Source organism: Corvus hawaiiensis, chromosome 3, assembly GCF_020740725.1.
Source record: "Corvus hawaiiensis isolate bCorHaw1 chromosome 3, bCorHaw1.pri.cur, whole genome shotgun sequence".
NCBI lineage: Eukaryota > Metazoa > Chordata > Aves > Passeriformes > Corvidae > Corvus > Corvus hawaiiensis.
In genome coordinates this window covers 76459773-76727823 of record NC_063215.1, presented here as the reverse complement: position 1 = coordinate 76727823, position 268051 = coordinate 76459773, and the positions used below count along the sequence as shown (strand labels likewise).

General features: G+C 38.7%; 1 protein-coding gene across 4 annotated transcripts; it reads left to right on the top strand.

The window, feature by feature from the left end:
- The first annotated feature begins 30112 nt into the window (after positions 1-30112).
- On the top strand, positions 30113-170831 carry SMOC2 (SPARC related modular calcium binding 2). 4 transcript variants are annotated; one of them, XM_048298604.1, is made up of 13 exons: positions 30113-30742; positions 75467-75638; positions 87815-87921; positions 89031-89130; positions 96743-96790; positions 100814-100897; positions 101661-101735; positions 126762-126948; positions 134067-134149; positions 162829-162931; positions 163839-164086; positions 166439-166482; positions 169232-170831. In XM_048298604.1, the coding sequence occupies exons 1-13, from the start codon at positions 30668-30670 to the stop codon at positions 169253-169255; spliced, it is 1350 nt and encodes a 449-aa protein (XP_048154561.1). In that variant the 5' UTR covers positions 30113-30667; the 3' UTR covers positions 169256-170831. The 4 variants fall into 4 exon arrangements, with proteins under 4 accessions (XP_048154561.1, XP_048154560.1, XP_048154564.1 ...); XM_048298603.1 differs by having other exon boundaries at positions 163839-164113; XM_048298607.1 differs by having other exon boundaries at positions 30114-30742; positions 100847-100897.
- The last annotated feature ends 97220 nt before the right edge of the window (positions 170832-268051 follow it).

Sequence of the window (268051 nt, the reverse complement as noted above, 5' to 3'; positions counted from 1 at the left end):
TCTACCAGAGTTTCCTGAAAGTTGGTGGTAGTACAGTGTTTCCCACTGGTATAATTTTGTACTTACAAAACAGCCTTGCATGAGGAGAAAGCTCTTCCCACTGCTCCCCTTCCTATTTTGCCTCTTAGATTTTCTCAGTGGAGCTGGGTCCCAAGGCCTGTTCACAGCAAGCCCACTCAAGGAAAATTGTGAAGGCTACAGCTACACTGCTGGAACTCTGCCAAAGGTACAGCCAAAATATAAATAAATAAATAAGTATAAATTTTTGTATAAATTCTGAATCACTATCAGATGCTGAGAATGAGAGGGCTAGCTGAATTCCCTGTCTCCTTGACTAGTGAAAATTGAAGCATCTGCCAAGAAGACCAGTTTCCAAGCTATGAAAGAGATACCCTCAGAACACCAAAAACATTTGGGAATATTTTTTCAGAAAGGGTGAGCTGATAATTTTTTGTAGGCAGCTGTAAAAAAATCTGTTCTAGTTCTTAGTACTAATAATATCTCTACAATTATACTTACATAGCTCCTGTTATATAGAAAAATATGTGTATTCATTTACAGAATGATACCAAGTATCATTGAGCTTACCTAGGCTCAGTTACCTAAAAGTTATCTAAGCTACTTATCCTGGTATTTTCCTAGTGGAGAGTGCTTGCAGCAGAAAGTTCTTTTATTGTTAGGTGTCAGTCTTGGTATATTACTTTGTGGGGGTACCCTTCCCTGAGACTGCTTTGTCCTCTGAGGAAATCTCATCCAAAATTACAACAATTTATTTATGATATTTTCAGGTGTAATCTATTAAAGAGTTATGTTATGGGAAAATGGGCCATATTTAAAAAAAATGTTGCGAATCATAGCTTATCAGCTGAGCAATACAAATTAGTTACTGCACACTCCTCATGATATTAATTCTAGGTTTTCCTCACTAAGGCTATGCAAAAGTGACCTGCTCTATATGACCTTGGTGGACTGAGCTGGAGTCTTAGAATTTTGTCTACTGGTTAATACCACACAAAGTTTCTGTGAAGAAAAAAAATCAGTTGGATTTTTATATTCTGTTGAGAAATTCCATTAACTCCATGAATGTTATGATTGCTTTTAGATGAAGCTGTATGTGACTTATTGAATGAGAAGAAATATTTAATATCTTGAATTGTGTTTAAGCAAGAATTAAAGTACACAAGTGTAATATTTTTCCTCCTGTAAACCACAACACAGGTGCTGCCTAATCCCAGAGGCGAAACAACTCCATTTTTGTCTTAAAGGTCTCTATACACCCAAACTTTTCTTCAAGACATAACCCAAGAGTTCTTCTGTTTTAACAGGCTCTGAACCCTGGGGCTTCTTGAAACCATGTACAGCCCATTTGAACTTCATAGTTAGATCTCATCTTTCCTTCATACTCAGCACTTTTGGAATGTGAGGGATCTTTATGAGCCTCCATCTGGATCTCTCCAGATGGAAACAGCTGAAAATGCTAATCATTTTTACAAACCTTCTGCAAAGCATGTAGTGTTGATTCACCAGAGCAGCATTCACTACAATAAAATGCTTGCTAATTCTGGTCTGCCTACACAAGCCCAGAAGAACAATCTTGGTTTTACTGAAATTGTTTATTTAGCCTGTCACTTTTAAAATGCTTTCTTCACCTCAGAATTACTTGGAGACTGAAAGGCTCGAAACAGCTCTTCTGGTAATTGCAACCTGGCTCTAAACTCTTGGCACTGGGCTGAGAAGAAATGTGCCAACCTGGGAAGCAGGATCTTCTGGTGGCCTGAAGGGAAACATTGGCAGGAGGCTAGGGCACTGTGGGGAAGACATTTGAAAACTAAAGGCACATGAAATAGCACATATGTGTTGGTTAATATAGCACAGAATAATTATTGGGTTTCTCTGCATATTGAAAAATATTCAAGGATAAAAAAAAAGGAATTCCCATTTCTAGCAGTTTTTTTTCCCTGAACTGAAGTTTACAGACTTCCCACAGAAACTTAATTTAAAGGCCACTTATGAAAGCCAGACTATGTTTTGCACAGCATTGTGTCTGAGCACAGTTTTTCAGATATGCCTTATGCTGAGAAGAGCTGGGCAGTTCCACACACGAGTTCCGGTTTTGTCCCATTTAAAGATTATCTGAGTAACATGCACTTGGGGCAGCATTATAAGCCCTCTCTATAGTTACTGGAAATGAATAAATCCCCCTGAGTATAAAAAGGGTGAGTCTGATTTTAGATGGGTTGAATCAACTTCTGGTCCCCACTGGCACTGCAGCAGCTATGCTTTTGCTGGTGCTGTAACTAAGCCTACCAGATGAAAGTTTTCATGGTATTAATAAATCCACTTATTAGCAAGGGTGAATAGAATATGTAGGCAATGCAGTTTTCATTTTATCCCAGTTTTAAAAGATGGTAGTTCTCACAGAATATAGAAGGTGTTCCTTGAATTAGATGGAGATGAAACAAAGGATTCCATAAAATGAACAGGAGAATCATAGGAGTTATTGTAAAAACAGAGGGAAATACATCCTCTCTGGAGTCTTTGACTGCTTTTTAAAAAGTCAGCTCTGTCGAATTCTGTAACAAGAACAGAATTTCCTATTAAATTCCCTTTTAAATGCTTGCAGAAAAAAAATATTTAGGACATTCTTAAATTAGAGAAAACACAAAAAAGGAAGAGATTTCAGCTGTGCTGTGCACATAGAACTTCATCAGCAATCATGGTAAGGAGGGCACAAGCCCACTGGGGAAACAAGCCTGCTGAAATAGCCAAGCTTCCAGTAAGATGATAGTGGTTCTAGTAGGTGTGACTCTTGTTGCACCCTACCAACAGACAGCACTCATTTGTGTCTTAGGGACTGGCATTACTTTCAAAAGAGGAGGACAGAGGCCTTTAGTGTCGCTTCCAGATTCTTTGTTAACCTGGTGGCATTTTCATTTCAGTAAGGGCTTGCCTTCTCTGAGCTCTGGCAGAAGCAATATAACCTGCACATCTGCCGATGCGTTTGCGGCAATGTTTGCAAAAGCACACGAGAGGGCAGAAGAGATTGACTGCTTTCCGGAGCCAGGCTGGTGGGAGCGGGAATGCGGAGCCCTCCGTGCTCCTTTGCCGTGTGTGAGCTGTGTTTGAGTGATGTGATGGGGCCGGTGAGGTGGTTTTGCATGGACAGACCTCTTCTAGCCTGGCACTCTGAGTTGCTTCTCTACTGGAGACCCGTTCTCCCCCTCCTCGTGGCTAAACTCAAACCAGATGGTACCTCCCAAAGTGAACAAACATTTCTTTCCTCATTTAGTGCAAGAGTAACGCAAACAAAATGTTAAAAATGCAAAATACAAAAAGTGGCATGATAAATGTGGTTCTGCGGCAAAGGAGTCACACAGCTATGAAAAGACTTGTTAGATACATCTTGATAAACAATCAGGCAGCTTTAAATAGCCATACCAGGAAAAATGAAATAAGGAGTACATTTTCCCTTTGAAGTTTTGACAAGGGTAGCAATCACAGACTGTACTATTTTTACTAATCTCACCGAGTATTTACATGCCTTTTTTTACAAACTTTTCTTTTTTTTTCCCAAGACAGCTGTGAGGAGACAGCATAGCTACTCACACTTTTGGGTACTCTGCAAAAAGAAATGTTAGAGAGGATTTTTGGATATATTCTCTCATTGTCTTCTGCATCATAGTGCAACATGTGGGCAGGATTTTCTGTGCTGAAAGGACCGAGAATATTCTTCTGTGCTATTATTGTCACCAAGAAAAACTGATTGTGCTGGCAATGGAAAATGTTAAATTTTAATCATGATGGATCTTATTTTTCAATCCCATACTGGAGGGCATGTTGTGGCCATATCTGATTATCATATATAGCATTAGATAACAGAAAATGAGGTGCTTTATAAATCTAAAATACCCAAGCAAGGGTTTTTCTAGGGGTGAAACCAGATCTCTCCAAGGCACACTTATATCGTTGGCAGCTAGTAACTCTCACCCCATGGATGGAGCCTGCCATTTGTACAGCTTGTTCAGCCAAGAGCTGAAAAAATACATCATGGATGTTATTTAATCTCCAGATGTTCTGTGTGACAAGTGCTTGCCACAGCTCAGTTGAAGCCCTTTGAGGCCAAAGCAGGACAATCTAAAACAATGCTTCCAATTGAATGAAAAATGTCCAGTGTATTTTACACAGATTTGAACATCTGTGGTGCTCAAGGAAGAGTTCATGGAGTTATGTAAATCACAGAACATAAAATCATTAAGGCTGGAACATGTAATTAGCTTCACGATACTGATTAATTTTTATCTGTGATTTATGTCCAGGGAGATTGGCACAGAAAAGATAAGCAGTTAGCACTTGGGAAACAAAAATATTTTATGCCCTAGAGTGAAGCAGAACTCAAGCAAGTCAAGCAGTAAACCTGCCCATATCTTATTTTCCATAACATCATTTTGTGGAACTACTGTTTCTAATTTGGAGGAGATGGCAAACAACACTTCAAGGTTACAAAGAGGTGTTTTGCTTTATATCAATAAAAAGAGAAGGGAAAGGCATTTCTTCTCAGATGTCCTTCTTACAGGTATCTAATACAATTGACAATTCCAATAACACAAAGCATAAATTCATGAAATTAATTATTCAGTCTTCAAAAAGAAGAGATTGTTTTAGACTGCGTCCTTATTTTTAAAAAGGTATTTGTATCTTTCGCCTTCCAGTTTTTGATGCTGTATGATACACTTAAAATATGTTCTTCACTTTCCTCCACAACCACTGGAATTAGAAGCATCACTATTTTTGAGAATGAGAGCTGAAATCCCTTTCAGAAAGGAAATAGGATTTTCTGGAAAGGCGATTGCTATGAGGCTCATCATAGCCACCTGGCTCATTGTCACTTTTGCTTCCCTTGGTTAGCAGAATAAAGTCTTAAAACATCCCTATCTCTTTCTTCATGGGCAACATGAAAAGTAAACAGGATCTTTCTGCTACTTTTGGATCACAGAGCTGTTAATATGTTCCAGCTGAGATGTTCGATGCAGGTGTCTGGGTTCTAGTTTGCTGACTGGCCAGGCTGGAAACCTCTTCCATGTACATGGCAGACACTGCAATGCTCAGGGGGCAGTAATGGCTAGAAGAAAGGATTCCCTCTGACATGTCCTGGGGACCCCATTCGGAACATCCTAGGTTTGGCAGTACCACCATTTAGATGTAGTTGACGTGAAGTAGGTGAAGCAGTTGGTGCTGCTCCTTGTTAGAAGTTGTGCCTTATCACACCTGTGCAACCCTTGCTGTTGTCTGGAGATGCAGGGAGGCAATCAGGCACTGAGCAGCAGTGGTTAACACAAAAGGAGCAAGTGCCCTGCCAAACATTTAAGAAGGGGAGTCCCAAGCCCAGGGGAATGCAGCTTGGCTTCCAGATGCTAGGCTGAGTTTTGAGGCTGTCAAAAAAGAAACAGATTTTGTAGAAGCATCATAGTAGTAAAAGGGGCTTTCAAATTGGTTTTGAAACTTTTGACACCTGAAACAGTGTAAGAACAGATGTGTTGGTCTTCCTCCATGGGAAGGAGTGCTCCCACAGATGTATTGAGGTGGTTTATCAGTTGAAGGTGAATGGTGAGGAGTATCTGTGTGGTTCACACAGCCATGATGAATTTTATGCTTGCTGCAAGGGGTGGGGCAGAGCAGTGGGTATTTTTGTCTGAATTGAGATACATCTCCGCACTTGTGTGATGGGGAAATGGGTAGTGGGGATTAGAGGTCCTACAGTCAGGACCAGGAGGATCATGGATGTGGTGGCTGAGCTCCAGGGCCCTTCTGAGATTCCAGAATTGCCATGATCGGCCAAGAGCTGCCCAGATCCTTCTCAGATCCACCAGTGGCAAAAGGCATCATCTCAAACCAGCTAAGAGGAAAAGGTGGTTACAAACCCAGAACAGCTTTCTGGAGCCAGTAGTCAAGGAGTGTGGGGAAAAAGAAGCCCTCCTGAGAGGCTGAGCCCTGTTTTGGATGTGGGCCAGTACGTCCCTTTCTCAGAATTTTAGGGTGTGAGCAAATGGTCTGAGCACAGTTGAAGTTTACAAAAAATGTCAACAGGCAAGAATGGTTGTTTCTCTGATGTTTGGGTAGGTAATGCAAGAGCAGATAGTAGGTTCACAGTCTACTTGAAGGCATACTACCCAGTTTCCAGATACTACTATATAATCAAAAATTACTAATGAAGTAACAAAACTTTGAGGGAATTTCATGGGAAGGAAGTGATTTTAATTCCAAACAACAGAATCAGAAGAAATGGCACCTGACCGTGGGAGATAAACATATTGCACTGAGATTTTGTTTCTATAGAAGAGAAGCAGAGCTTGGTTAGGCAAATTCCTGCGGTAACACTGAGAGAGTGCCCTGCAGTGTGACTTGCCTGCTCTGTCAGATGGAAGATGCTTTCTATGGTATATCTGTGATTATATGATTTTTTTATACAGGCTACAGTGCTCCTGCCTTCCTCCTCTTTAGGATACCAGCCACCTGTTAATAGCAGGAAACAAAGGTGGCAAGGTAGAGGTCCTGAATTTGGTTGTAATGTTTTTTGGAAGAGTAGAGACCCTGTTGGTTTTTGCCTGCTCTGGGCAAATTCCTGGTGACTTGCACAGCATTGCTTGGTGGAGACAGGCAGAAGGGAAACTATGGAAATGTATGCCCTGGGCTGGAGAGGGGAAACCATTGGTTTTACTGCACTGAGTGCTCTGGTTGCAAACCCAGCAGCTCTTGTGGATTATATAGATGTTAGATGGAAAAGACCAGCTGGTTAGTGGTGTCCTGCTTTTTCTGAGGATCCTTCTCACTAGCCAGCATCGGACATATACAGTGGCAGAAAAATCATGACCAAGAACTTAAGTGAATCCCGCTGGGGCTACTACTTTGTAAACATAATGATAAACTGAACTAGAGATTCTCTAAATTCTTCCTTTTTTATTATTGAAGGCCTCCCTAAGCCAGGAACCCAAATGTCACTTTCATGTTGAGCTGAGATGCGGAAACATCCCAGCTGTGAGACAAAGCTGCTGTTGCCCCGACCCCCTTCGGCCAGCACTCACTCAACAGAGAACGGCATACAAAAGTTCCCATTGCAGGGACTCTCGCTGCCCGCCTCCCCCCCCGGCAGACCCAATCCACTGTAAATACAGCGGTGCGACTGCTGACACTGCTGTTCGGCATTCCCTAAGAACAAGAAAATACTCGAAACCCGCGAGTCAAAAAGCACGGGCTTCTCTGGCCTTAAGGGCGTGAGCACTAGATGTCACTGCAGCCCAAGGAAAAGGCAGCCCAGCAAGGCTCCCAGAAATTGACAGGGAAAAAGAAATTTTTTGCATTTCAGGAAAAGTCTACTGGTCGCAAAGAAATAAAAGAAAAAGACAACCATGTTATAAATACAGACTAAAGTACAAATATATGAATTTTATGTGAATGGCATCTTTTATTCAGAAGGAAAACAGTAAATTGCTGTCTATTCTAGGATCACCTTTGTAGGCACAAAGTGATAGAACTCTCATCTTGTTTCAGCTAAAGACTCCCACATTGAAAAAGGTCTGCTGTACTGAAACTGATCAATGTTGTTTCTTTAATTAGCTGCAAACTTTATGTAACTGATATAACACCACTGATACAACTTAAGACACAAGAGAATAAGAAAGACAGTATATTAGTACAGAGCATACCAAGCCAGCAACAAGCCTATGGAAAAACAGCCATGCCTCTCCAACACCTAACATTGTTCACTCATTTTTCTCTAAATTTTTAACCTTTCCCCCTTATTACTTTCCCCTTGCATCCTAGATATCCTTATTTCCTCTATTCTTCCAGTCTAAATGTGTTCTGAAATAATTGCAGACATTTTGAATTGGAAAAATTAGAGTGACAAGAAAGAAACACGAATTTATATTCAGAGCAAATGAATCCTTGTATTTCTTTATGTCTGGATTTCATCATTTGCTGATTTGTAATGTAGAAGAACAGCGTGAATAAGAAACAAAGTTCTGGCAATGGGTTTGGGGTTTTTTTCTGTCTTTTGACAAATGTTGGCTTCTGTCAAAATAACCCCCCATAAAACCTTACATAGCTCCCTTGTGAGTTCTTCCTATGCCAATTAAGTTCACATGAAATGGAGTGGATTTTATTTACTTTTTTTTTATTATTATTTATTAAATGTGTCCAGACAGCCTCTGGCTACCCTTAGAAATTTGCAAATAAAACAAATGGCTTATTGATCTCTGTCAGCTTAGCTCAGAGTCCCCTCCAGGATAAACTAGACATGTTCACCACCACATCCTCAAGCAAGGGCCTGAGCAAACAAATGAACCATGTATCCTGCCCAAAAAATCAACAGGCTGGGATATAGGCAGACCAATGGAGGAAATGATACTCACAGGCAGACAGATCTCCTACTGGTGAGTAGGTAGGAGGCATTTCCATGATGAAATGTCCCTGCTAAGAATGACAGGTGAAAGACTATCCCTGCTGATCTTCTGCAAAGAAAGAGAGGAGGACTGGGAGGTAGTTTGGTATCTGTCTTGCCTTCTCCCAGCAATGGGCTCAAAGCTGAGCTCTGCGTTCACCCACTGGTAGGAGTATTTTCAACTGAAATGGGTGGGTAATTACGGATCCAAAAAGGTTTCTGGAGGAGGTGAGTCACAGGATTGGCTGTTTATTTTGCAGATGCAAGGAAAAGATACAGATTCATGGTGCTAAGTGAGCTGCTCTTGACCCTGCTCTGAGAAGGGGGGCTGAACCAGAGCTATCTAAAACTCCCCTTCCCACCTCAGCTGTTCTGCGATTTAGAAAGTTTTTTCTGTTTCTCGTTCCTAGGTTTATAGATTTTATTACAGAGAAGTGATAGAGAAATTGAGATTCTGGTTTATACCTTTGCAGAGAAGGAAAAAACAGAGTTCAAAGTTGTTGTAGTAGGATCAAAGCACTCTAAGAAAACAACGTGACCTCGTGGTCTAGTTTAGTTTAGGAACTTTTTTTGCTCTAGTTTAGTTTAGGAACTGTCTTTTTTCACCCAGTTACTTCAAGTGTAAAATTATCCTGTTAAGAATGGGTGTTAGCAGGTTAAAGAGCTGCAGACTGATAAATGCAGATCTCCTCAATCATGCTTGATGAGAGGCACTTACGTGCCACATGGGCTGCCAACAGGACCATCTATCAACTCTGTAGGTGTCCAGACCATAACTGAGGTAAGCCAGCAGATGACATGCAATTTTTCATAACATGGGAATATCAAGATCTGTGATACACAGCTAAGACCAGATGTTGTATTAAAAAAAAAAAAAAAAGATTTAAAGGTGAGCTGAGGTAAACTGGAAAGTTTTTGATAGTTGGAATTTTTTAGGGTTTAATTAATAGTTAATTTATAATTAGTGAGAGATAAATTCATATAATTAACATGAATTTAGCTTAAAACAATGTTTTCCATAATAAATTGTGTTGTTTCATGTCAAAACCTACAATCAGGGTCTGGGTCTGTAAACAAGATGAATGTCTCATAGACCACTTGAAAAAGAGAATTTTGCTTCATTCTCCTTCTGGCTTTTTTACTATAGAGTAGGAGTATGCTGCTTTCTTCTGAGTATCTCAGTGACAGCAAGATCTAATGCTTCTGTGTCAGTCCTTGTGCTCTTGGTGGTTTTGGTGCCATCCCATCATTCTTCTTTCTTCTTCTGTTCTGTACTTCCTTTCTTCTCAGCTTATTTTCTTTCATCTGGTCATGTTTGCATCTTTTCCATAAACTACATGTTCTTTCCTCATTTCTCTTCTCTCCTTAAACATAATCTCTCCTTCACCATGGCCAACTCTTAAATGTCTGAGTCTTGCTGAATCACTCATTAATATCATCCCCACAGACTTCTCTTGAACAATCATTTCCAACAGCACATCAGCACATCATGACTGCCAAAGAAGCCACTTGAATGGAAATAAACTGCAACTCAACATGCCCAGTGTGACACCAAACACATGTGATGTCATTCCACGACCACAAGACTTAGTGTTATTTTGTTTTGATTTTCCCCAGCCACTGGTACTGGACTAACAGCTTCACAAAGAATGGTTATTTAATGGCAGCTGTGTAAGCCAGAGAGTCTGAGCGAGTAGCTTGAGAAAGCTGTGATTTGATTTCATCCTGGCCAGCCTGAAAGTCTGAAGCATCTGACATTACACAGGCCCAGACAAACAGAAGACATAAGACAGTGATTTCATAAGAGGAATTGAGCTCTTATAATAAGCTGAGGGACCAAAAGGTGAACAGCAAAGGTTAAAGAGAGCATGTGGAAAGACAGTCTACTTTTCTTCCAGGATAAGAAGGAAAATATTTGTCTTCTTTCCTCTAGCTTGGAGCACAACAGAGCTCTCTCATTTCTTATTAAGTAGGAGGATCATATGATGAATCAAAATATGGAGCTTGCTTTTGGCTATAAAGTAGCAATCCAGACATAAAGTCTCTTTCTAGCCCTTGGCCAGCATTCACTCGAGCACTATCATGTACTGTATATGGCAGAGTATTTAACCTATCCCTTTTCAATGACATACAGCACAGCAGTTAAGAAGAGAGGATCTAGATCAAGTGGAGGAAGACAGGCATGGTTTTGTCTTCTAACAACTGCTTCTGTGAAAGGAGGATTGAACAGACCCTGCCTTGTTAACTAAGAAAAATAGACAGTGTCATCAGTATTAAATGCTTGAGCTAAAACTAAGAGAAAATAAAATTGCAGTATCAGCAGATTCTTCTCTGTGGCTTTCCATAATGGAGAGGTGCTAAAGAACCCAAGGAGAGCAGGCACAAGCACATATATGTACCATCATTCCACTGACTTCCTGTCAGGAAATGCCTCCTTCCAGGGACATCCCTGTTTCTTTTTTCTTTACTCATCAGGTCACCAGACCTAAATATCTGTCTTGCTTATTTAGATCAATTTTAAGTAATACATGGAAGGTTTCTTCCCAGGTGTTTGGTCAAAATCTAATGAAAATATGAGAGGAAGTGTTTAGCTTCCCCTGTTCATCAAATCCTAGCCCCCCTTACGAAACACAAAAGCTTTATTTGTTGTAAATGCTGTGCCATAAGGCTTCCACTGCTTTTAGTCACAGAAATTCTATCTGCTGACTTGTCTTGCTGCGCCAGCTCCATGCCTCTGCCATGGCCAAACATGACATTCCCTGTGTTTGATAGATGGAAACTACAGCAACAGTAAGTTCAGACTGTGCTCCAGGCATGCCTGTACAAGCATCATGGAAAGGCTCTGAAAAACTTCCAGCTAAGTTTTTCCTCTGTCACTCTGTGTTTTTAGATGCTTGCTAACTATTCAAGATACAAAATACTAATTTTCTGGACCTCTTTTCTGATTCTCAGACAACCCACAAAAATACTGAAGTTTTCACACTGATACTTTCCCCTGAATGTACTTGCTTCAAAACTTGTTTTCCATAAATTTTCTATCTGCAAAAATTTGAGCCTGGTTGTGACAGGGTTCTGGCATCATATGATGTAATTGCTGTTATCTAAGTTTGATAAACAGGAAAGCATTTCCTGCAAGAACTGTTGCACATGCATTTTTTTAAATAGTCTGATGGGAGAATGTTCAATCAACTTTATTAATTCCTTTTCTCTGGGCATTCATGCTGGTGAAATACAGTCACTTCAATGTTTAAGGAAAGGCTGAAAGGTCAACGGGAAATAGCAAATGGCATGAGCATATATATTTCATTGCAGTTAGAGAAGATTCTTGGATTATATTTTCAGTTCTGATTTTCTGGAATTTGAAATAGATTCATGAATTGGTCCATTCCCACAAAGAATTAAATCTCAGTTTAGTTGCTCACAGAACTGTAATATATCCTCACAGATTCCACTGGAGCTTCGTATTTCTGCTCAGGTTATCAACACTAGGATCTGTAGGACAGAAATAGGAATGCCATGGGGTTTTTTACAGGCTGGTTTTCTGCTGAGTTCACTAAATGCACAAAGAAATATGCCAAACATCTCTCTATTTCAACCACAAATTTGCATTTTATCATTGCCTTGTTCCAAGTTGCTTATTTCTCTTTCTTTCTAGGGCCAAATGACAGTTTTCTCTTCTAAGGAAAACATATTTCTCGTTACAATGTTTTAAAGTCTATCAAAATAAACCATTATAATGACAATTTAAAAATACCTGCTTTGGTTAGAGAATGGACTATACTCTGTCAACGGAACGTGCTGAATTATGAACAAAAATAAATAATTAATAAAAATATGTTTTAAAGGTTCATTTGAATTTGACAGCAATTTTCTATCCAGGTCAATGCATAGGACACTTTTAGTGTTGCCAGTTCACATAATTTAAGCTTCAAAGTTTCAAAAGTTGGTATTCTGCTGTGAGGCTTTAAATTGGCCCATTTGCAAGCCTTAAGCTGAATTACCACCAAGGTATTGAGAAGTGTCCACTGTGTGTGTAAGTGCAAATTATACAATTTATTCTGGGACAGAAATCATGCAATTGAGAATAAAAATAGTATCAGATGATTCAGTTTCAAACAAAAGTAACTCAACAGTGAGTATTTCCAACTCCTAAAGGGAGAATATGTAGTATGTTAACATTGAAAGCAGAAGTGTTAAAAGGACTGGGTACAGTACTTGCCCCAAACAATATGAAAGTCTGGCGCATAAAAGAGTTTAAAAACCTCTCAGGAATGATTGCTTCAGAAAAGTGAGTGTGAACTGCCTCTTTTCCCTCTGCAAGTCAGAGTGAAGGGAACAGAGAAGTTGTACTGGTGTATTACTATCCTTTAGTATAAAGACACCGATCACTCTGTCCAATGGAAGGTCCATTACTAGAGCATGACAACAGCTAATGCACCTATGCACTGGAACCTGTATTATTAATGGCCCTGCTAATAGCTGGTGACAGTGAGAGAGTGAATTTCTACAGTTCACAGCCCTTTGTAAGTCTTCTTCTGGAACATTTCTCTCCACTATCATCACCCAGACTCCCCCTCTGACCTCTTTATCACTCAGTGAGTGGTACCAGAGGCTTAAGACACATAATCACTGCAGTGTGCCATGTGTGCTCTGCAGGGCAACACAACACAGGGAGAAACTAGAAAAAAACCCCAGTGCTTTAAAAAATATAAGTTCCTATTAATACTTTATGAGGTAATGATAATGTCATTTAGTTTCACTCTCTTCTTTTGTGCTTACTTACCTCACATGAATTTTCATGTTTCGTCTTCAAATGAATCTTCTTATTTACAGCTATGCATCCTGATCTAAAATTCACCATGGGCAGTGGAAATGATGCTATTGACTTCAGTGGACTTTGAATCAAGCCCATATCTACCTTAGAACTCTGTCTCCCCTGACTCCTAGACATGAAATCAAAGGCTGAACCTGGCTTATCTATATATTTGAGGAACACAGAAGTAACATTAAAAGGAAACACTATTATGTTTGCTTCCACTTCTGCCTCCCTTTCAAGAGGAAGAGAAGTAGCTGCTCATTGCAGCAACTCTGCAATTAAAGGTAATATCACCAGCTACATGTTACAGTTTATTTCAAGCATGCTTTATGTTCAACAAACCTTAGAAAACTGATGATTTTTGCTCCCACCTTTTTGCTCCACAGACCAAGTGGCTGAATGAATCCCCATTTTTTGGTCCAGCTAATATCACACAGATGATGCTGAAGCACAGCACTGGCCCTTGGACTGTGCTTGGCATCTGCAGGAGCACCTGGAGTCTCCCAGGGCCTTTGAAGCCTTGCACTTGGCCTTTCACAGAAACGTACCAAACCACAGTGATACTCCTGGTGCTTTTAACAGGAAGGGTTGGTGTAATGTCCCGCTCCATGTGAGACACCAAAGGTGTCACCTCTCACTGCTCCAACTCTTGAAATTGCCAAAGCTTCTTTTGACCATTCATAAAGGTTACTGTACTTCCACGGAAACCTAAGTTATGAGGTTGGCAAAACCATCCTGAGTATCTTCTCTCTAAAAAGAGACAACATGAAAACAATATAAGTACTTGACTATCAATTTCTAGTAATGTAGACTTTGAGTTTGCATTTGATCTGTTCAGAGAGGTTTAAAACACTTTTTTATTTTTCAGCAGCATCAAGGAATTTGTATTGCATTGCATTTTCCATAAGTAAAAGATCAGTGAAGCTATTTTCAAGTTTGCTTCAGTAAGAGTAACTTCAATCTTTCTGTTTCTCTTCTTGGTGTTCTTCAGCCTCCTAGAAGAGCACTTGAATGAATCACTTAGTGTATGTTAAAATGTTAAAGTAGGTTCTTAAAGCAATCTTTTAGTTGGTTTGTTTCCTTAACACAAAATTTGCATATAATCCTTACTCAAATTCAGAAAAGCTGTTTGATTAGCATGATGCACAGAACTACCCTGGTTTGCACAATATTGTTGAGTACTGGTCAAACAGGGAGAATTTATACACTTTTCCCCCTTTTGTTTGGCTTTATTAGTGACCCTGGGGAATTAAGAACGTACCTTATTCTCATTTTTTTTTTCCAGGAGTTCCAGCTCTATGAGTCAGGTCAACATATAAAATTAATTATTTTCCCTCTGATTTAGGGCAAACAGGACCCAGAAGTTGTTCTGGAAGCACTGAGACTGTATGGCTTCCCAATGACATGTCATATAATTGAAGATGATTCTGATATTTCAGCAGCTGGACAATACCTTGACCCTTTCTCTGCCTTAGCATCTATTTCTAGCTGGCTACTTTAACGAAATTTGGAAGACCTTAACTTTCTCAGAGATCATTATTCCTCTATCAAATCAATCAATGGATTCATTGTGAGATGGGGCAGGAGGAGTGGTCAGACACAACCAGACATACACAGATCAGGATAAATGTCTCATTTCTCTAAGACATCAGAGACAAAATCATCTATCATTCTATATTTTAAAAGAATTTGTATTTCTGCAGATTTTGCATGGGTAGCATACAGCTCCTTGCACTGGGCAAGCAGCAAGACACCCAAGGTAAAAGGTGGTTCGCAAGTCTGCCTTCTCAGCAGCTTCATGGGGAGAGAGGGGCAGCTGCTCTGAGCCAGCCCCTCCTTTGCCTGGGACTAGACCTTTCCAGGTGCAGCACATGCTGGCCCCACTCCAGCAAAGCACTTAAGCACATGCTTAACTTTCAACACATCAATTACTCATGGAGAAGTCAAGCCCAGAGAAGCTGCTGCTGCAGAGATAGCGGTGAAAAGGAAATGGGGAGGTGGTGACCTTATTGCCTCTCTTTCCCAATGGACCTGTCTGCAGACATCATTCAGGGCCTGGGGTAAAATGATTGTGGAGGCTAACGGGTCAATGACCTGCTACTCTGTCCTTAGCCCAGCCCCAACCTTTGCAAAAGAGAGGAGAAGGGAGCGGGGAAGATCTGTACAGTTTGTCAGATGTTATCACACTTGATAAGACAAAGCTTTGCTTCAGGAATTTCTTCTTCCCTAATTTGCTATGAAGTAAAGATGGCAACACAGAGATCTGTAGTGGGAAAGAGGAAATTCACAGTCTTTTGTTCTTGCTCTGCCACTCACATCTGTGACAGGTTTCCTTTCTCCCTTAAGCTATTCCAATTTCTGGCTCTGCATGTGTCAAAATAAGTTTCCAAAGAAAATCACAAATGTGTGGGGTAATTAGAGCTGTCATTTTATTGTCAGGGGAAGGGAAGGCACTCCCCTTCCTGAAGAAGAGTACACCTCCTTGTCAGCAGCATATTGTAGTGATGTGAAGAATTTACCATTTGTGTATTTGGTTGATGAACATTTTTTTCTTTTCACTTGAGGGATGGGATAAGGAAAAAGAGGAGGATTGCCTGATGTTCCTGCTATATGGGCCCTTGTCTGTTTAAAAAACTCTTGGAAAATGCTGTTAAGAGGTAGACAACTATGCATAACCACTAAAACACAAAAGTGGCCCTAGAGTCACCTGTTCAGACATGTGGAGACTCACCTGAATTTAAAAAAAAAAAAATAAATTCACAAATAACATTGAGAAAAATTGAAATGCAGCAAATTGAAAGACAAGATCTGTTCCTTCGGACCTCCAGCAACATGAAAAAGATTTTCGGAACGTTTGGAGGAATATCTTTAGAAATACATGCAGCCCAGATCCTCAGTCTTCCAGAGAAGAACTTGGGGACACATCTGAAGCTCCCTTCACAAGACAAGCTCACTGTGAACCTACTCTCACAGGTTCTCATAGTTTTTTAATGTGAGTATTCTGTAATAATGGCAACATATATGGAGATAATTATTTCATAGACTCCTTTTCTTTGTGGGAGTTTAAGTGCACACAAGAAGAAATTCTTTTCCAATTAAACTCGCCTGCTTTAGTTTCATACTCCTGTACCATACATGACTCCCCAGTCCTTGTAAAACAGTTTTTGCCAGGGCACCCACAGCACTTCACTCAAGGGAAATTTCAATTAAAATGGAGTCAGAGCTGTGTTTTAGATGCAGAAGGAGTGGAAATGTATCTAAAATGCATACTGCAGCGTGAAAGAAGAATGGGCTTTCTAATCAATGTGCAGGACACTTGCACTCAGATTTGCTCTCTTACTGCTGTCCAATCCACTCTGGTGAGCCACTTACTTCCAGTGCCCAGTTCCCAGCTCCACAGAGGGAATCACTGTGACTCCTTTCTTCCACCTTTCTTGCATATTTTGCAACATGGCATTTTATTAGTGTGCTGGGAATAACTACTGTGGAGCACCAAGCCCGGTGAAGGCACCAAGCACGGGAAGGCCTCTTTGAGGTACAGTTCAGTGGTGGGGTTTAAGTCAATCTAAGGACTCCTGCCCATTTCATCTGCTTGTCCCTGCCTGTGTACTACAATTCACTGCCCTTTCAGTTGTTGCACTCTGATTTTTTCTGGAAGATGCTGAAAGCAGATCAGGGAACGTACCTAGTTAAAAATAAGTCTCCTCTTGCCAACAGAGTTTCTCATTCAGGTCAATGTATAGGTAAGGACAGTGTGGTCCCATCAACAGGTCCTAGCACAAGTTAGTGGGCTGTGAGACATGGCACAAGACAGGAAACAAAGACTTTGGGTGATCTTAAATTAGTTTAGCCATCATTTCATTTCACTGTAGCCTGAGCAAAACTTTTTAGCCTGGAGAAGCATTAAGCGTTGTTATATGAGTCTGTGCTCCAACTCCATTGTGAAATTTTGCCCTTCTGCAGGATTTCTGATCAAGCATCAGTAGCTCTTTGCAAACCTTAAGTACTGTGTCCCTACAACACACCTGGCAGGCAGATACAATATCCTCTTATCAGATGGGCAAAAGGAGCTGCACAGTGATCATGACTGGCTCAACCATGCAGCACAAGCTGATAGGAGAGGCAGCAAAAAGCAGAAAGTCACAACTGCTGGACTGACGTTTTAACTATGAGGCTTCTGCTGGAAACCAGTGGCCACTCACAGTAACTGCCAATACAGAGATCCTTCAAGCAGAAATAGGAATGGGGTGAGGAGTAACAATGATACAACTTGCAGATGGCTTTCATTTAACAGAGTTTATATTGGATTAAAGACACAATTTGGAGTCTACAGTAAAACTGCTTGAAATAGCTTAATCTAATCTTGAAGAGGCTTTTTTGACCAAATCAAACATTTTGCTGTGAATTTTGCAACTCCACTGAAATTTCCTGGGGGATTCTGTGCTTGAAAAAACCCAAAAAAACCCCAAACTCCTCCTCCCCCCCCCCAAAAAAAAAGGAATTTCAAAACAGTCATGTTTGTAAGTTTTGTCACTGAAAATGGGATATATTTTATAGAAAACGTGTTTATACTTCTAAAAATAACTTATATTTTTGCTAGCTCTTATCACCAGAAGCTTTGTCATTATTAACATGAGTGACTGACTGAGCTACAAATAATGTAAAAAGCAAAATGGTTTTCTATGTTACAGTAGTAACAAGAAAATACTTATTCCAGTGACAAAACTAGTGGTAATCAACTTTTCTCAAAACAAAGCTTGTTTCATGCCATATTTGGTATCTACCTTCAACCTTTAAAATATTATTGTTTTCATAGCAAAATTATTTTCACGTGGCATTGTTTTTGTTCAGTGGTTTTGGGAGACTAAAAGTCAGAAAATAATTGTATTATGCCAAAAGTTACCATTTTCACATACAGTCATAAAAAACTTAATCAAAGTACAAATTAGCTTGATTCACAATGCACAATCCAAATAAGGTTATATACATGCTTAAAAATCCATTTCCTGCTGTATTCTTGGATGTTAATATAAGTTTTCTGTAGCTTCTCTTTTTGGGGACAAATCCACATGGGTAATCTCATATAGACACTGAAGCTATGAGCGAACAAGGTGATTAAAAGTTTGCCTTCTTTGAACAGTCAAAAGAAGTAAAGGAACAGCCTTACTAGGTTTTTGAGCCTATATGTGATTGGTTAAATACCCAAACCAACTGAAACTTTAGCTGGACTTTCCTTCTAAGTTTCAACTGCTCAGAATTAGCTGGGGACCTCAAGCTCCAGTAGAGGGACTCCAAACCCACCTGGGCTGGCTCCTTGAAGGATGGAGAAATCCCTTCTGATTTTGGTTCATAAAAAGAAAAATTGTTTATAAGCATGGAAAATAATATTTATATTTGCATAAATGATGATATCAAGTTGTGAGGGAGGTTAATGGAAGGGATGGAGCTTGCAATTCTAAAGCAAAGAACAAAAAGCAAAACCAGCAACCCCACAAAAGATTCAGAAGTCCCATCGGACCAAAACCAAATGTTTTCAAAATCTTCAAAAACTGGTATAAAATAATTTCAAGTTTTGATGACAGTGCAGTTGGCAATAAACTATAAATCACTGCACACAGAGGTTTCTAACTGGCAAGTGGCAAACACATGAAGGCTGTTTCTCCATGCTTTTGGCTTATTTGAATACAATTTTTTTAAGTTATTAATAAGGAAATAAGATTTATATAATACTGTGTTTCTCAGCCCTTTTAATCTCTCTGATCCCCACTGGATAACTCCAGTTGAAGTTAACAGAGCACTAGAGGCTTGCAGTGATTGTGGTCCTAAATGCCCTTTGAATGTCACTACCCACTTACTGGAAAGAAGCTCAGACGCACAGAAGAGCTGGGATAGGAGATCAACTGCATCACCTGCCACCAGGAGCACTGAAGAGGTGAGACGTGTGGTGCATGTACTGGCAGCAGGGAAAGCTGTAGCCACAGCCCACAATTTGCCAGATATGGGGTGTTTCAGCAGAATTGAGGCCAGGGGCAGAGTCTGCTACTCACTGAACAGATTTGGTCTCTCATTTGGGGAAGGAATCTTTGCTCACTCTTCACTCTCCTTCTACGTTGTTGTTTTTTTGTTGGGGTTTTTTTTGTTGTTGTTGGGGGTTTTTTGGGTCTTTTTTTTTTGTGGGTTTTTTTGTGTTTTTTTTTTTCCACTTTTCTCTCCTTTAGCTTCTTCTTAGAAGTTAAAGAACAGAAGCTTAGCAAATGTCCCTGTGTGCACAAGGATGTGGGTAGGTGGTTTTGTAACAGCTGCTGTATTGCTGTCTCCTTCACTTTCCAGGAATTCTTTATTCCACAGTATTCCCACCAACAAAATAAAAAATTAAAACATATTCCTTGTGTCTGCAACAGTCACTGCTCCATAGCATAGTGTAAGACCCTAGCAAGGCAGAACCCTCTCCAAAATTCCTCCTGGGAACAAGAAGGATCCTGGCAAAATGTTCTTCAACATCTACCTCTCCCCTAGCCTGCTGTGATAACATTTTAGTCACAAGCAGGAAAAGACTTGTCTTCCAGCAGTGAATCAATATGTGACAGTGGCAGGAATGGAGAAAGGTGAATACATGAGAGGCAGGAATTACCTGCATTATACAAGCATCTCAGGACCCTTCCATAAGGGCCCACGAAAGTCAAAGTTACTCCATCATACCTAGTGAATCAATTTTCAGACACAATCTGTACATTTATGTCACCAACACTCCAATATAAAGCTGCTTTTGTTGCCACCTGCTGTATGCTGCAGAAGCAGGTGCAGACAGGACCACATTCAGCACTGGCAAGTCATCTGAGTATTTCATAGCTTCTCAGCAAGTTTTGAAAAATTGGTACAGATTCTGGTTCAGCCTGCAGCCTGTGATACTCCTCCTACCTTCTGACTCCAGCTGGTCAGCAGTCAGGACCCCCCTACAGTCTCACTGCTACATGCAGTGGGTGTGATTATATGGTGGGGTGTGGCTTTGAGGTGCTCCTAGTCATGGGCAGGCATGACAAATCCGAGCAGCCTGAACCTTGCTCCAACCCATAGTGACCTTAGCAGGCTGTTCAGAAAGCGTATTCATTGTACTGGAGTGGGAATTATTACTGCGTACACTGACGCAGAATTAAACACAGGCAGAGACAAAAAAGAGAGAAGGGATACTCCCCAGGAACATTCAAAATAAAGCTCTGTATTGGGGGACGAAAAGAAATTAGCCAGCTGAGATTGATGTTGGAGAACAAATGTGGTTCGTATTTTATTAATAAAAGAGGTCTCCCCACAAAGGAAATTCCCATCTTGGCCTGGTGATGTACAACTAAGTGGTAATGGATACATGAAAGGCCAAAACCCATAGATCTCTAGTTACACCAGAGCAGACACTCTTTGGGGCTTGTAATTAAGGGAGCTGGCAGACATTCAGATTTCATCTTTGAGAGAGAAAAGGACTTTCTGCTCTCCTGCCAACTGGGATGACTTAGCAGAGTGCCAAGTTGGACATACCTTCCAGAGTATTTGCAAAGTAGCATTCATCTCTACCTCAGATTCTTTCACTTTTCAGGTTTCTGAAAATGAGCAAATAAAATATTTGTAATGGCACCTGTAGCAGCAAGGCATCTCGGAGAGAAAACCTAAGTCCTGCCTCCCAACCAGAGGAAAGCACAGTCGAGAAAAAGCAGTAGCTCAGAGCTCTGTGGGATTGAAACAGAAGAAAATTTGTAATGGCTGGGGAACAAACGATGTGTCAAGGACAGCAGATATTCCCGGACACAGGTTTGCTCTCTGGACCCATCCCAATGGTGTGGATTAGGCACCGATGTACGGAATCATGGGGCAAACATGATTTGTCAGGCTGAAGACAAACTGGCCATGCAGCCAGGCGTCATCTATATAGTCAAGACCAGAAAAGCCAGACCTGCCCTCTGTTGTTCTCTTCAGATTATCCCTGTAAATTGTCCTTGTTGTACTGAGATCAACACTACAAAATCTGCCCTAGGAGATCTATGCTGACTGCCAAGGTGGCAGATGATGAGCTAGCTGATATTAAGTTAGACTTTTTCATATGAAATATGTAAAACCTGTGGGCAAAAGAGCAGTCCCAATACTTAGCCAAATTCTGCTCTCAGTTACACCAGAGGAATGCAACTGAAGTCAATATGATTTACAGGAATAAACGACAGTACATGGCTTGGGTTTTTTTTGAAATGACATATAGATTCCAGTTGTAGCTAATAGGACTGGCCACAGAAAAAACTCAAAGAAAAGTAACTCTGTTGTTTGTTTTCCTTCCCTAACTAATGTCGGCCCCGGTCTAACAAAGCACCCTTTTGCTTAGGCACTGAATTTGTCAGCCTTATTTTCACTGTTTATCCCACATTTCTGTAAAAATTTGTTAAAAAGAAATAATCTGTTAATGCCAAAAGTTCTCAAATACTCTACTTCACAGGCATAGTGTACACTAGAAGGAGCTTGCAAGTATAGCTGTGCTGGAATTTTTATATCAATAAACCCCAGAGGGGTGGTGCAACTCCTGACATTGCACTGGTTCCAAGGATGAAATAACACATCCTGGCAACCCAAGCATTTTTTGCCAGCAGAGCTGCAATGCTTTTTTTTTTTTTTTTTTTTTTTTTTTTTCCGAGACAGCATACCAGCAAAATCTCCTGAGAAACCAAGCAGGGACTCTCCATGTTAGCTGGCTGCTTGGGATGCTCATCTAGCACACAGGGAACAAAGGTGCACATCCCCGCTCTGCTCAAATCAGCTGCAACAAATCTTAACCCCTCTCCTAGGGAAAAGTCTCCCTGGCCCTGCTGACTGCCAAAAGATCCTTCTGTCCTTCCGAGCTCGTCTGTCAGAGCTGCTCCATAATAGTTTGATCAACAGGTGGTTAGGATGGGATGTGGGAGAGCTGGGTGTCATTCAGGCTCGAAGAGGGGTGTCCTGTATCTCCGGACATCTCAAGCAGCAGCCTTTTGGCTGAGGGGAAAAGTTCTGTCTGCCTGTCAGCACAAGCACTTGCTGGGGGTCCAAGGAATCTTTTCTGACAAGGACATTATTGCAATTGATGTGCCCTCACTGTGAAAAGCATAACTTTTTAAAAGCTGGTGTGTACTGGTGCAAAGATATGCACATTTTCTTTCCCTGAAGAACTTCTGATTGACTCTTGTGAGCTCAGGAAAGGCCAAATGACCTAAGGATTATAAGGTGCCAGTTACAGATACTGTTTCACATTCTTTCTTAGAAAAATAGTTATGAAACTACTGGATTTTCTTTCCCTATTTTTTTTTCTGTATCTCTTCCAATGCAAAATACTTTGTTCTCCCAGTGGAAACCAATCATTTACTAAATATGTAGTGTAATTCCTATCACTGTCTCTCAAGTGGGTCACTGTTTACGTTTCATAAGCAAGAATCTTTTTTCTTATGCCATACTCACTCCATAGAAATAAATACAAGCCACAGAACTGCACAAGAGACACAAATTGCTGAGACACAAAATTTTAAACACCTTATGGATTCATGTTTATGAAGCCTGTCAGGTTTAAAACCACAATGAGAAAGAAAGATTTTTTTCAGGTCTGAGAAATGAACTTTTAGTCTAATGTCAGCCCTACACCGAAAAAGCCTTGGTAGGTTGTTTGCCTAAGACAACAGGTTCAATTGTTCATGATGTCTCTCCACTTAATTCTAGCTATAAATTTGTCTCTTTGCCACACTCTTTACACCGTACCTCAGTGTGCCCCAGAGACATGGTAAGGCAGCAGCTCACCACTAACTCAGCTTAAGGAGAAATGCTAGCAACAAAGACCAGCCTGCCAAAACCCATAAAACTTGCTGCTTTTAGCCTCACTTTAAAACAAAAAAATAATATTGTCTTTTCTCTAAAGTGGTAATGCAACTCATGCCCAAATGAGTTCTTGACATTACTCTACAGGATTTTTAAGGGTTTTGAAGAAACCTTGGCACTTATCAACACGTTCTTCAAAATGTATGGTTGTTAATTAGTTTAGTAGTCAGCATAATTAAAAAACAAACAAACTGGTGGCAGGAGGTGCAACCAGTGGCTTTTGGTAGGCAATGGGAAGTACACAAAAATCACAGCTTCTGAAACACTGAATAAATTGTAAAGGAAAAAACTGATTAAAAGTTGAGAGGTAGCCATGTCCATTGCCATGTTAACCTGATGTTTTACTGTTACCACTGTGTCTATGAGAATGTACCTGTACTTACCAGCTGGGCAAAACCAGCTAAGGATAATCAAAAAGATGAAGACAAATGGGCATTTTCCCCCAAGTGTTTTTTTTTCTTTTTTTTTTTCTTGAAGATTTAAATGAGCTTTTTGCATTATTTGTCAGTTTTTCACTCTTTCTGAAGAGAATTTGGTAAGAAAAGATGACTCTCAGCAGACTAAAAGCCACTGCTACCTGTTGAAAAGCAGAATTTGGCTAGGTCACATGTAACAATTTTTGCACAGACCACTGCATGCTGATAATACCACTTTCCCAGCAGAAGTGCCTGCTCCTCTTCATATGTCCTCAGGAGCACTCAAAAACTGGCTGCGGGAATCTACTGCACGTCTGCACCCTCTGTAAGGCCTGCTGGGTAGATATTCCTGCTCTCCCCCAATTTCAGGGTCCTCTTGCCCCTCTTGTTTATATTTCCAGTATTTCACCCCTTCAGATGAGGCTGTTGTTTGTAGCCATGAGTTATGTTTTCTCATCTAGCACAGAAGATTTGTTCTGGCTTTCCTTGGACAGTCAAGGAGGGCAGAAAGGAGCAAATACACATTTCCTTGCTGTGTGCCTATTATAAGGAGGGTGTTGGAGTGAAGGGCAGAAGGGCTAAGGAACAACTAGCTTATGCCTGCTTGTTTTCTACCTCCTAATGTCTTAAAAGGCATGGTGCCCCGCAGAGGGAAGCCCTCGGTTTATGCAGGAGGCAGGAATGATGTGGAAAGAGACAAGGATGGCTGCCCTGCATGCTCAGGCAGCTTTGCCTCCATCCTGTCCTGGGTTGATCTCTGCCAGTGGTGACGGTGAGGCTCTGGCACTGGGCCCATTTTGGCCTTGGCATCTGGGCTGAGATGGCGAGGTGTGGTGAAGGCTTTGCAAACACCTACCTCATGCCCACAGATGCTGGGCTTGGGGCCATGGAGCTCCCTTTACACAGAGCTGAGGAAGAGCAGTGAGAATGTAATGGGTTTTGGGTTACAACAGGTTGACAAATCTGAAATTGCAGGCTGGTACACAATACAAATGTCAGTGCTAGGGATTGGAAATAAAAAATATTCCCACACTACACCTAGCTTTTTATTCCACATTTAGGACTGCGTGAAATTTGCACTGGTAAAGTACCACACTTTTCCTGTGAAAGCATTTCCATTTAACCTCTTAGGATTAGAAGAACGGGACCTCTTCCTATTCTTCTGAGAAGCAGTGCATATGGATGGTGAAGTAGTACATCTCTAAGATCTGCTCAGGACCTTTCCAGTAAGAAGGTTTCCTCTATTTACACACTTAAACCAATTGTTCCTTCTTTTATTTGAAAATAAAAAGAATTTCCTCCATAAGATGATGAGCCATACAGTAAACAGGTAATGATAGCAAAATAAGTCTGGCCAAGGAAAGGAAATAATAATTTAATAACAACAATAATAATAATAATAATAATAATAGGTAAACACATACTACTTCTGTGCCCAATAATTTTGATGTCTTAGATCTTCTGGTGTTATTTTGTGTTCTTATTTTCTGCTGCATCCTATGTCACCTAAGCCAGCTTCTATGCTGGCTCTCAGAAAAGCATTTTACAGTCAGTATTTCACTTCACGCAATAGCTCTTTTCCTATATGATTTTAATGGTTGGTGCTTCTAGATGCAAGCATTAGGGATGAATTTATTCCCCCCAAACAGATCATCTCCTGCTCTCCAAAGCACGGTTTGTGTCCAAGGCTCCAAGAATCATGTGGAATCCCATGGTTGTTTCCAGACAGTCAAGCAGCAGACCAGGTTTGTCAGCAACACTTCCAAAAGGCTAGTTTTGTTCTCTTTTTACTTCTTGCCTCTGTTGGTGCTCACATCTTTCTTGCCAACACAGGTGCTCCTTTAGCTCAGCCACCAGATGGTTTTTCAGGGTTTGGTTCTCATCCCAGTCATGCCATCCCAGGCTCTACACTTGAGTGAAAGAGGAGCACTCTGGCTCCTCATTAAACCACTCATTTAATGCAAGGTGAGTGAGTGAGTGAGTGAGTGAGTGAGTGAGTCAACAGCAATGCTTCTCTCTGCATTGGAATAAGCAATTTTCTGAGAAGCCTAAAGCTTGCTGGCATTGGATGATGGAAGAGCATAGAAGAACTGTGTCTCTGGCAGATGAGAATGCTACTAGCACCTCATCTCAAGATGAGAGCGGGGGTTTTTTTGCTGTTTTTGTTGCCCTGAAGAGGTTTAAGTCCTCTTCCCCATACTGACTACTCACTAAGACATGATGAATCTCCATATAACAAGCTCTAATAATGAAAAATGCAACATGCTGAAACTCAAAAGTCTAACTGGAGGATGATGCTTTTTAAAGGTGTCTGTTTTCCCAAGGACAACCAGCCACACACACTGGTCTGTTCCTCCACAGTTTTGACTTGACTTCTACATTCTGTCCTCTCCCTAAAAGGTTGGTTTGATGACTTTATTTTTAATGATCAATTAATGTGTAGGCCTTGGCATTTTGGAATGAGGGCTTGGCTTACCTGTGTAACTCTCAAAAAAGAGGATTTCAGCCTCTGGTTCCCATAAACACCTAAAAACTCCACTCCAGGTTTCACGTGGCACAGAACACAGCTCAGTCATCTACTGCTTGCTCACAGCTGTGTGAAAACTTAAAGAAGTTTAAAAAGACCATTTTCTACTTAAAAAATGAATTAAAAGAATGAGCAATTTTTTAGCTTTTTTAAGAAGTCCCACAAACTCCTAGTTATTTTTTTGAATTCATCTTCCCTACTACTCACAGCAAACACAAAGTAAGACAGCAGATGATTTTATTGTTCCTTTAAACTAAACATATGGTATATGGGATATCACCCCTATCAAGTACGAAAACCCATCAATACAGTTCAATGACAGCACAAGCGCACTAAAGCTGGAGTTTCCCAGGTTTCTATTTGTGAACTTCTAATTCATGTTCATTTTAAAAACATCAGAGACTTGTCATTGATGTCAGTTGGGTGTGATTTAGTATCTTTGTTTAAAAGAAGCTAAGAGATAATGCTGTACAAGTAAAAAAAATTAATTTTGTTAAATCTATTTTGTTATTATTTATTACAGGTGCATTCAGTATCTGTCCCTGACTGGGACTCCATGTTGCTCAGTAATGTGCAAAGCTAGAAGAGGAAGGTATGTCCTAGTCACACAACATGGAAATAACTGTTCTGCACTTGCTTGCATGTCCGGAAGTGCCTGTGTATTCTCTAGGTATTACAAGAACTGCTTGCTTGAGTTTTAATATTATTTCTCTTTTTTTTTTTTTTCAAACTTTAAAAATATATCAAGTGTTTGGTATAGCTCAAGTGAGGCTGCAGAATGTATTTGCTTCTTGTGAGGCAGCAAACTTGAAAAGTGGGTGTGAGCAGAGAATCTGCTTGGTAATTCTTTGAATAGGGGTGCCAGAAATTCATAGGAGAAAAAGAATCTCTTTCTCAGAATTGCATTATCCTCTGCCAAACAACACCTTATCTTGATAAGCAGACTCCTGAATGCTTACATACCCCCACCAAGTAACTCAGCTTGGATCTAGCAGTCCATCCCTGTCACTATATTGTAAACTAAGAGGATTTATTTTCTGTAGTCTTGATAGTCAAGAGACAGATAAATCTTCCTTTCTCACAATTAAAATGTCCAAGATCTTTATTACAACAATCCTGTTGAATTTAATATTGGATGGTCAACCATCCACAGGATTCTCGAGCAGCCTGCACAATTCTATAGCAGAGAGATAATTCCCTTTTGCTTTCTCTGACCCAATTAGAAACATGAAATGAAAGCACTCATTACATTCTGCTGAGTATTTCCTGTATGTTTGGATCCACTGCTGTTGAACTATATAGTATGCTCCATGAGATTCCTTTTATCTGCACAACACAAGTTGCTTTCCTCAACAGCTCTAGAGAGACTCAGGGGAAGAGAAGCATACGTGGGTCTCATTACACAAATGGAAGTGTAGGACCTCAGGAGACTTGTGTACAAGCAGAGATCAAGCATGGACACAGTCCTGGTGTTAGGTGGCAACTGATTCCAACACCTGACTGAGAATATGTCTAGTTGTGGGGGCTGAGGGCTTAGCTTAGGATAAACCCACCACTGACAAATTACAAAAACTAATGCAAACCAAAATTTTCCTTCGCTGGCATCTATGCAGAAGGGATGGCTCACAGTGTATTGTTGTGAACGGACCTATGAGTCCTTCTGGAAAGCTGTCTCCTGTTTAAATGGGAGGTCAACATCTGTGAGGAACATTGATGTGACTCTCTCAAAATCCTTCCCTGGCTATAGCAAGGAAAAACTTTTCTTTCCCTTTTTATAGCCCCTATCTAATCAGACTGGAAGTTCTTGGAGGCAGGTAGGCTTATTGCCACATGGTGCTGGAAGCTCTGCCTGTTAAAATCACTCTTTTACATTATATGGTGCTACATTCAGTTGCTTAAACCTTGCTAGGTTTTTGTCACTTGCTTTCATATTTTCATCTAAAAATACCTACTTTAGGCTGAATTATCTTCTCAGATGGGGGGACAAAGAAAGCAAAGAAGAAATTTTAAATGGCATTGTCAATTTCTTTTGAGAAAAAAAAGCTGGGGAAATGACAGTAGAGAAAATAATAGTGTATATTTTGGCAAATCATCTTTATTTTAAAACCATAACATCAACATTTTCTGGACTCTAAACTTGCCTTTTTGAAGAATTTTGGCCTTTTTGCAGAATTTTGGCCTTTTGGCTATTGTCAAATTTGTGTAAATCCACTCACCTTCGACTAAGTTACAAACCCCCAGAAACCTGAAGTTTGTTTTTATTAGGTCTATTTCTCATCCATTCTGAGCATGTATTTTTTTCTGCAAATCCAAACTGCTATGTCATTTAGCATGTCCGGACAGACAAACCAAGTGCAAAGGGACTGTCAGCCGTGAACTGCCTTTGGCCTGCTGAATGCCAGCAGTGCAGGGGACACTGAACTTAAGGCGGAGGAGCTGTGGGATTTGCAAGATACAAAGAGCATTTTGAAAGAGAAGGGAAAGCAAGCATGGGCTTGTCATGAAGGGGACATGGACCTAAACTAGGAAACAGACTGGGGTGGACTGGATGACATGGAAGAGGACTGGAAAGATGAGGGAAATGGGACTTTGTACATGTGGTGAGTAACTTTGAGGTATGAAAGAGGCTAGTCATGGTCACAAGAAAAAAGTTCCTTCTGTCTCTGACAGAGATGTTAATACTGCGAAGTTTCACTCAGCTGAGACGAAAGGGCTATGAAGCCCGGGCTGTCAAAATGTACTGCAGTGCCTACTGCAGCAACTGACAACTTGCTATCACTATGAGAGATGCTGCTAGTTTGAGAGCGATAGAGGTCTGGTGCAGTGAAGGGCCTCAAACATGCTCCAACCTGGGCAATAACATGCAATAGCTTTATTTTCTTTTCCCCATTTAAAAAGCTCAGGAGATATTACAGGCCATTCACACAGAGATGTGTGCAAATACTTTGTTGATAATTGCATTTTATAAAAAAAAACCTTTTGGAAACGGTACTTTTCAAATTCTTGTGACTGGGTGCTCATTGAGACCTGGTGATGCTGTGACTACTTTGTTGGCTGCATCCATTGAACACAGTAGGATCTGGAAAAGTCAGCACCAGGTGTCTCAAGTAGGGCACCCAAATCTATCCGTAATTAATACCTACTTCTCTCCACCTTGGTTCACCACGCATGGATAGTAGCTCAGGATAGAGCTACTGCTCTAGAGAGCATGCTCTATCCTGAACCCCTAACTGAGCCATGTGTGACAAGCCTGCAAGGATGTCAGATCTGAATGCTTGAAGAAATTATCACTTGTGTGCTGGGAGTGTGCCACTTTGCAGCCTTCCTAAAGTCCTTTTGTGTCCTCTCCCACAAACGTGCACACACGGAGAAGGCAAGCCCTGATAGCTTCAGCGTCCCTGGTAGTACCACTTAACTCTGGGGATCTCTGCAGGCTGGCAGTGAGCTGTGGGTCCCCGGCAGCAGGGACGACGAGATCCTTCACAGTAAGGAAGTATTAGCATACCTCTATTTGGCTCCAAAGAGATGGGCGAGAAAAGCGCAAAACTCTGGGGTGGAAGGTTTCACCTGGCATTAACTACACGCGTAGTGGGGCCCCGCAGCCTCCGCATCTCACCGGGATACCCCACCCCGGGCCAGCAGGGCCCGCTCCCCGCCGTGCCGGAGCGTCTGGCAGCGCCCAGCGACGCCCGGCTGGCCCACGGGGAGCTGCCACCTGGCTTTTGTCCCAGCCCAGAAACTTGGATGCCATGGGCGGTGCCCGGCGGGAGGCGCGGCGGGGCCAGGGCAGGGGCGCTCCGGTAGGAGGTCGGGGCTCACCGGGGCGGGGGTCGAGACCACTTCCCCCGCCTGCCAGGGGCTGCCAGTATTTGTACATGTTGATTCAGCATGAGGCGGGGGGTGGGGGAGGAATAAACCCTGCGGGGGAAGCAAGCGGCGTCCCCCCGGGAGCACCGGGGAGGGTTAATAGGCGAGGATCTGTGGGTCTGGGAGGAGAAAGCGGAGGCCGGGCTGGGGAGGGGGCAGGATAAGAGGAAAAGGGGCAGAGCGGCTCGGAGAGGTCGCACACGGCCAGCCTCCGTAGCCGCGGCAGTGCCTTCCCGCGTGCTGCCGGTGGTGGTGGTGGTGGGTCCTCCCTTCCCGTCCCAGTCGTTTCCTCCCGCTTCCCCTGCCACAGAGGACTCAGGGCTAGAAGGGAGAGAAAGGGACGCCCAGGGCTAGACAGCAGCCCGCCCGAGGCGGAGGCAGGCGCGGCGCCCCGAGGGAGGCGGCGGCGTCCGGCAGATTCCCCCGGCAGTGGGAGGGCTGCGAGAGAGGAGAGGCTGGGGAGCATCTCCTCGCCGGAGTTGACTCCCGAGGAGCGAGGGAGGGACACAGAGAGAGGGAGAAAGTGCCGCCTCTCAGCTTTACGGGCGTCCCCAAATTTTAAGGACTGGGGTGGGGAAAAAAAAAAAAAACAGAGGACCTGAGCTGGGACCTCCCAGCCGGAGCGATTGAAAAGGAGCCAAAGCAGGCGTCGGGGGGGTAGCGACATCCCAAGGAGAGTCCCCGTCCTCCGCTACCCGCAGCCGCTGCGTGCCCACCGCCGCCGCCTCAGCATGTGGGTGCCGCTGCTGCTGCTGCTGCCGGAGCTGCTGCCCGCCGTGCCGGCACAGAAGCTCTCCGCCCTCACGGTAAGGCCACCGCGCCGCTGGCGCCGGGCGCCCTCCGGGCCGGTCCCGGGCGCACCTGAGCGGGCGGCGCGGCCCCCGGGCGGCGAGGGGCGCCCGCGGCTGCCGGGCCGAGCGCCGCGCCCCGCTCCGCTCCGCTCCGCTCCCAGCCCCGGCCAGGCGGGAGCTCCGCCGCGGCTCGCCCGGGGAGCAGCCGGCACCGCCGCCCCGCCGAACCCCTCCCGGGAGAGCGCGGCCCGCGGCTGCGAAGTGCAAGTTTACTGCGGGTCCCCGCAGAGCTTATGTCCAGCGTTAATGTCCGTGTTAATGCTTTTATTTGCCCGAAGAGGAATAATGCTGCAGTGAGGTCTGCTCTCGGACCGACTCGGGCTGACCGATTTTACTTATTTTAATTATAAAGCGACATGAAACAAGCCTTTCTGGCTATTCCAGGCTCCATGATGCTATACATGGAACTCTGCGTAGAGATGGGTGAGCCAATTCATTAGGCTTACTAAATAAGCCATAACCACTTTTCTAGCCAAGACCTGAGGTTTGCAGCTAATAGCTCAGTTCAGTCTTCTTGTAGAGCTTGCAGTGTTTGCAAAGCTATAATTAATGCAATCTGTAGAAATAAAAACATTTTCCTTAAATGTGTTTTTAAACAAGTGCTTAAGTAAACATAACGGGCAGCGAGTACCTCTTTCAAGCCGTTTTTAAGTGTTTTGGTGAAGGCTGTGTGCTTAGAGTTTATTATGGTAAAGTTACAGGCAGCTGCAAAGTGAAATAGACCCTATTTTGTTTAAGTCTTTCAGAAAATTTTTTAAAATACTGAAAGTTGGGTTTTTTCCTTTTTTAATTTTTTTCCCCTTTTTTTCCCGCTTATTGAGTAAGGTTCTATAGGGACAGCTCGAGCTGAAATGGCAGTGGGGGATGACTGAGCTGCGCATACCTGAAAGTCTTTAGAAAAAGTTTTGCCTTCTTGTCTAAGTTTATTTTTTTTTTCCTCTTAAATGATTTGTAGATTGGAAGCTGCTAAATGAAAACCTTAAAGGAATGAGTTTGCTCCATGAGTTTTATTGTGTGTGGTATTTTAAAGTGCAGGACAGATAAAGTCAAGTGATTCTCATATTTTACTTTTTAAGACCCTCATTTGAAGCATCCTTAGACTGTTAGGTGATATATACTATTCTAGTTAACAGATTAACATTGCAATTTACTTTCAAGTTCACTTTCACAAATGTATATACATAATTTACAAGATAGTGCATGTAATATTATTTTTTTCTGTACATAAAAAGAGTTCTAAATATTAGTGTGGAAGTAAACTAGAAATGCTACCAAACCTTAGTTTGTCCAAATGTAAAGTAAGAGTGATTGTGACTGTTATAATGTCTTTAAATGATACATAACCCAAATGATGTCAAAGCCTTTTAAAATACGTATATAAATCACTGCAGAATATACTTTTCATTCAGTGAGGGGCTGTCTGCCTCACAAAAGGGAAGAAAAATCTGGCCAAGAGCACTTCGGCAAGCTCTTTAAAAATGAAATGTCATAGACTCATGCAAATGTATTTGACTTCACTGTTATCTGAGTGATGTCTGAAGTCCCTCTGTTCCTTCTTTCACCAATTCGGAGTGTGCATTACTCACTTCTGTACCTTATAGTAGTCTGCATCTTTATGAAGCATGAGCAGAAAAGTGAATCCTGGTGGAATTCCCACCCTCTGCCTCTGCTATGAAAAAGGTAATGGTTTTGAAGACATCAAGCTTTCAGACTGAAATAAACTTGAACATTTTGGTAGGCGTAGCTAGCCTTGTTAGTAGAGGACTGTAGGTAGTGAGCTCATGCTAGTTTTTCTGCTGCCTATGCTCTTCCTACAAGGGCTCACCCATACAAATACTAGACTACATTGGAAATCCATCCCTAAAACAAGTAATGGACAGGCAGGCACCCGTAGGAATAGAAGAACACACACAGACACACACGGATGCACGTATACTTTCTACATCTTCCCACATAACTGAACTTTGAATGAGGCAGGTTTATTTCTACTATTTCTGTACTTACCAATTTAAACAATAAAAAAGCAGTGCTATTACAGCAACAAATACCACAGTGCTTAATCATTCTTAGCTCCTGTAGTCATTTTGCTTGTAGCTCACAGACTATACAACCCCTTTCCCCATGTATCTTTCTCAAATATTCGTGGATAATATCTGCATAATTATAAGGAACAATAACCCCAAGCTGTGTAGAAAACCAAGAAAATCTATGGCTTTTTTTTCATCTGCTGTGCCCCTGTGTGACAACTGAGAATGGCCATTCCTTTCTACACATCAGATGCAGGTTTTATTTTTATTTGTGGTTTGAAGAATAACAGATAAAGGCTGAAAATTTCATAAATAACTAGAGGTCATGGGAACAGGGCATGTTTCACTGTGGATCTGAGTTTCATGAGAACTACAGGATGATTGTGGAGAGGGAATGCACATCCCTGATGGCAATACCCGTGACAGTGCACACTATTGCAGGTATACTCATCTTGCCAGGTGGTGGCAATATCAGGGGCACAGTCTCCTTTACTGCAGTGGTTAATCTGACATAAGATGAACCTTAGCAGAAACATGATAATAAAATTATAGTTCCCTCTAGCAAAAGCAACTCTGCCGTTTTCCAAAAGGTAACTACATGGATCAGAGTTTTTTTCCCTTGCCTGGGCTCTAAGCAACAAACTGGGTGATGGCTTGCCAGGAAGGGAGGATATCAGCATCTGTCTTTAAGTTTTTCATCTATATAAACAGATGTGTGGGCTGTTTTAACTTTATGTCCTCACTAGCTCTAGGAACAGATCAAGTATTACTTTCAGAAAAGACTTTTAGTAGTTTACAGAGCTGTTTCCCCATTTAATTAGGAATAATATTTTTGCCTTTCACTTGGGCAGAAATACCCACAACAACCACCCATGTCTATAATCCAGGTGAATATGTGATTTTCAGATGTTGGAAGCTTTTCAATAGTCCGATTGCAATAAATTAAAGAGTTTTCACATGAATAATACTTCCAAGAGATTTCTGATTGTCTTATGTGAATGCAGGTTTGCAAGGAATGATGAGCATATGGCTTCCTACAATATAGCAGCTGTTAGGAGGATTTCTGGCAGGCAGATGCATCAGAGTAGTCTGCAGGTACTCGAAACGCACCAGTGTGTCTAGAGTCTGGTCCCCTGAACCTCATGTCTATATGTAAAGTGAGTGTGAGTGTTGTAATCTGTCCCTCTCTGCCCAAACCGTGGATCCAGACAGAACTTACTTGACTCCCTGACTATGTGCCAGGATAGAGACGGAACATGACAGGTGGGCTGGTTGCACACCTGAGTCTTTTTTGGGAAGCCATGGTGTGCATCAGGGTCTAAGAGTTTCACGACTTCTGTGCATTCACTGGGTTAGAGATAGCACAAAGTTACTTTGAGTTTGTACCAGTCTTGGCTTCTTGTCATCAAAAATTACTCTTTGCTAAGGTTGCTCCTGGACTCTGGTCTCCTGAGTAGGGCCATATTGCAATAATAGATAAAGTGAGGGGAAATGTAATATTCCAGTTATTAATTGCTAACTGAGCCTCAGGGATGCATGCAGGAGGAGAATATTCTTTAGTATGGTATTTATTGTTATTTCAAATGAACAAATATTGGCAACAGAACAATGGCTTTCATTATGGGAAGGTAGGCTGAGAGCTGTCTTGTAAGAACCCATGAGATGTGAGGGACTGCAGCCAGTTTGGCTGCTCCTGTTTTTTTCTCCCCTAGTGTCAGATACTAATGTAAAACATTCTTACATTCCACAAAATATCTTAAGTAGCCTTGTCCTTTTACCTTGTTTGTAGAAAACCAGGTAACACTCTGCAATTCTTGTAACATGCTGTTGGAACATTTTTGCAATGCTGTATTTTTATTCTGCTCTGTGAGATGCTCCAGTTCTTTCTGGATATGTGGAACTGAGGAGATCGGAGCCTTGTTGACTTCTTGTAATAGGGAAATAGGCATCTCTTGATGATATAGGTACTTTTGTTTTGAAACACAGTGCTTTGAAGAAAGCTTATTTTGTTCCTTGAATAAGTAAGTTTATGATCATTGCGCTTACCAACACACTTTGTCATTGTTTATACTGCATTTATGAAACCATCATCTTAGCTTTTATCTCAGTTGCAGTGTTGTGTGTGTGGATGTACTTCTACAAACAATACAATACAAGTGTTTCTTATTTTAAAATCTTGATGACTTGCAACGTACCACAAACTATTCTTTCACAGCCTTGCTGAACCATGTGCTTTTCTCAATACAATCAATAGATCTTACAAAGGAAGAAAGTTTGCTTGAAATCACTTCTTGAAATGAACACCTCTGCCTGTTAATAGTTCCTTTCATCAGCAGCTGAATATTTTGGGGAACAATTGTTTTCTTTTTCTCCCTTGGCACATGCTTTGTGAGTATTCAATAGCATTTAGTGCTCTGGATAGCTTCCACAACACTGACCAATATAAGATGGACCACTAAGGTAGTTCAGTAAAGGGAAGCTAAACACAATCAAAGCTTTCCAAGTTAAGGACCCATTTGGATGGCGCCTGCAAACCAAAACATTTGGAAAAGTTACCCTAATTGTGACTGAAAAACCAAGACCATAAATAAAACTGTAAGTGGCTCCAGATCCTAACAACATTGTTACTGCAAATGGGCATTGGTACAACCAAGGGTACATCAGCTCTGAAAATAAAACACATTCAACAATGCTTCCTTGCAATAAACTCTCGAGACACTTCTTATTAAAGAAACAACACCAAAACCTGTGGGAGTTGATACTGAAAGCATCAGCAAACTTTTCATCAGGGGTCGGAAGTAATTTTTGTGCATGCGGCCAACGTAAACTGCACCTTATAATGTGGAGGACATTAATGAAGATGATGGTTGACTGCATGCCCATAAGATTTTTAAAACTAGAAGAGTAGAAATGAATGTGAGTGGGGAAGGAAGAGCAGGACAGAGGAAACAGAAGTAGATCTTGCATATTGTGGCCAGTCTTGATGCTGTCATCAGTCCCCTGTTGCCTACTAAATGCCTCGAGGAACGGCTGTATTTCTTGACAGTGGGCAAACCTCAAGGTTTAGTTCGTTTTGAAAAGCCTCCAAAGGTTTAGCTGCTATCCAAAACCTATCTGAACCCTGTTGGTCTGGAAACCAGGCTACAGATCTTTTCAAGATCTGGCTTGCTCAGGACTTTGCTCATGTTTCCATTTCTTCAGCCAGACCAGCCTCACCACAGGCGCAGCCATTTTCATGGTATTTTGGTACTTCATTTCCTGTCAGGCCTGGGACCAGGAAGTGCAGAGGCGCCTGAAAATTAAAAACTGAGTAAGAAAGAGTTGGAATCAAAGACCTATTTTTGAACAGTGATGAAGGCCTGAGTTTAGTTCAGGAGTGACATTTTTTATCTGAACAAATTCAAACACTCTTGGGCAATCTGCAGAGTGAATGGAGGTCACTTCCTGCAAAGGACTCAGGGATTTACAAAAATTTTGCGTTTTCTTTAGAATCAAACCCCAAATGCATCTCAATTTTCTGGTTGATTCAATATTGTGTTGTGAGATAGGTTTTTTAGAGAGTTGACATGATAGATTCATGATGAAGGCCATTTCACGATGAAAATTTGGAATGCTTTCTTCCAAATTAGTATACTCAAAGTAGTTTTTCACTGTGTGAATACTGCCTCCTCTGCCCCTCTACTGTCTTCTACAACAAAATTCTGGTGATGCTTGTAATTTGGTCTCAATGGCCTGTGTATTTTCAGGGGATATGCTTCTGTTGACATTACTTTATCCATTTCTTATCATTAATTGCTAATCAATGCCTTAATATTACCTACAGTGGCAGATAAAACACTTTCCAGTGCAACACTGGAGGCGAACCTGAAAATAGAAAATACTTCAGAAAAAATTTACAATATGCTAATCTCACACAGAATATTTTATGCCAAAAGAAAAGGAGGGATAACAAGATGTAAAAAGATATTGCCCATAAGCAAATAAACTAAGCAGAAGAGAGAAGGTATAGAATAAACATCTGCGGTTTTTTCCTGCAGAGTTTCAGTCTTTGCTCAGCTGCCCCATGTACATCGGGAACTGGTCTGAATTACAGCCATTGCTATAGTGCAGTGGTATGCACAGGATACAAGGATACAAACTTCGGTTATGGGGAAGTGAAAGCTACCTACAAGTATATGGACTAGTTTTAGATTGGTGTGATAACAGTGTCAGAGGGTTTCTTGATATGACCTTACCAAATTATCAGTGTTTGTCAAGCAGCAAAGCTAATGGAGTGTCACATCTTACCACAGAATCTGTGAAATAAGTTTGTGTGTCAGTCTTCCAAATGGAAGTTTTAGCTGGTCCTTGCAGAAGAAATCGCTTTGATGAGTTGGTAACTGCCCTTCAGTGAATATTTTCCCCGCTCTAATTTATTACCTTTTAAAAATGACCACTAAGTGTTTCATCAGCTGTTGAAAATCCAGGCTAATAGAGAATACAACCTAGAATTCTTGTCGGGACAGAAAGAGAAAACATTTCCTGAAGGAGATCCTTTCTAGCTCTCTCCCTGGCTTGCTCAGTGGGTTGCTAGAAAACTTGCTCAAGAATGTTTACATCATACCTATCCAAAAGCTGGCTTTTTTTCCTTCATTTACTTTAGGCTGCTTGTTCTGTCATCTTCTGAGTCACTGAGTAAAGATAATTTTTTTTCTTTTGTGTTGTGTTAAATTTGTTTTGAGGATGTAATAATATACTTTCTTGTCTTTTAGGTGTTCATTTTTAAACAGTATACAAATTAGCTGTCATACATATGCTGTAAATCTTTGAATCTGTCCTAGAGCACCTAAAGGGTACTTACATGCAAACAAAGAAAAATTCCTTTGCTTTGGAATGCTTTTTAAGTCATGGCTGCATGCAGTATTTTGCAGATTTTTAGAATAAAATTGCTGCCATGAAGTACTCACAGTCTTTTTACTTGGGCTGGATTTATCATGCGATTACCCATATTCTGACCTTTTTTTAGAATTAAAGCAAGATACTGTCAGTGAGTAAACGGTGTAAAAGCTCAGGAGAGATCTGTACATTTTTTGAAGTGCAACTAGTGACAGATAAAGAATATTTTTATTGATAATCAGGATGGACTCGCTATGGTCCATGTAGCAAGCTGCGGTACAGAGAAAACCTGCAGGCATTGTGGATGTCAGGGTGGGAAGGCAATGCCTCAGTTCCATTATCTTTCTCTTGCTTTTATCTGGAGTAAAGTGGAAGAATGGTTGAGTTTAGTCTGAGTAAAATCTGCCATTGAGTCTTCTTACTACTTTGAAGGAGGGGGAGAAGACAGAGTGACATTTTGGTGGACGTGCAAACCATCTTAACCATATTTTAACTGTAACATGTCTACTTTTACAGAAATGCTGTTAAATCAGACCATGTGTCTTGAAGGAAGTATCACAGAATATGATCTGCTGGGGACCTAGATCATGCTATCTAGAGAACTGCTTCCCAAACCTTTTTCTTTGCTAGATGCTGCTCTTCACAGTGGCATCTTTCTGTAAATGGCAGAATCTAGGGTTTGGGACCTCTGTTCTGAGAATACACAGTAGAAATATGGCATTGAGAGCACATCAGAAAGATGGTGATATGAAAATGTGAGAATCTCTTCTCAGTGAGGCTGATACATGCGTGCCATGCTGGTTTCAGGGCACTTGTCTTCATCCTGATTTTCTACGGTCATGCAAACACATTGGGTTCCTCTCTGGGACTGTGAGGTGAACCTAATGGTATTAAAAGGAGAGTTACTATTAGATGTGGGAGGACACATTGAACACAGCTAACAAACAGCCCCTGGTTCAGTTGTCTCAGTTGATTTATTTGTCCTCATCTGTGCCGGTGAAGAATTGTTTGTTGCGTTTAATCACAGTGTTTTAATCAGTTCTCATTCAGTGTGTCATCCACATTGATGCCTCTTAGTGCAGACAAAGGGGTATCAGTGAAACTGACCCAGGCTCTGTAAAGTTATATTTGTTAATGCTGTGGTCACTGTGCATCACCTTTTTTTACCAATAGTGCTGTATTACACTTCTGCACTCCAGAGAGCAGTTGTCATGTGGGCTCATGGGCCTTCTAGAGTGAAAACTCACTGTGGCATATGTCACTTTTTAAAGTAAAAATTTCTACCAAAGAAATGAAATCAAGTAAGTGAAACCTGGTCCTGAAATAAGTATACCATGATGTATTCGAGGGTAACAGATATTGTAAAGATACCTTTGTCCCCACAAGAGGGTGCAGAAATGAAAAAGATTGTCAACGTAGAAACTAAATAAGGCTTTGAGTTAACCATAGGTTTATTTGTTTAGTAAATTATCTCTGGTGTGTTGGATGGCTTATTTTTGGAAGAGAGCCATCAAATATTTAAGTGACTCAAAATAAAAAGCAGAGGTGGGAGTTTCTATACAGATATTTCTCCATTTCTCTCCCGTCCATTCCTTTGCAAATACAGACCGGTGGCGTCACTTGCGCAGCGTCCTCGGGGCGGGAAGGTCACCTCTCTTCTTCCATGGCACTTCAGGGATCCGCCACGGGAGGGAGAGCAAGAGCAGCGCGGTCTGCCCCGTCTCCTCTGGAAAGGGCTGGAAGGAGGGGGAGCCCTTGTTTCTCTCCCCGCCGGCTTTAGGCCGGAGGGGAGGAGTGGAACAGCTGGGGACCTTGATTTTTCAGCACTTGCCACTCAGTTGAACATCAGATCGGAACTCAAAAGGGAAAAATCTCAAACGGAAAAAAAGTCTTGACACAAGCTATTGAAGGTAGAAAAGAGTTCTGTAAAAAGAAAGTGTCTTTAATGACATGGCGTGGCTTGACATTAATTAACCATTAGCGTTCCTGAGAGCTCAGAGCAGGCTGATGTGGACAAGAGGGAATATATGGCCTAACATATGAGATGCTCTTGGCCCTGAGACATGAGGAGGAGCTCAGTCTACAGAAAGCATAGGGCATATTAATTTCATTACATGTATCCATTCTGTTTCTTTTTGCAGCATTTATTACATAAATTCTAGTGAGAAAGACAAAACAAAGTGGACAGCTTATTTTTCACACTGTATTTAATGGGATTGTATTTCAGACCATGTCCTCCTGGGAAGGCATTTTCCAAGCATGCCAAATTTTTGATAGATTTCAACCTAAGTGGATTTAGTTGCAAATCTGAACTTTGAACAGGAGGTTTTATCTTTCCATCATGTTTTCTCCTTGAAAGGTTCCATAAATTACATTTCTGAGGGAAAGGAAAAGATTTTTTTTGAAAGAAGTGTTCATTTGGTAAATTGCTCTTCTGTTTAAGTTTCCCTTTTCCAGGTGCTCAATGACTCCCAGAGCAAAAGTTCTGTCAGTGCTTGATGATGGACTTCCATTAATTTGCAATAAAATTTCAAGGCAATATTCATGCATGGGTAATTGATTTCACTCTGAAGGGAGAATCGCAAAAAACAGAGCTCATATATCTGCTTGTCTGTAACTACTGCAGCAATTTTCTCCACTGCAAACTGGATATCAAGCACCTCTCTTATGAAGTGTCAGTGTCTATGTTCGTTAGATGCAAGACCTGGAGAGATGTATGGCAATGAGAGAGTCTGAGTATTTCCTACTAGATGGCAAAGCCAGATCTGACACTGAGACCAAATGGCTGATAGAGATTAATTTTTGCATCTTTGTGGCTGGTGAGGGACTCACTAAAGCTCAGTAGACACAGCACTGCTGGTTTGATAGAGTGAATGGTGAGCTAATCACAGGTTCACAATACGTGTAGTATTGAGGTGAAAGCAAAGAGCAGAGCTAGCTGAAACACTGCTGCTAGGAGTGAGCCCAGAGGACCTGGAAAGGGCCATCCTTTGGTCGTCACAGTTGTGACTGGGCTCTCTCCAGCCGCTGTAGATTTTTCTCCAGTATTCTCCTTCCCTGTCCAGTTGATTTTTCCTTAGTACATCTTCAGTGTTTAAATGCCTTTTCAATGTATAGACTGTAAGCTCTTTGTGTTTGTACAATGTTTGGGCAAAAGAGGCTCATGCCTTGTTGGCCTTCTTGGTGTACCATCATTTTCAAGTTCAGTAATAAATGAGAGTAAATCTTGAATGACACCTTCTTGCGGGCAAGACTGAACACAAATAATGGAGAATATACAAATAGAGTTCATCAGGCAGTTGTGGCCACAGTCTGGTTCTTTACATCCTGTGTAAATTATCCAATCTGATTATTTTGTATAGATTTTCGTATGTGTATATATACATACACACACACACACAAATATGTATATTTGATCCTACTCTACCTTTTGTAAAGAATTGGAGCAATCAATTTGACACGACAGGAAGTGATCAGCAAAATTGTCTATTTTCTGGTCTTGTCATGCCGTTGGCCAAAGTGTTCTGCGCGGTGCAGAGAGCCAGGTGTCATCTGCTTGGTATTTCCTGACTTGTGAGAGCTTAGTGTTTCAACCTTATCACTGCCCTAAAGCTGGGGTTCTCAGGCTGTGGTATGTGTTTCCTTTCATGGTGCAAAACTCTTTCTCCCCTAAAGAAAAAGAGCTCTGAATCAATGCAGCCTGGTCTTTCCTACAAAGAACAATGTGAATGTTTGGATGCCTCTTCCTATTTTTGCACATAGGTCAGATGGACCTGGAAGCTTCTCTACCCACTGCCCTTCCCTGCCTTTCAAAGGAGAAAAGAAGCTGGGTCTGGATGAAAGATGCTTCCATCATGTGAGCGCAGACCAAAGAGCTGAGACCTGATCTTGCTGCTACATTCACCCCCTCTGAAGTATACGGTCTTTTTCCGTAGCAGCAGTACCAACAACACTCTGGGAAACCTGGTCCGAAGGCTCTCTTGAAAAACTCAGAGAGGTGTCAGGCATTATTAAGGATCGCAGAACTTCTTCCTATAGGCTTCCTGGGGCTTCAAAATGTTGGATCCATCAGCTGTAATAAATTCCCTAGATTGCCATTTCCTATCTTAAGATGACCCATGCCAGTCATATATGTGTATGCAGGGGTACACTATATGCATTCCCATGCAAAGCTTTTCTTCCTTTTGTTTTCCAGAAATGATTGGAAAACCCCCATAAAAGCTTAAAGTTCCCTTGGGGTTAATAACCAGAATGTCAGATATTTTCCCCCTGAAGTTTATGTAATTTGATCTGACTGCTTTGATCTGCTATTTTTTGTTTGTGTGTTTCGGTCTAAGGGAATGATGCATAGGAGTCTAACGTTAGTTATCTTTTGACAAGATTTCTAAGTTGTTAGGTTTTGACTGTGTTGGAAGCGCTACAGGGCAGCTGTGTTTGTTAGTTGATGAATTTGTGTTATCTAAAGACTGAAAAGAACAAAAAGAATACCATCTCCCTTCAAATCTCAGATCAGGTCACTTCAGGAACTGCCTCTGGCAGTATTTGGTTTTATTTTAGTAGCTCTCTTGATTGTCATCCTAAATAATGAGAGAATAGAGCTTTTACTGCTGGCATTGCTTATTACGACAGGAGAAATCAGAAGGTCACACAGTATCTTTCCTTGTTACAAAAGTAAATTTCTTTAAAACTGCTATCCCGAGTCTTCTCAGCACATCTGGGGTGAGGAAGCTCCCGAGATTCATTTTACAAACATATCAGGAAATCACATTCATTTAATTCGAATAAGAAGCAACCAGCAGTGTCCAATGAAATTAGGAGGTTAAAAATAGGACTAATCACATGTATAAACTCACTGTTTCCACTGACAGCAATTAAAGCAGTGTCAGACATGCAATGAAATTCCCTCCAGGGATCTCCATAAAATTGACTTAAACATTAGAAAGAGTGTGCATGATGGATGGAAAAGTTTGAAAGAAATGACAAGTCTATCAAAGCTGAAGGGGGTCACAGTTCATACTCTCGAGCTCTTTTGAGGTATGCAGGATGTCTCTCAGGAAGAGCCCTGCAGCAATCTGCTGTCAACAACAGCAAAGCAGGTGTGCGTGTGTGCCTGAGAGGTACGACTACATGCTTTCTCTTTCTCATACGTGATGTTTCTTGCTTGAATAAAAGTCAACATCTTTTAAAACTTTGTGATTATCTTTTTACTGCTTCTGTTTTTGCTAGAAAACCGTTCAGTGGAGTGAGATTTAGAAGCTGTTGTCAAAGTATAATTGGAGCTAATTACCTAATTTCCTTTCATTCGTCGTGACTATGAAATGGCCTGAGGGCTGCATTATGTCATATACACACACACATTCTGTGTCCTGTACTGATTAAAAAGTCGTGTGATGTGTGCCAGGTGTCTGCAAGGCAGTTCAAACGGTGAAGTAGCATGGATGAGGGGAGGTGAGATGGTTTGCTCTGCCAGCAAACTCTTCTAAAAGATCAGAAATGATTCTGCCCTGCCATGCTTCAGTCCTTCCTATTAAAGAGGGGTGTCACAGCTGCAGCTTCTGTCCTGGCCCTCTGGAATACCAGTTTTCTTCTGCACGCCCCTGTGTGACTTGGAGAGCAGAAATGCCTAAGACAGGCACTCAGCTGAAATGAAGATCTCTGATCATGTCATGTGTGTTGTGGATACAGGAGCTGCAGGTTCAGCTGCGCATGGGTCCCAGAGGAGGTTTTTCATAATGGCAATTCTAATATTCCACAGTCTTTATAATGGATGTGTCCAGCCTTCTCCATAACATCCTGCTGAGTCCAGTAGGAGTTTAAGCAAGACAAAACTGGACATGTGTCTGTCCTCTTCAGTCTGGAACAAGGGAAATTATGGGTCTCTATCCCATAAAAGCAGGAGTGTGCAGAGGATCTTGGAGATAATTGAAGTATCTGAAACTGATACTGTCAATGAGCATGTTTGGATATGAAGCCTTGGAGGTGTGATAAAATCTGTTTGCATGTGCCTGGGTGTTGGTGCTGTTCATAACAGAAGTATGTCTCAGTTTTTTGTATATACAGGTAGAAGTTGACCAAAAGGATACCACTGGGCATATGCCAGGCATATCGAGTATAAAATCACCTCTCCCTGCTCTTTATTGCTACTCGATGGTGTTTACTTTCTTGAATCAGCCCTGTTGTCATATTTGTCCTTCTTACATGTTGTTGACAAATGCATGTGACTACAGAACCTAAAGGTCCACTGAAATAGCCACTAATTCATGAAATTAAACTTGTTAAAATCCTGTTCACTTTTTAGGGCAAATATAGCTCTCTTTCTTAATAGGAGGTTGATAAATTCCATATCCACCAAAGCTGTTATTAAAATACTATCAGTCCAAATTAAATTTTTTTTTTTCTGTGAAAATATTAGTTTTGATCATTGTGGCAAAGGCACAATCTCTTCCAAGACACAGCCATTCTTAAACAACATGCTCAATGAAGGCTATAAAGACTGTTCTGTGAGCCAGAGATTGGCTCATAGATACCTGAGCATGGTGGAAGCACTGGCTCAATTGAAATAGAAGTGAGTAGAACCTGGAAGAGACAGCAATTAAAGTCAACAGAATGGGGAGCTGTGCTCATGCCAAAAATATGTGAAGAAAAAAGCTCGAGTCTCAGGATTTTTATGTTTCTTTTTTCCCCTCAAAACTAGTGTGTTTGTTTCAAAATAAAATGGGTTATAAATAAAATGGGCTATAAATAACATGCACACATTTTTGTAAAATTCTTTTCTTACAAGCCACCTGTAAGGCTTAATGAGTCATACTACATCAGTGACATTGACAGTCTGCACATACAGTTCTGGTAAATTAGAGCTAAGGCTGTGTATGTGTACAGTTCATCAACACAACCATTAAGAAAAGCTCATGAAACTGGGAGTGCTAAAATACCTGTTATACATTCTGACTGCATTATCTGGGCAAGCCCATTCAGTGTGTGTTGGTCTCACAATACACTCTTTTTCCAAGCTCATGCCTCTCAATCAGTCCTGCTGTCCCCCACGGCCTGGAATCCTGCCTGAGCTTGATTGCAGTATATCAGGTGAGGTTCCTGCTGCTTACCTGCTGCTGCATTAGTTGACAACCTTCAGTGTTGTCCTGAAGTGCTTGCACATTGTGTTAAAATTCCTGCAGATTGCATATGAAAACATGGAACGTGGGAGTTTGTTTTCAACAGGCAGCCTCTGTCTTAGCAACTGTGTGAAAAAAAGTCAGTGCTGTTATTTCAGTTAAGGAGGCCAGGACTCCCTCATGGCCATTAACCTGAAGCTGTGAATGATGCTATGAAAAGAAGGGCTGGTCTTTCAGTGTTCAGGTCACTTGCATTGTTGTGGTAGCACACTGATCAAGATTTTAAGCTTTTTCTAGACCAGAGATCTCTGCTGCTCACAGTTTTTCTATCTTAAATAGCTGTTGACTATCTGCTGTCTCTCAGATAGACCTTTTTTTTCATTGCATTTTTCATGTCAAAGGTGAACACCATTGCACTATTGCTATTTCATTTTCCGTATTGCATTGGGATGTGTGCCATGGGAACCCATTTAACTGTTACGGTGTTGTTCAAATAAACTGAACTTGAATTGAACACTTGGCAGATTTAGCCTGATGGACTGTGAATCCAGATGTTACCCTTCTTCTGCTCATCACCTAATAAAAGAGATACCCAGTACTCTGTTACCCTAGGGATAATTTATCAGCCACACTCAGCTTCATTATGGACGCTTCCCTTATAACTGTGGAGAGTGGCTGATCTGTCTGGTGAAGTGTAGTCCCACTGTATGTAGTAGATTGTTTTGGAATTTGTCTGGGGACCCCTTCCTCTTAGAAAATATGTATTAGGGATTGGTAGGTAATCCTGATGTTCTGGTAAAGGCCAGATTGGTGACAGTGTGCCTGTAATGCCTCTCAGAGCCACAGGAGATAACGAGGTTCAAAAATTTTTTGGAAATATTTATGCTTTATTCATAGGTGACTGGCAAATCACTGCTGTGTTTCGGATTGATGGCTGAGTCTAAGAACAGCCTGTGAGGCACAGTTGCAGTTGCCCAGTTGTTTCTGTTTGTTTACCATCACCTCTGTAGTTCTTCAGGAGCCAGTGGAAACTGGGTTGGTGAAAAGGATGGCTTCCTCATCTACTCAAAGAGCATTTGGGAAAGGCCAAAAATTATATCAGTGCAGCATGGGCTGAAAAATAGAGAGAGAAGAGTCACACATATCCAAAGATAGGTATATATATTTTTGAAGGATCAAAAAAGAAAAGCACAAAAGAGGAAGAATGTGTTAATTGATATATACGAGATAGCCATCTAGCTCCAGGCAGCCTAGAGAAAGTTCTCTTGCCCCAATCATGTACATGCATGTACTGACTCCCTTTTTTGGTAATTTTGTTTGCTTTTAACTAATCTCCTTCATTTATGGATAGATGGCTTTTCATTATCTGAGATTTAAAAGAGAATTGTTACCAATAACAAAGCATGTGAAATCTCTGCTAGCTAATCTGATTAGGTGAATGGCTGAATGTTTTCTCTCCTGATGAGAATTATGTAATCAAAACTACAAGTGATTAAAAACTATATTAACATAAAGAGAGAAAGAACAAGAAATTTGGGCTTTTTAAAATAAGTTTTAAAAGGCAATTTGCCTATGAAATGTTGCATTTTTAGAGAAAATGCTTCTTAACAACTAGCTCTTCTGTTTGAAAGTTTTCTGTAAACTTGGTGGATTTTATTGAAATTCTGTGTTTAAAATCCTTAATGTTCTTAAGGAGATGGAGAAGCACTCTTACTGTATTCCAGAGATGTGTAGTAATGCAAAAGAGCTTGGTTTCCAAAAAGAACTGCAGGAAATCCAGCAATTTTTAAGTAGAAGGGTTTTAACTGGGAGGAACTTCAAGCAGTTGCAGTATTTCATGCACACTGTAACGTGGATGCAACTACAGGCTACTATAATTATAGTTTTGTATCAGTAACAGGATATCTGCTAAACAGGAGTTAATACGGTTTTCAAAGTTTCATGAACTGATTCTACTTCTGTGAATCTTTTCTAACCTGAAAGGTATTCTACAAAATTAGCAAATTCTGCAACTTCTCTGACTTAGCTTCTTGTTAGCAATCACACCATCTTATTTTAATGTTGAAGACAATATAGAAATATTCACTGTTGCCCTTTTTTTTGCAAATTTCTTCTTTTGAGAAGTTGCTCTACAATTTTTAATATGAGACTATCTATTTCTGATGAAAGATTTGTTGTATACCATAAACATGACTCATTTGAAAACCAGTGTATCAAGCCCTCATGTCAGGAAAACCATAGCTTTAATACAGAGTAGCTAAAATGTCCAAGGATGTTGCAGATCTTATTTTTCAGCCTTGAAATATCTTATAAAATCAGGCTCTATTCATGAAATACTTGCAGGCATAACAAATATTGGTTAATTGCCATGCCACGCAGGGCAGTCTTGTAGGTACATCTGAAGTATGGGACAAATTGACAATTGAGTTTTGAATTATTATCAACAGGAGACTGAAATAAGACAGGTGAAGTTTTTGGTTGTTACTTTTGCTAAATTTGTTTCTGACCAGGCATATTAAAATGTTCAGACAGCTGTAGATTTATTCCTGCAGAAACAGGGAAAAAAAGTCCTTATGTAACTGCTACCAGAGCCAAATGCTTATTAAATAAAACTGATTATTTTGTTATCACAGTTTGTTTTTCTGTTTCATACTCACACTCTTCTTTGCATGGCAGATATGATTGTGTGTAGAAGTATAAACATGTGATTTGGGAGATGTCTCCAAAGATCCATTTTTGAAAAACCCAAAGCTAATTAATTTCTGTATTTTTAAAGGTATCTTTGGTGTTATATAGAAAATTGCTTTTTTTCATTGTGCAAGTTCCTTTACATTTATATCACTTGCATGATCTTAGTGTCACAGTGACCTTACCCATATCAAAATCTTTAGTGTCAAAATAGTCCAGCTGTTTTCTCCAATTACCCTAATTACCCAATGTCAAAACATCTGTATAATCCAGTCTAAACACACTTGAGTCCAACATATTAGCACATGTAAGGCTTTTTTCTTGTATTATTCAATTAAAAATGAATTTCTTTTCCTCAGTCCAAAGAAAATCGTTACACATTCGTCTCAGGGGACCAATTCCTTTTTACTTGAACCACTACAACTGCCTCTTAATATGGTAAAAAATGTAGTGTAAAAGGCAAGAAATCTACATTAGAGTGTCAGGTGCTGTGAAGACCAGGGAGTGGGAACAGTGGGAGCTCCCTGTGGGCAGGTGGAGCGTGTCCCACCACTCAGCCAGGAGCAGGGAGCCATGGGGGCCTGAGGCAGCCCCAGCCCTTGGCATCGGATTTCTCCCTGGGTATGGGCTGCTGCTTAAGTGGGAAGTCACCCATAGTTTGGAATATGGGCATGGATGAGCAGAGCCCATGGTGAAGATGGAATGTGGCAGGAGCAGTGGATGAGGCAGAGGCCAAGCAGTAAAGTTTTAGCTGGAAAGTAGGTCCTGTGGCCGGGGACAAGCCCCAGCTGGGTTGTCGCCTCTCCAGCATGGCATGGGAGCCCCTCTGCAGGGACACCAGGGAAGAGGGGCTGCCAGTGGACTGTGCTGTCTCTCCATCAATACTGAGCTCACACAGCCAAACCTTTATGAAGGGCATTGTCTCAGGACCTGTACATGGAGATCCAACATCATGTTTAAGTGCTAATGATCAGAATGTACCCTAAAAAATCTGTAAAAACTGTAAAATAATTCTTCTGATGAAAAATCCTAGCAGCCAGGTTTTTGATCTGGACAAGGTGACACAAACCAGCTTAAGGCAAGCATGGGCCAAGTTGTCGTTTCTAGTTTTACAGGACAGAAACTGGTTGGTTGGTGGCTGCATAAGCACCCCAGTAAACCACCTCTGCATTCCAGTTGATGTCGAGTTGCATTGTACTTTATGTAATACAGATTTTATAGCTTTAATTGCTATGAAAAACACAGGCAATAGAGACAATTAACCTCAGATTTGAGCACATATGCTGTGCTGAATTTGCTTTGCTCTTTGTGAGTGAAGGCTTTTACCTTGAAGAAGGAGAATTAAAAGAAGCTAGCCCAGTGCCAAACCTAAGGGTCTCATCATCCCCTAAGTCATGAAAAGACTGAATGGAGAATCTGCAGAAAACTATGGAAAAATGCAACCCTCTGTGTAGAGGGCTGATTCAGACAGACTGCGGAAGCGATGTGTGTGCTGCAGTCTTACAGCTAATCACCCAGTGTGCCTAGGGAATATTAGGTTTTGTAGTTTCCCACGTAATATTGACTGTTTTGCAAGACAGCGGTAACCAGACTGTTGACAGCTCATGTTCACATATCTGACAGGACAGCAGCATGTAGGTAAAGGTTCCCCATCCACAATCTCCTCAGGTGTGAGTAGCAAGCTATTACGGGAAATGAACAACACTTTCCACATGGCTTTCCCTGCTTTCCGCACCCTGTAAACCAAGAAGTGCAAGTAAACCTTGTGGAAGCATGGGTAGGCTGCCAGAGACAGAAGCTGCAGAGGGACATGTCCGTGTCTGTGTGCACACCAAGTGAAGGAAGCAGGAAGCTTCATAACTATTTCCCCACTGCACAGCTAAGTATTGATCAGGCACTCCTGGTTGTAGGAGACTGCATAGCTCAGTGTAACTGTCTTACCATGGCGCAGTGCCCAAGCTGCTGTGGCTTTCAGAGTCGTGCAGCAGGGAGTGGACATATCCACCTACATCAACACTAATGTGGCAGTACAGTTCCCCACCAGGCAGCACAGGGATGCCAGAGATTACCATGCTTGTAATTGTCACATACATCTTTCACTGTTTCAAATTTCAGAAGACTAAACTGCATTAGCAAGTTGCAGGTAACTAACAGACATGGGGCTTGCCTTCAAATGTTCAGACCAGAAATGCCATGGTGAAATCAGTTTCTATTATATTGCAAGGTCTGGTCAGAAATAGTTCTGGACCACAAGAACTGATCTCATGTTGACAAAAGATCAAATTTCATGCCTTGTATTTGCCGTTGAGAAATGAAAGGTGCTTGCCAGCATCAGCTTTCCTGAAACAACAAGAAAACTCTGATATTTTCTTCTCCCTGAAGAAAGAAAAAAGAGAAAAAAGTATCTATTTGTCTTTTCTTGCTGTAAGAGAAATGGTATTTTTACTTTCACATTCTTGCTTTACCATATCAGAAATTTTTCCCAGACTTTAGGAGAAACCGATACACTGAAAGCACTTGCAAAGTAATTTATGTTACTGTTATATCTGGTCATAAGGTTGGACACGAAACCAAACTCATTTACAGGATTTGGAGCTGACTTTCCATTCATAGTTAATATAATTTATCAACTTGAATAAATAAAATAATAGGAAGAATTTTTGAATCTTACAGTTGTCCTGGAAATTTTCACTGCTAACTGATTATTTTTGCTACAGAAGGCTTGTCTGACCCATTTTGATGTCTTTTTTCAGGATAGGCAGTAGCTCATTAAATGATTAAAGTTTTATACAAGAACTACTTACTAAGAGTTTATGTGGGGTAAAAATTTTATTGGTAAGTCTTATCTGCCTTCACAATAAATGTATTAACCTTGAATGTTCCATCACTGAGATTTCTTTAAGTACTGGAGATTTTGTCACCTCATTGCAATAGCCTTGTTTTTTTTTTTAACATAACATAGTTAGAAATAGACTTCACCAATATAAACTTATGGGTAGTGCGTCAGATGGAGTGATAATATGGATTTAATGGGGAAAGGAGAAATAATACCTGCTTTCCATTTGCACCAGTTCAATGTGAAGGAGATCTGCTGCAGTTGTCCGTTTAGCTAGCTCCCTCCCTGGCCTTTTTGTAGCTGGTGGTGTCAGGGAGTCTGATACATTAGTATGGGAAGGGTGTGAGTGAGCTGTTGGTGGAGCTGAGGTGTAGGGAAGGGGCAGTGCTTCAGTGCGTGTTTGCCCCAGTGCTGTGTGGGGTATTGGCTCTCGGTGTTTTACACAGTGCTGCTGCTGACAGAGCAGACTGGAATTTCTCAGGAGGGCTTTCCATGGATTGCTTCTCTGTGACTGGCAGCTCAGATCTGCTATGGGGACAGCTTCTTGTGGTGCCAACAACAGTGCATAATGCTTGCTACCTAGGTAATCAAGGCAATATTTGATATGTTCTGGTTTGAACGAAGTGTTTGGGTTAGAAACAAAATCTAGTGGAGAGACCATCCCTAATGAAAGTTCTACTCGAGATGACTTTAAAATACTTATTTTCCTAGTAGGAAAGGAGCCTGTTCCCTCCCTCTGCTCACCAGAGCTGAATGCAATCCATGTGCTGCAGATCTGAATAGCAGTAGTTGTTCCTGTTCCTTCTGTACTTTTTATGCCTTCTGCAGGTGCCATCTATAATCTGTTGCACAACACTAACAAACTGTAATATATGAAACAGTTTAATTCATCAGCTCAAGGTACCAACAGGGAGGGGATTCCGAGGGTCAAAAAAGCATTATGTTTTTATACTGCAGAAGCCTTGAAAATATAGATTAATAATTTGGGAATTAAATTCTTCTCATGATGTCAGCCAGTGTCTCTCAGTCCCTTTATTGTGCAGCCGTCTCCCTGAGGAGAATGTCCATTTTCATGGGTCCCATATTTTGTGGCTATTCCTGTAAAAAACATTGAGTAGTTCTTTGAGCAGTGACATCTCAGAGGGGGCAGACCCTTTGCAGAATGCATGCACCAATCTCCTTGCTCTGTTCTGTTCACATCTAATGTATTCAGGGCAGAGATCTCTGGAACTATGGGTGAGGTAAGGCTCTCAAGTGTGAGGTTGTGAACTGTGAAACTCCTAGAAGCACTTTTGTGGGTGGTTTATGTGCCCCTCTATGGCAGCAGCAGTGTCAAGGATCCTGCTAAACTGTGTTGGTCTTTTTTAATCTGGTGGAGGGAGCTATTGGAATCCTGCTTGTGGCACACGGAGAAGACATAAATTCATTGGAAAGAAGAATTGAGAAACATCCCATCTTACCTGGCACTTCCAAACTAAGTGCTTCTGTCAGGCTGTTTTGGCCTAGAGGCAGCAGAAACCTGTAGCTGTTTGGCAGAAACAAATGAGAATTTCTCCAGAGGAAATTAAAATTCTTCAACCTTGCCTTTTTGGTTTGAATAATTTAAGGATAAAGCTCTGCTGCCCATGTAGTCCTCCCTCAGGGAGGACAGTGTGCTGGAGGAGAGGATTTGTTAAGCAGGTTGTTGTGTCACTCAATTGGAGCAACCACTGGTAAAATCTTATATGGTGGTGAACTCTTACATGAACTGAACTTTAGGGTGGATTTAATGCCAACTTGCATGTCATAACATAACCTTGCTGCTCAGAGCTCTGTGGTTGTTCTCAGGAAACAGGATTTTCCTGCACTAGCTCTTTGTGTGATTCATTCCATGAGTTCATGGTTGGGAGACCTAAATGTCGCCCCCATTTCTGGGATGGTGGGAAGGGGAGGATGTGAAGAATGTTGAAAAGATGTTCTCTAAACCACATAAGAGAAACAATGGAAAAAAGAAGAGTTACATCTCAAGACATTAATATCCCATGTGTATGTTTGTGTGAGTTCACTCAAAATTGCTGTGGACACAGTGCCAATATTTTTAACTTAAGCTACTACTGTGTATATTTGTTGAGTACTGGGGCATCCTGTGTCAGTGAATTTGCAGCACATATCCCAAAAAGGAGCTCTGGGCAATTCTGCTGAGTACCAGCCCCTATACACCTGTCAAGTCTTCCTTTTATTTCACTGTTGTGATAAAAGCTATTGGATATGTACATAAGATAACAAGAGGAAAATTTTTCCTTGTTATAGCAGTAAATCCTTATTCAAATGGAAGTCATTGCACAGCTGCAGCTTGGAAGATTTGGACTTGTATTATTTGCGGATGGGAACACAGTGATGGATTATTGACATCTGCTATTTATTTTGTCTTCTGTGAGATGCTGCTGTGTTTAGTGATGATAAACAGCATTTCTCAGTGATTCTTATGTGCCCATATTATTCAGCTAGTAGTCAAACTGTTCAGCTACAAGGATGAAACTAAAATAGTTAAACATACTAGGAGATCCTGTGTGGAATAGGGACTTTCACAATACAAAAAAATTTACGATATTCTAAGGTGTCTGCAGATGAAACTTGCACCTTTCCTGAAGGGAGAAGATGGATAACACTTCCCAGTCTGTGCTCACTTTAAGACTGGGAGAATAAACCCTACCAAGGGTTTTATTACAAATGGGTCCTTGCAAGAGTTCATCAGCCTCTTTGGTTTTCTTCTCTCTTAATAACAGAGGATGTTCACATCCAACTGGCTCCTGAAATGATGAAGATCTTACCTATTTGAGAAGAAAAGCACTATAGTTAGGAACACTTTAGTGACTCCTGTAAACTGGATTGAGTTCACTAGTTCAGAGAAACTAAGATTGTAACCATGGAGCTTTTCTATTAATAGAATCTAAAAGGGATAAAACACAGGAGAGAGTAGTAAATTGTTTCTTAGTCTGCTAGGAAAATTCCTGAAACTGAGCATTTTCACCACAAAGTCTATTACCTGCACTAAAATACACCAACTGAAATGCTGCAATATAGTTTAAGTAATTTTGATTTTCCCTGTGTAGGCCTACAGTAATAAAAATCCCAGATGCTGCCTGGGTCTTAGAAGTAACAAATTAAAAAATAAAGGAACAGAGGATTTTATTATTAGTTTTTAGAAGTTCAGCTAAACGTAGATGGGAATGCCTTTCTCTGCTGAATCTACAGTTCAGGGAAGGTTTAAATCTCATAGGGAAATGATGCGTAATTCATTGTGTTCAGGTCTGGTTTTCTGCAGGTACACTGTGTGTTGCTAGTGCTTGTCTCTATTAAATATAACAAGTGATTGTTACATTGATTGGGCCAAAACCCCTTGAACACTGATCTCACCTGGAAGCTTCCAAGTCCTGGTCTTGTAAGGAAATGTCCTTGAGTTACCAGTGCTGAAAAAGAGACATTTGTTTAACTTTTGTTTGTCTCGGTTATATGGCCCATCAATGTACTGATCAATCTAGTTAATGATTTACTCTTAAGGGAGTCAAATGAGTTTAAAACATAAGCTGCAAATCTCTCTAGCTGTAACCCGTAGGGAGGTAAATTTTCCACTGAGACAATAGCACAGTGTGGGGAAGGTTATCAACTTCTTAGAGGAAAATGACCCTCTGCACCCGAGCATTTTAGGTACTACTAATCTAAATTGTGTAACTTGCAAGAAAAAGACATAGCTGGGTACACCAGTGTAGTTTACAATGGCTTCTTACAGAGTCCAAAAACCAGAATTAAAAGACAAACTGAAATTAATCAGTTACTTGGGAAAATATTTTTCAGGTGTATTAAAATATTTCACTTGTACAAGTTGTCTTTTCTAGTGACAAATAGCCAAAATGATGTTTACATGGAGATGGATATTCCAAGTATAACAGGCAGCTGCAGCATTTAAAACTCTCCTCCATGCAGGCTAACACAATTCTGCTTCACAGTTGTGTTTTTGCAGATGATACACTGACAGTTTTGGAAAATTTGCTTTGCACCCATCAGAAACAGACATAGCTGGGACTCCATTTGCCTGGTTCTTGGAGGCACAACCAAAGACCACAGAAATTTCATTCAGCCAGTAACTGTTAGTGTGTGAATTCATCACTGTAGCTTTATTCACACAAAAGAAGTTGAGTCTCCTGTCTGTGCCAGAGTGAAGAATCATTGCAGACTTGCTTGGGTTTTCCTAATGAATGCTTATCACCCTTAAATGTAGAAAGAAAATTCCAAGCAGCCAGAGATCAGAGAAATCAGAATCAGCTACTTCCAGAAGCCTCTGTTTTATCTGTGTGTATTCTCTTGAGGTACAGCTGGGCTGACAAAGTGTCACCTGGCCTTCTTGGAAACAATTGAGATTTTCCCTCATCTCAGTATTGACTTGAAATTTTTAATTAAGCTATAGATGTTACTTGCAGCTGTGAATCAAATGTAGGTGAATTTTCCCACTCCTGTTTAATGGAGAAGAAGTCGCTTCCTACTTTCTAGCTACCTGATTGAAGAAAGATACCAAAAATTCAGTTTACTGAATGCACTCTTTGGGTAAAAGAGTAGCTCCCCTCCTTTCTCTCATAGTAAGCAGTATGTTCTTTACTTGGAACTGAACCACAGCATACTAAGTCAGTAAAATAATATAATTTGTTTCTATAAATCTGACTTCATATGTTTATCTTGTATTTAATATAAGAATCACAGTATGAGCAGTAGTAAGGCAAATTTCTCATGCTCTTCCTTGGCAACATGACCTTGACTCAGATACGCTTTAACTGAAATAGTTCTATCCCCAAATCTTTCCAGGCTCAGAATTTTTTTTGTGTACTCAAAAAAGTGGCTCTAGCAGGTCGCATTGCCTGTATAAAGAAAAGAAACTATGCCCAAACTCACAAAACTACCAACAAACTTATGATTTCACATGTAAGCTAGTAATGAATAGATAGATAAGAACGCAGATATACACATAAGCAGACTGATGCATCAAAATTCCCCATTTAACCAAAAAACACCAGGACAGTTTTCCCCTCTTGTTGAAAGCATTGAGTTTGCTCCTACAGAACAAACAAAAACATCTGGCCGTGACAGGTGTTGCAGTGTGGGTCTCTGTGAGGCATTGGAGTTAATTTATGGATGTTTGGAAACAATTACAGCTTTGGTAGTTTTCTTTTGATGAATGGTGTCACTGTTGATGTGGAGACTCAAGAAACTGTATTTCTGTTCACCCTCTTTGTGGTTTGTGCTCAGATGACAGCAAGAGGTATAGTACTACTTGTTTTTAACTAACATACATAGTTTTGTTATATAAAATCTTTCAGGTGGGCCTGACAAAATCAGCTCATATCCTTGTAAGTGTTACTGCTTTTCTGGCTAGGATGAGGCTAGAGATCTGCTTTGAAGGTTGCTGTTGGCCCCCAGAGACTTGTTCCTTTTGCTACCTGAGCAAAATCAATGGAAATGGTGAAAGCAACTGAATTGGAGAAAATAGGCAGAATATTCTTTCATTGGGAAAAGCTAAAATACTGATTGGTTGTGAAAATGTTGCATTGAGAAAAAGGCTGGCATCTAGTAACAGTAAGTACTAACATCCAGCATAGAGCTTCAATTTTGCATTTTTGTTCTTCAGTACTGCCTGCTGAAGAAGAGGATTTGAAGCTGTCTGATTACACTACTTCGAAAACTTAAATTACTGGGTAGTCATAGCTCAGAGGGTAAGGGGAAATGAAGGCTTATTCTGCATATTCTCAATGCTTCTAAATTGTCAACTTGGTTGGTAGCATATACCACCCGTGAGAGAAAACATCTGTGGCTGGAGTCAGAAGACCTTTAACTTAATTTGAAAGCACTTTCTCAACGTGGAGTTACTGGCCTAGATTCTAGGAAAGAAATCTTTTTCCCACAACTAACTGCATAGTTGACATAATTTGGTTTGGACGCTGATTCTCAAGAGTGGGAAAATGATTTAATTTTATTACTGGGGTAATTACTTCTTATACAACTGGTTTCAGTATATACATTTATAAAGATGAACACTTCCAAATTCAGAAAAAATTATGCTACTTGAGAAGTAAGTATTAAGCATGTACATATTCCTAGCTGGGCCACTCCTGTTCTCATTCATACTAAGGGTACGTAAATCCATCTGATTAATAAGATTCAGCTTTTAAAAATAAAATTAGTTTGTGTTTTGATTTTTCTAACTTCAGTTTAAAGTTATTGGATCTTTGCTTTTGCTGAAAGTTAAGGCAGATCACTTGAATGAGAAAGGTATTTTGCTTGTTTATTACTTTCTGTCAAGCTTACTTGCATTTCAAATATTTTCATAATAGGTAAGTTCTGCTTTCTAATTTGTAAGCATTCCATGAATTGTCCTATGGAAGGAAATGGGATTGCTGCTGTCAATGACATTAGCAAGAGTTCAATGTCTTCCATAAATATTTGAGCAAGGAAACAGCTGAGGTTGATAGATAATCCTCATAGAAGCAGAGTTCTAACTGTAAGCAAAAACTGGTTTTGGAACCATGACAATTTTTTTCATGCTGGAAATTGTTGAGTTCTGTCACAGGTATCTCTACAGCTTGACTCTGGAATGAGTTCTTCTAATGATCGTGTATTTGTTATAGCAAATTAATGTTCACATCTGAGTTATGGAAAATGGAATTTATAATTTCAGTGGAACATCAAGTTGGCACTTGCCTGTTAACACGTTTATTTTCCATGTTTCTTTTTTGTTCTAGACCAAAAAGTACTTACTGCTTATGTTCCACAACTTAATTTACCAGTTACCACAAAGCCTTTAAGATCCAAAGTAGGTGCCAATGTATTTGGTGTGATATATTAGTTAAAATTACAGCAAATTTTGAGTTGCTACAATTTATATAGACAAGGGTCTGAATCAAAATCTTGGATCTAAACCACACCAAGCTTGAGGAGGATTTGGATTCAGATCTAAACTCTGTGGTTTGGGTTTTTCTTTAATCACATGGTGTTACAAACATCTATTTCATGTTTCTAAACTGTCCCAGCTGTGCACAGTATTTCCTTGAGCACATTGGACTTGTTTTTACACAGATGTAAATCAGGAGTAACTTTGTTAAAGTCAGTGCAACTGGTGCCAGTAGATGATGTGTAAGGAAAGGTCTGTGCTGTCCCTATTATGTGTCTCTATGCTAATAATATAGAAATTACATGCATTCGTTACATCAGCTTTGGGAAGAAACTGTCTGCAAGTCTTTGCATGCACAAGAACACGATGCAGGTGTGTTAGCAAACGCAGAATATAAATGGATTGGGATGGCTGCTCTGTACAAGGGCCATTTGAGACCTTTTTTAAGGTAGTGCTCAGGGCCATTGCTGCATCCTTCTTCCTGTCTTTCTCCCACCTCACTGGTTTCCTCCAGGCTTTGCTACAACCAGTGAATTCTCTTCACATGTTTTGTAGCCATGTCCTGTTGCACCGTCAGCTCACTGGATTTGCCATTGTGCTCTTTGCCTCTCACCTTTAAGGCTATCACTCATCAGTTCTTAGGAACCAACATTATACAAGTATTTGAGGTAAAGAGAATATAAGACCAGGATCAAGTGTTGATTTCCACTCCAGCTTTCCCTATTGAATTACATAAAGGTTTCAACCGAACTCGAGCTATAAAGAAACCCAAGCCTTTCTTTAGGTTGGACAGAGATTGTAAAAGTCCTGTGTTTTTGTGTCTGTCATTCCCCATCCCTCCATCTTCATTATTCTTGCATGCCTATCCAGTTTCAGATTAAACTGTGGCTGTTCTTGTGGTATTTCTTGTCCTGGCCAGAAACAGGAACTCTGAGAAGCATTGCTGCAAACCCCTCTTGTTGAGTGTTCCTGTGTAGTTTTTCAGGCTTGCTGAATCTAATCTTTGTTTTTAGATTCTCACTGGATGAAAATAAATTACCATTCCTTTACCTGTAGCTTTATTTGGATGCAATTGCTATTTTTCTGTTTCATCAAAGGAGGGGACTTGACTTATCTGTACTAGTGAAAGTGGTCTGACTTGCAGCATATTATGCCAGCAAAGAGAAACTGCCTTACAGATTTGTATTTCCCAAAGATGATATGTGGTCTCTCCACAGCTGCAATTCCCCTGGAGGAAGATGGTCAGACTTCTCATTGGGGGTTGTTCGTTCTTGCCTCTTTGAGCCAAGAGCAATATAAACCAGGGTCAGTCAAGGGTAAGATCCATGCAGTTACCAGTTCAGTAATGCTTAGCAAGAAAATATAATCCACTAAGGGAGCAAGAGAGAAAACAGTGAGTCCAACAAAATGTCACGTTGCATATTCTATCAGATTGAAGAAATTGGTACTTCAGATGGCTCTGGGCAAGTAATAAAATAGAGTGCAAGGAGATGATTAGGTCTACAAGCTCTTCTTAAATGAAGTACTAGGTCTTGGCTAAGGAACATACAAATCCTGATTCTTTCTTTTAAGTTGCCATTCAAATTTGTAACTTTGAGGCAGGCAAAGATGAGCAATCATAGGCTGCTTCCCCTTGAGAAAAGCAGTATTTCAAAGATTGCAAACAGTGTGAATCCTGGAAGGAACAGTGGGGATTTTCTTTTTGTGTACAAAAACACATGGCTAGGTAAAGTGTTTTGAGAACACAGGTGAATTTTGTAAGATATCAGTTGTTCTTTCAAAATATTAAGAGCAGCTTAAGCATGTAACATAGAAAAAGGAAGTCTGTTTTAGCCCTAGTTTTTCATTATTTAGGATATATCCCATATTCATCAGAGGTGGATTGGCGCCGCAATATAAGAAAGATATAAAGGTGTCAGAAAGCATCCAAAGATGGTGAAGGGTCTAGAGGGAAGCCATGTGAGGAGCAGCTGAGGTCCCTTGGTCTGTTCAGCCTGGAGAAGAGGAGGCTGAGGGGAGACCTCATCACAGTTACAACTTCCTTGTGAGGGGAAGAGGAGGGGCAGGCACTGATCTCTTCACTCTCGTGACCAGTGACAGAACCCAAGGGAATGGCCTCAAGTTGTGTCAGGGAAAGTTTAGATTGGATGTTAGAAAGGTTTTCACCCAGGGGGTTGTTGGGCACAGAAACAGGCTCCCCAGGGAAGTGGTCACAGCATTGACTCTGGCAGAGTTCAAAAAGCATTTGAACGGCACTCTTAGGCACATGGTGTGACTCTTGTAGTGGTCCTGTGCAGGGCCAGGAGTTGGACTCAATGATCCACCTGGGTCCCTTCCAACTCAGAAAATTCTAGGATTCTGTGATATTCAAGCTGATAACCTGCTGTGCAGGAACACAACTTTATATGAAAAGTGTTCAGCTTGCACATTACATGTAAACAAAAGAATAGAACTGGGAAAAACTCAAACATCAACCTACGTGGTGATTGGGGGAACTTGTATAACCCCAAAAATTTAAAGATAGACACCTTTATAATTAGGTAATGGTGTATATTCTCGCACACTGACAACTAAAGCAGTCCAAGTTAAGGCTTAAAGGTTTCAATTAGACTCTTCATTGCTCAGAATCAAGCTTCCTACAGACTTACCATTCGCTCTCTCTCTAATGGAATTTTATATATGCTTAATAGTAGATAACTTTTGGACTCTATCTCCTATCTGTTGTCTGCACCAGGTCATCTGCTCCTTTATCTGGAGTTCAGGATTCAGCTTAAAACCTGACATTTTTCTGTACTACTTCTGCAGGAATTGTTAAATATAGTCTTAAAATTCACTGGTTGAATTTATTAATACAATTTTTCTCTATTTTTAAATAGTTTTCTGTCACTTCTGGTTCTTGTTTTTGTATTCTATGGATGTGATATTCCTGTAGCCAGAGAACAAGGTCTTAGTGGATTCTTGTGCAGGGTTATGTCAGCTGTGGTGAAAGATAATGGAGTATCTTTTAATTGACATGGTTTTTACACTTAGAAATGGGAAAAAGAAAGAAGAATGTTTAGTAATGGGCAGCAACAATTTATGAAGCTGTGTATGCCACACATCTACCATATGAAAAAAGACTGTATTTGTCTCTTGTTTCTTTAGGTGTTCTTGCACATGAAAACATGATACTATGTTTCACCTTTATCTGAACAAGAATGTTATGCTTTTGAGTTGGGGAGAAAAGAGTTGTATGATAATTGGAGTGTGCTGTGTCCCTTTCTAAAGGTTACAACTGGAACATTGTTGCAAGAAGCAAAGCTTTGACTGGACTGACTTAAGCAACAAGAGTGCGCTGTTCTTTATCATATTAATTACAGTTGACTCATGTCACTTCACCTCCCAAAACCAATGATGGTTGGTTGAGATTATATCCAAACCGGTCATAAGTTACTAGTGAATCAGTAAGAGAATATTTTGGGCTGGTATACAAAAACATGTCTTGCTCCATATTTAGTTAACTTGGATCTTATTGTGGTTCAACAATATTTTACAGAAACAAAACATTTTCAGCTTCAAGCAGAGTCCAGTTTCCTTAGTAAAACTGTTAGTGCAAGGAGGGAAAGAGTTTAGCGAATTTGCAGCTTCATTCCTCTAAGAGCAGATACAGGCATACATCTTACCTACTCTGTGTTCAAGATTTCCTACTATCATTTATTTTGATTATCTGAAAGCTGTTGTGATATTAAAAGCATGGTGTGAAGCTGATAAATTATCATATCAGCTTCTTGTCATGCTAATCCTCTCTGCTTTTCCAACTGTGAGAGGAAAAGATTGTGGTGTTTGGGTATGGAAACCATGTTAATGAACATGTTCTTCTTGGTTGAAGTGTTTCCTATTTTTCTCAGATCAATTTGCAATTTGGTTGAAATCCTGCTGTGGAGAAGCACTGAGGTATAGCTTTTAAGCACACTAGTGGTAAGAAAAAATGTTTAGGAAAACCTTGAAAAATATACCTCTGCCTTAATAGTGTCAGTTTGCTAGAGAAACAATAATGTATCGTATCTATTCTGTTTTGATGGATATATTAACAATGCTGTCATTGTTTCTCTATGTCTGACAGCTACATAAAGAAGTATCTGGAAACTGAGGTGCTCCTAAAGCTAAAAACCACATAACTAAATAAAACATTATGCTAAGCTGACATAGAAAATATAAGTAATTAATGCTTAGCCATAAATAAGCCCTACAGAACTAAAGCAAAAGTCAAGTCTGTGGCCTTGTTTAGAGCCTGATCTTGTGGCTTTGGCACTTGTTTAATGTTTGGTCTTACTGTATTTTTCATTCATGGTTTATGAAATGCTTTACAAAGACAAGTAATGATAGTCTGATTTTTGTTGGGTGAGGTCTAAAGAAGCGCTAAGAGATAAAATGTCTTGTTTGTGATTTAGTCAGTTCATTGTGGGGAGAAAGAGTACAAATACTGCCTTGATTTTGAGGGAGTCATGGTTACTTTAAGAAGCAAAATTGCAGTTATATACCCTTTACAAACTAAATGATTATTGTTCTCCTCTACTCTTTTAGGCTCAGAAGTGGAGAACTCTGTGAGACCTTGAATTCAGGACTTGCCCTGAAAGAACTAAAAAAACCAATCCGTACCATCCTGTTCAAAACCTGAGAGAACTAATAGTGTGCAGATTCCAAACAGATGAGCCTGTGCTTTTTCCAGGGAGCATCATCCTAGATTGCATTAAAAATGACATTCAGTGAAGGGTTGTTTTTTTTAAATTGAAACAAAAGTCATAAAATAGTTTACAAAATATCCTCAAATGTTTTTAACAAGAAAATCCATGTGCCAGTTTGGAAGGATTCATACTGTTTGTCTTGCCACGTCCTTGGTTTGTTAATGAACTGGGTTTATTTCAGCCATGACTAAATCTTATGTAGGAAAGACCATTTGGAAGGATGACACATGTGGTTAAAAAACAGGAAGGAGTTTCTGGAGTCCTGTATTTAATTCCCAGCATTGCCACAGACTTCCTCTTTGACTTTGAACAAGCCACCACATCTCTGTGACTAAATTAACTGTCTGTAAACTGATGCTAGCAGAATTTTTCTCCTTTAATGGCAAGTTGTGGGGAGAATGTATATTTGGGTATCAACTGCAGCTGCAGAGGACTTAGATTTTTAACTTTCTAAAACATGAATACAAGAGAATAATTTAAAGGTGCAGCCATTTTCTATGGATTGTTTGATAATGGGAAAATACCACAAAGTATTTGGAGTTATTTGCATCAGCAATCTGTGGTACTTTGGCACCTCTTCATATCTGACAGATTCATAGGAGAACATCCTTTCCTACCTGTGTACCTGGGTCCAAGACAGTGATAATGACAGATGTGTCAGTCTGTTCTATGCCAGGTGTGTCAGTCAGCTAATGATGCTGCTCTGAATAAGTTGTGGGTGGAGCTGTGGTATAGATTGCAGAGGTGGCAGACCTCAGGGAACTAAAATTAACAGAGAGGCCTGGCCCTCAGGTGCTGTAGGAGGTGGCTAGGGATACAAGCTTAGTGGATGGCATCCAGCAGGTCAAGTGACAGACTGTGCAGTTGACAGAAGGATAACTTAGGCATCAAATGCAATCTGTTCTAGGTGATATGGGACAAATTTTTTATGGCCCCAAGCCTACATCTTAAAGAGAAGAAGGCCTCTCAGGTAGTAAATATGGGCATGCTGAATTCACATAAAACATTTGCTCTCCTGTTTTCTGAACAGTTAAACGGTTATTTACATTTGCCAAGGTGCCTGAAAAATACCCTTGCTCATCTAGTCAAAGCCATATTCATGGCTGAATATATTTACACTGACATTTATCATTTTCATTCAGATTACTTTAAAGGTGGTTAAGCACTGTCCACAGAGAGCATCAATAGCCTGTGGTGGGCAGCTCGTAGTTCTCCTTATGTGGCTGGCCAAGCTCTCCCTACAGAGAATGGTGGCAAATGAGCAATTTGCCTTAGTCCAGTGGCCTAATGTTCCTTTTCCTCAGGTAACAACATAAAGGGAGGTAAGAATGCCTCAGCCTCTTCTGTGGAATATGCTCTTTTTTTCACTGTGAGGTAAACGATAGGGAACAAAAATTAAGTTTTTTAAAATGGCGTCACTATTTCTTTTCTTCCTCCCATGTGCGTGAGATTTGGTCAAAATTAGGCATCTGACTGCTGGCTTTCCAGGCCACTACAGGCAGCAGAGAAGCAAAGCTGTGGCTGAGGCTGCTCTGCTTGACCTCAAAAGCACTAAAAGACAAAATAAGATTTGTGAAAGCCAGATTCCACACTCTAAGAAAGGAAACGACTTGTAACATGGGAGGAAGAGGATGTGGAATTGGTGTGATGGGTCTGCTTGTTAGAAGGGGATGGGCTCTGTTAAATATTCTTCCAAATGCTATAATCCGCGCAAAACCATATCAGGGAGCTGTTTTCCACAGTGAAATAGGAAAATATTTTGTAGGTGCCACCCCTGTCTGTATTTTGTTGGTCAATTCCACTGCATATAAAAAATATCTGTAACATGGGCTAATTATAGGCTTCCAATGAAAATAATCTGAGAGGAAAAGATTCTCTGATTTTTCAAGTATGACTAGAAGCCACAAATATAAAAACTTGCATCAGAGACTTTGGACTGCAGAAATCCTCACTCTTGAACTGTAAAAATATGCTGTTTGTGTAAGCTCTTGGTAGGAGCTGGAACTTGCTGGGCCTTAATTCTTCCACTTTGTGGGATGAGAGAAAATATAATTAAAATGAAATACCTGTTCTTTAGAGGTCTGGGGTTTTTTATCTGTTATATTTTCAAGTACTTACAAGCATTTTCTTATCTCAAATACAGAGTGTCTAGGCTTCCTCAAGTGTGCAAAACTCAATTCTGACTGCATACCATTAAAAAATCCACAAACTCTCCAAAATCTGTAATATGGGTGATTTTTATTACAAAAGGCTCTCAATTCATTGCTACAGTCTTATTCTGTGTGTTGTCAGGTTCATTATGTTTAAAACCACTATCTTTATTTTTGCATCTGAAGTGCAGTAGTCTCTTCTATTGTTGATTCTTCACCTACAACACAGTATGTGTGACTGTCATTACAGCCTTTTTGGGGATTTTTTTGGCACTGCACCAACAGTTGTGAGGTCTTTGCTCACTGCACTCAAATGGAAGCCCTTCAAATTCTCCTCCATTTGGTTTGTCATCCCTAAAAATTCCTTTTGCTATGAAGAAGTCTCACACATGTGGGTCTGTGGTGGAAAGGGAATAATGGGTTGTACTACTAGTAGGACAATTTAACATCCCTAGGATTACTGGGTGATCTTTTAGGACAGATTTTAAAGCTACTGGCCAACTGGTGTGTAGAAGGCAAAGAACTGCAAGGAACATGAGTTCTGACAAAGAAAGCAGAGGCCACTTAAAATGTGAAACAGAACTTGGAAAAATTCTTCTATGTCTGGTTTGGATCATGGTTTGTTGACCCCTTTTATCCACTGCTAGATGCACACAAAGTTTTGTTTTTCATATTTAGGGGTTTTTCTTTTGAAAAAGTCCTCATAATAATTAAAAATAAATGCTTCCTAATGACTTTTTTCCTTGGAAAACAATGGTTTAAATTAAAGGAAAAATGTTTTTGCCCAACATACAAACAAACATACAAGAGTTCCATAAAACCCCAAAGTTGAGAGGAAATAGAACTGCGAGTGGTTTGAGAAAACCGCTTACAGGTTCTTGTGTCCCTGTGGAAAGTGTTTTTTTCTCATTAGACTGGCTTGTTAAACCCTTGTCTATTCCAAATGTATACTATTAAACCCTTTGCTTTTAGCATGATTCCTCCTTTTAAAGTTGACAGTATTTAAACCTAGGAACATGTTATTTTAAGAGCAACAGTTTAGCAATAGCAAAATCTGCCTCCCGGACTCAGCTTCCTGCCTTCTTTCCCAAATACTTTGTTCTGAAGGAGCTGATGGCAGTGATAAATGTAAGAGAGTAAGAGCTCTGGAGTTATTGTCAGCAAGTTAGCTTTATGGCTTGGGGATTAGACCTTTGATGTCTTATCGAGTTTCTGCCCTGCGTGAATCAGTTGCTTACTTGATTTAAATTATAAAAAGAAATGCTCTGTTGTGATATTGTCTCATACTGTGTCTTCGTCATTTGAGATGCCTCTGTGTTCTTTAGTTCCCTAGGAAGAGAAGGCAACCAGCCATATGGAGAGTGGCCAGTTGCCTGCCGATCGTGATAGGCACTAAATAGAGTTGCATAGAAATTCAGATATAGAAAAGCCCTGTTTAGCTCAGCCTTTCTCTCCCCCACAAAGGGAGATTGTTCCCTACAACTCTGCAACCCAACATCCAGCACTGTTTCACTTTAGCTTTTGAGGGGGTCCCTCTATTTCTTTAATAAACTATTTCCTTTTCACAGAGGTAAGTGCTTCTTATGAAGTTTTCTTTTTGATATCCCTCAGTGTAATTGCAGCTGGACTGCTGCTTCAGCATGTGGTGGGGGAGAGCAAAGGTGAGCTGAAAGGAAGTCCCCCTTTAGTGACTCCAGGAACAGCGATACCTTACACTGGAGACGACCATCTAGAAGCTCATTTTCAGGGTTTTGCATGTCCTGTGTGCTGGAGATTTCTGGCATTTGTGACAGAGGCTTAACCTAATGCTTCTTATTTTGAGTTATAGGTCATTGCCTTTAGTTTTATTGTTTTAAGATACCTCAGACACTTTAAAGGGTGTGTACTGATACTCCTTAATCCTAAAATAAACCCCTCAGATATAGAAATGTTGATATGACTTAGATTTTATTTGCATTTTAAAATAGCCTTCCAATATTTTGGAAGCCAAAGTGTTTTTCAAACAAGTGGCCTTTAAACAACGCTAAGAAGTAAAGCTTGTCTATTTTCCCAAGTTGTTGCTGAGGTTATGAAAGACACCAGCCAAACACATTAGCTGTCTCTCAGGAAACTGGCTAACAGGACAGTTGTGCTAGCCCACTTGTATTCTGAAAGCTGGGTCAGTACTTATGAAAAGCTTAAGTAAACTAGAGGATAATTCAATACATAGACAATGCATCCCACTGTTTCTCTGTTTATTTTCTCCCTGTGTGACTTCTGGCAACTGAGAAGAAACACTATAAATGACAGCAACCGGCCAAAGAAAAGATTATGAATAACAATACCGCAAGAATGAAGGGCATGAAGTTACCAGTGACTTGGGACAAATGCAGAGCACTGGACATGACACAACCAGCAACTAGGGGTTGTAGTACATGCAGAACAGAATATCTTCATATTAGGAACCCTTTCAATCTGAGTTTCAACTTAAATTTATACAGTTTGTTCTGTCTCTGGTAACCAAAGGTCTTTATACCTGTAGGTTTTTGACTGTACTTTGCTGGTAATACTCTGAAACCAGGAGAAGTGATGCCACTGGACACTGACAAAAAAAGAAGGCTGAGCTCTCTCTAACTAACAGTTGTGCATACGTACAGATGGTACCACCTTCTTGTTTTCAGCACTGTAGAAGTCTGTCATGCTTTCTGTCCTAATCTACAGTTCAATTTTCTGGCAGTGCATACAGGTTTCAATACTGTGTTAACTTTTTGGATGTTGCAAAATAAAAAAAAAACAGCTGTTTCTGTTAAACTGAAGTTAAAAATAACTATAATAAAAAGCACAGGAAGATTTTTCTTACCCCTGAAAAGTCAGGTAACCTGTGTTCTGGAAGAAAAGGCTGCAGATCATTTGCCCTTGCTGAGGTGCACTTTTATTACTTCTAAATATCTACAGTATTAAATGTGTTGGCTGTTTTCTTCTAAAGTGGATCTGTTTGCAAAAGTAAGTGATTTCATGAAATATGAGGGAGTCCTCATCTTGGAAATGAATGAACATAGTCAGATAAAGGGTGTTTTAGGGTCACTGATAATATTTATCATATCTTGAAAATTAAGAGAATTATTTTATTTTTAGTTGTATATCAATGCCAAAACATTGTTCATACATTGTTTCTGATGCTCAGATTTTGCAGTTTCTGGTGTGACTCATTTGAATTGAGTGCTTTGTGCTTGAAACAACTATACTGTAGAAGCATTCAAATGAAAGGTTGTTCTGAAAGGGTGATTCATCAGGGCTGAGTGCTACTCAATAGGAGCCCAAGCCTGCTCCTGTTGGTGTCTGTGTATTTACCTTAGTAGGGATGGAACCAGATCCTAGAATTAAGCTATTGAAGAGAATAGCCCTTCAAGAGGTATGATTGCACTACCTTTAAGTTTCTTTTTAAGAAAAGGAGAGGAAAAAAGAGGAGATTTGGACTACTTGTTCTTGTGGCATTTTCTGGTATTCATGTGTCCATCCTTTCTTCAAAGCAAGAAAGACTGTATGTCACAGTTCGCTTCAGTTTCAGCCTAGTCCTTCCTAGTTTACACGGTTGCACAGCTGAGATGTTTTGCCTTTTTTAGTAATTTGTGCAGCAACAGTAAAAAGAAATGATGGATGTGCTGACATTCACCCCCCCATCCCTCCATCAGTACAGCAAAGTAGAGGTCACTTTAAAAAAACACCTGTTAAAGCAATAAACATTTTAAAAATAACATGCAAAACATATCAATCAAAGCACAACCCTGTTTAATAATTTTCTGTGCTGGTCGTAGCACAGAAGGACTGAGGAGACTGTAGTTTTGGCAGTGAGGCTCTGCTGCACTCCAGGCACTGAAGGAGTAAAGCACAACACTGTTCTAATTGATAGGTAGGTAACTTGGAGCTGACTTTGAGTACTAATCCTGGGTGATTAAAAAAATATAAAACAACAAACACCACCACAACACAAAAAACAAAACCCAACAAACCCAAACCCCACTCAGTGAAATTGCATACTCTAGCTGTTTATTTCAACCATCCTGGCTAAATTTTATAGGGAAAGAGGCTACACATAAGTTACATATCAAAAGTTTCATGAAACATAATGAAGCAAAGGTAGTGGTGGTGGGGGATGTCTGTGTGCAAAGGTTTATTAACATGGTCCTTTTCAATAAAACAGTGCTTCAGCAGGTATTAGAGACACTTCTGTCTCCTGTGTGCCCCTGCAGATGCACAGCCTACGGGACACTTTTGATAAAGTTATTTTGGAAATCTAGACCCCACCCCTGTTTCAGTTGTCTGAAACCTGGGACTTTGAGAGTTTGCTCCCCTTTTTTTTCTTTGGCACTATGGGATAGGTTATTCTCACAGGACTTGAAACAGTAACAGGAGAGCTAGTTGATCAGATTCTCCAGCTTATGAGGTAGAAGGGATGTTTCGAGGACATGATCTAACTTTTCCAAGGCAGGTGAACCTTATCCTAAAGCTGCCAATTTCCCGTTTTTCTAGTCTACACAATTAGTTCCACACTATGACACCATGATCATGGCTTGCTGCCCTGGAGAGTGCTGCACTCTTGTGGCTGGGCCGCTAATTTTTTGTGTAAACAGGAATAATGAGCTCCAAAGACCAAATGTTCATTTTCAGATGTTTGAGATAACTTAATTGAAGTCAGTAATCTGCTCACTTGTCTGGTAGGGGACTATAATGGGAAGATTCTGATACACACCAAGAACCCTAACCACTGAGAAGAGACAGAAATGTTTTGATGAGATTCTTTGTTTTAAGTGCAAATGGCCTTGCCCACTGTCATAGAAAGCACGGGCATGTCCTGGCTCATCAGAATCATATCTGATTAGTCACAGAATCACAGAATGGGTCAGGCTGGAAGGGACCACAGGGGGTCATCTGGTCCAACCTTGCTGTTCAAGCAGGGTCATCCTAGAGCACCTGGCACAGGATTGAGTCCAGATGCTTCTCAAATATCCCCAGCGAGGGAGACTCCACAACCTCTCTGAACAATCTGTTCCAGTGCTCAGTCACCTGCACAGTGAAGAACTTCTTCCTCATATCGAGGCAGAGCTTTCTGTGCATCAGTTTCTGCCCATTTCCTCCTGTCCTGTTGCTTGGCACCACCGAGAAGAGCCTGGCTCCATCCTCTTGACACCCACCTTTAGGTATTCATACACATTAATGAGGTCTCCTCTCAGTCTTTTTTTTCTTAAGGCTGCACAGGCCCAGTGTGTGATGGCTTCTGTGTAAATTCCTCCATGCAAGCTTAACCTTAATAGTGATGTCCTGTATGTTTGCGAATAAAAGGGGGTTACAATTTCAAGTACTCAGGTCTGGGTTTGTCGTGGAACAGTCATTAATGATCATTTTGCTTCAGTGGGACAGCTCAAGATGAGCAAATCTGTTAAAGAGAGGTTGAGTACAGCAGTTATACAGAGCAGGTATTTTGAAGGTATCTTCTGGTACTGTCCTAAATAACAAGGATAAAAAGAACTTAAATTTTCCATCCATTTAAGTGCTAAGGCTGAATGCTTTGCCATGGCATTGGGATGAGAGTAGAGTTTGTCCTGTAAATATACTTTAGAATCATAGAGTATGAGTTAGAAGGGACCCATGAGGATCATCTTCTGCTTCATTCCTTGGGAGAAGAGTGAAGAAATAAACATTGAAAAAATTAGTGGTTTCAATGAAGCAGATTAATTGAGACAGAGTAGCTGATTGGAATGCTCTCTAAGGCAGAATGTAACGTGGATATTTAAACATCATTGCCTTTGTCTGAAATACACATGGGAATATGACTTTACAGATTTTAACTTGCACGTGTGGATATATACACACACATACATAAATGCAGACACACACACACACACACGTATTACTGTTTTCTAACTCATTTTTCCATTGTAGACAAGCCCAGAGGGAACAAAATATTCCTAGCTTGGAGATTTCTACATCTGCTTGTCAGGCAGCTATCAGACAGAAACAGCATGACTACATAAATCACTGTAAATCAGCACATTTTTCACCAGCACAAAGCCCTCAGCACAGAACCACTTTAGAGTGCACTGCTCCATAGTTTGTTTGCAGACCTCCCATGCCAGCATCAGGGAAGTCAGATCATACTATTCAGCGTCTCACAGTAACCAGATGCAGAATAAAGAAATTGCTTTTCAAAGCTGTAGTCTGCACTAGGCTTTTCCAAGCAAAGCAGTGATGTCTAACATGCATCTTCTCTCTTCTGCTTGTTTTTCAGGCCCTTTTGGCCTTCAGCTTTCCAAGATGAGGTGTTAGTCTCCTGTTTTGCAAGCAGTCTAGACCTGTCTTTAGATTCTGGTGCATTTTAGATTCTGAAATTGGTCAAAGGGAAATTGGTCAAAGGGAAAGTCTATATATCAGTTATAAGGGGTCCACAAAGAGTAATAAAATAAAAACCTGTTGTCACTGTGCTTAAATACCTAATGTCAGTGAAGGGTATATAGGTCCAGTCAAAATTGAAGGAATCTGTAAATTAAAGGAAGGTTGGTTAAAAAAAACCTCTGATGAACTATCCAAATCCATGAAATTAAGTATCTGTCTTTTTTGTAGTCCAGACTCTAACTTGGGGTCACAGAAAAGGATGGAGGTTCTATCCACAGACAGAAAAAGTGGTTTCCTGGTCTTCAGCTTTAGTCAGAAAACTTATATTAGGGCAAGTTAAAAATAGGTTTAGCATAGTTATGAGTTATGCTTTATGTACAGTGTGTTTGTGTTAAAGATGTCTCTATAGGATTGCAATTATTAGAGACAAGCTGGCCCAAATTAAAAAAAAAGAAAAAAAAAAAATTAGGCCAAAACTGCCTTGCATTGCTCAGATTAATCAAACAGTGGCATCTGACTGAAGACAAAGTCCACAACTGTGCACTGTATTGTGAAATGTATAGTAGAGCACTTCCCATTAGTGTTTAACAGGCTTTGAGCCAGATTCAATAACTAATCTTTGTGCCTCAGCCTATGTGCATCTGTTGTCAGCTTTTTTTCCAATGCAGAGAGATGTGGTGCTCCCCATGACCAGACTGCCACATGGATCTTGACTCTTTTGCTTCCTTGGAGTGGCACTCTGGCTTGCAGATGCATCCAGTTGTTGCCTCTCTAGCCAAGCACCATTTTTCTCACCTTATGCTCTGTCATCTGCTTAGGTGAGAGTTTCTGTGCACTACAGAGGGTGGGTTCACAGATCTGTGCGCTGGAAATGTGAAGGTGTGCATGTGACGCAGTTTTATCTGAAGACCTTTCCTGCCCTAGCAATGATGTAGCTGCAGGATGTAGACCAGAGGGAATGACACTGAATCCCTGCATAAGAGTGAGCAGTGTAAGGTAAAGAGAAGATATGTGTTACGCCACAGCAGTGAGCAAGGTTATATGTACATGCTGTCTTGATAATTAGTTTAATAGCCCAGTAAGGAAAACATCAAATTCCTACTCTTAAGGTACTAGAAAAACTTTCTCACTGACTGCAACACATGGCTGGTGGTTGAAGAAATAAGCATCCTGACTGTCCATAGCCCAGATGTGGCACCAGTGACCAAAAAAAAAAAAAGCAAAAAGATAAATCAGAGCAGAAAACAGAGGAAAAAACAGAGCAGAAATATTTTTCCCCAGTTGAAGCAAGGTTTCAGATATCCACTACTTCATAGTCTGAACTTCAGTAACAGAGAGATGAAAGATCACTGGGACCATCAGTGATAGATTTCATCCACTATTAAGATTCTTTGGTGTGGGACAGTGAAAGAAAATACTGGAATTCCATGATGTCTGAAATATATGACAGTAAGTAATATTTCAGCAATGCTTATACCTGTCAAGTGGGTACACGTCTGGTGACTTTAGTGATTACGTTTTATTAATGAGGTAAACCTAAAATCAAACATTTTTCTGCTATAGCCCCAATATTATTCTGCCTTCTCAGAAATACTACATGAGCATTTAAAGCAGTGCCTACTACAGAATAGTAGGCCCCTTGGAAGCTGTGTGTTTTCAAGTATAATGCTTTGGAATGGCTGAAATAAGTGATACCGAAATGTAAAGGAGAAGGTAAGTTACAGCAATTCCAGTTGAGTCGTGCCTTTTTAATCTGGGGCATAATTTTTAATTGAAACAAACTTTTTGAAACATGACTAGGCTGGTTTCTGTGTCATTAGGGCAAGAACACCTCTCTGCTAAAAGTGTTTTGCTTTTTAATAGGGTTTAGCCATAATTTTCCAGTTTGTGCTGGTTGTTCAAAATAATTCCATCTCAGGTTGGTCAACTATTATTGGCTTAATTTCAGTCATTACCAGCATTCAACAGAAATGCTGCTTTAAGCTTGTCTTTCAGTGAATCACGTTTGTACAATAACACATTTGTTTGTTAAATTAATTCAAAGACAGAAATGGATGAGCCAATATTGAGAGTGAATCACTTTCTGGTCCGTATTGAACCATTTTTCTCTCTCTCTAAACTGCCTTATTTTAATCAAAAGGGCTATTTTCTCTGAAACATAAAGCTCTAAGATGTGCACCAGTGTGATCCCAGCTTTTCTGTCAGTGGACTGTGCTTGTTCCTGTTTGAACAAATAGCAAACCTCATGAAAAATTCCATAGCGCTTTCTTGTTTCAGCATTAGTTTTTGATGTGTTTATCAATTCCTTTGGCTTTGTGAGCAAGCAATACTGATTTTGACTTGAATCATCTTATACTGCTGTAGTAAAGATGATAATGAAATATTTCCAAATGTCAATCACATACTTTCTGTATGTTTTTTTCTAAGTACATTTGCTAGTCTCTTTTGCATGCCGTCTTTCCTTACACTTGCTTGCCTTTTTGTCCTTCCTGCTCTTAAATCCCTCAGTTACATGAGGCTGGTGGAAATTGTTTAAATGTACAACCCAAATTCTCCAGTGAGGTTTGGCTAACTAATAAGCTATTCAAGTGGTTTTGTCTCCCGGGTATGTCTTCATCCTCTGCTTTTCCAGGTTGCTTGAATATCCTTGAACCCTTAATTTGCCCTAATCTCCTCTAAGGCTTTGAAATAATAAAATACTTAAATAAAACTCTTTGGATAAATGCCCTTTAAAATACAGCTTTATCTGTGAACTATCATGCTCTCAAGGGAGTGGATTTTGTTCCTCAGACAATTAAGGGGATTTTCTGTCCACATTGTTACTGTCAGGCATACCCATCTTAACTCCTGCAACAGCTCGAAACAGAACAAATGAGGAAAATCTGGGAGAAAAATGGTACAGAGGCTAGACTGCTGCTATGTGTGGTTTTGTTCTGGTGCCTGGGTTCAGTGCCCTGACCTGCTGCATGATTTTCTGTAGGTCACGAAGACTTCCTGTGCTTTTAAAAACTAATTCTTTGCTCAACAGGGATTTTGCTGAGGATAAATTAAGGGGGGCAAAGTGCCTAGCCACTACAGAGGGGTAGGCTTCTATGTACAGAAAGGCTGTACTCAGATCCCTACTTCACAAAATAGAAAGAGGGAGATCACTTGATTTGCCATCACCAAATCCACAGGGAAAGTCAGAGGTAAAGCAGAGGACAGGATCCCATTTTTTTGCCAGGGGCCCCATGTGGTCCATTTGTCCTTGAGAAGTCCTTTTCACAGTCCTAGGTAGGCCTAATCTCAGAGTCCTGCAGATGCCTCCCAGGCAAGAAAGGGAAGTTTGGAAGACTTCACAGGGCTCCCACAGTGCATCTCATCAGGGCACCCAGGCAAGTCCTGGAGACCAACATGATTTGGAGGTTGTTCAGAGCCGTGGATGCCTGTCTTCACTGTGGCTCATTGCAGGTAAAGGGAGATGACTTCAGTTTTTCTCCCTTCCCACTCAGCTAATTATTAATTTCTGTTGGCAAGAAGGATCTGCAAAATAACACTGAAATGGGGAGAAAGGAGCATCTGTCCTCCACTTCTGGAACTCTGTAGCTAGATTTCATGGAGAAAAATTTGGGGTTTGTGTGTATTATGTGAGTAATTTGCTTCTGAAGTTAATTATTCCTAAAAGTAAAAAATTGCTCAAAAAAAAAAAAAATGGTAAAAGGAAGCTTTCATTTTTATCTTAGTGTGCCACTAAAATATAAAAATTCTGGTAAAAGTCCAACCATTTGACCACTATTTTAAAGTGATACCTTTGAGATAATCTCTCTATTTTCATACAGACTCTCCAGAAAAACATCTGTATTTCCTCATGTTAAGTGATAGGAAATGCAAACAGACCACAGTTTAAGTTTGAAGATTATGGAGATTTATAACTCTTTATATAATTCTTATGTGTAATAAAATGCAGGGGAACTATATGTAGCATTTTTTTTTTTAATTCTTAATCCCAAATACTACTCTTTGACCTCTTTTTTTTTTTTTCTTGAAATTTTCCTCCCTCTAATTTCAGTTTCTCATCTGAAGTTCAAAATTTTCTCTACTTTAGGTTTGTAATGATGAAGTAGCACCAGTGAAAACAGGGCTTTAGCTGGATGAAGACCTTTTCTTGGGCACCTCCTGATGCTTAGGAGAATGATTACCTCCTGGTAGCTGTATGCCTTGCTTAATTTTGTGCTTGTTCAGAAGCAGAAGGATAGAGAAATTCATCTGAGCACTGAGTTCACCTACTCCGAGTCTCAGCTTTTCAAGAGCCCAGAAGATAATGTAATATCTTTTCATTTGTCTTTGTTTTTAGCTGGCATGTAGCAGCATCAGATCCAATTAGGTTTTCTTGGCAGCGTGTTTCAGGGTAAGAAGGTCCTTCTTTTCACCGTGCCAAGGATGATGCCAAACTCATGAGCCTTGCAGTCTTGGCAGTGGAGAGATGAACAGTTATGTTGGGTTCAGTGTGGCTTTGTGACAAAACTAGAAAGAGGCACACTGAAATCCACAATGAGAATATTTATGTAAAAAATCCTACTTGGATCTTAGAATAGACTTTTCAGCTTGTCATTGTGGAATAATTAGTACATATGTAATAAAATAGACAAACATCCATTGCTGTCTCAGTTTTTTTGTGAAGAATGTTTCTGCCGTCACTATTTTCGCTTCAAAAACTCCAAGTTGTTGTCTTGAGATTCATAATGGTTGAAAGCAGTTCAGAGACTTCAAAATTGTGATACTGATTTCATGTACATTACGGAGATGTTACAGTTACTGCCATTTCCCAGCAGGAGCAGAAAAATCCCAGATATAAAGAATTGACTAGGATTTGAATAGACTAAAAAGGCAGAACTTTCTTTTCAGTTTTCGGTAATATTTGTATGTGTTTGCTGGGGAAGGGGACCACAGTGCAGTTTTCACATGGGAATACCATTCCTACAGCATTAATATCTTTTTTCTAGTTTTTGAGAGTGGACCAAGACAAAGACAGAGAATGCAGCCTGGACTGTGCAGGATCCCCCCAGAAATCACTCTGTGCATCTGATGGAAGAACTTTTCTGTCCCGGTGTGAATTTCAACGAGCAAAATGCAAAGACCCTCAGCTGGAAATAGCCTACCGAGGCAATTGCAAAGGTGAGAAAATAAAAGTTTCCCTTGACTATAATGAAAAATAATAGACGCTAAAATAGTGCTTGAAATGTCTGTGAATGGAAAACCAGGAGTGCTGAACTTGAAGAGTTTTCTAAAAGCAAGTGGGTTGAAATCAATCCTGTTACTTCTATAACAATATGCTATCTAAAGATAAATTAATCTTGAGCCTTCATCAAAAGTATGACTCCCACACCCACTTATTTTATAGTAAGTCACTATTAAGGAAATTGCATGGCTAGGTTCTTGTTCTGAAGGACCATATCACTGGCAATTTCAGAGAAACTCTTATGATTTTTATCTTGCAAGGCTTCTTGTCTACTACAATTTGGTATTTTGAGTTTGAGATGGTGAAATTAAGTCTTGTATTTCCTAACTGCAATCATGTAGTGTGGCAGGGGTGGTGGTGGTGGTAGGGTGGGTTGAGTGTAAAAAAGTGAAAAACAAAAAAAGCTTTGCAATGCATAGAGCCCTCACAGGCCATTCCCACCTATATCACCCACTCTTTTACTTCTGATCTCTGTTTAGAGAAATTGGGTGACATGCAACCCTACAAAATAGCCGCAGTTAAATCTTTTAACTTTCAGACTAGCGTGGTACTAGACAGTGCAGTTCCTTACTGAAGTGTAGGGTGATTCCCAGCACAGTGATCTCTCAAAAATGTAAGAATAGCAGTGGTCATAAAGATTTACTTTCCCTTTCTCTCTGTCCTAAAGAGAGTGGCAGGGAGTGGAGGCAGGGGGTGGGGGAAAGAAAACCCCAGGGACCACACCAATTCAACCTCTAGGAGGCAATTTTCCACATCATCTCTCTCCATTAGCTCCTGCAAACCTCTGAAGCATCAAGACTGCTTCAAAGAGACATTCTGTCTCATCTTCTGCCTGGATGAAACAGTATCCTCATTCTTCAGCCCTTTCATAGTAAACCATTGTATTACATGATGGAGCTATTTACTATGGTGAACAAGGATAACATAATGAAGCTATGTGAGCCAAAGCTTTTGTTACACTCATGAACGACAGAGACAATTATTGTGCACTTGGTATTTGTTCATTTTATACATTAGAGCTTTATGGAAATTAGTTTTGAATGTTTTTCTTTATTGTTTTTTATACCATATTGAAAAGGTCATCTGCAAGAAATTTTCTTCATTAAAATGAGAATTGCTCTACTGAAGGTTTCCTCATTGATGCTGTCAAATTTTTCTTCAGTCAACAGCTGCAATTTGGAGAAGTGCTCATTTGCTGTGTACTTATTAATGGATAAAGTGTCAGTACAATTGCAGAAATGGAACTAGACACCTTAGGCACCTTAAGTCTTGCTGATAGCAGGTGCACATCACGTTCTCATCAATCAAATGTTTTTTTCCTTTGATTGGTAATAGGCAGATATTTGCTAATAATTTACTTGGTCAATATCAGCAAGAGACCAGTGCTCTTGTAATTTTACATTTTCATAGTATTTCTTATTCAGTAAAGCAGTCTTAAATTTTGAAGTGACCAATGTCTTTATTCCTACTTATGGCTGCGATCATCAGAAATATTTCAAGCAGTAAAAGCAAGTTTTAAAGAAGAAAAAGACAATTCCTTGGTTTAGCTGCAGTTTCAGTTTTACCATTGCTAGGGCTAATTTATATCAAACATTCTGAAAAAGCTAAGGAAGTCCTCTGATTAAGACCTTTTGAGCCAGTTGCTTTTGAGTGGTTAAATTTGTTGTTGCAGGTGATGCTTGATCAAAAAGCAGAGGGTTGTTTTACTAGGGCTAACCAAAAAGTGATGGTTTAATTAGAGAACAACTTTCAAGGTTTCAGAATTTACTTTCATTCCATGTAGGAATGAAAACAGATCCTATTGGAAGTGTTTGTCTGTACCCCCTGAAAAAACAGACACCCACCCTAACGCCCCATTAAAGCACTGGTTTTGAAACAAGGTTTGAGCTTGCAGGTAAAAGGGAAAGAAAGAAAGAAACATTTTCATGCGGATGTTCTGAAGGGAGAAAAGAGATGGTTCCTGGTATAAACTTCACAACTTTAAATCCGTGCTGTGATGATCATCCACCATTGATCAAAAAAGGCTATCTTAAGTCTGTCTCCTCCTGTCTTCTGAAAAAAATCCTTATTCACCTCACAAAAATCTTCTCTGAAAACTAAATATTTCCAGGTACTATTTTAATTAATTTAATGGTGACTAGCTCTTTGTTTGGTTCAGTCTATCAGTAAAAATCTAAAGACCTTGACAATTTATGTTGACAGCCTTTTGGAATAATTTTGAGTCCATCATTTCTTGTTTGTATATTCAGAACTGTGATTTCTTTTTTCTTGAGAAAGCCAAATTTAGATTGACTCTTTTTTCTCTTTCTCACCTGTTCTCAACATTTTTCTCATCTATTTGGTTTTGAACACTTAAATACTAAAATTACAAAGGGATAGTTTGCTCTGTGTGTGCTTGCTTTCCTTTCTAATTCAAGTTCCATTCACAGCAAGAGTGCTCAGCCCAGGCAATTCTTTAGCATTGCAAAGGAAACCATTTTTAGATCCTGAAGCTTAAAAGATCACAGTAACATGGCAGCATTTAAACAACTTTTTCCCTTGTACTTCTAGTTCCTGATGACAGCAGCAGAGAACAAAACAGTTTAAACAAACCTGAAAATGAATGAACCCACCTGTAACAAAATCACCATCAAAACAGACTGTTCTAATCGCTTTTTTTTTTCCTGAAGACATTAATTTTGTAACTTTTTTTATTTTAAGTCCACTTCCAGCCATTGCTGGAATCCATTACTAAGCTTGGAAATGCTGTAACAAGTTAAAATATTGTAAATTTTCCAGCCTATCTTTGGAGATTCTAAGGTCTCATATAATCTGTGTACACTGTAGATGAGCATCCACATTTTTGGATACTTTTACAAACAGAATCTTAACTCTGAAATTCTGGAGATTTGCCACTTGCTTGACACAGACATTTACTGTGCAACCACATTACGGATCTAATAAATAAATGTGTGTTGACAGCTGAGAAATACTACTTGTGTTAGGAGGACTGTTAAAATATCACCTGTGATGGGGATCAGCCACATGCACACACAAGTGCTTCACAGTAAATTTGGCCCAGCATAGCCAAAGGAATAAAACGTACAAGAAGTGGAAAAGCAATATAATTGCTTTTAAACTGCTCAGAAAACACAGACGTTATGTCTGCACAAATTAATTAAGCAATGCAAGGAGACAGTATGAGAACCATGCAGGGAAGTGCTCCCTGTTGCACTTTGGGCACTGGCCAGCTGTGCTTTCCTGAGGACTGTATCTATGTGGCTCAGGGAAAAGATGGACTGTTCCCAGCAGGCAGCATGCACAGAGGTGCCTTCTTTTACAGGTTTAAGGCTGTTCAGCTTTTTTTTTCTTTCTTTCTTCTATTTCTCTTCTTGTTTCTTTAACAGTGTTAAGAATATTCATTTCATTCCTCAGTTTGTTTTTTAGTGAATGTACCTCGCCGGTAATTGGGGACCTGGAGACTAATATTCTGAATGTATCAAACAAGAGGCTCAGTAGTAATATTTGGTGTTTGTGATCAATGTGATCATTGTGATCAATGAAAAAACAAATTCATATGTACCGTCTTGCCAGCATACCTCTGCCCTAACACAGAATTCTTAAAATATCCCAGCTGAGGTACTTGGATTTTGTGGTTTCTCTACCAGTACTTCACTAAAGTAAGACTTCTCTAATGGCTGGAGTCAGTCGCTATAAAATCTCCACTGCCAGCTTGCATCACATTTCCTTACTTCACTATCATCATGTAACAGCAACCTGGGTTTACAAGAAACTGCTAAACTGGATTTTCACAAATCTCTAAGTGGTCTTTACTGAAAATGGCAATGTTAGAGCTTTACACAGTGATATTTAATTTCTGAAGGGTTTGGAATTTAATCTGGCTAACACTGAGTATGTATTCAGTATTTGCCGAGCTGGCCCCGGCAGTGACTTACTGCTTTGTGAGTACACCAAGGGGAGCCATCACACAGAGCAGAGTCATTTTTATTCTGTGGCTGTGTAGATCCCCTTTCTCCATTGGAAACCCTAGGTAGATCATGTTTAGCTTAATTCATTTATGGTATCTTAAAGAGCCTCACTGTTTAAAAATGCTGTTCTTTTATGAGCTATCATAGATATGACAAAAGGTAATATCTTCATTCTCACAAGCCACATAAAGAATCAAAGCACATCAAAATAGGAGTGAAATTTCTCATAAAATAGGTATTTTACTATTTGCTTTCCTCAAAGAAAAAAATGCTCAGCATTTGTTTCTTTAAATTAAGGCTTTCAGAAATAGAGAAAAGTTTCACTCATTTAAACTATTAGCACAATGTGTTAATGAATGGATTAAAAGCATTCTTAGATAAACTGAAATTTCTGCCTTTGAATAAACATGCCAATAGAATTTTCCCTTTGTGAATAGAATGAAGGCATTGCTGGGCAGTAGTTGTTTTGAGACCACAAGTTAATCTTGGTCCCATAATTAATGAATCCAAGCGTAATTTGGAGAAACATTACAGTTGCCCGCTAGCTACAGAACTGGTTTGTAAATGCTGGATGTGGTTTCTGAGTGCACACCTTTTCCAGAATTCCCATGGAGGCTGCCATCCAGCCCAGGTTTGCCTGTGAGCCAGGCGGGTGTGAGCTTGACGTGTGCTTGCGGTGCCTGAGCATGTCCCTTAGCTCCGAGTGTGGGCAGGGACCTTGCCTTGGCCAGTGCACCTGCTGCCTGGAAGGCAGCCCTGTGGGATGTGTTTGGGAGGTGGAACATGCTCCCAAGGTGTTTCATTTGGAGAGAGAATAAAGTAGTGAGTAGGTATGGTTCTTTTTCTAACTGAAATGAGTGAAAGTGGGACTGGACCGAGGTGTCAGTCTTAACAATAAACCTGAACAGAGTGAGACCTTGCACAGTCTGTACATTGAAAACAGGACAGTTTTCACATGTCCTCATCTCTACCTTTTCTCCTCTCCCTTTTCTTTTTTCTTCTCATCTTTTATGAAAAAAAAAAAAGAGTGATACAGGTTTTTTCATTATTTTGAAAAATATATTTAAAAAAATAATATATTGAGAAGTGGTACTAGCTTTGGAATTTTTGAAAATAAACCTTACAGGGGAAAATTGATTATAGGGCAGGTTTTTGTCTCTTAAAATACTTTTAGCTAGAAGCTGTCTCCTTCTTTTTCAGACATATTTTCTCACTGTAGACACTGTGTTTAATCTGTAGGATGACTGCAAGTTTCCAGACTGTGATGCTGGCAGTCCTGATACAAACACTTGTCAGCCCCAACCTCATTTGAGTTTTGAGTGTTCATTTATATTATGTTTCAAGACGTTACACATCAGGACACTGTAGTGGAAGTGTTGAAAAACAAAACATTCAACATCTTGGTGAAAAAGGTATCTGCGTAGAGAAGTTACAATTTGTGTTGTCTCTGAAATCACGTGGAGTTGGCTTCTGATTATACTTTCTAGTAAGTATTTAATGGCAATGAATAAAGTTTTAAGTACGTTTGGAATACTTTTTTGTGGAATATCCTTTTCTCTTTTAAATGTATCTAGTGATACTTAGAACACAGGACAAGTAACACTGGAATAGTATCCACAGTTTTCTGTAGATGGAATTGGTCTCTTTTTAAAATTATAAATTTTTATTGATAGTATTTCTCCAAGGAGAATTTGCTGAAGCCAGACTGCACAGAAATAAGGCATTTAAAAGCATTCTCATGTACAAAAAATGGGTCTTCATAAAATCAAATATGCACTACAGCAATTTGATTTGAAATTAATCTTTTTGGGGTCTTTTTTGTGGAGTTTTCATTTCTGCTCATGTATTTTCAGTTTAAGTTTCAGACCTCATATAAAAATGAACATCCTAAAAGAAGGGAAGTAGAGAATGCTGAAACAATAATACTGCACTGAAGACTAGGAACCACAAACAGTTGCAGACCTTCTCAGAATTTCAGAATTAGTAAACTAGACTTCTCCAAACTATCAAATCTCTGCTCTGCTCAGAAAACTAGTGTAGCCTTTGGCATCTAAGAAATCAGAAAGCTGTTGCTTTAGTTTTTCTTGAAGTATTTGATTCAGTCTTAATCAGACTGTATCTCTCCAAATGTGACTTAGCAAACTGAAATAGTGTGCCAAGAGGGAATCCAGCACAGCATTCCTTATTTTATCTTAGAGCTTAGATATCTAAATTGCTGTGTGGTTGCAAAATGTGGGGGGGAAAAAAGAAAAAGAAAAAGCAAAAAGAAAACAACCAAGAAACCCCACACTGCCTGGCTCTGTCTGTTAGATGCCAATAGAGGAGAGTTCAGGCTAAGATCGCTCTGCTGTTTTGTTTGAATCCAGAAAGCAGCTATAAAAATAAATAGTGAAAGAGTTGGCCAGCTCTTGTCACGAAGCAGCAAGTCATTATTTTATGGCTCTGTCAGGCTAAATGTCTGTGCCGACATCCTTTCCAACCCAAGAGGCTAACATCTCTGCATCTTTAAAACTGATACTTTCAGCATGTATAGCTTGCTACGTGTTTCCTATCACTAGAGGCTACAGCTTTTTATCTGCTTTGCTGTTAGACATGATCAGTCCTTTAGAATATACATTGACCTAGGTCAAATATAATGGGAAATTTTCATGAGTGGTTCATTCCATTTAAACCAAGTGGTGTCTTGTGCTCTGAATAAAAGTTTTGTGTTAAATTAACTACAAATTAAGACCATTTGACTTTTATCATATCACTACCACTTACCAAAAGGGTATAGCAGTGGGAAAGAAGCACAGAAGCAGAAACAAATTATGGTTTGTTGCTAGGAAAATTCAGTAAAGTGCTCAAGTAAATAGTTAACTTTAAACAGCTTGTTGCACTGCATGTTTCTAAGTTTAAGGACAAGTGCATACAGGTATTCTGGCAAAATCAAGCTGCAAAGGGAAGCAGTGAAAGGTCTTTGTATTATGTGTGTCTATACTAGGTCTGCTTGTTCACATCTGTGTGACTCTAGAAAAGCTTTCTCTTTAGTGTAAAAACAGCTGACTATCTGTGGGAAGCTCTCAAGGAAACTTCTTCAAATGATTAAGTTAAACACTTTATATATAGTTTTTACAAAGTAGTAAATGTTACTAATATGTTCAACAGAATATTCCATATATAATAAAATAACTAAGTAAAGGATGAAGTGTACTTTTAGCATAAATATGTAACAAAATTGTGTCAAACACAGTAATCTCTTGGGTAGCAAGCAAAGTTTGCTCCATGTATTGAGACTGAGAAAGGTATTTTTATTCTTACTGAGACAAGTAGCAAACCGAGAAATACCAGATGAACTAAAGCGAAACCTTTGCAAGAGATTTATCTATACTTTTGCAAGCTGTTTACTTTCCATGAGAGAATCTGGGTTACAACTCCCTGTAGAGCCCCAAAATTCCTGTAAATCAATTGTACTGAATGTCACCTTAGAGATGGTGTTTACACCCTTGATGAGTTTGTGTCATTGTTATAATGATAAGCTTCTACTTTGCAGTAACAAACTTCTCTCTGTTTGATATATTATTCAAGGATTAGCCAGCAGACTTGAAGTTGGTGCATGTGTTTTTTTCCTGAAGCTCAGTGTTTTCGGAGTTGTACTGTTGGAAATAAAGCATAAAATGAGATTAGTTCCCAGTCAGGCTGGTGCTGTTTGTGAGGTTAACTCCATTTCCAGAATTTCCTGTTGACTTCAGTGCTATCTCAGGAAGATCCTGCAGCAATGTAGTGGCACCACTTCACTTCTTAGGTGAAGATTTTCTATTGCACATAGTAACTTAGATCAGAATTAAGCTGATTTTACATTTTGCTTGTGCTTTCTGGTTACTGTTCTCCCCTGGGAGCCAGAATTGTCACCAGGGGAATTCAGAAAGAAAACCTGCCCAAACAGCTACAACTCTGTACTCTCTTCAGTTCTGTGTATTTCTGTCCACTCCCATACACCTATTTTTGTATTCAGCTTTATGCCCCAAGATGTGTTTGTCTTATTAATCCTCTGGTTGCTTTTACAGTCCTGGTGCTGAGTCACAGAGGTACAACCAACTCATTGGCCAACATACTGTGCTAAAATGCAATAAGCCTTGTACCAATCCAGCTAACAGAGTCCCAATGAGCTGATTTAAGGTAAACTCATGCCTCTTCCTGGTCAATTTCAGGAGATTTTTTTTTCCAATTCCCCACAAGGTTGTGGGATGTAAAAGCCCATTTACCTGGAGTTGAGAGGATAAAGTCTCACTGAGTTAGTCATTGACATAATTCCAAATTACAGCTGGACATGCATATCTGCAAATTTAGTTCCTCTCATTGTATGACTATAGGCAAATTAGGCTGCATTTCAGCCAGATTTTAACGGGTCTTAGAACCTAGAAGTCTTTTTAACACATCATATACCAGATTCCAGCTTGAGCCTGCTGGCTTCCTTGTTAATACTTCAGTTAGGAAGAGAAATGAAGTATAGTGGGAATTCTAGTAAGAAACCAATTACAGTTTCAAGCCCCTTATTTTTCCACTAGAAAGTTCCAAAAGTTTAAACAAAAACAGATTTAAAAAAAAAAAAGTAAAGCTTTGCAGCATTACACAGTGCTTGTCATGCTTCCAAAACCTTGCAGCCTCAGAGTCCCCTCTGCTCTAAGGTTTGTCACCAGAGGGACACTGCTCACTTCATAAGAGTGCTTTAGCCTGCTTTTGTCAGGGACAGTGCTGACAATTCAAAAGCTGTGGGCTGATTAATCAGCACAAAGGCACCAGGTAAGTCCTATCACCTTTCATTCTCAGTCTTCATATCAAAATAATCAGGGTCCATCCTGATCTGAATGACTCCTCTCCTAGATAAATAGCAAAGTTGAATCTGTGTGTAAGAGACTTTAATGGTATCCCTTTAGATGTATTTATTTATTGATTGATTGATTTATGTAAACAAAATTCTGGCAAACCACATACGTCTAGACTCATCCTACTAATTTGAGATTCATGTGAGTCATCTTCATTACTTACACTACTACAAGGTGCACAGAGGGGCCTGTAGACAAGAATTTTCTGGGTGCAGTCAAAGGAGACTTTGTCCAGTGAATCCCAGATTTGCCTTTGCCAAATGGTCATGAGCAATGGTCACGTGGAAGGTTTTTTTCCCTATGGATTAGAATGTCACCCATCACTTATTTATGCATGTTAGGAGCTGCAAGGTTTCCCTACAACTATCTCTCCTCTGGTATTTTTGATGTGAGCTCATGTTTCAGCCTTTCTCCCAGTCATGTCAGGAATTAATTATTTTCATCCTTTCTCAGCTGTTATTTTGCATAACTGTATAGCTCTTAAATATATTGAATTCTTTTTCTTTGGAAAAATTATTGAAAGTTATGCAACAGATTTTGAAGGCAGGGCACAGAGGCAGATGATCAGATGGTATAATCTTACAAATTTATTGAAAATATTATAATTTCTTTTCTTTTCATTGAGTTCTTTTTTATTTGGAAGGAATTTAGCTCCTCTGAATTAATAATTTAATGGCCATTAATATTCTGAGTATGAATGTTTTTATATGTCTTCTTTTTATCTTGATCACCTGATTGCATTTCTTCTATCAGGTTTGGACCTCATCTCTGTGTCATAATTATTCTTCTTCAGTAATACCTTGGTAAATAAAAAAAAACAGAACTGGAAATAATATTTTAACTATACACAGTTTCAGAGCTTAACTTGATAAGAGATCTTCCTCATGGTTTTATTTTGCATATACTGAAGCACAGTAATGCCCAACAGATTTAAAATGTTTCCATGGTTATATAATACAAAATAAGACTTCAAATGTGAATTTTATATTCCAATAAATTTGGTGACTGTTGATTTTAAAGCATATTAGATCATCCATGAATAGGAGGCCTTTAGAGCATCAGGCTGTTTAGGAACAAGTGGTGGACAGTTTTGGAGAACTTCTCTTTCTTCTTGGCATATTTTCACGATAATTCAACTATTGAAGATAATTTACAACCCTGCTGGTACTATACCAGAGACCTTATGTGATGGAATTTATATCACTTTTCCTTTTAGACATTTAAACCACATGTCATTCTAGAAAAACGAGGACAAAGGTCCAACAAAGGAGTGATTTATTTTCAGTTAAAATACTAGCTACATTAAAACCACATGTTATTAAGTACTGTATAACCAAACCATGCTCAGAAGAATGCTTACGACACCAAAGCTTGCTTAAAATGTTTCTTTTTATTTTTTTCCCCAAAAACTTTGGCAGTGCACACATTAACAGATTTTACCTGAGCTGCACAGTATGTTGGCTAAAATTCTCCCTTGGAGAAACAAACTATTAAAGTGCCATAGTACAAATTAATTCAGTTCCTTATTATTTCTCACCTTTCTGGATGCTTGAACTTTTCTGTCTCTTTCAGGTGTCATTGCATGTCTGTGAGTATCGCTCCTGAAACATAATACAATTAATGATGCTAAGACTGAAACATAGTTTTTCAAAGTGAAACTATTTGTGTTTGGGGCATATTAGCAACATGAACTCTCATAGTGCTCCTGTGAGAAGAGTAAAATAACGCACAGAGCTAGTGCACACAAACCCAAGACCAGGAGGGACTTAGGAAGATTAGAGTTAAGGGGTTCCAATTTTGATTTCAGAATGCAGATGCTGAGGACCAGTTTCTGTCCTCAGTACACTCCTACACTTCCTCATCAGATTGCCTAGGACTTGAAGGGATTTGTTAATGCTACTGTTGCCAGGTGAGTTGTCCAAAGCTCAGTGGAGGTGACAAGTGAAGGGTTTACCGTGTCAAAAGGAACTTCTGCCATTCCACCAAGTTTCCAGGATGGTTCTGTATGTGTCTAGATCATACTGGCACAGAGAGGGTACTTGGGGGACTGGGAATTTAGATGTCTCACCTGTGTACTCCTAGGAATGCAAAACTCTCCCAAGTGCTGTTGCATCACTGTTCAGATTCTGTTCAATGTGCAGCTTGCATGGACTAGAGAGGCTGTCCCCATGCTTTCGCAGAATTGCGCAAGCATTACCGAATCACCGCAATACCCCTGTCTCACAGGTAATCACTGGACAGTTTTAGCCTTAAAATGGGATTAGCCAGTTTCTGTCAAACAGTCTTTAAACCAAACAGAGGTCAGAAGCAGCAAATTTCTCTGCTTGTATGTTTGAAGTCATCCTAATTTCGATGTTACAGTCACATCTTGAAGTCATTAATACTAACTTAAGCTTTGTGGTATTCTCATTTTCACTGAAATTCCTCAGCTCAAGCAGATTCTGAAGTTCTGATTCTGCATCAGCAACATGCTAAAATTTGTAGTGTAAAAGGTAAAACAGCTGACGTTATGTGTCTTTTTTCAGCCCTTGGCTGCCTAGCTGAAATGAAGCATGTGTAGTAGACAATATAGTTTATTAGACAATAGAAACTCCACTGAATTAAAGCTGGCTGGTTTGCTAACTTGTCTTGGATGGAGACCAGTGCCAAGTAACAAAGGAGATGGTGCAAAAAACCTCACAGTGGAGAAAAAAGGAGGAGACTTGATGTGCCATGCTTAAATCATAAACTGTCATATTAAATTTTAGCACAATATGAATCCCAATAAGTCCCTGCACTGTACAGTATATTTAATCTTTTTTTTATCAGCATGGTGGGGACATCTGTAGTCACAGCTGAAGTTGCTGCCTAACTGCAGTAAGTAGGAAGTACAAGGCAGCTGTGCTCCTGCTGCCTCCTTTGGCTTTCCTGAAGCACTAGAAAGCTGTTGCTGCTACCAGCTCTGAAAGAGTATTGTGGGGTGCAGTGTGGCAGCTATTGCAGCGTTAAATTGAGAGGAAAAGCCCTGTTTGGGCTTCTGCTCTTTGGTGGCATTTGGAACAGAAAGGTTATTTCTCCAGGCATCTCTCCATTTCATTTCCCAGTTATGGATTATTGTCCAGAAATTATCGTCCTGCGTTGGTTTTCTTCCCTGAATTAATGCAAGCTGATCATACATTTTCACTTATTAAAATTCTGATTCTCTTTACATGAGTCTCAGAGCTGTCTTTTTTATAATATAGATGTTCACTTTTCTTTGATTAGCATCATCCAACTGACTTATCTTTTCCCTTTCTCTAGATGTTTCCAGATGCGTGGCTGAGAGGAAGTACACCCAAGAACAAGCTCGCAAAGAATTTCAACAAGTGTTTATCCCAGAATGCAATGATGATGGCACATATAGTCAGGTTGAAAATTTTTCATTCAGTGTCTTGCATGACTGGAAAGTCAGAGTATGCGTGTTTGAAAAGTGTGAAGAAGAGACAAATGCAATGAAGGGAAATGTAACTTCAAAATTAAATGTAATTTGTGCCAACACATCAGAAAAAATGGAAGGAAAATCTGCGTTATGTATGGAGTCCTTGTTCTCTTTTTCACAGTTGGCCAGCAAAGGAGCCAAACATTACTCCTGTTGGTGAATTACACTCCCTGTTCTTCTAGGATGAGGCAGCTGAGTCATTCTTGTAGCCCCCTGAATACTCATCAGATGGTAAAATGCTTGGAATTTGTGATCTGTTTGTGATTTGAACCAGAAATCTTATGACTGGAATCCATATCTTAAGTGCTAAAGCATGAATCATACAGAATCCTTCTGTATTCTCCGGTGAATTTCTTCACAAGCATTTGGTCTGAGACTAATTTACTTAGATCATGGAATTCAGAAGGAGCACAGTTAGAAGCTTATCCTGAGGTACATATTCCAGTCATGATCACCTTCTGCCACCTCTGTACTGCATTTCAGTTGTGAAGTTGTGCAGAAGACAATCTTTCTCTTTTTAAGCATGATGAAGGAAGTGATATTGGCCCTTAGAAAATATAATGAATTTGATTTCTGAGTGGAATTCCAAGAGCTTCCTTTCTGACAGCTTGGGATATGAATAATGCTGGCAGAAGCAGTCTGTCCTGCTCCTTCAGTGGGTGGAACAATATGTTCTCTATGTGGAAAAAAACTCAGGATTGCTTGTTTCTGGAACAGTTTATGTGTCCCAGAAGGAACTTCCTTGTGAGGTTTTTATGACACCTGCACCTCACTCATCTAAGACAGGGTGTAAACAACCACATATTTCAATAGTTTTCTTTTCCATTTGATTCTGAAGGACCTACCACGCTTCGCTTGAAATATGCTTTATGCTAAAAGATCATATATAGGACTGAGATGGGTCCATTGCAGTTTATTGTTCTAGGTTTTGTCAATATAGCTGGCTGGGTAAGTCTTTTGTGCTCATGTGTCATGAATGCTGTGGGATAACAGGCATATGTCTGACAAGCTGCATGTGGTTCTTGTTGTTTCTGACAGGTTCAGTGCCACAGTTACACTGGATACTGCTGGTGTGTCACTCCCAATGGTCGTCCTATCAGTGGTACTGCTGTGGCACACAAAACTCCCCGCTGCCCAGGTAAATCTTGTTTGGCTGGCCAGGTTGTATGACAGTATGTCATGAACAGTGGAGTTTATCTGTGACGTCTGATTAGACATAAGCAAAAGAAGTTTTCATTGGAGGAGTGGTTCAGCCCAGAAACAGGTGGTGGTGGGAGCTGTGGATTCCCTATCCTTGGAGTTTGGTAAAATTCAACTGGATGAGGCTCTGAGAAAGTTGGTCTAGCTTTTCATGTAGCTGTGCATAAAGTCTGAGGTCTCTGCCACCTTAAGGCTTCCTGTGATTCTAGGATTCATCTACTTTATTTGTACATTAATCTAGCTATTGAAGGTTTTCTGCAATGGTTCTTTATACCATATTTATGTGTCCATATATGAAACCAGGTGATTGAATTGCTGATATAGCAATTTATGTTGTAAACTCTCTTGCACATAAAGTCATTGCAAAAACATTTCAGAGGGATTTGCCTTTTTAGATAATTCAAATATTTAGAGTACTGGAAAAAACATAGAGGGAATGCCCATTTTTAACACAGCCCAGTGAAAAAATTCCCACAGCACATTCCATGAATGACCAAATCCAGAGTAGAAATAAGAATTAAAAAAAAGCATTAAGACAAAATGAAAAAATTGCCTGCAGAAATTAACTGGCAAATGAAACTCCCTTCCTTGCATGGTGCCTTTTGTCTTTCATTAGGACAATTAACAGGTCTTGGTTTTTAGGGATTTGCTTCTGACACTATTTCATTAACACTGATGATAAGTGTAAATCCCAAGTGTATGAACAGTTGTCAGAATTGCTGTTTATGCTCCTTGAGGTTGAGAGAATTGCACAGAACTATCTCTACAAATATTTGCACGCTCTATCTATTGCGTAACTATTTGTGCTGCAGCACCATTCTCCATCAGAAAGTGGAAGAAATAGCTTTAAAAAGCCAATCCTGTAATGTGAATGAAGCTGAAAAAGAAAGTGGATCAGGGAATTTACCTGTCCTGATCTACTTCAATCATTCAAGCACAACATTGATATTTTTAATAAATAGATGGAGGAAGAAAGAGACTACTGAGAAAGTTTCAGCAAAGTTTATAGAAAGTTATGTTTATTTTTAAGGTCTTTCTAGTTAAAATGACTTCCAGAATCTTTCAATCATCTTGCCTGTAGGTGAACTTTATCCAGAAATAATACTCTTCAGAATATTCATTTTAATCCAGTCGGAAAAGTCACTGTGAAGCAAGACTCAATTGTGAAAAATAATATAAAATATTAAGAAACCTTAAAATAGAGGAAAATGTGCATTCATTTTCATTTCAGTGTAATTATCATTTATGACTGGTTTGCATCTTCAGAAGACACATGGATGTGTCTTCTTTAATTGTGGATGCGCCATCCCTGGAAATGTTCAAGGCTAGGCTGGATGGGGCTCTGAGCAACCTGATCTAGTGGAAGGCAGGGGGTTTGGAATGAGATGAACTTTAAATTCCCTTGCAAACCATTCTGTGATTCTATGATGCTATGGCTAGGACAGCACTTTCATACTTCAGTGTAATTTTGAGTAGAGATGTTTTCACATCCATAGCCAGGGCTTCTCTGAGAGTTCACCTTTGTTTCTTTCTCTGAAAAATCCATTTTTAGCTTGATCCCAGACTTTCACTGACATCGGTAATAAAAGGGTTATGCTGGGGCTGAAAGTTCAATAAATAATTGAACAGGTTGTCAGACGTCTCATAACAGATGGCACTATTTTGGCTCAAAATGTTGTTGAATTACTTGCTATATTTTCACTTTTTGTATTTGTACTGGTATTATTGAGGAGCAGCTGCAATGTAGTTCCCAGATAATTAATCGATTAATATGAGAATTATTCAATATCTCTACAGGAACCTAACCCTAGTTCCTCTCAAAGGTATGTTCATGTGCCTAGCAGATAAACTGCCAGACTGCTTCAGCTCTATTTTGGAGGGGTGGGAAGGGAAGTTATTTTCGCAGAAATGTTAAGGTGAAGGTCATAGTAGCACTCAAATTGAATTTAGTAGCTCAGAGATAAATAAACTGCTCCAGAGCACAGGTGAGTATGCACAGTCTTATTTTGATCCATGGAAAGATTGTGGGTAATTTTTCAGTTTTTATGAGACCCTGTGGGATTATCTCTGCGCATTTCATCCCCTGCTTGTATCAGTGTTCTCATGTTTTACTGTTCACCACTTATCCTTTGTCCCTCAGGAAAGAAGTCCAGCTACAGCAGACTTTGGAAGTAAGACTTGAAATGCTAGGGGATTTTGCAGTGGTATTGGCTAAGGACTCAGTTTTGAGAGATCTGGAGAAACATTCTCATTCAACAGAGAAGACAGCTACAGATTTTCTCAGAAAGTTATGGGGTATAATAAGGCAAAATCTTAGTTCGTATATTGCAAAATGAAAGTCTGGTGCACAACTGCACTCTTCTCCCATTTCTCAATATATATTCAAAATTGCCATCTGTTTAGGATAATGGAGTTGGTTTTTTTTTCCTCACAAGACTGTTGATGTTTTCCAGATCACTATTGATTCCCTTCTGTACCTTTTTTATTTGGTATGACTATGCACAGGAATTGTAATCAAAACTTTAATGGGTCAACTGAAGTTGCATGGACGTACTCCTGTTTTAACTAGTATTACAGAGATGCCATTTCTGCCAATACTGTTGTCCCTTGTCAGTGCAATACACTGTGTCTTCCTAGCCTTGATGCAGGAACTGCCTTGCTATTTTTGATATGCAGGCAGATCTCCTGCAGTGGTGGCATCCTGACATGTTTCATTATTTTCGCTTGCTTCTATGTATTCTGCAGGCTGGATGCTATATATATTTCAAAGATATTTATGCTAATTTCTCAGTTTGCCTGTACCATACCTTTTTCTCCCAAGGTCACTTTTGCCATGTTTTTCCTTTAGAGGAAAATGTGTACAGACAATCAAGATGCTTTTGTAATGATTTTCTCATAGGTAATGTGCTACCATGGAATGTATGAAAATTTCTTGTTTTAATGAAAATGTTCGGTTAATTTTCAGTTCTAGGTTAGTTTTTCAGTAACTTCAGATAAGGTTCAAACACATGTTTAATCAACTGTGCTATTTTGAAATTATGGGATAATTTATTGCTTTTCATTTTCTCCCAGTGGAACTACCTTTGGTGAGTGCCCAGAAATAAGAAAGAAGAACATGGCAGTCTGGAAGAACTTGAATTTTAATAGAGGAAATATGGAGCAGAATTTAGGATGGGCAGTTACGAGTTTGGTTTACTGATTCCAGCCCTTATCCATGCTTCTCATTTACTGTGTGATACTGGATATGTGAGGCAACCTCTACAGTTCCCTAACTGTTAATGTTGGTTAGCTGAATAACATGGTGTTTCCTAAAGTTATCACAGGTCCCGTGTATAAGTGGAAAAGTGTTCCATGTATATTTTTAACCCATGAACAATAGCTGCCTGAGCCATTCTTTGCTCATTGAGTTGTTCTTGTTGCTCTTATTTAAGCTGCCTTTTGTGCAAATGTGGAAGGATGAAGGTCATTAAAAAGCAGCATTAGAAAATGTGGAGCTTTCCAACTGTTTTATGTGAACCTTTGCTTTAATTACTGTATCTTTACCTGAAAGAGGCTTTTCTTCCATCCTTTTCAGTTTTTCCCACGTCAACATTTGGTACTGCTAAGACACACATGATAAATCTCAAAATGCTGTTCCACTCCATGAAAATAGTCTTCACTATTTCAGGAGCAATGGTGAGAGGGGCAGTAAATTAAACACGTTCCCATGATGGCATTAAAAAGAAAGCTCCTTAAAAATGATGAATGTCTCCCAGTACTTTCACTAAAGAACACCAGACATAAAAAAAGACATTTTTACAACACTCCCTCTCTGTTATCAGCGCTTCAGGGGACTACAGAAATTCCATAGGCAGGGAGTCCTGAGAAATGGGGCAGAAGTTGAGAAGCAGGTGTTAAATTATCATTGGAAAATACGGTGTTTGCCTATTGTAGGGGTTTGTTTATGCCCTATTAAATATGCTGGGCTCCTGCCAGTGAGATTGCAGAGGTATGGAGACATGTTTTATTCTCCTGTGAAGTAGTTTTTCTACCTTTTGATTAAGATGCCATGATCATCTTTTATGACCAAAATACAAGTACCTTTAGAAATTCAGAACTCTTCCAGTATAGTATTATATAATATATATTTGGGAAGGCAATGAAATTTTTAAATTTACATTAAATTGTTTTTGTTAGCTGGAGAAAAATATCCATATCATTGAGATATTTTGTCCTCTTACATAGTACTTTTCCTATATATACATAGTCAGACACAACCATAGGTGAGACAGGAATAGCAGGGGGAGTTTAACTTTCTTGATGTCTGCATTCAGTGATTACATACCAAGTATTTTTTAGCAGGAGTTCAGAAATCACTATCTAAACTAGATAATAATATATTTTTACCTTCTCTTTTAAAGCCCAGTCCCATATGATCCTAACTATAGAAAATGGATACGCTAAAATCACAAACCACAAAACTCACATCACATTCCCTTGGAAGTTTTATTGTGCCTCAGATGCTGTTAGAGTGAAATTGAATGGAACTGTGGGGTTTGCAGTAAACTAAGGCATGAATATGTCTGCCTTTAAAAAAAAAGTTCATCAGAATCATAAATAGATAGATGGCTAAGCAAGTGTACAAGCTTGAATGGTACTAAATTCTTCCTGTTAAAGTAATGCTGCTGAATCTAGTACCCCTCCTTGTCCTCCATCATTCCATAAGGATGTATTTTATGTGGTGATTTGGTTGCTTACAAAGTACTGAAAACTTGGAAGCCAATTGCACTGCCTAACTTTTAGACAAGTTATAATTGCTGGCTTTGTTTCTTGCCTAGCTGAAAATGTGGGGATTCATCTTGATATTGAAGACACAATTTCCTAAAAACTTGCAAATGCAACTTCCTATCACCATTTAAGCTAGAAGTGCTTCTACCTTAAATATACTCAGAAAATGATAGAAAAAAAGATACAAACTCAATAACTCCTTACCTCTAATTTAGAGACAACAGGAAAAGTTTCTGCTGCATAAATTGAAAATTTCAGGTGGAACTATATGAAGGGCACAGGTTTTCCTTTATATAAAATTCTGTGAATATTTTTGTTGACTTCCTGAGACTATTTAAAAAATTGTTAGCCTAGTAAACCTAATTTTCATAGAATTCATCTAATTTCTTACTGAAATTAGATTCAGTATGATAAAGTTAGTTTTTAGTACTAGTAAATGTCACTCTCTTCCTCCCTCCATTAATTTTCCATGAAAATTTAGGGTAAAAAAAAAAAAGTCAAATTCAATTCTCCCTGTATAATTCTGTAATTCTCACCATTTCTCATATAGATTAAGTGATGTGAATGCATCTGGAAAGATATTTCTGCTTTCAGTTTAAGATGTGGAATATTATATAAATTTCAATGTGTTAAATTACTTATGTATAAACTGAGTTCAATTTATAATAATACTTCAAATGTACATAGAGAGACAACTCTGGTGCCAAACAGGAGCAGAGTGGGTATCAGTGGCAGTTCATCACACACATTCCCCATGCTGAGACATCATTTCTACTTACAAATGAAAAATCTGTTTAAAATGCTTGTGTGACTGAGAGTCAGGCCTAAAATATCTGGATTTGCAAGAAAATTATAATTACAAGCCTGTGCATCAAAATGAAATTCAGAAACTACAGAGTTAATAGTAACTGGATGAAATTTGAGGAAAGATTGAATCACTGGTATTTAGTACAATTAGAAAAACCTGTAATTTTGGATGTAGTACTTCTGAACACTGGAACATCTTATTTGAGTTCAAGCTGAGCCTTTTATCAAATGAAAGCCAAGCACCAAAAACTCAGATCTTCTGGCTTCAGCATAAATACAAAATCTGCCTCCTCTTCAGACTGAACAACATGGATTAGTATTGGAGTCTATTTAGAGCAAGCTATCCCAAACATCCTTGGATATAATTTCTACAGTGATAGCAACTTTATTTTTCCTGCCTGAATTAATACTGACGCATCACTAAGTTTATTGAATTTCTGGTGACTCAAAGATAACATAATAAAAGTACACTACAATACACTATAGCCATAAAAGGAAACTAGTCTAAACAAGGGTATTTCTAATATGGATATATAAAGCTGTAATATGGATATATAAAGCTGTATTAAGAACTGCATCCATCAGTAGGTTACCAGCTTGGCTGCACTGCCATGTATTCTTTTATGGAGGCTTTAAAATCAGCAGGATTGATTTGTAATGTTAGGCATCTTCCCACTGGCAGACTCTTTGTCTAAACTTCCTGCTGAAGTAACCATCAGTTCAGTGTGGTAAGCAAGCCCTGTGATTTAGTGGGTTCTCTCATTTAAATTGTCCTTTTAGAACCCAATTATTGTGCTCCAAGGTTTGGGTTTTCTTTAGTGTGTTTTAAACACAGTGAAAGTAGTTGTTCCAGGGGAATAAATTAAGAAAATTAAGGCAGCTAAATTATTTCACACACATACAAGCATCAGTCAGATGCGTGGTTTTGGTTGTTTTTTTCATTATAGCAGGTGTATATAAGAAGAGACTATGTGGTACGAATTGAGACTTCATGCTTTTAAATTTTGGTCACTCCATGTGGCTCTTCAGAGAGAAAAATACCACTTTTAAAGGTGATTTTTAATGCAGCAGAGACAGATAAATTGTTAAAAAGTGGCTAATAATTAGAATCAGAAAAAATAAAAATGGATGTAATGACACATAAGCAAGAAATAAGGAAGGATTTCTATTTTAAACCCTAAGGACAATTGCCTCCTTGAAAAACTATTGAGAAAACTAGTGAATTCTCCATTTCTTGATGGCTTGAAAGCAAGGCTGGATTCTGGGTTGGGTTGGAATCCAGGCTGGAAGAATAAGCTGTAAAAACCCATCTCTTGTAATCTTCCTGACTCCCTTCTCACCTCTGCTGTCTCTTCTCCCAAGGGCCGCAGCTCTGGGGATGTGTCCTGAGCCCAGCTCAGGCTCAGAATAAGGCTCTATGTTCCTGCCACCCCCCAGCACACAATCCCTTTCCCACACCAGTGTAGGGTTTCCACAAGGCTTTGTGTGAAGCCTTTAGACCAGAAAAGGGACAGTTTTTATTCTGGGCCAGGTCTGGGGTAGAGGCTGAAAAAGCCCCACAGAGCAGCTGAGGTGTGAGGGCAAGACTGAGCAGAGGGAGGGAGCTGCCCTGTACAAGGGGCCACGAGAGAGTGATGCGCCTTCCTGCTGAACCTGTCCTTGCTGGGACAGTGGGAAAGGGAAAGGGTGATCCTGCAGCACGTGAGCATGTTCTTGCACTTGTGCCTGTGTAGTGTTTAAAGCCACCTCTTCCTCAGGTCCTGGATCCACTGTCAGTGGAGTCTGACCGTGTATGGGTTGCACACAAATGCAGAAGTCAGGCAAATCTAAAACCTGTGGTTTGCCAAGGAAGAATTTGCTGGTATTTATTGCTATAATATACACAAACGAATTGTTAAAGCTGAACTGTATTTCTTAAATAGCATATTAGAAGTGAAAATAGTATTTTTCTGGTTAATTCCTTTTTCCAATTGCAGGTTCAGTGAGTGAGAAGCTGCCACAACGAGAAGGTGCAGGCAAAACAGGTAAATATCTTAGCTGGCCTTTAAATAGAAGCTAAAATAGCTGTGGGAGACACTACTGTGGTTTTCCATATATTTAAATTATCAATATAAATTTGTGTTGTATTATAGCTGCATATGTAATATATATGCATGCATACATGTTGCTAATTTTATGCTTGCATTGTAGGCATTTAGTAAACTTATAAGTATAAACATCTATATATGTATGCATGTATTTATATATATGCATGTATGCATAGACACTGTATTTTTCTAGTCTCAGTCCTACAGAATTTGCAATTCAATGCTGTTTGGAAGAGAACTTTCATTCCCAAATCCATACTCTGAAATATATTCCCATATTTTTTGCTTCTTCTGGAGGAGAGATTATTCTGTCTATTTGATAAAGACATCATTCTACAGTCCCAAAATCTTAGGAACTGGAGTTCTCACTTTATTTCCATAACAATCATAACAATCAGTGCTTGAGTCATCTTGGACCCAGAACTTTGCTTTATATTGTGATTAATTTATCTGATGGCTTATATTTATGGCCAGAAGATTGTTGTTGTTTGATATAGATCATGATGTATATCTTTTTGGCAGGACAAAATCTGATGTGAATACAACATAGCTGGTTGATTTAAATGAGTGAGATGTCTGTGCTCTAAACAACACTAAAGCTTACACTCACCAAACACTTAAAAGAACTTTAGATTCAGCTGAAGAAAACATACTGAATATTTCTGTCAGTTATACTGATAATTTTAAAGAAGTTGCTCATTTTTGTTCTAGTGTTAATACCTATCTGTTTGGAGCACTGTAAATATAATTGAAATTTTTTTACAGGAGCTTTTGCAGTATTGTAATAAATTAACATTTAAACAAACTATAGTTCTGTTAGGCTAAAAGAATCAGTATTTCTTTAAGGCTAATAATTACAAAGTACTGAAAAATTGTTCCTTCATGTATTTCCAGACAAATTGTGGGTTCCACTAACCTTAGATTGCTCATTTGCTTCAGGTCTGGACTTTCATTTTCAGCTTTGAACGGAACAAAGTATCCCGTATATAAAACTTGTCTGGAATCCTTTATTTTTGTTTGTGCCTGTGGCAGCTGAGCTACTGAACCCTGAATGAACAGTCATAGAACAAGGAAATGAGCACAGTTTATCAAATCTCCCTTTTTACCACGTATATTTGTGTCTCAAGTGACATGATTGCATTTTACTCATTCCCTGTTTTTATTCTCCGGCACAAGCCTGCAGCCTGAAAGGCTTCTGACCTGGTTCCCAGGTGGTCCCTGCTTCTTCTCAAATGCTGCTGTCTTTCTCTCCTCACCCTTCTTCCAGATGGTCACTGCCTTATGCTTTAAATAAAGTAATGTTATCAGAGACATCCCAAATTCTTTAGAGACTGTCACACAGTAGAGACCAGGATCATATGTCTATCTGAGTTAAGGAGCTGTGCTTCAGCTTCACAGCCAGTGTAGTAAAACATATTTTGTAGCTCAGCTTGCAAGGGCACAGCAGTATTTTTTGAAACAACCATAACACTCTCTGCTCCTCTCTCTTCTGCATGTTCCTGTGGACTAACCAGGACTGTCTGCCCATATTGTAGCCCAGCAAGCTTAGGCTGGTTCACAGTGTTCTCAGTGCTCCAGAGACTGTGCTTCAGACCTTCAAGGTGTGGTCTTGAGGACTCTACTCAAGAGACAGCATAAACTTGAGACAGTCTCCCCTTCCAAGGTGCCTCATAGATATGGATCTGGTGAGCCATATCTGTTGTAGTTGTGCAGCTTTCTTTCTCTGGGTATTCCAATACTGAAAGAAAATTTCCAGCTGCAGATATTGGAGATCAGGGGCTTTGTTTGCATGTTTTTAAATTTAAACATTAAACTGAGTAGAAATGAAGCTTAAAAGATATTCCCTTAAGTATATTCTCTGGCCCCACAGTTCTCTCCTCTATCCAAGGAAAATACTTAGACTCTGAAAAGCACAGGTGTCAGAGTTGGGATCACATCCCTTTTTTCTGATTCTTAGCTGACTGCAGGACTGTGTTCTTGGTAACTGAACTCTGACAGCAAACAGAATTTAAACAGGTTTGTGTTTAAATATATACATATATGGACTGGTATGTATGTGCCAGACAGGAAGAATTGTGCCATTAGTCTGTGAGATATCTAATTCATATAAATCATTAAACATATGTTGTATTACAGCAACAACACCACCACCAAAATTGTTTTAAATGCTGCATGAACAAAGTTCAGGAGGCTAATTTTGATTGAGATGATTATTGCTGAAGTTGCAGCATTATGCTGAATTTCAGGTAATTACATAAGATTAACTGTGTCACAAACCAAAACTGTGTACCAAAAGATGATTAGAAAAGTGTCATTTAAATACACACCCAAGTTTCTGGCTTGGATCTTGGTAATACCCGCCTCCCGTAAGTTGCCTTCTAAAATTCTGGGTTTTCTGAATCACATATTGATCGATGATTTAAATATATGTCTTGATTTTCAGTGCACTAGGATACTTGATGGCCTCTCTGAAATTAATCAATGGTCTTATTCCACCACCCAGAGGACACCACAGAAATGCCAGCAAAACTAATGAGGAGTGACAGTCTTTCATAGCATTGGAGCAAAGAATCCTGCCATTGTGTGGAAATGAAGAATGAGCACTCTTAAATCTCCTTATGCCTTGGTTAGATAATTTTGCATTGAAAATATGCTCCCGTTGCTGCTGCTTTGGTTTTGTGAAAAGCATAGAGGTCACTATGCTGTGGCTGGAAATTTGGGTTTACCTGCTGTCAATATCTACTTGGTATCTGTATTTGCTGTGACCTAGACTGTGACCTTTAGAGGCAAAGGTCAGAGTGACCCCAAAACCTCTGCATGATTTAAAGACAACTCAGACTTAAAAAAGCCCCCAAACAGTGATGGTGACAGCAAAGAGAACAGGAGGCTCTTCTGAATTGCAGTAGCAAGAAGAAAAGGAAAGAGATAGTGTGTTAGCCTAAAAGCTGCTGCTCACTGTTACCCAGGTAAGGCTACATGCCAGAAGCAGCTTCTCAGTTACCTTTGATTCTGTCTTCCATGAAAATGCCAGGAAAACGATCTGGAAACTATTTTGGTCTGAGATACAATTGTGAAACTGCAAGAAATAGTAATAAAACCTTTGCATGGAAGATGCTGTTTACTGCGGTACACCTTGGTCTTGGAGTTAGCTCCATGCTGCAGGAAACAGCAATGACTGGAAAATATGTACTGGTATGGTCTCCTGAGTCATATTTACCCCACATCTGCAATAGTTTTAAATAAAAACTGTAATAAAGTAAAGAAAGATCTTTGGTACCACTCTTTTTAGCAAAAGCTGATTTAAAAAATTTTTTATGTTCAGTTTTTCTTTTCCAGCGCTACGTCCACTGTGTTTTACTGAACCTAAAATGACTCACATCTTCTTGTCATTTCTGTAATTTTCCCTCCCTCTTTTCTTGCAGTAATCGTTGGTAGTGGATGGGTGGAGAATGCTGACCAGAGGATAACAGTTATGCAAACAATATTCTGGCTATATAATCTGTGAATCTTACTTAAAAAAATTAACTTGATTCTTAAATAGATCCTGCTGTGCTGAAAAATACCTTTGATTATAAGGTGTCTGCAGCCACACTTTCTCTCCAGACTGTTTTTGCTTTCACAGGTCTCACTTCTTCCATACATTTATCTAAATATTTCGTTAGAAATTCTGATTTTTCAGTTATAATATCTAGGTATCAATGTGTAACATTAGAAAAGAAGAATTACACTCCAGAGAGCAACTTGATCACTTCATGCATCACCAAAGACCATGCAATAAATTCATCATCCATAACCTCAAACCCCATCCATTTATAAAACATTGTCTGTATAAGTAATATATCTGTGCTGTGTAGTGTCTTTAAAGAATGTTTAAATTGTTGTTTGCTGGCCGGGGCTATGTGCAAATCATTATTTTCAATCATGTATGTACACTTATTTAGCTTACTCTCATAATTGTAGTCTCCTTGCAAATCTTTTCCATTCTGAATTCAGATGATGCCTCAGCTCCCGCGCTGGAGACTCAGCCTCAAGGTGATGAAGAAGGTGAGCAAATTTAACAGTGTGGCATTAAACTGTGGAGTTACGGACTGTATTCCACAACATCAAATGCTATCTTAAGAGTATCTACAACTGCTGGTGTAGTTGCAAGAAATTTCAAGCATCTGTATTTTTTCAGGAACAACAAAGACAATGAACACAATAGGCAGTGAATTTTGTGTGATAATCTTGAGATGAGACTCTACCTGTGGAGACCAGCATGAACAATTTTAATTGTCGCTACTGAGGGCAGGCACAGGATTTAAACTTGAGTCAAACTGCAGATTAAAATTCTATGTTCAAATAAACAAGTCAAAGGGTAAATTCTATCCTCAGCAGAATGACTAGCAATATCACCCTTAAGGCTGATGTTTTGTGAGGATTATTTGCCTTTGGAGAAATTAATTGCTCATTAAATAAGCAACAATAGTCCTATGTTGTGGCTACCTTATCACTCGCCTCTCATCTTGCAGAATCTGATCTGCAGCCATTACATATTTTGAGTCCAGACTAGGAGATTTTTATTCTAACTAAACCTAATTTTAGTCTAAAATTATTTCTTTCAACCTTCTGTGCAAATAGGACAAGGAAAGGACTATTCATACCTTTGCTTGAGTAATGGTCTTGACTGCCCTGATATAAACCAGTGTGCCCTTTTTTTTTTTAGATCCGTTTCTTTAAAACTAGCCACTTGCTATTTTGTTGCTAATAACTTGTAGAAATGTTAACATTTATAAAGTATTTTCTGTTGCCTTTTCTTTTTTTCCAGATATAGCTTCTCGTTATCCTACCTTATGGACTGAGCAAGTAAAGAGTAGACAGAACAAAACCAATAAAAGCACAGGTAAGAAACTTAGGTTATCCTTACTTTGCAAAACTCCTGTGAAGATACGCATGAACCATTTTAATAACCATCATGCTTCCACTCTCGTTTTATGATAGTACCTTAATGATCTGCGTGGTGATGATTTACTAAGCTCATGCATCATATGTTCCTTTTATAGAGAAGTATTTTTGGCCAGGCTTTACCTGGCTAAAATGATATCCACTAAAGTCTCTGGCTCACATTAATTTGCAGTTGCTAGTGGGTCAGACATTTATTTTTTACATGCTTTTTAATTCTTTTTCTCTTTGTTATCTGAATTTTTTTGGGTGATATGTAGCAAGAAGGCACTTGTAAAATAGCAGTGTCAGTTACATTCGTTCGGTGGTAAATCTTAGGAGGCAAACCTGAAAAGAAGCAAACTCCCACCAGAAGCCAGTTGTCAGCAGGAATTGCAAAGACAGTGTTACCTGCTTTTTGCTACATCAGTCACCTGTTATTTACAAACTGATCATCAGTTTGGTGTGAATTAATTATGTTTCTTTTTTAAAATAATTGTGGAATTCTGGCTTTACTTATTTTCATCACTGTTTAGAATTGAGCTTTTCAAACCTGGACTAGAAATGTCAGGTGAATGTCCTAAGACTGAAGTCTCTATAGTATTCAGATATATTCAGTGCTTTGGTGGATTATAAATTTTGATGGCTTTCTCATTGTTCCATTCTTTCAGTGGGATAAACTTTAGAGAGTCTTCCTGGCTTCTATTTCTCTGGAAAAATGTTGAGTTTGAAAGAAAACATTAATGATGCAGGCTGTGATTCAATAAATCACCCCAAACCACAGTTCAAATCCAGTAGAAATCGAGGTTATGCTTTACATTAAGTACTGGGCTTAAGTATTTTACTGAATTGAGGCCCAAAAGGATTTAGAAAAGGCAAACGATCATCATAAGAAAGAAAACAAGACACTAAAAGGTTTAAAGATTCCTTTATACAAGCTATTTTTAACATCAATGCTATAATTCGTAATACTTTATTTCTCTCCTTGATTCTCCAGTAAGCACTTAAGGGAAGGAACTTAAACAATGAAGACAAGAGTTTGAAGCAAATACTTTTCGTGCTGGAGATTTAATTTGTCATTCTTTTAGTCAGTGTAGGCAAGAGCAGAATTCCTTTGGGATTTCTGTTGCATAAAATATGTGTACAGAAATTTGTCACTTTTAGGAGTGTTTGTTTAGTTTTTACAGTGCTAGAGACTAAAGCAAGGCTTGTTGAGCTTGCAGTGTAGTTGCTGGAAGCCAAAGCTCCAACACACACACACACACAGAGACACACACACACACAGACAGAACAAAAATGTGGGTTTCTTTCCGGGAACTGGTAACCTTCAGTCTCTTTTCAGACATATTTACAAGAAAAGAGGAACCAGAAGCATAGTTTACCTGTCTTGTGACTGCTAGCTCATCATCAAAAGCATGATTGTGTTAGATTTGCTAACAACAGGACTTGCTCACGACTGTGGTGCCATACCCAGGCTAGCAGAAGTACATCAGGAGGCACTGTGTAGCCAACCTTGCTTTAAACTGAAGCTATATCTGACGTGCCAGAATGGCATATTCAATCAAGGTGATTCCAGGTGCTAAAAACAGTGTCCTCACCAATTGTGGTAGGCAGGTTTTTAAGGTCTTGAAAAAAATAGGTAAGATTTTTCCCTTATTACCTCTCAGAGTGATGCCAAGGCTTTGAGGAACATCCACAGAGAATTAACTCTGTTATGTGTACAGAACAGGAAAGATCTTGCCAACAAATCTAGTGGATTGTAAACTAACCACCTTCCCACTTCCAGGCTTCAATATAGAGGATAAATATATATGTCTTCTTTACTCAGGTTAATAAAATCTGATTCAGACTTGGTCATGCAAATGCCAGAAAGCTTATTGTAAAGTATTTGTCTGAGTAAAATGAGGAAAATTTATCTCGGCATAGGAACTGTGTTTATAAAGCAAAACATGAAGCCAAATTTATTCATGATGGGCTAAATTTTCCTTTGTTTTTCCACAGTAATCCTAGTGCTCTCAAAGAAATTATTGCAGTGCAAATAACGCTATCATCTAGCCCTGCCTATAGAACAAAACTAAGAAGAAAAACACCCTAAAAATTTCAGGCAAAATACAAATATCCTATTTAAAAGCTTACTATTTTAGTCTGTAGTGCTTTCTTTCGCCCTAGTTTTTACCTGAATATATGTTCTAATACATCATGATCAACATGTCATCTAGAAACTTGTCTTGACGTGAGAAATCAATCTCCTTAGGAGAAAGTTTTGTGAGTTAAGGCCGCAAATGAATACATTAAATTTTTTGTACCCATCATGAAGTGGTTTGATTTTACTATTCTGCAAATGACCTGCCAGTTAGAATTAGCCAGTAAAATTAGCATAAACTTTTAGGTTTTGGAAGATAGAAAATAATGGCTCAAGGAAATTCTAGTTTATATTAGTTCTCCAGTGCCTTCATTTGACTGAGTGAGCCTAAATTAATTTAGCATGGAGTAATGTCATTTGCAAGGCTCACAGATGCAAGGCATGAAATTAGTGGATTATATATCCATGTTCTATAATGCCTTCTATTGTAGATTCTTTTTATTGGCTCAGAGAAATAGGCCTTTGCTGTTCACTTAAGGCATTTGTGGAGTGGTATTTCACCTATAAGTTTTTGAGGACAAAATTTTACTCCCAGCAAAAATGCCATCAACATTGGATCGTGTTACAATAGCTCTATTTAGAGTGGTTGATTAGAGTAGAAACATCTCCAATTTAGCTTTTTTTGTGCATTGAAGGTGATTTTCAAGATACTTTTTCTTTCCATACTTAGAATAGAGCATTCATTTAATTGCTAAAATTGTTTCTGCTGAGGTGCTTTATGTATATGTCATAGTGTGTTTGCAAATATTTTGTGAATACCCCCACACTCCTCATTTTTTTCTCCATTTCACAGAAAATGTTGTGGATTTGCCATATCAGGTTGACACAAATAAGAATTTTACCAACAGCTGTAGAAAATAAACAGAAAACACTGAAAAAGGGACTGCGTGGGTTCAGATAAAGACATCAAAATGTAGCAGCCTACACTGCTGTGTGTCTGTGAACGCAGTGTCTGAATTCCTGCTGTAGTTTGTGGTGCTATAATCAGTGCAGTCAGTGGAGCCTGGAGAGCCACCCAGCTCGTTGTACAGCCCCCAGCACTGTGAAGCTGACTGGGTAACTGGAGCTCACTGGGCTAGTTTAGATCTGTAGCTGATATTAAGCTATCTGTGCTTTATATGAACTTAATCCCACACCAGTATCAGTAGGAAATCCAGGTACTACTCTTTTAGAGCTTTAGTATTTTGTAAAGACCAGAGGACAGAAGGTTTTATACCTTGAAGAAACTGGATATTTTGGACTATGTTCTTAGCAATTGCCTGTTACTGTCACTTTGGGGCTCAGTGCAACTTTAATGTGAGTGGAGAAGACAGTGCAGATACTTTCCCATCACCTAACAGGGAAAATGCAGTCCCCTGAGGAGAGCTCAGGCTGGACTGTAAATCTCTTAGGTTCTCCTTGCTATAGCTGCTCTATCAGCAGTTTATATCCCTGTGGGATTCTCGGGAACAAAGTGTGATATTTTTCAGAGGTTGTATGCCGTTTTTTGAGTTTGAGTATAGATAAAGTGTAGTTTGATCCTTTTCACAATGACCAGTGAAGCTTCTAAATTCATTTAGTTAGCATGAATTTGAGAGTCATTATTTTCTTATAGTCTATTTTGTGAGCACTTTCATGAAAAACAAATACGGTGAGTTTAACTGATCATATTTTTAATGTTCAAAAAGATTCTTAAACTACTCAGTAATTTCTCAGTAGAATCTGTACACCACAGAATAAACCATACTTAGTGTAAAATTTCATTAATTTTGCAAATACAGGAAAGAAAAAGTCATACATAACCTGTCATATACTTACATAGGTACTTAAGGACCTTGGAGATTCTGGTGATAACATAATTCAAGATAAAAAAAATGATCGAGTATTGTTCTAGTGGCCAAAATACAGCACAGTTTCACCTATTTACTGTTCAGTTCTATTTTCTTACTATACTACTGTATTCTTTCTCCTAAAATATGTAAGAGTATGACATTCTTAGTTCTAATGATCTGTATGTTCATTGATCATATATTTACTGATTTTGTATTTAATAAGCGTTGTAAAGGGGTTGTAAAATTAGTGTTTGTTATGTTGATAATCCACTATGACCAGAAAAATAGAAGAGGAAGAAATTGTTGCCTTTCTTTGTTGACCCAATAGTTTGCATTTCATCTGAATCACCCAGATGTGTGATGCAGTTTGTGCCAGCTTCACGATTTCTGCCATCTTTTTGCTTATATGCTTTAAGCAGGTGCTAGAGGACAAGCCATACATAATCCATCATAAAATAGGGTTGACTCAGAGAAAACCCTGATCTGCCATTAAGGCTTCTGAGGCAGGGTCAGGTTGTCAAGATTCTGAACACATCTATGCAAAAAGCGGTGGATCAAGTCATTATGAAGTTTTTCCTCCAGAATGAAGAATCTTAAATCAGAATGAGTTGTCTCCTCAAACTACGATTTTAGTGATTTCAAAGTGCCCAAATTTGAACCACTGTATCTGGATATAATCATCATTATCATCATCATTTTTTACTTCACCTGTGCACCAATGAAAGGGACGCATAATTTTTATTTCATTTTCTGACACAATGGAGTAGTGTTTTATTACTGCCTTTTTGCTACAGACTGTCATTTTCAGGACTTTAAAAATCTGTTGCAAGATTTTATCAATTAGTCCCAGAGAGGTCAATCCAACAGGAGTTTCATTCTCAAAACGCCATCTGGGAAAACACTGACGTGTACGTACAGCAATGCATTATAGACTGGCTGCAAATGCAAATGAAAACAGTTGGTATAACATCTCCTGAGAATACCTTCTTAATAGACTAAAATAATTAAATCTAACGTGATAATTATGTGTCTGTATCTGTACAAAATAGCTGCTTGCATTTATCTGTCTGTTAGTCCGAATCTGTTGGCAAATTCTGCCAGTGAGACCGATAATACAACAGAGTGACATTCTAAGAGCTGAATAGTTTTTATTGCCTTGTCATCAGACAGCTTCAAAGCATTTGTACAGAGGAGTTTTTCTCACATGGAAACTATGTTGGTTGTCAGTGAGGTTTCTGTCTTGTTAGCTTGCTAGATTTTGTTTCTCAGAGGCAATTGCTTCAGTGGGATCCCTGTGCACTGATCATTCCTGAAAGTCACCTTCCTATAAAGGACCAAGGCAAACCTTGTTCCATACTCCTGTGCTCGTGTTCATTCCAAACTGAACTTAACTTATTCCTGTTATGCCTATCCTGACAAAAGTCAGTCCTAAAGTTAAAAAAACCTGCATAAGAAAAAAATAGCATTTTCTTTCAAAGGAAACAAATGTAAGAGTTTGTGTGTCTGCCCAATTACATCAATTCTAAGAGCCATTCCTTTCTAAGCATAGGAAAATTAATGACATAGAGACAGAAAACTGAGTAACAGCTCAGTGACTTTTTATTTATTTTCATTAATTGTTGCATTTTCCAGATGTTACTTTTAGTGTTCAATGAAGATAAATTGCTTGCAGTTGAAGTTGTGTGAGCTAGCAAGAAAAAAATAAGATTCAGTTGCATGCTCCCACTTACATATTTATTACAACCTAGTTAGAAATTTTCTACAAGTATTTTGAATTAGGCTTCTTTCACAATGTGAAGATTTGAGATATGAAACCAGTTAAAACAGAAGGAAATCAAAATGTATGTCATAACGAAGTGAGGAAAGAACATAGGCAAGAGGGGGAAGAAAGTATTTTAAAAGTTTGTTGCCTGTCTTTTTCAGCAGGGGTTCCTAGGAAGTTGTATGTTGGCCTGCAAAACCCTGGCTAATCTTCCATTCTCAAATGTGCTTGTATTTAGCATTAACGGAGGGGTAGATGAGGGTGACTCCTACTTGTTCTTAATACATTATGCCTATATTGGACACTCAGAAATGGACTTCAAATTAATACATAAAGTAGATTTGCGTAGGGAAAGAGCCTGAGTAGAAGTGGTCCATTAATTGCCAACCACTGAATTACACAGAAAACTTGGAGCTTTTTGCCTGTTACTAGCTCATTTCAGCGCTAAAGAGTGTTTCTTTCTAACAGTTAGTGAGGTATGAGCCACACACAACCATAGGAATTGCACTCCCAAGCTTGTGTTGTAAATGCAGTCATTAGCTGTAGCTGGAGAAGTCAAAAGCATGGTAATAAGTTGTTGAAATATATCCATGTCTTGCCTAGAGTATCTGATATTGTCATGGGCCAAAATTTACAACAACCTACTGGAAATCTGTGATGTTCTGGCACAGGGGTTTGATAATCCAGAGTATCTGAAATGGAATTGACTTGAACCCTAAAATCTCAATTCAAACCATGAAAGGAAAGAAGAAGGCACAAGTATTGATTTTCAGTATCTTCAAACATCCCAACGGGCTATTAAGTCAACACATGGATTCTGTCAATGGGAACTCAATCCATAAGAGATGGGCAATCTCTCTCTGACAAATTTTGGACAAGTTCAAGTCCAAACATTTTTACTGTGAACTTTCTACTTTGGGCTCATCTGCAGGTCAATTCTCTACACAAGAAAAGGCACTAGCATTATTTCATGACATCTACAGCAAGTCCAAATATTTTATGTTAGCCATAGATCTGGCTTTTGGGCCTTGTAAAATCTGTGGGTGCTGAAAGAGATGATCTGGTAGAACATTTTTTGTTTGGCCTGTTCACTCAACAAAGTGGTGCATGGAAGTTAAAGAGAAAAGCACGGAAGTTTAGTAAGTGCATGGAAGTTTAGTAAGAAAAACTGATGAAGACTGGAAGCTTCCAAAACATCAGTCTTACGGCCTTCACAGACTGGGTTGTCTCTTGTAGCTGATTCACAAAATATTCCCTTTAGCGTTCATGAAGGAACTTAATTATTTGGAGTGAACCGAATTTCTGATTTGTATTTTACTATAAACCTAGCTGCTGGGTAGGGAGATGCATGAGGCATTGTCACGACTTGTTATATCCACTACTGTTATGTTTTTAAATATTTTAAAGAGCAGGAAGTAGTCCTCTTTACTTCTCGTTCATTTGTTATTGTTTTTCTGTCAAGAACCACAATAGTTTTAGAGTAGAATTCTTTCCAAATATTGTTTGCAAGATACCCTCTGGCAGCTGAAAAACTCACGGCTTACAAACTATTGAATATTCACACCACTAGGGCCAATCAGTAAATGGTTGACTTAGTTCCTAATAGAGAATTTTATCTTACCTTTAAGCAGCAATTTTTAATGATATTTTAGTCTTGATTTACCTGTTACAAAAGAGGGAACAGTACTCTTCAATCTCTATATGTTCTTCACCAGTGAACAAAATTACTCTACATATTCTGGTCCTCTTTCTTTTCCTTGCCTTTCTTTGCCTTGCCTGACCTAAATTGGTAAAGGAAAATTACTGTTTTCTTTCAGTTCTTTCAGACTCGTCCAAGAAGATTAAACTTTCCAGACCTCCCCAAACTGCTTGTATATTATGATTCATTCTTAATTCATAGGCTGCTGGATCATGCTTATTATAGAACTGTCCTATCTTTAATAATCCTTTTCACAAGGATTTTCATTTATCTTCATTTTAATTTTACATATTAGTTCAAAACCTTAAAAAAGATCAAGCACTGACATTTCCAGCTTTTTCCTCCCACTACAGGAGAAGATCCTCCCATCCTAAACCATTAAAAAAAGAGCTCTGTTTTACATCCAGTTGATGTTCTTTATGCTCAGGATGTTCCAGGGCTTTACTGGACCCCCACTGTGAGGAGGAAAAAAAAAGAAATCTGTTTTATGCAAGGCTGATAATTTCTATTTTACTGCATGTGTTAAAATTTGATGCCAAAAGATAGTAATCTTTCCTGACCATTTTTAATTATATCACATTACTTTCTACAGCAAGTAAATGACACAACAGTCCTGCTTGAAGTTCTCCTTTAGTTTTCAGACATGCACTCCCCCACCTACCCAGAGCTTTCTAGGGTTTACCAGACATCAGATTGCATAATCATAAAAACATCAATTAGGTCCATAAATCTTAAGGAGAATGTCAGGTTAATGGTCTATATTTTAATGACAGATGCAGAGAATCATGTAAATCATGTTAATGCACAGAAACGTATTAGACTGGATCATATCTAATGACATAATCTTTCTGGGAAATAGATAAAACTTTCAGTCAAGACAGTATGGATCTGCTATGGCTGTACTCTGATTGTTGGGTGGTATATAGATGATAGGTCTTCCAAAAGGATAAACAGTGAGAGCTGCCAGACCTTCCATCATCATCATCCAATGACCTGATAGTTAGGAGAAATTGTCCATGTTCCATGCAGAGATGCAGTTTTTTCTTCTATCAGGATAAGTCAAATAACCAACTATCTACCTTTCCAATAATTGGATAAGTTTTGTTTGAAAAAGAAGCCAAAACCAGTTATGTGAACTGTGGAATTCTACTGCTTGCTCCACAAAAAAAATCTGACTGTTGTTAATGGAAGTACAGACCATGAGAGGACCATGTAACATTCCCTGGCAGGTCAGGTTATGGCTAGTCATGGTTGCTTAAATTTGGAGGGATTTTTAATTGGATGATTTATCACCTATGAATTCCAACTTTCTTATTTGCCAAGCCATGTATCTCTGAACAAAATTCTTGAAGAGACTGACAGCTTATGCTGTAGTTCATGCATCGCTTAATTATTTTCTGAAAAATTCTTGGCTTTTTCCTTAGTTCTATGAAAAATTGCCACATGATGCAGGAACTCCTTAAGGCTTCATCAGTAATTTTAGTGTTTTCCATTTGGTACAAAAGCAAGAGAAAGTCAATGCCTACAGTGACTTCTGTGCGATGGGTGGGATTCAGCCCCAAGTCTGCGCATTGGCCACAAGTCCGCGATGAAGCTATTGCATTAGCCCGACTCTTTACAGCAGTGTTAAGGTCCCAGGTTAATACTGTCATCCATGGATCCTTCACCCTACCCTGTCCTTAATACAATGTTCTGGATTCTTTTGTTAGTTTCCAGCGTTGAGTCTCCTTTCCATGCACGCAAGGGAACTTGTAGTCAAACTATGTTGCTAAGGTACATAAATCCACTCTGAGGTCTTCTCATCTATACCCCAGCTATTGTATTATTACTGGCTTGCTTTACATTTCACTGCACTCTGTACATCATGCTCTGTCATCTCTCAAACCAGACTGCTCCAGACAAATGTTAGACACTGTGTTTTCCCTGCTCTCTGCAGTGCCTACAAATAACTGCCTAGGAATAACATTAAGTATTGTTTCCACAATGCACTAGATTTCCGTGTTACTGGAGAAGAAGCAGTGGTTGCAGAGACAGACCACTGTTTTTCATTAAGCTATTTTTAATACCTGTTTTCGTTTAAAAACAGCAGGCAAAATATCTTCATTCATCCACAAATGAAACTATGTTTAAATACAATTAAGGCTGTAAATTAAATTTCAGATCTTAAATTCTCTTGGTCAAAACACAAGAGAAAAGAGAGGGTGAAGCTTAATATGCCAAACTGGTTGAGAATGCAGCCTTCTGTGGAAAACACATGACTTACTAGGAACTTTTTTTTAAATATATGCATTTTCATCTAAAAAAAATGCATCTTCAAAACAAAAATTCAAAGGAAAAACAAGATCTTCAATTAAATAATGTTTTTGGGTCAAAACTCAAAATCTTGATGGTTCATTGTAATGTCTTGTTGGAGCTGTAATTTTAAAACTTCATTAGTTCTTCCTTTTTTGAGGGCTGAGTCCTTAGGCTGACAGTACATGTAGGACATAATGGTCCCCCTATTTTATAAACTCAGACACCTCAGGAAACCTGTAGGCACCTTGGATTTTGTGGTTCTCTGTGAAGTTCTACACAAAGAAACAGCTTGTTGAGGGGTTTTGTTTTGTTCTCATCTCTTTTTTTGTCAAAAAGAAACACTTTGAATGAAAAACATCTTTTCATTCAAATAATTGGTTTTCCAGCAGACAGTCAAAATAAAATTTTTCAACCAACTGTATTACAGTCATAACAAGCAATGAAAAAAATGATGTTTTTGCCATTTAAACAGTGAATTACCTTGTACTATTGTTTTCCGGTGAGACCTCAGTGATATTTTAACTTACCAGTTTTGTTCTTCAGTGAGCAGAAACAACTTATCAAAATGAAAAAACTTTTATTGGCCTCTATTTGAAGGAATGATTAGATGCAGTTTTTGTGGGATTAGAATGCATTATAAATACATAAATTCCTCAAACATGGGTGACTTTTAATGCCCTTGAATTATTTTCCAGTGCACCCAGTTAGATCAGGGCAACAAACTCATTGATATTTGGTCTGGAAGCAGAGGAATATGAAGTCAAATTAACTCTTCTAGTGCCCCCAAAATCTGAGATACAGTTGGGGCAAGAATGCAAATAGTTCAGAATTGCAAGATCTGTTCAGGTTCAAATCACAGGAAAGGTTGAGTGTCTCCCTCAGTCATCAGGCCAAAATTTCATATCTGTATTAAAGCAAATTCCAAAAGATGAAAGGACTGACAAAGGTTGATCCTGATGGTTATATTTGCCTGTTGTTTGGTGAATTCATGCACATACTCAGATAAAATGGAGACTCCTAACAGAGTCAGAGGTGTGATTAGTTGCAGAGGCTCACAACCACACTGTTGTGGTTCAGTTTACTCTTTCAGAACATCCCTGTGCCCAGTTATTCTGGCTGGTGAGGAGGTAGGGATGCTTTCTGTTTGTCTGCTTGCCTAACTGGTTTGGGGAGCAGAGATCTGAGTAACTTCTGACCTTGTTTCCTCTCTGGCTTTCCTAAAGCTCCTATTATGTAGCTAAATTCATAATCTCAAACTGCCAGAAGGTAATGAGAAAATTGTTAATCTCATTGCTCTCCTGTTTGGCTGTATAAGTCTCTTAGCTTAAGGGATTTACAGTTTTATTATTCTTGCAGTTTCTAATCAGATTTTAAAAGAAATCTGAGATCATTTTTAGGATTTGATTTTAAGTTGGTATGAATTGACGCAACGGAGAAGCAGCAAAGCCAAAAACATCAGTATAAATGTCAGTGGTTTGAAAGGTCACTTCTCCCCATTTCCATACCAACATCTTTAGTATAAAACAGTGACTTGTAATGTAGTCACATATCCTGTAGTTCATCCCTTTAGCTAAACAGTCCAATATAATAATAGCAAATGACTGTAGGAGGAGATGGTTTAGTTTTAGCAAGCATGAAGCCTCATTTTACTCAGAGCAGCGTAAATAGGAGTGACTCTGCTAGAGTTACAAGGATAATACCACTGGAAGATTTATGAGGAGAGGTGTGAATCAGGCCTGGAAGGTTTCTTTTAATTTTGTTTTAATTTTTCTCTTTGTGGGAACATTAATAGTACAGGATAGATGATTGTGTTATCACTTCTCTTGGAAACACAGTGCGCACTTTATGAAATCATAAAGTAGCTAGTATGTAGTATATCAGTCTGCTGACTCTCTGATGATAGGACAGGCCACCGCAATCCTGCTGCTGTTGCATAGCTGGAATTCCTCTTGACTTTAATGAATGTGTTGTCAGCGCAAGGGCTCCTCTAGTCCACTGATATTGTCAGCTGAAAGACTGAACAAAGTATTTTCTCTTTATTACCTTTATGTACAACTTGATTGTCTCCAGATGATGTGTTTTGCACACTGAAGCATATTTATATTCAGAAACACTGAATATTCATTAACACCTTTGCACGTCAGATACTATGTCACATAAGTAACCATGGTCCTAAGGATGTCATCATGCACTTACCTTTTCAATATTCTTGTCAAAATGAGCCTGTGTGGCTTCTATATAGAGCACACCTGTCCATAGCAAGGCTAGATGAGAAATGCCTTGCTTCAGGTCTTTTTATCCCCAATATGCTTTAGAAAGTTTGTGAATCTGAGTATTATACTTAAGCTTAATTTATCTTTTATTTCATACCTGCTTTTATTGGAGCCTTCTGCAATATTATTATAGTCTCTGTTATTCATCCTCAATGTTGCTTGTACACAGGGAATTCCCTGTTCTGTTCTGTTTCCAATCCTTTCTTTGCAGTCTTCTTTCTCTTCTGTCAATAGCTGATCTTCACTGCCTGTTCTCAGTTTTTGCCTGGATATCATTGCTCAATCCCAAATGCTGCTGAACATTTCTTGTAACACTGATTTCTCGTCTCTCTTTTCTTCCGTCTTCTCTTTAACCAATACAGCCAGAAGCTTAAATTGGAGGCTTTATGAGAAGAATAACCAAGGGATAAAGGCTGTAGATCCTGCGATGAGTTTGCAGGCTGTGTTCTGAAAATATAGTGACTCCAAAACCAAGTAGAGAGTTCTTAGGAGCACCCAGCTGAGCAGTGACTGCAAAGAAAAGGAGGGAGAGCTTGATTCCTAGATTAAGTAAACTTGGAAAGGTGTCTTTACCTATCTTTGTAGGATGTCAGAGACTGTTTCAGAGATACCTTGTACAGCTGTGGTATCCATACCGCAGGATACTGAAGGATACCAAAATGCAGGAGCACCTAGATGTTTGATCCTAAAGCTGGTGAATTTCAGCTTAATTCAGTGCTTTTCTAAGTAAAAATGCTTCCTTAGTAAGAATTCATCCTAGGTAAGAACACTTCCTCAGTAAGAATGCTTCCTTAGTCAAGACTGTAAGTTGTTTTGTGGAAGTTCATTTAAGTTTGTCAAATAAAACTCAATACAAGTGTCATCATGTCAATGCTGTTGGTCTGACTGAATAGTGCTCAGAGTCTTGGACTATATTTTGTGCCAATATGACTTCCTCAGGATGTCATTGTGGAGACTTAAGCAGCCTACAAAGTATTGTATGTGAAAACATCTGACGTCAGCTAGTGGAGGGAGACAGCGTGGTTTCATTGCTTACATTCAGGGCAGCTAGCCAGGAACTCCAGGGCTCTAACCCTGGCTCTGCTTTGGGGAGGGCTGTCACAGTCTGGACAGATCAATGCAAGCAGAAAAAAGTTTCATCAGAGAGGTGGTTGAGATAGTGTCTAGTACAGAACTATGGAATACAAAACGGAGCTTTACAGACATGCAGTATAGCAGGTGGAAGTGAAGAAAAAGATGTTGAACTGACCAGTTGGAATAGTGGTATTTCTCTAAATGAAAAGGCACCCTTTTTTCAGTTTTGAATGTAGACTTCATGCCTTTTGTTTTGTTTGTTGGTCTCAGTGTCTCAGTCATGTAAATCATGACATTGGATTTTTTTCCTTGCAAGTGCTTCGGAGATTCCACCACTTCATTATGCAAACTATACCTGCCATTGTGTCACTGTAAAATATGTATGTAGAACACAAGCAAAAGAGGATGCCCATGACTGGTGCAAGGGAGAGCCTCTGTCTTCTCCTGCATGTTATGTTTATGAAAATGTGCATACATGTATGAGGCAAAATTACTAGTGTTCAAGGGTACCTGCCATGGGACTGTACTGTGGTTATTCCCAAATGAGACCCAAGGCAAGCAGGTTTGTAAATACACAGGATTTTCCACTCTTCTTTAGCCTATGTTTGTTCCTCATGATTGATGAAAACAAGTACCACTAAAGGCCCTTGTGGACTACATTAACTATGCCAGTGGTTGATTGGTTTGGCCCCAAATGCTTTGTAACAATAGGCAGATTTAATTAGCAACAGCTCTGATTGCAATAGCGTTGCAACCTCCTGGGAGCATCATGCACTGAGCTTCCTTTTGCATTATTGTCAAGCCGTTAAACAACATTTAATTTTCTCAATTTAAAAAAACACAAAGCACACAATGCATTATATGTAGAAACAATAACAGAACTGTCTTCACATAAGCGGTAATAAAAACGTTTCCTTATTAGGTGACTGAATGCCAACATTGCTCTTTCCTGTGATGCTCATTGTCTGTAAAAGTTAAATATTTAGAATCTGTTTTACTTGAGCAGTACTGCCAAAACCAGTCTTTTGGGTTTTCTTTCTTCATTGTAGAGAGCTTCAAAATAAATACAGCTTGAGGTAGTTGTGCACATCTGTGTGGGGAGACAAGATCGGAACAGGTCTGAAAGGACTGGAAATACCAAGCAAACACCTTGAAAAAGAACACTTTGGGAAACCTGCTCTTTACTCTCACGCACAATAGATTGTTGGGAAGTACTTATGCAAGGCTTGTACCATTTATACAGGTTGTTTGTGTGGCATGCTAAAATAGTGATCTTCTGAGCATATAAAGTAATCACAGGTTGTAAAGGATTAAGGATCCTTAGACACATTCAAACTATCATTTTACTGGTTCAAAAGTCTTTGCTACTATGCATTATCCAAGAAGCCTTTAAAATTTTTCTGAATATTCTTGGGACTGACTTTGCTGCTGCTAATCCCTACTGTGTGCAATGGAATGGTTCCAGTTTACCAGAGCAGAAATTTTGGCCTGGAATTTTCAATATGATTGTAGATCTTCCATTCTTCAAGAACCTAGGGATGTTTCGCTCTCACACCATATTTAGCATTATCTACTCTTCAGAGAACTATTTCTTTTTGAAAACAGAGATGAAAGTGGGGTGGAATTGGAATTTTTATTTTTAATTCAGACTGCCCTTGTTTTTTTCCAAAGTTTGAAGGTAAAGCCAAGACAAAGATTTGTCTTTGCTCTTGAAACCAAAGCACAGGCTGAGCTGTTTAACCATGGCCATATGACAAAAGAAAAAAAGAAAAGAAAGAGCAACAATAAACTATATTAAAAGTCGTTGGAGCCGAAAGAATTAGTATAAGAATATTCTTATTGGCTTTTACTCTTCTTTGGCTCATCCTCTTTATTGCACACAAAACTTTGCCAAAATCAGTAAACAGTCTTCTATCTGAATCCTGGAGCTCTCCTGTTATGAATACTGATATCCTACGTGCTATATAAATAGTGTGCCTTGGATATAATGTGCTGTGGGCAAGGACCTGTGCAGCCTTTAATCTAAGATGAGCCTTCAGCTTTATACAGGGTTAAAGCAGTGCAGTTACCTTTTGACCAGGCTTCGTGTTCATGTTTTCAAATCTCATACTGAGGACAAGAGTTCTGGGAGCAGTATCATCAATAGATGATGCCACCTTACTGAATTTGTTTGTTTCTCTGTTAAAAGATTTTTCATTGCACAACACAGTTCTTGTAAGTAGAGACAGAAGCAATAAAATGCACGCTTATTTTCCACCTGCTTCTTGCATTCTCTTTGACAAGATGAAGAGGAAAAAACCAGTAGAAAAGTGCCCAATTTTTGATTCATCTGTCATAAGTTAGCTTTTAAGGGTGTAATTATGTTCTCAGCATTACTACAATTTTTTAATTTAGGGATTTTTTTAAACCAAGTAGGTTTTAAGGGTACTTATCTGAGAGGCAAGACAATGATGGTAGCATAAACTTTTGCATTATGGCTGTCAAAGTTACTGCCTGAAACACTGAGGAAAAAATGGAGAATTTCTGTTTCAGCAGCCTGTTTAATCTCTGTATTCCTGCTCAGTGCCAGAGGGCCAAATTCTTACCATTCTGTAATGCCCATCCAATCTGCTGTGAATTAGATACAGGTGCAGACAGTATTGACCATTTTGTAAGATACTCTGAGACATGTAAAGGAGTTCTACCAAAATGCAAAATAACACTCTCATTTTTTTGAACATATCTGCACATTTTTAAACTACACATCTCAGACTGCATTCCCATAAAACAGACCAAAACCCTCCTGGCTCCTGCTGGCTTCTGCAACAGTAGTCAGGGTTCTGTCTGTAAGGTGGCTGGAAATGAGTTGATACTTAGAAAATTAAGTGTAGGTGGGGTGCAGTCACCTCAGGCAGGAGTTAAGCAATAAGGCTGGATAACACTGCATGGTGCCAACAGCAATAGCAGTGTGAACCAGTGACAGGAGAATGACACAGGCTGCAGCCAGGGATGCCCCTGTACACCTCTGAAAGGAAAATTACTTGAGTGCCTAAGGTCAAGTATCCAGTCATATCCATGCGCTGATGTAAGTATCTCAGTTTCCCAAGTGGAGAAGAGAAACAACTTCTGTTTCATGGAGGGGAAGGGCTAGATGGATAAACATTCGTGTAAGCTGGATGGTTTATTTAAGTGTCAAAATATGAATTTAGCACCCCTGTTTGCCTGTTTTGTTTTTTAATTTTTAGCAGAGCTACTCAAACAAATATGTACTCTCAGCTTACCTGGCAAAGAGTTTCATTTTCACAGCTCTATGGAAAAAGTGAACCAGCTTTATTTTCACTTGAAATCTCTCTTGAAAAATGAGAGATTTTTCCACTGGCAGGAGACTAACATTTGCTGGTGAATATAGTCATAAAGCAAGCATGATAGCTTTGCGCAATTTTGTTTAATGAATGAGCCTTCAGATTGCTACAGCAAGCTGGCCAGCCAGCCACTGTGTTTGGGAAAGTCAGTGATTTTCATTTGCTGTAATTTTGGGCGGTGGCTTTTTTGTTTGGTTGGTTTTGCAGTTTGAACGCAGTGGGGCTGCTCTGCTCTGACGGGATGAGGCAGCCATATGTAGCAATATAGGTACCAGTATTTCCTCTCATGTAGGAAAACCAGATTTCATCCTGTTTGGCAAATAACTGCTTTCAGATGTATCCTTGCAGGATGGGGCAGTCATTTGCACATTATCTTCTCTTATATTAGGGAAGTCAAGTTAACAAAGGCTAGCAAGAACACCTGGAGCTGATAATCCATGCTCTTTCCATTAATTGAGCAAAAGAAGGATGAGGGATCTCATCTCCTCAGAAGACCAGATTTTTCACTCTCCTTGTGAAGCCTGATACCGTGTCATTCACCAGTTGACTTTAAATGATTTTTGATTTGTGTAAAGGTTCTTTTTAAAGATCCATTGAAGAAGGTAGTGTGTGAACAGTCCTTGGATCACACCTGGCACTTTGCAAAGGCTTGCTATCACTTTCACACACTGCTGTTAAAGATTTAACAAAAATACGCCTCTTTTGATTCACTGCTGTCTCACATTTCATAGATGTTACAGTAAATATTTGACCTGAGAAGTTCAATACAAAAATTTTGGCTCTAATGCAAAATGCATCTTTGAAGTAACTCAGATCTATAATCTAATGTATACTCATTTCATGTTTCTCTCTTATTTATCTACTGTAGGAGTAAATGCTAATATTTAAACATTTAGAATCAGATTGTGTCATGTTTGTAAATGGAGACTAATTTCTGTGTGAGTTTTCAAGTCGGGACAAATCTCATGCTACCATTTTATTCCATCTGAGTAAGAATGGCAAAATAGAGAATTACATTAGGTTTAAAAGAGGCAGCTAGTTTGATCCCTTAATCTATTCAATGGCAGTGAAGAGAAAAAGGATCACAAATGAATAGCTGATTAATTTAAATTAGTTATATTTCTGTGAGAAGAGAAATTTGAATACTTGCATAATATTTCTCATCTCTTTTACCAAGAAGTTGGGCTAAAATAAACAAACAAGCAAGCAAAGGAACAACCAAATAGAATGCTAAAATAGCAGGCTTTTTGAGGCAAAACAGTTCTTTTTCTTTTACAGTGACTGTGGTTACAGTCTTTCTCAGTAACTGTGGTTACAGGATTTCAAATCTTAAGAAAATAAAGAATTGCAAAGATATGTGCAAAATCTTCCCTAAACCAGAAACTTTTTTAAAAATTCCAGCAGACATGTGGATTTGGGTTTTGATTAGAGAGCAAGTCATCCCATTATATTTCAGACCTCTGTCTTATGTCCCCCCAAACTTCTGCCAGTTGGTAGAACCAGAATTTATGTATTACAGAAATCTTGGTTTGATATAAGGCTACTTGGCTGCTTAAACACAGGGTAAAAGTTGAGAAAATCTTATTGTATACCAGTAGATTATGTTGATTGTGATTATGTTCTTCTCAGGTAAAGCTAAATGGGGGCTGGTGGTCTCTGTATTTTGAATCTTTTTTTCAGTGGGCTCAGTGCATTTTCAGATGGTTTTCCTTTTGTATTAGAGTGTCTTTGCATATGAAACCACATAGATAAATGAGAGCATCTGTCTGTGATTTATCCTTCTTTGTTCAGTGGAATAAAATACATAAATTAATCATTATGGCTGTGTTAAAGCCATGAGGTTTTTGCTTTTTGAGCCACAATCATCGGCCCAAGCTCCAAAAGTGCAAAATAGTGATCAGCTGTACATTGAGAGCTCTCTGAAAATGCACACAAGGGGCCTGCAATATTTGGTTCCCACAAGTTTTTTCACAAATGAGAAAAGATATGGATAGGAAAGTTGCCAGCTTCCTCCAGGCTTTGAGAACCCTCATGCTGATGTGTATCTGAACCTAACGTAAATCAAAACACGTGGCGGCAGATGAGTATTAATGCTGTAATTTAGTCCTAGGTGTTGGTTGCCATCTAGATGTTGGATCTAAGGTTGCATATTTATTAATGTTACCTATTCCTTACAATCAGTACTTGGTCCATGAACAAATATTAGGCTTAACTGGAAACATACGTGCATATGAATATGTTCAGCTGAAACCTGATGTATTGTCCATTGAATTTGATTGGTATTTTTCCATGGACTTTTATTTGGGGAAGCCTGGCCCACACAATACTCTTTGTTTGATCCAGGTTAATGAACAGCCTTTATAAGAAACTAGTAGCATGAGCAGATTAATTCTTGCATTTTTGTTGTAGCATTCAGCTGCACTTGATTCCAGTTAGACTCGAGGTTACTTGAAAGTGTCAAGAGGTGGCAGGCAGACAAATTCTTGTAAGAACAGGTCTTCTTAAAAAAGGCTGGTGAGAGATGCCCATGCTCTGGCCATGAGGGACAAGGAAACAACTTAGTGTACACAAAGGGTAGGAAGTTGGCAATCAAAGTGCATTATACCACTTCATGTACCTCTTCAGAGAAGGAATCCGTCATGCTAGAGAATGTCCAGACAAAAGCTGGAAACCCTGAAAAAATAGAAAGCCATGGAGTTACATCTTTCCTTTACTAGAATGACATAATTTAGGGAATTTTTGTCATTTGTATTAGCTGTGCTTATAGCAGGAACAGACTTAATGGGTTCTGGGTGATGAAATTGGTCAGCAACAGATAAAGAACTCGTTAGTTTACCTTGAAGGGGCGTGTTTGCTGGGGTTGGAATAACGGGGCCACTGCTCTAGTGGACCATTTCGCCATTCAGTCAGCTTGAACTCCTCTGCAGGAAATGCATAGCTTGAATAGAAATTATCCCACTTCCCACTTGACTTTCTAAAGTGAACATTTTAGTCATATGTGGAAATACAATTTGGTGTAATGTAAGTGGAATTCCATTCAATGAGACTTGAAGACTATGAAAAACTAGTTAAAAATGTAAAAACGTATTGTGATCAGTTTCCTTGGGGTGTATTAACTTCACTGGTTCAAAGAGGGTTCATCCTAAGCAAATGGATCAAATTCTTATTCTCATGAGATGCGAAATTTCTTGGAGGCTTGCATGGGTATAAATAGGATGACTATTTATCCACCCTAATGATGATGTATTGAAATAAACTAGCTCAAATCTTCTGTAAATCAGTATTTGAAGTATGCTTAAATTAGGCTTAATTAACTAGGACAGACAGATGATTTGAATAACACTCCAATTAGCAGAAATTGTCATACAATTGAAATATACTAAAGTTTGGACATGATTATATTCTGTCTGTATATCCTCCCATAAAAAGGGTAGAACTGCAATATTAAATACCTGTAATGTTACACTGCAGTCCTCTAGAGCATGCTTCTCACTTTTTGAAGTAGTTTTGTTCACAGGTTTCTTGTTACCTGCTTTCTAGAGAGAACACTGAGCTTCAAGCCCTAATAAAAGATCCATTTACTCTGAAAACCAGGCTGTCTAAATTGTCCTTTCATGGCCCATTATGGTAATGAGAAAAGAAGGGAGCAGGAACCAACTGAAAACAGAATTTCTTGGAGTGGGATCTGTTTGTTATATACACATTGTGGGGTTAAGGAAATTGGAAGGAAATGTTTGTATAGTGGCAGGAAATGTTAACGTAACATTTGTAATTTTCTGCAGGTTTGACAACTTGTTTCTACGGAGCACATTGAAATTTACACATAAATACAGTTATTTACATTTATGCAAAAAAACCACAACTCAAATTATTTGTAATCACGAAATTCCACACGTTGGGAGAAGTTGTGATAAGACACAGCAGAAAAACTGCTTGAATTTCTGAAATAAGGGGCCCGTTACAAGACTAACAAGATTATTATCATAACATACATAATACAGCACTCAGAGTTTTAGATGTGCACCAGAAAAATGCACAGTTAAATAGATTATTCAGGATGACTTTCCCAGAAAAGTCACTGCTATTCTCCTCTAGGACATTCCCTAGTAAACATTATTTAAAAATTTAGGTAGCCCATCACAGATGAATAAATGGAGTCTTTAATAAATAATGATTTACAGTGTAACATCCTATTACTACTGAGGTATTTTTCTTAAAAATTAATTAATTTAAATTTTCTTACTTAAATTTTCTCTAAAATTTTTCTTGTAAATTAACTTGATTCATTGAAATCCAGACTGTTTTCTTAGGGATGACTGGCAAAAAAAATTGACCAAAGATTTTATACAAATCATGAAACTTACCCTCCGAGACATTAGCGGAAGTGTGTTTCTTATTGACAGAAGATGCAGCATTTCAGCTGGTTGTTTGTAATGGATTGTAATAGCATCTTAAACCAGAACATGAAAAATGTGTTTAGCAACTAATCTTTAAAATGAAAAGGGAAGAAATGGAATAACACCTTGACATAGGAAGTGTAACATACGTTACATCTAAAGCATTTTTTAAACTCACTCTTAGGGGTGAGTAAGAATTTTACTTTGTCATTCAGTCATTGGGCAGATGGTACAATGGTTCTTGGTGTAAAACTGGACAAAAAGGTATATTTCCTTATATGATTGAAATGTCTGTATTGAATCACCAATGCTTATAAGTGATATAAAATAAAATGTAGTTTGGGTAAAAAATGCAGAAAAGTTTATTAACCTGAAATAAATTATCACAGCTAAGCTATAGTGCTGGCTAGCATGATACACTATGCAGAAAGGATTTTTTTAGCCATGTTTAACTAATTTTTTTACTAAGATGCTTGGAAAGTATCTCTTTTTTTCTGGCAAGACAAAACTGAAGGAATTAAGTGAAATAACAACAGTGTAAGCACATTCCTTGAAAAGAAGAAACTGGAGTATCAGTGCTTTTCTGTTCCCAGAAAGAATGTTATTGTAGTAACACATTCCATAGAAAGTTTGATGCATTTTAATGAGTAAGGTATTTTATCCTACTTTTATTGTGGCATAGATCCTTTTCCATATGAACTTTATGAACTTCTGGCATCCATCTGTTATGGTTCCAGTTCATAGTTGTTGTCAGATTGTTTGGACAAACTCTCAGAGATTTTCTAAGCTAATGACATTTATCACTGGTTCTCCTGGGAAATGAACGTTTGTTGACCATGACTCTTCTGACATTACAAAGGCAATTATTTTCAGTGGTATGGTAGCTCTTGTGATGAGAGCTCTTCACATCACAGGGCTACAGTTGCATCTTTCCACTACTCCTGTTGTAAATAATTGAAAGAAAAGTTTGAAAGGGGATGAATGGCTCCCTCGGAGAGGAAATCACACAGAGGATTAATGTTCTGGTTCTGGCAGGCAGGATTATAGATAAGCACTTTAGGTAGGAACAATGTTCGAGTGGGGAAAACAAACAGGGAAGTAGTAATGGTGACACAAATGGTTTTGTCCGAAGTGTACAAAAACCATTAGACTTCAGAAATTACTCTCTTGAGCAGATTGCCTGATAGCTGACCTGAAGCTCATTATCCATTGTCTAAGGGAGAAAAATGATAAGCTATTCTGCACTTTTGTTGCATAAAATTAATGAACTCTGTTCAGCAGATTTATAATAAGACAGTCATTTGGCTCATAGATAACTGATAGACGTAGTGTGTATCACATTCTTTTTTTTTCCTAATTTGTTAGAAATAATCTAGATTTTATCTGTCAACTAATTCAAGCCCAATGATAAGTTCCTCTGCTTGTTAAAATTTCCCATCTGTAAGGGAAAGATAAGAAATTAAAAGTTTCAAGAAGGGGAAAGTCCTTTCTCTTTAAACCTTCCTTTGATTACTGTCTGCTCTGTTTCCAGTCTCACTTGTGATGTTATGTTCAAGCAGTCTTCTGACTGTCCATCCTAAAGCTATAAGCCACATTTTCAGCCCTCCTGTGACATCTTCCCCATAATTCTGCTTTTCTGTACCTCTAATGTTTAAAACCAGACCTAAGGGAGAAAAAGGACCAGAAGAAACATGACCTAGTGCAAAAAATACAAATTTGTAGCTTGAAACAGCTTGTAGCAAATCTTGCTTCAGCAAGTCAACCAATAAAGGCCAGTTATCTAAGTCTAACACTGTCTCCTAAACCACCTCAAAACAGGTGATTGCACTGGCCCATGAGTCAGCAATGCAGTCCTTCATGGGTTGTTTCAATCAGTAGAAATTAGAGGTTCACAGAAATTAGGGAGTGTGCCTTATGCCCACAGCTGAAACAGTCCATATCTGCTTCTGTGCTGGGAATTTTCCATCACACCCTCTCGGTTCAGACACATTTTGTCTATCTGGATGACCTGACTATGTGGTCTTTATACCCCAGAGTATTTTCTAAACAAAGTTGGGAGCATAAAAATGTATTGCTCCTCTAGGTTTCAGAGAGATAAGAATACCTACCCCATGTTATGTTGCTAGTTATAAGGATGTAAACCACGAGAAGGTCGCAGTAGCTAATGGCGTGGTCCCAAGGTTTATCCGTACAAAAGAGATATTAATCTAATGGAGTTTAAAGAGGAGTAATGATTTCCTCCCTCTCATCTGCTTCACCCCATTTGCTCTTTTTTGTTTGATTATATACAAAACATAAAAAGTGAACAACTAAGGTAAGTGATGTGTTTCTAGGGTTGTCACGCCTTGTTTCTTGATAATCATTATAATCCATATTCACTGACAGGAAGATTTATTTTGGCAGCTGTAGGAGGATGTTGGTGACAGATTTCTACTTTGTCAAACTATAGTTATTTTTGTGAAGGTTTCAACATGCAAATAATTAATATTTCCCTTTTTTAAAGAGTGTTTCTGTCGCTACTACACTGATTCTCTAAGTACACTTTATTATATAAACACTGGCAATTTGAGAGGTATTCCATCTCTGTTTATGTCAGTGGGTAGACCAAGACAAAAACATGCAAAATCATTGACTTACCTAGATACCCTGTTCAAATACTATATGAAACAAAAGAGGAAAAAAGTCAGCTAAAGACCTCCATCTGTGCCTTGTGTAATCAAGCTAGCGAGTGATATCCTCTTTTTTTAAACCTTTTACGTGGATTGGAAAAAACCACTCAGTTTTGTAAACCAGGCCATTGTGTAAGTGGAATTGTGTGCCATTTAAAGTGTGAAAGTATTTAGCTTCCTACCACCTTTTCTCCTCCACAGAAGTCTTACTGATTTTCGACATTTACATTTGCAAAAGTCTGTCAAGGAGCAGTAGTATTCTGGTCATGATTAGTGAATTTCTGTCAGTTTGTGCCTATAATTTGCAAAGCATTTTCTGAACTCTGTGGATAAAAGAAAACAAGATTACCCTAAAGCTGAAATTTGTTAAAATGGACTAGAAAATTCAGTCAGGATTCAACTTGTTCTTTGTGGACTGACTTATTAAAAGTCAAAAAGTAAATTCTTTAACTGATTTGAAAAAAGAGCATATATTACCCACAATTTTTTTTAATTGTAACATTAAAATGACTGTTCTTTAACTGAAGAGAATCTCTTATTGATTGAAATTCTACTAGCTTGAAATTTTCCTGTCAGTAGTTTGAATGTCTGTAGAGTGCTTAATATTCTTGTTTTTCAAATATTTAATTTTTTTTTCCTACCGGATAGTTTGGAAATTATACAGAAACTGTATTATTTAACAATCTAAATTTCACATAACAGAAGAGTGATTTTAAAGTCCCTGGAAAAATAAGGGCTTGAGTAAAGAGTCTCTCTCATTTACTGTCTCTGAAGTGCCACATGTACCAGTTTAGTAGTGACCAAAAATCCTCACCAGAGGTGTTATTTTACTGATTGGTGTAAACTGATAGGCCTTCTCAGGCCCTGTGTTTTCTGCTCTTTCCACCTTGCCTCATAGTTTCATGTAAAGGCTGAGAATGTATATATGTAAGTTTTTCACACACTCAGAAAGTTTTTGGACATACTGATTACATTACATAAAAATGTATTACTTTTTTTCATGGGTCTTTGCTCTCCAGAGCAAATGATGCATTGCCAATGCTAGAATCACCACAAAAGGATGTGGGAGAATTATCACTGTGTTAAGAGATTGCTTCAAAACTGGAAAAAATGAGCAGAATATAAACATCCAAATGAATATCTAGATGAATAATTCATTTAAGGAATCCTAAGCAGATGGATTTTTACTGTTCTCTCTGAAAAGAATCAGTACTTTAGGGACTGTGGAGTGGATGAAGATTTTTTTAAGGTCACAAAGTATTTACTTACCCAATTGTATCAAGTAGAGGAAAGGGGGAATTCAAGGTGTTATTAGGACTATAAAATGAAGCGGCTTCATAAAAGGAAATTAAACTTTCTAACAGTATATAGCCTAAACCAGTGTAGTTGGTATTTGGGCTGTAGCAAGCCTTCTCAAAGAAAATACTTATATGCAATCAAAGAAAGATATAAAATCTGTTTGATAAATCTAGTAGGCTCTTCCCATCTATCTTCTTCAATACTTTTTTCTTTTCCATCTGAAAGCATCGTCATGTGATCAAGAACTTCAGTCAGCCCTGGAGGAAGCAAAACAGCCCCAGAAAGACAATGTGTTCATTCCAGAGTGTGCTCAGGGCGGCCTCTACAAACCAGTGCAGTGCCATCCTTCCACAGGCTACTGCTGGTGTGTTCTGGTGGATACGGGACGTCCCATCCCCGGTACATCAACAAGGTAAGGGAGTACACGTTCAGTTCTCAAAAGCTGTAGTGAGAACATGCCCTAGTGTCCATGGACTATCATGTAGGTTTCTGTTGCTGGTGGAATTATGTCTTATAGTTTTTTTCCACTGTAAAGTGAAATGTTTTGAGAGACATCAAGAATTAGGGCCAGATGGCCATGGGCTCTTTCTGCAAGGACACAGGCAGTTTGCTGTCCTATTCCTCTTCTTTACTCCTATTTTGTGCTGGGAATCCAAGGGTTGGAGCATATAATGAATAATCCCAGAGGAAATTTCACAGTCCTTACCCTGAATATAAAATAACCAAGTAAGATGGTCTATGACAGAAACCATGTCCAACCTCAGAAATGCTTAGTTATTTTTCCAGCAACCTCCTCAACTATTTCATATGACAGGCTTTGATGGAACAACTCCTCGGGAAGTCATTGAGAGGAAATATCATTTTAGTGTGTTATTAATAGAAGGTTGGAGTTCAGTCATCTCAGCTGAGCCGGATATATGGTAAAGTGTTGTGAGCCACACAGTGCAGATGTAGGCAAAGCAGATATCAGGTTCCAAAGGATGCTATTTAGGTTGGTTATTGAGGTTTGGCACTTGTAGGAATGCTGTAGAAGCTCATATAGAGCTGGCAAGCAGCATGGGTATCTTGATGCAATCATAACTCTTTTCTAACTCAGGCAAAATCATTTTTTAATGATTTGCATAGGGTTTGTGAAAGAAACACACATTATAAGCCACTTGCTGTAAAATAGTATATTCTTGGAGAGGCTTTTTTCATGTATTCTTCAAGTGCTGATTTATTGCTAGCTGTTTATACCATGGCCTAGACTATGCCAATTACAGTACCATCTGAAGTGGACTTGATGATCTTAGAGGTCTTTTCCAGCCTTAGTGATTCCATGATTTTATGACTTAAAGTTGCTGTTGATCTACTGATTCTGGCAAGTTGAGGTCCATAAATGGTGAAAACAGAATAGTCTAAATTTGATCCTGAAACTATAGGATCAGTATACATATTGTGTGAGGATGTAAAGATGACTTTTAGAGATTCCTGATACTCCCTTCTATGCTCTTTCTCTGTTCTCCACCCTTAGGTTTGTTCACTGTTTCTTCTTTTTAGTAATAATCTTTCTTTGAATGAATAACTTAAATAATTTTATTTCCTGTTCCCTAATTTGAGTCCAAATAATCTTCTTGTGCTCATCAAGCAATGGGGCTTCTGCTGTGGTTTTGTTTTTGTTGGGTTTTGGTTTTTGGTGGGGTCTTTTTTGGTTTTTCGTTTCTGTTTGAATTTGTGTTTTTTCCTGTGTGTTTTTGGTTTGGGTTTTTTTTGGGGGGGAGGGGTTTGTGGTGGGGGTTTTTTTGTTTTTGGTTGTTTTTTTTTTTAGTTCTTACTGATATCATTTTATTATAGTCACAGAATACCTGAGATTGGTAGCGACCTCTGGAGATTCTCTGGTCCAACCCCTCTACTCAAAGCAAGATCATCTAGAGTGGATTGCTAGGGCCTATGTCCTGTTCATTCTGAGTATTTCTAAGGATCAGGAATCCATAGCCTCTCTAAGCAGCCTGTTTGATCACCATCATAGTTAAAAATAAGGGATTTTTGTACATTTGCATGAAATTTTCTGTATTTTATTTTGTGTCCATTGCCTTTTTTCCTGCCTCTGGACATCACCAAGAAGATTCTGAACCCCTTTCATTATTTTCCTCTCTTTGGATACTTAGAGACAACATTAAGATCCTCCCTGAGCCTTCTCTTCTCCAGGTGAATGTTGTCAGCACACTTTCCTTACTATATCAAATGCTTCAGTCAATTATATTCATGGCCCTTTGCTCCACTCACTCCAGTATGTCCATGTCTCTCTTGTTTGGGGAGCTCAGAGCTGGACACAACATTGCAGATATGTCTCATTGTCCCATTGTGAATCAGAGGGAAAGGACCTCTTCCCTTGACCTGATGGGAGTACTTTTTCTAATGCAACCCTGGAGGCTGCTGGCCTTCTTTGCTGCCTCATACTCAGCATCCATCAGAAATCCCGTGTTCTTGCTTCAAAGTTGCTTTCCAGCTGGTTGGCCCCATCCTGTACTGGTGCAGGGTGTTAATCTTTGCCAGGTGCAAGAATTTTGCATTTTCTTTTTTTTGAACTTCATGAGATTCCTGCATTTCTGCAGCCTGTTGAAGCTCCTCTGAATGGCAGCACAGCTGTCTTGTGTATCAGACACTTCCTCCCAATTTTGTATCATCTGCAAACTTAATAAAGTTGTTCCATGTCCCATCTTCCTGGTCACTAAGGAAGAGGTTAAACAATATTGTCTCTACGAGCTTTGGGGCTTTCCAGTGGTGACTGGCTTCCAGCTGAAATTTTGCTGCTGATCCCAAATATTTGATGCTGGCTGTTCAGCCAGTTTTCAGCACACCTCTCTGTTCATTTATCTAGTACATACTTCATCAGCTTGTCTATGAGAATGTGATTAGAGACAGTGTCAAAAGCCTAGTTAGAATTAAGATAAGTAATATCTGCCTGTCTCACCGTATCCACTGAGTAAGTTACAGAATCATAGAAAGCTGCAGCATTGGCCAAGCATGATTCCCTCTTCATAATTCTATCCTGACTACTGTCAATCACCTTCTTCTTCATATGTTTTGAAATAGCTTCTAGGAGGATTTACTTCATCACCTTCTCAGAAACTGAGGTAAGTCTTTCTGGCTTATTTGACTCTTCCTTGCCCTGCTTGAACACAGAAGTGACATTGGCTTTCTTCCAGTCCCCAGGAGCCTTCCCCAGTCAGTACAACCTTTCAGATATAATTAAGAGTGGCCCACAAATCAGCCAGCTCCCTCAGGACTTGTGGGTGCGTCCCATCAGGTTCCATGGAGTTGTGTATATCCAATTTGTTCAAACAATCCCTGACTTGATCCTTCACCACCCAGGATAAGTCTTCCTTGCTCTAGACTTTACTACTGATGTCAAGGACCTGGGATTCCTGAAGACTGTTTTTACAAGTAAAGACCAAGGAGAAGGTGCCATCAAGTACTTCTGCCTTCTCTCTGTCCTTTGCCACAAGGTCTCTTGTCTCACCCAGCAGCAGGCTCACACTTCCCTTGTCTTCTTTTTGCTGCTGACATGCACGTTAGAAGTTCTTCTTGTTGCCTTCATGCTCCTTAGCAGATTCCTAACCCCATCCCTGCACACTTGAACAGTGTCTATTCCTCCTGTATCAGCTGACCCTTTCTATGCTTCCTTTTTAAGTGTGAATTTTGTTAGGTGATCTTTGCTCATCTGTTCAGGCTTCCTGCCACCTCCTGCATGTCAGGATGAACCGTTTATGAAACTGGAGGTGATGATCCTTAAAAATAAACCAGCTTGCTTTCCTATTCATATGTATAGTGCAGTATGTGCCCTTTTGGCTCCTACTGTCATACAGACGGGAATTCTAGGTCTTCCCAAGCCCTTGATGAATCACCTATGGACCTAGAATCAGTCTCTGTCTCTTTTTTTTCCTGTTTGGTCTGCTGGGCTCTTGTTTTTGGCAACTACACAGTCACTCAGCTGTGGGAGAAGAGGCGGCAGGAAGAGCTTTCACTGCTGCATGTCTCTAAGGTTGGAAGACTGGAAAATTGGATTCAATCTTTCCATGCATATGGTTTTGACACAGAAGTGCTCTGCCTGATGACTGATATTAAAAAGATCAGCTGCTGTGTTCTTGACTATTTCTAATTTTTCAGCTTTGTTAGACTTAAGGTCAGTCCTCAGTGAAGCTCTGCGGAAGTAAAATTTAGTAATATCCCCAAAGAGGACATTTCTGAGCACAGATGGGTAAGGAGAGTACTCAGTTTTAGGAATTTCATACTAAATAAAGAATGACTGGTGTATTTAGGAATCTACAATCTTGGTAAACAAGCAGGTGGGATTACTGCCTGGAGTTTAAGAGGAATGTCTAAACGTCATTTCTGAGAAATATTTAGGTGGGCTGGAATCCCATTAATTATTTCTTGATTTTAATTTTTTTTTCTATATTGATAAAATTAAATGGTTTTTTTCTCAGGCAGAGGGAATTAAAGGGGGATCAGAATACTATGAGGAATATACAGTTCTCTTTTTGTAATTCTTGTAGAATGGAAAGAATGAATATGTGAGTCTTTCCTACTTTAAACAACCAGGAGCTTTTGAAAAATTTTGTGTACTATCTTTCAGTTTTCCACTGCAAAATACAAATTAAAAGATGTTTAAACTCTGCTGTAGGAACAGATAACATTAGTACTCCTGGTAGCAAGATGGATGCATAGCATACTGCAATCTCTGTTCTGCAAATAAGAACTGAATCACTGAGGGACCACAATGAAAGGATAGACAGATCTGGGAAGCTATTGCCAGAACAGCTCAATATTCTGCGTGTTCTTTGTTTTGAATGTATTAATGAGGATGACATTTGTCATACTATAAGGTTTTGAACACCTCAATAAATGGCAGTCACATTAAATAAGATCCTCAAAATGAAGGGAAATTATTAATATTCATTTACCTTCTAATACACTGTCATCTGAAAAAAAGACAAACCATTTGTCAGTGAAGGTATTTCAGAAAAAAATAATCTTACTCTAGAGTTAAAATAAAGTTATGTCAATGAAGAATCTCTCTAGGACATTTAAGACAGTAAGACTTAGAAGAAATAGATGAAGTTGTGGAAAAAATCTGGATTAAAAGGAGGCAGTGCATTTAAAGGGTAAAAACAACCATTCCCACAAAAGTCTATCAGTGTGGTCCTCACCAGCTGGCTCCCAATGCCTCTTGGAAATCACAGCATGAACCTCACCCTTTTTGCTCAGTGGGGGCCGTGGGGCTGTGTGACTTTTGTGACTTTTTAGCAACTAGGATCTTGTGCAGAGTACCCCATACTTGCACAAGATTCTCTAAACTTAAGAAAATCCATAAATAATCTGTTTCATGAAGCTGCCCACACTGTAGAATCCTTCCTGTGGACGCCTCCGTCTTCTACTGCTTTGTACACCTCAGTAAATCTCATCACTTCCCAGCAGACTGATCAGAGGTATAAAGCAGTTTTCATAAGCCCTTGGTAATTCTAGATATACATTTACTGCTAGGGATTCTTTCCCTTTTTAAATTCAAAAGAGTAACTTGGGATGTCTTTTAACTACACTATTTTTAACCTGACAGTGCTCCATTCTGACATACTATCTCGTTCCCACTCTTTCTCCATGAAAGCTGAGGCAAGTCTGTTTTTCTTATCAGTTTTAAGCATGGCTGTTCCTGTATGGTAAATTTTAAATGACTTGTTTTCTTTCTTCAGTTGCTTTAAAGACTTAAACATAGACTTTTCACATTGCAGCATTTTAACAACTACTGGGCTTTTATAGATTTAGTTTGTGTATGATGAACTACATGTGTATTTAACAAAAATATCAGCCAGAAGGGTAGAAGAGTAGAGGCCAAAATATAAAATGAAGGCACAGAGCAGCCACAGTAACGAAAAAGAAGGAGGGGAATGCAGAGTCAGGTATCAGATTAATCAGGGGCCAGGCTCTTTGCCAGATACTGCATTAGTGAGTATTGCTCAGAGACTTCCCTTTCACTGTTTTCTTGGCTGATTGAAGTGGTCATACATCAGGTGTCTGAATCCAACCCATGTTATCAAAGCACCTTCTATTTCTGCCATTCTATAGGGTAAAAAAGAGTCTTTAGCTCTCCCACGTCCAAGAAAACAACACTGTACCTTCTTGCAGCAGCCAAAATTTGGTGGGCCAGTAGTCAGTTTCATCAGATGATGTGTAAATAAATTAAGCCCTCAAAGGAAAAATAATATTGTGGTTTTCTATGCTGCCTGATAATTAAGATCAAAATATTTAGGCATTGCTTTTAGAAGCAGTCTGGCCTGAATCCAGAACATTGCCACCATTCAATGTTTCTAGAAATATTTTGTTCCAAAAGAATTTGGATTAGTATATTTTAATATGACATTTTATTATGCCACTCAGTAAATGTGATTTTGGTGAAGTTAGAGTAGGAGAACTTCAGTTATATAAACTATGAAAGAATCTAGATAAAAGAATCAGTGAACAAGTACATGCACACACATGTAAGTAGACACAATTCATGTTCGTTTAACTGAGAATTTAAACTTTCTCTGAAATGCTACATGCTAAGTTCTGCAACTTCAACCTATGTTAGGATAATAAAGTAAAAATCTCTCAGAAAGAGATTCTGTCGAGGTGAGTGAAAAACCACCATGCATTGATAGTGGGACATGGAAGAAGAGATGAAATTCAGCAGCAGATGCTCCCATGCCTCCTGGTCTTGCATAAAGGATATTGCTGGTGGTGTTGCGTAAGTCAGTGTTTGTTGGAAGTACAAATAGCACAGTTTCTTGTTACCAGTTGGACTAACAAAGTGACTTTAAGTAAACTCAGTAAGCATAGAAGAGCCAGAATATTCCAGCAACAGGTGGAGATTCAATTTTTTTCACAATTCACTTCAAGCAGCTCCAGCCCAATTACCTTCCTTCTGTAAATCCTATCAGTTCTTAACTCTTGTTCAAAACATTTGTGGTTAACCCTTCTTACTTAAACTATTTTTTTTTTTTTTGAGAAGATACAGTAACACATGAATTTAGAGCTGCAGTAGTACCTAACTGCAGTACCTGCCTTGCTGTGATTTTGAAATTGCTTCTCTGGCGTTTCCCAACGTGAATACTGTTTGCGATATTGTTTGTGACTTTTTGGTTTTGTAGGTGGAGGACAGCCTTATTTTTTTTCTTGATTCTGTGGGGTTTTTTTGGTATAGTTTTCAAAATAATTTCTATTTTGTACTAATTTATAGCAATTCTTTAGTTTTCCTCCCAGTAGAAAGGGCTTTAGAAGAGAGAATCCTTTTTTAGTTTGGTATCAACTCCTGGAGCATAGAGATGGGTTTCTTTGGGGGAAGTGAAAAATAGGCAGATGAGGTTGCATTGCCCTCTGAATGAAAATACAGGCTTATTCTGTGACTACAAGAAGGTAAGAGGTTTTTTTTGGACTACAAAATTGGAAATAAATTAAGTCTTAATCAAATTAACCTTGACTGGTTTTATTCTCTCCCTGTGTGTTCTTTAGGTATGAACAACCTAAATGTGATAATGGTGCCAGAGCTCACCCAACAAAAACAAAGGATTTGTACAAAGGACGCCAACTTCAAGGTCAGTGAAACTGATAAATTTAAGTTTATGCATTTCAACGCTTTATTTATTCACTGCAGTAAATTAGAAAGCAGTTCCTTACACTATATCAAAACGATGTATCTTTTAGAAATCACTACATTGATTTGCCACTAACTGAAGTCTTTGACTTTGGAGCAGTGTATGTTAATTTGGGTCTTGGGATATTGTCAGAGAAAGAAAGGCTCATTTTAGTCAGTAGTTTAATGGCAGTCACATTTACTTACTGGAATTATTCTTTGCTCCTGTCATATCAGGGAAATTGGCAAATATATCCAGGATAACTTAACCTATACTTCATAATCCTTGTTCTAGCAAAATCCATGGGACATTTACCTCCATCTTCAAATCAGTCTAAAACATCTATCCATCTTACTTTCCTCCAAGAGTATCTTTGTCAATTTGCCTCAGAGTGATACTTTTTTTTCATTATTCCCTGTTGCAGTAAAAAAATGTTGGTATTTATTAAAGTTTTCATTTTTTTCACACTTTTTATAATCATGTGAGAGATCTTATCTATGGATAGTTGAGCTACACAGAATTCAGTAGACTTCCTTAATTTTTGAAATGGCTTTTTAGTATGCCTGAATAACTTGAGGTGTAGCAGGTTTAGTGATATTGCACATTATGAGAGAATTACAAGTCACTGTCAGCCATCGTAAAAAACCAGAAAGAAGTAAATAATATGTGCAGACCTTTCATGTCACGAAAAATATTCTAGTTTAGCCACCCAAAGAAACATTTAGACAATAATTCTCAACTAATGTGCCTATCAGTGTTGAAGTGCATATTGAATGAACACACATTAATATTCTCTGTCATGAAATAAATTTAATTACAAGGTGTAATAAAAAAAATACTAGCTATAACTCTATGTTGTGTTCTACATACAAGCTAATCAAACGATCTGGTTGAAGATGCCCTGCTCATTGTTGGGGGGCTGGACAAGATGACCTTCAAGGGTCCCTTCCAACCCAAATTATTCTGTGCTATTTTACAACTCCACGGAAACCAGTGGAAAGTTAGCCATCTGCAAAAATTTATTTCACACAGCACTTCCATAGTTACAGACTTGGATGATTACTTGATTTTATGTGGCGTTTTTTTCTGAGTGAGAAGAACTTGACTCAGAAGATACTATAGCAGAGCAGAAGTTGAACAAGTTTTGCTGTTGAAAATATCACTTCCTGGTCAATCTTACCTTTTGCTAAATATTTTGCAAAGCATTTGCTAGATGGAATCTTAGAGGGAGAATGGGCAGGTGAAGGTTTTTAAGATTTCATATATCTAGTTTTTGTCTAAACTGCTAGTGCTTTTACAAAGTACAATAATAAAGATTTATCCAAAATCAAGTTACTTTTCCAGTGAACTACTTCACAACAATTTTCGATGCTGCAAGCTCCTACCTGATAAATTAATTTTCATTAAGTTAGGCCATGGCATTTTTATTTTCCTTTTTTTCCATTATGTTATTTGCATTATGTGTGCTTTAGTCCAAAAATCCACTACAGCAATGCAAGCATATAATTACCATAATTGATATGTATGACATGGATTTGCTCTCTCTCAGGTTACTTAATCTTTGACTTCCAAATGCCTTGTGTTATTTTAAAATGAGGCAAACACCAAAATTTCTTAAATGCTTACAGGTTTGCTAGAAGAATCACCTTCTTTTACTCTGCAGCAGCATGGAATAAGTACATGCCTGTAGAAGTAATGGGGAAGAGGCTACTTCCCTGTTGCAGTTGTGTTAAGATGGCTTTTTTTTCTTCTTTCTCTCTCTGTAAAGCTAAATGCACAGGTCTTCAAGTGGCAAATTTCCCTCTTATCCTGCAAACTCTATAACAAGTAAAAGGAACTGAATTTTACTTGTTCTTGATCTTGTACAGGTGTTTCTAGTTGTTAACAAGTAACACAAAGTTGTGCAAATAGCTAATATGGATCAACTTTTTAATAGCAATGAATCACTGTTCAAAGTTTCTCTATTGTAAGCAGCCTTGCAAAGGCAAGTTTGCATCTGTGTTGTCTAAATTTAAATGTAGCATTTAATTTCTGAGTCGTGCCAGGACTGAATAAAGAAAAAGTATGTTAATTGGATACTTATTTTTAAGGAATAATACATTTTTGTAAGGATGGGTTTGCTTGATTTGCTGATTATAGCCACAAAAATGCAATAGCCCTGGGTGAAACCACTGTGACTGCCTACCGTGTAAAACCAGGAAGATTTTAAAATTAATTACTTTACTGCTATGAATGATCTTAAATGGGATAAACCTCACTGGTAGATCCTCAAGTGGATTAAATTGGCATAGTTCTGCAACTGCACTGATTTATACCACCTGAAAATTTGAACCCATTATATGCTAAGTCAAATATTTTTAGCAATAATTTGAAAATAAATCAAGATGCAGTTTTTGGCAAGCACTGATACCTCATTAAGGCAAAATTGTGGAAGGTGTCCCTTAGAGTCTACAGCAAAATTCCCACTGATTTAAACCTAGCTAAGAATAGTCTTTACATCCTAAGGTAACCTTATATAAAGCATCTGAAACTGAAGGCTAGTCTGGTATTTGTAAGGACGATCCAAGCCACCTGTATCTCTTAGTTTGTGCTGGAAGTTATATAATAATAATAATAATTCTTCCCGTTAGATTTCTAGTCCTTTTTTTAAAGCCAGAGCATTTTTCTGAGGTTACTTGCGGTTATGATCCTTCTCAGAAGCCGAGAAAAGGAGTCCAGAGAATGTCACATACTGGGGAAACAAAAGGGTTTTTTACTTTTCTCACAGTCAGAGTTTTCAAACATTTGTATTTTGACCTTTTTTTCTCCTCTGTGTTATACAGTACAATGGAAGCTTGTGGTGAACTGACATATTCTGTAAAGTCTTGAATAGTTTTTCCATACTTTGGATTTCTGGTGTGTTAAATAGGAATTCGGTTTTCTACATCAGCTGATCAAGAGCATTTAAAAGGGTATAGCATGAAGGCTAGTTAAACAAAACGTATAGTATGATGAAATGAGGTGCAGGTGCTCCTGTTCCCAAAATCATGAGTCAAATTCAGCCAAGCTTAAGAATTATCAGTTCCTGACAGTGTAATTTTTCAGGCTGAGTCTATGGGTGAAGGCATTTTCAAGCATTATATGTATACTCTACTTTTTAATAATCAGTAAAACATTTTTAAGCACATATCTGCAATAGGTGTATATTTATTCATAAGTTGTGTAGATGTACTATGGTAATAATAAATTAAGTATACTGTAAAACATATCCAAATATAGAAATAGAGAAAGGATGAAATAAAGCTGAAATAAACACAATTTATTTTTTTAAATATCATCTATTAATAGCACAAAAAATATTTTCTTCCTGCACTCCAGTTGACTGTCATGTGTCTCCCCTGGGGTACATGCACCCTACCTTGGATACAATGAATAAGCTTCCTGTTCATAACTAGTCTTGCCTCTGCTCTAAGCAACCTGGAAGAAAAGGACTTTGGTACGTAGGAGAGCAAGACGTGATAGCATACTGAGACAGTGCCAGACTACTCAGATAATTTGTCTCCAGGGCAAATCTTTTTCTTATTTGAAAAGTATGCATTGAAATCAAGAAGTCTGTGTTTTAGGCTCTGCTGTGTGTGAGGGCTGGATAAACTTGGGTAGTCCTTTATATGGTTTAAGATTTTTGTATTCTTACCTAACCTGGGAATTTATCTGTTTTGCCTGTAATATGATTTTCATTACCCAGACCTGAAATTTGAAAAGTTAGTGGAAAAATTTTTAAAGTATTCTGGGAAATGTAATTTTGTGCATATAATATTTTTTAATTAAAAGTATCCTTACCTTTTGTGCAGGACAAAACCGACAAAACCAAACAAATGAGTTAATGGCATACAAGTTTCAGTGAGGGACACAATGTCAAGCTGGATTTTCAGGTTTTACTGGGTTGCTATGATTTTGTTGATTTAAGTCAGACCACTAATTTTGTTCACATTTTATTTTGGTTTGTTTAAGTTTCTCCTTTTCTTTAACACAATATGGGGTTTTTTGAAGTTCCTGCAGTTGTGATACTTCCTTTCATACAAAAGGATAATTTGAGAGGGGAAAGTATAGTTTGGAAACGACAGTGCCTCTAGCAGTAATACCATCTAGTGATTTGGTCAGTGTGCAAATGTAGTAAATCAATCTACTTAAAGTCTTGAAAGTCTCTCTTTTCTATTTTCTCTAAATAGCGTAACTCTTCGCTACTGAATATCTTGTTTTCCTGAGATGCTGATCTCAGTTTACCTAGCTGTAATTCAGTAGAATGTGTCCATTGCAGTCAAGTTACTGTAGGGTTCTTCTGGTGATGTAAGATCAGCATTTCACTCCTATTTTTGTCCTTCATGGCAATCCCTCACTTCAGATGCTTGTTATTACAATTTTGATTCTAGACCATTTCTCATAAAAAGGTGAGTATTTCAGGGTTTTAATAACACTGAGTTAAGAAGCATTTGAAAGGTTTCAATTTTTATTGTCTAGAGTTTATTCGGTGCCACAAGAAGGATCCAAATTATTTTTGCACAGCCTCTCTGAGATAGATGTTGAATTCTCTGTGCCCGCTCCTCCCCACAACCCAAATCTGAAACCCAATGCTTTCCCTCCAGGGCCTAAGCTCTGCTAATCACTGCGGTGGTACTTTGATGGTCTACAGTTTAAGTCAAACTTAGAACTTTAAAACTATTATTCAACTGAAATGTCTTGATGCAGGGAACTTGTATAGGCAATCACTGTACTTAATAACAAAACAAAAAAATCACTTAATACTCTTCCTTAAATATGAACTGCAGGTTGTTTTCTAATTTCGTAGCGTACTACTGACTCAGCTCTTGTGTTGACATATGGGTGTTCTTAAGCTTAGTTTAACCTTGGCATTCAAGCAGTTAATGTTTTCTCCTGCAAATCATGCATGAGAGCAGTTTAACTCATTTGTTTATTTTATTCTTGTGTTACTTAAGGGAAACAAAAATATCCTAACTGCTCAATTTTCTTCCTATTGTATTGGCTTCATTTACTGTGTTTCTGATGGGATAATCCTGCACTGACCCTGAACAGTTTATGTTTTGTGGAGCAAAACTCATGATTTAAGGTATGGGTGAATTATGTGTGGATAAGTACAGTTTACTTTTGGTTGTTGGCAGTATATATTTTTTCCAAAGTTAAAGGGAAATAGTCAGAAGCACTCAAACCATGATGATGCAACACCCACAGCCAAACAGCCATCATATGAAGTGTCTCACTTCAAGGCATCTTAAAAGAAAAGGAAGGTGATAGAGGCTTAACTGCTTTTCCTTTTGAGGTTCATTCCATTATGCAGTGGTTCCACTTTTGACCATGACTGCATCAGATTTCATAAGGTGCCAGAGTATTCCTCAGCTAAAATGCTGAGGTACCACCACTGTCCTACCTCATCTAGCTTATTCTGTTTTCACATAGTCCTTAGTTTCCTCAGTGTAGTCTGATACCAGCACCAAGTAGAAACTAATCTTACCTTCACTTTCTTAAACATTTGAATGACTAAAACTTTTCTTGTTTTCAAAGGTATCAGATAAGGCATAATGCAAATTATATACACATGCCTGCCTTCCCATGAGCTTCAAATTGTTAGGTCAATTGGCATGTAACTGTCTCCACTGAGTTGCGATTTAAAAGGATTATATTTTTATGATGTAACCAGCTCTTTGGCTGTGTGAGCTAATCCTGAAAATACTCCTTTCTGCTATCAAGTCTTAAAGCTCTGAGTTGTCAGCCAACCATTTGAAGTTGCCGGCTGTTTTGAATGAGCCTGTAATCACTGCCCTGAGCTCTGTGCTGTTCTGTTTACCAAGAGCTACTTAGCAAGAAGGCTCTGTATGGAGCAGAACTACCTAACAATGTCACTATGAGCGGGAAATGTTGGTTCAGATCTGGTGTGAACCTTCATGACAGTGATGGCAAAACTGAGCAGCTGCATGGTGAGTGGATGGAGGGGACCTGCCTGGAGCATGGTGGGATCTGTAGGGAGGACGTGAGGCTCAAAAGTGAGGTACAACTCCCAGAGCTGGAAGTTAGGGATGGAAGCAGAGTGAAGCCCTCATAATCCAGAAGGAAATGGTTAGTAACATTCTGTGCAAATTAGACACCCACAAGTCTGTGGGCCTAGATAGGGTGCACCCAAGAGTAAGGAGAGAGCTGGCAAAAGACCTTCCCAAGTCACTTTCAATCATTTACCAGCAGTCCTGGTTAACTGAAGAAGTCCCAGAAGGTAATAAGCAAATATAACACGCATCCACAAGAAGGGTTGGAAGGATGATCTGGGAAACTAAAGGCCTATTGGCCTGACCTTGGTACTGGGGAAAGTCATGGAGCAGATCATCATGAGTGCCATCACACAGCATGTGCAGGACAACCAGGGGATCAGGCCCAGCCAGTGGGGGTTTATAAAAGGCAGGTCCTGCATGAGCAACCTAAGCTTCTATGGCAAGGTGACTTGCTTAGAAGATGAGGGAAAAGCTGTGGCTGTTGAATATCTAGACTTCAGTAAAGGCTTTTACACCATCTTCCACAGTCTCCTGGAGAAACTGAGGCTTTTCTTGGCTTGAACAGGTGCACTTTTCACTGGTTTAAACACTGGCTGGATGGCTGGGCCCAGAGTGTGGTAGAGGATGGAACTAAATCCAGTTGATGGCTAGTCACTAGTGGTATTCCCCAGGGCTCAGTATTGGGGCTGGTCTGGCTTAATATTTTTATTAATGGTTTGGGCAAGAGGATTTAGTGCATCCCCAGTAAGTTTGCAGATGACACCAAATTAGATGGAAGTGTTATTCTGCTGGAGGGTAGGAAGGCTCTGCAGAGAGATCTTGACAGGCTGGATCAATCGGCTGAGGCCAACAGCATGAGGTTCAATAAAGCAGAGTGCTGGGCCCTGCACTTGCATTGCAACAACCCCATGCATCGATATAGGCTTGGGGAAAAGTGGCTCGAGAACTGCTTAGGAGAAAGAGATTTGAGGGTGCTGGTTTACATTTGGCTGTGAGCCAGCTATGTGCCCAGGTGGCCAAGAAAGCCAGTGGCATCTTGGCCTGTATCAAGAAAAGCATGTCCAGCAGGACTAGAGAAGTGGTGTTTCCCCTGCACTCTACACTGGTGACAGCACACTTCGAGTGCTCTGTTCAGTTCTGAGCCCCTTACAAAAAGGAAGACATTGAGGTGTTGGAGAGTGTTCAGAGAAGGGAAATGGAGCTGGTGAAGGGTCTGGAGCACAAGTCTTACGTGGAGCAGCTGAGGGAGCTGGGGTTGTTAAGCCTGGGGAATAGGAAGGTCAGGGGTGACCTTATTGCTCTCTAAAACTACCTGAAAGGAGCTTGTAGCCAGGTGGGGGCCAGTCTCTTCTGTCCTGTCTCAAGTGAAAAGATGAGAGGAAATGGCTTTAAGTTGTGCCTGGGGAGGTTTAGATTAGGTACTAGAAAAAAATTCGCACTAAAACAATGGTTAGGCATTGGAATAAGTTGTCCAGGGATGTGGTGAAGTCACTGTCTCTGGAAGTGTTCAAGAAGTGTCTGGGTATGGCACTTGGGGTTTTGATTTATGGGTGATTAGGTTGGTGTTATGCTGATGGTTGGACTAGATGATTTTGAAGGTCTGTTCCAACCTTGATGATTCTGTGATTCCGTGCAGAAGGGTGCTGGAGGGCTAGAAACATTCCTTGTCAGTCCCGCAGTGCTGGGGTAGGAAGGGGAATGGCTGCTTCCCCTCCCAAAGCAGTTGCTGTCTCCTCTAGTATGGGTAGTGGTGGCCTGGAGAGGAGGTTGGGCAGAGGCAGTAATCCTCACCACTCCATAGCTCTGTGGGTCAAGCAAGTGCTGAGGCCACTACTATGGCTTCAGAGCAGCTGATCCTCCAAAGAGGACTCAGTGTCTTAAAACTACAATAGATTTCCTTGGGCTTTTGAATTTAGTAACTTCAATATTATTACCCCATTGTCCGGCTACATAAGCATATTTTAGTCTCCCAGTGGGCGATTTTGCTCCACACTGAGGAAGTTTTGCAAGTTATTTTTCAAGGCTCTGCGGATCATATTTATTTCCTGCACACCCTCTTCTATTCATGTCCTCATCCTGATTTAATTAATAATGATCTGGCCACAGCTTTCATACTGCTTTATTTTTGCCTCAATTTGTAGTAATTTCTTATCAAAATGAATCTTCATACAAACCTACAGTAGAAATATTAATATCTGAAAAAAATATTCTCAAGCACATACCCTAAGGCTGCATAATGTGGAAATTGGTCTATAAAAATTACAGTGAAAGCATTTGTGTTACTAGTAAAATGGCAGTGAAAGACACAGCTGTTTCACAGCTAACAAAAGAGAAAAGTTTGCTAATTAAAGGTGATGCCACTGGCTCAGCAATAGCATTTCATTCATTGCTCTATTTCATATTAACCTGTAATTTTATGTTTATTTTAAAGGGCTATATTAGGACTAATAAACACTGACTTCTTTTGCTTCTCAGCGTTTGGCTATGCCAAAGAATATAAATTCTGTTTCTCACCTCACTTGCTGCTGTCCTCCTTTTCCAAACAAACCCATGTTTGAGGACAGCAGTGCCTGCTGTGCTGTTCTATGCCCTTAGGTCCTGCTGTCAGTGTGAGCAGTGGAACACCTCCAGGAGAACATGCCCAGAAGGGTATCAGGCTGGTTTCCCAGGAGGTTATCTCACACCAGCTGTACAGTTACATTTAATCCATAATGCTATATTTGCTCTCCTTTTTTTTTTTTTTGTAATAGCAAAAAGACAAAGAAGGAAATGAATTTGTGTGAAATATTTCAATGCAGAGAATGGCCTAATCAAGAAATCCAAAAGAAAGTGCAAAACAGTACATGTTAAACAGCTTTGTTTCTTTTAACAAGGGCTATTCAGAAAATACTCGTGAGTATTAAGAAAATCAAGATACTTACCGTGTTTTAAAGAAAGTCTAAAGTTTGCAATGAAAATACCACAGACCCTTTTAAAACAGCTCCAAGTACATGATTGTAGATACTGAGATAGTGTCTGTGCCCGGATTTCACTCTAAAATGAGTGAAACTCTGATCACACTGGAACCTAAAAGGGATTAAAAAATGTGCCTCATTCAACAAACTTTGATGCTGTATTCTTAAAACTACAAGCTTCAAGAAATGCTTTTAAAAAATCTTGAAATAATCTCTGGTATAGTGAAGACATGGGAGAGTTATCTCATAATAATGTGGGGCAACTGGATTTTAGCTCTTGGGTAAGCAGTAGGAAAAAAACAGCACAGGAGGGGAAGATTGATATAGAATAACCTCAGCATTTTCTGCCAGAATGCCTGCAATCATTATCATCTTGCAATCTGAAAGCTGTCAGGAACAACTCATATTAAATGAATGGAAAAGGTGAAAACCTTTTAGTGTGCCAGAGCTGTAATCATAATGAAAAATGACACCTGAATCTTATCATGACAGTGAGTGGGAGACACATAAGACACTATTTCCTCAAAGGCACATTGGTGTGGGGCTTCTCCTTTATAATCTGATAGAGTAAATTGAATAAAAACATGCCATGGATTTCTAGCTCTGTTCCCTTCAAAATGGATATCTTTTTTTGTTGTGTTTCCATACTTGGATGCAAGTTCTTCTTGATTATGTGGCAGAAACAACTCTCATGTTTAATATCTGGACAGGGAAAAATAAATGTTTTCATTTCAGATTAAATGTGTATCTGCATCTATATTTTCAAGAGGGAAGAGCAATGGTTAGGCAATTATTCCTTGTGTTTAGTCACTTGGAGAAGTGTTCCAGTTTTCAAATAAAATGAGCACTTCAATAACAGTGAGTTCAGTGGGATTTTCAGTTTCCAGGAATTTTGAAAATATCCGGTAGTTACTATAAACCACCCTAGAAATTTTGTGTTTTTCATCGAACTGTGACTTTTTGAAATGCAGATTTATGAGGCTAGGGCTTGTGAAAAATTAAGCCAATGCAAGACTTCCCTCTCCCTAACATTTTGAATAACTTAATGTGTAATACAGTAATAACATCAGTCATTACTCAGCTGAGTAATGACTGAAAGTGTCAATGAAAATGAACAAGATGTAGTCAAAATTTTTGATGTTGATCTCACATCAGTAAGTATATTTTTCTGAAGAAAATATTTTTGTTTTAGCTTGCTGAAAAAGGGTGAAAAATTTCCTTCTCAAAGGCTCTCAGTTGTGGGGGCCTAGAAGTTGTATTCAAACAAGGAATAAGATCATGTTTTTAAAACCACTGAGACAGTCTCGTTTGCACTACTATGCAATTTATTAGGCTGCTGCAAAAAAGAGATTACTTTGTTCATTACTTTGTTTTTTTGAGAAAAAGTCTGTCTGACAATCAGAGAGTCCATTCAATGCTCATGTTTTCTAAATACTAGTGTAGCTTTTGTGAGACCAGTGGAATTGATCACCAGTACAAGAGGCAAAGTCAGGTTTGCACATCTCACTGAGGTTGACTTTATTTTACAAAGTAAAGTATCGTTATTGAACTTGGTTTACGACTGAGACTCAAAAGTAATGCCAGGTTTTGTCCTCCTAATCATAGGGGATCAAAGACGTGATTAACTTTACATGTTGTGTCTTGGTAAGGAGGTGCTGCAACCTTGGTGCAGCCACAGATAGAGGATATCATACCTGCTATTGTTAATACAGAGAACCTGCAACCAGAGGTGGGCTTGGGAAGAGTCTGTGCTTAGTATTGTTAATTGTTTGCGTCACAGTAGTTTATAGTTGTACAGTCTGGGATCCCAGTGTCCTGGGTGCTGTGCAAACCCAGAATAAAAAGATGATGCCTGGAAAATTGGCAGTCTAGCTGATTGTAAAGCCACTTGGACAATGGGTGGACAGATGCTATCAACTGGAGAGGCAGTGAAAGTTCCTGCCAATTCTTCAAAGTGTTTCAGTGTGCCAGCATGTGTCACCTCCGTTTCACACTGGCTGAGCTTAAGCCAGCTGGCTTTCCTCCAGGTCCTTCTTCGCACCAGGTATTTAGACTGTAGAGAATGCATTTCTCTGGGCTCAGTGAAGAGATGTAGAATAAATACTCTTGTTCACAGGGATGACAGTGTATATGAGACTATCTCAGTGTTTTTCAAATAGATGGTGTTGTTAAGTACAGCTTATAGGCCCCTACAACTGAGAGCCCTCAAGAAAGGAATGAAATGACCCCATTCAAACATCTGGGAATTCTTTCAAAGGGTTCAGAATGCTTCATGAGGTTCAGAAATTTGCTTCTCTCTAGCTCAGCAGGAGTACTACTGTTCATAGATTCCTGATGTTAGCATATGGCAAAAATCCATGAATAATTTTGGGAAATAAATTAGTCACAAATTTTGCCCTTTACATTTGTGAAGTTCTTGAATTTGTTTGCTATCTAGAAATGTTTTCTGGTAAAGCCTTTTTCTCTGTAAGTCATCCACAAGCAACTCATTGTAAATATTCCTAAAGTACAATTCATGACCTGCTGAACCCTGATCCTGCAAACAGTTACTCGCATTCTTCTTGTGATTAGTTCCATTAAAATCAAAGAAACTTTTACATGTGGTTGTAAAGTTAAGCCCAGGCATAAGTGTCTGTAGGATGAAGGTTTTGGTTGTTCCATAACCCTCGATATTCTTTGTGCTATGTAGTCTCTGATTGTTAAATGAGACACAGGCAGTCAGAACCAGTGCAAAGTCAGGGTTTTTCAGTCCCAGGGAATTACTCCTGTTCCCTAACTGCAGAGCTATAGAATGCATCCTTACGAGTCTGAGGTTTGGGTTCTTTGAGTGCATAATCCAGACTTGCTGGTAGTGATCCGATTCGAAATTAGCTTTGGAACACAGTTAAATGTAAAACGAAGGTCATTGAATCAAACTAATTTATGAAGCAGAGAGAATATTCACCAGCTTTTTTTATGGCTTCTTAATCACTACAGACCCTTCTGTGTTGAGAACTTTATAATGGGGAAAAGTACTGATAAGCAAATTCCTAGGCTTTGTAGCCAGCCACAGTTATAACAGAAAACATCTACTAGAGCTGAGCAGACTTGTTTGCAGAAAATTAACCCAGAGATTGAAAAATTTACCTGGCTCACTGAGAAGAAAAGCAGAATTTAGGAGTAGCTGTTGACTGGCATATTCAATTATGTTGTTAGCTGTATTTTGTGTACGATACATCTGGTGGTGAAAAGAATAGACAGCTATGGATAAGTATGGATTTAATACCTAAATTGCATTTGGCATTTGGCTCTACAATCTCACTTGCTATTATTGCTGTGTCTCTCTCATTTTCAACAAACAGGAAAGCATCATAAACAACTCCACTAGTTGTGTACCTATGTGTACATGTGTGTGTCTAAATACAATCATCAGTGACTAAAAAGAGTTGCTCTTTCATGTATGCTGGAAATATCCATATCCTAATTTCAGTTCAGAGAAGTAATATTTAATTGGTCACAAAACAATGTCTCTAAACCACTGAAAATAAAAGATTCCTGGTTTTTCATTAGGATGTTTAGCACATATTCCTACCCTTGCAAATTTTTCAGTGTATTTGTTGCTTGTCCTTTAGGCTTTGAATGCAGAAAGTTAATTTGGAGTTATTTAGAGAAGGATTTTATTAGTTAGAATTTTTGTCTCTCACTGAGATCTGTGTAGCTGAGTTCACACTGTCAAAGAAAGAGCTGGAAGGATACAAAAATATTCCTAATAAAATTTTCTTAAACTCTCTGAAATATTTATAAAAGAGAGTTTTCAATTCTTTTTTCCCAAAAATAACGTGCACTTGTACAGGGTTTAGGAAAGTGCTTGTAGAAATTTAGTAATTTCTACTGGTGCTTGTTTGGGGTGATGTGTGCTAGTAATTTCATCACACAGGAATAATATGTTTCTAATTTATGTAGATTAAAGGTGTTTATATGATAGTCAACATAGCTCTAAATTTAAATCTGTTTTTGTACTAACATTCATATTTCCACACAGGGATCCTCTTATGCCTCTCAACTGACACTCGTAGGAAAAGATCATAAACAGGTTCTACTTAAAAATGTATTCCATATATGTCCTCAATAGTTTTATCATGTTTTGAAATGAACCAAATCCATTCTGCAAGCTGTATCCTATCTCTGCTGTTTGTAATGAATTGCTGTGATGCACCTTAGAGAAAGAAATCACAGTTTTACTTAGCCTCACTCAAGCTGACTGTACTATGCAAATATAAGAACAGTGATTTTGCTATGAGAAATTTAAAATTCATTGTGTCATTGTATTAATAATAAAAAAACAGTAAATACATATTTTGCCAATATTTTCAGTAGTTGATATCATCCACATGATTATATAGATAACTTCTTGAAAATAGGTTTGTAATTGTATGCTTGGCAGTTACTTGCTCTAAAGAAGAATTTTATTTTATTTAATCTCAAACAGTTGTTCAAATTCTGCTTCTAATTCATTGCTTTGAATTGAAAATAGGCTCACTGTAACGAGTTCTGTTAGAGTTTAAAATGGTACAAAGGAAACCAGTAACTAGGACAGGATACCTACCAATCCCTACAAAGAGCTCACTGAAGAGAACTCTGATATTAGTATTTTTATTGCTTTTTATTTTACAGAGGGAAAGAATAAGTGAGATTAAGTAGCTAGTGTTGTTAGGAGGTTTCAAGCAGTGTCAGTGTTTCAGTCCAGGTGTCTCTCATGAATACTGACTTCCTGGGAAGGGGTGCTGGGACCTGGAGGGAATATGTCATGTCTTCTTCTCTCCAAACATTTGAGCAGAGATTCGTTCTTCTGCCACGGCTCTCCTGCTCCAGAGCAACACAGCTCAACCCCAGACTGGTGGGGCTGCAGGACATGAGGCTGGGCTGACACCATCTGTGTGCACCACTGTGCCGAGATGAGTTGAGTCTCTCAGCTCCTTGCACACATGGCAGAGGCCAGCTCACACAGGCCTGAGTCTGGGCTGGGGCTGAGATGTGATGAATGGGCTCTTCTTATATTTTCCTGTCAGTGAGATTTAGCAGGGGTTTTGAACTGTTCCCCTACCAGAAGTGGGATGAACTGCTCTGAACAGCCCACTTTTCCTGTAGGCACATGTATGTGCCTGCATTTTTTTGCCTAGAGCTGGTTCTGTGACACATTCCTACGAGGGAGAAGAGTCACTCTATGCTGTGTCAGTGAGCTCGACAGCCTCAGGCGATGCTGGGTTCCCTGCACATACATGTGGCTCCTTGAGCATATCCACACTCTCCATTTATCAATGATTTCTATGTGTCTTAAAGCTACTGAGTGGTAGGTTATCATGTATAGCACTAGAAATGGACACATTTTTCAGCCCTTTGTCTCTGCTCTGCACACTTATCTTTCAGATTTCTCATGCAGACCTATTAAAAAATTGGAGTGTATTAAGCATGAGAAAAAAATTAATTTTACAGCCCTTAAAACTGTGTCTCAGCATCTTTTGTCTTAGAAAAGCAGGAAGATTACTTCTGAAAAAATGTGATTGTTGCATCTTAGGCTATAGGTATATATATCAAAGGACTACTTTCTTTACACAATACGAGCTTTTTTACAGCTGGCAAGCAAGGACACTTAGTTAATTAGGAGCTCTTGGTAAATATCTCCCTTCCTCCTTAGTAGTTCAGCTGGATCCAAGTTTTCCTATCAGCTTTGTGCAAAGCATAGTTCAGCATAATTAGGACACCAGCTGGGCTGCAGAGGTTGGGGTCATCTAAACTTCATAAACAGCACCTACAGGGAGTTCATGCTTTAGGTGTCATTGACATTACCATATCAATTTGAACCAAAGTCATGGATAAAAATAATTAATATTAGATATACAATCCTAAGGTCAATTTTGAAAGAAAATATGATTCTCTGACTGAACTTAGTCTGGTTCCTATTCAATTAAAGGAAGCAAGTCTCTTTTATATAAAAATACTTTGTCCTTTGAATTCCTTGAAGTTTTACTAATTTTTCCGTGAAACTTTCCTATTGCAGGCTGGGCTAAGTTTAATTTTTTTTTTTTGCAAACACTAAAATGTCAATCTGTTATGAGCTGTTTGAAATCCTGTTTTCTGTTTCAACTGTCCATTTTCTTGGACACAATGCCGATGTCATCCTTTGTCTGCTGTATTTCTTTATCCCTACTTCTTGAATAAAAAAAAATGAAGGCAAACAGAGCCGCAACATCTGTGTCTCAGATGTTTACAAGTCCATTTCACTAATTCTATGAGCTGTCCAGGATTTATACATAGCATTTTGTTCATGAGGTGCAATTGTCAATGGGAAAAGTTTAATCCAATAGGGATTACCAAAAAAATTGCTAACTTGAAGTTCCTATAAAAAAGTTAATTTCTTTAAACAGGTATTTTGACCCCTGTATTAACAGAATACACAGTTCTCTTGGAGCCAAGCTCATGGTTCCAGACATGCATCACACAGTGTTACTGCAAACTTGGCAACTGAATTGAGGAAAGAGATTAATGTGCAGTGCAGTGGCTGGACATGTAAGGTCCAGGAATTGGGCTTTAATTTAGAGTTCCCTGTATGCCTTGGTAAAAAAGAAGGCACACTGCTGTGGTTCTGGCATTTCCAATGTTTAGAAAAACAGGGCTTGCTCTTCATTGTGAGGTTTTTTTTTTACTTTAGAAGTTCATTAATTTTCCTGACATAGGCAGGTGGCTTGGTTAAACTAGGGTTATTTGGGAAAGCAGGACTCTTCTGGGACAGTGAAAATTGTATGGTTTATTCTACATTGAAACCTTGTTTTGTCAAATTCCTCAGCTGCTTGAGATTTAAGCTTGGAGGCCTAGCTAAGCATTTGGGTGAATGCTTTGTTGTTGCTAGCTCTCGTTCGTATCAGGCTTGATAGTCACTTCGTGTGGAAGGCAGAGAGGGAAGGAGGAACGTGAACAGATATAAACTGCTCTCATTCTTACAATCCACCCAGGGAAAGCTGCCCTTGGAGGCAGGTCAGAAAACTCTGGTTTAATATGAAAGGAGAGTCATGCGTTTCTTATCACAAAATTATTACCTGAATGAGTCTATTAAACCTGGACTCCTCATTCAAAATCAGGCATAGTTTTCTGGAGGGGGAGTGAAAAAAAAGCCAGATTACACATACTGGATTTTACTCTAACTGTAATGATATAGGTGATATAAAAAAAGTGAGCTTGTTGTGGGGTACAGTGAATGTCTTGATGCTGAAGTTTTTCTTTTTTCTACAATGAATTTCAGAAGATGTTCAACTGTGCAGAAAGAGAAGGGTATCTTGTATGCCTTATATCTTAGATGGAACTCAGAGGTGGGCTAATGTTATGACTATTTTCGGTCCTAACATTAAGGAAGGAATACATTTTTAAAAAAAAAAGTATTTCTTTGCAAATGAATGTTGTATTTTTTTATTAAAGTAAGGATTCATACCATGTGCACAGGCTCAAGTCAAGTTTCCTCTCACAGATTTTTTTTCTCTCAGTTGTTTAGCTTCAGCACTTTCCCCTAATAATATTTGTAATTTGGAGACAGGTAGGAATTAATTGGGTTAATTTTCTTGTAACCAACCCAAAATTTGTACTTCAACAGCAAAAGACTAATTCTCCAAGCCCAAGTTTTCTTCTTAGTGATTTATCTCTGTTTACAGATAAAGCAGAACACTGTAATACAGGACAGATAAAGGAGGACATTCTATACTCATTATATTTTCAGTAGAGTCAACAGATAAATGCCTGTCATAAAAGAAGAGCAATTTATTCTTAAAGTGTGCTTCGATAGCTAGGCATTTATGTTCTTTTTCATTGTTTCCTGGTAACCATTTCCAGACATATCAGCAACATTAATGGAATCTCTCAAATACTTGAGAGATGAAAAGTGATCGTTTTCATGTAGAAAAACCAGAAAACAGATTAACTAAAGGTCAGTAAAAAATGATTGTAAAATTTGAATTTGAAACTCCCATCCTTTCCCCTTGTCTTGATAGATGTTTTTATTTTTAAAGATCCATGAAATTCGTAGATTAAATTGATTCTGCTCCATCTGAACAACCCAAGATACACTTGTTATTACAGACAAACTTAGGTGCTTTACTAAGTCGATTCATAAAGTTTGCTGATGTTTTTGAAGGTGCTGTGTGAGAACCCTGAGTTCCCTTTCTATTAAAAATTTAGACAAATGAATGAAACCTTTCTCATGAAAATGAAAAAAGTGACAGAAATTAAGGTTGTGCTCTGTGTTGTGAATGGAAATACATTGTCAGGCTGAGATAGAAACACTGAACAAATGCCCCTATAATTAATGCTTCCTTTTTTTTTTGTCTTTGCCATGACATCTGAATGTTTGATTCCCTTCATCTGCCTTTCTTTGTTTCACTGTACTCTGAATTCAACTTTATATCACTGGAAGTTGTATTGTCTACTCTTTTAATGACTCCTAAGTGAAACACTTATATTGAATAATAGAGAAGCTTAAATGCTCAGTTTTAAGTTGAATGGATTTAAAGTTAGAAAATAAAATCCAACAAGCTTAATGAGCTTCTATATCAAACAACAGGCTTTTTTGTATTTGCTGAAAAAAAGTCTTAAGCAGTGGCTTAAGCAGTATGGCAGAATGATAAAGTGCTGCTTAAGCATCTGTTCCCATAACTCTGCTGGTTTGGTGAGGCAAAAAGTCTCAAGACCAAAACATGCAAGGAAAAAAAACTTCTTACTGAGAATTTCACTCTTCAGACTATGAAGGGCAGTGCCTTTATCCAGAAAAGCACTGAAGACCATGCTTTTCTTTAAGCTCATTAATTCGTTTGATCTAGTGAGAGGACTGTTGACACACTTGCCAAGCTTTTTTGGAAGATGCTGGTTGCGTTTCTTTATGCCATGCAAGATTAAGCCCTGACAGAACATGCTGTCCAGTTGTGATGCTATTGTTATTCTGCTGAAGAAAATGTTTTAATGTAGCAATAGGAATAGTTTCTGACATTCTGTTTGTTCTGAGGGTTTGCTCACAGCAAAAGGAACCCTTCTGTGGACACACAATAGCTTGATGATTAGAGTACTCAGCTGAAGAGGAAAGAACATAGGTTCAAATCCTTGATCCAAACCAGACAGAGAGGGAATTGAACCTAACTCTCTAGTGTCAGAGATTAGGGTATTCCACTAGGATAACAGCAAGCCAGGTTTCAACTCCCCGCTCTGTCTGGTTTGGATCAGGGAGCTGAACCTCAGTCTCCTCCATCTCAGCTGCGTGCCCTCATCACCAAGCTATTTGGCCAAGATGGGATAGGGTGTTTTGCTCTTAAAAAAAAGAAGAAGGCATTAAAAAGCTCATTTTGCACTAGAGTAAAATATAAACTACCCACTCCTGACTATTTCCACATGATGGAATTGTTGTTTCCTGGCCAGGCCGAGAGAGAGCTACTTCGTGGTCACATACCGAGAGCGCCAGAAGCAATAGAAAGATATAAAACCCCTCTGCCCCTGCAAAAGCAGCTAAAGATGCAGAGATTCAGCCATGTTATCCACATGGCTTTGGCAGAAGTAGAGAAAACAAAACCACCAGAAGCCAGTTCATGTGAATGCCAGAGCTATCTCAGTGAACCACAGTTTTGTTTGGAGGAGAATGGGGGAGAAAGATTAATATTCTGTCAGCGCTGTCGGAGGTGTCTGTGTCAGAGCACAGGCTGTGAGTTTGCTTGAAACTTCAAGCAGCTTTTTTCTCCACTGTTTTCCATGTCTCTCTTCTCTCCCTTGATTTTCTACCTGGTTCTCTCCAACTTCCATGCTTTTCTCCTCCTTTCACTGCCCTTACCATATATTCATGTCCTTTCCACAAAAATTATTCTGGCTTAAGCTCTAGTTTTTGCAATGGCACACTTAATTGAACCTTATTGTAAAAACCTCTGTGAATGTGCTTATATCAGTTGATAGAAATTGATGGGTTTTAACTGTTTGCCTTGTCCTTTTAATCCACACATATACGTTGAATTTCTTAATCTAATCCTAGGCATTTTTAAAGGTTTAATTGTCTGGGGGTTTTTTCTGCTCGTTACATTCTCTTTTGCCTCCTGATTTTTACCAGCAGTAGAACACCAACTGATCTTTGACAATCTAGCATGTGAACCATTTTATAGCCATCTGTATAGGGCTGGTTTACTTTAGTCATGTGAAGTTCATGGACTGAAAGTCTGTGTCTGTTGAAATTTACGGTATTGAGTATTTGCAGGTATGGGGCATCGACTTACAGTTTTGAATAAGAGTTTTTTACATTTATTCACTTGTAATGTAAAATGACCACTGTTAACTAAATCAGCATTAGAGCATGCATATTTATACCAAAGAATTATTCCCAGTAGAGTTAGAATGGAAATGTGGGGTGTATGAATTACAGAGTCATTATTTCGGTTCCATTCACCAACAGGCAAGCACTGTTGCAGAATGCATGGCTGAAGATCAGGTTAGTACACATGCCCAAGAAGGACTCCGTTTTGCTGGGCATGAGCATCCGGGATGCTGCTGTTGTACATTCAGACTGTGTTTTTCCCTATCCCCTGCAATACCCAGGGCACAAAGATATAATGTGGTGTCTTGTTTCCACATCTCTCCGTTCACTCAGCAGCACATAGTAAGACACCTGAGAACCTTGCTCGTGTGTTTCTGTTGCTGTGTTATTGACAAATGAGATTCCATGGCCTGCTCCAGAAACTACGCACACTTTCCCATAACTGTGTGCACGTGCTCAGTCTTGCAGCATGCCATGTCAAGTCAGCCTGTGTATAAAATGGGGTCATGTTTGCAGACCATACCTGATGTCTGGAGGGGGACGATAGGGTATTTCTCTATCTCTTTGTTTCCTCTCAAGTCCCACAGTCAGTAAGCCTGACTGGTTTTCACATTTCAGTAACCTCTCTCATCAGCCCTTTAGAATATTACGTGTTAATACCAAGAGCCAGTTGACTCTGAGGAAGCTGGTTAGCATTAAACTTCATGACATCTGATGAAGTTGACAGGGTGGGCTTCTGCACAAATGCAAGGAAATCCAGGCCTTGGATTTTAGCCTTGGTGTGGCTGCAGGATATTCTCAGTTGGGTACCTGACTGAATGCTGGACATGCACAAGGGAAACAGACCACACTGAACACAATGAAACCCGCCTACAGTGTAGTGGTCCAGTGAGGAAACTGTCCTCATAATCCTTAATGGAGTGTTATCATGGAATTGGATCTCTCTGCTGTAAAATGACCCAAAGCACTTTGTAATCAAACTGCACACTGTAAACTGTTTTACATGAAGTCAGCTGCATTGCATCCTTCCTGGCAGACACTTTAGAATCATAATTACATTAATCTCCGTCCTTAATTTGCTCCATTATGCTTCTGTCATTGCAGGATCTCTGCTACCAACTGGGATGTGTTCATTTCCTCAGTGCTTACTGTAAATTGCAAATTAAGGGTGGCATGGTTAACTCTCAATTGCCTGCTTTTTGTGGAATTAAATCAAGTTCATCATTACTTGAACATTTAGTTTATTGTTGTTTAATGTGGTATACAGTACTATATTTGACTTGGGGGATCTGTTCGAAATAGAGGTCTATTTGCAAAGAAAGTTAAGGTTTGAGAACCTGCTGTAGCTACAGAGACCTCTATCTGCCCTGGAGAAATGAACTGGGTAATGGTGAACTAGGAGTGGACCATGATCTTTAATTTAAATAAATAGTGTCTAATTATTAAAGCCTGGGCCTATTCAGTCTGTCCTATTACGCCCACCTCCTTCAGCAGGAACTAGGGGCATTTCTTGTGTAATATCACACCTTGTAAAAGTTTCATATTGAGCAATTTTAAGACATATTTATGTTTTTTGTATTAGTCATCTTACAGCTTTTTATTTAGCAAAGGATGAGCCTGTGAGATTTAAAATTATATTTGCAGAGGAAATCTATCATGTTTAATGGAAAGTGTCCAGAAACATAACATGACTGTAGATCCCAAATAAAAACTGCATAGAGAGAAAGGGAGATTTTTGTGATGCCAGGTTTCCAAGGACTGTTTCATTCCATAGTGATCAAGTAATGTTTCAGTGGTACTTGCTGATTCTTGTTTCATTTCATTTACCTCCACAATTTACATTTTATGAACCTCTTTTAATTACTGCTGTAAAGATCAATTCTGAGTTACAATTCAGTATATAGTTAATGTTCCAAGAAATAGCTATGCCTGCCTGCCATTAATTCTAGCCTCCCACTGTATTGGCTATCCAATTTCTAAATCTGTCACTTGCCAGTTATGGAAGGGAGGGAGAAAAAAATAATCAGATAAAGCTGTTGAAAATTTGTCTCTTAATGCAAGGTCAGTACTCATAAGTATGGGTATAAGCAAAATAAAGCAAGGGTAAAGACTGATATTTTACATGACTGCTTGCAATATTGCTAGATCTTCTGCCTCCTTTCTGCTTCCCCATCTTTTTTTTCCATCTCATCCTTTACCATCCAACAATATGCTTTGGGCCCTGGTACCACTGACTTAGTTTTGCACTTGGTGGTTCTGCCACTGCTTTTATTTCCAGATTCAAGATACACTGAGTCACTGAATCTGTGAAATGCTCCATTTAGGTGCCATGGGTTGGCGTTGCTCTGTACCATCTATATTTGTTCTTTTTTTAAACCAAAACAAAACAATCCCCAAAGCAACCAATGTGCAGGGTTTCAAAGGTGTATTTGGAAAAATCTGTCATGTATGTAATGGCCTTTGAGAGATTGAAAGGTATCTTTAAGGAGTGCTGGCCTCCCAGCTCCATCCATCCTGTATTGTGATTGCGTAAGAATCACACACGGGCATGAAGGTACCGCTCTGTGCACAGGGACTCTTAGAAAATTCCTGTAACAGGAATGTGTGCTGCTGGCCCAACAGCTCTGAATTTCCTTCATCTGATTTAATGACCATTGGTTCTTAGGGTCTAAATAAAGACTTTTTTTGTGGCTTTAGATGAGAATGGATGCTTTGGGGATTTTCAGCTTATGCTTGCAATGATAAAAGTCTCAGTAAGAGGTAGACAGAAAAGTTAAAATCAGCATCAGTTTGTAGAAAAGGCTGTTTTTCATGAAGGTTTCCAAGGAGCAGGCTGCTTAGATTAATTAAGTAATGTAAGAAACATCCCCACTAAGTCAAGTCCCCATAGTTCAATTTTTCCATCAGGAGACCAGAATTATGCACCTTATTTCTGAGGTCACTTCCATAATTACAACAACATACATTCTTCGTAATAGGTTTTCCTTTTTAAAGAATATTTAAATGGAGGTAATTAAATATGTTTTCTTTCATACCCATCTCCTGAGAGGAAACCTAACAACATAATGAAAATACAAGTGAATGGGAAGTAATAAATGTCTACTAAAAATAACCGCATTTTTACACTCTAGGCAGTATTGGTTGCTAATTGTTAAATCTCTCAGTGTGATAATGGGGAGATTCAGATGCCTGTCATACTATATAAAACTGGATTCCAAAATATTTCAGTATAACAAGCTACTGTTGAAAGTGTTACTTCCGTCAGAGGTACTGGCTGTTTATCTTAGGTACAGGCAGTCATGAAATATGGTATAAAAAGCAGAAGTATAACCTTTTGAAAATCAGATCTAGTTTCTTTTCTCTTTCACACATTTCTGGGCCCTTTTCTAATTTTTAAACTGTTCCCTCTGTGTCCTAATCAGTGGGATGATTGACTTTGGTCACTGTGCCAACACTCCAGGGAAATGCATTGTGTTTCTTCCACTGAAGCTGGACCCACATGGCTGCACTGCAGGTCATGCTCAGCCTGAGGTGATGAGCCTCTAAAGGCTACAAGTTTGCATGGGCACAGACTGAACCTCAGAATGTCAGATCCTCCTCAACATACTGAGGTGTCTTTGGCCTCCAAAAGTGAAGTAGGTATTGTGTAGGCATTGACTGCCAAATAGAAACATCAGTTGTCTTGTACACAGTTAAAGAGCAAAGAGGCACAACTCCTTATGATCTGAATTTTTAGACCTTTTCCAATTCCCAGTCAAAACTAGAAAGGTTAAGGTCTACAAGAGAATGTTTAAGAATGGCAAATAAGGTCCAAAGCCTTTCTCAAGTTCAGCTTTGGTTTTTGGCTGAATGGCCTCTGAAAGGATTACGGTGTTTCAACTGGTTTGTCCCTTCCTGTTGTCACAGTGACATCTCAGACCTGTTAGCAGCAAGAAATTCATTTCTCAAAAGCCTTTCAAACTCTCATGGAGGGAAAACCAAACTAAAAAGTGGTAATCAGAAGTTAGCCATTTCACATTGACTGTATTATGCTTTGATGTTTTGATTTGATCCTCTTTTTCTTGTTTAGCTGTAATATTACAGGAACTGAAATAAATGCAATGAACTGTTTTTCCTATCAACAAATACCCTAGTCTTTGTCACTCAGTTGCCTGCAAAAGCTGCTTATAGGGTCTTGTGTTTCTGCTATGAATATTATTCCTTCTTTCCTCCACATTTACCCGAAGAATCACAGAAAAGTTTGAGCCTAGTTCTATTTATAAAACAGATACATATAGAATTAATCACTTGCTGTTTAACATCACCTGGGAATATAAATTATCTGTCTGGGCTTCCTCAGTTAATAGGGAAGAAGATAAACATTTTAAGGGAGATTCTCTTCTATTCTAATGAAAAAAATCTGAGGTAGTTGGGATGAATGCCTTCTGAATGGGTTCCTTTATACTGAGCTTAAGTAACTATTATGGGTGAGACACCTCATTTCAGCAGGCTCAAGTTCAACAAATCCCCCTCAATGCACTTTGGTATGATATGAATGCCTAGGATTGAAGGGTAGGGCCTTGGGAGAGCATCCTTTGTTAACTCTTTAGTGTGTGTGTCTTGAAATTAGAACAGAAAGATAATTTTAAAGTATTAAGAAAAATAAAATTAAATACATGTTAAGAACTTAAGTCTGCTTCCTGCACTTGTAGAGAAATAATACTTCTTTCCTGTAAGACACAGAGATCTGGGACTACAAAGCAATGGATCTGTAGCTCCCCTACAGCTAATATCCATTCTATTCTATTTAATTACTTTTGAAATTTGGGTAAGGACATATGAAAGAGAATTTGGCTCTGAGCTTTACTTAATTCTTTTAAATGGTATGAATATTTAAGTGTAAAAATAAAATTATTAAAAAAAATTAATACCTGAGGGATGTTAATAAGGAGAGGTAATAATGTCCACAAGCCTTCTAGGATACAAAATAAGAGGTAGATAGTTTTTGTCTGTGAGAAATTACCAGAAGCTGCAGTGAGGGAAGAACTGTGATGAGCCAGAGAATCATGGAATTAGAGAATTCTTAAGACTGGAAAAGACCTCTGAGGTCATCAAGTCCATCTGTTAAATAAAACTATAAAGGCACTGACTCTGTCAGTGAGACACGATTTGAGACCATGATTTTTAGTAATCAGCAGAGTTACAAATTTCACTTCCCAGGCTCATATTTTGAAGGATTTTTTTTTTTTTTTTTTTTTGGAAAGGGAGTCAGGAAGAGCTCAGGAAGACCTTCAAAAAATGAGGAGGCACCTCAGCATGTCTAGACAAACAAACTTGTGGTTCGCATGGATCAACAGAAGTAAACTCATGACTGTTCATATATGTGTGTATAGAATAAATGTCCAAGAAAAAATATTTTTGTTGTATTGTCTGTTCTCCCAGGATAACCAGTAGCACTGAAAAATTTTGTTAAATTCTTTTCTTCTGTATAACAGTTTTTCAGTGAAGTCAAAGGTGCAAATGACGCATGAATTGGTCCGATCATTCTGATTTTTGGCAGATCAAAATCTTACTTGCAATCTTTAGAGGTATTTCAGTGGTCATTGTATTTGAGTGCACTGCTAAGCTTTATGTTCATATTAGCAAACAGAATAAAAAAGAAGGTTTAGATTTGCTGATTGGAAGTTGTCATGCCTTTAATAACTTGAGTGACTAATTCAAGACAGTTTTCTCTCTTGCAGGAAGATTAATGTAAAATCTCTTCTAAGGTGGTTAACCTTATCTATTGGATTCCCATTTTCACAGAAATTAACAAAATGCTCTTCTAGCCATGACTTTAGATGTGTCGTAAAAAATAATCATCCAAGACTGACAGTAGTAGATTATTATCAACCAAGCAGGGAGCTCCAAGGCACTAGGGTGCATATTTTAGAAGGTTTATGGAAAACCTCCCCACAGATTTAACTTCAAAAATCCATTCTCAGTGCTAAGAGTGTATGTATAGAGAGATGCGTACATACGAGAGATATAATGCATAATGATGGTTCTTTGATTTCCTCTATATTATAGCTGAAATGAGGTGTTTGTGTACTCCTGTCACTTGTATGTATTTGTTGGTCTAAGGTTTACTCTGTGTAACACTACCCTTAAAGCAAACACTCGAGTCTACATTTCAGAACCTGTATGTTAACGCCACGTGTTTTCAACTTCCACCCTTTAACAACAAATTACTATTTATGTAAGCTGTCAAATCCACATAGGACAGGCAGCTGCAGGAGAAGAAACTGAAGCCTATAAACCATAGGAAGAAGCATAAGGTGCCTATAAGAGACTAGTCTTTCCCTTTCTGTATTTAGCCCAATAAGAGTGAATTATTCATTACAATCAAGCTAAAGCTCCTCCAGTCTTGCCAGTTCATCCACAAATTTGTTGAAAATTAAAGCTCAGCATGAAGCCTCCAGAGAATTACTCTGAGTTAGTAACACCTGCAAAGAACAAAGATTTCACTGTGGGGTAATTTGCTGTGTGATTGGCCACACGTCAGCAAAACTTGTAATTGGGAGAAACTGAATATTTTCTCTGTATTTAACTGATGAGGATTTTGTGGGGTGTCATTGTACGTTAAGTAGTAGAGTTATAATTTAGAATGTTTCACACCAACCGACTGTGTTTGTTTTAACAGCAATTTTTCTTTTCTATGAGATTTCTGTTGCTGTCAGCTGCTATTGCAACTTTATGAAATACACATGTAGAAATCTTTCTTATTCTTGGGGAAAACTGTCAGAGACAGGCTTTAAACTGTGGAATTTTCTTCCCGTGATTTCTTGTGAATTTAGAAGTTGATACTTTCCCCTGCTTAGCTGTATCTCATAAATGGCAAGCTAAGTCAGGATTTTGATCTCTATATCTGTAGCATATGTACACTCAGCAGCTCCCTGGACGGCAGTGTAAACTACCTAAGGCAGATTTTTGTTTCTTCCAGATGTTTCAGAAATACACTCATATATAGTATGAAGGATTCAGGTGGAGCTCCTAAATCAAATTGGATATTAACATTGTTATCTATCCAAAAAAAGGACAGAGAAAGAAAAAGTCAAATTGCCTTTGCTCCATGTTGTGCTGCTTTGTTACATTCTGAGGTCTTATTTTCTGCATTTTCCACAAGTTCTATATCAATTCACAACTTATGTTTGGAGCAGAATTCAGGCTTCTGGCTGATGATGGTAATACAGCTCCAATGCAAAATGAGTAAAGCTCATATCATTCAAGATAGGCCTACATGGGGAGCCTCAGACAGACTTCTTTTCACCTGTCCTTCAAAGGGAATCAGCTCTGGTCCACAGTGCTGTCCTCGCTAGCAAGAGGTAGCCCTGAGCTCATTAGGTTGCTCCGAGACTTAGCTGCTTGATTCGTGCAGGTTGGCACGCTGACACAACTGGATGTGCCTGCTGCACGGGAACTGCCTGGCCTCTGCCTGCTCATCTCTGGACAAATGTGCTTTTGTGGCTTGCAGAGTTATGTGGCCTCATTTAAATCACAATGCACAATTTGCTTTCATGGCTGGAGTGCCTGAACCTAACAACCACAAACTCTTTGCACTAGAGAATACGCTTTTAAACTATGCACTGGATGGAACCTGTTGGTATAGTTTTCTGCCCTTCCCTTATTAATCTCTTGCCAACCTTCTCATTTTTGCTCCTTACAGGGAAAACTCAAGTGCTTGCCTCACTAAACTCAAAATCACAGTCATAGCTGCTGGACTGTTTGGTTTAGGATTTTTTTGGTTTGGTTTTTTTTTTTGTTTGTTTGTTTGTTTGTTTGTTTTTGTTTTGATTTGTTTTGGGGTGGTTTTTTTTGTTGTTTATTTCTTTTTTCTCTTTTTTCCAGTTGTGACAGGAAAAAAACCTGCAATCGGTTAAAGACTAAGGAGAAAGAGACATATCTAACAGAGTGACAACTGCTTTCATATGTGTACTTTAGTATAGTGAAACTTGCCTCAGTGAATTCCTGTTATACACCTTTTACAGTTACTGGAATAAAATGTCCCTGGTGCCAAAGGCAAGGAACTCATAACTACATGAATGTGTTAGACAATAATATGTAGTGGGTACTCCTGCTGTACATAACAGCTGAGCTATTCTTACTGCAACACAACTAAGGGCTAATATAACACAGGTTTATTTCCTTGGATCAACATGGGATGTATTAAAAAATAATTTGCTGGGCAAGATGAAGCTTTTCAGGCTCATGTAGTCCTACTGCCTGTTCCAGAAGTTGCTGAGAAGTGTAATAAAATACCAAATCCCTACTGACTGACTAATCTTCCTTTTCCACAGCACTTTGAAGTATTTCCCTTTTTCACTTTAAAACAGAATGGTGGTAAGTGGCTTCCAGCATAGAACTGTCTGTGAAAGTCCTGCCATGGGCTCCAGCTTCAAGCTTGTAATCTCCATGTCACCGATCATGGATCATCCTGTACTTTAACTCAGCTATTTAGAGGGTTAGAGGAAGACCTGGTGTTTGGCTCAGGGCTCCAGGGAAGAGGAGAGGAAGCATGTGTATTGTACAAGCAAACCTCCATGTCTCAACATCCATGTGCTTGTCAGAGGAATTTATCTGCTCCAGCTGTGCTGCTTGAAGAGGGGATTTTTAAGTATATATTTATCTGACATATGATGTGTTTGAAACATGCTGTCAGTTTCTTTCAGAGAAGAACTTTGTAGTATAGGGAATGTAATTATGAGGATGATCTAGCATCACCATAGGATCTCACAGTATGAACCAAAGTACCAACTAACAGCAGCTGATTGGGCTAGGTGCCATGTAGTGCTAGTTAACCCCTGTCCAAGAGGAAAGGGAAAGAAACAAGGAGCTGACTGTCATTTTACAAAGAGGAAAACAAATGCACTGAAAAAATGTGTGTTGAGAAAGCGAATGGAAAATAAAAGCATCAAAAGTGGAAATCTGAAATAAGTATTGTGTTGTCAGCTTCTAGTCCATGTTTCTGTCTTGTGTCATGTACAAACTTCTATTGCTTCAAAGCTGTTCTTTTCAAAATGTGACGTCCATGTTAAAGAAATGCTAAAGAAGGAAAAGTAATGGCCAAAACTGAAATAAAGGGACTCAAGGTATGCAAAACAGATTCCCACTTGTTTCAGTTCAAAGGGTTATTCAGTTTATTCCTGCCCTGTTACAGATACGTACCTGAATTTATATGCTTGGTTTTGAATTATGTTATGAACTTGCCCACAATTTCTGAAAATTTGTGTACAGGGAGTAATAGCTATCTCAAAGTCTGAACTATTGTTGAAATATAAATGTAAAACAGATAAGAAGAAAAGAAAAAAAAAAAATCTGCTTTTCTAGGGTGTCCTGGGGCCAAGAAGAATGAGTTCCTGACGAGTGTTTTGGATGCGTTGTCCACAGATATGGTGCACGCGGTCTCTGATCCATCACTGTCTTCTAGCCGGTGGGTTTCAGACCATTTTCGTTTGTCTTTTAAAGGATTCCAGCAGTGGTGAATGCATTGTTGGGGGCTTTGAGGAGCCTTCATGAAGGGTAAATTTCCAAGAACTTGTCTAGGAGAGTTTACTTTGAAGTGACTACTGTGGACTATGTTCACTAAACAGAGATACACTTGAGAGATGAATTCTCAGCAGCACAGCTCAGGGTTTATCTGTAGCTGCTGGTGCAAATGTGTGTCAGGCTTTGTTCTCCTCTCAGGCTTTTTTCTTGAATGTGTACTACCTTCCTGATTCATATTCTTCCTAGTTGCTTGCAAAACAAACCAATGCTATCAACAGTCACAGCTAGTGTTAAAAATGTGTAAATGCTGTCAAACTTTGGGCATCTGCAGGTCAGGTGCCTACCATTTGAAGAGGAGATAGCATTTATTTTTATAGCTTATCCTGTAATTCAATACATTTGGGTGTTTTATGTCTGAGAGAATTCATCATGTGTTGTAATTGGAGCTTCACTTTGCTGATTGCTGATCAACTTCAGTTGGTTACTTTACACATTTAATGCTTCTGCTATCTATGAAAGAGTCTTTTTCTCTTTTACTTCTCTCTCCGCTTTTCTCTGTTTCAGGAAATTTAAGGGGAAAGCGCTGTTTGCCCTTAAAGTGCTGCTTGTCACTATGATGCTGACCTCAGTAGGGTTTCAGAGAGTAAACTAAAAGCAGATTCTAGCGTAAAATTTGGGACATAGTTGGCCAAAGTGAAAAAAAGAGGGATTCACTACCAGAAGCCAGTGTCCAAAAGCAGGGAGTTTTACGTAACAATGGTGATGGTCATCCTATGGTGATGTAACTATTCTGAAATAAAGGTATTAAATACCAGAATTAAGACTAAATTATCTTTTTTTTTTTGTTTCAGGGTTTCAGAGCCTGATCCAAATCATACTCTGGAAGAGAGGGTAGTCCATTGGTATTTCAAACAGCTAGATAAAAATTCCAGTGGTGATATTGGCAAGAAGGAAATCAAGCCATTTAAGAGATTCCTAAGAAAGAAATCAAAGCCCAAAAAATGTGTGAAGAAGTTCGTGGAATACTGTGATGTGAACAACGATAAGTCCTTGTCAGTTCAAGAATTAATGGGCTGCTTGGGAGTAACAAAAGAAGAAGGTAAAGCAGAAACAAAGAAACGCCATAGTAAGAACCTTTTCTCTCTGTCGTCTTCACTAAATTCTTCAAAGCTTATGAAGTCTGATACTTATATGTGCCAGAGTTATACAAAATAAAAGAATACACCTGTCTGCAGCTAATGCAGCTGTTGCTTAGGGCAGATGGCAAGAAAGTTGCTTGTGGATCACTTTGCTCCAACAGGATCAAAAACTTCTTGTTGATTCTGACCATTAAATGTATTATGGTAGGAAACCTAAGAGGATACAGTAACAGTCATCAAAAAGTCAGTTTAGTGTTCTTATAGAACTGTGTTCTGAGTGAGTGGAAGTATCATACCTGTGCTTTTTGGCATGGTTGAGCTTTCTAATGAATTCTCTTTTCTCAAATGTGGTTTAGAGATGCAGAGAGGAATGTGGTCATCTGCCAAACAGGTGAAATGGCTAATACACAGACACTTTACCTTGCTGACAAACTGGTAGGAAGGGGAACAACTGACTACAGAGTATAATAGTCCCTGCAGAGTTCAATCACATTATTCCTGAAAATGGGAAAAATTAAAAAAAAAAAAAAAATTCTAAACAGTAGCAGTTGGTCCCCATACTTTAAGAAGTTGTAGAAGAATGAATATAGTTAAATTGTTTTGTCTGGTACCTTGAAGTGAAGTGAGGACAAAGGTCTCATTGGTTGTATTCAGGTCTAGAAAGCGAATACTGCAGAAAGACAAAAGAGGTCTACATTTTACTAATAAGGTAAATTGTCTATGGCTCCCAGTAACACATCTCTCAAAACAAGTATTGATCAGATCCAAGATCTTTTTTCTGTGGCTTTTTTTGTGGATCTCGTAATTTATATCTTGCAATTTTCGCTTAGATGGTGGAGGTTAAAAAATGTATATGGAGGTGGATGACTATTATCATTATGTTGTAAATGTGAAACACTTCTGTTCCGCTGTAGCAGGCACTCTTAGGACTTACTGTGGATGAAATTTGGGTCCAAAATCACTAGCAAGAGGTAAAGGAGAGCCATAGCAAGACTGAAAGCAAACCCCAATTTTTTCAACTTCATATTCCAGTGGAAAAAACCCCAAAGATTAGGATAAACTGCCTGTTTTGGAAATGAAAATTATAAGAGGCATGAAATTATATGAGGATCACACACAGATTTGGCTAAAGTAAAAATTACATCCACCATAACTGAAGTTTTGTAACAGATCTTCTCCAAAAAAATCTATTCAATGACAACATTCAAGTTTGGAAGAAAAAAAAAAAAATCTCAGCAGTTTGGCATTGAAAAACCAATGTTGTCCAGTTGGAAAAAAGCTCTTAACCAAATCATTGGGTTGCTTTACTAGAAGTACATCATTTTAAGGACAAGACAATAAAAATTACTTTTGTTGGAATGCCATTATTCTATTTTGTTTCTCTTGCTTGATAATTAAAATTTCCTCTCTGATACTTCTTTCACTTGCACAAATGAAAGCAATTGCCACTTGACTGCAGTTAGGGTTACATTTCTAGGAAAATATAACTCTTGTCACCTGAGGTGTGACAGCTGAGCTAAGGAGGAGGCTTCTGTATCATTTTGTATCAGTTCCAGGTGTCTTGTGTGAGAAAATTTGAAGCAATATAAAAGCCAGAGAGTTGCAAAGCATGCTTTCTGAGGGGTGTATGAGATGCTGCAGTGTTGTTCAAGGTCCAGTTTTGTCCCCCTTTGTTCCAGTACAGCTTGTTTGACTCACAGACTGACATGGAAAACCAAGAGAGCGAGGTCCTCCCTAAACTCACAAGTTTGCTTGGGAAGATTAATGGACTAGCAAATTCATTTAGCTTTTTGGGGGGTTTATTTTCCCCAATTTTGATCACTGTCTTTGAGACTAAGAAATTTTTTAAAAAGAGTGATAATCTTGTCATTTTACAGATTAAATGTGAACAATATCTTTGGCTTGTAGAACTGTTTCTGTGCAATATCTTTAATCAAAAGTGAATGCTTTCCAGGCAATCTGCTTGTCCATGCTTCTTTACTGCCCAGGATAATAGACTATATTTACTGCTAAAGAGTTAATAGATTTAAAATGCTCAACCTTGACTAGATGCGATCTCTTGAGCAAATGGAACATGTTAATTGACAAGAGATGTTGTTTAACTTTCATATAACTCCTTGAAATAAGCAACACCTATATTGAGGAAAGAAAAAAAGTGCATGTGTCAATGAAAGAGTTGAAATATTTTATCTCATTTATTGAAAGCTGTGCTCTTACCTGATCTATAAAAATATCTTTTCAAGAATGAGGGCTTCAGTTCTTGAGGATAACTTGCAAACCATATTTATAGTGTTTTCTTTCCCCTCCTTTAGCGGTCCCTAGAACCAACACTGAGAGCACTTCATCCAGCAGGCAGGTGAGTACTGAGGAGAGCAAGGTCTCCATTTCTGCCGCTCCCAGGTGAATTTCTTGGGGTTTTAGCAGTTACCATTGCAGCTTCAAACTGCATTAATCTGCTATTCTGCAGAGTTACCAGAAAAATATACATCACAATTAACAAATTTTGACATAAGTTCTATCTATGGAAAGCTAAATCAGTCACGTGCAGAGTAAATGTGCATAATTTGCAAAGCGAATTAGGCTTGTGTGTGGAAGTTCCTAGGAAAGTGTAAATTGACATATAGGACACATCGGATAATTTGAGGAGCGTAATTGAGCCCTTGTGAGTCTTCTGCATTCCTGAATGGCACCATTCCCATACACTTTTAAATGTGCATCACTTCACCTTCCTTTAACTTTTGCTTTAGCTGAATTCTGTCAATTTTTCTTTATGTCACACTACAGACAGAAACTTACATTCATTGAAATGAACATAGCCACACATTTCTCATGCCCTATGAAAATCTATACATTTCACAAACCCCACTGAATTATTATATGCTGGCTTTAAACAGCTTTTAAAATCTTAGTGGAATGAAAAGAGCTGTCACTTTCAAATGCCTTTGCTGGCTGAGCAAAATGATGCTGAAGAACTAGGATTTGCATCAGTCTACTAATCTATGTTTAAACTAAAATTGCAGAATAATTGGAGCAAATATAATGTCAAGTACCCTGACAACATAATCCATGATATTTTTTAAATCAATTTTCTGCAAAGACTTGATCCTGGTTTTCAAAGTAGCGCCAGTGTATGTCATCTATGGAGGCTTGGCTACCCAAGCCATTCAGAGCTGCAAAAGGCACAAAAGCGGAGTTTTTAAATGAAGGAAATGTTCACTTTGAAAAGGAGGGATTCAAGTGAAAGGCCAGGAAAATAGGTTATAAAAAGTGGTTGTCAATTTATGTGTGTCTATTTTTATAACCATGTATTCTAAAGAAAATTTTTCTGGGCAGTACTGACATACCTTCCTAGAACTTTTGCATGGTCTTGAAGGAGCGCTTTTTTGAGTCCAGTAATTAGAATGGTCTAGTAAAAGGGTCATCTTCATACTATTCTTACCCCACTGTTGTGTTAGTTAGAGGACTTAAATTATTAATGCCCACAAAAGCATCAGTAAATGATGAACTAGTTTAGAAATTATTCATGTAAGCCTATTATAAGAACAGCTCAGTTAATGCTGCACCAATGAAAATAGGAATTTGGCTAAAAATACCCCAAAACCCCAGTTGTGGTAAATGTCTTCCCATCTGTCATAAAGCTAGATTAATTTGTTAGAAACTGAACTCCAGGTGAACCTACCCACAAGCCAAGAGAAATCTTCCTCTCAAAGTTGCTCGTCAATGTGCTCCTTTTTTTATCTCTGCTTTGTTTGATGTTAGGTTTGCACTTCCTAAGGCAAGCTCAACAGTGGTTGTGGTTTCTACTAGAGACCTCCTACATACCTCTGATGGAATATAAAATATTCTCACAGCTACAATAATGTGATAAGTTTGTTTGTTTAAACAAGTGTTTGTGGTCTTTATTTTTCAGGTTTCCCCCACAAATCACATACGCTTTAAACAAGACAGCCTGAAAACAATTATCCCGTCAGAACCCCAAAGCATTCAGAGGGGTTATTTTAATTGTATAATGACAATTACTGGCACACGTGCATTACACTTGAAGCATGACAAGCCCTCTCCCCTTTCTTATAATCTGATACTAACTTGCAGAATTGGTAATAAAAGTGTCCTTAGAACATCTATGCTTTTCAATTTTGTCTAATAATTTTGCTGACTCGGCATCAACTATTTTAAGAGCTGTTGCTCACAAATGATAGCCTTGAATTAAAGCTGGCTAAGAAAACCATCTGTTGGCAGTTTCATATTTGAACAATATATGGCTGCAAATGCAGAAGGTGGTTTTCATCACAGAAGTTCTCACTTGGAAGGAAGCTACTGGAGGGAGTAGAAGCTGCTCAAAGGAAACCACCCATCTAAGAAGGCCTGATCAGATTTGCACCACTCAGGACACACAAACTCGAAAGCTCGCTCTCTAGTAATTTGTTGTAGCAGTTTAGTTATGTACATGCTTATGTGTGCTCAGGCACATGTTTTTTCACATATGTGCAAATCTCTGTGTGTGTGCACTCACATGAGCTTACTGAAAGAAAGCAGATAGAGACACATGCACTAATAAGCTGACTGAGGTTGTGGTTGCTGTCAAAGAGGTCAAATAGGGGGTGGGTCTGACAGGACCAGGTAGTGACCAGGTGTATATCCCTTGCTCAGCTCCTCCCTGTCCAAAAAACACACGCATACACGCCCACACACTGTCAGTGAGACCTAGGGGGTTTTTTGCATCCTAGCAAAAATTTTATAAGAAATTTTATAAGAAAGCCATAGATTGTTTGTGAGACTTTGGCCAGCAGCCCATTCCTTATACATCACATGCCATAGGAGATGTATTGAACCAGGAACTTGCCCAGGCAGTTGCTAAAACTGTGTGTTTGACAGGTAGAGATTTAAAGGGGCCATAGTAAGTAGTGAAGATATTGCTCCTACCCTTGCTTATGAATGCCGTGAAGGACTGCAGGGCAGGAATTTTTTTATTCCCTATATATATTTGTGCAGAACTCTCCTTCTGGTAGTGGCATGTGGGCACTGCTGAAAAATAGAGATAGGTGTTTATACTGGACTAATTGAAAACATCATTAATAATGCAAATTTTCCCAACTTCCTTTCAGCAAGTTTCGAAGAAGCAAGGGTGAACACCTTACTGATCCAAGGCAGATCTCTTTGACATGTGGGAGATTTCCTCACCAAAAGGCAATAAAAACAACTGTAGTATTTGCACTTTGTACTTAAAAATGTAAATTCACTTTGTAGAAATAAAATATTTAAGCAGACTTTTTTTTTTAATCTGTGAAAAAGTAATGGCTGGTTTTGAAAAATTATCACATACAATGTATGTGTATTCTTTTGTTGTCTGAAATATGTAAAACATGTTGGAGATGTAAAAGTTTGCATTTAAACCATTTTTTAACAAATAACTTTTTGGCAAACAGTAGCATAGAAACCTGATTCTATGTATTTTGGTTTCAGTAGTATGCCTTCTTTTTCTTAATACTGTCATTTAAGTAGAGTTATGCTGAAAAATCTACTGTATTCTCAATTTTGTCCAAGCAGTGTTGAATGTTTCAGGTTTGCAGAACTGAAAGAATTGTGTAAATTGCTGTTTACTTGGGTTTGCAGTTTTTTACTGAACAGATTCTTCATTGGTGGCAATATTTTATTTCATTTTGTTTTTATTGTAATTAGTAGGCTTTCCAAAGATCATGCAATGAGAATACAACCACTAATGGATTCAAAAAACAGTTATTCTACTCGGGATGCTTATAGAAGAATGTATCCTTTTATCAATTTTTGAAGTGCCTTTTTTTATAAGTTTTGGTAGGATTTTTCTCCTGTTTGATTTCACTTGGGTTATGAACACAGCAAACCAAAAAGGAGTCAGGTGCACTGTGATGTCACTCCAGTCTGGTTCAGCCTGGGCCTAAAAGCATGTTTCTATGGTCAGTGCAAAGCAGGAGCAGAGTTTATGTGGGTCAGAATTGTAAATCTTACTATAGTGACAGGGAAGGATAAGCCTTTTTCCCCTACACCTGGCTACCCCTATCGACTCTTTGGTTTGCCTGGGGGGCCACTAGAGGAGGAGCTATCACGTCACCCCTGCCTGAAGCTTTTTCTTTGTTGTCTGAAGAAAGTTCTCAAAAGTTTTCATACTTTCTCCATTATTTTTTTCCCCCAATGTTTTTTTTTTTATATGTGTGTCTGAGGGGGATAAGAACTTCCATATGTGAATTTAGGGCAGGGGACCCAAATGAAATAAAGGTCTGCTCTTGAACAACTGTGAGCTACAAGTAGCTGGGTTGATCAATGCCGTGGTAGAGGAACTACTGGCATCTAGGAGCTGACATGAGAAGGCAGGAATGTAGCAGCAAGCAGTGATTTCACTATGGTTTGTTTAAAAAATGTGTGGGATCTGACATGTGACTAGCTACTCATAGTAGCACCCTGGCTTGAGCTTGTACCTGGCAAAGCTTTTTTGTGAATCAAAAGGTTTCATTTCAGTTCCAACGTATTCTGAAGTGATAGGAAACACTGTATGCAATGGAATTGTACTCCAGAAGTTGTGTACTCTAAGCTCTGGCAACAGGAGAAACCAAGATGCAACCGTGTGTTATCTTGTATTTTTGTTTTAAAAAGTATTTGTTATTCTTTTATAATGTTAAACTTTGAAATTAATCTCCTTTATAGATTAAAGATTAGTATGTTATCAAACTATGCTGGTGATTTTTCTTTTGCAACACAGAGAGATGTTTGGAAATAGATACACACAGTGGTGACTTCACCACTGCTTTGAGTCTACAAGAAACCTCAAGACCTCACATTATGTCCATCTTCTTCACTTGCCTTTATTGAATTCTTTTTTAAGGTCATTCATGTCTTAGTCATACCACTGCTTCCTCAAAATTCTCTGTATTCAACTTGGGCTCTTGCTTTTTCTCAGCAAAGTGCAATGTGGCACATCTCACACAGAGATGATAACTTTTCTCCTCAATGTGTGTGTGAGCTGCTGGGCAGCTTTCAGCCTGGCTGGAAACAATGAGGAGAGAGAAGCAAACCCTCGGCATTCACAATGGCTTGTTTGGTGGTCACAGTATAGTTAATAGCAGCATTTTGTGAGAAGCATCTAATTCCATCACTATGGCCTTTGGAGACAATATAAAAATAGGCTACCAAATACTTTGCCATGTCCATGGTTTGAAAATGCACCCCATTTAAACTGAGAGGTTGTGTGGGGAGGCAGATTTGGACTAGCAACATGATTATATAATGAGTAGCCTTAAACACTGATCAAAATGCAATTAAATGCAAAAGGCACTTTTAGGTATCCAAAGACTTCTACAACATAGTCATTTAATAACTCCACAATGACTGAAACATGAGGTGTTTCCTCTTTGTATACATTCCTGTGTCATCACTTTTATGATTTATTTCAATTACCAGCGATTACACCACTTGAATATACATAGTACTGACTTTTCATACTTCCAGTAGAATCCAGTAGAATCCAGATCCCTAATGGAATCATGCTTGCAAGCTTGTTAAATTCTCCTTGGGTTCCTGTATCTCCCATGTGTCCACAGGATATTTAAACTCAGATAATGTTCTAGTTGTAACCAGGAACAGCCTTGATACCAAAAAGGAATCCATGTGGATAGGCCCTTAGCCTCACACTACAGTACCAGTGTTTATTATTTACACAGTAATTAATTAGTTGTAGTTCTTATCCTATTCTATGTGTAACAATTTAATTTCAATTTTAATTCTGTTACTGAAAACACAATTTATATTCTGCTTCTCATTGACCAATATTTTTTCTAGTTCCAGCTATTGCTGAACAAATTTGTTTAGAGCTCTTACAAGGTTGTAAATAGAAGACTATAAAGTTTGAAAAATGTGTATGTATTCAGTGACTTGTCCAGCTTGTTGCAATGTCCATTAGTCAACAGGCCACACAGTAAGAAATGTTCCGTATTTTGTCAACACTTTGGAAAACTTTCTCATTTTGTTCCCATCCCTAAGTATAGGCCAATTTCATAGTTCACGTTTTAGCAAAACTACTTAATTCTCAGTCTTCTCCCAGTCTAACAAAATACCTAGCTTTCGGGTGCTCTTTTTGTAGAATTGGGAGCTAGATGAGTGCTCTGAATGACAATTTTTTTTGCTAGTGTAATTTCAGATACTGAAAGACTGAAACAGAGAAACTTTAACAACACTCACTGCATATAAGTAAAGGAATGCACTGTACTTTTTATTTAGCCCAGATTTCTGCCCTTCATAAGTACCATAAGCCAATGGAGAAAGCAGGCATTCCTAGAAAGCTGGGAGGAGAATAAAAATACAGATTGATTCATTAAAGATATTTAAGTGTTTCCAAGATTTGATAGATGTAATTAATATTTTCTTTTTACAATAGTAATAAAAGATGGATTAATGGAGGTTAAGAAATATTTGCTGACGCAGATAATGTAGTTGTCCCTTTTAAATATTTACACTGATCTATTATATAGCTACGTTATAGAAACTAATGTTTCTAAGTAAGAGTCTTTAATGCCAAAAGTGAAAGGTTTATTACTTTTATTTCCTTTAGGATGGCAGACTGATGTAATTTTGGAGTAATTACTTTGACATTAAATAGGAACCAACTGAGTTTATTAATGTCTGAAACATTACAATGATTGTAGTAAATTATTGATACAAACTGTACTCTTTGTCCAATTTAATTGTTCCAGTTCAAGTTTTATAAGTGAAAACATGCCCTTTGCTTAAAAAGCATCAATAATACATGTTTTTTTTTTTCTTTAAACAAAAGCTCATGTGGAAAGCATTGAGAACAACACATTTCCCTAGAACATCCAATGAGGGGGATAACAGGGAGAGAGGTCTATTTTTATCTAATTTAAGGATAGAAATATATGCAGTGTTTTGCTTCTACTACATCCACCTTCCCTTTTTCATCACACACTTTGTCCTCTGACTCCTGTCACCGATGGTACACAAAGCTTTTTTGGAAGGGAAGATAATGAATTGAGAGTCCGTTCTGTGTGTGTGGACAGTCTTTTCCATAAAATAGAGTCATCTGAGTCTTCCTTTCCCAAGATACTCTCTTTTCTCAACTTCAATTCAATGCATAGGATTTCTTGCTTCATTTCAAATACAGAATCCTGCTTTGCACAGGTATGGGATCCATTCTTGGCTGGAGGGGTGCTTTAGGAAGAAAATCATTCATAAAAGATCAGCACAGTCTATGGATTGTAGGTGGACAGCTGCAATTTTTTGTTAAGCCACTAATAGCAGTTAATAAAGATTTATAAAGCGCACTCAGTATGTGAAGTGCATCCATGAAGTAGCCTATATTTATTCTAAGTAGTCAGTCAGGAAAAAAAAAGAAAAACAGGAAAAAAATGGTGAATGAAGCTTCTGGTGAGAAACATTGTTTCACTAAACCATGACTGACTAATTTCATGTGATTGAGGTTTTCTATGAAACTTCACTTTTAAAAGTATTTTGGAACTTCTTTATCTAACAAGCATGAAGTGTTAACATGGAAAACCAACATTTGGACACCTATTTTGTCACAAAATTGGATATTGCGAAAGGTCGTAGAATTCTTGCTCTTCCACCAACTTTAAAAAAACCCCATATTTATTTGAAAGAAGTCAGGTTTCAAAACAGTAATTTTTCATGCTTCATCTGAGTTTTTGAGTGCCTTGTTCTCCCTGTGTGAGGCAAATTAAAACAGAACTGGGGCTTGATGAACTGATGGATTTATCACTGAATGCACATGAAATGTGAAGAAAACTGCAGTATGGGTAAGAGTATTTATACTAGTTTGTCTCTATGCAGAACAGTTGAAGCAGTGTGAATTATATGCAGAAATATAAGGGGCACTGTTCCAGTTTGCAAAACAAGCCTGCCATGGGACTGATTGCAAACATACTCAAAACCTAAAATATTCTAGCATGTCTCTACTTTTACCAGTCATTTCACTCAAAGGCTGATGTGAACCAAAATCCACTTTGACTGCTACCCAAGGAGCACCTCTAGCTCTGTTGGTCTGTAGCTTCCTCATCTTCCTGAATCCACAGCTTGGGTACATTCTTCTGAGACTCCCCAGCCTTCGATACCAGTGGGACCAAGACCCAGAACAAAGAATGCGAGAAAAAACGTGGTGACAGATAGTGCAAATTACAGGATATTACTCCATAGCTCAGATTTTTTACCCTGATGGGCTGTGATCAACTGAAATCTCCTGCCCTGTGTCATCAATGACAAACCCTAACTTCCTGCCTCTTAGTCCATCAAATTCATGCTCAGAGTGAGAGAACATCATGCTTCAACTGAGTGGGAGTGAGTGTGAATCTCAGCTAACAGGCATTTGAGAAATACTGACTCAATAGATGCATGTGCTCAATTAACTCCCACCAGTTAATTCTTCTTTCTGCTGAGCACCATGTGATGGAGCAGTGTCTGCACACATCAGTTCTTTAGTGCTCTGCAGAAAGGAGCTGTGCTTCTCAGCCTAGAGCACAGTTCTTTGTACTGAATTCTCAGCATTGAGGAAGGAAGGTTGTTCTCTAGCTGTCTCTAGCTGCTACCCCAGGTACTTGAATTGTATCACTGCTGCCTTACAGAGGTTTCAAGGAATATTTTGCAACATAAAATATATGAAGGAAGAGGTACTGAAGTGGTAGGGAAAAAAAGACCATGCAGTTTAAAAATGGCAAGAAAAAAATTAAGCAGAAGGAGAGAGAAGGGAAAAAATCAAAATAGGATTATGAAGATACCTTGAGGAACTGAGGAAGGTGACAAGAACTCTGTGGTAAAGCCACATGTGGGAATGAAGGAAGAGCAAGACAAAGAGACAGAACAAGTGAGGAAGGAGAGATAGCAGGTAGAAATGGGAGGAGAGCTTAAAAGGGGAGGATAAGAAATGGTAAAGATAGAAAGAAATTGAATGGCTAACTAGGCTTCCATGAGGAGGAAAACACTGAGAGGCCCAGGGGAGAAAAAGAAGAGAAGGGACACAGGTAAAAAGGAGACTGCAAATTTCATTTTCCTGGGCACAGCATCTCTCTCACACAGCATCACTTTCTGACTGGTACAAGAGGTTCATCCTGCCTTTGGATGTTTCCCTATCCATGCATAAGGTCTGAATTTGGTCCTTGGTATCCCAATGGCTCCAGTGCTTTGTTCCAAAAAACATCTGTTTTCATGGCCAGTCCAAAGGCTTCCTTTAGATGGGGAAGGCTGAGCAACATTTAATGAAAATGTGAAAGAAGAAACCAGCATATTTCTAAACTAAGAGCAGACGAGCAGGATGAGGAAATAGGAACCACAACAAAGATAAATTTCCTTTTGTATTTCTTATTCAGTAAAGATGCAAGCAAAATGTAATTAGATGTGTTTTTTTAGTTTTTTCTTTCATTCATTTCACCAACAGATTCTCTACAGGTTTTGCTGATACCCTGCAGTTGAACATTATCTTTAATCAACACATAGATGATAAAGGATTACAAGAGTCCTTAATTCTCATTGTCTATTTTTTTTTTCTTTTGTGGTTTCCTTTATGTTCGCTCTTGGGGTGGCTAAAAACTAATTATTTAAATCCTTCTCAAAGTCTTTAATCTTTAAAAGTTTGTATCTCCGTGTGAGAGAGAAAAAGGCAGAGAAACAGACTGCAAGAAGGATACCCAAGAAAACTTTGGAGCCCATGGAAAATATCACAGGTTCAGATTAGAACTGTTTTCAAGGTACCAAATGTTTCCATGACCTGATGACAAGGAATTTGAATTCATTAGCTTTGAACAATCATCTGGAAAATTACTTAGAAAATAGCTAATGACAGGTAATGTTTCACACTTTGAATTTTCAGCAGTGCAGTGGAGAAGGTATAGGAACAAGTTCATCACATGCTGTCCTAAAGCAAATAACAAATTGACGTAGGCTGGAACAGCTCTAGGGAGAGGCTGGGAAGGGGCTTCACCTGGGTGCAGCTTGAAGAGAGGGAGAGAGCCATCTACATGCCCACAAACAGCTTGGAGGAGAATGGGAAAGAGAGACCAGATGAAGAGGAGGGGGCTGCACCGAGAGTGGCCAGATAGCCTGTCTTACAGCCAGCACCTGCTGCATCACTTAAAGCCCAGAGACTATGCACCATCCAGAATCTATGTCCTGGCAGTAGGCAGCATAGCCAGTCCATATCAGTTTCTGCCTGGAAGACTTTCACCTTAAACCAGGCAGTACACCTGAAAAATGGAAGACAATGACAACAGACACAGACTTGCTTGTTCCTAGGAGTGGTCACAGGTGGGGAGTGGAGGGCAGAGGAGGGGAGACAGACAGTGATAGAAAGATTGTTTTAAACTCTGGAGCCTCTGCTCCATTTTAACTTTTTAAAATAGAAAGTTTCATTGTCTTCTGGAATCTATGAGATGCAACTTCCCAGGACTAAATGTCCTCTTCACAGTGAGAAAGGGGGATCAAGGCACCATGATGAGACAGATGTCTCTGAAAAGAAATGGCCCCAACGTCGTGGCTGCTTAGTAAGAAACACTGAGCATTGCTTTAAACTTGAAGATAAATGTATAAATGAATATGAATAGTGCCAAATTGAGACTCAACCATCATATACCTGGTCCCCCCTCCCCTTTTTTCTTATAATTTTCAGAATCAATTTGATGATTTTTGTTTAAGAAATTGTTTATTATAGCCTGGGCCATAGAAATGAAACAGTAAGTTTCAGATAAGTTTTCCCTTGTAAGTTTTGCTTTAGTTTGTATTGTTGGTGTATGGTCCTTCTTGTGGGGTAGAAGTCAGTAATTGGTACTTTAGTGGCTTTGGTCAATTGCAAATGTTAGTGTATCTTTTATTATCTTTTTTTTTTTTCTTTTCTTGGGGGCTTGAAACAGTCTTTCACACCTTGAAAGACCACACTTTTACCAATTGCTCTCTCTGTTAAATGGTGTTGCCGATCTTCTGGACAACAGAAAACACATATGAGAGAGCACTAAAATGACAGATCATGCAGCATGTGTATATTGGTGACAATGAATTGCTGATGGTATTTTCATGTTTTGCTCTGCATGCATTTAGATTATCATCTTTCATCATAATTCTGTTAATCACTACTGTTAAATAACAAACAATGAAAACAATCTATTTTAGGAGAATGAAAATTAAATTCTGTCAGGGGATTAATTGTATTTCAAGTTTATTAATGTTTATAATCTTTAACACACATTTCCATAAGCAAAATTCAGCTCATGCTGATCTACTACATCATTTCATCATGCTACAGGATTTCACAGAGAAGTTTCCCACTGTTTGAGTGTCTGCCATAAATATAAGGGAGTTCACTATTTTTGTCCTAAACCCCCTATGTTTGTAGTCTATCATAAAACCATGAGAAAATTTGGTGTGGCTAACAGCCTTTGTTTCAAAGATAGCAAGTAGTGGAATACAAATGATTTAAGGTGAAAGTGCAAAGGCAAAACTGCATGTGGAAACTTGTAAAATGCCTTTTTCAACTATTTGTAAGCTTGCCTTTCAGTGAATCTCCAACTCAGTTTTTGAAGAACTTTTAATAGATAGTGAAGTAGGATACATTTGCTACAGACGTTTCTGCATATAAATAAAATGGCCCCTGTCTGATAGCCTTTGTGAATTGCCTCCAATAAACACTCAGTGTTGTGGTTAACAGCAGAACCTGTGTTTATTCAGACAATCTAACATGCAGGCAGATTTCTGTTCCCATATAAAGTTCCCTACCTTTCCCTAACTGTGCAGACCAGCTGTGCTCTGGTTCCCTGGGAACATTAAAGCAGTGTTTAAGACCAGAGCCTGGGACTCTAATGAGAACAGTGTGGATTTAAAGAGTCAGCCAGATTTGAGAGGGGAGTGGAAGCTTCACTTTATCACATCTCATTCCTGTGAAAGTCAACGTACAGTGCTCTCACAGGTAAGAGTGAAGGTGCTCTGGAATAAAAGTATGCCCAGTTCCCTGGAACCAGGGGCTGCCAGAGAAGTGAGTGCAGGCTGTGAGCTAGCCTGCTTGCAAAGTGCTGCTGCCATTTCCCCTTGCACCTCAGGCTGCAGTGCGGTGAGGGTGTTAACGCTGTGGTACTCCATTCACTGTGGAGTTTCTCATGGTCTTTGCCTTAAAAACCTGTCTGGAGAGTGCTGCTAGATGGGCTGAATGCACATCTGGTTAGTTGCCAGGTTTAAATGTGGTGCTTGGGTCCATTTCAAAGGAGGGCTCCAGCACCATTGCTTCAGATCATGGCTTTGTGGGATCAGGCACAGAGCGAGACTCCAGACAAGCCCCGGCATGAGCCATCCCTACAGACAGTGCCTGGCTCAGAGCAGCCTTTCCATCAGGCTTAATAAGTACAGGCGTGAATAAACAGATGAAACAGATGGGACCTACTCTGGATTGCAGAGGTGCTCAAGGACTGTCTTCCATGAGCAGGGAGGAGAAATGAACGTTTGCCAGCAGTAAGTTAGGGCAAAAATTAGTTTGAATTCAATTCACGCTAAGACCTCAGAGAAGGGTGTAATTAGCCCCAGATGCAAAGGAACATATCTGTGCTTTTTGGCTGACTTTCTGAGTAAAGAGGTGTATGTGAATAAAAGATAGGGGTTTCAAGAACATGGCAATGTTGCTTTTATAGACCAGATACATTTTTTTTTAAGTTGAATTTTATTTTTTCTCTTGGGTAAAGCTAGGATAAAAGTAGCTAATGTGTAATACAGCCATCTGTACTGATGTCATGGTTTAGGCCATCATCAGGACAAAAAAAATGTTGATCCATATTTTCTGAAAAGTCAGCAGATTACAGTGAGGGATATAAAGAAAGTTGAGTAGAAGCAAGTGCATAATCTAAAATTTAGCAGTCAGTCAGGAAATTAGGTTTATGGTCACTGTTTCTAGCAGCGAATAAAATCTGTCCTGCTGAATGGAGTCGCAGAAGTTATATGCAGTGTTTATATCCTAGCTGAGTTTCACCATCCTTGTACAAGTCTTCTGAGAACCTGTTTCCAGTAACAGAACAAGGTTGGCAGTGCAGGCTACACACACATCTGTTTCCTGGAGCATGGCAAATCTGCAGTTTGCATCCACAAACTGGGTTGCACATGTTCTAGAAAGCCTTGGGCACTGATTCTGAATAGGAAAAAAGTTTATGGTTTATTTTAGAATGGTTTTCATGTTTAATTTTGTTGGTTACTCTGAAAACAGAAACCTGTATAAATTCTCAGCAAAAGTAGAGAGGCTTTACCTACCATAAAGCTTTTTTGACTGCATAGAATGATGGTGAAGTTTCTGGTGATTTGTTCTGTGTGTAAGTTCTGGTTTAGCAAAGATTGTTGGCCACCAGAAGACAGAAAAAACAATACCAGCAGAAAAGAAAAATTGGTCATTAACTGAAGTCTCAGCTGACTTGAAGCACATTTTGTTTGCCTGCCTGACAAGGACATATATCACACAGAAGATTCATGTTTGGTTATATTTTCCTTTTGTGGTATGGAGACAACTGAAATACAAGATGTATAGCAGGAAGTTCTCAGTAACTTTCCAGGTCATGAACTGGTGTGAAACCTGACATGTTGTGCAAAACACTAGAAATCATTTAAAACAGGATTATGAGTGTAGTCAACACATGTAAAAAGAGAAGTGAAGCAGAGATATTGCAGAGAAACTGCATTTTCTTTGCAGATTTAGAAGATAGACCTGACAATTCTAAGCTTTGGGAAACATACTGACACCCTCAGTGTTAATCTATTGTCCTCCCAATGTAATGCTATAATCTGTATTTCCAAAACATGTGGAAACTCCTACCTACCATGGCCACGAGTGTCACCAAGCATAGGACAAAGTATAGTTAACCCCAACACTTTCAACACTACACAAGGCATTCACTAGATTGGAGTTTAAAATCCTGGTGTCAGCAAGTGTCAAAGCATGTTAACCACTCGTGACCTTTAGCAATTCCATATGTTCAACAGATTAGTAGTCAAATATGGATTCAGGCAGTACTCTTATTCATAAAAGAGATAGTGAATGAAGTCCAATTTTGCTGTAACAATCTGAGGACAAATGCAATTTTTTCATAATCTTTTATATGAGTGTTTTTGAAATGTTGTTGTTAGATCTACATAAATTCCTCTTCTATTTTTCTCAGCTTCTGTCAGGGGTCAACTGTCCTATCAATTTTCTAATTCAAGGAACAGGGTGGCAGACTCCTGTAATAGTCTTTTCTAACATTTTTCAACTTGCAAACCTATTTTTTTTTCAAATGAGTTGCTTTCTCTTGTTGAGTTAATACAAGGTACTATCAGTAGATATTTCTTCACAATGTTTTGTGGATTTCTTAGAAACAGTCCATGGACCATCAGCAAATACAGTTCACAGTTTGAGACTACCACTGTAGAAAGAATACTGATAGTATTGATAATACTACACATGAATCCACTACCACTCATTTTCATCTGCTAATACTTGTTCTTGCACCTTGGAAAAAAAATCAGTTCTGCCATGAGGTCTATTGGAAAATCTGATTTCTCCCAGTTTGCAAATTAACTGATACTACAGGTTTGTATTTTGTTATCTGTAGCAGTGTTATTGATTGCCTCAGTTATAGAATGTTTGTTTATCTTTTTGTATCTACCTCTAGTCACATGCAATGAAATGAAAAATTCCTTCTTCGTATTTGCTGAAGGTTTACCACAGCCAAATGTTTAGGTCATAATTATATAGGCAGGACATGGGGAAGATTTTCCATGTGCTTCTGTGGGGACAGAATTTAATTTCTTAAATCATGGTTGGTGTATCCCTGAAGATATTCCCAACTCAGACAGAATTCTGAGCCTGCCGCAGTAGTGACTGAGCAAGGATCTATTTAGATTGATCCCTATGAACAGGAAGTCAGATTGGATTATGTGGTTCTTGGCTTTCACAGATTGTGAATTTCAAAATAGATGTGCAATACAAAGGAAGAGAGTTAAAATACCCTTAACACCACTCATTTAAAAGAATTGTTCAGCTTAAGCTTTAATTAGAGGTAAGATTAGCTTGTAGGACTTGGATCTGTAAAAACTTTTTTGTTTGTTTCATAGGAGGAAGTACTAGCTCCAACATTTAGGTTCAGGCATGCTACTTTAGATTTCAAGTTTGTTCTATCCTCTCTTTAAAGTAAATAAGAAATTAGGAGTTTGCACAACATTGTGCCATTTGGTTGTTACCAAAGCCCAATAGCAATTTTTTCTTGTTAGTTGAAAGCTAAAAATGGGGAATAAACCTACTAGCCATTCTTGTTTCGACTGATACTGTGAATCTTGGGTTTTCTTCTTATGTGCCCCTGTGCAATGAGATGTAACTGTGTTGCGATGAAGGCTTTGAGAGACTGACCTGGGACCCACTGTCTGACAGAAATTGAGTTGGCCAAAGAAACTTTGCTTTTTCCCCTGCTCCCTTTCCATAAGCAGGCAAACTTCCCCTTGACCTTGCTGAGAGACACTCATCGCCACAACTCAGCAAGGCAAACAGAAATTTATGGAAGTGCTTTCTAAGTGAGGTGCTCTTGGGAAGGCTTCCACATTCAGTTGAGAGCCTACATCTGGACTCACCCACGTGTGTCTAGCTGGGAATCTCACCCCACATCTTACATTAACTTGTTTAGGCACTCACTAGGAATGCAAAGAGGTCCTGACATTCGATGGAGAAGTTTAGACAAGTTTCATGCAGCTAATTATATACATAGACATAGAACCAAGTACTGGAAAAAGTCTTATAAAAAAATTAATATTTCTGTAAGTAGTGCATAGGGATTGATTTCTGATGGTTTGGCATGAGTGATTGAATTTACTGGTATCTAATAAGATACAAGAGACATGTGGAAACAATAAACTGAAGATCCTTACTCCTTGTTCTGAAATTGTCTGAGGAATTCAAAATTTATTAGCAATAACATACACAATGCCTAAATGCATCACACTTGCTTAGGTGTCCTGAATAATAATTCAGAGGAAGGAACAAAAAATTTCTGACTTTAAAACAACTATCCAAAAAGATGCTCTGATGCTCTAACCATTTCTACAAAAGGCATGATTGAATACTCTCTAAAAAAATCCTATCTCTTCTTGTGGTGCCTAGCACCATAAATATGAAATCTTTTTCCCAAAGTATAACTCACTTTCGCTGATTGATTTTATAGCAAAATATCAAAGTTGAGCTAGCTAGAGAATGCTTATCATTGCATCTTTCAAAGCTTTCCTCCAGATGAAGCATCTGTCCCCCTGCTGCTGTGTCAGTGTCTATAAAATATACTATCACTAGCTCAAAAAATGATTTTTATTGTGTAAAATGAAACCAGAAGTCTGTTGTGGTTTAGATTATTGTTTCATATATTAATATTAAGCACAATTTCTCAAACAGGGATAATAAATGAGAACTGGCTTGTGCATTACATCCAAGCTTACTGTTAGTGCTGTAAGTAACAGAGCAGTTTTTCAAAACTGAGTCTGTGTTCAAATTGCTTAGGATCTTATTATTTTAAAACATCAAAATTTTAGAAATGCTTGTAATGATTACTTAGAAACTGCTGGAAAAATATGTTGAACTAAAGAAAAACTTTATTATTGGTCTTTGGCTAGAAGCAATCATATACTGATAAAGTGTCTGCCTATTTTTCCTAACCAATATTAACTTACAATTACACAATTTAATTGAAAGATAATTTTCAACTAAAAATAAAAATCAAAAACAAACAAAAAATCAAACAGTTTCTTCTCTGTTTTTCTCTTTTCCTTCCCCATTATCTTACAATGATGAATTTAGGTTAATAAAATGTACATTCCTGGTTTTGTTCAATGCACCATCTGCAAATTCATTACAAAGTTATTTTGGACCTCTTTTTTACCCTTAAAATATAGATACCGTCACTCGTATGGTTTCTTCAGTGTTAAAACTCCAAATAAAAGTGCATCCAACATGTACACTTTCTATGTAAATAACCTGAGGCAACAGCCTTATATCCAGCCATTTGATGGAATATCCCATTCCCTTCCCATGGCAGCAGTGGAGCCACGGCACAGGACTTTATTGTGAAGCTGTGGAGAATGTTGTGAATAGTTACATCAGAAGCATAAAATGTTTAACTTTCCTAAATTTCATGGAGCTGAGCCTTGTTCACATCTACAAATTTGTGCTGTGCTACACCCAAGAGAGTCAGAATGATTGTCTGAGGCTGAAGGATTTCCGGACTGACAAGTGGTAAATGAACAACTTTGATCTCCTGAGAATCCATAAGGGTTTAATGAGGACTTCAATGCAACTTCCACCTGTCCCAGTAGAAAACTGAGTTTCAGCTTGTGTTCTAAGTGCCTTGATCTTGTGCTATTCATCTGGCTCAGCAGAGAAAATGATCACTGGTTTCAGTGGGAGTGAGATCTAGTTTCTAATCCTGCTTGTGTTAATTATGAAATGAACTCATCAGGGAGTTTACTGGATGTAGCATTTTTGGGCTTCAGCTGCAGCACCTCACAAGCAGCTTCCATGTTTACATCTGGTATATTAATCTGTAAACATTTCTAGATAATAATCTCTTCTCACATCTCATTAAGCTAGTGGAAATGACTGCTTTCCTACCATCCCACAGACCTGAAAAATCAGTGAACATTTAGACTATAACAGCATTTTCAGAATATTGCTGTCTCGGTTAACTTTCCTAGTAGCTTACAAGAAGTTTGTCAAACCAGAGTGAAGCAAATTAGTCATTTCCTTTAAATGATAGTGTCTGCACTTTATACTTGATCCTTCAGTAAGAGCTACCTGAGAAAATAGTTGCTTGAGAAGGAAGGAGGCTAGACAGAATTAGGAATTTCAAATCAATTCATGGCATGAAATTTATCACCTGGACAAAGAAATTTCAATTTGGGCTCCAAAGCTGAGTATCTTATAACACTTTGGAACAAAACCCCTTTGGTACTTGAGTTGCAAAATGATGGTTTTCTTGCTACAAATAGATCATGCTTTTTATTCTTCTTTCCCAAGCTTCATTCCATCACTGAACACTAAGAAAATCTTCTCCCACAAAGCTGACAGGTTTAAGAGTAGGAGAAGGGCAACAAGCTTGACCCAGAGGAAAAGGAGAACGAGGTTTTAGTTCATAGCAAGACCTGTTTATCTGTGTTAGGTGGGTCTGGCCAGACCTCAAACAAAATTTGATGGCACAGCGCAGCATCCCATAATATGGAAAGGCTTGGTGTGCGTTACAGACAAGGTTCTGTACTTATGATGTTGGAGCTGTTGACTCCCTCAAAGAAATGGAGGCCGTGCAGAGAGACCTTGACAAATTAGAGGGCTGGGTGATCACCAATGAAGTTCAAGAGGGGAAAGTGCCAGATTCTGCATATGGAACAGGGCAAGCCTGGATGTACAGACAGACTGGGAAATGGGATGCTGGAGAGCAGTGCCATGGAAGGGGACCTAGGGGTCCTGGTCAATGGCAAGCTGAACATGAGTCAGCAGTGCCCTGGCAGCCAGGAGGGCCAACCCTGTCCTGGGGGGCATCAGGCTCAGCATCGCCAGCCGGGAAAAGGAGGGGATTGTCCCGCTCTGCTCTGCACTGGGGCGGCCTCACCTGCAGTCCTGTGTGCAGTTTTGGGCAAAACAATATAAGAAAGATATTAAACTATTAAAGTGTCCTAATGAGGTCCAGAAGGATGATAAAGGGCCTTGAGGGGAAGCTGTATGAAGAGTGGCTGAGGTCACTTGGTCTGTTCAGTCTGGAGAAGAGGAGACTGAGGGGAGACCTCATTGCAGTTACAGCTTCCTTGTGAGGGGAAGAGGAGGGACAGACACTGATCTCTTCTATGTGGTGGCCAGTCACAGGACCTGAGGGAATGGCCTGAAGCTATGTCAGAGGAGATTTATGTTGGATATTAGGAAAGGTTTCTTCACCAGGAGGGTGGTTGGGCACTGGAACAGGCTCCCCAGGGCAGTGGTCACAGCACCAGCCTGACAGAATTCAAGAACCGTTTGAACAATGCTCTCAGGCACATGGTGTGACTCTTGGGGATGGTGCTGTGCAGGGCCAGGAACTGGACTCAATGGTCCTTGTGGGTCCCTTCCAACTCAACATATTCTGTGATTCTGTGATTCTGTAATATAATTATAAAAGTGTGTCAAAGGTCTCTGCATATCTGACCATGTTCAGACATAACAATAACTAGTACAATTTAACTGGAGTCTGCCAAGAGGTGTGTCTACCTCACTCCCAAATTTTTTTCAGTCTTAAGGCAGTTGAGAAAACATAAGATGAGAGTACGTATTTATGCGCACTTCCAAACCAAGTTTAATGCATGCCATTCCGAAGTACCATGAGCAAGTCTGAATGCATTTTTAAAGAAATTAAGTTCTGGAGCACCTCAGCAGAATTCAGTGCAAATCACAGCTACATTCTGCACAGAACCAAAGAATAAGTAGTCATGGAGTTTGCCCAACACTTTGAAATGGAAGCCTGGCTTTATTTTGTCCACTTTTGCTTCCTTCCCACCTGCCTATGTTTATTACATTTCAATAATTAAGTGGAGCTAGAAAACACCCCCTTTACTCTTGGAAAAATTCTAATTTATAGATTTTGTATGTGGTTTTCTTAATTCCTGTAAACAGATTTACTTAGGGAGCAGTAAACACATGAAAATTAATTTGAAACCATAATCAGTCTATGGAGTACAATTATGCTTTCCCAGACAAAACAAGCTTCAAGAAATTTCCTGCTAACCTTCTACTGATGGGACAGACTGTTGTTGAACAAAAGGATTCTTTCCAAGATCTTCATAATTTCTTTCCCTACCTTGTGTAGAACTGTTGTTGTAATTTTTCTATTGCTGTTCTATTTGTAATCTTCTATGTCAAATTTTGGAAATACAATGAATTAACTGCTTGGGAGCCTGTTTGCATTTGTGCCCTGAAGAGCATGTGCATTTTCTTGAAGAGATTATGCCAGCTGTGTTGGCATTATACTACTGGTAATCATTTCCTGTTGTGTGCTTGCTCTTAACTACCAGAGCCTCTCCCAGGACACATTTAGAGGTGCGTTCATGTACACTGTGTTGGTTCTTTTTCACTAACCTGCCAAGAATTGTTATATAGTTATGAAGATACAATATACTTCTATGAGAAACAGAAATCCAGTCTAATCTGTGACCTATGGTTCAGATCTAGCACAAAACCTGACGATTTTCACTACAGTCAGACTCGGGATTGATACAAGAAACCAAATCTATATGGAGTCAAGTACAGGCTTTGGGTATGAGAGAAATATAGCTCCATGTTTGCTCTCAAAGGAGAAAAGCCTGTCACGTGCAAACACTGCTCTGCTGAAGTTATGGAGGGTTTAGTTTAATTGGGACAAAATTGAACTCCAGCTCCACAAAATTGTGTCAGAATAAGTAATTTCATACCTAAGCAGGAACAAAACTCCAGTATAGTAATAAGGTTCTTTCATTCTTTTCTTGTGTAACAATCAACACATATTATTTTTTATTACAATAATTAGGACTAGAGAAATATGTTCTAGCCAAAATAAAAGCCAATTAGGTATTATTGTTATTAATACTATCTGATGATGTGATCTGCAAAAGTAATGGGTACATTCTAAATGTCTTGGATGAAAATATTGAAACTTGAAGGAATGAAGTTAGCGTCTAAATTAAAAGCTCGATTTATTTTTTTGTAGAATGCCAGGCTGTTAAACAAAGCCAAACCCAGTGGCGTGCCAGTAAGTTAACAACCTACCACCATGAGAAAAACTTCAGTTGGATTTATGGTCCCTCTGTCTGAACCTTTTCTCTTTGAAGATGCCTAGCTTGAATCTGCGCCATGGGTGGCAGGAGTGTGAGAGAGGGAAAAGGCTGCAGTCACTTTCCTGGTCCCTCTTGCAAAGCAGTGGCACAACAGCACCAGTAGCCTATAGGGGCTTTCTTCATGTTAGGAAGAAGCAGACAAACTGTCTCCTCTTGTTCTAGTCACAGCATTGCTTTCTTAGTGAGTTGTTTTTTCTCAGCTTGAAATGTTACAAATAATAAAATGGAGCATTATTTTCTAATCTGAAGTTCTTTGGAAGTGAAGGTGCTGTAAAAATTCTTTCTGACTGGAAAGAATTATTTTCCCTTTTGCCGTTTTAACTATTGGAACACAAGAAAGAAGGAATCATGCACAAGGAATAAATAAAGTAAAAGATGGGGAAAAACCCTCAAGAATTTTACTGGACAAGTAAATTATAAATAAAATTAACTCCATCAAACCAAAACAGCTTTCGGTTTTGGAGTCCTTGTGACTTAATTTGGTATTTTGTCTTTCTGTTGGAAACCTCAAAAAATATAACTAGGCAATTTCTCACGATAACTGTTGGACAAAATTCCCTTTACTAGCAGAAAGGTAACACTCAAACTTTTGGACTCATTCTGTTTCACATTTTGAAGATATAGTCAACCCTCCTGCTTTTATTTCATACCACAGCAACACAGGCGCTTGAGGGAGAGATATTCTTCAGTGTACTTTTTCCCTGGAAGTCGTTCAAAACTGGTAGGAGGAAAACAGGCATCCTGCCATGAGCAAGCATTGTCCTCTTTCTGCTTTCCACATCTGGCAGAAATCCCTGCTGCCACTCCCACCCCATCCTATTTTACCTCCCCCTAGAATCTATGTGGAGGGTTGCTTTTTTATCATTATTGTAATCAGTCATATGAGCTTCTCGTTCTGCCCCCATTTCTCCTCCAAATACTTGCTTACTAGTGCGAAGTTGCCTTCTGCGTCCATCCTTGTATACCATCCTGACAACTGCATTTATACTGTCTCATGGGGTGTCAGAAACATAATAGAGCCATGACTGTACATTGCATTGAGACCCTGAGAAAAAAATCAATAATAAAAGCATGCTTAACTAGCATATGTATCGTAATTTATAACATTCCTGGACAGTAAAATGCACTGGATGAACAAGAAATACTGTACTGAAACTATCTAAAGGGTGAAATTCTGGACTTTCTCATATTTAAAATAATTACTTTTTTTTTTTTTTTGCACAGCTGTTCTCTGGTATTTAGAAGTTTGTTTTAGCTAATTCAAACACAGCATAGACAGAATTGCTACGAATCTGGTTTAATTTGCACCACCTGCCTTATTTCCCTTGCCTGCACCTAACTCCTCATAAACTTCTCAAAGGCTCATGTTTGAAAGTTTGGCTCTGGGTGGTTAACTAGACAATCTCAGTTGTTTGGGATGTCCTTGAATCTGCACCCTGCCTCAGAAAGTTCAGGAAAGCTTTTGGGAACTATTTTTGTCCCCTCTTTTAGAAGAAACATATGCCAGTTGTCATAGAGCATATATGATTTTCTCTGACTCTCCATCCCAAGCTGTGGTCCTGGGAAATAGTCTATACTAGTGACAAAATGGATTAATCAGTTGAGTAATCAACAATATTGATAACAAAAATAACAACATGATCACTTTAAATTCTGATCTCCGTGCAAGCTGAAAATCTTCCTTTTTCAGAATATTCAAAGAATTAAAAAGTATCCAAATAAAACTAAAAAGTGGCATGGAAAACAATTTTCATTTGTAGGGAAAAAAATGAAATTGTTCAAACTCTCTTATCCTTATTTGGGCCAACTAGGGGAATTTTCACTGAGAAGTGAAAAAGGAAAAAATATTCCCCTTCAAGGCAGATTTTGTTTTTACTAAATAATTCCTTAAAGCTGAACTTAATTTCAGTGCAGAAGGAGACATCTACTCAGGAACACAAATTTTCCTAATGAAAATTAGACTTTCTGGATTCCCATTTTTTTTAAAGCAGAGAAATTGTCTCTTCTGAAAAATAATATGGCTTGCTTCTACTTACCTCAGGACAGCCTGTTTTCTTTGTTTCATAAGATGCTCAACTGTTTGCTAGATATTATAAATTTTTCCTTTTACTCCCCAAATATTTCTCTAATTCTGTCTTTGGTTATCAGAAAATCATAGTATCACGTCTAGCAAATATCCCTTTCAAACATTTCAGTGCCATAAGCTTAAGACTGTAGTATGTCCTAGACATAACTCCCATGATTTCTGCCCTGATCAACACCTCCACTTATTTAGCCAAACTTCCTTAAGAGACTTTGTAGTCACTGATTTTTTTTTTTTTTCCTATTAAGTGTAAGCTACCTATGATATAAACTTCTCTGCCTCCTTGCTTTGTCTTAATATTTCTGCTTTCATAGTTCTATCGCTTAGGAGGAAACCAAAGGTAAGTTAGTTCTATGACCTGAATCTTTTTGGATGCTGAAGCTAGCTAATAAATTCTGCTTAACTCAGATCAGGTGTATTTTTAATTCTAGAAAATGATTAAGTACATATAATTTGTGTGATCCTCTGTAGCAGGGTGATACTGGATAGAATTTACATTTATACTAAACAGTAGTACTAAGTAAGTTTCAGAATTATGACTATTGTTTTATGTATAACTAGTACAGTCAGATAGAAACAATCAATTTTATCAGAATGGAAAAATTTGTTACAATTTTTTCATCATGTTTAGACAACAGGGAGAGTTGTAAATGGTTTCATGGCTGTAGGTGAGACAATTAGATGAGTATTGTTTTAATGTTGCTGCATGTGGTAGCAGACTGGAAAATATTTAACTTCTATAACGTTTCATCAATCTTTAAATAAACTCTTGTTTCAATCAGGATATGCTTTGAACCTGGCACCATGATGCACTGATGCACATGCTCCCACTTTCAGTTGTGCTTAGTCAGTTAATCGAGGTCATATAGGTAACCCTTCTCTATATCTTGGCAGGTAGTGAGACTGGAAAATGAATGCACCTTTTTGTACCACTCTTGGCTTAAAAATGTGAAATTTGTTCCTGAGGACATCACCTCTCACTGTACCCTTCAGTTTCAAGTAAATGCTTTTTGTTTGGAGCTATTATGAGAACACTGCTCCTTCTCACTCTTTCCAAATTAGAACCATATGCTGGTAGCTTGGGATCTCTTGGAGAACAGCAATGCAGTTTCTGATACATGATTTTGGCTGTTTGCATCGACAGCTATCTCAAGGGAAGTAATAAAAAACTCAGAATGACAACTGTTCTATTATAAATATTATCATCTTGGGAAACAGGCTGGAGAAGTACGTAGTGAACAAAAGTAATATTACCTAGCCTTCTATAAAAGGACTCTTCTCATCATGAGCAACCAAAATATATTAAGCCAACATAAGCTGTGACAATAATTTATATTCCCAGGTAGACAGAGTATGCAGCTAGAGGTGAGACTTAGATTTGTTTCATAAACAGAAAAGGCACAGGACAACTAAGATACATGTGTTTAATTTCCATTCTGACCTGCAGTCGGACTCAGAGTTTCTCATTTTTACCTTTCTGAATTTAAATTTGCACACCTATTGCCAAAATTCTGTCTCCCAAAATTCCTTCCACCTTCCCACCTTCCCCAAAATCGTGCAAAAATGCTAAGCATTGGTATCATGTACAGATCACAAAACCCTGGAAATACTGTGGTTGAGGTTGGTATGTGACCTGTTACCTGACATTCTCAAATGATGGTATCATTATAGCCTTGCTGAACAGGACTTTTGTGCGAGTGCCAGAAAGAGAACCAATTCCCCCGAGTACAATAGCCATGCTTTAAAATTCAAATATTTAGACATTACATAAAAAAATATAATTTACATATGGTTTTTAATAATTTCTCCTCTTCCCTATGTTTGTGCAGTGGATAGTACTGGACTTCCAAGGAGCAACATGTGTGTTGTCATGTAACTGTTCTTGTATGCACAGAAGGACATATTTTGGTCTCATAGTAAAGGTACGATAATAATTAATTCTAAGTGCATTGGGGTTGACACTTGCAATATTCTTTGAGTATTTTTTTTTTTCCCAAATGGATATTCTGCTTTTTTTTTTGTACTTAGTAAAAAAAACAAGCTGAAAACAGCACATCCACCTGGGAAAAATTGCTGAACCCTACTTGAACAATATTGGAAGAATATAAGACCTTCCAATCTGTAACATAAACCTGAATCACTTGAACAACCAAGCAGTTGATAGCAGTGGTGTGTTAATACTTATGGTGTGGACCAGTGCTGGACAGCACTACTTGTGGATTTCGTTAAGTGACAGAAGAATAAAAGGAAAAGAGTAGTAATAGTTTCTATTCTTGCCTCTCGAAATGCCTTTCTAACTCACTCTGTTTTGTTTTGGTTTAGTAGTTTTCTTTTCATAAATGGGATTAATTTTTATCAAAATAAATTAAAAGAAATTTTAGTAATAATAATTCTACTACCCAAGATGTAAGATAACTGGAATAATGACCTCAGCTTAACAAATTCCTGTGAGATCCCCCACTAGTACCATCTTGTCAGTAGGAATGCAGAACTAAAAAAAAAAAAAAAAATAAGAGAAATGGCACATAAATTATCACAGACAAAAGGGAATGGGAAAAAATTTACTCAAAGTTTAGCTGTGTTTGCCAGGAAAGAATAAGATTAAGTATAATGGTTTTTGCAATATGCGAGGGCTATATGAAAATGTTCTGTTTGAATTAATTGGGAGTGAAGAAAAAAGGTGACCTGGAGCAGAGGAAGGAAAAGCATCTGTTTTTAATGGAAAAATGAACTTTCTATTAAAAAAAAAAAAAAAGTCCTGCAAGATTACATTTGGAATTGTTGCCACACAGGTGTTATGGTTCAGATACCTTGGTCTTTTCTGGCCAACATCATGGGCTGCAGCATGAGGGATGGGCCCCGTATGAAGCATACAGCTTATGCTTTGAGAGATGTAATCTAGCCAGTAAAGATGAAAGCAAAAGAAATACCAAAAATAATACATCAAGATGACACTTCCCAAAAAACAATATTCAGGTTCATTATGAGTTTTGACCCAAAATTAACATCAAAGTTTTGAGTAATACTTTTTCTGTCTCCTTCCACCTACAACATAACACTTATATCTAAAAGGCCCTAGAAATGAGCACAGACTTGACAAACCCTTTGGATACTTTTTCAGGAAAAGCAGTGTCAATGCTTTCAAATGTCTATCAGAGACTGGAAGACTATGGATGAGGTACTCAGGAAGCTCGATACAGAGCAAGAGCATGTTCTTGGAACATCTCAAACCTTCTTTACATGATGGGAAGGTCATGACCAAGAAAAAATGGCCTGGGGTCTTTCTTTAAACATTACCTAGTACAGTTGGGATGGGATGCCTGTTTCCCGGCTACTTTAAACTATTCCAGCAGTAAACCTCAGTCAACCCTGTTCGCAAGTAGAGCTGCAAGGTAAAGGCTTTGTTTTAATTGGCAGTGTTGTCCAGGATATAGAAAAGACAATGTGAATGGAACAGGAAGACGCAACAGACCCACTACAGAGAAGGTTGCAGTTGCCTTGGCGTTCACTACACTGGTTGCTGCTACTGCTGACATTCCAAATATTTCCCCCCATTTTTTTCCCCTTCTCTTTTATTTTGGAAAGAGTCCCTTTCAAATCTGAAATAGCTAATGAATAAGGACACCCACAAATATTTACTAGGGCTGATAAACAATGGAAAACTCAGTGAACGATCTCAGCTTATTTTTATGAAGATGAAAAGCTCTTCATGTTTGCCAGGTCTAGAAGCCTCAGGCCATCACCATTAAAATAGGGAAGGCATCACCAGAATAAAAGGGACTTGAAAATTGAGTCCTAGACCTTGTCTCTACAGCAAAATGCACCTTTTAAAGGCAAAAAATATTGCTTTCAAACCACATTACTCAAGTATACTTGAATTTCACAGGGTGGGCTTTTAGTACATTTATCTAACAAGCAAATATAAGCTTCTGGTAGAAGTAATTTCCAAATGGACCTTTGGCTTCTTGCCTGTGAAGATGAACAGAGAAGTAATACTATCACTGTTTCTGATATAGACACAGTTTGTAGCAAAGCAGGTCTGTCCCAGCTTTGAAAAGATTTTCCAGAACCAGAGGAAATAGAAAAAAGTTTGAGATTAATTATCATGCAAGTAGAAAAGTAAGCACTACAATAGATAACCAAATAGATAACCAAACAGAAGACACAGAAGCATTTTAACTGGCATGGGGTATCTTCCTAGAGAAAAAATGCCCAGTATTACTCTCCTGAATCTGCCCGGGCCAGGGCCCTGCAGGATGAGGGGGGCTGCCCATGGAGGTCTATTGAGACAAGGCAGTGACAACCAGGACGTGTCCTGCTGATGCCATGAAGATTTTTTGCCTTTGCTTTTATACGCCTGTTACACCTTTTTACAGCTTCTGTATTCTTAGTGCTTTTTGCCTACATTCTTGGACTTGTTTGTTAAGCTAAGAGACTAAACATTTTAGAAGCTTCGTAGCTAGGGATCAGTGTGTCCCAGAACCCAAGGTCCTCTCCAGAGCACATTCTGTAAACGAAGATAGAACCATCCAGGGGAAGGTTCCTTGGGAAGGAGGGCTCACTTGAGCCTCTCATTGGGGAATCTTTGATAGATATGCTAATTAGTAAGACCTGTAATGTTATACCCAATCTTTTGGGGTGGATTACGGTGGGCATTTCGGTGCATTTGACCTGGACGTGTGCACCTAAGGATCCTTAAAATAAATACCAAGTTAAAATCACTTTTCCCCTTCTAACCGTGTATGACTCTTGATTTTAAGACCAGGAAAAGTCATCACTGCCACCCCAGCCAGGTGCAGGCAGCTGGGGGCATGGGGACAGCCCCATCTTTGGACATCAGGTGCCTTCCTGGGGATGGGGAGAGGCCAAGGCCTGGACAAGATTTGGACCTGGCTTGGTAGGACTGAGAGGAACTAGGAACCGCCCTGCTGTGGAGTCCCTGAGGCTGATGGACCTGGGGGCTGACACAGAGTCCTGGGCTGTGGCCAGCATGGGGGCATCCCCACAACCTTGGCAGGGACATAATACACCAAGGGCATGACTCCACAGGACATGGACTTAATAATGAGAATGCTCATCCCAAGTACAACCCAAGGAAGTAGAATATTCTCCATTTTTGTATTATTTAAATAAATCCTGTGTTACTTTTCCAGAAGATAGGATTTTGCTGGTGAAAATGTGTTAGCCAAGCCAGCTAACATGGCCTTTTGGTGTTATATGATCTCACAGTCTGTGGATCTTCTCTCTAGTTTCAGTTTAAACATGGTTTCCATTCAGCCTAAATCAGGCCTTCCCTGCAACAGAAACAAAAAATAACTTCTCTTGGTATCGAGTCTGTGTGGACAGTTACCTAAGTTCAATTAAATAAATCCAAGTAAATTTTTGTGCATCTATTGCCTTATGTTTGGGCTTTAAGCTGAATTTAAGATATGCTCAGATACAGTCCCACATCAGAAAATGCTAAATTAACACATAGTATCTCCTAACACCATTTTTCCTCAGGTGTCAAGTAAAGACATTGTCTGCTTTGTTTGTGAGCTTCATTTGAACAGTCTAATGAAGGAAACCAAGCAACAGTGCTTACCATCTGCCTGCAGGAGGTCTGTCTCAGATGGGAATGGAATTTAGGGAAATAAACAGAGGAGCTTCCTCTTGACCACTTCATTGCAAGGCCAGGGCATGGTAAAGCAGAAAAGACTTTTTCCGAATGAACCCCTCTTCTACATCATGAAGAGCTCTAACTCATCATGTGAGAGAACAGAGCTTGTGTACATTTCTGCCCAAACTGAGAGAGAAATTACAGGTACTTAGTGAAGCAGTTGTTTATGAAGCCAAGTATGTTTGAGAGCTGGTAATCACAATTACTGTACTGTAGCAAAGGCACTGGCACTTGCCAGAAGCTGCTCTTCAATTGTCTGCTGTGCTAGCATACTGCCAACTGGGTTAATGGGACCAGGAGCTGGAAGTCTTGAAAGATTTTTGGCCAGTCTTTTTGCAGCAACCAGTAAAGTTGGAATTGCCACTGCCTTTTGCACCATGGTAAATTGTTGTGTTACTACAAAACTTCTACTACCTGTTATATGTCTTTTTAAATGCCACAAAGGCTTCAGAATTTGTTTTGGGAGTTGTTAGGGTTTGCGTTATCATTTGACACTTGAAAAATGGTGGACAGATACTGGTGAATGGTAATAGGAGGAATAGGGAATGTTGTTTAGAGGTTGAACCAGATAATCTTTTGGGGTTCTTTCCTGCCTGGGTTGTTTAATGTTTGCTTCTAAAGGAAAGCAGAAAATTCTTTGCAAAAGCCTACAAAGACCTGGGATTGATGATGCTTGAAACAGATACACAAAATAGCTCAAAAAGCCACAAACTTACTTGCTCTGTTGTTCTGGTACATATAGACCCTGAGAGAGATAGCAGGTTTTGAAAAATACATTCTTAAAGGCTTGAAATTGAGATTTTTGTGATTCATATGGTACCTGAGTAGACAGTTTAAATACCACAGTGCAGCATGTTTTCCCCATGGCCCAAAGACTCTGCTTAGCTGCAAGTCTAAATTTCATGCTGCTGCCCTAGGCATTTCTAGCTTGCACTGTCAAAGTGGCATGAAAGGACACCTTCATCTACTGTGCCTGGCAGCAACCAGGCTGCCCATTGCAACAGAGGCAGGCTGGAAGGCAGCAGGGCTACAGCTGTCCAGGCTTGTGCATGAGAGACCTGGGAAGTCACTATTTGAAGCCCACCTGAAACAATGTAATGATGTAAAAGGCTTCTAAAGAGTTTTCCTCCTTTCAGCATCTCAACAGTACATAATGAGTCAGCTAAACCTCTTTTTGTTTCATTTTTTGGTAAATAACCTATTACTTAGTTGTTTCTTTTGTTTATGTGGGTCTTTCAAACTACAAGATTGTATTGTTTTTAATAGTGAAAATGTGAATGTAAAACAATCAGGAAAAAAACTGTCATAGAATGTCAATGTAGTACCTGAAATTATTCATATCTCATTAAATGAAAGTGATTAGATTGCACATTAACTGCAAGGTTGAAAGAATTGTGTATGTTTAATGTCTGCGAGACTAGAAAAAAACTGAAGGGAGATCATGTAATGATGTTCACACACTTAAAACATTACTGTGGAGAAAAGTACTGTTTTTGTCTTCTTTCAAGGAAAGGAACAGAAATTATGAACTAGACCTATAGCAGGAAAGATTTCAGTTTGACACCACCTCCATTAACAGATGCAGTGAAGTGCTACAGAAGAGGTTTGTGTATCAGGTGTTAATGAACGGACTGAACATGCAGACAGGAATCAGACATGACCGATTCTCTTCTGGGTAACAGGATGGAGCAAATATCATCTCATGTTCCCTTTTAGCATCTTTTTCTACCTTTTCATGAACCTTTTTTCTTCAAACTTTCAGAGTTTAACCTTTGGGAACTGCTTAGATTTCTATTTCCCATCCTATCCCCCAAACGTGCATATCTAAAACCACTCCCAGTCTCCAGGTCCTGGAACTTGTAGCCTATTGGTATATGGTCTGGTTCCAGAACAGCATTGCTGACTTTGTCTCCCAAACAACAAGTAAATGTCATCATTGCAGAACTCTCCAAGCATTTGTATAAACAAAGGGCTTTTGATGCCAATAATTTTTTATCTTTCCCACTATGGTTCTTCCATTATGGTGCCAGGGTAAATACAGCACCAGCTGGGTCTGGTACTTTAACATCTTTTATAATCTTTTTTCATCTGAGTGTACCGAGATAATATTGTCTACAGTGTGACCTGGCATTATATACATTTCAGGGCTCCTATCAGAAGAGCTGAACCATCAGTAGTAACGATATATATTTTTTTTTACAAGGGCATGTATTGGTAGGACAAGGGGAATGGCCTTAACCTGAAGGAGGATAGATTTAGTTTAGATATTAGGAAGAAACTCTTTACTGTGAGGGTGTGAAGACATTGCCACAAGCTGCCTGGAGAAGCTGGGGGTACCCCATCCCTGAGAGTGTTCAAGGCTGGGTTGGATGGCACTTTAAGCAACCTGGTCTAGTGAAAAGCATCCCTGTCTGTGGCAGAGGGATTGGAGACAGATGATTTTTAAGGTCCCCTTCCAGTACAAACCATTCTATGATCCTATGATGGGAAAATTTCAGGGAAGACTAAGTTCTTAATTCATCCCAACGGCTGTTATAATTAGGGTCATTTTACTTGAGTTGTAGTTGTCTTATCTGGTCAGACAAAATATTGCATTCTGTGTCCCCACCCCACCCCAAAAAACCAAACCGAACCCCAAACTAAACCAACCAAACAAAAAATCCCTAAACCACAAGCCTTCCCTGCCTCCCCCCGCCAAAACCCCAACAAAAAACTAAACCCTAAATTAAACAAACAAAAAACCATCCCACTTCCCCTCTACCCCAAAAAGCCACACTTGAATACATTCAGGATAAAATGGGAATGTCTCGTCTTTATTTTCCCTTCCTTTGCCCAATCTTAACTTCTCAGAGGGTAGTTTAATTTGTGTTTTTGGAACTTGTCCACATCAGTGAATTTTCCTGGGAAAATTTCATCCAAGATTAAAGCAAATGTACCAGCACTGTGACTTTAAACTAAATAGGTCTGTCTCTTCTAGCCAATTTGACTTTGATTGTGAGGCAGCTAGAGGCAGAGTTCCCCTTGGTTTGGGAACTGTGGCATCTCCATTACAGCCATTTCTCTTATCCCAAATATTATTGTGAATTAATCAGGTGCATTCATTTCAGTCCTCATCATCATCCCCAAGTCTGCCGTCCACAGAGTATCTACATGTACATATTGGAATTTATGAGCTGTTAAAGAAACATATGAAGATGAAGGATTCAGGAAAGTTTTTATGCCTTCAGATGACATAAACCTACTGCACTTTTAAAATTGGTGGGTTTTGCCACCATTTTTTATGTGGTTCATAAGAATTTCCACCCTCCTCCTCACCTTCTAATCTGAAGCCTGGATGACTCTTTATATGACAAATCTTGCTTCTGCTGTGGTCTTTTGAAAAATGGCATGTTGGTATTTTTCCCCTCTGGTATAATGAAAGAAGTGCCATCAATATATTAGCTTTAAACCAGACCACCGGATACTATAGGTGCTGACTTCTAACACTTTAATTAATAGCTCACTTGAACAGACACTTAAAATTTCTGCTCCCAGTGACTACTTGGGTACTGCCAGCCACTTTTTTTCCATCATCATGAGCTGCTTATCTACTTCTGGTATTGTCATAAATCATAACTAAATACTCCTCTTCCTCCTTGCCTTTTCTTCTCCTTATTTGCCTCTAACTTGTGCTTCCTCAAAATTTACTACCCATTTCCTCTCATCCACCTTCTGTTTTCAGCAAGACTGGAAGTTTTGTAGTGCTAAAAGACAGGCTACTAATTCAGCATTCCTTGCATGCCCAAGTGATTTGCACATTAGCAGACATGGAAGAGAGCTTTGGAAGAAATGCAAGCCTGTGGAAAACAATAAGTGTTTTGCTGTTGATTTTGATAAAGTCAAAAATTAGTGTTGTTTATCCAAAACATGTTTACTTCCCTCTTATTTATGTAAGTGGTATCTCTTCTTAGGGATGGATAATCTTAGATTAACAATGTTGGTGTCTGAATGTTCTTTTTATCACTATACACTGAAAAGGGCATAAGTTAGGTCCCTCTCTCTCTTCCTTTCAGATTTTCCTTTTCTGGCTTCACGTGATAGATTTTCAGCACAATACATTCCAATCTTTTACTAGAATTATATTATTTCATTGCATTTTGCTGAATAGTTCTGGTCCCACTGCAAATGATGTCAGGGTTTTTGACTGTTATTTTTTATGACTTCAAAGACAAATGAAGTCTTGGGGTTCAAGGGTAGAGCAAATGTACCTTTCTTCCAAAACTTACATGCAAGATATTGCTCTTCATATACAGCCTAGGGATTCCAGTTTTAAATACAGGCTCTGCTTTACACAACATCACTTATTTGATGAATTCAGCATGTACCTGTCTGTAAAATCTGTTCCTTGACATTTTTACACAAAAAATGAGTGAATTAACAGAAAGCCACAAAATGATAGTGGAAAGATCATCTGATAGGTAAGGTCTGGGTATGTTCTTTTCCTTCTTTGCTCTCTAATTTCTGTGGTGGTTTGTATTATTCGGAAGCCATCTCTGTAAATACATCAGTTACAGGAAACTGTGGGTAGAGCTGATGTGAACATGAGTCCCAGTGGTTCACATTGCAGAGACAAACATATACATGTCCAGTGTTATATTATTAGGTTTTTTAGATCAGGTTAAATACTTTTCCTCCTCTTCTGCATTTTTATGATCTCGTCTTTGACATGACTTGAGGTGCACTGCATGGTCTGTACATGGCTTTGTTTATTACTTTATTACTGGCTCACAGCCACCTTTGTTTTGTTTCAAGGTAGCATTGAAATAGACATGATGAGACAAGCAGGACTAAGAAACACCTTGCTCCCTCCCAACACCCCTGTGTCATAATAAGAAACAATTGCAGTACTCTTGATGCCATGATGATTTTTTGCCTTTGCTTTTATACCCCTGTTATACCTTTTTTACTACTTCTGTATTCTTAGTGCTTTTTGCCTACATTCTTGGACTTGTTTGTCAAGCTGAGAGACTAAACATTTTAGAAGCTTCGTAGCTAGGGATCAGTGTGCCCCAGAACCCAAGGTCCTCTCCAGAACACATTCTGTAAACGAAGATAGAACCATCCAGGGGAAGGTTCCTTGGGAAGGAGGGCTCACTTGAGCCTCTCATTGGGGAATCTTTGATAGATATGCTAATTAGGAAAACCTATAATGTCATACCTGATCTTTTGTAGGTGGGCATTGCAGTGTGCATTTTGGCGCATTTGACCTGGACATGTGCACCTAAGGATCCTTAAAATAAATACCAAGTTAAAATCCCTTTTCCCTTTCTAACCATGTATGACTCTTGATTTTAAGACCAGGAAAAGGCATCACTCTCAGGACATTTGGCTAGGTTGTTAGTAAGAGAAGATTTTATAATATGGACTACAGTGTCCTACTGCAATATTTTTCCTGTAGAAACTTTAAACCACTTCCTATGTTTAAGCACATTTTTATGAAAGAGGAAGATTGAGATATGAAGTCCAAGGCTGAAGAACAAATCAACTGAAGTAGCAAGACAGGAATAGTGAGAACAAGCCACATATTCCCTAACACAGAAGGAACTGTTCTTATGAACAGCTTCAGAACTGGTTTATTTACTCTGGTGGTGTTGGTTTAAGCTCTTCCCTGTTATGGATGTGAATCTCTCTGATTCTTGACATAACCTTATATATTTATTTTTAATATTAAAAACTGAGAAGTGTACATTTGTATCTGAATATCAATTCCATGTAGTCACAGATTAATAACTATTCTAATAAATATAGAATATTTTAAATTATTTTGATACTTTAACAGACAATTAGTTGTTAAAAAAAATAAAGAATGATGTTTGCAATCTGTCTTGGATTTTCATCAACAAACTACTTCTCTCCATTCACATCTCTTGCACATTACAAAATAAGCCTTTAAGTGCTTTTTGTCACTGAGGAATGTGACCAGAACGCTCCACTTCAGCAGCATCCAAGTGATTGTGGAATAAAGAGACTTTTATTTCAGAACAACATTTCTAATGGAAATTATTCCAGAAGAGGTTATTGCACAGTATCTGTTTGATTCACTTTTGTCATAGAAACTCTAGACTGATTTAGTTAAATCAACATTCAGACTTTATGTTGGCCAAATCCGAGACTTCTATTCTCAAAATGTAATATACTCTGAAAACAAAAAAATTAAAAATAGACCAACTAGATTAGATTGGCCAGAAGATTTTAGTATTTGTATTTTTCACCTTTAATTTATTTTAACAGATTGCCTATTTGTAATGAAGACATCAATTAGCCAGTTCTGAAAATATTTTTAAATTTAAGACTAAATACAAAAGCAGAAATGTATAGCTACCCATTTGCATGCTTGGTAGCTAGTTCTGCTTTTGCCTGGCTGATTCAGGAATCCTGTGGGACAACCTTCTTTAAAAAACTTGATCTGTGACTTCTCTTCCTTAGTGACTATGTTAGCTCCAGAGGTGTGCTTAGGAGAATAAACAACTCAGCTTTTCCAGACCTCAGAATCTGACTTACTCTGTGCTTTGGGCAAATGGTTATGCAGGCGTTTATTTTATTAGACCTTGTTTATCTATTATTAACTGTTAGCTATAGAAGAGCACAGGACTGTGGTTTTGGTCTGTTGCTTTGTTGTATTTTAATATAAACAGCCCTTTGAACATCATGCTTCGCCTTCCGTGGGCTGGGGATACAGAGGAAAATTAAACAAAACAAAAAATCAAAACAAAGAAACCACACCAATGAACAAATAAATAATGAAATGCGTGACGTTTTCTGTATGGAACTAGCTGCAGTCAAGTTCATTAATTAAATCATCCAACATGAAATTTAATGGATAGTAAAAATTAAGCTAGTGGTAGTTTCTTGCATTATTTTGCTTCTTTTACTTTAAGCATTTAAATATTCTCAGGCTCTCTTTCTTTAAGACTAATGGATTTTTGCATATAACATTCCAAATGACATGAAGCTGACTTTGGATAACAAGCCTGGATCAGCCCATGATCCAGACATCCCTCCTAAATCTGACTCTAAGGAGAATAAAGACTTCTGCTGGGCTGTTGCGGTTTGACGCTGGTTAGGTGCCAGCACCACAAAACCTGTTTCATGATGGGCCTTCATCTACCAGAGCACAAGCACAGGCATTTAACAGGGTCAAGAATGTCAAGCACCTTACTGGAGCAAAGTTTGTGTCAAATTAAGTATTACTGTCCCTCAGGTATCTCCATAGTACCTGCCACTGAGAGTTAAATACCAGTGGCAATGACAACCTGTCCTGGAGGTTTGCTCAGAAGCAGTGGGTGTGTAAGATTTCAACATCACTTGCCAACCAAAATGTGATGGAAAAAAGTGTCCACTTGCATGGTTAAGAGAAGGGGAGAATCTAAACCATCCTGGAAAAAGAGCAAACAAAAAATAACATTAATCTGGATGAACTGGGGGTTGTTACAGGCAAGTTGTGCTTACCAGACGCCTGAATGGCTGAAGACAGTGGGAAGTTTGGATTTGGTGGGCAGATGATTCAGGTTGAAAGCTATAGGTTTTTTATCCCTTATCCCTAAGAATTTTTCCTTAAACCAATAGTAGCTACTCATGTTTGGAGTCATTTGACACATGCAATGGGTACTGTTTTGTGAGAGAACATCATGTTACACGCAGACCTGTGAGAAGCAAGAATCCCCTAAGCTTCAAAGAAAAAAAAAAGCTGAGCTTTTCAGACCAGTGACACAGACACAAAAGTGTTAGATTCTTCAGAAGAGTTTCACATAAGTATACAATTCTTCAGATGAATACCCAATCCTGTATTCTCATCTGTGTGGGAGTTTTGACAGCCATCTTTCCTAATTTTCTCTGGGATCTGATATTTGCTCTTGCATTGAAGAAGACAGAAATTCTGGAGGAGTTATTGCTGGACCTCAGAGGTCCATGAAGATAGACACCAGCTGCTGGGCTTCAATGGCCTGTGCCTGAGGAACACGTTTTCCCCTTTAGTTTCTGTCCCTCTAGGAGATTCTCCCAGTGTCTCTGCACCCCTTTTGAGCCTCTGTGTGGTCTCTCAGGGGAGTCTTTGCAGTGTGCACACACGTACACACACACACACACACACACACACAAAATATAGCAGGGATAGGTCAGCCTCACCTTGGCCAGACTCATAGTCTGTGCAGGGAGAGGCTTAAACACACCCTCCAGCACATGCAGGGTCTTGCAGGCCTGAGCATGCTAATCAGGTTACTATTCCAGTAGGGGTGCTTGGCAAACTGTCTGCAGCCTTTCTGCAAGAAGAAGGGAGAACACCATGATAAAAGGAGCTCTTAATTTTTTTGGTAACATTACCACTTTTTGCCCTCCTACCAGACCAGTTCCTCAGTGCCCACAGGGACTGAATTCAAACGCCTGTGGACAGATGTTTCAGTGTCCAGCTGGGTATGAGTTCAGTGGACTTGTAGGAACTTCCCCCATTATGCAATGGATCCCTTCAGGCAGGCACTTTGAACATTGTCTGCCCTTCTTTCAAAGGGTCACTGCATGGTGACACTGTTGTGAAGTCCCTCTAGCCACCTCCAACCTGCAGAGAAGATAGCTGTTCTTTTAATCTTCCTCAAATTCTGCCTGTAGCTGGTGATATTCATGTAATTTAGGGAGTCAGGTTCAGTTATGTTTCCTTTGTAACAGTGTGTGGAAAGAGGGAACCCATGCTAAAACATTTCCAATTTTTAGTGGTTTTACATTTGAATTATTAGTGCAGAGGTTTACAAAAGAGCAGTTAGCCTGTCAGTTCGATTTGTGCCCTTATTCTTTCTGAGTCTTTAGACTGTTTCTTTTACTCTCTGTATTTTTCTTCTTAATGGTTTCTTCATATTGTTTTATTATCACGTTGGCTCAAAGGTAATTTTTCCTGGCAACACAACCTTTTATTTGAGGGATTATACTATTGTTGTCTTTTGAAAGGATTTTCCATTCTGCCTGGTGATTCCAATGTCTTTTTTTTTTTTTTTTTTTGTTTCATCATGCAAAGATCATTCTGTTGTAGCTAACTTTCCAGATTGTTATACAGAAAAAAAATTAAAATATGCATATATATGTATGTATGTATGCATATCATAAGATACACATACAGATGTGTATGCAAAACACATACATGTAACACACACACACACACACACACACATATATGTGAAAACCACAGACAACCAGGCTAGGGAAGTATCAAGGGAAAGGTGACCTACAGCTGATTTTGTACAGGCCATAAAAATTACTGCCTCTGGTCCATTATTCCACAGTTGTGTTGATAGGATGGCTGTAAATACTCTGCGCTTTGTTTCAGCCAGGGACTAGCAAAGAACAGCTGTGTACATCTTCTAAACCAGAACACTTCATTTTCCATGAAAAGGTCACTCCTTGTTGAGACAGCTCAGGGTAAGAGAAAGATGAAGCAGTAACCTCCAGCTGGGAATATGTGGTATGAGAAGCGCTGAAGGAGGAGTGGGGTGAGTGGAGCGAACTGACAGCTGTGAGTGGGATAAGTTGACCCATGTAGTTATACAGGTGTAGTCAGATGTGGAAGGATGCCCATCACCAAATTATCCTATCTGCAGTACTGGGCAGAGAAGATACATGGGATGACTAGAGACCACTGCAAAAGTGTGAGACAAAGCTGACTCTTCATCCCGTTCCATGAGAAAGGGGTAAGCACTAATTTTTTCAAGTCCTAAAAAAGATTACAATTTAAATACTTTAATAGGAGCTTCGATTTTCCCTGGAGTCTGAGCCACCCGGCTCCCGTTGAAAACCCTAGCCAAGACTAAATGGATTTTTTTTGCCAGACTGAGAACTCAGACACTGAAAAGACAGTTGGAAGAAATCCTAATAACTTTGGGGTGGGGCAGAGGAGGGGAATGTGTTTTTATGTTGGAAATCACTATTTAGTACCTCTTTGAAAAACAAACCATATCTACACTACTCACCCAAACCAACATAAATCTAGTCAATGATTCATGCTCATCCACCTTGTACTCAATCATGAGTGGCTTTTCTACACCCAAAAGGCAGAAGGGTGTTTATGAGGATAGCTTTCAAATTCCAGCAGGTCTTTTACCTCTCACTTTCTGAGTCACTTCAGAAATACTTGAATGCAGTTGTAAGCAGAGTTACAAGAATAATACTCCTCATTTATACACTGACTTATCTTGAAACATTGAACATACTAATAAAGTCTTTATGACTTCTCATATATTAGCTTATTCATAAGTGGGAAGAATCAGGGCCTAAGAGTAAGGGAAGGCATAACTCGTGTCCCTCCACTTTTAATGTCTCTGTAACTGTTTTCTTTCACAGGTAAATTATGAAAAAACCCCAAAATACATCCATGACTGCTGACTGAAAGCAATTCTGGTTACATAAATGAGTCTATAGTATGTACAGAATGAAATTATTATGAGTGCAATGGCTTTTATGGTAGATTTGAAGGCAGAAGCAATGACTCCACACCTGACTAGCTCTTCAAAACTCTGCCAGTGCACTGGAGAAGAGCACATCAGGCTCAGGTTGCCTGGGATTTTTTCCTGTCTAGACTACTGAGTTTTCATTTTGTGCTATTGCATCTTGGTGTACATTGGTTTCCCACGTTGTAAAAAAGGGTGAAGATATGTGTCTCTCTTTTTAAAGCCACTCAGGATGCACTGCTGGAAAGCATCCTTTAAGAATGAGGCATTATTTCTGAGTTCCAGTCATGTGATGGTAATTGCAGGACTGGGATTACAGATTCTTTATTGGGTATTTAAATACCCATAAAAGCCTGAACTGGTCCTGACTGCTCCTGCCCTTATCTGCAAATAGATTCTGACTGTATTTGTAAGGGTTAATATTGCCTGTGTGGGATTGGACCCACTTTCAGCAAGGCCAGACACTATCCACAAAATAACTGATTATTAACCATCTGTATGCTGACTTGCTGTCTTGTGACATATTATTAGAGGTTGGTGCTTAAGGGAGGGATGCAGTGTACAAACAACACTTAACCAGCATTTCTGATATTGCCCTGTATATCCCACAGGGCCAACATGAATAATTTCATCACAGGTCACAGCTTTTTTTGTATTACTTATAGCATTGAGGCACGAACTCTGTGATTGCAGTAAAATTGTTGCTATCAGCCTTCAAAACCAGTGAGTTCATTTGCCTTATTGCTTGCAAATAAAATCTTATTAATATGAATTTTAAAGATGAGAAGTTGGGAACATTGATCATATCCCACTGCCTAGATTATTTCATCTCGACTTAGAAAAGCTGGGAACTATTCCAAGCAGGCCCAGTATCTTGTGTGATTCCAAGCCCTTCACTCAGGTTTCAGAGATATGGAAGCACCTAACACCCACTGGAATCCAGCAGAGAATGAGCTGTCTAATCCAGTTTGAAAATCTGGGCTTTGTTTCTGTGGTGCAATTCCTTTTCTGCAAAGTGAGGGTTGCAGATCATTCATGTTTCATATAGTTTGGGAAGGGTTGAGGTATGAAACCTAGCCGTGCAGGAATCCTCTGGGAATAGAAATTAGATGCAATGAGTAGAAATCCAAAAGTTATTAACTTAATTGGAAAAAATATGTTCACAAGTATATGCTTGTAAATTGTGAAGGTCATTGTCAGTATACGCTGGTAAATGTGAGGGTGACTGTCTCCAGGGTGAGGAGCACTCATGTGAGGAGACAGAGATTCCATGTTTCCCCAAGCATGGCTTTTTTCTGCAAGTGCTTCTGCCTGTGAGGGAGTGGGAGATACCGCAGGTCCTGTGTTGCTGGAGGACAAGCCAGGGTCAATCGGATCCAAATCTTGGCCAGATGTGGCTCACAAGCATTCTTTCCCCTGACATTATCATGTGTTTTTCTTTACCAGTTGTATATTAGATATCAACTCTCTTTTTTTGCTGTTCTCATTTTATGGGCAGTGAAAGATATGGCTCCCCTCCATTTTTGATTCCACAAAACTGTAACCAAAACCAAGGACAAGTATGTCTTCCGCTCTAGTATGATGTATTGTGTATCATATCATTATCTTTTGGGTTTTGCTAGCTAGGAAAATAATAATAATACTTAGCACTGACATAGCAATTACCTCTCAGAGCCCTTTGTAACCATTGCCTAGTTTGGTGGTTCCCAAACCGTAGTGCATGCCCTGGGTGTGGTCTGTAGAGAGCTGTTGCCTCACGCTGGTGAACTCCCATGTTTACCACTGGTGCACTGCTCTAAAGACAGCTACAAATCCGTTCAGTTCGGTGATGTAGAGCAAGAGACAGGAGCCTTGGTACATGAAACCAGCTGGAGCCACCTGCCAAATTGCAGGAAGTTGGAAACTTGACACCTGGACCTGGGATGGTTCCTGCTTATACACAGGATAAAGCCAAACTGGTTCTCACAGGGACAAGTGTTCCAGTGGCTTCAGGGACGTTGTGTGACCAGCAAAGTGAGGAGAAATGGTCTCTAAGACAGCATGCAGGAGGGCTTTCACTACTGATTCTGTCTTCAGAAGAAACTGGGATATGAATAAATGTATTTAATCTAGAAAATAATTTCATGCAAATGCAGCCTTTTTTTGCATGAGATTACCAGTAATCAATTTTTAAAGGGCTTACAGATGTAAAAATTACTGTTTAGATTTCTGCATATCCATCTGGAACACAGACTCCAAACTGGGCCTTCATAACATCAGTCTATACAAACAACCAGAACGCAGTTCCTCGTAGTCACCCCCACCTAAACATCTCAGTATTTTATCAAAGTAGAAGAGCTTCAACAGCCTGGGATAAAAGCTCTCTACTAGCACATCACAAACCTAAGTTAAAAAAATACTTTGATCACAGAACACAGAAAGATGAACCTGAGTCTCCTTTACTTCAGCTATATAAAGAAGGAAGGGGGAGCACAGCTATTCTGTTCCTCAGCTGTCCTACATCTTGTATCTTTGGCTTTCGCTAAGTGTGCCCAGAAACAAAATCATTTTGGATCCAGAGGAAATAACAATGTATGGGGATAATATTTGTCTTTTGATCTTCCCAAGTAGCTAAAAAGCCCCAAAGAAACAAAGAAAACATTATCCCCAAATATGTTTAATTTTTTATTTGGCTGCACCAAAGTTCTGTAGATCATGTAACTACATCTAGGTAGCAGAAGCCATCATTTAGGGTTGGTGACATTTTGATTTCTATCAAATGTGCTTTCTGCTCTTCAGAAGGAACACACAGAGTTGATCAAACAGGCAAGGATGAGCACAACCTATGAACCTTGATTATCTGTGCTGAGAAATCGTTCAAACAGTTCCTGGGATGTAACTAGGCACCATCAGGAGCACACACAGGCCAGAAACCATTAGCAATACTCAGGCTGGATGTGGCCAGCCTGTTTCAGGTAGTATAGGAGTGGCTAGTGTAACCTACTTGCTCTGAGGGCCAAAGAATGAACCCTGTTTTTAAATTTTTAATACACATGTAACCACAAAGGTTTTGCGAGTCCAGGGAAGAGGAAGATCCTCAAATCTCTGTCATCTAGATGTGTCAAAACATCTCAAACCAGGCTGTGTCAAACCAGGCAGTGCTTTGGACAAAAAGGCTGAGTTATGCCTCCAAGTTCTGTAAACACAAAGCTAATCAAGAAATTGAAACCAGTAGAGTAAAAAAAGTGTACGATAATTAAAACTTCAGCTGTGAATTCTAACATATCTTAGGAAGGGATGTACTCAGGAAAACTGTTATGCATGTGTCCTTGAAATTCATTCTTTTCCACATAGTTCTTGATGGTTTTCAGCAACTGAGTGCTGCATGGTACAGGTATGATCCAGGGATTAAAAGAAACATTGTGTCAAATTTGTATTGTTCCAGAGAAAGACATCCCAAACCTTTTCTAGTCTCGAGGATGCAAAATTTTTGCAGAGTTCATCTTTTTGTGGTAAGTCACTGAGGGCCCTGTGAAACTTGATCATCTTTTTGTAGTCCTGAATATTTTCTGCAGGCATTTGCTCTCAAATTAAAGCTCTGAGATGTAACTTCTCAGAGCTTTGCCATATAACAGGCACATTCCCCTTGGCACATATGAACATACACATTTGCATTGTTCTTGTGCTCAACTGTATTGTTTTAGCTTGCAATAAGAAGTAATCTTTCAATAGTCTTGTTTTATATCTTCAAGTTGAAAAGAATATTGCAACATTAAAGTACAAAATTAAACTGGAATTCTCAAGAGAAAAAGGCTGTTTTGTGGGGTTATTAATCCTTCCTGTTTCCACTCCGTCCAAAAATACCACAATTTCAGTTTTGGTCACAGCATTTCAGCACTTCTTTCTCAGCCAAAATCACAAAGTACTCAAAGGCAAGTAAAGGAAATAACCATGTGTGATCTCAAACTTGCATTCACCCTTCCCCTCTACCCCTGCTTCAGCTTTTTATACTGAAACTACCCCTGTCCCATCCCCTTTTTATTTGACAAAAGAATAATTTTTTAGTTGCAAATTAAATTTGATCCAGTAGTTCTAAACTTTTATGCTTTTGAGGAGAGAAGATATTGAAAACTGTAATTATTTTTATGAAAGAAAATAAAGCCTATCTTTAATGCATAAAAAAACATTCTGTAAAACAAAAATTTAAGTGAAATATTTTGATAGCTAATATTTAAGTTCATTCCAGAAAATGTGCATATATATGATCAGCTCAAATCAGAAATACCTTTCAACATATTCCTACAGTAGAAAGTCATTCAGTAGAGACATTTTCAGAAATCATTTTTAAGTGATGTGAGATTGTAGTGGCTAAGAGCTGTAGATGGGCATGAAGAAAGGTGTAAATGCAAGGCCAGGATGTGCAGTTGGATGATTCTTTTTCTCTTCAGTTGGACTTTAGCTTGTAGCAATTAAAAACCTTCCAACTTTAAACTATCTAATTAAAGCCTTTCAGCCTTGCAGTCTGGTACTTTTAAGTGGTGTTATTAGGGGCTCAGCGGCTTCCAGGAATGCACTTTACAATACCACGCTGACAAACTTACTCTAGCTGTCTATTGCTCTTGGTAGGTGTGAGATGACTTTTTGTAAAATCTGTTAATTGTTTGCTCTGGTTTAGAAAAAAGTCTTTTAGAAATAAAAAGGGTGATGTAGAGCTAAAGGCAAATGTTTTTTTTCTTCATAAGGCAAAACTTTGTCTTATTTTATGGTCATTTATGAGAGGGGATATTAGCACCTGGTGCTGTAAAAACAGAAATGGAGAAGAGGAGAGGAGAGGATATAACTATGCAATTTAAAGTGGAACAAGGCAAACCAAACTGGGATTCCATGTAAGTCAAATAAGGAGCAGAAACTCAAATGTTCTACTTGCAGAAGAAGGAGGGGATGGCAATAGAAGTGGGAGTCATCTGCCACCTGCATTGTCTATCTGTTCTCTTTGTAAGTTGTTGTCCCTGGGGACAGCTTAGCAAAGCAGGAAGAGGCTGTTTGGTCCCCTTCTGTTTCCCCAGAATAAACACTGTTTTCTTTATTAAGAAAAAGTTTCTCATAAGAGTGAAAGGTCTTAAAGGGGTGGGTGTGGGTTATAAACTTATTGCACAGCTGGGTGACCTGCAGTATGACACTAATCAGGCTTGGAGTCTGATGGACATTGCACTTTCTGATCAGGTTAAGGTCATGAGTCGTCTCCAAGACAGAAGTGCTCTGTGTCTCTCTGACTGCTGGCATTTGTTAACTTCCTTGTTGTTAGGTATAAGACCAAGCCTAAACTCCCAAACCTGATATTTTTCTGACCACTTCCAGAGACAAAAGACAGTAAAAGGATCGTGCTTTGCAAAACTTTAAAGCAGCAGCAGCAGGAGAATGAGAATCCAAAAATACTAAATTGAAGGGAGAGTAATAAAGGTTTTCCCAGTTTAAAAACAGCTGCAGGTGATATATCCATGTGGCATAATGTTGAGGTGTGACCCCAGGGACCAAAAGCAGCATGGGCAAGTTAGTAGTGCTACTGTGGACATACATGTTACTCATTGATTTTAATTACATGGCAACACATTTGTGTGCCTCACATGCAAGTGAAGGAGATTAAATCCCATAGATATATGTAAAGCTACCTTTTTCCTGGCTTCCTAGAATTCAACTTTGCAAGCTAAGTCATAAACTTTTAGCAATATTTTTTTAAAAATTGAGTACCTTTTGTATCAGATGTCACAGCATAGGTTTGTGTGTGTACTATTTCTCCAAACAACAAGCATATATCACTTCTCATCTGCTAAAACAATCTTTCAGGAATAACCAAACATGACATACCTGAACGTAAATGTACATTGAAATTATCTGGGTGCATGTCCATTCACATTAATTCAAAGCATTTGGAACAGCTCAGATCTATCCAAGTCCAGACCAGATTTTTAAGCAAATATTTAAGTGGTGAATTTTAGTTCCTGGATGGGGTAAAAATTAAGAGATTTCCTGACAAATCCTCTGGTGTGTTCTGGGGTTTCTGTGCTGATGGATTTCAGTTTTTAAATGGATGATCAATTGTTAAGGTTAGACTCCACAAAGTACTAGGTTCAGGAGGCTTCACCTAACGCAAGGTATGTATTTGGCACTCTGTTTTCATTTATGCTACGAACATATTGCTAGAGGCATGTCTCAAGATCAACATTAGAGCTATGATATGCTGTTCAAGCAGCATAGGAAATACTGTCATCCTGTCAGTCCGTCCAACCCTTTATTTTCCTTTCATCTCCTTTGCAGCTGTCTATGATTCACAGGAATGGATTATCTCTGCTGTAAAAAATGCATCATTGGTCCTTTGGATTAATCAGTCAATGATATCTCCTGTTCCCAAAGTATAGCAAACTCAGCGGTCTTTGGAAGTTCTTAGAGAACCTGTGCTCTTATTCCATTGGTTTTAAAGTTCTCTGTAACTGAGAGGAATATGTTTTGGGGTGTAATGTCTTATAAGAACACTGATGAGATGGAAGCCATAAAAATCGACTTCTAAATTGTCAAAAATCACAAAAATCCTAGGCAAGTTCATGAAAACACTAGTAAGTGCTCATGAAAATACACCTTTCATAAGTAGAACATTGACCTGTGTATCAATGTGGTTTTGTTTGAATACTGGCAGTTTAAAAATTCCTCTATGCAAGTTTAGTTCATTTTAATGATGAAAACATACTGTACAAATATAATTAGGACAGATTACAGGAAAAACTCAGAAAGTGACTAATGTTTATGTCTGCAAAAGGTTAGAAAAAAACTGCAAGCTCACTTTTGTTTCCAAAGAGTGTACATGACTTATTGTGGTGTATTTAAACAAATGAGCTGCATTATTTGTGGTTTCATCAGAGATGATGTTATTGTTCATTCTTGTCTGGAAGATCTAACAGTTTGAGCACAAATACTATTACTATTCATCCCTACAGTTATTTTTTCACAGGTAGGTATGGAGTTAGTTTCTGAGGGACCTCAGAAGTCAGCTTCAGATTGATTGCTCACTCTGTATGAGATTGTGCAAGACATGTGCTAGTCACGTACCAATTATATGCTCAATAGCTTGTGTCATGGCTGGCTTTATTCCCTTCTCTGCAAGCCCATCCAAGAAAAAAAAATCCATGTTAATTAATTTATGTGAAAAGTAAAAGAGAATACAAGAAAGTGGGTAAGAATCTGTAGCAGAACTATTTGAAAAAAGGGGATGCCATATGGAGAAAAAAAGTGGAAATAAAAGGTTATTTCCATTTTACAGAGACTGAAATCCAGGCATTTCTTATTACATCTTCTATAACAAAATACAAATGTTTAAGCAATATAAATGTAATTTTTAAAAAATTTTCCTCACTTTATTTCAGTTTTCTAAGTGTATGAAAGTGTTGGCCAGTTTTCCCTTAGTATGCAGACACACTGTTTACATATTTACATTTTAGATGCTTACACATTTTCATTTTTCCTTCTGCTATTTGCAACCATTGAAATAAGACAAAACTGTCCAAAGAATAATGACAGCCTTAAAATACTCACTGTATGCAGGTGAGGACTTTTTTTTTTAGCATTTTGCTTTGGTCAAGTGACTTCTTAGTTATGTTTTTGTAAAAATAAATGTTGAAACTTCAAGAACAAGACATATTTACCTGTGTTTTAACCAACCTTGTAATGACCAGAATCAGACACGTTATTCTTAGAACTGTGCCAAGTACAGGAATTCCTTGAACAGAAACAATAAGCTCCTTATTTCGGCTCAATACATTCTTATTCATGCAGTTATAGAACATGCCATTCTTTGCCTTTAGTCTTGCAGTGTGATCTGTTCACCACCATGGCTTGCAACTGGTCAAAATCAGGGCTTTATGAGACATTTGACATATACTTAAATTCTGAGATGGATATTTTCGCTCTTAAATGTACGATTTTATAGGTGATATATTTAAAATATTTTATGGTTTCTTTGTATGCAGGTTATAGAAAATTTCTCTGTCTTATCAACATTCCCATTCACATTTTGTCACCTGAAAGTTTGTCGGAAATGACTTTGCACGCTTCCGCAGAAAAGCAATACAACTGGAAAACAATTTAGCATTAGATCATCATCTCTGGATATCCCTCTGAAACCTACCCACTCAGAGATGACTTCCTGCAAACAATTACATTTCAGTTACTGCTCAGTTAACTAGCTTTTAACTAGTTTTCTATTATGGTTTTCTTGTTTTGTTGCTGTTGTACATTTGTTAGTTGTGTTTTTTGTTTGGTTTTATAAAGTGGAACCCATTAGCAACATTTCACAGAAGTTTGGCAATATTGTATGAATTCTTGCATTTTAATCAATCAAAATATTATTACAGTTAAAATGCAAAGTCTTTTGTTAAAACACAATTTCCTGTAAAGGCCATCTTAATTGACTTCTATTACACCACTTTCTCCTAATCTTTATTAATGAGGTCCTTCATCAGTTGTTTAGATAACCAGACTAATGTTTAGGAATGCAAGGATTATAACTGGTTCATTCTATTTATCTTTTATGAATATTGGCATGACATTAGGATTCTTCTGTTCTATTGGAACTTCCCTACTCTTTCCAAACTTACTGGAAAATTATATTCGCAATTTAAACAGACTCTCAACAAGCTCTTTTAAGATCTTGGATGCAAGTTAACCTTTATTCACTGGTTGAAATGTCAAGTTTTAGTAGTTTTTGTTTAGTATCTTCTGTCAAAGTGGAAAATATTTCATCAGACTAAGAGCTAATAGAAACTTGCCAAGAACAAATCATGGGCAATTTATTTCACTCACACGGTAAGTGAGCAGCTAATACACTGATGACATTGTATAGTCTCCTTTTAATGAAGTTTTTGATCATCTTCTGAGGATCCTAAGGAAATCTTGTGTGGACTTTAAAGTGCAAGAAAAAAATCAAATGAATAACATTTCCAGATTGCCGTTAGCAATAGTCAGTGACAGGACATACCCAGTCTCATGCTGCCCTGGATCTATGTGTGTTCAATAGTTTCACGACTTCAGGAGGAAAGAGAGACAATGCTGATGAAATTTTACAGTTGATCGGAGGCTAGAAGACTAGGAAGAGAAATCAAAATTATCTTAGCCAATTGAAGAAACTGTCTGAAAAAAATACTGGATGGAATCCAGTAGTTACAAAAAATCAGCCACACAGATACAGGATGGAAAAAAAGCCCCACCAAAACACCCCAGGACTGTAGTCATGTTTTAGAAGCTCATCTTAGGATTTGATTACATCATTGTTGAACAGAAGTCAGAAATGTTCTGGTGTTATGGATAGGCTAACATTACAGTGGAATGTATAAACTAGACAAGACATAGGAAATTATCCTGCTCTTAGTGCTGGCTGGAGTTCAGTTTTGAACAGCGTATTTCAAGAAAGATATGAACATGTTGAAAGGAACCAAACATGATTGACAAAAATGCTCAGCAGTCTAGAAAACATGACCTAGGATGGGAGATGAAATAACTGGATTTGTCTCACCTAACAAAAAGTGGAATTAAGTAGGCATAATAACAGTGCTGAATTGTGTAAATTGTTTTGCAAGGATGAAAGGATTAATTGCTCTCAGTGGCCAAGGTGGATTGGACAAGAAGCAAAGGGCTTAATCTGGAGCAGGAAGTAAAACATATTGGGAAGAGTTAGATGGAAAACAATCTGATATAGGCAAGTCTAGTAGAACACTGGAATGGAAAGCCAACGAGACTGCAACATTTTCAGTGCTGGAAGTCTGTAAAAACACAGTAGGCAAAACACTGTAATGGAAGACATAAGTATTTTGGGAGTAATGAAAGGTACTAGATAGCTTCTTAAAATGACATCCAATTGTTTTTCTATGATTTTTTCTATGATATATGTAAAATATAAACAGAGCCTCTGTTTTCCCCTGTGTACTAAATACAGAAAAATCTTGACTTTTTCAATTTCATATTCTGTTCAAGCTTTTTCTGATAGCACGTCCTAAACACTTTTATCTTCTTTATAATACAATTGACAATTCTACAACTGACAACTAGAATAAGACTCATTCTGCAAGAATTTTATTTATTCAACACAGCCATTATTTTACACAATTGATTTTAAGTCCTAATTTCTGGTTTACAATAATTTCTTCCAATTTACCTCATTTTGCAATAGTTAGATATGTTTGAAATAGCTGCTTTAATTTTCCCTCTTAAACAGACCATTTTTCTGATCAATGAGGCCCTCCTCTTGGATTATGGGATTGCAGCTTCTTGACTAACAACTGACAATATTTTTAAGCAATTCCCAACTATTGTGCATATTTTTCTACCTAAAGTTATTCCTATAAACTGATCCTGTTCAAAATTGCTTTGAGATTTTTGAAATCGGTAATGTTAAAACCCCATGTGGCACTAATTTGGATATTACTCGGTTTGTGTCTATGAGATATTGTGTGCTTGGGTTAGTACAACTTTTTAGCGTACTGTGAGAATAATTTATTCCTATCTTTTTGTCCCAGCATTTTGATCTGAGACTTGTTATAGGTGCTGGTGGAGCATTCCAAGAACATTTTATTGATAGCTGTATGAGCAATTTCATGTGGATCAAACCAAAGATCTTCCCACTTCTTTTAATTATACTCCCATTTGAATTATAATCCCTTTTTCCTACACAGGACATACTTGTTCTTAAAGCATTGGTATCACCAGGAAAGACTACTCCTTTGGGCAACAGTAGCTGTAAATGATTGAAGGCAGCTTCATTGCAGAGTAGAGAATCAGAATCTGGGAACACACTGTGGAAATGTCACTTGTGAATGTGTGGCTAGAGTAGCACGGAAGCAACCCCCAGATTACACTGCATTTTACTGAAGAGAAGAATGCAAGAACACTGTGGCCAGACAGGAAAGCAACAGAAATTAAAGTTGTCCCTCTCATCTAATCCATATGCAACTCCAGAGACTTTAGATGCAAAGTCTAGAAGTAGTTACCTGAATGCACTGGTATTGCTTCTTGGAGAAATTATGTCTGTAGTTTGCCACTCACTAATATGTGAGTAATGTCATGTGTGGGTCAGAAATCGAAACCAAAGTGGAAAGCCTGTGGTAGCCCTGAAAACAGTTATATACAAATTAAGTGAGCAGGAGTGAGCAAAGTCACATACTTACTCCTCTGCATGTTTGAACATTTGTGCCAGTACAGACCATTCCTACAGATGCTGTTATCTCCTTAGCAGTTACTGTAACACAGAGTCATGCAGAGACTTTTAAGGCTACCTTATAGTTGTTGTAACACTCCATTCGTCCATCAAAGCAGACACAGTACTAAAATTAATTGCCATGATACACATACAATACAGGTATTTTTAAATTTTGTTGTTCAAGGGCTAAGAAACATCCCCATAGGTGCTAATTATTTATTTTTTGCACATTTTGGCCAGCTCTGTGGCTATGCAATGCTTGACTTACACACCAGGACTTAACACAAGGGGTATGACTCAGTCTGAGCCCTCAGTGCCAGGAAGGCTGTGGGGGGTTTGTGAACCTGAGGGGACCCACATGCCTGATGGCATGCTTCAGATCCCAGGAGTTTCTTAAATATATTTCAAAGAACCAAAACCAGGCAAGGGAAGAAAAGGGAAGGGATTAATTTGTTTAAAATTCTCCCAGAAAGAGAAAAAACTATAAACCAGAATGTCACTAAAACCTGAGTGACCTCATAAATGTATAGGTCTGATTGAATATATAGAATGATGGAGAAAGATAAACACAAGAGGTGGGCTTGAACTCTGGATTGTGTCTTCTCAGTAAGATGCACAACTTTACCAAAATACTTAGCAACAAAGGGGCCACAAGAAGGTTAAGACCAATTTAAAGTCCAAAGATGAGAAAGAGAGAGATAATGTGCAGGTCTTGTCTGCACACATGTATAAGTACCAGCTTAAACCCTTCATTCCTCCATCAGGAAAAGATGTCTGGGAAAAAACAGTGAGTGGTATACAACAAGATATGTGAATCAGTGTGTCAGTGTTTCTCTTTCTACATCTGCTAATTTTGAAAAGAAACCAGCTTCTTTACTAACTATATAAGACACACTCCAATAATTTTCTAGATTTCAGTCTTTTGCAAGAAATCCCTCATAAATATCAGGTTTCATATCCTTATGTTTTCAAAACATAAGCGAATGTGTCCATTTCCTCCTTGTAATCACCCTGCAATGGATTTTTACAGCTGACACGATTTATTTGCACTCAGTCAGAAAAAAATCAAAACAAACCAAAACAAACCATGAACAAAAAAGCCTTTCTTTTGGTAATGTATGGCTAAGATCTGTAGAGGTGACTGACAATTCTAAGTGCTGAATTTATTACATTGCCTTTCAGCCTTGAACACTGGGTGCTCAGCATTTTCTGAAAATTAGGTATGAGGAAATTGTCATAAATTAAAATCCCCCAAATAACTAGTTATTTGATAATGTACTGCTCAGCTGCTGAAAGCATGGGAATACATAAGTACATACATACATCCATTCATATCAATAAAATATAGCCAGATTATGAAGATGTGGGAAAGTAGAAAAATTTTATAAACATTTATTTAGAGTGCTTTATAGAGAGCAACTGAGAACTAACATATTGCCACATATATTAAATTAGATACACCAAGTTAGAAATGTCCTAATTAAATGTATTTTTGGGAATGTGTGCATTTTCATAGAATAGAGCATCTTTATGCTAGAACTATTGCCCTTAGTCTTTCTCTTAGACAGAAGAGAATAATGTAACTCCACAATCTGGGTAGATAACACTGGAGGTGATCCAGAGGAAGGAATGAAACAATTAACTCTCTTTGCATGAAAAGGAAATGGAGATAAATGCATATATATAATCGAACTTGAACATCTGATTTGAAGGAGCTATGCACTCTTTCCTAAAAAACTGAATCCTGCTCACTAAGTACTCTGGTTGCTTACATTCATTTATCTCATGGATCCTGGAGGAGGCTTTTATGACTGTAGGTTCTTTCTGACTATTAGGGGAGTCCATCCGTGGGAAATATCTAGAGCATCAGTGAATTTGCAACTGACACTATATTCCTCTGGGCTGATGGAACAGCATAATGTTTCCTTTAGGTATTTCCAAAGCAAATTAAGCATAAGCAGACTCATTGCTGTTCAAACCAGCGACATAGGTTTGACACTAACAAAAAAAAAAACAAAAGAGAAAAATTGCATCTGACTAATAAACTGTGTTTTGCTATATCATTTCAGAGAAAAAGCTACTGAATCAACAGGATTTGAAAAGAATATTTGCGTAACATAATCCTGCAAATCCCCCATCCTGTGCTTCATCAAATCCCCTTATGTCTTTCTGTACTGCACTGCAAGGAGCTTGCAGGTCGAGCCTGTGGAGTCAAAAATAACTTTAAATCTTCCTTGAGGTCTCTGGTTCCTGACCTCCCACCTAGACTGACTGAGCTGCAGAAGCCTTCTGAGGTTGTGTCACCCCTGACACTGCTGAGATCTGTTGTGAATGCCTGGGTTTCACACCCCTACAGATCATGCCTTCTCTCACCTCCCCAGGTTCGTCATCCAGAGACTCAGTGCCTGGCTCACAGCATCTTTGGTAAGGGCAAAACCAGAAATGCAGTGTTTATACCAGTATAGCTCCTTTACAGCATGAAAGAGCTAAAATGTAGAATGTGTTTCTCTCATCACTGTAAACATTTTCAGTAAGGAACCAGCTTCCAGCTTTCCTGCTCTTTCTAGGGCTATCTCAGTTTTTGCAGACTTTTCCTGCCTTCTGTGTTGCATGAAATCTGATGTGTAGCTCCTTCCCAATTCTTTTCAGCTTTCCAGTCTACCTAAATTGGCTTGGCCATGCAGGCCTTTTTCCTTCACAGAGGAAAAGTTCACAGAGGAAATGTTTTTGTTACAGAAAGATATTTTGAACACATACTTCACAGTTTTGACAAAAACAAAAAAATAGGAGTCCTAACAAATTTTTTTTAATTATTATTGTTATTAATATTATTATTATTAATAATAATAAAAAGCCCCAGAGTGGCGCACACATTACTGATTTTATGAATATGAATGATATGACATTATTTGAAAAATCAAGCCACATTCATGTTTCCAAGCCATCACTTTTAAGGATAACACATTATATGCAAGCTCTTTTAGAGCTGTCTGGTTGAAGGCACTGACCTGAATAACAGAGACAAAAATGTTTTGAACTCACATAAGAAGCACACATGGAAGCAAATCTTGCACTTCTGTCTTCAGGAGATAGGAGTGCATTTGAAGCAGATCAACACTATTTCATTTGATTTTGTTTCTTGTTATTCTCTAATGGAAATGGAAGAACATGAAGACAGGAAAGACAAAGGAGAAAAACAAACTAATGATTTTCTGCTGCGGTTATAGTAGCTCTTTTCAATGAAAATATTTTCAAACAGAATTTATGAAATATTTCCTTAAAATAAAATCATGGATAAAAAAAATCAATGTCTCTATCCCATATACCTGGAAAGAAGAATTTCTCCCATTTGAATATTTTTGGCCATATGTCCATTTTAGTTTTACAATCATAAATTCTGGGAATTCCATCACTTCTCTGAGTAGCCCATACTGCTGTCTAACAGATTTCCTTGTTACAGTAATCATCTTATCCCCACACCACATACTCTACACTTTTAAAAAAAAATTGACACAGCAAACACAAAGAGCCTTTATGGAGATATTCTCATTTGCCAATGCCTACATAGAAAAAACAGAGTCAGAAAACAGAGGAAAAAGAAGTGCTGCATTTTTGGCAGTGGTACAGAAAGACGATTGCTTCACCAAGTTTTGCAAAAGTAAGGAATTAATTTTGCAAATAATGAAAAAAAAGAGCTTTCTATTCTGTTTCAAGGCATCCTGATTTAAATTTTGCTATGCCACAGCTTTTTGTGGCAGAAGAACAAAGGATGTTAAATACTTAATTACCAGGACATTACACGTGACTGGTGGATTGAGTTGGATAAATGAAGCTGCAATTATTTCACCACAGTTTGGCTGACTGAGATTGATACTTGGCCTTCACTCAATGGTTTTCATCATTCCACCAGAAATAAACAGAGCACAGACTAATCTCAATATGTTTATACATCAGTAACTTAAATTGCTTTTGGAAACTGTGAAATTTCTGCCATTGGTTATAAAAGACAGTACAGTTCTGAATTTTTTCCTCATGTCCTGCAACTTAGAATCAATGAGTACATAATTTTCATCCTCTTTATAATACATGCTATTCCTAAGAACTAAGACCAGAAAATAAATGTGCATACTTTTCTTCATCAAAATCCTATTCTCTTCTGCCCCTTTTGCAAAGATGAGAAATAGGACTCACAGAAAAATTAAGATATGAGTCCAAGATTCCATTTCTTTCAAAAAATACATGGAACCAAGAATTTGGTTAAGACCAAAGCAGATTACTCTGCCATAAAGTTTGGATCTGTGTGCTAAACCTTCTATGAAGTCTAGAACTGTAGGGTTACATGCAACCTCCAGCCCCAGTGCTGTGAAAGTGCCTGATTGGAGGATAGCTCATGGTAAGAGTGCCACAGTCATGTGGATATATGTCTTCAGTTTGGAAAGGTTTATGTTCAGCTCAGAGGTCCAGCAAATGATAGGGCCCTTATACCTGAACATCCTTGTCTGATTTTAGTTCTCTACCCAATTTAGAAATACAACACTGCAGAAGCAGTGGTGGGAATACTGGTGAGGACATGAAAGCTGTGATCTTTGTTCCTCCTTCCCACCATGCTACCCAGCTTTGTTACAAGAAGAAAGAGATGAAGAGATGATGAAAGTCTAGTTGCTTTTTATATACCAATGTCTCCGCTGTTGTCTATCAGCATGGCACCCGTAGAAGTGATGTTTCAATAACAGAATGGTTATAGAAAGTGCTCAGCATGTATCTCATGACTACAGAGAAACAGAAAGCTGTGAAAGAAAGACTAGGGTCCATTAAACTGTCTTTACCTACTTTTTTCAGACTTGCACTATGTCTTTTGTAAAGAAGGATATATAGAAGAGTCAGAATTAATTAATTTTAGGCACTGTCCTCACAGTGGTTTACATGTTTTAATTCAAACAAGGACAAGCATAAGTCTTCTGAAGCATACCTCTGACTTCTGACACAGGAAGGCAAATCACCTCTGTTGTGAAGACTCTACATTTTCTTAATTGATAAATTTTCTTTACGATTTTCTATAATCTACACAAGGCCTAGCATAACTCTTACACCTATTAGCCACTCTAAACAAGGCTGTTGTTCAATGTCACGTGGCTAAATAATTTCCTTATAGATGTTTTCTATTTCATTATCATCTTCTAAAAGACATCTTGTTTATGTGTATTGGATTAGTTCTGAATCTGCTCTAAGCTAGCAATATCATGTGCTCCATATGTTTGTATGACATTTTTGTTCAGTTAAGGATTTTTTTTTTTTATTGTTAAGATTAATTCAAGAAGGGTTTCACATGCAGGAAGCAGAAGAATAACATCTGACCTCGTAGATACCCTAGCTCTCAGTCATCAGTGGTCTGTTCACACCAATCCAAGTAGGATTGAAGGCACAAGAGAGATGAGCTGTCTGGTTTTAGCAGTGAGATACTATTTCTTACCTACAGAATACAGATCATAGAGCTAGGGAGAAGGCAAATTATAGAGCAGGGAGAGGCAAGGTTAGAAGGACTGATCTAGGAGAAGAAGGAAAGTAGATGTGTACAGCCTCGGGTACATTGGAACTTATATTTTAAATTTATTCACTAAATTCCTTCAAGCCATTTCCTACAAGGCCAGGTTGGATGGGGCTTTGAGCAATCTGACATAGTAGAAGGTGCCCCTGCCCACATCAGGGCAGTTGAATTTCATGATGTTTATTCATGTCATTTCCAACTCAAACCATTTCATGATTCTACCATTCTAACAGAGTTTTCTGGCTGTAGTACAGAGATAGTTCCAGTTCCTGAAGGAATGATTTTCAGGTACTAAAGCCAGATTAATTTTCTCAGTGAATGTGATTGACGTGGGTTACCATGGTCAAGAGTTACAACCTCAATGTGGAAAAATTACAAAGCTGAACCTTGGTAAAGATTCAGGTAAGAGCCAGCAACATGTTACTGAGCAAGGCCAAAAGGAGGAAGAAAAGAGGATGCTATTCCTATATCTACCGGACTGCTTCCTCATAGTTAGAAAGTACTTACCAGGCACTTGTTTCAGTGTTGGACCCAATAAAGTTATATTTTCAGTACAAATGGCACAATTATTTTTAACTGTTTATCCATTGTATTTAAGAATATTGAAAATAATTAGAACTGTTTAAAAAACCCCTAAACCATAGTTTCTGTTACTCTTCATTTACTTTTTTTTCCTTTTACTTAAAAGTTAAATCAGAATATTTATTTGCACATACAGTGTGTCTCTGATTTTATACAGGTATGTGCTTATTTGAGGTAGGAAACCTTCCAGTTAGCTTAAATAATGTGATGCAAGTGGTTAAAGTTATTAAGAATGGATTTAATAAGCTGGTCTTGGTCAGCTTGAGAAACTGGAACAAGCATTAGTATATCTCTGTGTTTTGGGTTTCAAAATATTTCAGGAAATCGGTTTTTTCAAAGTATTCTGAAAAGCCAGAGAACCTGTGTCAATGTCAAATTTCCAAATTTTCCTCCTTGAAAACTCTTGGCTTTTTGTATATGAACTGCTTAAGCATCCTTTCAACCCTAAAGTAAGTCTGTGATAGATAAATTAAATTAAACCAGCTGATATCACTTAATGTAGAGAATTCTTCATCAGAACTCAGTTTAAAGAGGAGGTGCCACTTAGCCTTACAAACTAAAAAGCTTGTAATTAGAAAATATGTGGAGGTAATAAAATATTCTTGGAGCAAATCAAGAAGGTTGGAGAGTATGGAGGCTTGTGCAGTGCAATGCTGTGGAGTCAGTATAAGTAAATAATAAAACATTAGCAAAAATAAAATAAATTTGTGGGGTAGAGACTTGACTTTGCTTCTTTGAATTTCAATAAAGTTGACTTTACTTGTTTTACTACTTTTTGTGGAAGATAGTGAAGATATTAAATAGCAAAACTTCATTTAGAATGAATTTCCAATATATTAAGTTTGTTCTTCCATATCTTCAAAAACTTCTTATCATTTCTGATTTATGATGTGCCCATCTTTCATATCATGCCCTTCACAATGCCTTAATGTTTCTCAGTTACTTTCAATCTCCCTTTATCTCTCACAAGAACTAGTTAGAGAACATATTAAGAGATATCAATCTAATGTGGAAGAGATGACATGAATACTGACAATGGTCAAAAAAAAAAAAAGGGTGATGGGAGACAGAAAGAAAAATTATTATTGACTTTTCTTCCCCTTAGATTTCTTTTCTCCCCCTTAATTTTCACTTCCTCAGATATGCAGAAAGAAATGGGGAAAATAAAGCTTAAACATTGTTTTGTTTGGTTAATATGTCTCTGTAGATTACTTGCTTGTAAATTGTAATTTACAGCATAAATATTTTGATAATCCACATTACATGTCCTCTATAGGGTATCTTAAAGGTTATTTACTAAAATTAAAATTTCAGTGTCTTTCGTCCAGTAATAAAATATTTAATTCTGAAAAACATAAACCAGGAAATGTGAAGAGTAGCATATAAATTGTCTCAATTTGCAGAATTTCAGAACAGCTTTCCTGGAAATACTCTGAATATAGTGTCTTATATAAATGTAAAATGACTTTATTTGTGACTAAACCACCTGTTATTTGCAATATCTTTTGGTTTTTTGCTTCTATTTCTGTTCATTTCAACCATTGGAAAGAGAGAGTCAAATACAAGGAAACTTCATAAATGCCTTTGAATTCATGTTGCTTCCAGTTTGCCCTGGCCTTCTATCACAGGAAGATTACTTGCAACTACTCAGAAACTCCTCAGTAAATAACTTTCTGTAGTATCAATTTTCTTTTTTCTCTGTTGCTATAATAGGATGTATATTCAGAATAGCTATAGACATTTCCTGAAGATTAAAATTCCCCTCTTCAGAAGGAGAAAAGTCATCCCCAGTGTTAATATACCATAATATATTGTAATATTATATATGTGCCAGAGTAAATAGTTTCAGAGGTATTCTTTATTATTAGAAAAATTCTATTATCTACACAGACTTGAATTTTACCCTTAAGAAGCAGAATCGAAGCCAAGCAACACTTGGCTAGGGGACGGTAGAGACTAAAACTATCAACTTCAAAATGTGCTGGATGATTACAGAACTTTCCTCTGATTTCATTCAGGCTTTTTGTGCTTACACTGGACAGTGGCTGGGTCTGGTTGTTACCATACAGATGAGTCAAAGAAGAAATCAGCTAAAGGAAATGTCCAATTATGAGTGTGAAGTGGAAGAGAATTTGAAATTTTACCTATTCTGCTAATGTTCAAAACAAGTTGTAACTTCCTTGTTTTAATGAAAGTGGTAATATAAATCCTAAAACTGCATAATTTTATAGACTGGAAATACTTGGGGGAGACTGAATTTTTTTCCCATTATTTTCTTGCATTATCAGCATCAATCAAATCATCAAGCACTTAATTTGCTGTTCTAACTCATACAACATTGTGTCCTGAATTAGCTAAACAATTGACATCATCAGGCTTTTCTTTTAAGAAGAATGCAGTAGTCAGCCTCCATAATTGTTATATTTGAATTACTTATTTATTCTTATCTGAATTTCCATTCCCATCATTTCCATTTGGTGGTTCATGGAAATCCTGCCAGAAGAAATCACAGAGACACAACTAGTCACTGTAAGCCACCAAAGTGATGCTAAAGATGTTGGAATATTTTTTGAGATGGGTCTTCCCATCTCAATCAAATACTGATAGGCAGTATTTGCTAAAAATGAGTACTGGTAAAAGTAAACACAGTGATATGGAAGATGTTTATTTGTTGCATGGTCTCTTGCAGCTCCATTTCCTCATTTTGTTACTTTTTGGTTCAAGATGTAACCACAGACTCAACTGATATTAATTTCCAGGTTATCCAAAGCAGATGGAAAAAATGAGAATGAAGAAGCAGCCATTATTGCCTACGTGAGGCCCAAGAGAGCCTGGGATTTTTACGATGACTGTATCAGCGTACAAACATAATAATTGCTACAGAAGAAACCTGAGCACTATCTAATTTGACCTTCTGTCTTCAACTGAGCTGATGCCAGCCATCTGAAATGTAGACATAAAACTCCTAATACACAAAATTGTGCAATGGTCTGTCATAGAGGAAATTATTCCTGACTCCAGCTGTTGCTCAATTATATCCTGAAGCATGAGGATTAATGGTTCTTGTGACTTCTGTCCCAGCATGAGTAATTGCAGATGCCATTATTTTTCAGATCGATGGGTAATTCTGCTCTGAACCTTCCTCAGTGCTTTTCCTCCTGTTAATCTGTGGCCTTAAATGGCAGAAGATGTCGCATCATTTTAGAAACACACCCCAGACATATCTTACCATGCACCAAAGAAGTAGATTCTAACTTGGTGTGAAACAAAATTCTTCTGAAGAGAAATATTAACTGAGATGATCAGTTATGAAATCATCTGGCTGCTGGAGGGTAGGAAGGCTCTGCAGAGGGATCAGGACAGGCTGGATAGATGGACTGAGGCCAGCTGTATGAAGGTCAAGAAGGTGGAGTGTTGAGTCCTACACTTTGGCCATCAGGCAACCCCAGGCAGCACTACAAGCTGCCAAGAGAGTGGCTGGAAAGCTGCCTGGCAGAAAAGGACCTGGGGGTGCTGATCAACAGCAGCTGAACAAGAGCCAGCGTGTGCCCAGGTGGCCAAGAAGGCCAGTGGCATCCTGGTCTGTATTAGAAGCAATGTGGCCAGCAGGACCAGGGTGGTGACTGTCCCTCTGTACTCAAGACTGATGAGGACATACCTCGAGTCCTGTGTACAGGTCTGGGCCCTTCACTTCAGAAAGGACATTGAGGTGCTGAAGAATGTCCAGAGAAGTGCAATGAAGCTGGTGAACCTTCTAGTGATTAAGTCCTTTGAGGAGCAGCTGAGGGAGCTTGGGGTTGTTTAGTCTGGAGAAAAGGAGGCTGGGGGGGGAACACCTTATCGCTCTTGACAACTCCCTGAAAGGAGGGTGTAGCCAGGTGGAGGTTGATCTTTTCTCCCAGGTGACCAGTGACAGGATGAGAGGACATAGCCTAAAGCTGCAACAGGGGAGGCTCAGGTTGAATATCCAGAAAAGTTTCTTCATGGAAAGGACTATTAAGCATTGGAATGGGCTGCTCACCAAGGTCATGGAGTCGTCATCCCTGGAGGTATTCAAGAAATAAATGGACGTGGCACTTAATGTCACGGTCTAGTCCACAAGGTAGTGGTTGGTCAAAGGTTGGACCCGATGATCTTACTGATCTTTTTCCAACCTAAATGATTCTGTGATTCTGTTGTGAGCCACCCTTGTCACATTCCATTAAGGCCGAGGAGCTGAGATCAGATAAGTGGGTGAGGAGATGTTGGCCCAGTTTAGCTGTTGGCTCCTGTCTGGAAGTTGCATTAGATAACCATAGCCTGACAGATGCTATGAGCAGGCTTAACCAGTCAGGTGAACAGACAGCTCCATGAATGGTGAGATGGTCTCCTGTACAACCTGCACCTTGGTTAGTAGGTCATTCCTAGTCAGGATAGACAGTCCTCCCCGGAAAGAAGCATTCTGGTGCATGTTGTATTTTGGTTCCAAAACTAGTTCTGTGCAGAAAGGTATCCATTAAGGAGATAAAAATGTGTTCATCTGATGATTTTATCTAAAGGTATACTCACTGAAAAGGGAGGGAAAAAAACCCTAAAAATTCCAGAATGTCTTTGAGTTACAAAGGAATCTTTCAGCAAAGTGCTTACTAGGCCAATTTTTACTAGGAGCCCATGACTCCTGCCTTGAATAAGATTATTTTGTTTTTAAATTGAAGCAAAATAAATAAGTAAACTTTGTCCAAGAGTCATTAAAATGATTGGAAGAATTAGCCAAGTAGGTGCACTAACTGGTGAGGATAGAAAGACTGAGATGTTTTTTATGGACAGACGAAAGAAATTAAGGAACTCTCTGTAAATGCAATATTTCTCACTACCCATGAAATTACTGTTGCCACCTATATTCCTACACATGATGTATCAGCAGGTTTCTGGCAGGTGCCTTAAGGAAACATTTTTGCATTCTCTATTCCTGTTAGGAGACTCTGTTTTTCAGACTGCCATTTGGGTTGTATTTGGCAGCCACAGTGATTCACTAGAAAATGAAACACATTTTTGATTGTATAGAATACACTCAGGTCTACACACAAGATGACTTGATCAGGAGAAAAATGGTAGAAAAGTGAGTCCAGATGCTCAGAGCCACTTCTGGAGGAGCCAGACTTGGGTCCTAAAATGAACCAACAAATGAAAATTCCATAGTATAAATGGCACATCAGAGAAAGAAGGAACCTGGGAAAAAAAAGTTATGTGCACAGAAAAATCACAATTGCTTTGAAAGTATCATCACCTACTTCTATGAGGACACAAAGAAGGAACCAGCCATCTGAGAGCTACTAGGCAAAACTGTCTTGTGTAAACACATTAAAATCTGCAGAAGAATTTGCAAGATAAACCAGCTTGTTAATCATTCCCCGACAAATATAGTTGTGACTTCTTCACTCAAAAGTGGCATTTTGCACAATCTTAATCCAAAAATACAGACAATAGGATGGATGCGTGGAAGCTGCTAGCAAAAACCTGGGCATCCTTGAATTTAAATATAGATGAGTTTGGTCACAGACATTGGGTGGAGAAAGGGTTTTTTTGTTTGTTTTGGAATAAGAAACCAGTATTAGCTGTGTCTAGAAAACAAACAAACAAAAAAAGTATAAATGGATTTTCGAATAAGTTATTTATTTACATATTGGTTGAGTGATTTTCTGAGAATATTTAGGTTTACCTTCTCCCATGGTCAAAACCTGAGCATTTGTTTGCTGTTCCTTCCAGTCCCCATTCTGAGCACATGCTGTTTGTGAGAGTTGTTTGCTACGTGGGTTAAGAAAGACTCCAGAGAAGGCCAAATATAAAGATGCTAATTTGTAAGCCACACTGCTCTGATATGGGCTAAGCTAGTTTACAAGTGACTTTAATGTCTGTCAAAAGGCTTCTGCCTGCTTCCTTTCAAAAAAGATAAAATGAGTAGAAACTTGCTCACCATTTTTCTACTGATTCTCAGTCTAAGTGCTCTCTCTTATCTCATTTTGTACCTTTTTAACATCTTTTGAATTTTTTGTTTTTAGAAGCTCTCCTCAACCACTTTTGCCACCTTACAAAACTTAACCATGCTAAGTGCTCCTGTCACTGCCTGCTCCCTACAATAAGATAACCACAACCACAAACATTATCCTGTCTTCTCTCTTTCTCTTACCAAGAGACTTTTGGCAATACTTTGAACAGAGGAAGTAGGATATAAAGTGTCACTTCTTTCCATTTCTTAAGCAAACTTTAAAGAGATGGTACTCTGTTAAAATATCCCCATATGTTATACGGATGTGTAACTTTCTTATAACCTGGGTTCTTTCTGATCGCATAAACTAAGGCTGCCTTCTTTCAGTGGAGTTTCAGAGAGTAGTGATATTCACCGTTTGCTCAAGCTGGATACATAAGTCTGGATTGGAAAGTTCTTAGTATAGACCGAAGGACTAGGTCAAATTTAAGAGCTACATCAAGAGGTGGTAATGGCATGGAAAGGATTACTTGCTAGCAATAGCTCAAAAATAGCATAATAGCTGAATATAAATTGCAGATTTCACTTTTCTAAATTCTGTGTAAGTCCAGTGACAGTAGAGAAGCTCCAGGTATAAATAAATGTATTTTATATAGAAAACTGTGTTAGCCTGATTTTACCAATTTGACATGCATATAATGCAGTTATTGCCAGTGGAATTAGTTTTGAGCACTTCTAATTTTGGTCAAATAGTGCTTGGCTGTAGCAACCAGATACCACCTGGCTAAACTACAATCAGATAGTCTATAAAGAAGATTATACTTGATGGAGAGAATGGAGGAGATATAGTTTAGCACAAACTAAAACAGTTTTTTCCAAAAAAATGATTATTTTTTAAATAACAAAATTTAAGCTTTTTAAACAGGAAAAATATTCTAATTAAGATTTGTTAGTGTACTTAAACCAACATGTAGTTGTATAGTTTATACAACTATATGAAGATATACCATATACATATATGTACCACTATATACTTATATATACAACTATATGAAGATATACTATATACCATATATATATAGATATACCATATACTTCATTTTAGTAAAATATGCAGCTAACTGTAGATAAAGTTGCAGCAAACAAAAAGAGGTTAAAAATTGAGGTTTATAAAACTAAAAGAGAAAAATCATATAAGGCACTCTGAATTTAGTTATTTGCATTATCTGCTAACTGTGAAGAGTCATGTGAGGTGTAACATGAATCTGAACGTATTGGCTTCTTTCTGCTCTTACTGTTGTGATGGAATACTGTGGAGTCCTTGGCACAGCTGACATCTTCTAGAGCAGCCACTTCAATACTTTAATTCTTTCCTCTGGAAATCAGTAATGGTGCTCAGGAACACATGGTAAATCACAGTTTCAGGGCACTCAAAATCATAGATGTTCACAGGATAATTTTCTGTCTGTTTACAAAGGCCACTGAGATAATACTACAAGGAGAGAAACTCTGGCAAGATGATAAAATCTCTTTCATGTCCTGGAATATGTTATTTTGAAGGATTCTTAACAGCATTAACTCCACCAAATAATTGTTCGGTGCCTAATCTACTTCATTTAACCGTTAAACCTGAAAATACATGCTCAGCCTGTATTATTCTGTATCTGAGAGAAATCATTCCAGAGGTGACTGAATAAAAGACCATATCCACAAGTGTGTAACCCTTAATGAAATTCATGCTGATCATTATGTCAGCGGCCAGCCACAGTCACATGGAAAATTTTATTAGGAAGTTTCGTTTGTCTGCTGATATCTCTCCATGCTCCATCCACTACTAGTATGATGTGGAAAAGAAGAGAAGGGAAAAATAACCTGGACATGTATCCGTCCTGGATAATTGGATGAAGGGATGCATGAGAAAGCACAGCTTTCTATTTATCAGAAAGATGGTTCTGCAAATCAAAGTTTCAGTTATGGATATTCCTTTCAAAACCTATTTATGAGAAAAAATAAATTTAAATCACTGGTCAACAAGTTATTGCTGGGGTTTACATGTGGGACAAGGAGGCCAACTGTATGAATAGGCACAAAACATGCAGGAATTGCTCTGTGAGGCCACACAGTCAAAAACATAGATGTACGTGGGTAAACCAATGTCGAGCTTGTTTACACATGAATAAATCCTAATTAGAGAAATGGAAAAATGTCTGAATCTAAATTTAAAGTGGAGACTGTTCATGAGAGTCACGGGTGACTAAAAGTAATTAAGGCCATCACTTAACTAAACAGATGTAACAGATTAACCATGTGTTTCTATGTTTGGTGTAGATTTTTTGTTTTGGATACACTGCAGTTTAAAGTCCTTTAATGCTGCCTGATTTACATCTGCCATTATTTTGATTTGGTGTATTTCTTGTTGCAAATGCATTTAGCACTGGCTGACATTTAGTTTGTCTAAACAATTGAAAGTGTTTACAACAAAAAGTACTTGTTCAAGCAAGCTACAGTACAGAGAAATACATTCAAAATGTAAAACAAAAGATGTGCAGAAAAATAAAATACATTTTAACGCTTCCTTTTGCACTGATTTTTGCTAGAGATGGATTTAGATAAAAGTAGAAAAAGGAAGCACAGTTTCATCCAACACTACTCAACAAAACTAACTTTTCTTACAATATAATATTCTTTATTGTGTTGAGGACTTTTATTTTTGTTTCCAGCCTTGTAGAGCTCAGATGTGCTAAGTTCCTCAGAGTAATTGTATTCCACCAATACTTCTCCCCAAAATGGTAGAAGATAAAGTAGCTATTGTTTAACATGGCTTATTCTCCCGAGTTTTCCACCGAGACAGCACAAAGTTGCACATAATAAACCTGCTCAGGTAATTACATTGCAGATGCAGCACTATGAATAAGATTACAGTTCACACATACATTAAAACTGGAGCATTTCTAGCAAGGCTGAATTCTTCTCCTATTACAGGAGAGAGGAATTTTATATATGTTTTACTCCATTGTCTTTAATATTGTATTAATCAATTTGCATGTATGTGCATGTATGTGCCTCTTGTGTCTGTGGTTTCATACTTGCTGAAACAATGGCACACCTACCTTATACAGGGCTGGGAAAGAATAAGCTAAAGATGAAGAGTGTCATTCAGAATTGTCTGATGATAAGACTTAAATGTTGTGTTGCAAATTCTCTGCATGCATCAAATGGAGGAAAAATATGGGTGAACTCAATCAGTTTTAATAAAAATTATGACTGATGATGCTCTCTGTCTCCAGGTTGGCCAACTGAGTATATGATGTTCCTGATCTGAAACCTATGAGACTGAGGATGATTGTAATTCCCTATCTCTCACAATATTGTGTTGAAGCTCCTTATTACCAGCAACTGTGTTGAATTGTCACAATGGGCCTCAAAATTTCTGAATTACGACCCTTTACCCGTGCTCCTCCAGAAGCTGTATTTAGCAAGTCAGTCTCTGCATTAGCATGTTTTAGTTTTTATTTCTTTTTAAGAATGAACATAACTAACATTTTAATCACTGAGTAAAGTAAAATATCTTTTGCAGATGTTTATGATGAATGCATTTCCTGCACACTGCTGTGGGACATTCCATTGGATCTATAGCATTTGTTTGCCAGAGAGCCACTCTCTAACCTCAGTTCACACAGGCTTCACCCATCTAGAGTCCTCAGACAGCAGTTTTTTGAAGGGAGGACACCTGTGGTTTTCTTTGGACTGAAATATTCCTGTGATTCAAAATAATTGAACACATCAGTTAGGGAAGATACCCGTGAAGCCTAATATTAGCCATCAGAGTTGAACTCAATGATCCTTGTGGGTCTCTTCCAGCCCAGGATAATCTGATTCTGTGATTCTAGCCCTGGGAACCTCATCTCCCGCACTTCACTATCCAAAGACAATAGCAGTTCCAAAGGTCAACTGTCTACTTCAAACAACCCCCACAAGAGCCTTTCACCTTCTCCATGGACTACTAAGAGAGCTTAAGGAGGCAGGCTTCAGCCACTCCCAGGTTTGTGTTTTGTGCACTCATTTATCTCTCATATATACAGTCTGGAATTCAAAGAGTCGTACCACGAGTGATGTCAGCTAGCACAGCTAGAAGAAAAAGGCCTTAAAGTACTAGGTCATCTTGTCTATCCTCTGCTTGTGTGGGGTCGTTTCCCACACAATGCATGAATATGCCACCCATAAAGGCAGCTGGTAAGAGCAGCAACTGAGTCTGAATCACACAAACAATGGGGGAGGGAAAATGTGTAAACTTTGTAGTATAAGAAGAGGACATTTTCCCCAGGGTTTTAAGGACTTCAGTCTGATGATTCCTAGGAGCTGTAAATCTTCCAAATGTTACCTCAGTAACTGAGAATTTTCCTAATGGCATTGCAGCTTTATGCTGCCTCCTTCTGTTTTCACAGAAGATGAAATATCTTCAAGGAAAATACAGATTAGGCATTCCTTATGCTTAGCATAAAATGAGAATGTTTATAGTGACAAAACCAACCAGCCTAGAGAGATGTTAGGTCTGGAATGACTTCTCTCCATTTTGCTGACATCAAGAATGCTTGTTTAGACAACCTTACACTGCTCAAATAAGTAATAGACTCAAGGTATGATGCTGAGGGACAGGCATCAGTAAAGTCAGAGCTCTGGAATCAAAGAAGTGACTATTTAAAGCCACATCTTGGCTTTCAACTTACACATGCCCAGTCAAATGAAGCGCAACAATTTTTGTTGTGTTCAAGCCATTCAACACCTATATACTGTCTTGGGGACAGCTATCATTGCTTTTTATTCTCTATCTTTTCTCTCTCTTTCGGCTGTGTGAATGATCCCTTAAACATTTATGAAGACACCCATTTTAATAGAATTTGTAGGACTGTATTTGTCTCTGGACATTCTACAGCCTGAAAAAACTGACTGAAATCAGCAAGCATCTTTATAAGCTATAAAGCTGTTCTCTGTGTTTAAAAGCTTTCAAGACTGACACATATACATATACACAACCATGAAATATTTTTTTTCTGAAAGGAATTTGGGTTTAAAAGAAGATAGGATGATTACATTTTGTGATGTATTAATATTTACTACTACACTTTACAAGTATCAGATAAAGTTCTCATTTCTTCTCATTGGAAATGCGAGGCCAAAATTAATTTACATGCAAAATTTTCTAGATAAAGGTTACTGCATTTGAACCTTCTATAAGAAAATAAATGGTTGATAGTTGCCTTTCTGTAGTTTGCTAAACGAGTCATCAACTTGTAATATGATCCAGTGAAGGACACCTTTTGACCTCATCTGAGTCAGGAAATGCAAATGTCAAGCCACTAGGAATGCCAGAACTGCTACTTATTTTACATAGAAGATTCCCAATTACCAGGTTGTCAAAAGAGTTGGGAATGTCTAAAGCAAGCATATCTACAAATTACAAAATGGTGATACACATATTGAGTAAATATTGAGTCAACAGCTTAAAAACAACTCAATTAATTGTTTATAATTTTATCCATCTTAGGTTTTCATATAGAAACCTATTTGCATAATTTAAAAAAACCTGTTATTTTTAAATAGATTGATATTCACAAACTCCTTAAGGCTTCATAAACCCTCATGGTCTTGCTATTTCATTTCCAGTTATGTAGGGTCTCTTTCGCAAGATGGGTGGACAATATCGGGACCAAGAAGAAAGAAGACATTTTTATAAAATGGTTTACTCCTTGTCCTGTTGTAGCTGACACTAGGGAGCAAATGTAGTTTTTTTGCATTCAGTCTTTTTTATCACTTAGATTGTGAATTCTCTACAGCGTAATCTTTCTTTAGTGCTATGAGATCCTTTCTGCTCTACAAGAACACACCATAATATTAACAATGAGTACAATAGTCTTATCTTCTTTCCACATCTCACTTAAGAAGCAATTTAGTTTTGATTGATGTCCCAGATCATCTTGTGTCCAGTTCCATTCATGTCTGTAAAAATATTTACTTGCCCTCTAGAAAAGAATGGCCCCTGATGTAAAAGAGTTGATTTCTGAGCCAAATCTGTGGTCAGCTGTCTCTTGCTCCTGAAATCCATGAGAATTGATCCCAACATTAGTCTCAGAGCATGAAGAAGTGGAAAGTTTTCTACAAATGACTGTGTGTGCCATGCAGTTTGAGCTTTTCATGTAACACATTACAAATTCTGGTAAAGGCCCATGGCCAAAAAAATTATAATATTCCTTACGCTGCTATGTTCAATAGCTCACCAACTTTTGGAAGACTATATACCATATTGCTAGAACTGTCCATTTCCAGGCTTTAATCCAGTATCTAAGATTGTTTTCTTTCCTTGCTAAGAATGTAATTAAGATTGCTGAAGAGTCTTTACATATTATGAAATTAAGCTATAAAGCCAAATGCCATTAAGTTGCCAGGAAACGGTCCTGCCTGTTTTCTGACCTCTGGTCATGGAACTCTCATGTTTGACTTCTACCCAAAAGCTGGAATTAAATGTACATTATTGTGTAATGTTTAGAAATTATGTCTTAAACACTAGTGGGAAAAAATCAGCTATAGACAGAGCTGCTTGCAGTGGGTCATGCCTTGGGTGTTAACAAAAGGGAATCCGGGACTTATTATCATGTTGGAGAGGGAAATAGCAAAACATGATTTTGATTTTCCGGAAGAGAATATCTGAACAGTAAACTATCCTCTGAAATATCAAAGGACCTTGAAAATTAAGGAGTCCAAAGCATAAGCTCCATTGACTTCACTGCAGTTTGGCCAAAGAGTATTATGACTCGAAGTGGTTAAATCCTGGTATGTGCCTGATACCACTTTTGCCGACAAAAGTAGAGGAGAAACCATTTTAAACTTACATGGAAAGCATGGGAACATTACCTTCACAGTAAAAATAATTCTGCATATACATTATGTTTTTATGTAAAATGTGTGGTTTATGCTTTGCGATGAGATTTAAGTTAGGAAAAGTACAGAAAAAGACCACTGTCCTTGAAATGCTTGTACATTGTTGAAAGAGCAATGGAAGAATTTTTTTATTATTTGTTTCTTTTCTGCAACTTACTATGTATTAGAAAACTTCCTCCATGTTTAAGTGCTTTACGGGTCTCTGTACATTAATAGAACCAAGTGAAAAACATTCCTTTCAAACGGCAGTATACTGTAATCTGTTTCTAATTACTTCATCATGTGTTCATTTGTCTTTGCTTTTAACACATCTTTTTTACACGCTTGTATTTGTGCATGAAAGCCATTTTATAATTGCATAGACATATATTTCACATCAGCTGAGAAGACTGTGCTGAAAATCTCTGTGTAGTGGAGGCTGCTTGCTGTTAGCCAGCTCAGACTATTTATTCCTTGCTGAGCTATTGAGAAACCCTTCAGTGAAATAACTTTTCAGCATGGTAGGTTCACATTGGCTGCAGATACCAGTGATGGGCTCCATTTCACCCAAAAGGGGCTTTTTGTTTCAGTTAGTTGTGTAGGATTCCCATAAAAATTAAGGGGAGACATATGCACCTTATAAGGGCTGAGCATTTTAGCTGCCCAACTTATGGTGAAACAAACTGTTCTTTGGAAAAGGCAAAGTCTCTCCTTTGATGAGAGGACATAAGATTGATTAGTTTAGACCAGACACCTGAATTTTAGACTGTCAGAATAAAGAGGGATGGATCCTGCCTCATCTGTTTACAATTAGTTGTGATTTTTTGCCCTAATTTTCTAACACAGTCAATGAGTGTTTCTGGATAAGGCCCTGTTAGTTGTGCTGTAGCTAAGCAACAAGAGACTTGAAATGGCTACCTCAAAAACAGAGTAAATAATGAAAAGAAAATACTATGTTCCAGTGTGGGTCAGTGAGTTCTACAAAAGCATGGAAAAGAAAACTTAGGAAAGTAATGGAAGCTTAAACTCGTATGCTTAAATTACTGGCATACTGGAAGGATGTTTTATCCCTGTTAGAAGCAAAGCTGCATGGGACAGACTCACACTGCTCTGAGGACAGGTGCCAAGAGCAAGTCTGTCCTCCTCAGTGAGCAGCTGACCCAGATAAACAATTACCAAACAGAAGGCTTACTTGTCCACATATTTTTTCCTTTATGGCACCTGCTATATTGGCCAAGCACTGCAGCAAATCCAGCTTCTGCCCCAGATTTGGATGGAGCAGCTGTGATTCCCAGCAGCCCAGGGTGGCAGTGAGCCCGGACAGGCAGCCCAAGCACTGCACCCCGTGCTGAAAGCTGCACTGCCGGCACTCTCTGAGCTCATACTCCTCTGGCCGTGCAAGCATGCTGGGGCTGCGGGAGCATCCAGAACTGCGTGCTTGGAGACATTTTGGAATGCTCCTCTTGGAAGGAGCTGGGAAACTTGAAGGCATTCACTGTGCTGCTGGGACACTGTGAACAGCAGAATAAACTTTCCTGTAAAAGGGGCCATTTGGGTAAATTCATCTTGTTCCCAAGTAATTTTTGGAAAGTCCTGTACACCTGCACCACAGTGGGTTTTCTGAATATTAAGTAAGCGATTTCTATTTCATATAGACATATGAAAAATGTATAAATATATATTTTAGAAGTATTTCTTCTAAAAGCACTTGCACTTTGAATGTATAGATGGCCAGACCTCAAAAAATGATTTAAGTGTTTTTTTTAAAAACAAGCCAAATATTTTCAAGGCATCTGTTTTTGGTGAGAGCACACTGATCGTTTTGTAGAATATTTATATATATCTTGATGCTTACAGATATTTTAAAAGAAAACATTTATATTGTGGTTTCTGAATCAAACAACATTAAGTATGTAAATAATGAAAGACTGGACATTTCTTTTTTAGTTGTTTATTTTTTAGGTTAATTTTTTTTGAGATTTGGACATAAATGTAGCTTGAATGGGTTCGTATGTAGTTAGGTGCCTTCAGACGACAAAAATAAAGACTCATTTGTTTGAGAGAGATTTCATACACTTTGATTGACATTCAATTATAGGCCTGAATTTCTTTAATGTAAGCATAACTTAGAAGTATTTCAGCTGAATGTGGGACAAGTGAAACAGCTGAACTGTAAAAAGCATAAGAATAATTAAATCTTTTTCATCTGAATGAATTGTGTACATTTTTTTATGAAGTTCACAACCATGTAAAATTCCCTTCTTTCTGTAGCAACTGATTTGGAGGACAAAAGACACAGGAGGGATTACTTGCCTCTTTTGAGATGAGTATGTTTTGAATTGTCTTCATAATCCTCAATTTGTCCCAGATTTGTCAAGAAGATTTTCCAAGTTTTACTGACCTTTGAAATGAGCTCAGGCTGAACTTCTAAAGTATAGATTGCCTGTCTAGTTAATCCTATCTCTGAGCTCCACAGAATCTTTACTGGTTTTTTCCCAAGCCGCGGAAAACTCATGATTATGGTTGAGTATTGTTTTGAGTTTTAGGGTTTACATGAGCCCAGAAACGCAAAGTTAAATTCAGCAAGTGTGTGAATCCTCAGAAATGGCAACAACAAAAAAAAAAAGAAAAAATAAAAGAAAAAAAAGGAAAAAAATATTGAACCCTGGGGATGTGAAACTGCCAAAGTTCTCAGAGATTCAGTATATGAAAAAGAATGTTATTACAGCATGAGAAACTCTCATGTCAGTAGAATAACACTATTTTTAAAAGTGTTGAACTGTCACATCACTTTTGGAAAAGAAGCCATGAGTTCCTAGCTCTAATTTCTTATTCACAAGCCAAATTCAAATATTAAAACTCAATTAAAAAAAAAAAAAAGGAAAAAAGTATATTTTTTTGTCTAATCTGTATGGAATCTAAATAATGTAACTTATGGCACATAATTAAAGACACGAAAAATTTTGTACTTGGATATATTAAAAAGCTGTATTACATAGAAACTTTGCAACTTACTTTTTTGTTATAATCTGTTTGATATATATAACTGAGCATTTTTCTGCTCCAGCACCAGTTCCTGACTTGCCAGATGAAGTGACACTATAGCCACTTTGATATCAGCATTCCCTTTTACAGGAGAGGGCCGATGAAAATTTAAACCTCATGGGTGGCTTAGTCTCTTGGGATAGTTGAATGGTTTTTCAGATTTTTTTCAGTATTTTGTACACTTTTCATCTTCAACTCTGAATTCAGCTAAATGAAAACTGCCATCCTCTAGTCATGTTTTGAAAGGTGGCAAGTTCCTTTCAATTTGTAAGCACGGCAGTACATTTCAGCTTGAATCAGTCCACTTGGATATCAATACAGTTTATAGCTGCTTTCTTCAATTTTCTTATCCCTGAGAATGGAAACAGTCATAAAAAATTGTAATAGTCGAATTTCAGGAGGAAGCAGATGACCATCATATCTGTAAGGGGGCGAAAAGAGTCATCAAGGAGAAACTATGATCATCTTTCTGAAATGCTGTTACTTGCATTGAGATAAGCACCATTCAGATGACTAGCAAAAATTTCTCCAAGAAACTGTATACACCTTCTTGTGAGGAGGCTTTTCTTTGCTTACAAGTTGCTTGTTGCGTGGTTGCAATTTGCAGTATACAAAACCAAAGAGATCAAGCCACTGGGGAGGTGTTGACAAATACTTTCGTCAGTCACAGATGCTTAAATGATCATTACCTGCATCCAGATTTCTCAGCCTGTCCTCCACTCCAGCTGAATTCAATGGGAATTTTGCCTGCATCATTCAAAATACTGTAGGATTTAGCTCTCTTAATTTTCCCAAGATATTCACTATGGAAAGACCTCTCAAATAACAATGATCCCAAAAATTTCTATGTCATTAAAAAAGTCATTGTATTTGATGTAAGTGAATCCTCCTGCAGAACTGAACAGTATTCAGCAAATTTTGGGAGTAGTAATCCCTATATTTTCAGAAAAGAAATAAACTTTTAACACAGAATAGCAACATCTCTTTTTACTTTGAAAACACACTAACTGTTTGCCATCCTTCAGGTAATACTCAGCATCTTTCCAGACAGCCACAGTGTTCTCACTCTTCTTTATGGCACATGTAGAGCATACAGGACAAACATGAGCGATGATGAGATTCCACTCTCCCAACTTACACTGACAACACAGGCTTCTAGTCAGAGCCCCTTTGCACTCCTAAGATGAAAGAGAGAGGTGGACAGCTGCCAAGGGTGACTTTTGAGCTTTCTTATTTTTAAGGGCAGGTCCTGACAAAACACCTCTTTGTGTCTCCTCGGTCATAAAGAGAGCTTAGTTGATTACCTTAGGCTAAATATTTCCAATTCAGCTAATTAATCTCATCTTGTCAGCCTAAAAGTGTAAGAGGCTGAGACACCTCTCCCCTGTGCTGAGACACCTACTTGAAACCACCCCACTGTTGATTTGTGTGTTCCTCTTGCCAATGCTCTGCAGTGTCTCTGATGCCTCGAAGCACTCAGGCAGAAGGAGCCTCAACCATACCCACATCATCTTGACGTTAGCAGCCACCTGTACCCAAAGGGAACACTGAAGGTTTAGCCAATAGGCACCCATTCACAGACATCTCACACATTTTATGTCTCCACAAATAAAGCCTGACTGAGATACCTCCAAGAGCTTATGACAGCTCAGTTTTGATTTAGTGTGTTGCTCGGTTTGCAGTTTGAAATTTCCTTCTTCTGTTTCAGGGCAGAAATATTCAGGCTTTCAGGTTTTCAAGTCAGAAATTTTGCTTTCTTACCCATAAAATCAAACTCAGTAATAATAGTAACAGTAACAGCAATGGACCACCCCCCATACTTCTCCTTTAAAATTTTCCCAGTGTCCTTTTGGCTCTCCTGACTGGAACAGCAACCCTGCCACTTGCAACAGCAACAGTCCCATTCCACTCTTCTCTTATTTGGGAGTGGGCAGTGGACAATGACTTTGACTATTTCTTGCTTGTGTGTCCATGCATCATTACAAGGCCAGGCATGCAATATGATAGGTGTTCATTTTATGAATGTCATATGTGCCATGCAAATAATTTTTGTCTTTCCAATTTATTTAGTGAATGAAAAATGCCTCCTTAGAAGCCAAGCACTGCCTCCTTTCCTTCTACTACAGGCTGCACTGTCTTTTATATGACAACCTGACAACTGCAGTCAAAGCAAAACGAGTTTTAACACCTCTCTCTTACATTTTCAGATCTAATTTATCTTCACATTTAACACATTATATATAATTCCGTGTATTTCTCTGCAAAGTTTATATAGAGAGATTTATAAATTCTGTCATCTTTTATAATTCTGTCTCCTTTTCTCATGTATGTTTACTTTTCTGTAATTACAGAGATATTGCATATAGAAACAAATTTTCATTCCCACCTGGTGAAAAATATCACAGCTAAACTTTGTATGAAGTGTTAGGAATACACACCATGGGCTCTTTTTTCTTTTGTTTTTCTTTTTTTTTTCAGAGGTGGAAAGGACTAAGACAGCCTTTTCCAAAGATACAGAATATTAACATAATTCCTCAAAAGTCTCATTTTTCATAACAACGTTGCCCTTTAAACATATATTACATGACCAAAAGATGGTTAAATAGCTATGATATATTTATATATACATAGTATGAAAAAAATTAACTTTTTTTCCTGGTAAATCAAATAAATCTATGGATAAGTTTATATGAAAAGGTTCATAAACCAGTTGAACAGTGCTCACTAGAGCAGACAAAAAAGACAAAGAGCAAAAACTAATTAAAATATGTCCTTTTTAATATTTTGGGGGGGAAAAAATACATATTTTTATTTGAGCAAAAGCAGTGTTTTTATTTTTCAGTGAATTTAATTTAAAAAATTAAAATAGGAGTGCTTGCATTACCAAGGTGCATCAAATTAATATATATGGGCAGTGTTAAGGCTGCCCTGAGTAAAGACTTTTGATAATTGCAAGATGAACAAAGCTGAGAGTAACTTATGACTTCATTGCGTGTTGCATTTTCAATTTTATACTGTTTAGTTCTCCTCTTGAAGTAAAGTATACATTCAACAGTAAAATAATACTAAGGTTTTTTGCCCTGAGAAAAAAAATCTATTTTATTGGAACATCTTTGTCATGACGTTCAATTAACATCACTGAAAATCCCAAAGGACCATTTTCAAAATCAGAAAAATTGTTTTCATTTTTTTAAAATTTTGCTATTAATTTGGAATCTGGTGGATTTTCCAGCCAATATTATTTATTTAAAAAGACATGTCAACAGAAGTAGTATTGCATGATGCTGACATGCTGTAACAAAATATAGCCATTGAAATATTTAGTTTCAGTTTTACAGAATTTCTGCTTCATGCTGATTGAAACAGCTTTTTTTTCCCTATCACAGCACATTCTGTGCTTTGATTATGTTTAAGCCATTTGCATTTTAACACAGGTGGTATATGACTGGGAAAGGTCTTGAAAAGAGCAAAACCTCACACAGAGTGGGAAAGATTCCAGCTTTCATGAACTGTACAGCCAAATGTTGGTGTGACACACCATGTTAACTCCAAATTAATTAAAAATTTGATGTAGGATATTTTAAAATTACTGGTCATAATTCTGTAGTCAAGGCTGAGTTTCATGTTTATATATTCTTTAGACTCACAGTCTTAAAACTCATTAAAATTAGAAAAGAAAACACTGGGGACAGGAAAAAATATATATTATAAATATCTCTTAATTAAATACAGACTGCTTAAGCTAATACAGGTAATAAACTAATAACATTTTACAGTGTTAAGATCATCCTGTGCCTGAGGTAAGGAGAGGAGGTCTGGGGATGTTCTGCACTCTCTTGAGCTCTCCTGCAGACTCAAACTCCTGCAGACTCCTGCAGACTCAAAGCAGATCATGCCAGTGCAGGTACCAAGATCTTATAAGAGCAGATTTTGGCACACACTGTAGTGTTCCCGAGATTCCATACAATGACAAAAGCACATAGGGAGATAGTAGGGCCACCAAAGCAGGTGAACCCTCGCTTGACTGAAACAGTTCCCTGCGTTGCTCCTCTGCAATAGCAGGGCAAGAAAACAACTGTGCCCGAGGCAAGGATGCCCAAGACTACAGTGTGCAGTAATCAAAACATCTCCCTTCAGTCAAGACAGTTTTTTGGTGGTCTGCTCATCTGTGGGAGCTGTTCCTTCCATGGTGGTTAACAAAATCATGATTACTGGTACTGACTGCTAGTAGTGACTTCATCCTCACGTGTGTTGAAAGCCATTCTGTACCCAAATCAAACAGAAAACCAGTTTAACCAGTTAAATGTTTATAACATGGTATAAGAAGTAGATTTTGAATATAAATAAATGGTAGGTTGAGGTAACTAAGTGGTGGGTTGACTTTATGGAGTAAGTTCTAATGATAACTCTTCATTAGCTGGAATGTGGGCAAATGTGCTGTATACAGAATATAAAGAAATAGATTATAAATATACATATTAATGCACTCTTCTATGCATATACACATTAAAGAATATAGAAACACAAACATAATTTTTTTCCAATTTCCTACTCCTGTAAGGTTTTAATGTATTTTGCAGTCCTCTAATATTTTGTTGTTTGCTCAGAACCTTTCAGGAAGCAGATTTTTACCTTCCAGGTATAAATAACTACAGGGGGGAGGAGACAGGTGTTTAAAAGAATTCAGAGTTGAAACTCTTCAAACTAGATGGTGTCTCTGATGAGAAAGAAACTTTTGTTTGCTTTATGTCTTTATCCTGAAAGAGATCAGAAAGCTGTTGAGAGTTGTAAAGTATTGTATACATAAGGTTATTCCATTTGATTTAGCATTTGACAGGGTGTATAGACATTTTAAATCCCTCTATATACGTTGAACTTCTAACTGAAAGTCTTCTCTTTGTGGTGTAGTTGCTTAGCTTACATTAAAAAATTCAATGGATTCAGTAATGTGGAATAATGCTTTGACTTTTTTCAATCACAATGTGCCCAGTCACTAGTCCTAACCTGAAAAAAAGAAAATAGTTCAGAGTAAATGCAAGTTCATGATGACTGGAAAACAGGTCATATAAGGAACTTCCTGTGTGAGTTTTCTGGAATCTGATATGTTAAACCAAGTGAAATATTTTAGCTCAGTCAAAAGTGATACATCAAATCCTTGTCACATACGTAATATCAATATTTTAAGGTACAAGTTGGCAGAGTCCTTGTACATGTTAATATCTCCATAACAAATACTACTGATCTGAATGTTCTAGCCAGTTTAAGATTCAAGTCTGGATCAGAATTAAATGACTTGGATCATAAAGTAATTTTCCCCTGTATCTCTGAGCAAGTAATTTGTTTTGACTTAGTAGATCTGTTCTCTTTGAAAGAAGCAACTTTTTCACAAACCCTTTTTTTCTTTGCAAAAAATATTGAATAGTGTTTCACATGATTTGGCCAAGTCACAGTGTATGCCTACTAGGCTTTACACTTTAAAAGAATCCTCCAGATATTTCTAGTATACACAGTCAAACACACTTCCTTTTCATTGCTGTAAATTCATATTTCCATGCCTTGGTATTTAGTTTCAATTTGTCCCATGAGTTTCTTCTGAGACTCCCTTCAGACAGGAAGAATTTGCTCACCCATGTCTGTCAGTAACAGACAGGACTTTCTGTACCTTGTTGAAATGGGAAACTGCATCCTGATCTTTTTTCTAAGATATTGTCCTTGTTTTGATCAGTACAGCACTTAGTGGATCAAAAAACCCAAAGAAAATGTGAGGGCTGCTGTGTTACGAAGAAGATAGCACTGATCACAGCCTGCATGACCTTCTGAAAAACAAGTAGCACCCCAAAATAGGCAAGAGACATGTGACAGAACTGGGAGGGAATTGTCCATGAGGATCAGCTGTCAGATGAGGTTCTCTTTGACAGGTTAATACCTCAGAAGAAGCATGGTGGGCGGGCATCCAGGCATGCACATACACATAAATCTGTAAGCCACAAAACAGCAGCCAGGGCTCAGGAGCTGTCACTGTCCTAATAGAAACATTTTAAATTGTGGTTTGTGAAATGATTACCTCCCTCCTGAGGATCAATGTCCTCTGCCATAACCAGCTTGATGCTATGCAGGCACTGTGGTGAAGGACACTTGACTCATCATTAAATTGACAAAATGCCTTCCCTTTGTAACCTCCCTGCCTCTTCTGAAACTCTCAAATCCTTTCACAGACAGGATAAAACTAGCTGTCATTGCGTCTGACAGGCTTGTCTTGTCCCTGTAAGCATGCATGCAGGCAAGAGCTCTTCTAAACAAGCAGCGAGCCTGTCTGTATCTCTGTATCTCTGTCCTTTGCTGTGTGGGATTTGAGACAAACCAAACAGCACCCTTTACTCCTCTCTAGTATCAGGTTTGCAGGGTAAATGCCTTAGTTTTAGGTCAGTCTTGAAGAGTGAGGGTCAGATCAAATCAGTCACAGATTCATTCTTTGAGTTCTTTAGCAGTATTTTGTGGTACTTTAAAGGGTATTTATGCAGACAGTGGCTGATTTTGCTGACTTGGCTATTAGGAACAGCCTTTATTTTTTCATGTCAGCCACCACTCAGGTATCAGTGTGACTTACCCACTGCCAACCACCAGGAGAAGTTATAAGTTATGAAATCTCTTCAAGTCACATCCTGACCGTATGCACTTGTTTACTGCATACAAGACAACTTTGACATTCTCCTGATTACTTCTTCGCTTTTCTGGGTAGTGGCAATCTATTCCTCCAGGAAGTTCAGGAGAAAAAAAAAACAACCAGGAAGCAGAGTTGCAAGGGTCACAAGAAGTGGTTTGATGGGAATCAAGAAGGTGGTCTACATGAGAAGATGTGAACTCCAGAAATCCAAATGTGACAAAGATTTAGTAGTAGCACCATCTAGCCTACATTTTTCATGTTATTTGTTGTTTATCATCTGTGAGATAAAAACCAGATGGAAACAGCAGTTTACAGAAGGATGTGTGCTGTGTGATTTAGTAGTCCTGACTAACACTGTACTCTCCCACTAACTGGCCAGTCCTGTTCAGCCATGGCCCGTGTGCCATGGTGTCATCGTGTAGTTATGATGTATTTGCTCATCCAGAAAAATGTATTTTGAAGAGTGGAAAAGAAGTAAAGAAATAAAGAATTAAAGTAGCAAAGAAGTGAAGAAATGAAGTAAGGAAGTTTGGTGATAGTCTTCTGCTATGATGGAGATTTCTGAGATCTTGATACAGATTTGATGAGTAGTGCTGAGTTTTTTTATACCTGAATTATAAATGGAAAAAATAAGGAATATTGGGATTATTTTTCATTCTTCGTCTTACTGTCTTTTCTTCCTCAAAGTCATTGAGGCAGCGGCTCTCCCCTGCTTTGTCTATAGAGTGGTTGTGCCCATGGTTGAGCTTAGCGTAAATAACTACAACTGTGCAAATGCTGACTGGAGCTATGCACAGGAGAGGTTATCTGCCCTGATTTTGGTCTCTGACTTTAGCTAATTAAATGAATTTTCAGTATTTTATTCCCACCTCTCTAGAAAAGGTGTGAATAGAGCATTTTTCCTCTCCCTGACAGGTCCCAGGAACCTGATATAACTCTTTTAACAGTGTAGTTGCATTTATAAGTATTGACAACCATTTCACAGCCTTTGTCCTGTGCCTAATTTGATGCTGATTCAAGTCACTTAAAAGGGAATCTTTATTGCTTTTTACTTGTGTTGAGGAAAACTTAGAAAGCTATGCTTAGAAATACCAAGCAGTTAAGTTCTTTCATGGTTGCAGTTTTAGTCTGCCCATTGTATGAGTCGTACTTCTAAAAGACAGGTTTAGGAGAAAATAAGTTCTTTCCTTGACTATAAAGGACCTTCTATAGTCAATACAAAACTAATGTTATTTAAAAAGTCTGGGTTTTTCTTTGAGTCTTGTGCACTGAACGCACTGTGAACAGATGGTAATTATGTGATCAAAAATTACACAGTACAATGGGCAACATCAGAATTAGGAGTAACAGAATATGTATGGTCTGTAGATATTGATTCTCAGGGGTTTTTTCTCTCTGTTGTTGAGGTTTTCTTGGGAGGGGGGGAAGTTGTTGGTTTGGTTGCTTTTTGTTTTGTTTTGTTTTGTTTTTGTTTGTTTTGTTTTGTTTAGTAAGGCCTCCAGGACAAACTTAGAGCAAAAAATTTCAAAAAGCCCCCACAAAACAGCAAAAATTTTGTTTTATTGTTGGAAGTCAGGCTGCCATGTACCTCAGATAATCTGAGCCAGAGTTATTCTTGAGGTCAATTAGTAAAATGCCTGTATAGTTCAAAAGGTGATGTGCAGGGGATATAGCAGTATTTTACCATTTAGGAGGGATTATCTAGTAAAAATTGAGAGTCCCAGAGGGTTTCCATATATCACTGGAGGAATTCTGTCTGTGGTAAAGTAGAGTTGTTAATCATTAAATCAGTTTCTCTTAAAGATTATTTTTCTCTTAATAATACTTTCCTGTTTCTTTTTTGGACTTGATAGTGCTTTCTCAACTAACCTGCTTTCTACAGGAATGTCATTAATTTTCCAGAGACGAAAAAGTTTATTTTAAGTCTGGCCAGCAGGGACTACTGGAGTGACAGAAAGCAGAAAAGAAGTAACAGATGAAATAAAATGTCAGCTTGAACTTGTCACTGGTTCTTGTGTCCTAAGGATCTTGTTTTGCAAAGCTGGGCTGCTGTTCAAGCATTTGTTCAACCTCAGATGGTGAGGGACTGTCCTAGCTGAGCCTTACAGCAGGGTAAATTGGGAGATCTTTTATATTCATTGGATTTGGGAATTACGGCATCCTAACCACTCTCTATGGTGTCTCCAGTAGCTGCTGGTGAGACCTTTTTCCAAAGAGAAATGCAGTAGTGAAAGAAAGAGGCAAGTCAGCTCCTGCAGTGGTAGGCTAGTCTTATTTGGGTTCCAGGTACAAGAAAGTAGTTTTCAGACTCAAAAAGCCTAAGGCTCGGCATTTTACAAATTCAGGTCAGCCACTCCCCAGGGAGGGGAGCCACTCCTCAAATACCTTCCCTACACCAGGACCTCTCTCCTTCTCTTTCTGACATTCCAACCCCACAATGTGAGCAGGACATGAGAATTTCAAGTGGCAGAGCTGAGGGATGTTCCTGGTACAAGCACACTGTTCCTTGCCTGAACCTTGCTAACAATGAAGTGTCTGAGATAAACCCTTTCCTCTGCCCTTAGACTGAACACCTGAACAGGCATAGGGAAGTAATCACAGCAAAGGTGTGAATTCACCACACAAAGACTTTTCTGTTAGTTTGAGCTCAAGTAGGCTAGAACCAGTCCCAGCAGACTCATTGCTTCTCCCCTCTGTATTCTCTTTTAAAAGTAAAATGAGATGTTCTATGGTCTGAGTCAAACTGTATGACAGCTTCCATATCAAAGTACTCTTGGATCTTTTTGCTTAGATAACATGTTTATTGAAGGCTAGCAATGGACCAGCTAGGAGTTTAAACTGCTGGAACATACCTGCTGAAGAACTGGAACCCTGGATAAAAATATGAATTAGGCATGTAGAGTCTGCAGGTTGAACTTGTGAGTTCAAGTTTTTTTTATCTTTGATCTACTATACTGGGATTAGAATTGAATAAAATATTGAAAGTTGATCCTTTTGTAATTACATTTTATCTCAGGTTATGAAGGGCTTTTTTGTTCTCTCACCTTTTTAACTGAGCTTATTAAATACCAAGTATAACAGAAACAACTGAGTTACTATTGTTTTAAATTGTGTTCTTTTGTTTTCCTTTCTCTTTGAAACCTCTCCCCTTCATGGAAAGTAAAAACATTGAAAGAGAAGATAAGAACTACATGTTTTGATGCACTGTAAATTTAAAAAACCAGAAGTGATAGAGATACAATAATGAAAAAAAGTCTAAAAAAAATGTACTCTTAATGTGTTTAATGGAAAAATTTTTTTAAAAATGTAAAAGAGATAAATATATTGTAAAGTTAATTCTATTTAACACAGCCTCCACAAGAAGGAAAATTTCACCTTTGGGTACCACTTGCCACAGAGATATCATCTCTTCTCTTCTCTTCTCTTCTCTTCTCTTCTCTTCTCTTCTCTTCTCTTCTCTTCTCTTCTCTTCTCTTCTCTTCTCTTCTCTTCTCTTCTCTCTTCTCTCTCTTTTCTCTCTCTTCTCTCTTTTCTTTGCCTCTTTCCAAAGATTAACTTTTTTTTCTGCAAAAGAATAATGACAAGCTGTGAGTATGTTGATTTCATCATGAAGGAAGTGAGGGAACACCAGTGTTTCTGGCTAAAGTTTTGGGGCTTAATGACTGGGGTTTTAAGAAAGCATTGCTTCCTTCAGGGTTGTATGTATTTAACATTTCCCTGCCATTGTTCTCTGTACTTTCTGTTTTATGTATATTACCTGCCTCATTGACACCAGCCTTACTGGCAGTGGACACAGTTTTCAGGATAAGAAAGCATGTACACCACACTGTGTCAGGTCCCTGAATTACTATTAAGTTTCCTTTAAACAGAATTCCACACCCATTTTTTTTTTTACATAAAATTAATGGCCTTTGCCGTATTTGTCACCTGATATTTTAAGACTCAATAGAACAAAACACCCCTCTTTCGTATTAAAAATACATTGTTAACATTTATGCAGCTCAGGGAACCTTTCCAGCATTCACTACCGCAGAATTTAGATATGAGGCCTCCAGCAATTCAGCTTGTATGGAAGGCAAAGGCTTGTAGTCACATTTCGGAAGGAAAGATTATCCCTCAGATAAGGGCTGTGGTGAGTCTGATCCCTCAAGACTAAGCAGTTTTGAGTAGGAGCTAACATAGAAGTATTTGGGAGCAATAGAAAAAGGCAGAGGATAGATGAATATTACAAGTGCCTCAGAAAGTGGGAAATGGGTGTCAGGGATTCAATCATCCATTTAGTCCAAGCTGACTGATGCTTAATTAAGTAACGGAAGAAAGTCCTGGTCTTCTTTGCTCTTGTGAGATTCCACCTGGAGTACTCTGTCCAGCTCTGGGGTCCCCAGAAACAAAAGAAAGACATCGACCTGTTGGAATGAGTCCAATTCCAATTGGAGGAGGACTACAAAGTTGATCACAAGGCTGGAATGCCTCTTCTATTCTCTATCTCCTATGCCTCTTCTAAGACAGTCTGAGAGAGCTGGAGTTGTTCATCCTGGAGAAGAAAACACTCTGGGAAGACCTTATAGCAGCCTGCCAGTGCTAAAGGGTAAAAGAAGTCTGGAGAGGGACTTTTCACAGGGGCATGTAGTGCTCTTGGACAAGGACAAGGGGCAATGGGCTTAAGGTGAAGGAGAGTTGTTTAGGTAAGACATTAGGAAGAAATTCCTTATTGTGAGAGTGATGAAGTACCGGCACAGGTTGCACAGAGAAGTTTTGTGGATGCCCTATCCCTGGAGGTGTTGAAGACCAGGCTGGATGGGGCTCTGAGTAACCTGGCCTAGTGAAAGGTTCCCTGACAATGCCAGGGAGTTTGGAACTAGATTTTTTTAAGGTCTCTCCCAACAAAAACCGTTCTATGATCTTATGATGGTCTCAAGAAGACTAATTCTGATTTCAGTGAAAGAGAAGACGGTGTTTGGAGGAAGCTCAGAACAACCAGCAGGAAGGAAGGTCTTCATCAAAAAAAGACTTTGAAGATCTCTGGGAGTGCCACAGGAAGCATTAAAATGTACTGTACTTTTATATGGGAAAGTACTGGGATTACATAACTAGATAGTGAAAAGTCTAAAATGTTTAGTATCTATGTGTGTGTAAAGTTGGTCTGAGAACAGAACATAGCTTGGTCTGCAATTTTTGTGCAAGCCAAGTAGTAATTTCTTGGAGAAAAAATGCTAAAACAAGCTAAATCTTGTAGGCTGATTCTCCTCAGTTACATAAGCATGCCATCAGTGCCTCAAAAAATCTGAATCAAAGTCAGCCTAACTTTTGGAAAGAGAATCATGAAACAAGATTTTGACAGAATACTAACACCAGAGCCCAAGAGGATTTTCTTTAGATAGAATAACTCACAGTTGCTGAAATAAGTTTATTTTCTTATCTGACAAGCTCTGGCAAATCAGCCATGCCGCACACCAGCAAAGCTCTTGGTGCAGCTGCTACTGACATCAGAGAGTTGGAATGTGTCTGCAGCACATCCACTGGGAAGAGTAACCAGTCATTCCCTGAAAGCAGACGAGGTGTGAGAAATTACTGCACATCTAATGAGGCCACTTCTATCTTTGTTAAAGACACTGTTTATGCTGAAGATGTTTTACGATCATTTAAAGTCAAATCAGAGTGTGAACTCACCTGACATGAGAAAGCACAGCCGGGAGAAAATACTTCCTTCTCAGCATTTTTTTCTCCTTAATACCTTCATTTTGAGAATTTTAAATGCGTTTGTTTATTTCCCTTAGTCCAACTTCCTCGTCTAAAGGTTGTTTTAAAAATTTAAGTCAATAACTCTGTCTTGAATAAATACTGAAGAGTGAATAGGTAGCTAGAGACATCAAGCCCCAAACATCTCTCCAGCTCTGAAGAGCTAAGAGGCATATCTAGCATCACTTCACACTCTTCTGACACCTCTTATCAATAACAAAACTTTGCAACAAATTTCAGCCAGCTTCGCAACATCCCTTTTCCACTGAAGAAGGAAGAATTGCTGGAAAGCCCAGATGAAAAATGTGACACACTTACACAGCAAGAGAGCAGAGGATAGAGAATTAGAGACTGTCCACCTAGCCACTGTGAGCCAACCCCTAACTTGAGGATTGCTAAAATCATCCTTCTAGAGAGCAGTGGCTTTGGGATTCATTCAAGGCTTCACAAGTGAGCAGGTGAGGACTCTCTTTGAACATGTCACTTGTGGCATTGCATCATGGTCCTCCTGCATCAACATTCTCTAACTCCTTCCCCTTTCAAATACCAGTACTAATTTTCTCAAAGCTGTAGCTAGAGCCTTAGGTATAGCAACACAAAATTCATAAGCTTTAATTGTTCAGGGATTTCATACTGATGAGTACTTACCTTTTACCTAAAAGAAAGTAGCAAAGGAATCCACACAAATACATATATTTAAGTCCTGATCTGAACCTCACTTTGATAATCCTGCAAGTATATCACAGTAAAACAGTACCATTTAATGGAAGGTTAATCTAATAGCTGATATATAGTAGTTTCTCAAACAGACTCTCAAGCCTAGTCGTAATTTTGTCTGAGACCTTATTCTTCATTCTTTTCACTCCAAACTAAGTCAGTTTATGTGCAGAGAAGATCAAGGAAACCTCTTCGACTTGCTCTCAGAAATGTATAACTGCTGTTGAATATAGCTGAGAACAACCACTTAACTGATAGTTTGAACACTCCTGTTATGCATCCAAGAAAATTGTTGGGTTTAACATGTTGTTTGGATTTTTAAGTGTTGCAAAGAGCAGATACAGCCAAGGCAGTCTAGGAAGCTCCCAGCTCAGTAGGATACTTGTAGGTACAGCTGCAAGCTGTTTAGCAGCTTAGCTAAAATTGTAGGAAAGGCATAGCCTCTCTAATAACCTTTCAGTTATAAATCTCTGAACTTAGAGTGATGCTGCTCTTTCCATGTCCATATGGTCTGTGCATCAGGATTTCTTTCAAGAGGTCCTTAACCCACTAGGAAGGTACCCATCCTCTGAATGATTTCCCACATGAATACTCAGACAGCTAAAGGCTCCATGCTGCAGTGATAGGACCATGCAGAACTGCTTGTGAGGTAGTTAATTATGTGAATGGTGTTGGAAAATCATTTGTTCTGGAAGAGATGTGCAATATCTTCTGCAAAATCCAGAAGTTCAGCTGCAGATTTCTCAAAAATTATTAATATCTGAGCTGAACTGTGGAGCCAGCGTGACTTTGGGGTCCAAACATTATGAAGGAAGTTATGAACCTTTTGACAGGGGATTTAATTTTGCTTGTTCTTCCTTTAGACCCCTCTGAAGACCGCATAAAACATTTTAATGTAGAAAACCAAAGTTATGCAAAATGTTTACAGTGAAACCAAAACCATATTAAAAATTTGGAATCCAGCATGGGGTTGGTCAATGCTTGTGTGCCTTTTGTGAAAACTGCCTTGAGAGAAGTCAGGCTGATATATGGTTTTGAGATGGAATTATGGAAAGCAGAATTCTTGGCTGAGTTTCACGTTGCATGCTCTGAGTTCATTTCAACCTGAAAATTATGCAAAATTGAAAGCATGAAAATTCTTATGGATCAATATTGGGAAACGCACTGAAGAACTGTTTCCATGGCTCCTTAGAGCTTCAGGGCAAGCATTTGGTGTTGTTTAGTGCACAGAAGCTGTTTGTGATTTTCATTACTAAGGTCTTCAAGAAAAACTCTACTTTGATGAATTGCTGCAGATCACTCTAAGATAGCTTCTCTATATTTATTTTATTCCTACCAACATATTAGAGAAATGAAAGGCTGAGCATAAACATTGGCCTGAGTATGTATAGCTGATTTATAGGAAATATAATATGTAGATGTATATTTCTTGAGCTGAGGTGCAAACTGGATTTTGAAGTACCTTTTAGATAGCCCCAGAAATCAAAAGTAAAAATGAACCCTCTGGTATACAGTCATGTCTGGGATCAGTCATGAAAAAACCCCAAAATATTTAGACGTGTCCAAGGGGTGGGGGGTGGGAAAATAGATAATTCTCTAGGAAATTCACATACCCAGTTGTTGCAGTGGGGATACTGCAACACGCATATATCAAACCAGGAGTCCCGTGGAAAGGAAATATATATACGGACAGACAGATTCTTGCTAGCTGTTTCAGAGATGTTTATTTCCCCAGCCGCATGGCCGGAGCTCTGCCCAGGAACTGTTCCAGTCACGGGACCAAGGGTCCTTCTCTCCGCGCAGGGAACACAAACCAACCAATGGGAACGAGGCTGAGCAGGGGCAGGAAACCCCGTGCCTGTGCCCTCAGGGCCCCTCTCCCAGGGCTACACGGCGGGGGAGGGACCCCAACACCTCACCCGTTTTATTTTAATAAAAGGAGAATGAAAACAACTGGATAAACATAACAAGAACAGTTTCAAAACAAAACAAGCCACCCTCCTGAGTCTTTAAATGTCCAAACAGATTCTCTGGAACATCTTAGGGCTGACAGAAGGGAGACAGAATTCTCTGAGCATGCTTTGTGGGGAAACTGAGGCAGGAGAGGGTTTAACTTCTTCCCTCCCCCTTTTCATCCCCCACTCGGCATTGGAAAGGGATTTTTGGGGAAACAATTGGCAAAAGCATGGTTTTGTGAGGGAAACCATGGATGAAAAAACGGATTGGGAATACACTGGGGGTAATAGGACATAGGGTAAAAGGGAAAGGTGGGATTAGGAAAGGGAAACTGTAGGGGGGCTTACAATGGAGATACTGTCTAACATGACTACGATTTTTTGCATATATACTGCCTTTTACAGGAACACCATCAGGCCCAGTGACCTGCGATGCTTGTAACCCTTTTCTCCCTAGTACAATATTAAATTCCACCACTTCTCCATCTCCCAAGCTTGGGATGCATTTTTCAGGGTTATTCTTTTTAATAGCAGTTCTATGCACGAATATGTCTTGCTGGTTGTCATACCTTGTTATAAAACCATAATTTTGCTTAACATTATACCATTTTACTATCCCTAAGGTCTTAGTTGCTATGATCTTTTCCTTTTTTCGAGTGGCTGCTGTTTTCTGTCTCGCTGCGTCTTTGCTCTCTCCTTCGGTCGCTCCCGTGTTGGAATTCTCGGGGCTGCTGGTGCCTGCGCGCTCTTCCCGGGGTCGCGTTCGGGGCTGCGCGGGCCGGGCCGGGCCACGCCGCTCAGTTCTCCGTGCGTCGCCTCCTCTGGTCGCAGCTTCGCTGCCGCTGCCGGGCGCTGCACACACGTCTCGGCCGGGCCCCCGAGCGACGACTCCCCCGCGCCCTGCTCCAGCGCGCGTCTCGGCCGGGCGCGGCTCCGTTCCACCGCCATCGCCGCCAGCCGCCGCCCGCGTGCCGCCCCTCTCAGTCGGGCGTTCACGGGGCTCGCTCCACCACGCGCTGCACAGGACCGGGCGGGCACCGCCGGGTCCCGCCGCGCCTCGCTCCGCCACCGACACTGCGGCTCGCGTGGCTCCGCCCGCGCGCGGGAACTGCCTCACTGCTGCTCTCAGAGCGCTCGGTGCACGTGGCCTGGGCCGCACGGTCCCTGCGCCACGCTTCCCTTCACCAGGACACAGCCGACATTGCTCAACAGTCTCGGTAACTAAATAATATTCACGAAAATATTCTTCCATCGGCATATATTTTGACTCCAGTATTAACTGTGTCCAAACGGTTTTCCAAAAGCCCTTGGTAAGAATTAAATCCCAAGAAACATAGAAAAAGTTCTTAAACAACCATGCCAGGAAGTGTTTCAGTTCTTTTTGAGCTTGAATCAAGCTAAAATTCACAAATCGTTGTTCAAGAATCATTTTAAGTTTAAGATAAATGTCCATATGCGGCTCTGAGAGCCAAGAGTCTTCCCACGGTTCCTCCATAGTTTAGATATGGAATAGCAAAGCAAAACCAAGAAGAGGAATCCAAAGTTTCCAGGGTTTACTCACACAAATCAGTCGCTTAGGGATCGGGGATCGTTCTGCTCACAAATCTCCACCATTTGTTGCAGTGGGGATACTGCAACACGCATATATCAAACCAGGAGTCCCGTGGAAAGGAAATATATATACGGACAGACAGATTCTTGCTAGCTGTTTCAGAGATGTTTATTTCCCCAGCCGCATGGCCGGAGCTCTGCCCAGGAACTGTTCCAGTCACGGGACCAAGGGTCCTTCTCTCCGCGCAGGGAACACAAACCAACCCATGGGAACGAGGCTGAGCAGGGGCAGGGTAGCCCCGTGCCTGTGCCCTCAGGGCCCCTCTCCCAGGGCTACACGGCGGGGGAGGGACCCCAACACCCAGTGTAGTGTCGAGTTTTGAAGGGGAAGGGCAAGAGTAAAAAACTGATATTCTGTGAAGAAATGGAGAAGACCTGGAATAATTTGGGACCCGGAGACAAAAAGCTGTGGCAAGAGGTTTTGCAAAGGCATAGAGTATGTAGGAGGAATTTAAAAAAAAAAAAAAAAAAAGACAAGACAATATAAAAATAAATTTAATTTAAAGAACTATATGTTTTGTGTGTGTAAAGGTAGATCAGTGTCACCTCAAAAACTCTCCTTCCCATGTAAGCACTTCCCATGTAAGTTTGTAATTTCCATCTATAGCTGGCATCAGTACTGCAGGAATCCAGTGAAACTTCCTTAAAATGCTGGAGGCTACAACTCATTAGCAGAACCATATGCTGCTTACTGGAGAACTCTTCCTGGGAGGAAGAATACGAGGTACAGGACTAATGTGTAAACAACTCCCTCTGCCTTTGTACTCATTTGGAGGTTGACCTGCCAGTGGACGTCAGGGAGTAGAAAGAGATGACCAGGAAAGAATGTGAGTCTTTTATTCCTTGGAGATGGCAGGCAGGAGAAAGAGAGGAAGCCCAAGTCTTACCAGCAGCTTCAACTTCATAGCAAAAGAGGAACAGCTTCTGATGGCAGCAAGTCCCAGCTGCCTAAAGCAGAAGTACGAAAAAGGCACAGTAGATAGTGGTACCATAATGCAAATAATGAGAAATTTACTTTAATGCAAATAGACATTTGAAAGAGAAACACTGGACACTGAAAAACAATTAACATAAAAAAGAGATTTTAATGTCTTTGGAATTACCTATCAGCCTGAGTAATTCTGAGTATCACTGAAGGTTCCTGTTTGCCCATTTAACTTAATTTTTTATCTTATTTTGTTTTCAGCTTCCAGATGCAAATGTTTGGAAACTCTGATCATATACTTAGTGAGGGAAAATAAATGCCTCCACAATCTCAGGTGTGTTTTGGGTTTTTTTCCATATAACCATAGCTCCATATCCTCGATTGTTTCCAAAGTAGTTTTGCAGTAGTCTTTTCATGTCTCCACTACTCAAGCCTGTTGGAGGCCATCTTATTGATGATGAAGATTTAAGATATTTTATTTCCTATCCAGACACTTACTAGAAGTCTGCAGCAACTAATGAAGGACTCTTACCTTTCATTGATCAGATTTGATGTTTAATACATGGAAATTGCCCAGAAGCAATAGATAACTTACTGATTTTGCTTACATTCCATCACTGTGGAGGATGTCATTTCCATTATACAGATTGAATGAAGGAGGTTTGGGAATGCAGACAGCTGTAAATATGAGTCTTAACATTAAATTCATACAGGCATAGTTTACAATACATCTCCTGGTCAATAAAAAAAGGAAGGGAGTCTATGCTAAGGGTGGGTATAATGAGAGCAGGTGTTCTTGATGCAGGAATACTAGGAAAGAATATTTTGAAACAAATGTATCTCAGGATCCTTAGAAAAGAGTTTTACAGGGTGTAATGAGGATAAGCATTGTGGAAAATAATTTGATTTTTGCCCTTAAAAAAAAATCCAAACAAGCTGCTCAATATTTTAGCAAATATAAGATTGAAATCATAATGTGCATGTGTTTTAATTTAATTGATGAACTATTATACTGGGAATCTGGAGATAATATCAGAGCGGAATATTAGTGGACATTCATGGTTTTAGTTAAATATACTGAGAAGCTGGGAGTCTTTTGGCTTGAAGTCATTCTTAGCTTTCCAGCCCAAGTAGTAATAACAAAAAAAACAGTCTTTCCTCTTTCTTATTAAATCCATCTATTGTAAATATCACCTAGCAGCTGTACAGCCCACTTTATCAGGAAGTGTGCTTGAGTTCAGATAAAGTTTGTTATCTCTACTGAAGTGACCACCCTGTTAGATAGCAGCAGCTCTGTGTGTTTGCATAACTCAGAAAATATCTTCTTCAACACATAATCCCTCTGACCTTTTCTCTACAACATTAAATCAGAAAATCTGTTTTCCAGTGAAACAACATCCCAAAAGTAACAGAGCTTACAGTTCTGTTAGCAGCATCCCATACCCAGCAACAGTGAACTTCCCAGGCAACCTTGTTCACAGTCCCAAAGCAGCAGCAAGCTGTATCTCAGCCATCTGTCTTGCACTACTACTTCATATTTTCTGATAACAATATCCAGAGTGGAGAGTTTCTGCAAGAGTGTCAATCAAAACTAGATAAAGAGCGTTCTGTTCTGAGCAAGGTGACTGACAACCTTGCTGGTCAGATTTCAGTCTATCTCAATAGCAGGGGTTTCTAAAAATTGCAAAATGCAAGAAAATTTTTCAGGACATAGGGGAAAGAGACTGTAGATGCCTGATGACAAAGCCTGGGGAATGGAGAAATTCCTTAATGAGTCTGAGTTCTGGTCTGATCTCTTCCATGCTCCACTTCAGCACACAGATTTGTGAAGGTTGCAGCTCCTTATAACTGAGAACCGGTGGCTTGTGGTTTTCACAAGTCTTGTCTTTCTTGCAATATTTTTTGGAGCTAACTTTTGGTAAAGTTCATAATTTGATTCATATTTCTTATGTTTTATCTTACATTTCACCACTAAAACACCCCACCAAACAAAAACCCAAAATAACCAACCAAAAAAAACCCCACCACAACAAAAAAACCCAGGAAATAAAAGGCAAGTATGCCAATAAATTAAACTAGAGAAGAAAAGAGAAAGAAAAGCACCTCTACTAGTAGCTACTTAGAGTTGGCCAAAACACTCTACACTGTACCCCCTTCCTATCTGTCTTTGTCATAGCTGAGGAGGAACAGGATCTTTAACCAAATTCTAATATCAGTTTAGATGAGAAAGAATTATGTATTCTTTCTCTTTTTTTAGTATGAGAACTCAACATACAAGTGGCTGAATTCCCCACTGACTGCATTAGTTCATGATGACAGGCATGTCTTTTTCAGAAACAATCTCTCTAAGTATATTTGAAAATAAGAGATGAAAATGAGTTATTTTACAAACTGAAAGTTTTTTTGTAGGCTGGTGTTCTAAAGCCCACAGTAAATTCTGTAATAAAATTTAGTGTCATACTATTTCTCAAAGCTGGGAGTGGACAGCCCAGTCTTAGGCATTTTAGGGTTTAAAAGGGCTTGCAGAATTAAAGTGAATCATAGACAAAGGGGCCAAATGTTTTTCAGACATGTCAGCATGTAACTGATGAACACTTAATCCTTCAGTAACAGGTTAACCTGCTGCTCTGTTCTAGCCATGAGAAATGTCACCATGAGGACTTCCCTCACTTGTCATTTGGACTGTGTCAACCTGCTCTAATGAATTTGCTTCAAAGCCTGAGCTAGTTTACATACTGAAGCACTAAACCAGCTAATTTTCACTCTCTGCTGCAAACATTTTATTGTCAAATCATTCTTCCTTTATCACCTTTCTTTCTTAAATGCTTTCCCAGAGACTGATGGCTAGTGGGAAATTTTTGCATTGGGAAAACTACTGAGGGGTGAAGGAGGGAGAAGAGTCAGATTTGAAAAAAAAATTGAAGTTCTTTTGCAGTTTAATGTTTTGGATTCAGACACTTGTTACTTGTGTTACACTTACTGTTGCAATATTTCATTAAACTGTAATGCACTTCAGATGGTTGTGTATTCTGCTTCAGATGAGTGTTCTAACCTTTCAGATAGCATCACATAAAACAGTGGTTAAACTACTCATCTGAGAGGTGAGAAACTGAGAAGGTGTAGAAGCCCAGAAGATAAGGGGCTAATGTGTATGTCTCAAATGCTGATAGCCAGATAGCTGTGGAGCCAACCGAGGATTGTTGGGAGTAACAGCCAAAGAGTGTTAGTAATAACACCCTGTGAGAAAGAGCAGGAGATGTGGCTGGAGAAGGGAGGATATAGGGAGGTAGGGCAGCACTTTTCTGGGAAAAATATCTTTGTTCTAGTTCCTGGAGAACAACACAGTACAGTATTGTACAGTACAGAAATGAGATTGAGAAGCAGACATGGGCAGTAGGGGCGGGAATCAAGACCACCAAAGATCCCCAAAGCCCCCTGACTCATTTCCAGAAAGGTCTAGAAGAACTGACTGCAGAAAGATAATTTGGGTAGGAAGGAAGGAACTTTGCTCCACGGTGGGGAAAACTTATCTATAAAAAGGCAGGCCCATGAAGCCCAGGCATGCAGGCACCTCCAGCTGGAATGACACTGGAGCCAGGGATGGTGATCTCTCTTTCTTCCTTTCTTTTTCTCTCTCTCCCCTGTTTTAATTCACCTCTCTTTTTCTGTCTTCCTTTCACCCTACCCTTCTATCTAAACCCCACTGTTGCATGCTTGAACTAGAAGGTCAGGGACTAACATACCAATTTCCATGCCAAGTGCATAATTTACTAATAAAACTTTCCAGCTAGTATGGACCATCAGACTTTTGTTGTTCCTTTTGACCATGAATATCCACGAATCTTGAGTGCTCCCTTTCCATTAAGAGTGGGATATCACAGAAGGGAGGTATAGAGAACAACTTCTAAATGGTTTGCCTGACTCTTGAAGGAATAGGATGTCTAAACTGTAAGTCTGTACTTCCCATAACTTTGAATGGAAAAAGCATGTACTTGTTTGCCCTCAATTTTCTGGTGGGAAACATGAAGGATACAAAAAGTATTCCTCCAACTCTTTGGTAAATCATTGCTGTGCTGCAAATAACCCAGACATGATTTGAGACACCAAAACAATGATGAGGTACAGCTTTCATATCAGTAGGGTATAGCTCTTGTTTTTCCTTTCAAACCATAGACCCAAATGCTGGAGGAGGTATTTCTTTGAGAGCTTCCATCACAGGCTTCAGATCAGGCCTTTCTGCATGCTGGTATCCCTGGTAATTGGCTACTGTCAGAGTAGAAGAGACTGTGGTACACAATTGTGTGTGCTGCACTGACAGCACCTGTGAGTAAAACCAGATTCATAAACATCAATGACCAGCCTTCTGAAGTACATGTTCATTTGTACTTTAACGTGCAAGTCATGGCATGGTATTTCATCTTTCAGTGGTGGATAATTAACTCCCAAGAAGATTTCTATATGATCAAACCAGAATCTTCTGTTTTATGGGGAGTTTAATGATTTCACAGTGTTGGTTTTTTGTGGACTATTTTTTTTCCATAAGAGATGTTGTTTCCCAAGTCTATGAATTTTCAGCCAAAATTCCCCTTCCCCTGCTGATCTGCTCTTTGTCAACTGCATGCTTGGATCCCAGCCTCCAGCTGAGAGATGGAGGCATTTTAGGGATGGGCAGAGTAACTCATTTATGGATATTATTTGTAAATTGCTCTAGGATGGTAGGAACTATATAAATATAAGATATCATTACTATTACTGTCATTCAGCATCCTCTCCCATTTATTTCTCTTGGAAATAATATGGAAATAATATTCACCATAAAAACTGGTTGATAACATCTACTGAAACAGCTGGTATCCTGACTTGTTTGACAGAAGTAGGCTCTTATATGAAGCCGGACAAATGAAAATGACAGTGAACACTGTTTAAGTTCCTGAACATGTAGTTCAGGCATCTTTTGCCAAAAGATTTTCTGAATCCCTGCCTCACATCTTCCTGGTCATCAAGAGCTCTTGATTGTATTAAAGCACATGTTTGTGGTAGTGCTACACAGCTTAGGCAGTATATTCAGTCCTACTCATGCAGTCGCATGAATGTTTAAACATTTGTGTAGAGACCGTGGGCGAGTGGGTTGAGGGAAAAGAGGATTTGACTGGACTAAGGGAGAAGTCATTATTTTTCCAGATGTTTTTTTCTGTAGGGAGTGAAGGAAGAGGTAATGGTTTGAGTAAGTACAGGGCAAGCCAGTGCTACATATATGAATCTCCAGAATCTCAGTACAAACAGGGTAGGGAAGGTGTTAAATACATCTGTTTCTCTCATAAAAACAATTAAGTTGTTCAATGCATCCACCATCAACTAAGTTCTTTTTGGATAAGATAGCTATAGTACTCCTGAGAGTCTCCATTGGAAAGATTGTGGGTATGTGTTGGTCTTCCTGTAGGAAGACTGAGGCTTCCTATGGTAAAAAGCACAGCAAATAAAGCACTTATTTCCAGAAAATATCCCATCGCAGCCAAAATTTGAGTAGGGAGCTGAAGGTGAGCAAGGATGGAATGAAGATTTCAATTTGGGACTTGGTTGATCACAGTTCACCTGTTTTTATCCCAAAGAAGAACTGTCTATACAATTCAGCTGTTGCTGAACAGGGTCTGTTATGAATCCAGACTTGGCTAGTAAAATCTGTGCAATAAAAACATGTCTTTGATGTCCAGCCCAGTACATAAAAACCAAAAGTATGCTGTTACCAAGGTGAATGGGTGGATGGTTTGGGTTAACATCTGGGCAGTTACAAATGTCACAAGCTTGGAGAGATTTAAAAAACCAATTGAAACATCCAATGAAGCCAGGTTTCTGGTTTAAATTTAAGAGAAATGAAAATATCCAATATAGTTTATGGAGTTGTCAGGCATGAAATTGCAACTTTGACTTAGGTAATGACACACAAATAAAGGAGATAACAAATGATTCATGATGCAGTATGCTAAATACCAGACTATGCAGCAGGGGAGAGGTATGTCTGAAGATAGCATGTGGCATGATTATGATACTAGTCTTCCTTCTGGTAAGTGCACACTAAGAGAAAAAGTACACATGGCAGATTTATCCTCATTTGAGAGAATGGTTCCAAAAAAGAAAGATAATCGCAAACCTTAATCTAGAGAAAAAAGTTTGTGAACAAGGTTTTTATTTTATCAGATAAAAACCTTTCCTAGGATAAATTACAGGTTCTTGCTTTTGTCCTTTTCTACTTATGAAGGAAAGCAAAATTGTGTTGGACATGGCCACCTCCAGTATCTTCCAGAAGATCAGTATACGACCTGTCTATATGCTGCATTATTTCAAAGAAGAGGGCATGATAATTGGAGGGAAGTTGAACCCTGTACATTGAAGAGGGAGGTAGGAGAGGGAAACTAAAAGGAGAAAGAAAAGAAGTAGCAACAGCACACTCTTGAAAAGTTCAGCTCTGTTTCCATCAAATCTATGTTCACAGGGACTATAAAACTGCAAGACATAAATTAATATATACATTTCATGTTTTTCTGCATGAGGAGAAGAATGTTTTTCTTGACTTTTGGGATCAATAGAGTTTTCCAGTAATAGTTTCTCCTTCTTGTAATGCCACAAGAAGATACTAATGGATTATCATATACTATTTGATTCACAACCATAGTGTGCAGCCCAATGGCCTCAATGGCTCAACATGTTTCAGACATAATATCTTCTGCACAGAAATGCTGAAAAAGGAAAGAAGACCAACTTAATAATTCAGTACTGTAAAATAAAGGTCAGGCAAAGAAAACCTGTACCAGGAAAGTTCAGTAAAGCTTAGGGAAATCTTTCTTTGGCAATATCTGAATTTTTCATGAAATGTCAGTGGCGGTAGCAGGAAGCCATGTGTGAGTTGTAAGACCGCTTGGATAGCCATATTTCCATCAAGAAAAAGCAAACCAAAAGGAATGTTTTGTGGTGTTAGTAGGAGGAACATGAGGAAACTTCAATATCTTATCCTTTCGTGAGTGTTTAAATTTGTTGGCTTTAGCAATTCTGAAATCTAGTACACATCTCTATAAGTTCCAGCAGTTAAAAGAAGGGTATACCAAACCATAAAAGAAAAGAGAAATAAACTGCTTTGAGTACAAATATGAGCCAGCATCTGAGAAGAGAGGAAAATGAAGGGTTGGTGGATTGAGGCAAATTAAACCATAATCAAATTCTCAGCATTATGAGTCTTTGTCCCCCTCTGGTGTCTACAAAGCTGCAGAGGTCTGTGAAACATTTAGGCTGAAAAGGAAGGTGGTGGCTGTTGTTGCTGTTCTGTCTGCTTTGTTTGAAATCCAGACAGGTGCAAGTGATCCTGGACTATTCTTGCTACCTCACTGCTAACAAGCCATACAGGAATATCCTGTTTCATGAATTATACCTGATAAACCCAGCCACAGAGCATTTCTGGCTGTGAGCTGTCTTTTGTGCCTAATGGGTCTTAATGGAGATGGAGGCAGGCAGAATCCTTTCCATGTGGCTAAATTATTTGCTTCAAATGGCTTTTTCATAGATTACGAGGGGAGTGGATACTGGGATTTCAGAGTCATAGAGGTGCTTTTTTTCAGAGACAGTTGTGTCTGTGTTCATGCTCACACCTGTGTGCTTATGGGGTGCAGAGTGGAATGGCACTTTGTGCCTGCTCACATTACAAGTCAAAAGGAGGATGACGAGGGTCAGTCCTTTTCCATGGTGTAACTTTATTGTATCATCTTGTTGAAACCCCAGTTATTCTTAGTTGCTTATTAAAAGTTAGCTGAAAGTGTAGGATATGAGTATGTTAATTCATGAAAGCACAGATCTGCCAACAGTCACAGTAAGCATTTATAAGAGATAGCCACAGTGAAATGCAGGGCTGAAGTCACCAAAGCTGTGCCTAACTTCTAGGTATCTGTACACTATTGGCCAATGCATTGCTTTTAGTCACCCAGGTATTCCAGAAATTGCAGAGACAGAAAGTGCTTCAGAAAAAGAAACACCAAAAGAAAGCACAGTAAATGGGCATTTGCCAAAAATGATAAGAAAAGCTGAGGATTGATGTGATTCTGAATATCTCCCTTCCCCTCCCTACAGTGCTCTTATTACTAACATAAAAATGAAAGGCTGGAAAAATCATTCCTGGTTAGAAGAGGTAATGAATATCACTCCTTTCCTCCAGTACCACCATCTAACCAGAGGCCTTGCTTGGGAAAAATATAAATGTGGAGGGCACTTCCTTGGCCTTGTGAATTTTGGTACTTCAGAGTAAGGAAGGAGTTTTTTCTTTTCATAGGTGGAACTGTATATTGGGCATATGCACCTGAAGTGGCTATTAGAATCCTGTTTCCCTTGGGAATCTAAGCTGAAAAATCCATTGCAGATGTTATTCCAGCTGGCATCAACTGAATGAACAGGTGCCTTTTCACCAGCTGGTGCTACACTAGTCACCAAATGCTATCATCTGGGTCTCAAACAACTAACCACAGATACTGGCTGGAAACTTTCTTTACCTGCTTCTTTTCTGCTTAAACCGAATCTCCAGAGTGATACAAAATTGCGTAGTTTTATTACCCTTGTCTTCTGTGAATATTTATACAAACTCATCCTTCAAAGGGTCTGTCTTTGCATCTATTTGTTTCAGTGTAACCACTCTAAACCACTTTCAGGATCTGATGTTCCTTCAATATTTTGAATACACTGGGTCTAGTTAAAAGCCCATGATAGTCAGAATGAATCCATTAAGCTAGTGGATTCTGGAAAATATTTGTTTTGTTCACCATCCTAGAGTAAGAGTTGCTTTTCCCAAAATATATAAACATTTCTAGTGGTGTTATGCTTATTTATATGTATTTTCCCACCACTACTGAGATCACCTATACTACCAGCACTGTGCATATCATGAGCACAGTGCAACTAGATAAATGGGCCCATGCCTGAAGCTAAAACTATCATTTTGGAAAATATTTGTAGATCCTACCTTATGTTGCAGAGAGAAACACAAAGTGCAAACCCCTAGAGCATTTGTTATGTTCACTAAGTCATGACTTGGAAAAAAGCTGCACTAGAGAAGACTGTTGGATTATTGTTAATGTATCAAGGGGCATACTAGACTACCTATTTATCTTCTCATTAAGTCTAGTAGGAGGCAGAATTGTACTTTCTGCATCGCTCTGAGGTGCTGCTGCAGGTCTGTTTGCCTGTCTGTATGACAGCTGTAGCTTCTGAAATGACTGAAATCCCCCCAAACACCTAATTTCAAAGCATCTAAATATGGAGACAAGTGAGAAGTGATAATGTCAAGATCCTTGTGTCTAATTACTAGGTCCAGAAACATCTTTCAGATGTTCAATTTGTGAATGGTCAGGAAGGGTTAAATCTTCAGGAATGTTAGAATGATATATCTTCACACACTCTTTGTGACAGCTTTCCTTTTATTTATGGTAATTGGGAAGTAATGGTATTCTGTCAGGTCACCTGTGAAACATCTGGCTTCAGTTTTGGTAAAGTAGTGCATCAAAGGAGTTAAAATTTATTTGACTATGCTTGGCACAGGTCAGAAAACATTTGGCTGTCAATACGCCAGGTAGATTTATGGTTACGCATGGACAGAAAGAAAGATTTGAGCAGATTTCAGAGAAATAAAAATGCTCTTTTCCTTTGATAAATCTATTGGATTTTCATTTTTGTTCAAGTCAACTTGAACAAAACTTGAACATCCAGCAACAGATGCAAAATGCACCTGGTTTTTCATATTACTTGGTACAGAGTAATATGAACAGTGAAAAAAACCCCAAAAGGCTGATTTTCTATCCCTTGAAAGTGACAATTTTTGTTTTGATCACCCTCTATACAGTAGATAAATCAAAAATATTTCATGACAGTGCAGTGCCCAAGCTTAAAGTTATGTCTTAGCCAAACCTCTTTCTGAGTACTGTGATAATTTACTGTCACTTACTCTAATTGTAGACAGCAATTACAGAATCACAGAACGGTGGAAGTTGGAAGAGACCTGTGGGAGTTACCCGACCCAACTCTCCTGCTCAAGCAGGGTCACCTAGAGCTGGTTGCCCAGGACCAGGACCAGGTGATTTTTTTTTAATCTTCAAGGATGGAGACTACACAACCTCTTTGGGTAACCTGTTCCAATGCTGTCACCCTCGCAGTACAAAAGTGTTTTCTGAAGTACAAATGTGTTTCCTGATGAACAAATGAAGCCTTCTGTGTTTCAGTTTGTGTCCATTGTCACTGTTCTTTCACTGGAAAGAACCTGGCTCCATCTTTACCCTCCATTAGGATATCTAATTCATTGATTAGATATCTTTGAGCTGTCTCTTCTCCAGGCTAAACTCCCAGATATCCCAGAAGAGGTGCTTCAGCCACTTTAGCTGTTTAGTGGTCCTTTGATGGACTTCCTTCAGTATGTCCATGTCTGTTTTGTACTGAAAATCCCAAAACTGCAGATGTGACATCACCAGTCCTCAGAGAATACCCAACTCTCTGATAGCACCCTTGTTGATGCAGCCCAGGATACTTTTGATTCAAGGACATGTTTCTGACTCATGTTCAACTTGATCATTTTTTCAATAGGTATCAGATCCCCTGCTTTGTCCTGTTTCCCACATTTTCTTTTGTACAACTGCTTTCCTGCAATATTCAGAGAAAATTTACTCTTTTATGTGTTTATCTGAGTGTGTTTTTTCCAGGTGAAAGATTTCCATTCTACTACATCAAATAATAGATTATTCCTTCTACAGGAAATACACAAAATTGATTTTTCTTCTTTTCCATTTCTACTCTATGCTCAGGGGTGTACTGTACTCCCTTTTCAGCAGTACCTTCACGCTGACACACATACTTCTGCTACAGACTGATCATGATACAGGTGCCAAATACTGTTTCTATGATGCCTCCTCATTAGTGCAGACAGTCTGGAGTGTTTGCAAGCAAGAATATATTAATGGGAAGTTATCGGGGTCGAATGAACCTGGAAGGTCTTATTCGTCTCCTGACAAAAATAATTTATCAGGTATTTCCTTTTAGTGCTTCTGCATCTCTAAACTCACAAATATGAGGAATCATAAAGACATTTTCAATCTAGGAACCATTCCATGCTGTGACATTACCTGTGTTTTATCAGAAAGCAAGAAAGATGGCTGTTCAGACCCTTCCTTACTTAAAAAATTTGTATACCAATGTGAGTGTAAGGGCAAGGCATGGCAGGCAAAGTTGCAGTTCTCTCCGGGGTGGATGATAGAGTCTGTTTGAAGCAGATCTGTTGATCAGAGAGAGTGGAAGGACAGAGCTTGTGGAGAGTGCTGGAGACTGTGCTAGGTGTACTTGCCACCAGAGGACTATGAGGCAGTGCTGGCAATTGGTGCCTGCTTGAGAGAGGACATGTCTGCACTCTGGTGCCTGGCTGGCAGCATCAGTAGTCACCTTGGCTCTCTGGCAGCCTGCACATACACGAGATGAGCAGCAGTCCATGGCTAAGTAGAAGTCCATGGCTAAGTGGAAGCGCATGAAGAGGTTTTTCTCCCTCTGCAAGTGGGACCATCCAGAAAAAATTTAATCTTACCACAGCTCTAACAGCCATGAAAAGTGAGACATGAAGGAAGATTTCAGCCTAAAATGAAAAAAAATGCTCTAAAATGTTGAAAATCCTTCAGCTTTTTGAGAGTATGTGAGGAATGAAATTTAAGAAAATCTTAGGCTTACTGGTGGTTTATCAGAGATTATTTTGGAACTCTTTACTTCAGTATTGTCTGAAGACAGAATTCAGAAGCTAAAATAGAATTGTCTTGATAGTAATTTCATTTGTGCCATTTCAAGCTCTAGGTTTGTGTTGAGGCTCAAAGTATAAATTTGGTACTTGGTGGGAACTGTTTCTCTTATTTCTTCGAATTCACTGAAAAACTTGGCTCATGAAAACCAACTCAAACTTTCCTGGGGTTATTTGAACACTAG

Bases quoted from the DNA above. Each gene is read 5' to 3' on its own strand.
- SMOC2 (XM_048298603.1), top strand. From the start codon at position 30,668: ATGTGGGTGCCGCTGCTGCTGCTGCTGCCGGAGCTGCTGCCCGCCGTG. The intron at 75,639-87,814 runs GTGAGAAAATAA...CCCTTTCTCTAG, and splicing joins CTACCGAGGCAATTGCAAAG to ATGTTTCCAGATGCGTGGCT. The intron at 89,131-96,742 runs GTAAATCTTGTT...TTCCAATTGCAG, and splicing joins CAAAACTCCCCGCTGCCCAG to GTTCAGTGAGTGAGAAGCTG.